This window comes from Cavia porcellus, unplaced genomic scaffold (genome assembly GCF_034190915.1).
Source record: "Cavia porcellus strain 051 isolate PalLab524CR breed Dunkin Hartley unplaced genomic scaffold, mCavPor4.1 scaffold_18, whole genome shotgun sequence".
Classification (NCBI taxonomy): domain Eukaryota; kingdom Metazoa; phylum Chordata; class Mammalia; order Rodentia; family Caviidae; genus Cavia; species Cavia porcellus.
Window position 1 is genome coordinate 50,136,452 of NW_026947501.1, and position 272,726 is coordinate 50,409,177.

Here is a 272,726-nt window from a genome sequence, read left to right on the forward strand (position 1 = left end):
TGCAAGACCTTAGGCTATTCTGTATGGGAGACTCTAGTCAGAGCTCAAAAGACCAGAAGGCTGATAGAATCCTGCAGGTAAAGACCAGGCTCGAGAAGTTTCTGCTGGGAACGACTGCATAGGCTGTTGGAGTCTAGACGATGTGTGTTATGGCTTGGTGGAAAGTTTGTCTGCATTGTCTGCATTTGGCTTATGTCCAAAGCCTTTGCTTGAGACTGAGATTAAGGGCAGTGGACTAACTAATCTGGCAGGAGAAATTTCAAGGCAATCTAAATTTGAGATGATAGCATAGTTGTTATTGGGGGCTTTAGCCAGATTTATGTTGTGAATAAAGAGCAAACATCTCAGCAGAATGATTTAAAATGTTGTGAGTTTGGCCAGAATGAGAACTCCAGTAAAGCTGTGAACTATAAAGATTGAGCTGAGATCTCAATTGCTGAGAAGGAACAGAAGAATAAAAAAGATGGCCTGGGGGCATTACAGGAAGTAGTGGGTCTCCACCCTGTGTAGCCTCAAAACTGCAGAAGTGAAAGACATTGCTTTGAGGAGAAGATTTGTGTATGTGGTGCAGTGCCTGTAATATCAGCCCTTTGGGAGGCCTAGACAAGAGGATCGTAAGTTTAAGCATAGCCTGGACAACCTAGCAATTGAGCATGAACCTCTTTGTCTCAAAGTAAAAGGGACTGGGGTTGCAATTCCCACTACCACCAAAACAAAACAAACAAACAAAAAAACCAGACAGAAGAAAATTGCTTAATTATCTATGAATTCTGCATAGGCTCATTTGTGAATCTCTGCCAGAGCTATCAAGTTTTCTGAACCCCGTTCCTTTCAGTCAGATCCCTCTCAGCCTGAGAGCTGCCCTGGTACCTTGGCTTCCTGCTCTATCCAGGTCGAGGACTTTCTGGGGCTGCTGAGTGGCCATCGTGCTGGGTTAGTTCCTGACTCTGTGAACTCATTCCTTGTGTAGTCCCCTGCTTTCTGGTCCCCATTTTCTTCCCTTTTTATTGATTTGCTCCTTCATTTCACATTCTTCAGTACCTCCCGAGAATATTTGCAAGTTTTTGAAACATGTTGCCATTTGATCCTCCTTCTTTTGTGATAGTTTAGTTGGGTATAGAATTCCTCATTTAAAATCATTCTCCTGGGCTGGGGATTTAGCTCAGCAGCATAAGCACCTGCCTGGCAAGTGTGAGGTCATGAGTTCAATCCCTGGTACAAAAAAAAATCATTCTCCTTTAGACTTTGAAGGTTTTGTTACACTCTCTTTTGGCTTTGGTACTTTCTTGGGACATGAAGTGTTGGTCTGATTCCTAATCTTTTTTTGTGTGTGTCATCTTTTTGAGAGAAGGTTTTACTTTGCAGTTCAGGCTGGTCTGGAACTCATTTTGCAGCCCAGGATGACCTCGAACTCACAGTGATCCTCCTGCCTCGGCCTCCTGAGTGCTGAGATTGTAGGCATGTGCTACCATGCCCAGCATGTTTATGGTTTTCTTTCCTCTCTCCAGAAGGGTGTAGGATGTCTCTTTGATCCTGGGTGCTCTGAATGGCATGATGATGCACCTCTGCACGACTCTCTTTTTGTCCATCAAGTTACATCTTTCAAACTTAAGGTTTATTTTTATTGCTGTTGGGCTCATGCAATGTGAAGAGTCATCCTCTGTATGTCTGAGAAATGATCTCACGGTTCTGGCTTGCTTTGCATTTTACATAATTTTTTTCCTTTCCTTTTTTCCGTTCTGCCTTCACAAACTCTATTACACAACCACTTGTTCAACTGTCCCATCTCTTCTGTCTGTGTCTTTGTTCTTTTTTTAAATATGTTTTATCTTCTACCCTGGGAAATGACCCTTAACCTCACCCCGCATCCCTCAGCCCTTCTGCTGAACTTTTCATTTTTGCAATTATATTTTTAAATTTCCTATGCATCTTCCGTATTCTAGGTTCCCCCTTTTAAAAATAGGCTCCCACTCTAGTGCTCTGGTACACGTTTTATTCCTGGTTCTCCAGTGACGTTCATTTTTAATGCTGGCATCTGCTTCCTGTGTTGTCTTCATTTTTATTTTCCATTGTCCTCTGTGTATTTGTTTTGGTCTCTGTCCTCTGTGAAGACACACTTTCCAAGTGTCCTCAGGTCACCTTGTGACCGTTCAGCCTTCAGGAGCCGTGACCAGCGGCTGAGTGCTATGCGTGCTGTGGTGGTCCTCCTGTGGGGACAGAGAGCCAGGCTCACTTTTCCAGGAGCCCTGAGGTCAGCAGTTTGAGGACATTTTTTTTTTTTTTGTGGATGGGAGACCTAAGGGTCTCATCTCTCTCAAGCCAGCAGTGGCTTGTGACACTTACCAGAAATGATGAACTAGATGTGCTTAGTTAAATCGACCCATAGCCGTTTGGTGTGGATGGGTCACTGTTAAGGACTCGTCATCTTTTGCCCTGGATCTTTGCCTCTTCTGGTGCTGGGGCACCTGTGGCCCTCATGTTCTGAAGCAGCTTCTGAACAGCAGGCAGCGGCAAGGCCCATCATGGGGGTGCCCAGGGTGAGGACGGGACGATGCAGGGCCCTTCTGTAGCTGGGGTGTGACCAGGGTCAGCTCCTTTAGGTCTGGTAGTGTCTCCATGAGACTCACACACAGAGAAGTGAAGAAACTGAAATCGTAAGCGGCCAAGGACCTTGATTTCAGTATGCAACTGGGGGAGGGCAGCAAGGCAGGACTCAGAATTAGCGCCCTTTTCTTTGAAGCCCCTGGCAGCTCTCATCTCAGCTTTACTGTAAGTCACACTAAGGGGGAAAAGAGATGTCATTCTTCCCGTGTGAGGAAGCCTGAAACCCACTTGAAATGTGAGTTGATGAAAGAAGAGTTGGTTCAGGACTAAGAAGATCCTCAAAGCAAAGCCTGGTTCTGTTGCCCATCTGGTTTGGGGGTTTGATCAGTAACTGAACTGTTTTTGTTTTTGTCTTTTGGAAACAAGTCCTCACTATGCAGTTCAGGCTGGCCTTGAGCTCACTTTGTAGCCCAGGCTAGTCTTGAGCTCACAACGATCCTCCTGCCTTAGCCTTCTAAGTGCTGGGCTTATGAACATGCCCCACTACACCCAGCTCAGTAACTAAACTTTGTGGACCAAACAAGACCCTGCTGACTTGAAACCTATTGTGAGAAAGCACTGAGAACTGACAATACACCAAGCCCCACGTGGAGTGCACAGCTCTCTTCTCTGCCGGGGATGTCCTTAGACAGACAGAACACCGGGAACCAGGAGACAGTGCTTCTCCATCCCAGGAACATTGTATCCTGCCTGCCTATTGAACACACTCATGGAATATTTCTTTTTTAAAATTTTAAACAGGAAAATGAAAAATGACAATAAAACAGAGCTTCAAGACAGGCTAGGAGAGTAAAAATTTTTAATACATTGCATATTGTTAGAGTAGTTGCTCTAAGTACAAGTTTAGGCATGAAATGTCCATAAATGTGTTAGCATAAATCTGTCTTTTCAGTGAGCTAACGGAAGCCAGCTGCATAACTGTCTTAACTATCTTGTGTATATATACATATTTTCTTTTCCTTTCCTCCCGTTCCCCTTTTTCCCATCACTGTTTTTCTTCCTTCTGAGCAGTTTCTTCCCTACCCATTGAATATTTCTTAACTAATCCCTTACCACTGGTCAGCTTCCTCCTGGGGGTCCTTGTGACCCAGAGTCACTGTGAGTTCGAGGCCAGCCTGGGCTACACCGTGAGTTCAAGACTGGTCTAAGTTATATGGTGAGACCTTGTCTGAAAAAAAATTACCAAAACCAAAACAACTATAATCTTTTAAAGATTATTAATATTCTAATCACATCAGTGTCATCTATTCAAGTCAAATGCATTCTTTTGGACAATGACTGGTGTTACTATGGCTTTGATGAACTGCTTTTGAGGTATTGAGCGGTTTTGTTTTGTTTTGTTTTTCTTGGTACCAAGAATCAAACTAACGACCTCTTGCTTGCCAGGCAGGTGCTGTGCCGCTGAGCTACATCCCGGCTTGCACGTGGCCTTGCATTTGCTTGCTGCCGGTAGGTAGAATTCAGCCTCATGCACGGTCGCCAGGTTCTTCCCAATGCATAAAGGAGGATTTCCCACCTCCTTGGTTACCCTGTTTCCACCCCTACTGCTTTCAGGGAGTGCTGGGATTTGGAATCAGCCTCATCTGTATCTGTCCAATTGTCTTCATCACAAATGTCCCATCCTATGCCTTCCCATCCAGCGTCTCCATCCTAGCAAGCCATCGAGGTTGCAAGTGAAACTCTGCAGCCACAATACTGTGACCTGCACCTCTGTGTTTAGGATCTGGAGAAAAACCTCGTGTGTCCTGTGGCCATAGAGATAAGAATTTCACCGTGTCTTTATCTTGAGTCAGGAATTTAATACCTCATGCTTACCTATTTTTTGTAAACTCCCCAGGGCAGTCAGGAACAGCTGGCTGTACAGTCTTTGTAATTATAGCAGTTGCCATAGCAATCACATTTAACAGCAGTAGAAACCCCCAGAGCTTGGGCTCCATCCGCCCCTCAGTGCCCATCTGAGCAACCCTGCTGCAGCCACCTCCTGACAGCCCTTCTGCTCCCTCTGCGCACACATGCAGGTGGGAACCCAGACAGGATTCTGCCCTGAGGCTGTGTTTAACGGAGTCATTTCTGGGACCAGCCAGGGTCCTGGCAGGGGACAGAATCCATCTCAGAATGGGTGGGAGAGGATGGCGGGCAGGATGTCACTGGGTTCTAGAGTTCTGTGGACTCCTTCTAGGGATTCTTTCCAGGTTGTCCTTGTCCTGAACAAAGAAGCAAAAGGTAGTAAGGTTTAGCATTTATTAAAGTCAGGAAAATAAGTACACTCCATAGAGAGTGCAGGCCAACAAAAGCAGGAAAAGAAGTACACTGTGCAAGATGGGAGACCGTGCAGTGGCCAGGAGGGTAAGGGCTGCTGTCTTTTGTATGGCCCATGCTGATGTCAGATCTCAGCCATCCTATCAAAAGCCTGCTTAATTTCACAACAGAAGAACTGAAGATAGTGTCTTTTGATTGGTCCAGGTGCAGGGTATATGTCTGGTATCTCTGTGACTGACAGGTCGTGGCCACTTGCTCTGCTCTAATCTCCTGCCTCATGGTGGGGGAAACAAGTGCATTCATGCTAAAATGGCCATTAGTGAACCACAGATTACAAGGAAATGTGCTGCCTTATATATAGTTCTGGTGGCTGGAAGTCCCAGATCCATGTGTCAGGAGAGGGACACGTGTGAGGGTGCTAGGGAAGCCCTGTCCCTGGTCTCTCTCCAGGTGTCTGGCTGTTCCTTGGTTTGTGACAGCATGATGGAGTCTTCATGTGGAGTGGTGGATTGGTGACTGGTGATCAACTTAACACCAGCTGAACTGAATCAGTGTGGTGCTGGGCGTGGAGGGCCCACCTAAGGGCTGTTGCCTGCATGAAAAGGAGATCTGGAGAGAAAGGGTAGTGGCGTGGGTCCTAAGTGAGTGTTGTCATTGGAGCTCTTGGTTCTCCTGGAGGAGTTTGTCTTGCTGGCCTCCCTGACATGAACTCGGCTGTTATCACTGGAGGAACTGGAGGAGCTCAGGCTGTGATTCACTCTGTGAGCACTGGTCCTTAGCAACGCTTCCTGGTTCCAGAGGGGAAGATGTGTGCTATTCAGTCTCCAGGAGAAGCTTGTCATGCTGGCTTCCTGATATGAACTTGGCTACTGGAAGATCTCAGGACCTCACTGTCACTGGGGACGGCTGTGGTACTTTTCAGGGGAGCCCTGGTCCTTACTTTGAGTGTCACTTTCTGGCTCCACTGAAGAGCCCTCAGTCTACTGGCACAGATCTCTCACCCACTGGCATAGACTTTCTAGCTTCCATTGCTGACCTTTGGGCCTTCCCAGGGAAGATTCAAGAAACCGACTTCATGAGTCACTGTCGTGGGCTCTAGGTCTTCTGCTGAACTCATGCAGGTTATTGTCATGGGGTCCAGGCCCTCAGCTGGATTCTCTAGGTCTTCAGTGTTGTGGGGAGATTTTCTTCACTTTCTTTGTGACTCCTTGGGTGATCATTATAAATACTATAAATTCCATGTCCTGTATGTAATTGTTCACCTTGCAGCCCCTGACCACAACAGGTGTTATCTCCCTGCACGACTGTTCATCCAAACTTCCCCTTTCTACAAGGTCATCAGTCACACTGGATGCAGAGCCACACCGACAAGTCTCTGATTAACTAAACACACCTGTAATGGCTCTTTTCAAACTAGATCACACCTGGGGTGATGAAGTTTGACATATTTGGCGGGACAGAATTCAACTCACAACACTATCAAGGGAATGAGCACCCTAAATGAGCAGCAGCAGGATGCTCTAGCACCCAAACTGTCCATGCTCTTCAGCGCCCGGTCTCCTCTGCCCTGGAGGTTGCACCTCCCTTGCTCCCAGGGCTTTCCTTTGGTTTGCATAATGGGAGGCCACGGGCAGGGCTGTGGGTGTAAAAAGCTAACTCAGGGTATGGCACTGTGTGGCACCCTTTCCTTCCCCACCCACTATCTTCAGACCCTTCTCATGTTTCCTGTGTAATGTTTGGCAGGCGAGTTTAAGAATGATTGAAACATGGGTAAGGTTGTGTTAGTCTCAGGAGGTTTCAGACAACTTGTGATAACCACTGATGTTCTTTGTATGCTTGTGCCTTATTCTGCTTTATGCTGCTGTAACAGAATCCTCCAGACTGCATCCTTTATAAAGAACGTAAGTTTTTTTGGCTGATGGTCCTGGAGGTTGGGACATCAAAGTAGGCACCAGCCTTTGGACAACCCATCATGCCATACTGTCCCCTGTTATAAGGTGGAGGGGTGACAGAGGGTGCCCTGACTTTTTCATCAATCTCCAGTAAGAAGCGACTAATCCTCTCCGAAGGGTTCTCTTTCCATCACCATTACATTGGGATTAAGTTTCCCACCCAAGGGACTTTGGAGGTCACATCCAAACCACAGTGCTGTGCATTACAAGTGCGTAAATCGATCCTACCTGGATAGTTCTGTAAAGGGGATCCGATTGTCCCTATTGTGTCCTTTGGCCAACTGAGGGTTGCTGAGATTCCTACTCCTTGTCAAGGGCACAAAGCAAGCTAGAAGCAATATTGAGTTCCGATCTCTGGGCCTTAAACCGGAGGTTGTGTGTGCTGACGCTGACCACCCTTGCTCTCTGAACCCGACCTCGAACCAAGCTCATACTCTGTGGAGCCCGGGTCGAGGCACATCTGCGCTCCACGAGGCCTCCTTGCGCTCTTCCCCAGGGGCCCTTCTCCGGGTCTGTGCCTCCCCTGCTGCCCCGCTCCTCTGTCCATCTTCTCTCGTGTCCATTCATCTCTGCACTTCCCCGGCCTGGCCCTGTGTCAGAAAAGTGTATTTTCTTACTACTTGTAGCTGCTTTGTGTTCTCTGGGGCACCCTAACTCCTCTGATCACCGCAGGTGGCCTCTGCAGTTTTAGGAACAGGATGTTGGCCTGGGTCTGGCCAGTCCAGGACCCGGGGCCCCTGGCCGGCTTCTTCTGCCCCGTGTACCGGGGTGCTGCCTGCTGGACTCAGGGGATTCAAAGTTGGCCCCTCCTGATCCTTGCAGGCCGCTCCCAGTCCCCTGGGCTCTCCGGTGCTCTTCTCAATTTCTAGGTTTCACTCTTCCCGGTCCGGAGGCCACTCCAGTCTGGCCCTGTCCCATTCTGCCTGGAAGACTCTCCTTTTTCGTCGCCAGCACCTGCTCCACGGGGACTCCACGGCACCCCCACGCCCACTCCCCGTTCTGGACTCCAGCTTGTGCCTTCGTGTGGGACCCCTTGGCAGAGCATCCAGACCCGAGCCAAAGCGATGTCCTGGAGGGCAGACTCGTGGGTCACTGGCTAGGTTCTCCCGCCCACACACAGCCATAGCACTGCCCCTGACGCATGCATGAGTGCTGAGAGTCAACCAAAGCGCACGGAGAGTCAGCTTCCCGAATGTGATCGCTTTCCAGTATAACGCTGTTTCGTTATTTTTTTTATGCCCATATCTTGTACTCTGAGTAACTACTTTTTAATTTTTTTTTGGTACCGGGGATCGGACTGCGCGCTTGCAAGGCAGGCCCTTACGCGACTGAACTAAACCCCTGGCCCTTGTTTCATTATTTTTAAAAATGTTTTGTTATTTTAAGCCCCCGATCACTTGACGTCCCTGGTCTGCATTCTGTACCCACCTCCCCCACCGCCTCCCCACCTCCTACCCCATTACCTCCGTTCTCAAGATCATCGTCCTCGAGTGGGGCAACCTGGTGCTCCCACCACGGCTCTGCTTGGTCCTTTCCCAGCTCTCAGCTGCCCCGGGCGCCCCCCGGAGGGATGGACAGCGAGGAAGACTTCCTTCCTGCGCTCCGGAACCCTGCGCTCCACAGTGGGGCGCGGAAAGCCAGGCACCGCCTTGGGAATTGCAGAAGGGGCGTGGCCTGCAGGCCGGGGGCGTGACGTGTGCGGGGCGGGGATTAGGGCCCGGCCTGAGAGCGGGGTGGGGCCCGTCTGGGGCGGAATTTAGACCACGGCTGGCTGCTGGGCGGGGCCTGTCCTGGGAGCGGGGAGGGGGCGGGGCCAGCGGGGGTGCGGGGTGGGGCCTGTCCGGGGGCGGGGAGAAGGCGGGGCCGGCGCGGGGAGTGGGCAGAGCTGCGCCCCTGCTCTCCGACTCAGCGCGCTGCGCACCGCCGGCCACGGCTCCCATAGCCGCTGCGTCTCCTCCCGAGCGGGCCCGGTCCGGCGCGGCCGGGGCGATGTGATCGGAGCCCCGCGGGCGCGGCCGGCCGCCGCGATGTGGCTGAAGCCTGAGGAGGTGCTGCTGAAGAACGCGCTGAAGCTCTGGGTGACCCAGAAGAGCAGCTGCTACTTCGTCCTGCAGCGGCGGCGCGGGCACGGCGAGGGGGGCGCCCGCCTCTCGGGTGAGGACGCGGGGCGGGGGCGCAGCGCCTCGGATCTCGGGCCAGGCGGCTCTCGGGACCGCGGCGGGCACCTTCCTCGGCCACCTGGTCGGGGGCGCCTGGAGGCCACGCAGGCTCGGGTGGGACTGGCCTGAGGGATCTGGACCCCCCCTCCGTGGGGGGCGGCAGGGGCGGGCGCGGCAGCGGCGGGTGCACAGGCCAGGCCCGACCCGGCTCTCTGGACGCCGTGGCCCACGTGGGGCCCGGGTGGGAACGCGCGGCCACCCACGGCTGAGACAGCACGGGGCCCACGGCGTCTGTCTCTGCGCCCCGAAGGGGAGCCGGAGGCAGCGCACTCCTCAGCCTCCTGATCTTAGTAGCAAAATTAAGCTCATCGGATCCTCTTCTCCCCAATGTCTTCGAAGAATAAGGAAAAATAAGAAAAAAAAAAAAAAACCCACTCTGGCTTGAATTGATGAAAAACAAGGCATTTTTTTCCTAAAAGTTAGAATCCAAAGCCTTTTGAAATTAAGGCCAATTTGCAGGATTAGCTGGTATACCTGTTTAAACAGATCAGCGAGGGGAAATCTGGTTGGTTCTAGGTGATCAAGGTGGAAATTTGATTTCGGAATGCAAAGAAAGGAGACTTTGGAGTGTCCCTCCCGGTCCCTCCTGTCAAGGAGGAGAGGAGAACCCAGAAGGCAGAGGACCGCCTGTGTCCCCGGGTTAGCTAGTGGTGACCCAATCTGCTCCAGGGCCAGTCTGGGCCAGGCTGTCCGAGGGTGGGGCCTGGTGGGGTTGCCGTTGGGTTCGTTAGAGGGAGGGGGCTTCTTGGAGGCCCCAGGAGGAGGATGGGTTGGACTGTAGCCAGAGTGGCGGTCGGCAGCGGAGGACCCTGGAACTCCTGGGACAGCCTAGGTGGCTGCAGCTTTTGAAGGAGGAGCCAGTGTAGGTGCAGGAGCCTACACTGGCTGTAGGTGCAGGGGGCTTGAAGGAACCCTGAACAGCGCTGTGGTGTCAGGTGTGACACAGTGGGTTGAGGCCCAAAGGGTCGGTGCCAAAGCTGCAGAGAGGCTGGAGAGACCTTGGAGCCGATAGTCGATGGTCGGGTGTGTGGATGTCAGCTGCGGTCACTGAGCAGGTGCCTGGCCTGTGAATGTCTCCTTCGGTGGGGGCTAAGCACAGGGCTTGGACACTTGCAAGCTGGAGAACGCAGGGGCGCTTCAGGAACGCTTTCCCCGTTCACCACAGGGCTCTCCCTGGGCTGCTTTGGAACACCCCCCCCCCCCGCGCGTTTCTCTCCAGCAGGGCACAGACCCACGGTGCAGTTGCCCCTCCCTTGCTAGTCCAGCGTCAGGTCAGCGTCCCTCAGGCAAGTGCCTGGTTCTGATGTCCAGGGGTCTGCGTGCTGAATCACGGACCCTGGGGACCCCTCACCATTCCACCACGAAGCAGGTCCCACCTTGCAATACCTGTGACTTTGGTTTTGGGCTTTCCTTTGACTTCAACTTGCTGGGAATATGTTGACATTTCTTAAAGACAGTGGTTTCAGCTGAAAGAGAGACCCACCACCCCCACCCAAGAGGAGACTTTGCTGTATTTTGGGATGACCCTGTTGATTGTGTAAGGCTGACATTTCTTTGGCAGTGGCTTGACCTTTGAGCCTTAAGCCAGGAAGCAGGGGGGCGTGGCCGTGCCCATCAGTGACTGGCAATTTAGGATATTGCCCCAACCCCGGGCTTCCCGGGCCACTTAGGAGTGTTGTAAAATTGAGACCTATGGGACACAGGGCACCTCCATGTTGGCAGTGTATAGAAAATGTAGAAATCTAATCTGGTAAAAGTTTAAGTAGCTTATTTGTGGAGTTTAAACTTAGATTGTGTTTAAGAAACTGACAGGCTAGGATGTTGAGCATGGTGGCTGATTCCAGACTTCTGTTTGAAGGGAAACAAGTCGGAGTGGCCAACAGGGATGCGAAATAAAATTTGGAGGTGCAATATTGAAGAAATATCTCTAGTAATCCCAGCATTTGGGAGGCTGAGGCATGAGGATTGCTTCATGTTCAAGGCTAGCCTGAACGTGAAACCTGTCTCAAAAAGACCAAAAATACCCTCTTCTTTTATTATTACAATAAGTTTTTAGTTAGGTGGTGGGAGTTTAAACATAAGGTTGTAATCTGAATCTCACAGCTTCAGAAACACAAACTTGTTTCATTTGAGGATTATAATGTTCTCTCTGTCTCTCTCTCACACACACATACACACACACTCATTTCTTATATACATCCCCAGTTTTATTTTTCTCTGTAACTCACTTCTGTTGTCGTGTGTTTGGAGGATTGAACCTGAGTTACATAGCATTGAGCTACATTCCCAGCCCTTTCCTATTTTTTTATTTTGAGACTGGATCTAAGTCACTAAAGTGCCCAGGCTCAAACTTGTGATCCTCTTGCCTCAGCCTCCCAGAGTGTGAGATTACAGGTGTGTACCATTGTACCTAGCTCTTCCTCACTTTCTAATGTGCAGTCTTCTTAGGGTTTATTTCATTGCTTCCCCTTACTAAACTGCTTGTTTATGAGGGCAGGTGTTTTCCCTGTGCTGGTGCCTGGCACATAATGTACGCTCGGCAGACATGTAGGATGAAACGCCAGATGAATCTGCCCTTGTCTGATGCATCCCGCTTTTTTCTTCAGGACTGGGTCTGCTTTGAGACCTCACTTTCCCAGTGAGGCTGAGCTGGTCCTGTGGAAGAGAAGGCCCCTGTCTCTTGTCAGCTTCCTGTTTACCTGGCAGTGTGACCACCATGGGAAGATGAGGGGCCGGTGGGAAACTCCTCCTCCTTCTGTCTTTTCTTTAAAATAACTTGTGTAGGGGCACTGGTGCAAGGACCAGACAGAGGCAGACACCGGTGGTCCTGCTCACATCCTCCAGGACCTTTCTCTTGAGGGTGGGGAGGGGACGGGCTGGAGAGTGAGATACCGGGCTCCAGCAGTGCCAAGTCAAGCCTGGTATCTCCGGCATTACCCGATGTTCCAGAAGCTCTGCTGACGGAGGAGTAAATTTGCACAAGGTTCACTTGGATGCAGTCTCCAGCCCCTGGAAAAGCTCTTATAAAAGTTCATTTGGTCCTGGGAGAATGGAGAGAGACAGAGCGAGCTTGTGGAAGCAGGGGCCCTGCACTGTCTCCCTGCCACCCTGGGTGCCCCCAGAAGCCTTGGCCCTAGACCCCAATGTTGCCCCGAAGTGCCCTCGGAAGCATTTCATCTTCTTGCTCAGTGCTTGTCGTGTGCACTGGGTCATCCTGCAGTTCTTCCCCCAAGAAAAGTTGGCTGGTCACTGTTTGCTGCTCTGCAGAGTGAACCCGGTGTCTCCTTTCCACCATGGCACTGGGATGGGTGGGCTCACCGGTTCCCGGACAGTCAGGATCTGGGCAGAAGAGTGGATGGTGGAAAAGAGCGGCCTATGCAGCTATGACTTCGGGTCAGCCTGGTGGTCACCAGGCTACTTTATCTTCTTCTTGGAACCTTGGTCATAACTCAGCGTTAAGTCAGGGCAGTAACGAAAGCCCTGTGGAGGATTAGTAACCGCTGCCATGTTTATTCCCAGCAGCTACTCACGGGGTTCTGATTAGCTCAGATTTCCACGTTGGACCTGGTACTTAGCAGCCTTGAAAAAAAGAAAGGCCACATTTACAAAAATTAACTTGTTGGGCATGGTGCAGGCACACATCTGTGGTTCTACACAGCTGTAATTCCAGGCTAAGGCAGGAGGGTTGCCGTGAGTTCAAGGCCAGCCTGGGCTACAGAGTAGGACTGTCTCTCCAAAAAAAACAAAAACAAAAATACCACAAAACCAGTTTAACATGAGGGCTTCTGCAAATGGAAGGATAAAGAAGCTTGCATCATGGTGAAGGATATAGAAGTGTCATGGGAAAAGGAAGTATTTAAAAGCAAGTGGGGCTCACACTACCCGAAGGCTAATAGAAAGGGCTTTGCAAGTTTTTGCACGATTGGGAGACCAGGTTCTTCGGCCATGCAAAGGGAGAACTTCACGATGGTGTTTGAGCGTGTGTGACCTGTTGTGTGTAGAGAGACCCAGAGGCTGGACTGTGTCCTGGGGTCCCCAGCTCGCTCAAAATGCTTGTGTCGGAGGTTGAGAGCTGCCCGAGTCTAGAAGTGGGGTGTGCTTCGTAGCCTGGCTTTCTGGGGTCTGCTGAATTTCTCAGTGGACTGTGTCTCCACCGACCATGGGAATCTTCAGCAAAGGATGCCCAGACATCAGCCCTGGAGTCCTCCATGGTTCCGTCTTGTTTTTCCCAGGGCACCACAGGAAGAAACCACAAATAAAGGAAGTAGTTGGAATTTAGCTGCCTGGGTCTAAAGTTGGTTTTTAGACAGGGTCTCAATGTGTAGTCCAGGCTGAGTTTGAACTTACTATGTTGTCCAGGCTGGCCTAAAACTGGAGGCAGTCCTCCTGCCTCAGCCTCCGAATGCTTGAATTACAGATGTGCTGGGATCATATGCTCTTGCCACCACCACAGTGGGTGAAAGCACCAGTGGGTATTTACAGGCTGGTAAAATGAGTAATAAAGCCGCTGCGGGTCCTAGTAATGGTGCTCGTGAGGACAGAAGGGCAGTATATTTGTAACTGGGTCATGGAAGGAGTCAGGTCTGTGTCCCTGCAGGGGTACAGTTGGCAGATGGCAACAGTGCCTGAGAGGTGAGTGGCTTTGGAGTTCACTGCCAGGCTGTGACACTGCCTGCGCGTGCGCTCGCGCGTGCTGACGAAATCGGCTCATTGGAAATGACAGCAGTGAGCCTCCAGCAGAGATTTCTCACCTGCTCTGACCGCTCACTTCCTGTTCTGTCTGGAAGTTGCCGGGGACACCTGACTGTCCTGGCTCAGCTGTCCAAGCTGCGCCCTGCCTGGTCTCAGGCTGCTTCTCCTCCAGCGTCAGCCCTTTTTATATTTCTCATTTTGAGACAGAGTCTCACCGAATTTGTCAGTTGTCCTGCCATCAGTTGCCCTCCCGCCTCAGGCTCCCAGAGCGCTGGGATCACAGCACCACGGCCACCGTTGGTCCTAAGCAAAGACCCTCCCAGGTGTCTGGCGCTTTGCTCTGCCAGGACTGTTGCCCGCTGTCCCAGCTGCCCCTACCCATGTGCCCTCTCCCTCTGCTGTCTTCCACGGCAGCCCGAGCACCTCTCCCTGTAGCTGTCACACCTGTCTGTCCCTCTGTGCTGACCGATTGTCATACTGCGCAGAGCCGGAGCTCGGGGTGGGGGTGAGGAAGCCCCAGACCCTGAGACCTGGGTCAGCCTTATCACTGGGTCCCTCTTGGTAAATGTTGGCTGGACACTTTGGTGTCCAGCGAGAGAGCTTCAATGGGAGTCCACATGCTTGAGAAAGGCTCAGGGTCACCCTGGGGATAGGAATTGTGCAGGACATGGACATAAGTGGTCAGGTGTACACTGGGGCTGCGGGGAGAGCACCGCAGGCCGCTGGTGGCCGAGTTGCCCAGGCTGGTTTGTTTCTTTTTTTTTGAGACAGGGTCTCACTATGTCTTCTGGGCTGTCCTTAAGTTCACTATGTACCCCAGCCTGGCCTCTGATTTGCTGAAATGTTCCTGCTTCAGTCTCCTGATGCTGGAATCACAGGCTTCACCACTGGTGCATGGCGTGTGCTGGGTTATTAATGTGAAAATGTCCTTGTGTGTATGTGTTTCAGTTTACATGTAAAGCACAAGTAACAGGACTAGTGTGCTGTGCTTAGGACCTGTCACCACCAAATAGAGTGTTTGTAGTGCCTGGGGGACTTCTTGGGGGTTTCCCTTGTCACCCCAGTGCTCCCGTGTGGGAACTGCTACCCTGAGCTCTGTGTCAGTGCTGCTTCTCTTCTCTGTGGTTCAGCACACTCACATGTGTCCTGCCTAGAGTGCTGCTCAGCGTGTCTGGTCAGGCAGCTTCACCCGGGCCATCAGGTCTGACCATACCTATGTGTCCCTCGAAGTGTGGCTGCTGGCCCACTGGGATGTGCGCAGGATGGCTTACTACATCGACACGCAGGAATCCCTCGAAGGAAGGTGCACTTACCCACTCATTCTCCTGCCCGTGGGTACTTGGGTGCCAGCCGTTGTGGCTTTTGCTGCTGTGTGACACAGTCCATGGCTCTGAGCCTTTCGCAATTCGATGTTTGACGCAGGGTCTCGCTGTGTAGTTGAGGCTGGACTGGAGCTCACTGGCCCAGGTGGTCTTCCTGCCTCAGCCTCCTGAGGACGGGGGGTGGGAGGGAAGGATGTGACAAATGTTCTGCCACCTACCCTGTGCTCGGTGATAGCTTTTAACTCCAGGGAAATAAACAGCTGCATAGGGTAGGAAAATATTGATGGCTTCGCATGAAGCTCAGCATTTACATAACTGAAGTCCCATAAAGGTTAAAGGGCGCGGTGATGAGACATGGCTGATGGGGGTGTGGCCACAGTGGTCTGGAAAAGAAGCGAAGCTGACAGTGAGCAGCAGGGCAGGGGAGCCACAGTGGCAGCGCACTGCTGGGGTCAGAGAAAGTGACACTAGAGAATTCATTAAGAGGCTTCCGGGAGAACATGGCAGATAGATAGCAGCAGCTACGGAGGCTCTCTGGGATACCCCACTTAAAATCCAGGAATGGTGCGGGGCAAGAAGTCCTAAGCAAGGGGAGATATACTCTGCCGACCCAGGAATGAACTAAACTAAGAGAAACCAACTGGAAACGCAATCCCGGTGCTATAACAGGAACAGATAAGGTCTCAGCGCAGAAGCTGGAGCCTGAGCCACTGGAAGCCATGATCTGAATTTCCTGCAGCCGCTGCTGCATCCCAATCGGCACGGCAAGGAGAGAGGCACGAAAGCTCTGAGAATGGGAAGCGGCGAATGGAGTTGAGAGCGGGACTGGCCGGGAGCCCTGCATCGACCTGCAGTGAGTGAGCGGATCGGGGACCCTTCCTTAGAGTAGGAGGCTTCAGCAAAGGATATACTGGGACCGGGCAGACTAGCCGGAACAGGATGCTGCAGTGTCCTTAGTCGCATATTCCCCTCTCAAGCGGGATTGGTGGAGAGTGCTTGGCATGGGTGTCGCCACTGACTTAAGACCCAATAGGCTAGCCCAAACCAGGTCCCAGCACCAGGAGGTGCACCCTAGCAGTGAAGCCTTTGGTAGGTTGACCTGGAGGGGCGGGCCAACCATAGGCTGCCCAGGTCTGCCGGCGCAATTCAAACAAACTGTAAGTGACAAAGAAAAAACTGGGCCTCCTATAAATGCTTGTATGGAAGGAACAAAAAATATGGGAAGAGGGAGCAACAAGAAAGAGTTCTCAGCCCCCAATCCTGAGAAACATGCAATATCAGACACGGCACCAATAGACATAAAGTGATATCTCCAGAGCCTCATAGACCAGTTCAAAAATGAAGTTATTAACGACCTAAAGCAAGATATAAGTAGAATAGTTAGAGAAATGCTAAGCACCGCCCAAGAAAAAGCAGATGGTGGAATGGAAGAACAGAAAAAAAGAGAGAATTGTTTGATGGAGAAAATAGAGAAAACATAGAATACGTGAAGCAGGTTCAAAGAGATTACCAGGAAACTAAAAACTCTTATCAAAAGCTGGCATAACAGCTTGAAAGAAACTAAGGATAGATTATCTGAACTGGAGGGCAGATTTGTAATGTGGGAGCATGAAATGAAAAACTTTTTAAAAATAACAAGAAAACAAACAGCAATAATACAAAGGCTAAAAGATGATAAGAGGGTCTATAACTTAAGAATTAAGAACATAAAAGAAGAAGTAGGGACACAAACAAATGGACTACAAAAGCTATTCACAGAAATAATCCAAGAGAATTTCCCTAATTTAGCAAAAGGTAAAGATACTCAGATGTATGAGGCATACAGGACCCCAGCCACCTACAACCCAAACAGAGCTACACCCAAGCATATAATAATCAAAATTCCAGAAATCCAATATAAGAACAGAATATTAAAAGCCGTCAGAGAGGGGCTGGGGATTTAGCTCAGCGGCATAAACACCTGCCTTGCAAGCAGGCGGTTGTTAGTTCGATCCCTAGTACCGATAAAAAAAAAAAAAAAAAAAAAAGAGCAAAAGCCGTCAGAGACAAGAAACAGATCACTTACAAAGGAACACCCATCAGAATTACAGCAGACTTCTCGGCACAAACCATCAAATCATGAAGAGTGTGTAGGGGGGGAATAATTCAAGCTTTGAAAGATAATAACCTCCAGCCAAGACTGATATATCCTGCACAACTATCCCTGGAAATTGATGGAAAAACAAGGTGCTTCCAGGATAAAGAGGAACTAGGGGAATTTGCATCCACCAATTCAGCTCTACAGAGAATACTGCAAGATATTCTAAAAAAGGAAAATACCAAGATTTCAGAAATAGTGGCAGAGAGGCCACAATGAATGGAACAGAAAGAGAAATGAAGAAGACAAACTGACAACAAATGACAGAAAAAGAGCTCAACAGAAATGAGGCAGAGAAGATTGGATGGTAGGAACAGCTATTTTGGAGAAAACAAGACATCATAATAGCTAGTGCTGATTTAGTATCATCTTGTTTTGAAGTCCCATCAAGCTTAAGCTGCGACCTTTTATTCTTCTGTCTCCATCGGTCTTAACAGGTTGTATCTTACTGGATTTTATTATATGTGATATTATAAGCAAAAATTTTTATAGACAAGGTGATTATACAGAAACCATTGTTCATTTTCTGTTAGTTGGCTCTAAATACCCTGTAATAATGTCATTCTCTTGAATGGTTTTACATTGTCTGGATATGTTTGGTGCTACAGTATACGAAGTTGTACTGAAAGATTTCAAGGAAAGAGACACTATGGTAACTACTTTTATATCAGGATATCTTGTGGTGAAACACTATTTTGCTTAAATGGTTATGTTTTGACCTGTGCTGTTTTGTTGTTATGCCCTCTTTTTTATCTCAATCTCCTTTTTATTATCTACTTTTTCATTTTTATCCTTTTAATTAAGGGAAAAATAAATAAAAAATAGCAGGATACATTACAGTAACCTACTTTGAGTTCCTGTTAACTTGATTTGAAACTCTGTATTGCCCTCACCATCTTGTTTTTCCCCTATTCTGCTTAGCTTGATAGTACCAAGTTCGAAAGTATAGGCAACAGCTGTGAAGACAATAAGATTCATTATGACGCCCATTCTGGTTGACTATATCTTCTTTTAAAGTCCTGTAATGTCTCCAATGTTTTGGTTTTATTCTTTACTGTTTTGTTCAATTTTATTGTAACTGATGATATAGGCAATTCTTCTTAAGATAGCAAGAGGCAGTATGGTAGCTATTGTTGATCACCTTGTATTTTGTTTTTACATTATCTATTATGTCCATCCTTTTGATTTGACTGACTCTGTTCTGATATGTCGCATTTGGTTTTACTCTTCAAAAAAAGTAATAAGAACTGTGGGAGTAATAAAACCCAAAATGTGTAATTGTCATTGTACAAAAGAAAAGAAAAGAAAGTGCTCTAAAGGTTATAACTGCATATATGTTTAAGTGTATAAGATAGATAACCATATTAACCATATTACTGAGTTTTGTTGGATCATTGAACAAAACTGTTTGCACTCTCACTGTTTGAAAGTCCACTTTATATGCTTTAATTTTGTAACTTGAATAACTATTTCTAAGATAAGAATATGTAATCTATTAACTAGTGATTTCTTACTGTTTATTTTTTAAATTTTGTATTACTTGTACCGTTTTTCTGTTTTTTTTCTTTTTCTCCTTAAATAAAATTAAAAAAAAAAAAGAATTCATTAAGAACTAGAATTCCATTTGATGCAGCAGCGCCCCTTTTAGGTATCTTCCCCATGAGAGTTAATGGCATCGCAACACAGGGATCTGTGCATACCCATGTGTACAGCAGCACAATTCATAACAGCTGGGTCTCGGAACCAGCTTGCATGTCCATCAAGAGATGAACGGGGAAAGAAAATGCATTTACACACGGCAGAGTACTGGTCTGCCTTGAATAAGGATGGACTTGAGTTATTCTTAGGTAAATGGGTGCAGCTCAGGACCATAATATTAAACAACTTCAAAACCAGGTGCACAAGCTTAAATGTCACGTGATTTTTCTTACATGAAATGCCAGAAGTAAGAATAAAGAGTAAAATAGAAGAAAGATGGTAGGAACAGGGAGGTAGATCTTTTGCAGGAGGGAAGGGGATCACAGGTGACAGGGTGGGAGGGGAAGGAGGCGGGAAAAGAGTTGGGGGCAGCTCCTGTGATGGACATGGCCATTCTCGGCTGCACAGGGCTCCCTGGAAAGGGCTCCGGAAGCGTGGGTCCCGGACGCTGGCACGCACTGAGCCTGCGACTGTCTGGCATATTCAGGTTGGGTGCTTTCCCCGGGTCTCAAGCTGTTTTCACAGACGCGTCTCAGAGCTCAGGGGCTTCTGTTCCTGCCTAGGAGGAAGTCAGTTTAGAGGCACGGATTCAGTCTGTGGTCTGTCTTCCATCCTCAGCCTTGGGATGTGACTTAAATCACAACCCTGGCCTGCTGGGGTCTCTGCCTTTTTGTCCTTGTTGCTTTGTTTTTTTAAGACAGAGTCTCATTTCCTTGACCTGGCTTTGAACTCACTGTGTAGCCCGGGCTGATTTCATCTGTGCTGATCCTCCTGCCTCAGCCTCCTGTGTGCTGGGCATATAAGGAAGCATCCCCGGGCTTGCCTCAGTGTCTTAGACTGAGGACAGTATGACCTGTGCCTGGGGCAGGTGCAGGGTGCAGGAGACACTCACAGAGACGCTGATGCCGTGAGGTGTACCCAGGACCTGGCACCTTAGCTGTGACCTCAGTATGTGCAGGAGACAGCCTTGCTGACCTGGGGCACAGCTCACAGGAGAACGGTTGCCTAAGGGCTTTCCGAAAAAAGTCCTCAGGAGGGGAGAGAACCTGTGCAAAGGCCCCAAGGCTACACTTGGATAAGTGTGAGACATCTGCGAATTGCAGAGAAGACCAGGAAATGGGAGTGGGGCTGAGGAGTGGCGGGTCAGGAGGAAATCCCAGTGTGTCTTCCCTGTGGCCAAGGGCAAAGGGGAGGCAGGGACTGAGGAGGTGTTCATTTGGCAGAGTTTTGTTGGGTATGCTGGTGCACGACTGTAATCCTGACACTTAGGAGGCTGAGGCCGGAGGGTTACCTTGAGTGTGAGGCTAGCCTGGGCTACATAGCGAGACCCTGTCTCAAAAAGATAAAAGCACAAACAAAAGTAAAAAATAAACATACTCTTTGTCAGGAGACAGAGGCTTTGCGGCAGGCTGGAGTTCTAAGTGCTGGGCACTCGGGTGAGGCAGGACGGGAGGAGGCCTTCGGTAAGGACAGAGTCCCCGTCACTGCCTTGGGGATTTTGCTGGGGAACAAAGTTTACTTGTAGATGAGGTGCAGAGAACCTTGGTGTCTTCCTGTGACATGAGAAGGGCCATCCATTGTTTGGTGTCTGTCCCCAATTCCTGGTATGCAGCTTCTGAAACTCCCTAACTTCCCAAGCGCATGGCGCAGGGCTTGCAAGGTGGGGAGCATCTCTTGCTATGACACTGGCCATCAGCCCTTCTCCCTGACCTGGCACTCCTTGGTGTGTTCCCGAGACAGCAGTCTTTTTTTCCAATGAGGATGTCCCCCTGGGCTGCTGGCTGCCACTGGTCACCAGAGAGACCAGCCTGGCTCAGCGGCATGGGACCATCAGCCCCTTTTTTGTCTCTGAGACCCAATACCTGACACCTACAAAGAGTGGAGGTTTGTTTATTTATTTACTGTTTTAAAATTTCTGGTCTTTTTGAGATAGGGTCTTGCTGTGCGGTCAGGCTGGCCTTTAGCTCACTTTGTAGCCCAGGCTGGTCTCGAACTTGCAGCAATCCTGCCTCAGCCTCTCCAATGCTGGGATTACAGGTGTGCACCAGCACACCAAACTATGAGAGGTTTCTTTTGAGTCCTTGGCTGGCTGGCTGGCTCCAGGTAGGACAGCAGGACAGAGGCAGGCAGGAAGGAGAGACAAAGGGAGCAGCCTGGGAGCCCACACCCCCAGCGACCTCCCTCTTGTGTCCAGACCCCGCCTCCTACCAGCAGGGCCCTCTGAGCCCCAGTAATCCAGTCACCTTCCAAAAGCCTAAAAGCGGTTGGGCGTGGTGATGCACACCTGTAATCCCAGCAATGAGGCTCTTGGGGACACCTGGGTGGAAAGATGACTAGGACTTTGGGTTCAGTTACTGCTGGGTTGGCATCCAGAGTCCTGAGCGTCTCCAGGCTGCCAGTCAGAGGATCAGAGGGTTCCCCAATGCTGACCGGGTCCACGTGGCTGGGAAGTGGGACAGAGCATGGGTTCAGAACCCTGGAGACCTCGGCCCATGCTCTCCTCTGTTTCCCGGTGCCCTTGTCAGACCCTGGACAGGACACGGCTGCTGGGGGTGGGGGCAGGCAGTGCTGCGGGCAGTGCCCTCTTCAGTCAGGGGCAGCTTCCTAGGACCCCTCGCTGGCCTCAGCAGGGCTTCGGGAGGTGGAGCTCCGAGGCCTTCAGCCTCTCCTGGGGAAGCCATTGGTGCCAGTGTCCCCCGGGGGGATGCCCCAGGGACACTGATCCTCAGTGCAGAAATGTGACTTAGTCTCTTCTCCCAGCGACAGTGTCATCCCTTCCCAGAAGTGAACCAGAGTCAGCGTCCTTCTGTGAATGCCCTGAGCAGCTCTCTGTTCCCAGCTCTGTCTGACAGGGCCTTAAATCACACGGGGTCCCAGGGCTGGGATGCAGGGTAGTGTTCCTGTGGACGCGGAGTGGCGTTCGGGAGCCAGGGCATGGGAGAGATTTCTGACCGCCTCTGGGGCCATGTGAGCGGCAGAAGCATTCAGGGACCTGTAAGCAGCAGCTCCCTGCAGAGCCAGCGTGTGGGCACTAGTGTCACCTGCCAGAGGGGTGCATGTGGAAAGGAGCTGGGGGGTTTGCTGCTGTAATTAAAGAGAAACCTAAGTCCTAACCCAGGCCCTAAAACTACACAGCCATTGCCAGGGGAGGCTGAGTCAGGAGGATGGAAATGGGTTCGAGGCCAGCCTGGGCTACAGAGCAAGCCCTTGTCTCAAAAAACAAAAATGAACAACTGAATTCACCCCTTGTCAAAGATCAGGTCACTGCAGGAAATGAGTTGGAGGGAAGGGTTGGGCTGGATCTTGCAAATACAGCATCCCAAAGCGGTGTGTGTGCGCGTGTGTGTGCATGTGTGTGTTCTATATGCACAACTGTGGGTTTTGATTTTCTTGGTGGCTTCCGTTACATACTTTATGGTGAGGGTTAGAGTTTTGAGATAATCAGAGTGGATGTGGTCTGTCTCAAGGTCCTGGGGCTGCCTGTTTGTGTGGGATTCAGTTGCTAAATCACTACAAGGAATAAAAACTATACGAGGGGAAAACAGCTCTAGAAGCCAGCTGGCCCTGGCTCTTGGAATTAGGTCCTGCTATGAGGGGCCCCGGAGGTGAGGGAGCCCCAGCTGTATTAATTACCTCTGGGCATTCTGGCCAAGCATGCTGACCAATTTGAAAAGGTGTTTGCTGCTGTTTGTTTGAGATAGGGTCTTGCCATGTAGTTTACTCTGGCCTTGAACTTGCAGCGGACCTCCTGCCTCAGCCTCCTGAGGGCTGAGATTAGAGATGTGTGCGGTACTGTGGTACTGCGTCCCTCTACAATTTGGTTCCACAAGACCTGTGAGGCCTTTGTGGCAGCAAGATGAAGAGCACTCGAGGCCTCGCCTGGGCAGCAGGAGGAGAGGCCGCCCCACACTTTGGGTGTCACATGAGGGATTTTGGCTGGGTGAAGCCGTGCTGATTTTCACTGGGAGCCTGGGCTGATTTCCGCTGCAGAAGGGCCTGTGTGAGCTAGTGCTTTTGCCTCCTCCAGCCTTTCGTTGATCTTCATGTCTCCACCAGTGAAACATTTCCACTGGAGACAAGGTGGAGAACCCTCAGGAGGACCCGAGGTTCTTATTGTGGGACCTCAGTTCACTGACCAAACTGCCAGAGCTGAGCATTTGGTACAAAAACAGAGTTAAGGTAGAGTGTGTGTGTATATATATATATTGGTTGTTTCACGTACAGTCTCCCTCTAGTCCAGGCTGGCCTCAAACTTGTGGGGTGATCCTCCTGCCTCTGCCTCCGGAATGCGAGTGCTGGGATCACAGGCCTGTGTCACTCCGCCTAGCTGTGGCTTCCTGCTATGCCCCTGTGTCCTGGCAGGACTTGTGTTTGGGACTGAGCTGTGCTCTGGGGCTGTCCTGAGGCAAGCTAGTCCAGGGGCCCACCTGGTGCCCCAGTGAAGAGAATGTCCTCAGGCTGCACAGTACTGCAGGGGACAGATGGGCCCTCACAGGAGGGCGGGTGGTTTGCCTTGAGGTCCATCTGGCTATGCTGGAATCTCCTGGGCCAAGAGCTCTGCTGCAGATCGATAACCGAGTCCTCCTGGAGGATCTGTCCCTAAGGAAGCGGGTGCTCAGCATGCACTTTGCTGCAGGCCTGGGACCTGGGATCTGACACCCAGAGTTGGCTTCTGGGAGCAACATTTTCTGAGCTACCTTAGCGCAATCAGCACGCATGTGCGTTTAAAAACTCGAGGTCAAACCCTGGCACACAGCTGTAACCCCAGAACTCTGGAGGCTGAGGCAGGAGGATTGCAAGTTGGAGCCTCACCTGGGCAACTTAGCAAGATCTTATTAAAAAAAAAAACATTTAGAAGGACCGGGCCTGAGACTCCGTGTGCCCTGAGTGCTGGGACTGCAGGCGTGTGCTGCCGCTCTGCCATGGGTAGTTCAGATACTGAGGTTTCTCCCAGGATCCATGCGCCCGGGCCTCTCGAGGGCTCCTGCTTGAGGCTGACTGTTGGCTGGTGGAGACCATCTGGTGGGGGGCGGGGGGACAGCTGTTCCGTCCGTCCTGGGGCAGCGTGGAATGTGCCCTGGCTGGGAAATCAGCATGGGATGAGGAGATGGTGGAGCCGACACCCTGTGGGAGTTGACAGCCGCCTGGCCATCTGTGGGTGACACATTCCTCTGAGGCACAGGGCTGCAGTGACAGTGGAGACCTGCTGATTCCCTTGAGGTGAGAGAAACAGACTTGCGCACACTGTAAGAAAACACAGGCCAGGCATGGCAGTGCGCACCTGTGATCCCCATCCTGGGAAGGCTGAGACGGGAGGGTTTCAGAAAGAAAAAGTAAAGGTGTGGAAGTCACAGGCATCTGACAGTCCTGGCATCACTGTCACATCCCAGCTATCATAACCTTACCCACAACAGAGACAGACAGACAGACGTCCTGTCAGTTGTAACCTGATCGCAGTGACTCCTGAGGTCTGAGGGCCGGCTGGGGCCTGCGGTGTGGACAGCCAGCCGCCTTCCGAGGGAGCCCGCAGCGCAGGCCTGCTTCGGGGAACGCCCAGAAAGAGCCCCATGGGACTCTGTCTCCCTGGGCGATCACAGCCTCACCCCGTGGCAGCACTGAGCTCTGACCTGGAGGGACACAGCCTGTTTCATGGCACGATACTGGGGTGACAGTTTTGAGCTTGCTGGGGGCTTTGTGGCCAGTGTCTGTGGCACCAGCCCAGGATTCGGGGAAGACCCCAAACCTCCGCTGGCCACAGCCCGCCACCTGCTGAACTGCTTCAGTGCCGGCAGGGGCTGTAGTCCCTGGTGAACCTCTGCGGGGCCCAGAGATGTTGTTTCCTTCGGTTATGTTTCCTTCCAGGCAGGAAGTCTGATGTTACGGCAGCAGTGCAGAGTTAGGCACAGGACGCCTGTTGGTGGGGTGCATGTCCAGTTTGCCGGGCGCACAGGAGGGACTGAGCGGAGCTCTCTGGGCACCCACCCTGCCTGCTGGGTAGCTGAATGGGTCCCTGGTTCTCCCTCAAAGCCCCTTGGACCTCGGGATTGTGAGACTGGGGAGGAGCGGCAGGGTGGGGGTGGGGGGGACAGGACACCTCAGAAGTAGTGACAGCCTGCGGGCAGGACTGGCCCCAGCTCCAGCTGTTCTCCCCTTGGTTTCTTTCTCCTGAGACCAGCTGCCTCTTTACCAGATGCGATGATGCAGTGTGCTGACTTCCAGACCCTCTGGACACTGCCTCTCCCTGTTTTCCGTTAGTTAACTAATGAGCTAAATAAGTTATTTGAGACAGGGTCTCACTGTGTAGCCCAGGCTGGCCTCATGCTCGAGGCAATCCTCCTGCCTCAGCTTCCCAAGTGTGAATATGAGGATCACAGGTGGGCACCACTATGCCCAGCACAAGATGTGCATTTTAACTAAAGAGCATTCTATTAAAAACTAATAGAAAAAGCTGTACTTGTTTTTTGTTTGTTTGAGATAGAGTCTCTATGTAGTTCAGGCTGGCTGAGAGCTTACTTTGTAGCCCAGGTGGTCTCAAATTTGCAATGATCCTCCTGCCTCAGCCTCTCAAGTGCTGGGATCACAGGCGTGTGCTACCGCACCTGACAAAAAGCTGTAAATTTGAGTAAGAAGTTAACTCAAAGGGAAAAATTTTATAAGAAATAATAATTTAATCAAAACCGCGGGGTGGGGGTGGGGATCCGGAGCCTGGGTTATGGATCAAGGTCCTATCTCAAAAAAAAAAAAAAAAAAAGAAGAAGAACAACAACAAAACCAGTGACATTGGAAGTGCCTGTCTACTCTAACTGGGGCATTTTTTAGTCAACAAAACCCAAGTTAAACTGAACAGAGCCGCCTTCAGGAAGGTGACTGCTGGGAGATGAGACTGGTTCCTCTCTGCTAACTCTAGAACTGGGTTTGGAACCTAGCTGTGAGAGCAGAGGCTCCTTGGGGTCCTGAATGGGGCTCTGCCCACCCCGAGCCTGCCCACATCAGGGTACAGTGACTTAAGGGTGGAACATGTGCCTGAATGTCATGTATGCCTGTATCAGGGTTCTGGGAGCCCTCTGAGGAGGGGACCAGGCTGTGCCTCGAGAGGGGCCCGGGCAGAGTCGGGATGAGGGCAGCAGGGGGGGCGGTGAGCTCAGGAGGGTGCCAGATGGCTCCATAGGGCACGGCTGGGTGGGCACAGTTATTTCACAGGCACCTGCAGAGAAAGGTAAAAGACATCTTGCTGTCACCTGAAGGAAATTAGCAGTATTTTTTAAAATAACAACACCAGTGAAACAAAGTCCTCCCCTCGTAGAATGTGAAGGTTGCTTTAGTGATCCAGGACGGGGATCTCAAGTGTGTACCACAGGTCCTGGATAGGTCAGCCTGGGCGGGCATCTTTGTAAAGCAACAGGTTTAAAATAGGAGAGGTGATCACAAAGCACATGGAATGTTTAAATTAAAAACCTGTAGTACTGAAAGACTCGGCCCCCTCAGAAGCCCCCTCAGTCAAGCGCACTGAGCCCCGTGCTCTGGCCACTTTCTGCAGCAGTTCTGCAAGTCTTCCTCTGTGAGGGTCTTTGCAGGGTGTGATCCAAATGAGGGGCGCTGCTGCCTGGCGCTGCCCGGCAGGAAGGCAGCCAGATAACAGCTCACGCTGGGTCCTCCTCCACCTCACTCACCGGGTTAGATACCGCGAGACGTGGCTCTTCCCCACGTCAGCATGGCCAGGAAAGGCTGATGTTTTGCATCTGTCAGGGCACAGAGGCAGTTGTGATGACAGCCAAAGACACAGAAAAGGGACTCGAGAGCTGCCAGACAGGGGCCGGCACCCACTGGGGCTCGGTGTGCGCACCAGGCGGGGGACTCCAGGGGATTCCTGCCGTGTGTGTTTTATTTAGACACTGCAGGTTTTCATCTCCCCTGGCACTCCATAGCGTCTTCACCATCTTCCCAGGGGGGCGGATTTTGCAGTCCTGGTGGCACTGTGTAGATGAGGTGCTGGCGCCTCTGAGCTCTGCCTTTGAGGCTGCAGGCTCCCGGGTGGGGCCCGTGCTAGTTGCTTTTCTCCCTGGAGTCTTTCCACCTCCTTACCCTGGCCAAGATGAGACCTCCTACTACCTGTGCACGTGGGGCCCTGCAGTGGGCATCAGTTTGTCTCTGGGGTGGCCTTCCTGGGCCCTAGGCGTGGGCATAGCCTCTCCACTGCAGCTTCCAGGCCTCCTCTGCTCTTGGCTCCTGTTGTGTGGTGGCCCGACAGCCTGCCAGAGGCAACTGGCTTGAAGGGCACTGGTTTCCCATTTAAAAATAACCCAGCAGCTGTGGGTTCAAGGCCCGGGTCACGAGGATGGGCACCCAGCTTACACCGCACTCGCAGAGACTGTGCGCCCAAGGTCCAGCCTGGTGCTGACTTCATTCAGACGCAGCAGAGGGGACCAGGGAGACGGAGGCCCTTGCCAGCAAGGTAAGGGGACCCCATCCCCTCCCAAGCAGGGTTCTCCAGGGACCTGCTCTGGCCCTGGAGGGCTGAGTGTTCCGAGAAGTTTAGGCGACAGTGTGGATTGCAGGCTCTCCGTGTCACCCATTGGAGCGTGTGCCTCAGTTGCACTCCCCACAGTTGTTCTGTTTGTAGCTGCTGCTGCCCTCTCTACCTCCAGAGCCTTCTCATCTTTCCTCGTTTTGGCTTGTGGTTTTCTGAGACAGGCTCTCACTATGTAGCCCCGGCTGGCTTTGAACTCCCAGAGATTCTACTGCCTTAGCCTCCCAAGTGCCAGGATTACAGGCGTGTGCCACCACCATGCCTGGGTTAGAACTTTCTCACCCTACACCAAAGCTCTGCACCTACTGAATAACTCCACACGCCCCAGCTTCAGCCCCTGCCACCACCATGCCACTTACGGTCTCTATGATTGTGACTTCCAAGCCTTTCCTGGCAGGGGGCTAGTTCAGTATTTGTCTTTTTGTGTCTGGTTTATTTCACTTAGTGTAAAGTTTTCAAGATTCTGAGGAGCCCAGTGTAGTGGTGTATGCCTGGGATCCTAGCACTCAAGAAGCTGAGGCAGGAGGATTACTACAGGGTCAAGACCAACCTGGGCTACATAGTGAGTTCAAAGCCAGCCAGGACTACATAGTGAGACCCTGTCTCAAACAAAACAAAACAAAACACACACACGCGCGCGCACACACACACACGTGCGCACGCACACACACACACACACACGTGCGCACGCACACACACACACACACACACACACACACACACACACACGACTGTCAAGGAATATTCTTGAAGGCTGAATAGTATTACATTGTAGTCACAGATGGCCTTATCTACCAAGCTTCTCCTGAGTTGGTGAATGATGCTGCTTTGCACATGGGTGTGCAAGGATGGCTGAGTCTCCCAGTTCTTTGCAGTGTGCCCAGAAGTGCAGCTGCTGTTTTGGGTGCTCATTCTGTGTTCAGCTCTGGGAGGACCCTGACCTCTGCATCTGATTCTGGCACCTCTTAACTGCTGTGGACTGAACTCTGCATCCCAGCTGCAGCCCCCAGTCCAGGGTCCCTGGCTTCTGAGAGCCTCATTTCTCTTCCCATTCAGGGTGAAGGGAGAATCGAAAGCCTCAGGTTTGTTTAGAGGGCACTGCTCTTCATCCAAAAAAAAAGACGAAGAATCATACTTTGACTTGGATTCTTTCAAGCTTGCTGTTGAGCCTTCTGTTTGGATTTTGTGTACTGTTTTCTGTTTGTATGTTTTTTTGAGACAGTGTCTTGCTCTGTAGCTGGGCTGATCTTGAATTTGGTGATCCTCCTGCTTTAGCCTCCCGAGTACACTATACCCAACTTGGATTTCATATAGTTTTGTTTTTTGTAACTAGGATGAGGGTAGAATGCTGAAAAGTAATCTGACTTTGGAGGATTTTTCAAACATTTTCTCCATTTCATCTGCATTTCAGTGTTGGGAAGAGAATAGGGCTGCCAGGAGGTAGGAAAGGAGACAGTCTGTTCCTATCGCCGGGGACCTTGGACCTTGGCTTCCTCTTCAGTGAAACTGAGCTACTAATAAGTAACTAATAAGAGTGGTATCAGTAAACTGATCTGAAATCCCTGGTGGTGCTTATTCTGCTGTTCCTTGTTTGTTACAGAGTAGCTGAAGCTCTGTGTGTGTGTGTGTGTGTGTGTGTGTGTGTGTGTGTGTGTGAGATAGTTTGTTGTACAGCCCGTGTGGATACTTTCTTCCTCAGCTTCCTTTTTTCAGTTTTTTTGGAGACAGAGTCTGGCTATGTAGCTCAGGCTGATCTCCAGGGGGGAGTCCTCCTGCCTTGGCCTCCCAAGTGCTGGGATCACAAGTGTGAACCACCATGCCTGATCAGGCTCAGCTTCTGGAGGGAGAAGTAGCAGTTTGGGAAGGACCTGGCGGAGCCCGTGCCCAGTGCCCACGTTGGCAGTTACTGGCCCTGCCCTGCTCTGCCAGGAGGGCGGATCTCCTGTCCTCCTCACTCCTCTGGAAGCTGGGTTCCAGGCCAGGCTGCTGCTGTCTAACACGCTTTCCTGAAGACTACATTCTGCCCCACTTTTTGCTTGTGGCTGATCCTGTGGGGGGTGCACCCAGAGGTAGAAAACCCTGAAATGGGCTGCCTGACCTAGCAAGCTTTTCCCAGCTTGGCGCCCAGCCTGCGGTATTGGGACACCTTTGGGAGCCCCGTCCCCAACCTCCATTCCTGCAGGAGACAGAAGGCAGAAGGCCTGTGTCTGACTTTTGGTGACTCGGACATGGAGTGAAGCTGTCTTGTCTCACCCACCTGCTCAGAAAGTGACCCCTTCTGCACTGACCTTGTGTATCTTTTTTTTTCTTTTGAGACAGGGTCTCGCCATGTAGTTCACACTGGCCTTGAAATGGCTGTGATCCTCCTGCCTCAGCCTCCCGAGTCCTGGGATTTGCCTTGTGTGTCTTTATTATTTCGCTGTCAACCTTCCTTTCCTCCAAGAAGGAAAGCCAGCCTAGAAAGCTTTCTTCTTCCAGTCTTATTTATAAAAGGAAAACACCCATTGCTGGCTAGCACCCATCGCAACGCCACACCTTGCACCTTTCACACCGCGATACTCCCCTTTGCTTTATATCCCTTGGTGCCACTCTCCTGAGCCACTGTGGGACCCCAGCTTGCAAGGCCAGCGTTTTGTAAGCCACCAGCAACAGAGCCCATATCTTTTCCCTCCATAAGGCGACAGTCAGCAGCGCCTACCCCGAAGCGTGTAGACGTGCGCGTGCGCAGTGGACAGCCATCTCGGCTTCTCTTTGGCACGATCTGGCAGAGCCAGCATTAAACCCTTGGTGGATGATGGAGGAGCTAAGGGCTGCGTACCTCCAACTGAGTGTGTTTAATGTAAATGTGTATTTAATGAATACTGGCTACTCTGCCTGACCAGCAGTGGGGGGAGTGACCGTTATTAAAATAATTCATTGAAATTTTCCTTAAGCCTCCGGGCGGCGTCTCACCCATCAACTTCCACACCTCCACCCGGTGCAAGCTGGTTCATGCTATTGTTAGGTATAAAAAGACAGGAAATGTTGCTTAACATATGTTATTTCTGATCTTGTGGGCTTGTGGCTTTGGGGTTGCTTTTTTGCAAAAGGATCCCAGGAAGTAAGACTCCAAGGCCGACCCAGAATGTTTTTTGGAACAGAAGGAAGGATTTTAGATATAAGTGGCATTTCTAGCAGATCACTCAGGCTCTGCTGTGCTTTGTAGAAATAAACCTTGTGGAAGGAGGCTTTGTGCCTCCCTTTTGGGTGCCTGCATGTGAGTGTGTGAATATTTCTATATTACACATTTTCTCAAATTCTTGGCTTTGCAAGCATTGCAGCACTCTGTCCGAATGGCACTGGTAGTCCTGCAAAATGCCAGGTCCTCTCCAGTGTCTTCTCTTGAGACCCCCGGTGAAGCCGGGGCCAGAAATGCAGAGCCGGTGCTCAGAATCCAGCTGTGGCCCTGGTGCCCAGGGCTGCTGTCCCCCCAGCCCGTGCTTGTCGGCGGGACTGATGCTGGCCAGAAGAGTGGTCAGAAGCTGTCCAAGGGTAGGGAGGACCGGTGCATTTGTCTTCAGAGACCTCATTTTCTAAACAGGCGTAAGAATACCTCCTGCTCGGAGGAAACTGATTTGCACAGGCACATTAGGGACCTTAGTGATCGTAGCTTTACCAGGAGACACACTTAGTTACTGACGCAGTGTGCTCCCCCACCCTTGAGAAGGCGGGGCCCAGGTCTCGTGGGGGAGTCTCGGCTTCCTGTCCTCAGAAGTGGGGAGTCCTGCTGGCCTCAGAGGCTGCGGCAGAGGTGCTGCCCGCTTGGCCCCTTTGCCACTCTCTGGCTGTAGTGCTTTTACCCCACAACTTCCCAAGCAGTGAGTGAGAACTCCTGGGAGCTGGTACGAGAGCGGGGGTTAGAGCCTCAAAACCAGAAGGGGGAAAGGTCTTGAAGGCGTCTTGTCCCCAACGTCAGGCTTGGACCACCTTAATGTGCTTGGGAACAGCCTCCTGTTCCTTCTATTGGCAGAGGGTTTACTGCGACCTTGGCCAGATCGCTCTGCTCCTTCAGCTGCTTATGCAGGGATTAACTTGGTTTCCCCTCAGACTCGGGGATAGAAATGTGGTCCTTTGTCTCTCAGCCTGCAGAGAAGCCCGAGGGGACGACATGCATAGCGAGGATAAAGACACTAAGACACACTTAAAAAGTTACGGGCAGCCAAGGGGTCCTGAGCTCCATCCAGGTGAGGATGCACGGAACAAAGGCCCTGATCCCCACGGCCTCCCCCAGAATTTGCTATCTTGTGGAGAAGGGAGTGGCTTGAGGATGAGTGACAGTGAGGATGGCAGGAATTACATGAGCTAGGTGAGCTGCGCTGACTCGGTGGAGAGCAGGCACCTCTGCGGTGTGCAGGGAGGAGGGTATTCAGAAAGACCAGGCTGCAGAACTCGACTGGGGCAGCATTTGAATGGTTTTAGGAGGCTGTTGCCTGTGTTTCTGATGTGTGAATGTTTGTGCCCTGGGAATTCATAGCCTCTTATCTCATGGCTGGAGCCCAGCTGGCATTCCTGGAGCTATATGGCTCTGCCATCCCGCTGTGCTCAACTTTTTATAGGTAACACGTTGTGAGGAAACAGGAAGCTATCGGCTGGCCTCAAGGATAACGTGTCAGTACCTTAGCCAGCCTTACTTGCATTACTAGGAGCCAATTGAAGCGAGAAGGAAATAGCATAACCCACTCTGTACATACCAATACACCAGACGGGGTTGGGTTTAACGCTGAAGCAATTGTTCTGCATTCAAGGGGAGCCGCCTGGGTCGTCTGCGCAGTGCAGGAATGACTTTCAGGAACACCGAACCCTTTCCCACGGAGCCCAGCAGCCACCGAGTGCTCTCAGCACACAGCTCAAGGTGCTCCAGTTACAGGTGGTGAAAATCCTTTGCCCACTGTGTGTGAGGGAGGAAGAGACTTTGAAGACCCTTCCGCTGCTGGGATCACCATGAATCCAGGGCCTCCCTCTTCCTGCTGTCCCTGGCTGCCTGTGACCCTGACACGAGTCCCAGGTGGAAAGGACGTATCCTCTTGCTCCTGGTACCTTTTGGAACTGGAACATCTGTCACATGTGGCAGGGGCTCTCCTTCTCCAGGCTGGACCTGCAGGTTGTCACTGAACCCGATGGCATCAATTCCAGTACCATCACCAGGGTGCTGTGCCATGTGCTCGGTGGTGGCTCTGTAGTCCCCAAGCAGCCAGGCTCACAGGTGTGTGCCTGGCCCTCCACTTATTTCCAGCCTGTAGCAACTGAAATGTTGAGTAGCCCCAGCGTTTACTTTGCGTAAGTAAAGTAATTTATGGCACTCCCTTACAGAGGGGGCTGGCCTGCCCTGGCAGCGAAATGTAACAAAATTGTTAATACGGTTTTATTTTAAGATTGTTTTCTGTCAGAATTTAGTTCTCTAAATTAGGAAATGAATGCAAGGCTGCTTTCTCACAGGCTCTCATGAGTAAATGCTAACTGGAAAATCAGAGCAGCCCAGAAGAAAGCAGAGCCCTTGGCAGTTCACCTCTCTGTGTCTGATGTTGGGGCTGCATCCTGGGAACTATGGGTGTGGTTGCACATCCTTCGCCTGGGGACAGTGGCCACCCAGCCCAGGGCTGCTTCTTGGGCTCCCTGAAGGGGAGACAAGTGGGACCCTGAGATGCCTTAGCTGCCAGTCCAAGCACTGCAGTAAAGGCTGCACTGGGGACATGTCTCTGGATGTCTTGCTTGCTGTGTGACCTGGTGCCAGCCATGCAGCCTCACCAAACCCGGCGTCTGTTAATGGCCACCTCTAGGGCAGGGTCATGGGTGAGTGACCTGGGCCGGGCCCGGCTACTGCGTGTGGTTTGTGTTGGTGGTGACAGGTGACCCTGAAGGGGTTTCTCTCTGATGCCCTCTTTGTCCGCAGGGGCGCTCCTGGCCAACGGGGCCAGCCTTGCTCTCAGGCAGTTCAGGGTCCTCCTGTTGTCACATGCATTTGGTGTTTCTGTGCCCGACTTTCTCGCAGGCCACGGAGAAGGACACAGACACAGAGACGACAATGCAGAAACCCTGCCGCGGGCCTTGTATGCCTGCAGGCAGGGGTGCGTGTGCATATGTGCATGTGAGTGCATACATGCCCTCTGAGGGCTTCCTTGCTTTTCCCAATGAATGAATCCCACCCAGTGCCAAGAGAAACCTGCGTTTGTTGATGGTGAGGCCACAGGGAGGCTTTTCCAGTGTGCGCTGCCGTGCATGGCCTGTCCCCTGGGATCCTGTGAGGGCCTTAGCAGCACTGTTTCTTTGGGGCGGGGGTGGGGGTGCACCTCTCCAGCACTGAGCACCTTGAGGGTGACAGCCAGGGCCCATGGCAAATAAACTGGGTCCCACTCCTCCCACAGAGTTGGAGGCTGCTGCAGGCTTTCCTACATGGGAAGCTGTGAACAGTCAGATCGCAGCCTCTGAATTCCCAGGAGAAATCTGGCCATCCTGGGCTGCCCCTGAGCCTGCGGAAGGAAATCGGCCCTGCTTAGTCAGCCACCTCCGCTCTGCCCCATTAAATTTTAATTTTATTTGATTTTCCCCCTAATCACTGGCTCCAGTTTGCTTTTTCGTCATGTGTTCTCTGCCTGCAGATGTGGGCAGAAGTTCGTTCTGGGGGCAGAGGGCAGATTTCCCAAAGACAGGGTAGGTGAGCACTGTCCCCACAGTCAGGACTTGCAGAGACAGGGTACACAGTTGCTTGTCCTCCTTGCTTGGCCCTAGCCCTTGTCATGACCTGCACGGGCTGAGCCCTGTCCCTGACCTGGAAACCCAGGGACCACGGCAGCTTCTGTGGCTTGTGGCTGTGTCTGGCGTGCTTTGCAGACCAGGCTTTGCTAAAGTCGCCTTCCTGGAGGTCCACCTTTACTTCCTTATTGGCTTCCTTCTTCATTTTCTCCTTTCTAGAATCGATGCATAAGGCCCCTGTGTGGGACCACACACAAGTCTCCTCAGCATGCACAGCTGGTGTCTGCAGAGACTTATGTGTCCGATGCTTTTGTTTTCTCAAAACAAAGCAACCTTACTCCATGGGAGACGTTTGGCAGCGCGGGCCAAGCCGTGTGGCTTCTGCCCAGCTTGTAGTGTGAGCTGCTGCTGTGTTGTAGGCCCCTGAAAGAGTGACAGATGGCAGCTTCAGGCAGTCAGGTGTCAAGATGGGACTGGGCACAGGCCTCCAGCTTCTTAGCATATGGAGACCGTGCCCTTCCCTGTCCTTTGAATGGGTCTCATTCAAAGCATTCGTTAAACAAAGATTTACTTAGGGCGCCCAGCATGGAGGGCCTCCCAGCCCCTCCACAAGTGCTTATACCTCTGTAGGTTGTAAACATTTAGTTGCAGCAAATCAGAAGTAATCTGATGCCTGAAAACACGATTATCAAAGACAGAGAGTCAGGAGGAAGCATGGGCTTTGTGACAAGGAACACAGGCCAGGCCACGCAGCCAGTCGTGCTAGCCCTGTGGTGGCACCTGCTTGGGGTCAGGTCTGCCTGGCATTGGCACCCTCCTCATGCCTGGCCGGCGGTGCTGGTCGAGAAGATGTGCATTTTACAGACTGCTTGGGTGCCACTGTCCAGAAATGCAGGTTGCCTGCTCGGTCTGACGGAACTGGTGTGGTCTGGCTGCTTTTTCAGCTCTGTTGCCGGTGCCAGAGCCGGAGCCTGAACCTGAACCCTGCCTCTCACTTCCAGCCGAGCCATGGAGATGTCTTTCTCAGTGACCCCCAGGGCGCGCGTATTGATTTCCACCTGGTGAAGGACGCGCCCTTGCCGTATTTATTTTTCTGATCATCGAATCCTCCTAGCTGGGCTTCCTGCTTCCTGCCTCTAATTACGTGTGGGGCCCTGAGCCAGCGGGGCTGGTGGGGTGGGGCCAAGAGGGGGACGGCTGCCATGCCTCTGATTACACTGGGCTGCACCCCATCTGTGGATCTGTGTACCCGTGAGCCCCAGCCTTGCCGAACAAGTTCTGCAGCCTTTCTGGGCCGTCCAGCAGGAAATGAGGACTCTTTGTGTTTCGTGTTCTATCTTGTGCGTGTGTTTCAGTTTCCAGTCTCCAGGGGTATTCTGTGTGGGCATGGAGCGGCCTAATAGTTTGAGTTTTCCTTTTATATATTTTCCAAATTTTCTACAATTCAATGAATTTATAATCTAGAAATCACTTTTAGGAGGGCAGACTGAAACTCAGTACACTTTTCCTTTGGTAAGCATTTTGGAAAAGATCCTTCGTAACGGGGGCTCTGTGATTTGGGTTATGGGTAAATAAATACCCTTTGGGCCCCTGGGGGTTTCTAAAAATTGGATGTTGAAGCCAGGTGTGTTGACAAACTTCCCATAATTCCAGCACTCTGGTAGGCTGAGGCAGGAGGATTGTAAATTACAGTTCAGGCCAGGCAATTTACCATGACTCCATCTCAAAATGAAAATAAATATGAAAAGGCTAGAGATGTAGCCCAGTGTAAACCCTGGGTTCAATTTCTAGTACTGCACCAAAATGAATAAGTAAAATAAAGAGGTCAGAGTGGTCAATGACTCAGCCTCAAGCAGGATCGTGCCACACCGGTCACTGGGCTGTTACAGTGCTTGATTTGAGCAGGTGCTGCTCCAACATGTGGCAGAGCCAGAAATGTGTCATCAAGCCACCTTGGCTATTGAGGGACAGAAGCAGGCAAGAGAGCACGCTGTGTGCTGTTCTGTTGAACTAGAACTTGGGGTCCTGGTGGAGTTTGTGTTGTTGCAGTTTTAGGCGGCTGGGGGTTCGGGTCCCTAAGGGAGGCGGTTAGGGATTAGGAGGGGAGGCAGGAGGTGTCTGGAAGGAGCCCTAGTGAAGGGAAGGGTGTCATGGCATGAGGAGGAGTGGGGTGGCAGCACCAGGACCTTATGCTGCTGGTCCCTGGAGCAGCTGGCCCTCTTTCATGCCTTTGGAGTAGTGAAGGCCTTTCCAAGCCCAGAAAGAACTACACACAGTTGGGTGTGGTGGTGCCTGCTTATAATCCTGGCACTCCAGGAGGCTGAGACAGGAAGATTTCTGTAAATTGGAGACCAACCCGGGCTAAATAGTTCTAGGCCAGCCTGAACTACATGGGGAGACCCTGTCTCTAAATAAATAAGTAAGCTGCACACCATCCTGAGTGGCTCTGGGTTGGTGGCAGAAGTGAAGCAAGCACTTGTCTGTCCTGTGTCTCTGGCAGCTGGTGCTTCATCTGCAGGCTGTGTCATCTCAGAGCCCAGCCCCCCCCCACCCCTTTCTCTCTGTCTCTCTTTTGAGACAGTCTTGCTTTGTAGTCCAGGCTGGCCTTTAGCTATATAACCCATGCTGACCTCTAACTTGCTGAGATCTTCCTGCTTCAGCCTGCCAGTTGCTAGGGTTAGGGGCCGCCCCATCATGCCCAGTTTAAAGCCCAGCTCCTTGGCGAAGGCTCGGTTTTTCTTTCCACCTGTAAGTCCATGGCCTTGTGTTTTTATAGGTTTGAATGATCTCCTTATCATAGGGTCTTTAATAGCCCTGCAGGAGCACCTGATGCCTCCATACCCTCAGCTGGCTGAGCAGATGGCACAGGGTAGTGCCCCAGCCACACATGTCACTGAGACCCAGTGACCCCTGGGTGTGTGACCGGTGTCCCCAGGGTATTCCTCCGCAGGTTGCTTGTAGCTATGCATCTGGAGTGCTCTGCCTTGCGGAGGGGCTCCAGGCAGTAGTGGGGGCCCCAGCAAAGCACAGGCCGGGATGTGGGGTTATCATGTACACCTGTAATCTCAGCACTTGGGAGGCTGAGGCAGGAGGATTGTTGCAAATTCAAGACCAGCCTAGGTTACAAAGTGAGCTCAAGGCCAGCATGAACCACATAGTGAGACCCTATCTTAAAAAGACCAAAAAGAATGAAAGAAAGAAAGCCTAGTCAGTTAAACATGATGGTGACTGTGGTAACCAGGCGTGGGGATGTGCACCTGGAATCCCAGGACTTGGGAGGCTGAGGAAGGAGGGAAGTTTGAGGCTGCCTGGACCAGAAGGAGCAGGACCTTGTCTAAAAGAAACGAAGACTCTGAGCACGTTTACACTGTTTTCCACAGACAGCTTCACAATGCCAGGTCCACACTGCCTGTGTAAGTGCTGCTGTCACTCTCTTCATCCTGCAAGGCTGCAGTGCATTTCTTAGTGGTTTGCAGCTTGAGCGAAGCTCCCCAAACACCTGTGTCCTCTGACAGCAGAGGGATGGGGCAGGCAGGTGACCTCAGGCCAAGGCTGGCCAAGGCTGGCAGCCAGCCCTCCCTCAGCCCTTCTTGGTTTCCTGAGACAGCACAGGGCCATTGTGTGGATGTCACCTTTCTCAGATATCTGGGGTGTGAGCCAGCTCCCTGTCCTGTTCCTTTTTGTCTTTGTTGTTTTGAGATAGGGTCTTGCTTTGTAGTTTGACTGGTCTTGAACTCACTATGTAGCACAGACTGGCCTCTAACTTGCAGCGATCTTCCTGCCTCATCCTCCTGAGTACTGGGCTTACAGGTGAGCACCACCACGCTCAGCTCCCTGCCCTGTTCTTGGGGACCGAGGCAAGAGCCCGCCCTTGCTGTGCCCTTGCCATGCTGCTCTCTGGATGCCTGCTTGCAGTCACTGGTGGCAGTGATATGGGTTTGACAGGCTCCTCTGTCACCCATGATGGACACGTGATCGCCACGTCGTCCACTTGGTTAATAAGAGACAGCTCCTCAAGTGGCCATGACCGGACCCCATCTGATTCGGTCCCCACTCTGCAGCTTTGCCTGCTGCATGCCAGAAAAGGGCAGTGATCTGTGGGCCTTGAGAGGGACACAGGCTGATAGGGCCATGGACTTGGGGTGTGAAATGCCCAGGAACTGCTTTGGTTGCGTGGGTAATGGGTTTTACTTATGTGGTGGCCCCCTTGTGGGGAACGCAGATTCCCCAGCATCTCCTTCAGGCAGGCAGGAAGGACTTTGTGGGGACTTTAGTGGTTATTTGCCACTTCTCGTGAATTGAGATTTTTGCTTTTTGTTCCAGCTCTTTGTGTGCATGTATGAGTATGATGTGCGCAAGTGTTTGCCTGTGTGTGAAAATGGGACCCAAGGCCGTGCAGGGGCCAGGCGGGTGCTCTGTCACCAAGCCACTCATCCCAACCCCGTTTCTTCTTTTCTTTTGGTAGTGGGGATCGAACTCATGACCTCCCGCTTACCAGGCAGGCACCTGAGCCGTTGAGCTACACCCTAGCCCCCAGCCTTGCTTCTAGATGTGCTTTCCCCCTTCTTTTTCAAGCACAGCAGCAGCAGCCAAACCCGACAGCTGGACTTTCAGCGATGCCTACCCTGCAGTCCCCACATTGGGCGTGGCTCCTGCCAGGCAGGAGCTGTGCCCTGGGGCAGCACTGTGGACCAGGAGCCTGCCTAAGAGTCCTGGCACTTCCTCCCTGCCGGGTTGCCCCCAGACTGTGTCTGAGCCTGGAGCTGGCACGGAAGTTGCTTTCTCTGACGCGAGGAGAGCAGACATCGGATTTTCAGGCTGTCATTAAAATGCTTTCGGCCTGAGGCTCAAATGTTGCCATGTTTTAAGAACCTTAATACAGAGGCGGAGGCGCTATTTCTGGAGGGCGGAGGACTCCAGCGTGCTCCAGCACGTGGCTGTGTAGGAGCCCGACCCTGAGGTCAGGAAAACCTCCGGGTTACAGGCAGGCCCCTCTGGCCCCACGTGTCCCGGGCGGTGCCTGTCGTTTCGTCAGCCTGTACCATCCGAGGGCATCAAACCTTGCCAGACTGAGAGCGTGGCAGCCCCTTCTGGGCTCTAATTATAAACTGTGCCACTCGGCATCTTGCTCAGCCTGAGCTGTTACACTGAGAGCCTAAAAATAGGAGCGTGTGCTGGGGCCGGGAGGGAGGGGCTTCCTGTAGTGCCAGTCTCCGAGGGACAAGTGGGGGACCCCGCCGCACCTAGCAGCTGCGGCCTCAGTTGTCCTTGGGTACACGGTGAGGGGTTTGCCAGGAGTGGATTCCTGAGAGTAGGAGCCCAGCGCAGTGGCAGCAAAGGGATTGTGCCTGGGAGCTCGGGGGTGATTGGCCCAGCTGACACTTTGATCTGAGGGCCCAGTGACACTTCTGACCTGCAGAACCTTGAGGTCGTCAGTCCCTTTGGATTTCCTTAGTCTTTTTCTGGACCAGGGTCCCATTCGGGGTAATGCATGACATTTACATCCTGGCAGTGACGGTTTCTCAAGCTGTCCCTAGTTTGAGCACTTAGGCAGTTTTGGGGTCTCTGGGTTATGTATGGGGTGGCGGGCCCCTCAGCTGGCATTTGTCTTGCTTTCCTCAGGATGTTCTGGGGCTCATTGGTTTTTCTGGCTGGCCAAGAGGGAAAGTTCCAATCCCATCCCTGGCTGAGGCAGTGCACGGCAGGTTTTGCTTTCCATGTATTTGTGTGTATGTGTTTGTGTACATGCATGTGTATCTGTACATGCATGTGTGTGTGCACGTGTATGTGTGCGTGTGTGGTGCATGTTTACTTTCTGGCTGTACAAAATGCTCCAGGCTCACTTTATGTATTTACCGCTCCAGCCCTAGGAGGGACCTTTCCCCACGGGGCACTGATCGGCAGCTGAGACCAGACTCGGGGGCCTGTGTGCCTTTTGGACAGAGCCAGAGCACCATAGGCACAGGCCTTGACCCTTGCACGCATGCACACATAGCAGCATTTCTTCCTGTAGTTGTGTGAGGGTCGCAGTGCATCACCAGCCTGGGGGGACAGGGTGCCCCTTGCACACCTCGGGTACCTTGTGGCTGTCACCCTGCGCCTGCGAGCTGTGCCACATGGTCTCGGCCCAAGCCCACTGCAGCAACCCCTTGGCAGTGGGAAGCCCAGCTCTCGGGCCTGCCTCCCCTTTCTCAGGGTTCGCTTCCTGGGTAGTCAGTCAGACTTCTGCACCCTCACTCTGAGGGGTGCTGGCTCCGGGTGCATTTCTTTGCCCTTTTCCCCACAGACTGCAGTCACGGCCAGCATCACTGAGGTCTGCACCTCTCCCCAGCTGTTCGTGGTGCAGTGTTCACATGTTTGCTGTGTGGTTAGATCGCTGCATCAAATCTGGGGGGCCCAGGGCTTCCTCGGCTATTTTAAGATGTTTGCAGTCACAGAGGTTAACTCCACTTTAAAAGTTCTGGGGGTTTTAGCACATGCATGGTGACCAGTAACCACAGCTACCACATTGCTCGGTTTGTAGCATTTCAGGAAGGCCTTTCCCACTGTGTTATGCATTGAGATCCCCGGGTTTTTTGTTTGTTTGTTTTGAGACAGGCTGTCACTATGTAGTCCAGGCTGGCTGTGAACTCACTGTATAGCCCAGGCTGGCCTGCCTCAGCCCCTGGAGTGCTGGGGTTACAGGTGTGCACCACCACGCCCCGCTCATTTGTTCCTGTTTGTGATAGGTGTCAGGCCTGTGGTCTTAGTTGCTCACGATCGTCCAGGTCTGCACCATTCACCGAGGACAGTCGTTCTCCATGGCACTGTGCTGTATCAGTAGTCAAATGCCACTGCGTTTGTGTGGGGCCGTGTGCTCCCTCCCCCAAGGTGCGTAGTTGTTCTGTCATCACCGCCACACTGTTTTGATTCCTACCATAGCTTCGTGGTGACTTTAAATAATCTGGTGTGAGCTCTGCAAAGCTGTTCCAAAGCTGTTGCCTGCTCCTGGTGTGTACTTCTTCATCTAAACTTCAGAATTCATTGGTCAGTATTTACAGAAGAGCATGCTGGGAGTTTGGCTACACTGAATTGATAGACGAAACTGGAAGGAACTGATACCATTATAGGATTAGATCCTCCAGCTCGTGGACCCTCTTACACTTAGATCTGTGATTTCTTTCAACAGCTTTGTCATCGTCTGCGCATAGATCCTAAATTCATGCCCAGCAAAATTACCATTCCCTGGACCATTGGTGACTGACTGTCTCCTCCCCAGTTCCATTCACTCATTATTGGTACAGGGAACCGACGCTGTCTTACACCTGCAGCTTTGTGTCCTGCGGCTCTGCTCTTCTGCTTACGATTTCCTTAAGTGTTTCCTGATCCTTGGATATTTTCCTACAGGGACAAGCATGTCATCTGGGAAGAGTTTTATTTCTCCTTTCCCTATCTCTATGGCTTTTGTTTCCTCTTTTTGTCTTACTGTATTAGGTTGGGCTTTCAGTTTGACATTAACTAGGAATGATGTTGAAAACATACTCACTTTGCTCCTGATCTTAGTGGGGAACTGAGTTTCTCATTATTTAGTATGATATTAACCACAGATTCTTTTTTTTTTGTTTGTTTGAGTGGGTGTGAATGTTCTTTCAAGTTAAAGTTCTTGCTTCCTAGCTAGCTGAGTTTTCTGGAAATCATGAATGGGTGCTGCATTTTGTCAAGGTTTTTTGTGTGTAAATTGATACAGCCGTGAGTTGTCTTCAGCCTGTTGATGTGATGCATTTGAATATTTTTCTGAAGTCGAGCCATCCTTGCATGTTTGCAGTCAGCCCTGCTTGTTGGCTTGTGTATAATTTACCTTCTACTTTGTTGCATTTCTGCTTGGCAGTATTTGGTTGAGGATTTTGTTTTTGCAAGGAAAATACTGGTCTCTACTTTGCCTTGTGTCACTCTGATTTGCTGGCATCATTATGACACAACAGTCACACATCCTGCACAGAGCCTGACAGCAATTGTCTTTGACTCTTCACAGTGACAGTCTGGTGGAACCCTGATGTTAATACCAACTGAGTGTTGGGGTGCACATCTGTAGTCCCAGGATTCTGGGAGACTGAGGCAGGAGGAGCACAAATTTGAGCCCACCTGGGCCACTTAGATCTCAGAGTAAGAATTGCTGGGGATGTCACAGAGGCCCTTGACTCCATCCCTCATGCCACAGCCTATGCAGGTTTGGGCTCCTGGGGGACAGCGGCTGGCAGAAGTTTCTTACTCTCATGCTTATTCCTGCTCAGCCCTGGTGGAGAACCACCTGAACGATATCCTGCGGTTAGGGATTCCAGGACTCAGGAAGCAGATCCTGGATCTCTGGATTAAACCAAATGTCTTGATACTGGAGCGTGGGTTTACCCATGATCTCAGTTCTCTAAGCACTGAAAAAATATGATTGGCTTTCTTTCTTTTTTCCTTCCTTCCTTCCTTCCTTCCTTCCTTCCTTCCTTCCTTCCTTCCTTCGAGACAGGGTCTCACTCTGCATTCCAGCTGGCCTCACACTTGTGGCAATCCTCAGCTTCCCAGGTGCTGGGACTACAGGCTTGTGCCACCACACCCGGCTGTCCTCCTGCTGTTAGCCTGGCACTCCTGGGACAATGTGAGCACCCCAATAATGACAATAGTGGACTGTAACCTGAGTAGAAGCAGAAACGTAAATCCACAGTGGTTATAAATAAGGGAAGAGGGCCAGGGCCAGCTGGCAAGCCTGAGGCCATGAGTTCAATCCCTGGTATCAGAGAAAAAAGAGTGAAGAAATCAAATATTCAAGGAATGGTAAATGCACATATTTTCCCCACAGAATACTTGCTGATTACCAAAGGAAAAAGGATGGGGTGGGGCCTTGACTGGGTAGGGGACATCCAGTGGGGGAGGGGAGCACTCAGGTGCAGCCCTGGGCTCATGGTGGTCTCTTTTCTTACTCCAAGGTCGCCTGGTTGGTGCTCTGGATGCAGTGCTGGACTCCAATGCACGGGTCGCCCCATTTCGGATTCTACTGCAGGTCCCCGGGTCCCAGGTCTACTCCCCCATCGCCTGCGGTAAGTAGGGTGCAGGCTGGGCTGAGCTGGGCCAGGCTGGGGAGAGTGCTCAGGGCCAGGTAACTGGCACCTCGCATGCATCTCTCCCTGCTGCCTCCAACCCCCAGTGTCCTCTCCTTCCCCGGGTCCCCTCCAACCTGCAGAAGCACGCCCATGGACCACCCCAGCCCTGCGTGCCCAGAGAAGGTTGCATCCAGGGACACCTGTCCATGTGTGCCCTTTGGAAGTCAGAAGTAGGGAAACCCACCTGTAACGCTGTACTCCATATGCATGCCTGGCCTCCCTCTTTTTAAAAAATTAATTAAATTTAACCCAGGTATGGCACACATGCTTGTAATTGCAGCACTTGGGAGACTGAAGCAGGAGGATCGCTGCAAATTCGAGACCAGCCTGGACTACAAAGTGAGCTCAAAGCCAGCTGAACTGCATAGTGAGATCCTGTTCAAAAAGACCAAAAAAAATTTTTTTTATTGATACATGGTCACATTTATCATAGGGACTTTGTACCTGTGCATGATATAGCTTGAGATTCCTTTTTTCTCATTCCCCTTCCCTACGTACAGAGAGTTAGTTTCCATTTTTCCTTCTTTCTCTTTCCCTTCCTCCTTTTCCCCTCCCCCTCTCTAGTTCCCCTTCCAATTTGAACAATTTTTTTCCTATTTCACAATAGCCTATTTCACATTTCGGTTCTTCTTTATACTTTCTGTTTCTCACACCAGAGAAACAATGTGGTATTTACAACCTGTGTGTCTCATTTATTTCACTGAATAGTATGTTCTCAAGGTGCACCCATTTACGTAGAAATGTCGCAAGCTTATCCTCCTTATGGCTGGGTGCTTCTCCATTGTATATGAAAACTCACCTCTTTATCCATTCACTGATTGTTTCCAAGGTTCTGCTGTTACAAACTGTGCTGTTGTAAACATGGGTATGCGTGCATCGCTGTGGTATGATGCTTTTAATTTTTTTGAGAAGATACCAAAAAGGGGGACTAGCTGGGTCAAATGGGACCTCTAGTCCTAGTGTTCTGAGGAATCTCTTTTAAGTTTTCCTTCCATACTTTATTAGGTACCATAAATTTTCTTTTTTTTTTGTTTTTGTTTTTGTCTTTTTCCTTTTTATCGGTACTGGGGATCGAACTCATGACTGCCTGCTTTCAAGGCAGGTGCTTATGCTGCTGAGCTAAACCCCCAGCCCCAGTACCATAAGTTTTCAACATCACTTCCTGTCCAATAGCAATATCGGACTGCCTGGAAAATGCAAAGAATAAAGAAAATTGTCCTTTGTGTCCACCACCCAACACCCACTACTGTGAAGATCTCAGCTGCTTTTTCTCACTGTTTTTTATTTCTATTCAGAACTATTCAGTGTTTGTGTAAAATGATAAGGAAAAGGAGAGTCAATGTAAAGAAATCAACGCTGAAGGGTACAAAGGAGAAAATACCTAGGCCACTAACTCCTTGTCGCCGCAGGAACCTCTAGTCACACTGTAACTTGTCTGTTACTTTAACGAAAGTATTGAGTTGACTGCAGAAAAAGGAAACTAAAGTGAAAGCAAAAATGTGCTAAACTTCATTATTTCTTTAGCACAAGAGAGATTATTTTTCTAAAAGGTTCACTTAAGGTGGAAGGAGAAGAAATTGGAAAGCATTACAAGGATAGAATTATGAGTTCTGAAAAAAGCAGTGTTTCAGGACTGGCAGGTCTCCTGTGTGCCCGCCCTAGGGGACAGGGGTACCAGCGCTCCTGTGCCCCTCTGCTTGCCTGGGCTCTGATTTTAGTGAGTTACTGGTTTTACTCTGCAATCACCTTTCTGTCCCATCTGTATTTGCTATTATTGTTTGGAGCAATTCTTTATGTCTGCTGATTTAGTGCTCGTACTCAGTAGGGCTTTCCTGACTGGAATCTTTCATTTATTTATTTTTTATTTTTGAGACTAGGTCTCATTATGTAGTTCAGGCTGGCTTTTAATGTAGCCCAGGCTGGTCTCTCATGGTAATCCTCCTGCCTCAGCCTCCTGAGTGCTGGGATTACAGGTGTGCACCATCATGCCCAGCTGCATATATATTATGTTTTAAACTAATTTTATACTCCGTTTATTGGGTTTTCTACTTTAAAGACATTTTATGCCGGGTTGCTAAATATGGCCTTTCACTTCTACTTGTTTCTTTATCTGTCTTTTCCATTAGTACTTTATTCTGCCCATAACTGTCAAGATCTTGAGTAAAAGGGCTTCATATTGAGCTGCAAATCCAACCCTTTCTCTGTATTTTTATTTTGAGGCAGGGTCTCCCTAAGGTGCTAAGGTGCCAGGGCTGCTGGAACTTGCAGTCCTCCTGCCTCAGCCTCCCAGGGTGCTGTGATGACCGGTGGACGCCACCATGCCTGGTTCATGGTGTGACTTTTTACTTTGTATTTTGGGGGGTCAGAGAAAAGAAGACCGGGTTCCTGCTGGACTAGACATGGTGTGGGGGCCCAGGTCCTCTCCTTTCCTGACAGTTTTTCTGGGCTTTGCTCTACTGCAGGCAGAAGAGTCTGTCTCACTCTGGATGTAGAGCTGTGGTGTGTGGATTTGGATGTGTTCTTCACTCTGGGCTGGCTTCTGGGGAGTTGGCCTGTGACTCCGCTGTCCCTTAGACTGTCCCTTTGAAAGCACAGCCATGCAATGCAGGGTCTCACTGGGCAGTTCAGGCTGGCCTTGAGCTCACTTTATAGTCCTGGCAGGTCTCAAACTTCCAACAACCCTCCTGCCTCAGCCTCCTGAGTGCTGGGATTACAGACGTGTGCCACCACACCCGGCTACATTTTCTTCAAAGCTTCCATCTGGTGGCTGGAGCTCAGTTCACTCACCTGCCAGTCCTTTATTAGATACTTGATTGCTTCTGGGTTTTATATTTACAAAACAAGTATTGGGACTTCAGTCCCTGCCCAGGCTGTACCCATGTGACAAGCTTGATGCCAGTGATATACATACCCCCTGGGGTCCAGGACTCTGCCTTCTGCCCGATAGACAGGGCCCAGAGGACACCACCTTGGCATGGGAGGAAAAGCAAGGAGCCTGGGCCCTTGGGGAAAGAGCATGACGGGGACGTGGCCTTGCTGAGGAACTGTGTGACCACACCACCATCCTGAAATGGGGAGTGTTGGTCACCGTGAGACCCCTGGGCAGTGCTGAGGGGCCCAGCTGCAGCATCTGGGGCACAGGGCCTGGGCCTGATTGTTACCAGGGCACGGTGACTTGCAGGAAGGGATTTTGTTTGTTTCTTTTCTTTCTTTCTTTCTTTTTTTTTTGGTACCAGGAATTGAACTGTTTATTTCTTTTAAAAAATGTTGATTACTGTAAAATAGGACAACTTAATGTGTTATGTGTGCACTCTAGTTACATACTTTCACAGTATCATATATTCAGAACTGTCATCAGTCTCCAAAGCTTCATTTTCCCAAGTGAAACCCTGCACCTCTTAAATAGTTGTTCCCCAAATCTTTGAAGTAGCCTCTATGTCCATCAGCAGATGAATGGGTAAAGAAAATGTGGTATTTAAGCTCAGTGAAGTACTACTGTGCCATAAAGGAGGATACCCTTGAGTATTTATAGGAAAATGGATGCACCTTAGTTGGGTGTGTTGTGGTGCACACCTGTAATCCCAGCATTCAGGAGGCTGAGGCAAGAGGACCGTTGTGAATTCAAGGCCAGCCAGAGCTCCATAGTGAGTTGAAGGCCAGCCTACACTACACAGTGAAACCCTATGTCAAAAATAAATAAATAGATAAATAAAATGGATGCCTGCCCTTTGAGACCATAATGGTAAATGCAGTAAATCAGACACACAGCTTAAACATTGCCTATCTCATGGCTTCTCTTCTATGAGTAACTCAAGTATAAATAAACGAGAAGAACAAACAAAAGGACTGATGAGGGGAATCGGGGAGACAGATCTTTTGCAAGTGGGAAGGTGACCGAGAGGTGGAGGGAGGGAATGGGCAGTGAAGCCGTGTGGTCACTGTGTACTGCAAGTCTGGACTCATAAAAATTAGAACAGCGAGGTGCTGGTCACCACCCTTTCCCCGCCCGCCTGCTCTCTGGTCTGTGTCTGTGACACGGCCCCCTCGTACTGGCCCTGCACCACGGTCCCCGCAGTGACTGGTTTATGTCATTTAGTCGAGGTCCACCCAGGAGGTGCCCTTTCCCTTTTAAGACTGGATGATGCCCCACGTACGAGGTGGGGCTGAAAACTGCTGCATGTGCAAATCGGAAGGGATTTATCACGGAGAGGAACCTGGGCCGCCATGAATCTCCTTCATACTCCTCCCTGCCCTGAGCACACTTAGCCCGTCATGCATGCCACTCTCTGAAGCAGCTCTGGATGTCCCCTCCTGACCACCTGTACTCACACTGCCCTGCTTGTCTCCATAGCCTGAACTGATCTAAAACATCACCCCTTCATGGTCACTGTGACTTTGGGGAAGGGCCGAAAGTTGCACGGTGCCAGAATGGGCGAATAAGGTGAAGACACACTGTATGTGTTTATGAGCCTGCCTGTCCCTTCCTCGTGTTTCCCCCCTTCTTTGGTACCAAGGATGGAACTCATGACTTTGCGCTTGCCAGGCAGGCGTTTGTTTACTCCACTGAGCTAAATCTGGGACCCAGCTCTGGAAGACATGAAAGAGGACTTCCAGAACTGCTTCAGAAAGAGCCAAGAACAATGGCCTACGTGTGTTTAAAGTGAGGACAGTATTTTGAAGATTAATGCCACTGTGTACTACACTGTAATGAATTTTAAAAATTTAATCATGACACGGTGTATTTTGGTTTCTTTTGAAATCTGATGATTGGCACATGAGCCATGGAAGGCAGGAGGGCAGGGCCCAGGAGCAGGCTGCAGTGGGGCTGGTGGGGTGGGGGAGGGGGGGAGGACCTGAGAGATGGGAGGCTGGGCCCTTTGGGGTTGGAGCCGGGGTTGTGGTCAGCTCTTTGGTGCTGTGCAGGGCCGGCAGACTCGCTGTTATTCCTGGGATCCAGGCGCTTGTGCGGTCATTTGAACTTCTTTGCTGGATTTCCAGGCCTGGGTGGGTCTGTCTTTTTGGTTCCTGGGAAAGGGGGCTTCTGTGATCAGCCAGAGTGAGTAGGTGTCTACCTGGGACAGCGCGGTGGGCAGCGGTTCTGTAGAAACTCAAGACTTCTGTGCAGAGGGACTTGAGTCATGCTCACCCGTGGAGATCCGCTTCTGGACTCTAACCTGGGTGGTCTACAGCAGTGCTGTGTGAGCAAGGGGTTTTTCATCCTAGCACCTGCTGGCCCTCGGGCTTGCGTGAAAGTGACTGAGAAAGAGAAGGGGCAGTGGTGCTGTTGCAGCCTGGAGCAGGAGAGGTCCCTGGGGGCCCAAACCTGTGTCCCTGCAGAGGAGGACAGGAGGGTATATGTGTGTGTGTGTGTGTGTGTGTGTGTGTGTGTGTGTGGCAGGTCAGGAGGGTGTGTGTGTGTGTGTGTGTGTGTGGCAGGTCAGGAGGGTGTGTGTGTGTGTGTGTGTGTGTGTGTGTGTGTGGCAGGTCCCAGGATCTGTGGGCTCTACATCTGCAGTTTCAATTAAGTGCGCATTAAAAATACTTAAGCATTAAAAATACTTAAGACTACAGGGCATCCATGGCTGTAAAACCAGGGTAGATTTAGAAAATGAAGGAATCTTTTTGAAGTTTCAGAGATCACTACAGGAAGCTCTGAGATATTTCTGTGAATCAGAATGTGTGTGTGTGGGGGTGTTTTAAATTGTATGTGTTCACAGTGCAGTGAAATTTGTTACTCCAGGGAGCACGCACTCGAGCGTGACGCAGCTGACCCGGGTTTGTTATTTCCCTCCCCTCCCACCTCACCTCTAGAACCCTTTTCCCCACGGTCATCCTTATCGGTGATGTCATCCTTTCAGTTCACACCAAGGATACACAGTGTCCCATCCCTTGCAGGTGCTGGTGCGTGTACAGGACACACCTGAAATCTTCCTCCTTTCCCTCCCCACTGTGCCCTGGCTGTCTTGAACCCCATCCTGTTTGCAACAGGTCTGTCCCCGATTCCTTCTCCAAGTCCTTCATTTCATCCTGCGCTTCTAACGTGCCTTCCCAGGAGCGCTTTCTCCGGTCACCCCCGGCTGGGGCCAAGGCCTGCTTATCCGCCCCCGGAGCAGGGCGCCCTTCTGACGCACGCGCTCTTATCCGTGCCCTTGACCCTGCCCAGCGTCCTGGCTCCTCGTGTCTGGCATCACTGTTGGCTTTGTTTTCGGACGGAGAGTCTCATTAAAGGAGGAAATGTTCCAGGATGGATCAGATTAGCATCTTCCTGAGTCTCGTGCCAGGGTGGCTGGTGGGGGCTATGCCAGGCAGGTCACTGTTCTAAGCACACCCCTCACTGGGTGCTTCAAGGAACATCCTGGTGGGGACCCGGCGGGAGGCTAGGCCAGCTCCGGGGCCTTCATGCCGCCGAGTTGGGGGTGCAGCTGGTCTCTCCGTCTCTCCTTAGGACAACAGTGGCTGGAATTTTCCAAGTGGCTTGACCCCCAGACATGGCCAGGGGTGCGGGCTGCCATTCCTGTGCTGGAGTTACTCCCACCAGGCTCCTACTGCTTTCAGATAACTTTACCTTTGCACACAGAATGGCACCCACTGAAGAGGTTTTTCCTTCCCGGACATGGTGATACTTACTGAAAAAGTCAGTGAATGTGAGTCCAGTTCTAGATTGAGTATATTTTGAGGTCAAAAGCAATGTTTCAAGTATCTTTTGACACAGATATGATAATGCACACAGTGGGCTGAGGCAGGAGGATCACCTGAGCCTAGGAGTTTGAACCCAGCCTGGGCAACAGTGAGACCCTGTTTTTTTTAAAAAAAAAAAAAAAAAAGCAAAATAAAACAAAAAAAACCAAAACAACTTTAAACCTAAGACCAAACTTTCTTCTGGCATTTTACAGGTTCCTCACTTACTGAACAAAGGAGACCATGTGGAATCCCTTCTTAACAAACACCTAGCTTGATCCCTTCTTCCATTTTTAGTAGACAAAGAGAAATCAAGGCACGTGGGTTTCAAAAGATGATTGTGGTAGCTGACTTGATTATGTGAGTCCTTACTAATCACAAAGGACCTCGTTCTCTGGTGGAGGCGACTGGCTTTTGACTGTTTCTGTTCTCTGGCTTGTAGGCAGCCATCCTCCTCCTGGCTCCTGGATTCCTGATGGCCCCAAGGGTTCTCTCATAGCTTGCTGTTTCTCTGGCTTCTGTGACTTACACTAGAACCTATTGCACCTGAATTGCCTGGTACTGCAAGTGACCCTGCTTTAAAAACTAAAGACTGAGTGCTCCTTTACCAAAACACTTGAGACCAAAAATGTTTCAGAGTTTGAACTTAAAAAAAAAAAAATTAAGTAGATAGATGATAGATGATAGATATTTTGGAGGTGGAACCCAAGTCTGATCTCAAAATGAACTTCCATGGCCTAAAGGTAATTTTAGACAACATTTTAAATATGTAATATTGAGTTTGAAACAGAGTTCCATAGTGTGGAATTTTCCACTTGGGCATCATGTTGGAGCTCAAAAAGTTTCAGATTTTGGAGGTTCTGAGACCAGGGAAATTCACCCTGCAATAATAAAGCCCACAGAGTGTGAAAATTTTCCCATCCTGTTGTCTTGCCTTCTTTTCTAGGGGTTGCTTATTTAGATTTATGCTGCTTTTGCTAAGGGGTCTGCAGTTGTTGAATTTTGAAGATTTCCAAATGTTGCCCAAAGTGGTGAAGTTGGGGGGGGGGTGCAACCCTTCGGCAGGTGTGTTGGATGGAGGCTTTGCCAGCCTACTTCCTCCCCCACGCTGAGTCTTTTCTTTAGGGAAACACCTGAAGGTGAACCCTAGAGGCCAGTGTTCCACCTGTGCATGTGTGGGGACGGTTCTGAGATGCGGCTCCTCCTCCGCCAGTCACCATGGCATCGTCCTTGGACTGAAGTTCTTATCATTGGAGTCACCTGGATTCTGCCTGTTCTTAGCTTCTGTGGACATTAAACCTCCTTTGTGGATCTGGGTGGTTTTAGTCTGTCTGTCTGTCTGTCTGTCTGTTTCTATGTACTCCAGGCTGGTCTTGTCCAGGCTGGTCTTGAACTTGCAGTGACCCAGAGTGCTGCTAGGATTACAGGTGTGGGCCACCACACCTGGCTCTTGTAGTCTTCTTCTCTCTCCTCTACCCCCGAAGGAAAATTTCTTGGGGAGAGGAGTGGGGGAAGGGATAGCTCCTGGGAGGCAGGAGGGCCCTGAATAACTGCCCTCCAGTTTGTTTTTAAGGACCACACTTGACGCTGGCTGCACTGCCCAGCCTCCGTGTCCCCTCACTGCCTCCTGGAGGACACTGGCTGGCTTCTGTGAAGGATGTCACACCTTGTGCGTCTGTCTTTGTCCTCCAGGTGTCACTTAGTTTGGTGCTCCAGCCTTCCTGAAAACCAGGAGAGCCTTGCACAGGACTATTTTTTTTTTTTTTTTTTTTTTTTTTTTGGTACCGGGGATCGAACTCACGACTGTGCGCTTGCACAGCAGGCGCTTATGCCACTGAGCTAAATCCTCGGCATTTTAAACTCAGGCCCGCTTTGGAGGAGACAACTTCAGGTGGTTCCCTTCGGGCTTTTCACCTTCTCTGCACACAGGTCCAGTTGGCTCTCTCAGCAATGCCAAGGGGCTGGTAAAGGCAAGGTTTTCTCCTTGTAGCATTTCTTAAGGACTTTCAAACATGGAAAAGGTGAAGGAATTGTAAATTCTGTGAGCCCAAGGGTTTCAAAAAACATCCTGGGCATTTCACTAGTTGCTGTCTTTTGCCATGAAAATCATACCATCCTCTGCCTGTGATGGCACCTTCTAGACTTCTAGGGCCCTTGGTCTCATCCCTGTCATCTTCTTGTGTGCTGTGGTTTGTTCCCACCTAACCTCATGCTGAGCCTCAGTTCTCCAGGGTACAGTGGCAAGGTGGTGGGGGCTCAGGAGACTAGGGGGTTTGGATTCCCAGAGACTGCAGTAGGTCTCGCGGGGCCAGCTGTTACCAGAAGAGCCACCTGCTGTCTCCCTTCACACAGTCCTGCTGCATGGAGCCCCGTCTGTATGACAGGGACCTGGTACTTCATCTTGGTCCCTCAGTCTCCAAAACTGAGCTGAGAAGCCTCTCTCCTTGCCAACCGCTGCCCCTCAGCTGTGTTGTGGGCAGAGACCGCACTGCATGGCTTTCTGGATGGTAAGGTGTTGCAGGTCCCGCTGGCCCCTTTGGCTCTTGCCTGGAGGAGCTGTTCCTCCCAGGAGCTGCACCCCCCCCCCCAGCTGAGTTAGGATCACCATATGGTTGCAGGGCTGCTCAGGGTTCCTGATAGTAGTGCTTCTAAGGCCTGCAGGTAGTGTGAACCTAAGGTGTATATGTGATGACAGTCACGAGTTCACACTTGCTTTTCCAGATCAGGTGTAGAACCACATTGTTACTGATTCTGATTTTATTTATGCACTGAAAATTTTGATTTCTAATAATGTTTGCAGAATTTTCTGCCTTTTTAAAAATTTGGGTTTTTTTGTTGTAGTTTGGTTTTTGAGACAAGGTCTCACTATATAGTTCAAGGTGGTCTTGAACTCACTATTTAGCCCAGGCTGGCCTTGAACTCATGGTGATCCTTCTGCCTCAGCCTCTCAAGTGCTGGGATTACAGACATGTGCCACCATAGCCTGCTGTTTTTATTTTTAATACACTGAAAATTTTGATTGCTAACAATGGTCACACAATTATGTAGTTCATATATCTGTGGTCCCTAGTGGGTTCCCAGGAGCATGTAATGATTCTGAAGCTTTGGCAGATACTGCCAGATGTCCCTCCCCCATCTAAGAGGCACCATTTGGAAAAATCCCCACCTGCAGGACCTGTTCTCCCCAAACTTGTCATGAAGACATGCTGCCCACATTGTGTCGGCCTGACAGGAAAGACATGATGTCTCTACATAGTTTTATTTTGTGTTCTTTTTCATTTAAGAAAATGTTGATCATCTCTCCTGTTTAAGAGCTGTTTTCAGAAACTCCTTGTTCCTATTAATAGTTTCCCCCTCACATTTTAGCTATTTCCTCAATATCAAGAATTTTTGTCATTTATCTAAGAAATTAAAAATATTTTTTTTCTAGCTTGTCATTTGTCTTTTGGTGACTCTGGATGATATGTTTTACTGCATTTCCCCCTTTTTAATGCAGTGGGATTGCTAACATTTCTCTTAGTTTCTGACTTTGAGTCATAGTTAGCAAGGTTTCCAACCCATTTGCAAGTTATGCAGGAATTCACCTAAGTTTTCTGGAAGCATTTGTAACTTGACTGTTTCCCCCCCTGGACTGTATTTTTAAAGCCACTGCCCCATAGGTTGTGGTCTGCACTGTTTCTGATGAGAAGTCTGCTGTCATTCTTTTCTTTGTACTTATGTCATTGTACTGTTTTTTGTTTATAACTAGTTTATACCAATTTGGGGATGATATTCATATTCATTTGGAACAGTGTGACTCCCCTACCATTCTTTTGCTGCTGGGGGTTTACTGAGGTTCTGGAATCATATATTTATAGTTTTTAATTGTACTTGAAAAATCTGGCCCTTATTTTTTTGTTTTCTGCTCTCTTTTTTCCTGGTGGCTTTAGCTACTCATGTTTTAGAAGTTTATTTATTTTTCAGAGACAGGATCTCACTGTGTAGCCCGGGCTGGCCTCAAGGTTGCAGTAGTCTCCTGCCTCAGCCTCCTGAGTGCTGGGATGACAGGCACACAACCATACTGGCTACATTTTAGTATTTTAAGCTCATTCCTTAGCTCGCTGATGTGCTCTTAATTCTTTTCCTTTTATTTTTCATTTGTATTGTCACGGTGTCTCAAAGTTCTCTCATTGTTTTTCAATGATTTCTGATCTGCTTTCTATCTCATGCAGGCTTTCTCGTATCAGTTACTGTGTTCTGCATCTTTAAGAGCCTGACTCGGCTCTTTTCTGTCTCCTTAGAGTCTCACGAGGCGCAGGCCTTCAGGGAGTCTGGAGCCTGTTAACTATAGCGGCTCTATGTCTTTGGCTACTGATGCCGCTGCCTCTGCTATTTCTGGTTTTCTTTCAACTAATCAATTTTTCTTCTTCTTTTTTTTTTTTTTGTGGTTTTGGTTGTAGGTCAATTTTTGTCTCTTCCTGCTTCTGTTTCTGAGAAGTACATTAGATGGTCTTAATATAAAGATGAATTAATGGTTTCAATTATAAATTCTATTTTTACTTTCAGAGTCAGGTTGGGTTTGTCTGATTTCATGTATTGTAAATATGTGGAGACTCATTTTCTTTGAAGGTGAAAAAGGCAAAGATGTGACAGGAGATATTCAAAACTACATAGTAGGGGAGATATGTAAGAAACCCTGTAAATAACCAGGTGTATGGCCCCAAAATCAGGAGGCTGAGACATAAGGACTGCTGAGTGTGACGCCAGCCTGGGCTACCTAGTGAGTATTAGGATGAACTACATAATGAGACTTTGTAACACATGGTGATGGTCCCATGAAGGGCTTTGACCTTGCAGATTAAATCTTACGATATGAGATTCTGAAAAGAAATCCTTCTCTGCCTCTCTCCTTCCCTCCCTCATTTGCCATTGTCCTGTGAATGCCCTGCTCCTGAGATTCTCTGCACAGGCATGGTGAATGACAGGAGTGATGCTGCTGAGACTCTGGCCCCTTTGTCCCTTGTGGTGCTTTCAGACAGTGGACATTTGCGTTTGGCCAGTGGGAAGTGTGCTGCCACTTCAAAGGGACGGACCTGCACCCTGCACTCAAAGGCCTGTTTTGTGCTAAGCTAGGACCCAGTGGCCGGAAAGGCACTGTGCTCAGTGGGATGCTTATGATGCAGAGGGAAACAGTTGGTGTTTCCAGCTGACGCATGGATCCAGTCACTTGCTGCTGGGTTTGTGCAGAAGCAGCAGGTACAGACAATGAGATGCTTGTTTCACTTCCTGAAAACACTCCTGGGGAAAACCTAGGAGAATAAATACCGTGTGTGTTCCACTGTGACTCAGCTGCTGGAGCTCCTATCCCTGGTGATGTCACAGTTTATCAAAGTCCCAGTCATGTGAATAGGCTCTGGGTTGGCTTTTGGCAGGGCAGGGGACACAGGGGTTGGCTTTCTTTGTGTAATATTTTTACTTCATGCCTAGAAAATGATAATATTAATTTCTACCGTGTGTAGTTCAGGCCAGCCTTGAACTTACTATGCAAGTCAGGTTGGTCTGGGATGAACATGTGGCAATCCTTCTGCTTCAGCTTCCCAGTGTTAGGATTACAGGCATGTGCCACCACACCTGACTACCTTGGGATATTTTTATGAAGGTCATGCTGCTAAATATATGGTATACTCAGGATATACCATGCATTCAGTAAATGTCCCTGGTCAGACACTTCCTGGTTGTTCCATGGTAGAGCTGGTTATTCATAAATCATCAGCGGTGTTAATTCTGTGGTTTCTATCTATAAATCTGACTTTTCAGCCAGCTTTTAGTTTTCTTAGAAAATGGAAACGTTTTTCGCAGAATTAGAGGCCTTCATAAAATGCTGTTATTTTGCTACTTGCACTTTTGTGATCATCCACAGTTCTGCTATAAATTTGGCCTTAGACATCTCCAGCTGTTACAGCCTTTCAAAGATAGAAATTCATTTTCTCACAGTTCTGGAGACCAGAGTCCAAGATCTCTGGTGCCATAGGGTTGCTTTCTGTTGAGGCTCTTTTTTTTTTTTTTTTTTTTAAATCGGTACCAGGGATCGAACTCACGACCACACGCTTGCAAGGCAGGCACTTATGCCGCTGAGCTAAATCCCCAGCCCCTGAGGCTGTGTCTTTGGCTTGCAGATAGCCACTGTCTTGTGTCCTCCCTGACCTTTCCTCAGGGTATGCCCATCCCTGGCCTCTTCTTGAGAGGACAACAGGCCTCTTAGGCTTGGGCCCTACACTTATGTCCTCTTTTAGCCACAGTTCCCTCCAAAAGCCCTTTCTTCTCCATGGTCACCTTGAGTGTGAGGGCTTCTGCATGGGAATTTTGGGGAGCCCCTCAGACCCTACCACAGTTCCCTTTCCTCTGTCTGGGTTTGGCAGGGCTGTAGCAGATGAGAAATCCCACTGCAGCACTGAATAAATTTGTACTTTTCATCATCCTGTCTCTGTGGTAGGTGGCAAAGTCTTACTTTCTTAGCACTTGTCTGTCTGCAATGCCAGGCAGACATACTTAGGAGAAGGAGTGTCACTCAGAGAGAATTCACAGTCCAGCAGCTTACCAGCAGGGTGGATTCTACTTCCAATTCCATTTCCTTTTTTAGAGCTATTTTCAGATGCATGACTTCATGTAATTTGAAAAACTCTGCTCTTGTGTAGGTTCCCAACTGTAGTGTGTGACATACGTTGACTGACTTTCCTTTTTAGTCCTGTGAGGTCGTGAATGTACCACCGGCTTGCATTGATTTATGGTATTTGAGAAGCACATCATGAGATTTCCCTGCAGAGGAAATTATAGCTTGGAAAATTTCCCTATCATTTGGCAGCTTCTGAAGGAAATGGACAGTAGGGTGGAAAAGTTTCATCACACTGGTTGCCTCTGCGTGGAGAGGCTCACTGCTCGCTCTGACATTGGGGAGTGGGTGGGCTATAATAAAATCTCACTGTGACTCCGCAGGAGATTCGTGTGTTTATTCCCTCTCTCAAGGTGTGGGTGTGGTTTTGTTATAGAATTATCTTATCATGAGCCCCTTCCCAGTGGACAGAATTGTTATTCAGAGTAGAAGTCTAGGTTTTTGATGTCTCTAGTCTTAATTGTGACCTGCTACTGAGATGGGGCCTGATTTTATTGTGTTATTCAGTTATCAGCTGAAAACCTCTTTGCAGGAATAAACAGTTGTGTTAGGCCTGTGGGCTTTCCTGGAAGGATAATGACAACTAGACTGGGCACCCTCTAAATGCAAGCACAGAGTAGTTTAGTGCCCAGTCCTGGGCCTGAGGACTATACAAACTGTGAACAGTTAAGTGTTGCTGCTCGTGGAAGGCACTGCACATGCCAAGGGGGGTTCACGGGAAGGTTCACGGGAAGGTTTGCCCTTCACTGGATGCATGAGCTTGTGCAGGTGTTTAAGCCTCCCTCAGTCTTGGTGACAGATCAGTGTGACAGTGCTGGAACAGGAGCAAGCTGCAGAGGTGAGGCCTCTGCCGTCTCTTGCTCTTCCTGTTCTTCCAACTTTGTTTGTTCTCAGTAAGTGAAGATTATAAGAGCACAGAACAGATAACTGTAGGTCAATAAAAGTGTTCCTGTTCAGTTGATCCTGGTTTGTTTGCTGCTCTGAGGCACTGGTTTTAGAGTGGTGAATAAAGCCAAGCCCTACAAAGAAGGCCGCAGAGTCCCAGGGAATAGGGCCTGGAGCCCAAGGGCCTGCGCGTGGTTATGCACTTCCACTGAGCTGCAGGACACCGCAGGTGTGTCCTCATGACCAACACCCCTGCCATCTGGGGCCCCAAGGTACAGGCAGGGACACTTGAGCAGAGGCAGGTGACCAGATGTCACCTAAGCCTTTTCAGCCTGCCATATGTCACTGCCATTTCAGTGAGGCCATGCAAGGTTTGGAAGCCTAGAGTTGTGGTGTGGAGACTGGAATTGTTTGGCTTCAGTTTTCTGATACTGGGGATCCAACCCAGAGCACTCAACCATGGGGCCATACCCCTAGATCCTTCATTTTGAGACAGGACCTCCCTCCTCCCTAAGTTGCCCAGGTGGGACTCAAACTTGAAATCCTCCTGCCTCAGCCTTCTCTTTGAGTCCTCCTGTACTCCGCCCCCTCCAAAAAAAGAAATGAATAATTCGGTGTCCTGTTTGGAACTTGGGCTGGATGGGATCTGCCAGATACATACTTGCTTCTTCTTTTTTTTTTTTTTTTTTTGGTACTGGGGATCGAACTCATGACTGCATGCTTGCAAGGCAGGTGCTTATGCCGCTGAGCTAAATTCTCAGCCCTCTTTGTTTTTTGAGACAAGGTCTCGCCATGCAGTTCAGGCTGGCCTTGAGCTCACTTTGTAGCCCAGGCTGGTCTTGAATTTATGACAATCCTCCTGCCTCAGCCTCCCAAGTGCTAGAATACTTGCCTTTTCTTGTCTGGCCTGTGCTTGCTTCCGGCCAGTGGCTCTGCAGCACGTATGCTGTGTGCTGGGCCTGTCTCTGGGATGGGCATGGTCCCCATGTGAAGTGCACATTATCCCGTCATCCAGAGGACAAGCCTGAGAGGCCTCTGGAGAAGTAACACAGGTGGCTAAAATGACCAAGCACTTTGCTAACGGTGCTGCTTGATGCCTCAGTAATGTGGCAACTCCTTTTTAGTTGCACTTAAAAGAAATTAACTTCTGTGTGATGTATTTTTGTGTTTTTATTTAATTTTATTCTTTCTTCTGTGTGCTTTTCAACATGCCCCAGGAAACCGCTTTTCACAGGTTTTGAAGTGGCAGTGCTGTAAACAATCTGCAGTATCCATTTGCAAAACTGTGCGTTCCTGAGGCTGTTCTGTGGGGTTCGAAGATGCATGGTACAAGTGTCAGCATCCCACCCAGCCAGCAGCACCTGTGTGACCCTGGCCTGCAGTCACTCTCAGGGGACCCTTGTTGTCACAGTTGTTTGGTTCCAGGACAGCTATTTAATACCAGTGCTTCTGTGCACTAGTGCGGTGGGCAGGACAGTCACAGAGCAGTCCCCGTCCTGTCAGCTGCCCCAGCTGGTGGCAGTGGGAGCGGTGCTCGAAAATCTCCTTGCTGCAGTTTGGGGAGACCATGGGTGCAGGGGAGGCACCTGCTTTCTTCTGGCAAGTTATTGCTCTGGGTGTGACAACCCCTGATGTTCAAGTATCACAGACACAAGACAGGAATTACTTTCAGTTTTTAATCTCTGCATCTTTCTGTTCTAATTCAGGTGCAACATTAGAGGAAATAAACCAGCACTGGGACTGGCTGGAGCAGAATCTCCTCCACACTTTGTCTGTCTTTGACAATAAAGATGACATTGCCAGTTTTGTCAAAGGAAAAGTAAAGGTGAGTCCCTGATTTTAAAATTTTGTCATTTTTTTTTCTGGTAACTCCCTTAGGACTCTCAAACACTGCATATATTAAGTTGTTTCCTCTATAACTCCATTTTTTAGCTGACTGCCTAAAGCCAAATGAGTTCACCTTGTCATCTGTCACACTTCAGAGAGTCAAGTCCTGAAAACATGCCTGAAATTCAGTCAAAAAGACTTCATGAGGTTCAGTTTCTATAATCTTTTATAGACATGTAGACCTTTTGTTTCATCGTGTGGAAACCAAACCAAACCAAACGAACCCCCTCGCCGCAATGTTAAGATTTTAGAACAACATATTACTTGACTCCTTAAGTTAGTTCTTCTCAGCTTCTTTTTTTTTTTTTTGCAGCTGTGACATTTGTCATCATTGTGTTGGACTTAGCACTTTTCTCTTGCTCATCATGGGTGTTTACCCTTAAAATATGTTCACTAAATGGAACTAAAGCCAGTGAAGTTTAGAGAAGGCAGAGAGGATGATTGGGGACATATGTGTTGGTACCTCCTGTGTGTCCTCATATAACTGGTCTCCTTGCACTAACAGGTTGGGTAATCAGTGCTTTAAAAAAGTAGAGACAGTTTCTTACTTTAAACTTAACTCTGTCATTACACACTTGAACTCATTAGCCTGAGGCATGGTTTTGCTCTGTTGAGGTAAAACATCCTGAACCTTGGATTTTATTTCTTTACAAAAAGCGTGGCATTCTGATACCTCAAGGATGATGGTTTTGGTTAAGGATATGAGAGCAGAATTCTCAGTTTGGAGGAACAAGGTAGAAATGCTGATTCCTGAAGCCTGACGAAGCCACCTCAGTCCAGCTGGCTAGCAGCTCTTGCGCTGCTCCCGCGTGCTGGTCCGATTCAGCACAATGGCGTTGGTGAGGGGTTGGCTCTGGCGCCTCCTCCCCCTGGCTTTCACACTCAGTGCTTCTTTCCTGGTATCACATGGGTCACTGTAAAGTTTTGATCTAGGTATTTCTGTTCACTGGGGGAAAAGGAGATTGATTTCTGCCACAAAGGCTTCAAAAATGCTTCTGTAGGAGATAAAAATTTTTCTTCTAGCCTTCTGGATTCTGTGGCTGGCGCCGTGAAAATCAACCTGCTGGAAGACAGGCTAACAAGCAAAAATAAACAGGCTGATGCAGGCAGGCAGGCAGGAAGCACGCACAGAAATGCTGCAGTAACCAGTTCCCAGAGTGATCAGAATGTGGCCTTCCAGGGTCCACGGAGGAACAGCAGGTGTGCAGAGGAGAGACATGAAACAAAAAGGGGTGTAGGCTTTTGGGGTCACGGGCTGAGGGAGAAGGAAGCATGTGGGGAAAGTAATGGAAGATGTGGACTGTTTTCATAAGGCTTAAGTGAATTCTTTGCAGTGGCATCTCTGGTGATGAAGAATTCCATCCTGGGCTGGGGATGTGGCTCAGGGGGTAGAACCCTTGCCTAGCACATGCAGGGCCCTGAGTTCAGGTCTTTACCACCACCATTTAAAAAAGAAATTGAATGTTCTCTTCCAGTGAAACAGTTAATTCTATACAAACCAAACTCATAGCCTCACAAAGTCAAAGATCGAAATTGTGGGCAAAAGAAGAGAGTTAGGAGGGTATTTATTGGAAATGAGAAGAGGACTAGCTCCTGTCTCCAGGAGGGCATACTGGACAGAGGTCCTAATGGTCTCCTCTGACCCACTCCTATGTGAATAGGCAGAGTACAGGAAAAGCTCACCTGAAAGAAGACAGGTTAGAGGAAGCCAGTTTTTTTTGTCTCTAATGCTCCCTAAAGTCCACTCTGAGGTAGACAGGAACTGTCCACTGACTTAGCAGGATCTTTTTTGTGTTTTCTTTTTCTTTGAGACAAGGTCTTGCTGTGTAGTTCACTGTGGCCTTGAACTCACTATGTAGCTTTCAGGGTGATCCTCCTGCCTCAGCCCAAGTGCCAGGATTACAGGTGTGTGTCACCATGCCTGGTGATTCTTCTCAGGAGAAAAGGTCCTTATCTTCTCCCTTATCAAACATTCACCCTTTTTCTTGGGAGGTGAGTTAGCTCAGTGTGTGCTGTTTGCTGGTACCAAGCTGACTCTATTTTAGGCTATGGTGACTGCACATTTACCAGCTAAATAACCAACCCACTGCACCAACACTGAAAGTCCCTGAAGAGACGGAGACTGGGTCCTGGATGTAGGGAGGGGGAAGACAGAGTCTTTTTGGTGTCTTCAGCTCAAAATCTTTATGCCAGAGTGGCATCTTTTGAGGTGACAAATTCTGATCTTTGATGCTGCAAGCTGAAGTCCCCGACGAAGCAGGTCTGGGGAGGAGGGTGCCTGGAACACAACCTGGCCTTGTTGGCGTCTGTCTCACTGCTCTGGCCATGTTCCAAGGTGACAGATAGCTAACCATGCTGTGGTACGGTGCAGATTCCTTGGGTGCCTGCTGCCACCTGTACTGGCCACCTCTCCTCTGCCCCACATAAGGTCCTCTTCTCTCTGCCACAGGCCCTGATTGCTGAGGAGTCCAGCAGCCGACTGGCTGAGCAGGAGGAGGAGCCCGAGAAGTTCCGGGAGGCCCTGGTGAAGTTTGTGGCCAGGTTCAACTTCCCCGAGGCAGAGAAGCTGGTCACCTACTACTCTTGCTGCTGCTGGAAGGGCCGGGTGCCACGCCAGGGCTGGCTGTACCTCAGCATCAACCATCTCTGCTTCTACTCCTTCTTCCTGGGCAAAGAACGTGAGTGAGGTTCTGCCCTGACCCCTGGGATCCCCACAAACATAGGTGGCCCTGGGGCTGCTCCCGCAAAGGCCATTAGCATCCAAGCCACACAGCACAAGGTTAAAAAAGTGATCAGGGTAGTAGGTGATACCTGGTTAATTTCCAGATCCCTTATGCAGATAATTACCTGTAATTCAGTGCGCTACTCTTAGAGGGTTTGATTTGGGGAGAACTGCTTTTCTCTACTGCCTTAAAATTTTTCTGTTGCTCACTCCAAATAGCTATGGAGAGCCAGGCATGGTGGCACATCCCAGTCTTCTGGAGGTTAAGGCAGGAAGACTGCTTTGTGTTTGAGGCCAGCCTGGGCTCCACAGTGAGTTCAGGGCAAGATCAAATTACATAGTGAGACCCGTCTCAAAACCAAACCAAACCAAATCCAGCAAACAAAACAAATGGCTCTGGGGAGGTTCTTACTACCACTGGTAGCCTTGGAGACACAGTGTCCCTACTGGTGGCTGAACAGCTCTGAGGAGAATGTCTTCCCGCAGGAAGGCATTTAAGAAGTGCCCCGTTTTGGTGGTCATGACTGCTGGATGCACAGCTGCTTCCAGAAAGGGTACTCTTTGTGGGCCCACTGGAGATTCTGGCTCTGGTTGATATCACATGTCATTATCTGGCCACGGGTCCTGTCGCAGGCAGTGGGGTTCCCAGGTGAAAAAGGAGAGCTGCAGAGTCAGGAGTATGGTAGATGCTGAGGCGCCCGGAGAAACTAAGTGCTTCCAGAGCTAGTCACTGCTTCTGTCACCTGAATCGGGTGGCACCCTTGCTACATGTGTGTATGCATGTGTATATACATGTGCATGTATACATGTGAGTATATACATGTGTGTGTAGTTTTGGGGTTTTTTTATTTTTGGGACAGGGTCTCACTGTGCAGTTTAGGCTGGCCTTGAGCTCCCTTCGTAGCCCAGGCTGGTCTCAAACTTGCAAGGATCCTCCTGCCTTACCCTTCCGAGTGTGTACCACCACACCCACCAAGTCTTTTCTTCATTTATGTTTCAAATGGATCCACAGCAGGGGCTCCTTTTGAACTGTCACTGCGACTGGCTCCTTCCGCCAGTGTTCCTCGCCCACTCATTGTGGCATGGCCCATGCCCCTCTTGGGGTGTGCTCTGGCCTCACCTGGGCGTTGTTGGTGTCGTTTCTGAAGCTCCTCTGAATGAACCTGCCGCTTTCCCTTCTTTCCTTTTCCTTAGCCTATCTGGAACTCCCACTCCCTTCTGGAATCCCGTGGGGGTTAGTTACCCCTGGCCGGCCCCCAGGCCTTCGAGGTGGCACCATGTGGATGGTTCCTGTGTGTTTTCCTGTCTCACCGAGCAGCTGTTCTCTGGGGGGGTAGGAGACATTGAAGACATCGTGTGAGAACATCTAGATTCTCAAGGCTGCTATGAAAATGGGGCCTTGGAAAGCCATTGAAGCCCAAAAAACAGTATCCCCAAATAAATGGAAAGAAACAGTAGACATGTAACAGTCTTTCTCTGTACAGTCTGAAGAGGAATTATTTTCTGATACTTATTAATGATTGTCATTAATAGCTATATTAGGATGATATTTTGGAAGAAGTGAACACCTCTCAGAATGGGATGAAGTTATGTCTGTGATAAACCCAGTCAGAGCTAAGACTGTTTTCCCTTTGCTCTGTCTCTGTCAGTAGTTACTATTGCATCAAAAACACTTGATGGTAGAACACCTGTTTTATTTGTAATGTATTGCATTTTACAAAAAGAGATAGGGTCTCACTGTTTTGCCCAGGGTGGCTCTGTACTCCTGGGCTCCAGCATCCTCTTGCTTCAGCCTTCTGAGTAGCAGGGATTACAAGTGTGTGCACTGTGCCCAGCAATACTGCATTACTTCAGAACATTTGGGAAAACTACTTATACTGTCTTCTTGGCCTAAACCTGTCATCTAATGGTTTGGGTTCAGCGCATTTCTGACAATGAGATCATAAATAAGTCTCTCACACTCCTTTTTCCTCTAGCCTGTGCCATGAATGCTGTTTTCAAAACCAGAATTTGTTGTGGACTGAGAAACTTTCGCGTCGCTGTTTAAATATCTTTGGGAGGGTTTGTGTGCTGTTGGCATGTTATTCCAGAATGACATTCCTTGGGAATGTGCCACAGCCAGCACCTAGGAGGTATCACTTAAATCACTGAGGGAATCACTGGGACATGAAATTGGGGTTCACCAGCTGCTGTCAAGCAGCTTGTTCCGTTTAAGGAACGCTCTGGACTGCTGCTTGCTGATGCACACAGGAAGGCTCAATCTTGTAAACTACATTAGCCCTTCTCCTCTTGCAGTTAGACTTGTCATCCCTTGGGTTGACATCCAGAAATTGGAAAGAACGTCCAATGTCTTCCTCACGGACACCATCCGGATCACCACGCAGAATAAGGAGCGCGACTTCTCCATGTTTCTCAACCTGGACGAGGTGTTCAGGATCATGGAGCAGCTGGCGGACGTGACACTCCGGAGGCTGCTGGACAATGAGGTCTTTGACGTGGACCCCGATCTGCAGGAGCCGAGCCAGATCACCAAGAGGTAGAGCTTGAGTTCCATGGTGTCCTTCGTCTGTGTTAGGGCTCGGCCTTCGTTCCCAGAATCTCTGTGGATACACAAGTCCAGGGATGCTCAGTGAATATCCTCCCCTAAGCTTTAAAAAATCATCTCCGGGTGACTGACAGTGCCTCCCACCATGCAAATATCATGCAAGTAGTATAACTATACTGTACTGTTCAGGGAATAATGACAAGAAGAGAAAGACTGCATGTTTAATGCACTTTTTTTTTTAATATTTCCTATTTGAATTTAAGGACATAGACTCTATGCACAGAGGACCAAAGATACTAGGTTTAATTTCTTTTGTAATATAACCTAACTTTTCCTATGTTGTTAATCTCAACAGAGGCATCAGTTAGAAGTGATTTCTTATATGTAACAGGCTTTGATTCAGTTTCCTAGATATAATTTCAAAATTGATGTTGTTAAAGGGTAATTCTAGAACATGTACTACTGGTATCCTCATGATAGAAATCTACGAGGTGCTGTGTTTTGTTAGTGAACACAGTACGTCAGTATTCTTTATAATTTGTTTGACTCAAAGTGGAGCTGGTCACACACACTTGTGAAACAGCTGCTGAAATCCTCATCTTCAGGGAGATTTATTCTGTCTCTGAAGTTCTAAAGATGGTGTCTGGGCTTCAGTTTGACTTCAGGGTTGTAGATGACATCTAGGTAACCACAGCCCTACTTCAAAGATACCTCTCCAAACAGGTTATCGGCAAGTGCTGCCCTGCTCAGGTGTTTCTAATGTAACTGGACTCAACCACTCCTACATGACTACAATAGTCATTGCAGAAAAGTGTTTTTTACTGTAAAATGCAGGTAGCAAGCATTTCGTCAGCATAACCATTTTTAAGCATACAGTCACAGTGCCATGCAGTACACTCACACTGCTGTACAGCCATCCTCACTGCCCATCTCAGAACTCTTCTCATCCTGCATCGCTGAGATTACACCTGCTTCCACCTGACGACTCCCCTCTCCCGCTCTGCCCACTCTGTGCCGGTTCACCATGCTACATGGCTTAGGTCTCTTCCGGAAGGGGGGTTCCTACAGTATTTGCTGTCATGCATTTGGCTGATTTCACCCAGTGTCACGTTCTCAAGGCTCCCCCATGGCATATATCACTGTCTGCATATTCCCTGTTTTATTTATCGGCTGATCCTGTGTGGATGCACACTTGGGTGGCCTCCACCTTCTGGCTACTATGCATACCGCTGCGGTGAGTGTGGGTGTGCACGTTCATCTGAGACCTTGCTCTATGCTATGCTCATGAGTGTCCGCCTAGAGGTGGGATTGCTGGGTCATATGGCAATGCTGTTTTCAGGTTTTAAAGAACTACTAGTCATTTACGTTAACATCTTGAAGCTGTTTTAACATTCTGTCTGCCTCCTTTTCCACTGCATTTCCTTGGGAAATTTCCAGGAGATGAGTAAGAAGTAGCTAGTGTGCTTCTGCTGCTTTTGGAGCAGCGGAGTACCTCGACATGATCATAAGTCCCCGGTGTGGCCGTCAGTGGCATCTCATACTTCTGCGTTTTAGTCTCCTATACACAGGGCCTGAAACTTACTATGCAGCCCAGGCTGGCCTCAAACTTGTAGTAGTCCTCTTGCCTCAGCCTCCTGAGCGCTGGGATCACAGGCATTTGCCACCATGCCCAGCTTCTAAGAATTTTGGGGAAGGGATTCCTAACTCCTTCAAAGGTCTGCGGTCTAGTGTTCAGCAATAATACAAAGGCTTTTAAAAAATAACACATTACTCCTCGCACATGTTCTGTCTTCTTGAACATCTCTGGGAACGTGTGTCTTCCTGAGCAGACACACGCCACAGGGTGTTTAATTTCCTTGCATTCAGAACCTTCTTGCTGTATGCATCATTTTAGAGTGATCACACATCTTCCCAGGGAAGGTTGAAAATCAAAACAGCTGCTCCTCTGTGGAGGATTCCCACAAGTTTTATGTGGTTCGGTAATCTTTGGCAATGTGTAAATTCCGTTTTGAGACAGCCTTATCCCAGAGGATGCCTGGGCTGGTACTTTGGTTTTCTGTCCCCTCACTCAAGTACCTCAGTGCCAGGGCCCCCAGCATGGTCTCTGGCTCCATCTTAGGGACATTTATTCTGAAAGGAAGACACACCAGCGTGGTGTGAGCCACATACTCCTGACTTCTTTATGTGTCATTATGACAGTTGGCGTCCAAAAGTCTTTTTAGTCCAGTTTACAAAGATCTGTTAAAGAAAGCAAAAGCCACCATCAACAGAGCCCTGAAGAATTTCTGGGTGTCTTGGGTTGGAGTCATTGAAGTGCTCATGGAAGCCTCTAGGTCAAAGGTGACCTCTGTACTGGGCAGCGCACTGCTGCACCTGTATGTGGCCTGGGCGGGGCCGGAGGCACGGGCAGCCTCAGGGGTGCTGGGACTCCAGGCTCCGATCTCAGGCCATGTGGCTGTTTTGCTTCTTGGTAGAGGTGAGGAAAGAGGGAGACTGAAAGTCTGCAGCACCTAATCCTCTCTGGAAATGTGTTTTGGAAGAAAAACCATCATCTGTGTTGGCAGTCTTTGTTTACCTTCCACAGTTGAGGGGAGATCTGAGGCCACCCCACCCGCACCCCGCATTCTACCCTGGGGACCATGAGAAGAGAGAAAGTGACCGATGTGGCCACTGAGGTGGCAGTGGTCCAGCTTCCAAGGGTGCCCCGGGTGGGATCTGGACACACAGTGGGACCTGGTCCCTGTGGTCCAGGCATCATGCCTCGGCTTCCACCCGAGGACAGCCTCCCCAGCCCACACCCTGTAAGTTGTCAGCTTGGCCTCTGCCATGGAGATGCTGGCCTGCGTGTGTAAACAGGTAATGACTCAGGCCGCCTGGCATCCTGCCAGAGGGGCCAGGTTTGGAAGTTTAAGAAAACAGCTCTCTGAGCTTAGGGGCTACAGCTGTGCTGGAATCCCCACAGGGGTCTCTGTGGGGGGTCTGCTTTCACTTCCTGTCCCAGCTGCAGCTGCCAAAGGGTGTCCTTGGGTTCCTGAGCCACCGGTCACCTCTGTGCTGTGCTCACCTAAGTGGGATTGATGGGGCTGGATAGTGGGAGAGGTGTGATGGTCCCTTGTCACCCTGACAGGACCAGTTGGGAGGTGTCAGAGCTTGGGACCCATCTGGTCTGGTGCTCAGGTATACAGCATACTTGGACAGGCCAAGTGACCGGGGGCAGGAGGTGCTCCCCAGGCGGAGAATGGAGGAGAGGACTGAAATGACTGATTTCCAAACCGAAAATGCTCTTCCGAAGCTGGGGAGGGCGGCTGAGGGCAGCACACCCAACATTCAGTGTAGGCAGGAACAGAGATGGGCTTCACCTAGTGGGAAGCAAAGGGAAACTGTGTCCCAAGATCCCAGCTTCTGCCCTTACGGAAAGGTGAGCAGTGGCTTCCAGGAGACAGAGGACCTCAACTGTGAGCCCTGTCCCTGTCACCTGCGCGACTCTTAAACTTGCCCTTCTGCTGGCTTTGCAGACTCCATTGACCTTCCCCACCCAGGCCCACCCTGCCCCCTTTCCAGCAGCAGAAGGGCCTCTCAGCCCCCTCAGAGCCCGCACTGGTCAGAGACTGCGGGTGTTCAGGTGTTGACACTGGATGGGACAGTTAGGAAGGGACAGAGGCAGGAACCCCTTCTTGGCTGTGAAAGCCACTGCTCATGTGTTATCAAGCTCCTGCTTTCCAGGGGTGTCAGTGCAGACAGACTGCAAGAAAGAGGGGCTGTGAGTACCTCCAAGTCCATTTTCACATGGCCACGAGGTGGGCCTCGTGTCCTGTCCTGTCTTGTCCTGTGAATGCTCCTGGCTCCTGTGTGTTCTGTGCCAGCAACCTCATGGCCAGGCCATCCTGTCATTTCCTTAGGGCCCCCAGGTCACAGGGAAAGATGTTTGGAGTCAGCACACATTTGATAAATGAGATGTTTACGTGCACATTAGGGCTCTGAGGAAACACACTTCTTTCCAGACTGGTGATTCTTGGCATTTCCCAGAGCCAAAGTGCAAAGGGCTGAGAGTGGCCATGTGACCGAGAGTTGCTGGAAGGACCCTCTATGCATGCTCCACTGCCGGGCAGGCTGGCTGCAGAGGTCCAGTTCATCCACCCTCAGCCCCCAGGGGCAGGAGCTGTGGCTGTGGGGTCCTGTCCAGTGCCCACATGGAAATCCTGACCAAGGGAGCTGACTGGGGAAGAGGAGGGTACATGGCTGCATGAGTTGATTTCAGTTTCAACAACAGTTTGCTGCTCCATGTTTGGGCCCAGCCCATTTCTTCCTTCCCCTTAGAGCCTCCCAGAGTGAGTGTTAAGACAGGGAGTTAGTTAAGATAGGCACTGGGCACTGTAGGTCCCAGCCGTAGCTCTCTTGGAGCAGTGGTCTGTCCATGCCGGCCTCTCCTGGGCCAGACTCCTGAGATGACATGCCTTCTGAATATCAGGTCGTGCCACAGTCTGCCAGTCTTGTTTACGGAGGGAAAGCGGAGCCTCTGGTAGGCCTGGAAGCTCCGAGAGGCACACCTGGGGTAGTGGGCTTTACTCCTGATGCTGCTGAAGGAGTTGGTAGGTTTAGCATCAAAACCACTACCTGCTGCCATGAAATGCACCCCTAGGGCGCTCTTAATTCTGATCTTTCTGAAGAGTTGGTTTCTCCTCTCCCAGGTCACTCAGTTTTACACCTCAGTTGTGCTGGCAATTTAAATATGGCTATCACACATGCATGGGGGAATAAGAAGACAGCTTTCTAGCAGGGAGGAGAGAAAATTACTCTGGTTCTAAAGTCCTTTCTGCTGCTTTCTCTTCTTGTGAATGAAGTTTCTTGTTGCTGGCTACCAGATATGCCCAGGAAGGAGAATGGCAATGGCAGGCTGGGGTTTATCAGCTGTTTGGAAGCCACTGAGCTGCATGCACATTGGGTAGACAACTCGCTGTTCTTAGAGACTGCAGCCCCTTATTCTTAATTTGAGGGCTTCGGTACAAAGTAAATGTAAGTCTTTCTGCCCTTCCTGGAACTCAGTGCCAGGTGCTTGGTTTCTTGTCCTTTCACTTTGGCTTTGACCGGCTCTTGCAGGGAAGGGAAGGTGTTCCTGGAAGGAACGAGGGAACTCACTGGTGCCAAAGCCCTGTTTGTAAAGCACTCTGTGGAGTAAACTTACCTTTCATCAAAGCCAATGTGGCCAGCATGATTTTGGGATGAAGATGTCAGTTTTCTGTATTATTCATTTATTTATTATTTAAACATTTTAACGGATATTTATTTATTATTATTTATTATTAAGCATTATTAAACATTTTAACTGATAAAAAATAATTACACGTGTGAATGGGGTATGATATGGCCTCTTGCTACTTGTATACATTATATTTAGATTTTTAAATTGGGTCAAATAGCCTTACTGAAACATTTATTTATCTTTTAAGGTGGAAAATCTCAAGCATTCAAGCATTCCCATCTCATAGCTCACAGTACATGACTGATACCTGTAGTTACCCTTGGGGCCAGGGATATAGCTCAGCACCTCAAGTGAGTTCAATCTCCAGTACCAACAAACAAACAGGTCCTACAGCAGCACCCTAAAACTTCCCTCTAACTTAATGCCCATCAATCAGTCTTTCTCTGCCCACCTCTCAACTTCCCAGGCTGCTGGTAACCGCCATTCACCTTTCAGCTGCAGCAAGATTCTTTTTAAGATTTAAACTTGGGCAGCTGGCTCGAGGAGGAATTTGGGATCACCCTGAGGGGCCTAACCTTCCATTCTTGGCACCCTTTAAGGAGGCTGCAGGGTTGATCTCTGGTCTCCTGGTGCCCCCTGGTGGAAGTGTAGACTTTTTGTTTTTTGGTATTTCATGCATATGCAGAGTAATTCACCCATAAAGGTATCATATTCATAGAACTGTGTACCCTTTTCTCTTACTCTTCTCCTCGCTTGCTTTGCCCAGGGATCTGGAATGCATGCACAGAATGAGTTCTGTACAGTTTCGTAACATGTTTTATTCCCCCAAAGAGAGCCATGTTCCTAAGCAGTCATGCCTCATTCTGTCTCCCTCAACCCCCAACAGTTGCTGCTCTGTGTTGGCCTCCGTAGGCTGCCTCTTCTAGAGTTCACACAAAGGGAACCAGATATTATGTGTCTTCTTTCTCTTAGCATCACACATTGCTACTTTCTTCTTCTTTTATATGGATACATTTTTATGGATATCATCTCTTCTACAGAGATATGCAACATTTTTTTCCATCAGCTGATGATGATTTGTAGTTTCTACATTTCAGTTATCACGAACAAAGTTGCTACAAATATTTGTGTGCAAGTTTGTGAGTAGAGTTCTCCATTTCCTTGGGTATGTAAAGTAGAAGTAGAGGTTCTGTGTCAGATGGTGAGTCTGTTTTGTTTTTTTTTTTTTCATTTAACCTCTCAAGATGTTGCCAGCCTATTCCCCATACAGCTCCCACTTTACATTTCCTCCAGGAGGGTGTGAGGGTCCTGACTGCCCCCAATCCTCACCACCACTTATTATTATCTGAATTTCTTTAAAAAAAATTTTTTTTAACACCAACTTCACTTATTAGAAAAGGAAGTTATGAAATATCCTATCTTTCCTTGAGAAATTAAAAGACAGAATAAAACCAAAAACAAATAAAAAATAATAAAGCTCAAAAAACACAATCCCTTATCCAACTGCCAACATCATTCTTCATAAAGATTAACATTTTGATTCTTAGAGTTCTGTAAAAAAGGACTCAGAGTAGTCTAAACAACTTTGATAAAGGAACAAAATTAGAACTCCAGTCCTCCCCAATCCCATGACTTATCACAAAGTTACATCAATCATGACAAAATGGCATTGATATCAAGATAAACCACCAAAGTACCAATATAAAGTCCCAAAATAGGTACTCATATAACAGACTAGTGATTTCTGACCAAGATGTAAAAAAGCAATTGGGTGGAGAAAAAACTGTACCCTCAATAAATATACTGGAACAACTAGATATCCATATAAAACCCATACCTTATAGCACATCAGAAATTTCTTAAGGCATCCAAAAGCCAACTCAAAATGGCTCACAGTGGGTTAAAGTAAAGGCAGGCGTGGCCTGAGCTACTGTTGGCTGAAGTCATTCTTTTTGGGCCAAAATACATGTTTTTCCTTTCAGCTTGTCACACTAATGAAACAATATGATATTTATATATGTGTGACATGATTATTTCACTAATAAGTGTGTTTCCAAGGTGTGTCCATTTACCTATAAAAATGTCCAGTTTATAATTCTTTATGACTGAATAGTATTCCATTATACAGAAATACCACATCTTTTTTATCCATTCCTCAGTTGATAGGCATTAGGTTGTTTCCAAGATCTGGCTATTATAAACTGTACCTCTATAAACATGGGTGCACATATACCGCTGTGCTATGATGGTTTTAATTCTTTTAAGAATTTATGATGGTTTTAATTCTTTTAGGAAGATACCCTGAAGGGGAATAGCTGGGTTGAACAAGACCTCCAATCCCAGGAATCTCCACAGAATCTCCACGGTGGTTGTTGTTGCTTGATTTTTGAATACTAGCCATTCTTTCTAGGGTGAGGTGAAATCTCATTGTTTACTTTGCATCTCTTAATGACCGGTGCTGACTTTCTACACTTGGCTTCTTTGGCCATTCTGGTGTTGATTTTCAGTGTTCCCTGAGCCAGGAAGAAATCTGTGTTTTGTTTTGTTTTTGGCACCACGGATCGAACTCATGATCTCACGCTTGCCAGGCAGGCGCTTTTGCCACTGAGCTAAACCCCTGAGCCCAGAAATCTTAATTTGGATTCATGCAGTCATTTGTCAGGGCCCGTGCGCTGTGCCAGGGCTGTGAAGGTGACGGTACAGGGCTGCCAGGCCGCGGAGGGCACACAGTCCCTGACACACTCACCCTTGCGCTGTGCCAGGTGCTCCCGAGCTCCTGGGCTTCCCGCGGGTCCCCTCAGTCTCTGCTCCCTCTCGCCCTCGCCTGCTTTGCCCAGGGACCTGGAGGCGCGTGCGCAGAACGAGTTTTTCCGGGCCTTCTTCCGGCTGCCCCGGAAGGAGAAGCTGCGCACCGTGGAGGACTGTGCCCTCTGGACGCCCTTCAGCCGCTGCCACACAGCCGGCCGGATGTTTACCTCGGACAGCTACATCTGCTTCGCCAGCCGTGAGGACGGCCGCTGCACCGTGGTCCTGCCACTCCGCGAGGTACAATCCCGTCCCACTCCTTTTGCTTTTATTTTTAATTTTGATTTTTGCGACCACCTGTGCATGGGCTGTGGCGCATGTGCATAACTTTTGGCTTGTGCTCTCCATCTCACTCTTCCCATTTGCAGAAGTTTTAGCTCCCTGTTTTCCTGTGGTCTTTATTTTGCTCTTCATTATGCTTTGGGAAACCATGCGATGTTGAAGCTTGTGTGTGGCACTGTGTGATGGCACTGTGCATGCATTTCCCTAGAAATGACTTGTTTATCGTTTTTAGTGCATAGTAGTACTCTACTGCGTGTAAACGCCACATTTTCCTTATGCAAGCATCTTAGTCCCCATCCAAATGTCTTCTGGAAAGAGGTGAAGGCATCACATTGCCATTACTATTACTGTGTGTGCCCGTCTTTCTAGAAGAGCCATGTGGTCCTCAAGCAGCCTTTGTCACCTGCAGCCCAGGAGCCAGGCCCTTGTGACAGTGCTAGAGGCTGGGTACATGTATGTCAGAAGAGGTGGATGGTGCTCCTAAGGCTGGAGAGCATGACACCAGCTGTGCCCAGCGCTGGCAATGGCTCCAGGGGGTGGCATCCCGGTGGCAGGAATGTGTATGAGAGGGGGCCATGGGTCCCTGAGAGGATTCTCGACCTTCACTTGGCCCATCTCTTAGCACCACTACAATAGAAACCAAGCTTCTCGCAAGAAACTTCAGGGAAAGCCCTCCTACCTCATCTAAAGCAGATCAACCTCAGTCTTGGTGGTGGTATGGCACATGGGAGGGGACGATCACCCAGCACTGTTTTCCTGTCTGAAGGTGGGCATCTGGGCTTTGTGAGGGAAGCAGGACCTGAACTGAACCATTCCCCTGCTGCTGTTGCTATGGCAACCTGACATCCACCTAGAAGTGATGGGGGAGAAGAGTCTCACCTCCACATTACTGATAAAGCTGTTACTAAAAAATGCAGTCCTAGTCTAGCAGTGACAGCTTTTCCAACAGCTCTTAGGAAAGAATCTTACCCTTTCACTAAAAAAAGAAAAAGAGGGGGCTGGGGATTTAGCTCAGCGGCATAAGCGCCTGCCTTGCAAGCAGGCAGTCGTGAGTTCGATCCCTGGTACCGATAAAAAAGGAAAAAGAAAAAAAAAAAAAGCTACCTATAAAAAACTTCACATTTGGGAAATAAATGGCAAATTGCTTGGCTTTTCTCCTGGCACCTGAGTTAATGACTTAAAAATGTTTCCTTGGGCCAGGCATGGTGATGCATGCCTATAATCCCAGCACTTGAGAGGCTGAGGCAGGAGGATCATTACAAAGTGAGCTCAAGGCCAGTCTGAACTGCATAGCAAGATCCTGTCTCAAAAAGAAAAGAAAAAAACAAAAATATCAAAAATAAAGGACTAAATGGCATCCTTTGGCACATGTGTACCTCAGCCAGCTTACCCCTTTGCTGCCTCTTAGTGGAAGCCATGAGGGTTGCGCCCCCCTCCCCACCCCAGCACTGCTCTTGCCTTCCCTTTTGGTGCCCTCTGAGTCTGCCTTCCAAAGTGCACTGTGCCTGTCATGTCCTGCACCAGGTCGTGAGCATCGAGAAGATGGAGGACACGAGCCTGCTGCCCAGCCCCATCCTGGTCAGCATCCGCAGCAAGATGGCGTTCCAGTTCATCGAGCTCCGGGACCGCGAGGGGCTGGTGGAGAGCCTGCTGGCGAGGCTGAATCGGGTCCACGCCGACCGCCCTGTGCACTACGATACCTTGGCAGGCGAAGGCGAAGACGTGGTAGGGGCCCTCAATGTGGTGGCCTTCCCTGACCTGGGCCTGGAGTCTCGGGTCCATGTGCCATTATGTGGGTGTCGCCCTGGTGCACTGCTGGCTCCATGGGGTTGCACAGGGTCACGTACCCCGCATTTGAGGGCAGGTGGTGTCCTGCGGAGGCTGGAGGGGCCGATGGCATGGTGCTCTTCACAGGCCAGACAGTTGACAGAGCAGCCCACAGGGTGGGGCCCTTTTCTGTGCCTGTGATGTAGGAGGACATCAAGCCTCTGTCCCCATGGACCTGCCAGGAGAAAGGTTTCATCACTGTTACGATTGGGTGGCTGCGGAAGTAGACGGGATTCACTCGATCCTTGTGACTTTCTTGAAAAATCTATTTTTATGTGTTAATCTTTGGTGGTACAGATCAAACCTGTGACCTAGCGGGGCGTGTGGCAAATGCCTGGACCCCAGCATTCAGGAGGCTGAGGCAGGAGGACTGTTGCAAGTTCAAGACCATCCTGACTTAGACAAAGTGAGCTTAAGCACAGCCTGAACTGCATAGCAAGACCCTGTCTGACAAAAGAGCAAACAAAACAAAACAACCGCCCCCCCCCCAAAAAAAAACCCCACTGTGACCTGACCTTGCACTGAGCTACGTTCCCTTTAGTTTCTTAACAGACACAAGGGCTCCCTGAGTCACCCAGCTGCCGGGCTGAGTTTGGACTTGAGGCCGCCTGCCTCAGGCTTCCAGAGTGCTGGGATGACAGATGTGCGCCGCCATCCGGCTGGGACCTTTGGAATTTCCATTAGTGAGTCACTGTGCGTACCCCCACTTCTGTTTTTTTGCCATGCAGGTGTTTTACTCAGGCCTATGTGGTAACCCTAAGTTCGGGGACCTTGAAATGGTGTCTCCCCCAAGCAGCGAGGAGAGTGAGGAGAAGAGCCTGCCACCACACCTTGCGCCCCTGACCCCGCTCTTCCCACAGCCGGGCAGCCCGAGACCTGACTGTCACCTGGTGGGTGAGGCAGCTCTGCCTGGGCTGGCTGGGCTGTGGGTGCCCAGGCTGGGGACGCTGTGTTCAGCGACCTTGGGGCGGAGGCGGCCGGGATTTGAGCAGGGAGGGCCACAGAGCGCCAGCTCTCGGGGGACTCAGGCTGAGGGCCACTGGCTCTGGGTACCTGTCCCCAGGGTGGTTGTCACAGTGCACTCGCGTGTGGCCAGGCAGCAGGCAGCGCTGTCCCCGCGGGTGTCCAGGTGCCCACAAGTCTGTCTCCTGCTACCCGGTCACACCCACGCGCCTCCCATACAAGGTCCTCGCTGTTTCTCTGGGACGAGGGTCACCTGTCTCCCAGCTGTACTGAGCTAAAAGTCCTTCACTACCTGGAGGCTTTGCGGGGGAAATTCGAGGCAGCGTCCTATACAGTCGGGAAGTGGGTACAGCTCCGAGCCGGAACCTTGGGGGTGGGATAGCCACGGGGCAACCACAAGGACCAGCGGGGCTGTGGACACTGTGGCCAGGCTGTGTCTGTCACTAAGATGCCTCTGTGATCACCGGGTAGCTGTTTTCCTCACACTGAACTGGTTTGTCCAGTGCAGCTCTATGCAGCCACCTCTTGCTGACTGAATGCATGACAACATTGGACTTACATGGATGCATCTGCATTACGCAAAATACAGATTAGAAGTGGTTGTAAATATTACTTCAAAGGCCCTAACTGTCCCTAGGGATGATTTCCCTGGAGAAATAATGATCTTGTTTGTCACAGTAACAACAGTTTTTCTCCAGTTGTGGTTTTCCCGTGGCTGAGGGGAAGCTGAGCATAAACTAGGGCCACCTCCTCTCCCCACAAGCTGACCTGATTTTAGCAGCTGATGCCATGTCAGCATCCCAGGAGACATTTCTTAGTGTCCCTGTTCTTTCCTCCCATCTGATTTGGGCTATGCTTCAGTATTTGTGGGGGGTTTTGTTTGCTTTTTCTTTTCCTTTTTTTTTTTTTTTTTTGAGACAGAGGCTCCCTTTGTAGCTCAGGCTGGCCTCGAACTCATGGTGACTCTCCTGCCTCAGCCTCCTAGCTGATGGGATTGGAAGCATGTTTTTTTTTTTTTTTTTTTTTTTTTTGTCTTTTTCCTTTTTATCGGTACCAGGGATCGAACTCACGACTGCCTGCTTGCAAGGCAGGTGCTTACGCCGCTGAGCTAAATCCCCAGCCCCCGGAAGCATGTATTTACAGAGATCTGTCTCCCCTTGCCATTGTGGTAGTGCTTTGGAGCCTGAGACAGGCGGATTGCTGTGAGTTCCAGGCCAGTCGGAACTACATAGATTTTGAGACCCTGTCTCAAAAAACCCCAGCAAACTCCAAAAAAACCTAAACCAGGAAAAAAGATGTCTCCCAGCACCCGGCTGGAGAGGTGCCCTCTCCTGGCATCATCACTGCTGTCACCAGGGTCCCCCGGAGGCGGAGCAGTGGCTGAGGCCTCACAGACGTGTCCCCCCGTCCCGGGAGCAGGTGAAGGTCAGCCTGTGGAACGACCACCTGGCGGAGTATGGCAGCACAGTGTGCATGTTTCGCACCGAGAAGATCCGCAAGCTGGTGGCCATGGGCATCCCTGAGGCCCTGCGCGGGCGCCTCTGGCTCCTGTTCTCAGGTGCGTGCGCAGCGAGGCTCGGAATTCTCAGGCAGGGCCTGGAGCTGCTGTGGTGCTGGTAGTGGGCCCTGGGTTGCTCTCTGAGGCCTCAGGGCGACAGCGACCTCCACTATGAGGTCTGGCCAGTGAGATCTCTCCTTTGAGGATGACTCCCTGTGTCTGTAATCCCAGCACCTAGGAGGCAGAGGCAGGAAGATCTTCCACAAGTTCATGGCCTGTCTGAACTACGTAATGAGACTTTGTCTCAAAAAATACAAACTAGCCAGGTGTGTGGCATACACCTATAATCCCAGCACTGGAGAGGCCAGGCAGGGGGAGCACTGCAAGTTCAAGATCAGCCTGGGCTACAAAGTGAGTTCAAGGCCAGCCTGAACGGCATAGTGACACCTTGCCTCCAAAAGACAAATGCATAAAATAAAGTAATTAAAAAATAAAAGGAATCATTCAACGTCTGTACATATTGCTGCACATTGCATGAAGAAGCCCCCGGGAAGAGGCATCTTCCGAGGACAGCCGCCCAGCTGCCCGGGGCCCCTTCTGTGTCACAGGCTGGGTCTCTGTAGGCCCCCTGCAAACACTGCTTTCATCCCCTACCTCCCCTCCTCCTAGACCTGCTCCACAGAGCCCAGGGGCCCCCTCCTCTGGGCACTTCTGGGGCTGAGCCAGGTCAGGTTCCCCAGAGTCTGCCGCAGGCCCTCTGCATCTGTCTCCAGCTGCTGGGACAGGTGGGCGAAGGCAGGGGCCTCTCCTTGCCACCGCCCACAGGACCCCCAGACCTTCCCCCCTGGTGTTTGGCCTCCTGCTGGTAGAGCTTGGCTAAAATACGTGGCGCTTGAGACCACATGCTGTCGAGTGAAATCAGTTGGACACACGGGTGTAAAAACCTCCTGGTTTCTCGGGTGTGAGAAGTGTGTGAAGGATGACCAGAATGTGTGATAGATACTGGGAGGTGGGCAGACAGTGCTCAGATGAGGAGGGGAACAAGGGGGTGGGGAGCAGAGCCGGACCAGGAGAAGAGAGAAGAGGAAATGGAAATGCAGCTTCTGTAAATGGGGAAGGGGCGGAACAGAGGATGGACAAATAGCAGCAGGGTCCTCCATGTGGGGCCATCCCCGCGATAACTGTTCCTGGGTGGGTCTAAAACGGACCAAAGCCCCAACAAAACCCCAGGTGCTGTGCTCAGCAGGGTGAGGAGGGGCCCTGGGCCCCAGCTTCCAGCCTTGGCCTGGAAGTGGGTGTTTTTATACTGGGCCAAGGGACAGAAACAGAGGCATTCTGTGCATGGTCCCCAGGTGTTTTCTGACCCTCCATGCATGATGAGGTTCCCTTTGTTCAGCCCCCTGCCACCCTTACCCCGGGAACCTGGCCTCTGTGTCGCATCCTCAGATGCTGTGACAGACCTTGAGTCACACCCGGGCTACTATGGGAAACTGGTGGAGGAGTCACTGGGCCGGAGCTGCCTGGTGACCGAGGAGATTGAGCGCGACCTGCACCGCTCCCTGCCTGAGCACCCGGCCTTCCAGAACGAGACGGGCATCGCGGCGCTGAGGAGGGTGCTCACAGCCTACGCCCACCACAACCCACGTATCGGGTACTGCCAGGTAGGTGGCGGCTAGGGCTCCATCCACTTGTCCTGGCACTGACCTGGGGTGCTGCCTGCTCAGGCCCTTCCAGAAAGAATGGGCCATGCAGGGCAAAATAAGGATCTTCCTGCGCCGTGTGGCTGAAAATACAAGGACTGTGTAAATGAAAGAACAGAAGGGGCAAGGAGAAGACCCATTGCCGTGAATCCCCTCAGGGCCCCCTCGCTCTGAGCACACGAGCCGCCATCCTGGCTGTGATCCGCACTGGTTCTGGAGTCCCCTTTAGTGTCTTCAGTTGTGCTGTCCTGGTCCCTCTGTGTCCTGAGTCAATCAAAACACTTCCTTGCCTGCCTGGTCAGTTTGACTGCAGGGAGGAGTCAGTCACACGGCTGGACCCCGAATCCTGCAATTGTGAGCCGCCTTTCTTTGGATGGCGCTCAGAGCTTCCTCTGAAGTTTGGGTCACACCTTGTACAGACCCGTGAGGAGGAGGAGGACTTCAGACCTGCTTCAGAAGGCGGCAGGATCGATGGGATAAGTGTTGGAGGATGTGGAGTGGTCGGTGGCAGTGTGTCTTTCACTGTCATCAGCTTTTTATAGAATTTCGATCACACCTCTTCTAGTCAGGCTGAAAGCTTAGAGATGCCTTGAAGTGCAAATGCCCGTTCGGTCAGCTGCCAGACAGGCTGCTGCCACCTGTGTCCCTTGAACTCCAGTGAGCTGGGATGGGCTCAGCACAACCAGTAGACTGAACAGCAGTTCTGGGGGTGACACTGGCAGAGGCGCTGCTGGGGAAGGGGCAGCTGATGGGGGTCACTCTCCCCGGGGTGTGTAGGCGGAGGGGAGAGGTCTGTGGCCCTTTCACCAAGCACAGAATTCGGAGGAGTAAACTAAACCCCAGCACAAGACTCCCTGAGGGCATGTGCCGGGCCTTCAGTGAAGGCCACTGGGTCCAGCATTGCCCGACGGGGGAGGGGCTGCTGAGCGTTCACCCTGGGTGAGGACTGTGTTCCCCGTGGTCAGTCATTCCTGAAGGGTCACAGCATTTGGGGCGCTTGGGCCCTGTCATCTTGTGGCTCTGTGTGTGTGTGTGTGTGTGTGTGTGTGTGTGTGTGTGTGTGTGTGTGCAGGAGTGTGTGCTGTGATGCTGGGGTCTGAACCTAGGGCCTTGGGCACACCAGGCAAGCAGCCTTTCTCTGAGCAGCACCCCATCCTGGGCGTGTGTCTCTAAAGTCCCTCAGCACTGGGCTGGCCACTAACTGCCTGCCCTTTGTGCCCTCTGAGCAGTCCATGAACATCCTGACCTCTGTGCTGCTGCTCTACGCCAAGGAGGAGGAGGCCTTCTGGCTGCTGGTTGCCGTGTGCGAGCGGATGCTGCCTGATTACTTTAGCCACCGGGTCATCGGTAAACCACCCTTCCTGCCCCACCACCTATACCCCGGGGGGTAGAGTCCAGGCGAGATGTCCACCGTCAGGCTGTCCACGTGGTCCCTCCATGCACACGCATACACATGCTTTGACTCTTGAGTTTGTTTTCCATGCAGCTTTGGCAGTACAATGAAATAAGGTAACCCAGATACGCTCATGATGGAGACCCTATAAATTTTGGATGGAAAACAATGATTGTAGGTGAACAGCTGAACTTATGGGAGGAAAGGAAATTCCTGGTGCCCAGAAAGTAAGTCACAATATGACTTTGCACTGGTGCTGAAGAGCAGGGTGGCTAGGTGACCCCCTTGGTCACCTAGGACAGCAATGGCAAAACCTTTCAGACACCAGGTGCCGAGGCTGCAACCCTGAGCCCCCTTACACAGTGCGCCAGCACTGCAGTGAAACTTGGATTCTGAGGTTTCTTTAGGTTTCTTTTTGGAACCAGGAATTGAACTCACGACCTCATGCTTGCCAGGCAGGCGCTTATGCCACTGAGCTAAGTCTCAAGCCCTTGAGGTTTTAGTTTAGAAAAACTAACTCACATGCTTGGCTCTCAAGCCATGGTCTTACCATTGCAGGCCTGGGAGCTTGTGCCAGGAGGAGTCATGTGCCTGGAAGAGTGGTTCTGGGGACTCTCGGGTCTGACCTAACTTGGGTCTCCCAACTAGTATGAGGAAACCTGTTGCCACCTGGGCTTGTGTCAGCCAGCTTTTTGTTAGTGTAATCAAATGCCTGATGCAGGCTGCTTGCAAAGAAAGGCTGACTTGGCCCACGGTTATGGAGGTCCACAGCCATGGTGCCCCTTGCTGTGTCCTGGAGAGGACCCCACGGAGGAAGAGGATGGCAGAGCAAAGCGTGTGTCAGGGCAGCTGGGCCACAGCTCAGGCTGGGAAGCTGCTCTCAGGCCAATCGCCTTGTGAAACCAGCTGGGGTCACGGGAATGGCCTCCGGAAGGTTCCCCCACCTGCCCAGGCTCAGGCCCAGCTCCTGACTATCGAGGGCAGCGGCCCAGCAGGGAAAGCCTCAGCCCGCGGTTCTGCTCTCAGAGCCTTGCCTTCTGCTCTCAGAGCCTCGCCTTCTGTAGGGCTTGGTGTAAATGTGTGGAGTCTGTGGCCTGGCGGCCTGGTGTCACAGGGAGTGATATAAGAAACAGTCTGGGCGTGCTTTCAGGCCTTTGCAGTGAGATGAGTGGCGGGGGTGGGCCAAGATCACAGTGGCAGCGTGGGAACAGAAACGGAGCTAATTTGAGACAGAATTTGGCAGCCGACTGGGTGTAGGGGAAGCAGGAAGAAAGCGCTTCTGAAGATGGATCTAAGAGTTCAAAGCTGTGGTCCTGGCGGGAGTGGGGGTGGCCGGAAAGAGTTGATGCTTCCTGTCCGGGACACTCATAGATGCCCCTCTGGCTGTCATCGCTGGCCCCTGCACTGCCTGAGTGGGTGACCGACTCGCTTCTCATTTTGTCTTGTGGGAGGCAGCAAAAGGTGCGGGTCACAGGAATAAACAGGACCTGGGTGTTATTAGCTGTGCCGGGCATCCACGCTGGTGGTACGCCACTGGCTGGCTCCTCTGTGACCCCGAGTTGTGCATCACTGTGTCTGCACAGTGGACCTCTCCAGGAGCATTTGAGTGACTTCCTGTTTTGAGCTATGACAGGTGAAATAGCAGTGGATGGCCATGCAGATGTCTTTTTGTGGATGTATATTGTCATTTTCTTGGGTACTCATCCAGCGCAATTGCTGGGTGACTTCTAAACTGGATGGGATGTATTTATAACCTCATTCCAATAGCGTGTGAATGTCCCGGTTGCTGTCTGTCCTTGTTAACCCTTGGGATCATGTTTTTGTTTTTTTTTTAAACTTGAGGCATGCTCCGGGGTTAGAAGTGGTATTTGTTGTGAGAGCTTTAATTTGCTAATTTTGAACATATTTCTCTGCCCAGTGACCATTTGTTTATCATCTCTTCTGAGTGCTCACCTCTTGAGCTTACATACTAAGAAAAGAAAATGCATTGGTTCCTTCTGATTAAGCTGTAGGAATTCCTTCTTCTGGATCCGGGGCCCGTGTTGGGGAGATATGCTGCACGTGTTTCTTCCAAGTCTAAAGTTCGCACTTTCATTTTATTAATGGCATCTTTTGAAGAACAGCAGTTTTTAGTTTTGATTGAGTCCATTTAATTTTTTTTAGTGATTAGGTTTCTGTTTTGTTTTTGTTTTTGGCCTTACTCTAGATTTTCTGCCAGAAGTTGTACCATGTTAGCTTTGTTAATGCAGATCTGTGTCCACTTCCAATGCACTTCCTATGTGGTGTGAGGGGAGGGTTGGGCCCCGCACCCCATAGCTTTTATTCAGGCTGGGTTTACCTCTTGTGACTCCTTCCTCCCAGTGCTCAGTGCCACCTTTTGCAGGAGCTCAGGTGGACCAGTCTGTCTTCGAGGAGCTCATCAAGGAGCATCTCCCGGAGCTGGCGGAGCACATGAACGACCTCTCGGCCCTAGCATCTGTGTCCCTGTCATGGTTCCTGACCCTGTTCCTCAGCATCATGCCCCTGGAGAGTGCTGTGAATGTCGTGGACTGCTTCTTCTATGACGGGATCAAAGCCATCTTCCAGCTGGGGCTGGCTGTGCTGGAGGCCACCGTGGAGGAGCTGTGCAGCAGCAAGGACGACAGCCAGGCCTTGGTGACCCTCAGCAGGTGGGCCTGCTGTGCTCGGTGGCTCCTGGGAGGATGGAGGTGCTAGCAGAGACCGGAAGACACAGGAAGCGGTGGCCAGGGTGTGCCAGCACTGCGAAGCTTTGTCTTTGCTCTGGCACCTGTTACCTTGTGGTCTGAGAGCCACCCTGCTGGCAACACTGCCACCAGCACGGGGTGAAAGATGCCATCCTCTCTCACCCTGTCCGCTAAGTGGGAGTTCAGGAAGGACAGGGGCCGTGAGCACTAACCTGTCACCAGTGGACCTGGACCTGAACAGCGTGGGGTGCTGGGGTCTCAGGCATTGTATGCAGGGGGTGTCGAGCACCCACAAGGGCAGGAGCCCAGCAGGCCAAGCCCGGGGACCTGGCTGCCCAGCTCTGCAGGAGCAGGATGTTGGGTCACCATGCAGTTCTATCAGCCTGACACAAGGCGGTACTGCAGAATTCCACCTGACTTCCCCACCAGGTCAAGTGGACAGGCATGGCTCTGGCAGGGCCCCCTGCAGTGTGGCCAGCTCACCCTCTCCCAGATGCTGTGTTTGAATGCTGAACACAAGCTACTGTCTAGAGTGGGTGTTGTGTGGCTCAGTGGGGGGACCTGGCTTACACTGGGGACTTGCTTAGGTTTCTAGATCACATTAGGAATGAAGACAGCCCAGGCCCCCCCGTTGGCAGTCACCACGCCTGTTTCTCTGATGACCAGGAACCCCACCCTGTGACCGACATTGCGGACCTTATCCGGGACTCCTACGAGGTTCAGAAGCTCCTGGCCCAGCCTCGAGGCCCCTTCCCTGTCCTGTGGGAGTACCCCTGGGAGGGGGGTACCTCAGGAGAATGCCAAGCTGTTTCCTGTCTGCTCTGGACCTAGCAAGGATTCTGACTGGGGTGGGGGTTCCCTGCAGAAATTCGGGGACCAGTCTGTGGAGCAGATTGAGCACCTGCGCTGCAAGCACCGTATCCGGGTCCTGCAGGGACACGAGGACACCACAAGGCAGAACGTGGTGAGCAGGGCCTGTGATAGGGACGCCCTGGCAGTCATGTGATGTGAGAATGCCAGCCGTTTTTCTGCTGGTCTGCTCTGGAACTGAGAACTGAATAGGGGTGACGCAGAGCAAACAGTCAGAAGGCGAGCCTGGGAGCCTCGGGTCCCCTACTGTAAAAGGGGATCGGGTTGGGCACGATGCCTGGACACAGGCTGTGAATGGAGGCGGAACATCCAGCGCCTGTCCTGGGCACGGATGAAGGGGACCAGTGGTGGGACAGCTCCAACACCATCTCGGGGTCAGTGAGGAGCTGGCACTGCCCAGGACGGGGGAGCCACTGTGGCAGGGATCTAGCTCGGGCCGGCCTGACTCCTCCCTCCCTGCTGCTCCTTTAAGCTCCGCGTTGTCCTCTCTGAGGTCTCGATTTCTCCCGAGGACCTGGAGGAACTCTACGACTTATTCAAGGTAGGGCAAGGCCGGGCCCTGCTCACTTCTGCCCACAGCCCTGGCGTCAGGAAGGGGGCTCTGCTGCCCGCTGGCAGCGGCATCCAGGCTGGGGTGGCCGAGGGCCGGTGCTGCCCTGCTGAGTGGCAGGGGTCCTGGCTTACAGTGACAGAGATGGTGACCATTCTCACCCACCCAAGCCCACCTTGTGACACAGGCCTGCAGGCTTTTCTGTGCCTTGTGGCCGCCGTGTGGCTAGGCCTTGCCTTTTGTTGCTGAGGCAGGAGGATCTCTGTGAGTTTGAAGCCAGCCTGGGCTACACAGTGAACCTCTGTCTCACCCTCCACCTGGGGCCAACACCAGAACCTCATACTCTGTGGGTGACACGGGAAGCTCTTAGACGTCTGGTCGGGTGGGAGGTGCCCAGGTTCTGTCATCTGGTTTGCCTGACAGCATTGCTTCTTGAGTGAGCAGTGTTTCCTGGGGAGAGCCTGGGACACATCGGCCTTAATCTGTCCCCGGCGCTGTCCCTGGCGTCACCCAACATCACGGTGTTCCCCTCCTGTGTGCAGCGGGAGCACATGCTGAGCTGCTACTGGGGGCAGCCTGGGCTGGTGGCCCTGCGCCACGACCCCAGCAGGCCCTACGCCGAGCAGTACCGCATCGATGCCCAGCAGTTCACACGCCTCTTCCTGCTGCTGTCCCCCTGGACCTGTGGGGCCCACACGGAGATCCTGGCAGAGAGGACTTTCCGGCTGCTGGACGACAACATGGACCAGCTCCTGGAGTTCCGGGCATTCGCCAGCTGCCTAGGTACGACAGTGGCCCCGAACTACAGTGGGTGGGGATGGGGCGCCCTATCACAGGCCTGACACAGTGCTGGGACTTCCACACATCACTCCTGCCAGGCCACTGCTGTGGGGGTGGGGAGGGGCTTGAGCTCCCCCTTCGGAGCCCACGGATGTTCTCAGCACCTGGCGTGCCAGGAGTGAAGTCCCCAAAACTAGTCTGTGCCAAGACCTCCACCAGCCTGCCCTCCCAAGGTTGCCGTGTGGCCCGGCCACCAGCTCCCCCTGCTGCTTTCTGTTCTAGCCTGGTGTGGGTTGGGAGGCCCTTGGGGGACACAGAGTCCACATCAGGACAGACGGAGCTGCCCGTGGTAGCTGTGTCTCTCTTTTGCAGATACTATGTACAACGGAGAAATGAACGAGAAAATCAAACTGCTGTACAGGCTTCACATCCCTCCAGGTAAGAAAGGAGACTCGGCTGTGCCCTGCTTCACTCACACACATGCACGGTCGCTGTGCGCACCGCCTGGCAGCTCCTTGCTTTTTAAATCTCACTTAGACTCAGGCCACAGGGGTCCAGTTGAGGCTGTAGCTCACATGCTGTAAGGACTGCAAGACCTGTGCTCCATCCTGCAGCAGTGTGCCATGACCCTGGTGCGGGCCCAGCTGGATGCCAAGCCCCTGAGGCGAGAACTGTGGACCCTGGGCCTGTGCGAGATGGCTGTAGTAGGCCACGGATTTTGTTGGCTTTCTTTGGATTTTTTTTTTTTTCTTGACACAGGGTCTTGTTCAGATGGCTTGAGCTCAGGGTGACCCTCCTGCCTCAGCCTCCTGGGTGCTGAGATTACAGGTGTGCGCCACTGGGCCTGGCTGGCTATTTCTGAAGCGTCATTTTCCAGCATGTGAAATTGTGTTTCCTTCAAACTCACACAGTGATAACCAGGAATAAAGGAAGTCGTTTTGAAAGCAGTGAGCTTGAGGTTTATGTTGAGCCAACCATGGTGGTGTACGCCTATAATCCCAGCTCTCTGAGACAGGAGGATCATTGGGAGTTCCAGACTAGCATTGGCTACAAAGTGAGTTTAGGAATAGTCGGAACTGCAGAGGGGAATCACTGGGAGGTTCCTCAGTCAGTCGTGTACAGAAGCAGGGCTGCCGTGACTCCACGGGTCACCAGGTCCTTCTCCGAGTGCCAGGACCCAAGGGGCCTGTGACTGTGTTCTCCGAAGGGATGTCACTGGCACAGAGGCAGCAGAGCGCTGGCCTCAGAGTGAGGCCCCGGGCATTACGCTGTGCACCCATGGGCAGAGAGCGCCGGCCCTCCAGGGCTGTGCCCAGGGCAGCTGCTGGCCATGGCAGCAGAGTTCGGGGATCTGTGCTTTGGGGCCGGCTGCTCTCTGGCTTCAGGCCGTTTCACAGGACTGGTATGCACGCCTCCTTGCTGGGATGCCATGCTCTTCCGTAGTCCTGCAACTGTTACCTAGGACACGCATTTCCAGTCTGGATGGGCCATTCAGGATAGTTCATCTTCACGCTGTGGTAAGCAGGAACTGAGAAATTGTTTTGAAAGCTATGAGGTCAAATTTGACATTTATCTTAGGCAGTTGGGGGGCAGGAGGGATTTAATTGTAAGAGGAACAAAACTTGAGGATAGCAAAAGTGTGACCTACAGCTCTGTAGATGTGCTGGGGTCTACTGAATCTTACATCCTAAAACTGCGGAGTTTTGATTTAATAAAGTTTTATAGAAAAAAATTTTTTAAGCATCCAAAAACCAGAAAAAGGACACCCCCCAAATTTTTGATGAATACTTTCGGAGCTTTGGTGCCATCTTGTGGAAACTTCGTGAATCACAACTTAATTCTTTCCCTCCCTCCCCCTTACCTTCTTCCTTCCTGTCTTTCTCTCCCTCTTTTTCTTTTTTGTTTTCTTGAGACAGGAACTTACTATGTAGTTCAAGCCATGCTTGACTTCACTGTGTAACCTAGGCTGGCCTCAAACTCTGAGTGATCCTCCTGCCTCAGCTTCCCTAGTGCTGGGACACAGGCATGCACCACCACTGCCAGGTCAACACGGTGAATTTTGTGTGTATGTATTGGGTTTGGTGTTTATTTTCTTCATTTTTCATCTCCTTTTTGTTCTGGCACCTTTTAGATACACATTGGTAGCATATTTCTCAGAGAATTTAGACCTGTATGTGATGTCTTGCTTCTTTTTTTCCATTCCCTTCTTCCCTCCTTTCAGCCTCTTTCCTATTTACAGAAGCTCTGTTTTCATTATTTTCTTCTAGTCCTTTTTGTTTTCCCTTCCCCCTCCCCTTCCCTTGTTCCCTTCTCATGTGAACATTTTCTTCCCATTTCCCAATGTCTGTTACAGATTTTGGTCCATAATATACTTCGGGTTTCTCACATCAGAGAAACAATGTGGTGTTGCCACGTGGGTCTGAGTTATGTCACTGAGGCGTATGGCCTCAAGGTGATCTGTTTACCCAGGACTGTCTCAAGCACAGCCTTCTTCATGTCAGAGTAGTATTTCACATTCAGTGCAACTGATTGTGCCACTGATTTTTGCCTGACTTACTCTTACTGCACATGAGCAAGTTTTAATCTTTTAAAAATGAAGAACTTCCCTTATCACTCTCTTATTTTGTAGTAGTGTTACTGAGCTGTAATTTATGTGCCATCCAAGTCACTCATTCAACGTATATTCGATAGCTTTTCATTCAGAGTTGTGCGAGCAAACCCTAATAAGAATCTGTCCCAGCCCATCTGTCCCCAGCCTTAGGAAGCCGGGTACGTGTCTGTATGTCCTGCACACTGCATGTATGCGGCCTGGACACAGCACTTGCTGCCAGGCGCCTGGCTTCTGTCACTTGGCGTAGCATCGTCAAGATTCATCCACGGTGCGGCCCAGGTGACACCAGCACCGCACACCTGTGCATCTGTGTCCTCGCCGGCTGACAGGCCTTGGCTGCTCTGGTTTTGGCTCATGCCGCTCTGAAGGTTCCTGTGCAGGTGCTGGTGACTCTGACCTGTGTCGTCTGGTAACTGCCTGGGAGCAGGAGCCTGGCTCAGATGGCAGCCCTGCCGAACAGTCTGAGGAGCTGACAGGCAGTCTCTGGGCCAGCGGGGCCAGCTTACTGCCCCCAGCAGTGTGTGAGGCTTCTGATGTCACTTTTAGTTTTCCTATGTTCTGAGAAAACTGTGTTCATGACACGGAAAGTTAATAACCAATTATCCTCCCATCCAGAGACCTAGCCTGTTCATTTTTGGAGTTTCTTCCATATGTGTATTGACACTTCTATAGAATAGGAATTGACAGTGTGCGTGTGTGTTTCTCCAAACCAACTCAGCAATGCTGGCCGTGTGTGTGTGTGTGTGTGTGTGTGTGAGAGAGAGAGAGAGAGAGAGAGAGAGAGAGAGAGAGAGAGAGACAGGGTCTCCATGAAACCAGGCCGCGAGGTGGCCTTGAACTTGCTGTGATCCTCCTGTCTCGGACTCCGAGTGCTTGGGATCACAGGTGTGCATCACCACAGCCAGCGCAGTGTCTGCTCATGAATCTGTGCATCGTCAGTTCCAGCAGTGCCCGTGGACATCTGGGATGTGAGACATTTTACTGACCTGGTGCCTCTGGACAGGAGCTGTGGACACTGAGCTCCCTGCACAGAGCCTGCAGCCTGCAGCCTGGGGCTCTGCAGTCTCTGGTCCTGTCTTGCCTAAGAAGCTAAAGCATTTACCAGTCTTGGCCAGGTAACATGTGCTCAGTTTATGTCTCTTTCCCTCTAAGCGCTTACTGAAAATGACCGGGACAGCCAGTCACCGCTGAGGAGTCCTCTGCTGTCGACATCCAGGCCGCTGACATTCGGCAAGTCCCATGGCATGTACCTCCCCCATCACCTGCTCCCGAGGCACTGCGTGCGTCCTGGCTGCTCTTGTGGCTGCCTGGCCCTTCCTTACCTCTTGGGAGTCACCAGAGCCCACTGTGTCAGCCAGGAACCTTCTGGGAGCTGAAGTGTCGCGGTGCCAGTGTTTCTTCCTGTCCTTTAGTTTGCCCCAGCTATATGGAGGGACACAGTCAGCTCTTACACTCCTGGAGTTCCTGGTGCTATGTGGGGCTTGCTTAGTGGGACCCCTCATCCGTCTACCAGTGTTCCTTTTTGCTTTCACTGAATTTCAACTGTTTTTCCTTTGTTTCAAGGTGATACAGTTGATTATCAGAAGCAGCTGAAGCAGATGATTAGAGATCTAGCCAAAGAAAAAGACAGAACTGAGAAGGAGCTGCCCAAGATGAGCCAGGTATGAACTTCCTGCTATGGAGAGATGGACCATTTGTCCAGTTACTAACGATAACCCAGCTTGGCCCCTTCCCTTCCAGACCCCAACACCTCTGGGCTCTTTCATCTTAAAAGTCCAGGGCTGCCTAACTTTGAGGTGCTGAACATTATTGAAATAGGCTGCCATTTTTCATACCTTTCGGTTTGTGGAGTTCATTTGTCAGGGTTACCACTTTCTCCATGGGTGTTGGAAAGATTCGTGCCCAGAGGTACAGTATTCTTTCCTCAAAGAAACCAGCATGGTATCAGAACCACTGACTGCATGATACACAATGCAAGACCCTGGAACCTCTTCCAGAAACAAGTCTTACACTACACAGATGCCAGGTGGTGATGGCAGGGTTTTTTTTTTTTTTTAAATTTGGTAAGGGTCTCAGTGTTTGAGCAATGGAGGTTTAGAGCTAAGGATGGCCCTTTACTATGGGACTTATGCCACCTGCTGGGAGCCCAATGGGATGCAGCATGAGATGTTTCAGTCTTTTTGGTGGTGCCTGGAGTTGCAGGCTGGGGAGCCTGCGCCCCCCCAAGCCACACCCCAGCCCACTCCAGGTTTTTGAACCCAAAACAGTGTGCAGGGCTGGTGTTTGTAGCAGACCCTCTACGTGCTGCTGTCTGGGTGGGGTGGTTTTAGAGGTTCACTCTGCTCCTCAGGTGCAAATGATTTTCTCACCCAGTGCTTTCTTCCCCACCTCAAACATTAGCAGTACCATTTGACAGTTGGGGCCTCTATGCACTCCAGTGCTTCTGGGCGGTCACCAACCCACGACAAAGAAGCAGGTGAATCTGCTCAAGGCTGAGTTTCTCAGTGGCTCGGTGTCCTTTCCCACCCATCTGCTTAGCCTTAATAAGCATCCCTGCAGGCACCACCGGCACAGACATGCATTCTCCACTGCTGCCCATGAAACGCACCTACATGGGACCATGGCTCCTTGCCAAATGCTGCTGCTGTCACCAGTGTCCTTCCTCAAATGCAATCAGCAGAGCCCGCCAAGCCTGAAAACCATGCCTTTATCACTTGCCCTCAGTCCTGATACTATTACCCATTCAGAAACGTTCCTAACTAGAGATGGAAGGCCAGTGTGGTTATTAACATTTGGGTTCACCTTACATTCTAGTTTGCTTTCCAGCTTGTAGAAGCCTGCTGTCAGGTAGGTGGGCCATTTTTTCTAACCTTCTCCACAGCCTGACATTTCCATTACAAACGCTAGCTTAAATAGCCTAGGTAAGTCTCTTAAGAGCTGCGATTTCTTGGGACAAATTTCTGCAAGCTGGGAGACTCCATTACTGTGGTTACCACCTAGCCAGCATGCTTCTGAGCACTCGCAGAACCCCTGGAGAGGTGGTCTGCAGAATACAGGCTGAGAGTACTTTATCCTCTGCTTCTTCAGAGTAGTTGTGTGCTTTCCTCCAAGTGTAACATATGAAAAACAGTATTCTCATCCTGGCTATGCTGTTGCACTGGACTTTTTTCTAATTCCAGAGGGAGTTTATCCAGTTCTGTAAGACTCTGTACAGTATGTTCCATGAGGATCCAGAGGAAAATATCTTGTATCAGGCCATTGCTACAGTCACCACACTGCTGTTGCAGATCGGGGAGGTGGGCCAGCGCAGCAGCAGCTCGGGCAGCAGCTGCCAGGAGTGTGCAGAGGAGATGCCTGGCCCTGCTGCCTCTCCCGAGGACTCCGTCTTCGCAGAGCCTGGCAGGCCCGCCCAGGACACCCAGGCATTCCCTGCCATGGCAGAAGGGGTCTGGTCAGTCTCCCTGGAGCACATCCTGGCATCGCTGCTCACTGAGCAATCCTTGGTGAACTTCTTTGAAAAGCCACTAGACATCAAGTCCAAACTTGAAAACGCCAAGACCAATCAGTACGGCCTCAAAACCCTTGAACTGAGCCGCCAGCCGCAGCCTGACGGGAAGCTGGGTACCCCTCGGTGAGGCTGCCTGGCTGTCTGAGTGACCTGCTGGGAGACTGCCTGAGCAGCTCATTTCCCAGGACTCCTATTTATTCTTTAAGAGACCACCTGTTGGACAGGCAGTGGCACTGGGTGGCCATCTCGACACTGACCTGAGGCTTCGCTTCTAGCCATCCTGCTGCAATGGGTGCTCCTGCTGTGATGCTGGTATCACAACAGAGCCCAAGCACCAGATACAGACCAACGAGGCAGAGGAGAACCCCAGGCTTGCATTTCCATGAGTCGTGTTCACTGTCAGGGCCACTGTCTGCAACTGTTTTTGGCTTTTTTGCACTAATTTTGTTTCAATGCTGGTAATTGAAACCATTTTACTATTTTTGGTTGTATTCACTTTGGGTATGCCCTTCCAAAAATGTGTTACAATTATGCTCTCAACCTTGGCCACCACAGTTTTTAATAAACTTTTTTGTATCAATATTGACTGAGCCCTTCTACCTCACACTGCCAGGGGTGCCCTCTGTGCCATGTGAATACATAGGCTGCCCCTCCACCCCCTGCCTGGGGACCCTTCTTTGTGGCAGCACCGCACTGAAGTCCCAGCATAAATGCCCATAGAGTGGTGGCTCCAGCAGGGGAGCAACAGGGTTCCGAAGCCCGATGACCTGCCATGGGGAACGGCTTACATGCAGTGCAGCGCAGCATGAGGGGAACAGAAAACCAAGGCACAGAGGCAGCTGTGCAGCTTTATTTGAAAGCTAGTTCTCATCCACATTTACTGTCTGGAGATCTGTAAGAGAAGCAGCAGCCAGTCAGTCCCCACATTGACCCCCACTTCCCATGAGCACCTCAGTGACCATTTTAGAAAGGGCCAGACAAACAGCAGCACCCCACTGTCACCTTTATATGGCCCAGGCCCAGTGCTGTCTGTTTTCGGCATCTCCCCCACACTACGACAAGTTTTAAAAGCTGGAATAATTACACCTGCTATTTGCAGGCCGGCTGGAAGTTACCTAGCTTACAGGGGTAGAGCAAATACTTGGTTTAGAGATGCGTTTAGGTCAGAAAGAAAGCTAAGGAGGCACCCTGCACAGTGGCACATGCCTGTCAACGCAGCACCTGGGGCACCAAGGATCCCAAATTAGCAGCACTCCAGGTCACTTAGTCTGAAAATTTAAAAAAGGGCCTGTACCATAGCCCCATGTCCGTACCACAGCTTGGTGCCCAAGGCCCTGGTCACCTCCCATACCAGCGGTGATACTTTGCTCACATCACTTTTACAAGCTCCGAGAAACGCAGTGACTTACTTTTGAATGTGGTAACGGGGACATAGGTCACCAAAGTGTACAGCTTGTTCGGTGAGTCTTCGTCCTCATTACGTTTTCTGGACAACCGGACACGGATGCGATATGGCACATTCCTGGGGGAACACAGGTGACTCTGGTTCATGACCTCTTGGAGAAGCTGCAGCCTGTATCCCACCTTTGCTCCTGACCCTCAGATTCAGCCATGCACAGCGGCTCACTCGTAACCCCAGCACTTAGGAATCCGAGCCTGTAGTTCGAGGCCAGCCCCAACTACACGGCAAGACCCTGTCTTAAAACCAACTACCACAAAATAAAGCCCCATGCAAAACAGAAGCCAGCTACAGCTTGGGATCCAATCAGGGAGCCACTTACCTACTCCTGGAGAGTTTACCTGGCTGGACCCCGAATGCTACCACTCAGGACACCTGCCCAACAGAATGGGTCAGAGCAGCACCTCTGACCTCCAGCCACTCCTCAGCAGAAACTCGGGTGCCCACCCACTGTGCGGAGAACTCCACCCCTGCTCCCTAGGTGGGCTGCTGGCCTTCCTTCCAGACACTCAGCCCATCACAGAAGCCTGTGCACTGCCCTCATCCTCCATGAGGCCTCGGGTCACAGCCACAGTGTTCCCTTCATACCTCCAAGCATAACCCTTCCGACCATCACATGGACCCTGCCCCAAGCCGGACAAGGCGGTGGTGCGGTCAGCCCACTTCAGTACCTTATTCCCTTGGCCCAGACAGCTTTGTTGAGCCTGGTGTCAATGCGCACATCGGGGGTCCCCATCTCCTTCATGGCAAATTTCCGGATCTCCTTGAGTGCCCGAGGGGCACGCTTCTTGAAGCCCCTAAGATCCAAACACAAGGAAGAACAAACCTCATAAGCAAGCACATTATATGAAACACACAGTACACCTTGGTCTTACAAAACAGACCTAAACCTGTACCAGGCAGTAACAATCCTTCTGTCCTCCAGAGTGCAGTGGCCAGCAGCCAGGATTCACTCGGACAAGGAGCTGTGTGACCCATTTTCAGGGACATTAAAAACCATACTGGACAAAGTGCAGGACAGCACCTATTTGTCAGCTAGCTGTGCTCACAGGGCCGGGTCTGAAACTTCTATGTGCTAAGTATGAGGATGTCCACCAGCCAGGGAGCTCCAGGTGTGCCCTGGGCACTGCCAGGCCACCAGTTCGGTCTTTAGTTATCTGTTCCAGGCAGAGTTCAGTACTGTATCCCTTTCCTTACAATGAGGACACACATGCATCTAGATTCTATTCTTTCATCTACCTAAGAAACCCCAAACATACAAGATCTTACACAGGTGGAAAAGGCTAAACATGACCCTTGCTGGCCTCCTACCTATTTCTACAGCCCAAAGCCACATCATTGGTACCTAGAGATAAAGAATGCTAGCATAACGGCGGTCAGCACAACGGGCAAACCCCTGCTCATCACACAGCTCATGCTGAGGAAACCCCAAGTGCATGGTATCAAGATGGACTAGGAAAAAGATGGAAGACTGTTAGGGAAGGGATGGAAATTTCAACACAATGGCTAAGAGGATAAAGGCCTGAAGGCAGCCATCTCTGAGGCACAGACACAGGGAGAAGTAAAAATAAAGTGAGCTGGCTCCTGTGAGATGACAGCAAGCACCCTGGCTATGGGAACACACAAAGGAAGGGACACAGTGGGGCACCCACCAGGATGGCACAGGGCTGGAGGCCAGGAGGGGACCAGGCTGGAGAAAAACAGGAGTTGGGTTTAGACCAAGTAGTATGAGAAGTTTGTTTACCCAGGCAAGCAGCAGTTGGATGCTTGCATCCTGTGAGCCTTGGGGGCTGTCATGGGTACTGCCGTGGCCTCTAAGAACACATTTTCCACACCAGGGCTCCCTTCCTCCCCAGCGCTGTCTCACACTCCAAGGACCTGCTGCCCACCTTCTACTGCCAACTACAGATTAAGGTCTTTGGTTCCCTGCAGCATCCACAAAGCCCAAAGCAGTGGCTAGGGGTGGTGAAGTACTGGCGACGCCCCCAATAGAGGTAGAGTTAGGGTTACTCATCGGTGGTATAAACACACTGGATTGTAGATCCACAACCAATTTAGAGATGCCACTTTAGACAACGTCCCAACGCTCCGTGGCTGACAGGGTCACTACTTAGCTTCAGAGCCAATATGAGGGACACACATCTCTGGCCCAGGATACTGCCCAGGCAAACACAAGAAACTCTACTCCGTAATTAGACTGAATGGGATATTTCTCTATGTGGCAGATAAAAACAAAAAACACTTTAACAAAACCAAGCAATTTCGATCAGTAAAGGCCATGAATAAAACGGGAAAAATCTGTCACGCTCAGTATCTAAATACAGAAATCATGTAGAAAAGCGATACAATCATTCCTTACATTTTTTTTTTTTTTTTGGTACTGAGACTCAACTCACGACCTTGCACTTCCAGTGCCAGGCAACTGCTGTGCCACTGAGCTACCTCCAGGCTGTCAATCCTTATAACTGTCTCACATCACAGATTCCCCAGCACTCAAGGGTCGTCTCCATCATGCACTGTCCCGTAACTCCTGACCGGCTTCCCATCAGTCCATCTCCGGGGTTGGGGAACAGAGTCCCCCGCCGGGATAGCTTCTAAGCTGCCTAACTTCCCTGCTGAATTAAGTTTGCTTTCCCTCGCACATACTTCTTACTTTTTACACTGTCCCAGAGGAACCTCCATCCAAGGTTTCCACAACTGCCTCACAGATTCCTCTCAATCACATTTCCAGTCCTTAACCTCAGAGGAGTACGCTTAGAACCCCGCGACTCCTTAAGCAGCTTGCACGCAACTCAGCCCCGGAGACATGTTGCCTCTAGACCTGGCCTCAACACCAGGGCGCCCCAAGGGTGGCCGCACGGGAGCTGAGCCCACCCCGCCAGCCCGCGCCCGACCGCAGGGCACTCACACTCCATGGATGCGCTTGTGAATGTTGATGGTGTATTCTCGGGTCACCACCTCGTTGATGGCAGAACGGCCCTTCTTCTTCTCGCCACCCTTCTTTGCGGGAGCCATCTAAACGCAGGAGACAAGGAGGCTCTGAACAGGCAAAAATGGGACAAGCCCAAGCCGGATCTTCACTCCGGGCTTGGACAAATGTGGCCGGATGCATAGCTGGGCCAGGAGCCCAGGGCTGCGCATGACCAAGCCGTCATCCCGACGCGGAAACCCTGCGGCCCCGGCTTCCCTAAGCCGGGCCACTTTCCCTCCCAAGCTCCAGAGTTTTTTAACGCAGCACGGTTCCCTCTCCCTGGAAAGCAGAGCCCCTGAGCCAGCCCGGGGGAACCCCGCAGCTTCAGTCAGTGCACTCCTGGGGGAGGATGGAGCCGGATTACCGAACTCTTAAACTCCCAAGGATACTCACTCTGCCGGGGCCAAGTTGGAAAGGAAGAACGCGCAGGATTGTGGGACAGAAAGCCCAGTTGCGAGTATAACTTCCGGGTTACTAGGCGGCGAGGAGAGGAGGCGTGGCTAGAGAAGGGGAGCGACGACACAGTGACGTCACGAGGAGCGCCAGAATAGACCTGGCCTCGGGGGCGGGGCCTGGGCGAGCTACGGCTGCGCAGTCGGGACTGGCGCTCTAGTACGGGCGGCGTTAGCCGGTCCTATTGCTGTGAGCTTTGGCCTGGCTCTGGGAGAAGACAGCGGTGCCGCCCCCCCCCCCCATCCATCCTACCAGAAAACCAAAACCCATCCTATAGCTGGATAGGAGCAGGACCCCGGGCAGAAGACGCCTTTGTTTTCCCTTTCTTTGGGTTCGCTTTGCAGTCCCTGCTGCGGCTGTGTCGGGACCGGAGTAGAGGTCTGGAGTCCCGGCAAGGAACCCCGGCTTCTGCGACCGGTAGCTGCAGGGTGGGCGCAGTGTCTTCCGGCCTCCTGCCTGTCCTCAGGAGCAGGAGGTGGGGGTGCACAGGCATCTGAACCCCTGGCCCCCTCTTCTTTTATCGGAAAGCAGAATCCTTTCCAGCAACCCCCAGTGGCTTTCTGCTTGTTACTGGCAACGACGGAGACACGTGAGCAGGGTGGTAGAGCAAACTCCTGCCTAACGCCAATGGGATTACCAATTACCTTGGCCCACGGGCTTTGTGTTTTTCGCCTCGGTTAGGCAAATTACTGCCCAACAAAGCTTTCTAGAGGGGAAGCAAGGGAAGAGAACGTCAGGGTAACATGCCGGCAGGCTTCGGCTCTCTGCCTCATTTCCATATAACTGGAATATGAGTGGATCCTACTTATGGAAGCAAGCAGATCTCCTAGTGGGAATCTGTACAATGTCTTCTGGAGTGTCAGCTAAAGGGTCAGCCTATCCCCAGAGCTTGTTCACACTTGGGCTGCAAGAAAAGAAACTTGCCAGAACTATTCCAACAGCAAAAGTCAACCCTGCCCAGGAGGGTACCTGATGATGACCCTGTCGCCCTCTGCTGCTCACGCCTGGCTCACCTGCAGAGCCCCCCCTCCCCCAACAACCCTTAAAAACCCTTTTCCTCAAGCCAAATGGCTGCTATCTTAGTCTGCAAGGCAGTCCACCACCACCCCGCCTAATAAAGCTGTTTTCTTGCAGCAGAATGACTAGTCAGGCTTTGGGTGGCTTCTGGTCCGTCATCAGCCTTGCTCCCTTGAAGGTTGAACAGATGTGTAATAAGGACTGTTTAGTTTGAGGACTGACCTTGATTAGCCTGCCTAGAGCTCTGGATCTGTCCGACATTGCCAACTCATCTTTTCTTTCCAATTTTTTGTTTTATTTGTTTTTTGAGATAAGGTCCTACTATGTATTCCAGACCTGCCTTGAACTCACAATGTCTCCAAGTTGGCCTCTAACTCCAGATGATCCTCCTGCCTCAGGTTCCTGAGTGCTGAGATGACAAGCATGTGCCACCACACCCAGCTTCCTCCCAGTTTTATCCTGGCCAGTGACAGCAGCCAGAGTCCAGAACCACTTATTTACTAGGGTTGTCTTCTGCTCCGTAGCGCTCTGGGTTTGTTGGCTGTACTAATCACCCACAGCCTTTAGAGACTGCTAGAAAATACTTAAAATAAGATCTGACTGTTCTTGGTCAGGGCAGCAAGACAGAAGTCGACAGGCTGCAGTCCAGTCTTTGGGGGTCCAGTTTTTGGAGGTGACAAGGCCTGAGGGGCTTGAGGGGGACTTCCGTGAAAACATGAGGCTGGGCTGAGCTCCAGGAAGCTGTAGTACAACTTCCTAAGAGGAGCTGGAACACCTGTGACGGGGAAGAGGCCTGGGGAAGAAGGTGCTCAGGGAGGAAGTGTCCTGTGACTGGAGGTGGGGGTGGGGGTGACTTGTGAGGTCTCTGAAGAGGCTGTTGGTGTGGCCCTCCAAAAATGGGCCTGGGGAAGTGACTAAAGATGGGACAGAGAGGAGTGGGAGAATGAACTCTAGCCTTTCCGAAGCCCTCACATGGAGTGGCAATTTAGGAGAAAGACTTAGTGACAGACACCCTGGAAAGAATGGCTGTCATCAAGAAATCAACCAATAATAAATGCTGGTGGGTGTGTGGGGAAAAAAGGAGCCTTTTCCACTGTTGAAGTGAGTGTAGACTGGTGCACTCAATCCTCAAAGAGCAAGGGTTAGAGGTCCCATTGAACCCAGCTATTCCACTTATGAGTATTTACCCAGAAGAACTGAAAACATCACAGCACAGTGATATATATGTGCACCCATGTTTATAGCAGCACAATTTGTAATAGCTAAATCTTGGAAACAACCCAAATGTCCACCAACCAAAGAATGGATTAAAAAAGATGTGGTATTTTTATACATGGAGTACTACTCAGCTATAAAGGACTAACTTGAGAGTTTTATAGGTAAATGGGTGCAACTTGAGACCATACTCATTAGTGAAATAAATCAGACTCACACGTGTAAACATCGTGTTGTCTTCCTAATGTGAGAAGCTGAAAGAGTAAATAAGATCCAAAATGTACAACGGATATTGTGAAATGGGAAGAAACTGCTCAAAAGGAAAGAAAAACGGATGGGGGAATGGAGAAAAGAAGGAAGGGAAAAGCAAAATAACCCAAACCAAAACAAATATACATAATATATAACATATTAATATACAATGTATTATAATACATTATAACACATATATATTAATATATATAATGTATAATATATAATATATATTATAAATGATAGTTAAGATAGTTACACTAATTTCTCTTTACTCTTTGTTCATTGAAAAGAAAGTCTTATTTGGACAATTACTGCTTGGACAATTAAATGCTGGTATCCTGTACTCTGAATAACTAATTTAAAGATAACAATATGCAATATATTAACATTGTTATGTTCCTACTATCTTGCTTTGAAATTTGGCTTTATATATACTTTTTCTCTTTAGATAGAATGAAAGACTTGGCACTGGCCAGATTCCTCTCAGGCAGGATGACTGTTACCTGTCCACTCCAGTGGACTTCATGACTTTAAGGAAGCCCAGTTGGGATCAACCTCCTGACTTTCGTGTTCTGTTAAGCCATGGTGAAGTGCCTCGCTGTGTGGCCACCCAGAGTGTGCTCACACAGACCCAAGGTTTGTCTTCTGCACCCTGCAGCTGTGTAGTGAACGCCCTCTCCTGTGCGGTACACTGTGACAGAACCACGTGTGTGGTACACGTGTGTGGGGCTCAGCCGAGTCACGGCTGAGTGACCTGATGATAATGGGAATGGAAGCTGCACTTGTCTGGGGCAGGGGCAGGACAGGGTCTCACTATGTAACTCAGGCTGGTCTTGAACTCACTCCATAGTCCAGGGTGGCTTCCAACTCTCAGCTTCATTATTCCTGGCTAGAAGCAGCATTTTTACAATGCCAGTTCTCAGGCTCAACTGAGGCACCCCAGATTTTACAAAAAGGAATCAAGATGCTTTGGAAAGTAGCTGGATTTATGCCTTGGGGCAGGAGAAAATCTGGAATCTGGTTTTAGATACTGGTGAGAACTACTAGGAAGATAAAGGAACAAGCTCATGCTTACCAGGTAGGATTGATTTGGGCATAAAATAATGACAATGGTTAATTAGAAAAGCTGAGTTTATGAAGGGTCAGGAGTTCATGCTTAAAGCATAAAACGATTTTTAAAAAGAGAAATTAAGAGTCAATATAGCAGACACACTTCAAAGTGCTCAAAACTGGGCGTGGTGGCACACATGTGAAATCCCAGCACTCACAAGGCTGAGGCAGGAGGATTGCCAAATGTTCAAGACCAGCCTGGGATGCATATTGAGTTCAAGACCAGCCTGAATTACATAGTTGTACCCTGTCTTCACAAAAACCAACCAACCAGCCAAACAAGCAAAAAGAAGGCTCAAGCAAAAGTCCTACAAGAAATTTTTTTCTTTCCTGTTTGTTTCTTTTCCAATGAGCTTTTTCACCAGAAAAAGAAAGTTGTTTATTTGTGTAGTATAACATTCATGTGGGTCTGTCCAGAAAGCCATGATGGTGTTTAGCTGGAGGATCCACGATGGCTGTTTCTCTAGGGTGTGTGACTCTGAGACCTTTGGGCTGGGTATACCCAACAAGAAGACAGAAGCTGAAGAAATTTTATGCCAGATGCTCAAATGTTAGCAGAGCATTTAGGCAAGAGTGCAGAAATGTCACCCTTAGAACTGCCTAATAGGTTAGCCTGTTCACCAAGTTGTGTGTACAAACAAAATTGTAAAATAAATTTAATGAACTTTAGTTGCCATTAGAGACAGAAGATGCTACATTTTAATTGAGTTGGCTTTCAATATCTTAAGCTTAGTGGGTGTATCCCAGAGTTCACATTTCAGTTGTACATTTTTGAGCCAAGACTTTATAGTTTTCCAAATGGAAAGGTCATGGTTTTTCTGGAAATAGGACAATATTGCAAAATAGTCTCTTAATGAGCAAAGTTTAATGAATCAAAAGTTTAGGGCTTAAATTTCCCATATTTGTGGGCTTAGAGAAATGTTGCATAATAGAATTTTCTGAGTTTATCCAAATCCAGACATGTGTAAGATTTAGGCAGAGCTAAATTACATTAGTGGTGCAGCTTACTCCACCCTGTTTTAATGGTTTCCAGCTAGAAAATCCTCCCACAAGGAATAGGCCTGCCCATTGCAGAATCTTGTTCTACTTAGGAGTCTGCTACAAAGAAAATGAAAACACAAATTCTTTTACAGAAAAAAATGGGATCTCTAAATCTTTGAATTAAAAAAAGAATAAAAAAAGTGAATCCTGTTTCACAAGGACTTCTTGGTTTTAAAATTTCTAGCTTCCTCAGGGAGCAACAGTTGCTAGTTCAAATATTTTCCTTCTCTTTTCCTGTGGAGCAGAGCAATCACAAGTGTGTCCCATTGGATCTGCTCACCTGGCTCCCTCTCCTGCTATTCCAAACTTAGCCCTAGTCACAGAGTGGAGAGGAACTGTCCATTTCATGGAGGAAAGGGTCGAAGCACAGAGCCACCACACAGAGCAATGGGAGGATGCTAGCTGCCGTGGGCTCGCCCCTTTTTACTACCTCCCTTGGCTTTTATTTGTAATGTTTCAGACCTGGGAAACACTTGCTAGGCAAGTGATCCACCGTGGAGCTCAGTCCCAAAGCCAATCTCTCCTCCTCAATTATCTATTGTTTTGTCACTGTAATGGAAAGCTAACACATAACCATTTGCAAATTTTTGATTATCTTTGAAAGATCTTGAAATAAAGTTTCCCAGTAGAACTATGCATGCATGGATGTATAACAAAGGACAGAGAAAATCGTATAAACTTGTTAATTTATTACAAAATGTCCACTCACAGGAAAACACAAGAAAACTTTTTTATATTTTTATATTTGGGAAAAAGAACTGGCGTCTCAGATACAAAATAATTTACACATAATCCATACAATTTTATTTTATATAGAAATAGGTCATTATTACAACAGCTGTACAATTCGCTCACTTCTTCTTATAATTACATAAAAATCTTTCCTTTAGAAACATCCCAACGTAACAAAACATACAAAAAAAGCAAAGTGCATTTGAAAAGGAAAAACCCAATTCTTGGAATCATCATGAAGAATAAGTAGAGATGCAGCATCTTCACTTAAGGGGGGCTCCGGTCCTGCACCCCTGGGGTGAGGGCCTGGCCTGGGAAACCTCTTCCCTCTTAAGAGTTCTCTACAGAATTTTGCATTAGCTGCAAGACTGTGCTTTGCTTGGAGTTCACCTTTGTGGTTGCAGTCAACAAAGTAAACAGGAAATTGTCCAGTGTCATGTGTAGGGGTCCTGGGGCGGGGCTTTGGAGAGTGCGGTCCCTCGGGGTGGGGGCTGCAGAGGGAATGGTCTAAGGCTCCGTTAGGAACAAGCAACCTTGCTGTCTGATTGGCAGGCCATTTTTATCACTGTGGGCTCCCAATAAAGGCATGAGACCTTATTATTTTTAAGAACAGAAAGTGCCTAAGTTACTTCCTCGGTGCAGCTGTGCAAATTAAAGCAAAACAAAAACAACCATTTAAAAATAATGAAAAATAATCTTTTTATTCTCTCTCTGCAACAGATCATGGACCCAGTCCTTCTCCAATGCAAAGGAAAGACCACTGAGACTGAAGGCCAGCTGGGGCGTGGGGACAGGGCCACTCTGTGGAGTAACCAGTGCACTCTCCAAGGAGATGACCAGGCTGCTATCTCCGCAGGTAAACTGAGTCATGTCGCTATTTGGGCACACGGTTCCATCCGGTATGGCTGTAGAGGGCGCCCGAGAACCTCGCGGCGCTCGCGGTGTCCGGAAGCAGGGCTTTGGCTCGCACAGCTCTGCCTGGCTCTGGTCGCCGCCCAGCGTCCATCGGTTAAAGCTGAGCATGTCCGACTCCAGTACCAGGCACTATCGAGGCGGCTGCTGCAGGCCCGAGGCCTCTGACACGCGGCTGACCCTGCGGGGTGGGCGTGTGGGCTGGGACTGCACGGCGGGCGGCGGGGCATAGCTCAAGGTCCCGGGCTGCTGGGCGTAGGTGGAGAGGAGCAGCGAGTCTGGCTGCTCACTGTGCAAAGAGGTCGGCGCCTGTGCCAGGGAAGAAAAGAGAGGCTGCAGACCGGGCAGTGGCCGTCAGCCCCTGCGCTGCCTCCACCCTCCCTTCAGTGCCCTGGGGGCTGGGGTCCAGGTTGTGCTCACACTGTGGGGCTGTCCTCCTCCTGCTTATCCTCCCCCTCCGATGGCAGGGTGGCACATCGGGAGAGGGGGCTCTGTCTACACCTAGCGGGCGGTGGGTGGAGGCGAAAGCAGCCTTAGCTCTCCCTGCGGAGGGGATTTCTGAAGCCAAGCTCCCCATCAGCACCCGGGTCGCTTCCGGCCCAGTGTGCCCTGGCTGAGGCTGTGGGGATGTGGCCTGCGTGGCCTTAGGTGATGGAGCCTGGGGTCTTGTGCAGACGGCCAGTGGGACAGGATCTGCACACCTGTGCAAGGCGCGATGGGAGGTATAGTGAGTACTTCTATAAAAAACGACTTCAGTGAAGCACTGCCTTGAACCCCTGCCTTACTTTGAACACACCCATCTCACGGGTCTCTGAAGCAGCTCTGGAGCCCTCTTTCATGAGTGTCTTTATGAAGTGAGATTAAAAAAAAAAAATACAGTGAATGTTGCAGGCCAGCACCACTGGTGCAAAGGGAAGTTGTAGGACACATGACGCTTAGCGCTCCTCTCCTGGAACTGTATGACTTCTGGTTCTCCCCAAAGTCAAAATGATAATGGAAGGTCAATGCTTTGAATGGATTCAGAACATCAAGGCAACCACTAAAACACAACTAAAGACATGCAGGAATGAGGACTTCCAGAGCTGCTGCGGATGTGGGGGGAAGTCGGGAAGGGTGCTGGAGGGGAAGAGGGGTTTGCAGGGGATTAACAGCAATGCGTCTTGTACTGAAATACAGTGAGAGCATGAGCTGGCAGCACATTCCTCCCCCGCCCGCCTCTGGGTCTGCATGCTTCCCCCTGCTGGCCCTGGTCCTACTGTGCCCAGCAGTGCCCACTAGGAAACACCCTGAAGTGCAGAACCCTATGCCTTGGATGCCTTGGTCTCATTTCCCATTCTTCTTCCCAACCCGTTCGCCTCTGAGGAACTCAGTACCCTGAGCCCACTTCTGGAGCTGCCTGGCACCCACTTCCCATGCCACGGCCTTCAGCTCCCCTTTTCCCTCTGTTGAGGCATGTCCTGCACCGATGCCTCCGAGGAGCTCCCTACCCCTGCTCTCCTCTGTGCTGCTCCCAGTCTGGCTGTGCCCCACGGGTCCCCACAGTCCCCACAGCCCACTCAGGTCCCGAAGTCAGCGAGCGGGTCAGAGTGCTGCATCCTGACCCGGCATCTGTGCCACAGCTCTGCTCCTCCTCCTCTTCTCCCCTCCTCCCTGTCCTCCCCAGGTCCGGGCTGTGCCCCAAGACTGGCAGATCTGCAAAGCTGAAGCTAGAGCTGAGCCTGCCCACAGTGGGGGGCTGGGAGGCTGGCGAGTGACTGAACAGGTGGCTCCAGACTTTGGAGGAAGTCACAGCCCACACCCGAGAGGGTGACGCTCTCCATCTCCGTCCACGGTCCTCAGATGGCCCCTGGCCCTGCTGGAGCAGGAAGTCCTGGGCACAAGAAGCTGAAGGGGCAGCTTCGGCGGGCCCTGGCTCCCATCTGAATTTCAGACTGAGGGCTCCCACCCTCCTCCCTTCTAATGTGTTTGACACCTTTGTGAAATAATTTTTGCCCCATAAGTAGTAAACATTGCTCCATATTTCTGGGCAAGGTCCAATGTCACACAGCATTGCATTTATTAAATGCAATGGGTATTTAAATGTGATTTGAATTCATATTTGTGTAAGACTTTTCTTGTTATTTACTTATTTTTAGTTGTTGAGACAGGGTCTCACTATGTAGCTCAGGCTGGCCTTGAACTCATTATGTAGCCCAGGCTGGTGTCAAGCTTTCGGTGATCCTCTTGTCTCAGCTTCCTGAGTACTGGGATTACAGCTGTGTTGGGACTATGCCTGACCTTTGTTTTTCATTTCTGAGACAGAGTCTCATTTCATTGCCCAAGCTAATCTTAAACGTTTTTTTTTTTGTTTTTGTTTTTGTTTTTTTTTTTTTTTTTAAAGACAGGGTTTCCCTATTTACTTCAGGCTGGCTTTAAACTCACTATGTAGCCCAGGTTGGCCACAAATTGGTATTGATCCTCCTGCCTCAGCCTCCTAAGTGTTCAGATTACAGGTGTACACTATGGTGCCGCCTTAAATTTGTGATTCTCCTGCCACAGCCTCCTGCATTTCTGGGGTTACAGGTATAACCCCGGTTGTGTAAAACTTTATAATGTACCACAAAGGCCAGCCATAGCCGTCACTAAGGTTTGTTCCTGCTCTAATAAACATGACGGAGCAAGGCGCAAGGGTAGGAACGTGACTTCCTCCAAAGGACCTCAAGAGACCAGGGCTGCATCTTCGTCTCTCCGGCTCCAGATGCGGGGGTTTAAAAGCCTCAGGTGTCAAAAGCAATTGAGCCCTGGACAGAATCTGTCAGGCCGACTGACCTGGACAGCAGGAGGGGACCTGGCCTTGCTCTGAGCCCCCCTCCCGGCCCCCAGGTCCCGATCGATGCCCACCTGCAGGTAGCGAGGTGGTGGCTGCTGTTGCTGCGGGCCTGGCTGGGAGGCGGGGAAGCTGGGGTGTAGCACTGCCTGCCCCATCAGCAGGACAGGTGTTGTGGTGCTGCTGCTGGTCGGGTGCGAGTCCAGACTTGGGAACACGGACTGGCTCGGTGCAAACCTGCTCGTTTCACGAGGAGAGAGGAAAACAGAGCCTTTAGGAGACCATCGTTGATGTGACACCAGAAGCACAGGAAATGACACAAATCGGTAAAATGGCACAGAAAATTTTGCACATGGAGGACGCTGTTAGCACAGGGGAAGGGTGGCCCATGGGCTGGGAGGAGACATTTGCAAATCCTCTGTCTGCAGAGGCGGGTGCTGGGGACCTGTTGAGCATTCTCCCAGCTCCATCATTCCCACAGCCACCAACCAGTGACATCCACAGAGCAGTAGAGAGGGCAGGAGGAAATGGTCCCCAGAGAGGAGCTTTGGGGGCCAGAGGGCAGTCCCCACCAGAAGTAAACAGGGAAGCACAAGTTGGGACCCTAAGGAGCCGCCGTTTCATATCTATTACCATGAGGCTTATATTAAATAAAACCCAATAAACAGAGCTGGGTGTGGTGGCACACACTCATAATCACTCCAAGAGGCCGAAGCAGGAGGATCTAAAATTTGATCCTCCTGGGGCCGGGGAGGGGACAGATTTAGGGACTTGACAAGACCTTATCTTAAAATAAAAAATAACAGAGGCCTGGGAAAGTAGCTTAGTGCGATGGCCCTGGCTCAAAGACAAAAGCAGTTAGAAACAGCATGTGTTGATAAGGATGTAGAGACTGCTGCGCACTGGTGCTGGGAATGCCAAAGCTGATCTTGAACTCTTTTTGGTTTATTTGTTTGTTTTTGAGGCAGGGTCTCCCTATGTAGCTCAGGCTGGCTTTAAACTCACTGTGTAGCCCAGGCTGGCCCCAAACTGGTAGTGATCCTTCTGTGTCAGCCTCCTGAGGGCTCTGATTATAGGCTGAGCCCTTGGAGGCTGAGTCAGGAGGAATGGGAATATCAAATGGTATAAAACAATACACAGAGTCCTCCAAACATTAAACCCAGAATGACCCTGGGATCTAGCAGCTCCACTTCTGGGTGTACACCCACAGATGCCAGGAGCAGGCACTGGCACACACACAGAAGCGCTGTTCACAATCATGCTGAGAAGCAGAAGCCTCCCAAGCGGAGTACTACACAGCCTTGAAGGGGAGGGGCTGTGACACGTGCTGTGGCATTGGCGATGTGAGGGATTCAGGATGTGTGAATATACCAGCTGCCAAAGGACCAATGGTCTGCGTGGTACCAAAACAGAACCACAGAGCTGAGAAGTGCAGGCTAGACTTTCCCAGGCACGGAGGTGCAGCGTGGGAAGACGAGAAAGCCCCAGAGAGCGCGGTGGTGCTGAGTTGTCTCACAGCAGGGTGGATGTGCTCAGTGCCCCAAAGTGGTGAGGCGGTGAATATTGTACCAGGTGCTCACTTGAGCCAGGATCGAGGCCGAAGCCCCTTGGGGCAGCCTCTGGAGAGTGCCCCAGCAACAGCTTCCACCAGGACAGTGGGACAGGTGAGGCCGCTCCTGCCTGTGCGGCCGCAGAGGGACACAGAAGGACGGCAGGGCTCTGTCCTGGTGACCCTTGAGCCCCAAGTCCCCGAGTTCACACTACACTGACTCTGGCATCTCAGTCCTCAAGGGGTGGGAACTTCCAGGATGAAGGGTTCACCCTGCTGTCTGCAGGGGCCCCACTCCCCTGAGGTGGCAGTGGACACCTGCTGTGGTCCTGGGTTCCAGAGAGCAGAGGCCAGAAAAGCTGCGGTTTGAGGGGGGACCCCAGGGAGCACCTCGATATCTGTGCACAGGAGTGATCAGGGCCAGAGGAGGTCCTGGGGGTGGGGTCTCGTGAAAGAGACCCTAGCCGGCACCATAGCGGTCTGTCCACAGGTGCCTCTGCCCTGTGATAAGGCAGGATGGCCTCCCAAATGCAGGGTACCCCCAGCTCCAGAGCCATGACCCATACCTCCCAACACTTCCACTGTGGTTTCTGAGACACGTTCTCAAACTATAGTGCCCAGGCTGGCCCTGAATGCTTGGTGATCCTCCTGCCTCAGCCTCCTGAGTGTTGGGATCACAGTTCCAGAGTACAGGTCTAAGAGCAAGGTGGGACCAGCATGGGGACACCCGCCTCGCCTCCCTTGCCACCTACTTGACATGCTGTCCCGTCCTGCTGGCCTCTGCGGGTGGCCTTGCGTCACAGGACCCAGGCATCATGGGCTGGATTGGCTGGCTCAGGAGCAGCCTTGGAGCAGAGGATGAGAAAGGACCAAAGTCAAACGCAGCCAGGTGGCCAGCTGTCCAGCTCCCACTCTGCGTTCAGCGGGGCCACCTCCGGGCCACCAGGACCCTGCGCCCTGTCCCGCCACCTCCTGCACAGCCCTTGGCCACTGGCGGAACTCCACCTCCCTCCCAGGCAGACATTGGGGAAGAGTGTACTTGGCGCCTCAGTTTCCCTTTTCATGCAGCTGGGTGGGCAGCATCGCACCTGAGCTGCCGGTCGTGGCTGAAGTCGGGGCCCGGCTGGCTGGCATCCTGGGAGGTGGGCACGGGGGCAGCCAGACTCAGAGCTGGGGGCAGCAGTGCTGCGGTGCTACCGAAGGGGGGCGGCAGGCTGGCGGCCAGGCGGCTGCTCCCCTGCACCACCTGGGGGCTTCGCATGGGCTTCGGACCCTGGAGCATCAAAGTTGAACAGGAAAGAGAAAAAAATTCAGACGAGCTGAGAGTGGTGCGGCACGCCTGCAATCCCAGCAGACCAGGAGGCTGAGTCAGGAGGATCGCAGTTCAAAACCAGCCTTGAGCAACATGGCCACTTCAGGAGACCCTGCTACTGAATACAGTGAGGAAAGGCTAGGGCTGAGGCTCAGCGTGAAGGCTCTAGGTTTGAGTCCCTGTGGAACAAACAAAACAAATGGAAGAACAAAAATCTTACACTCAGCTCAGGTCATCTCCACAGGAAACATTCCAGGTGCAGAGTTCCTCCTCCCTGCTGGGGTTTCCGCCCTGAGGTACTGAGGTGCTGAGCCCTTTCATGGTTACCACTGGCTTCCCATTGGGTGGGAGGCTCCAAAAGGACCCTGGGGTCCCTCCCATCTTGGCCAATGCCTGTTTCTTAGTGGCCAAGTAACACATGTGCCTTGAACCAAAGCCTTTTGCTTTGCAAATTCTGCCTCAGATATACAGGCTCTACCAGGCCTCTCACTGCCCCAGGGCCTTTGCACAAGCTAGTCTTCTGTGTGAGATGTCCTGCTACTGCCACTGCCGAGGTCCCACAGTACTACCTTCTCTGAGAAGCTCCCCCTACCCTGGCCACCTGTTTAAACCTCTAATTGCCCCCCACCTGGCTTTCCTACCCATAGAATGACGCAATGTGAATTTTATTCTCTCTCTCCCTCCACTGGTTTCTGTTCTTGCCCCGTTTTCACCCAGTGCACAATGCCTGTCTGTAAAGGCTGGCCCAGACGTGATGGAGGGGGGCCTGGCTTTGCTTTGCAGTCCCACCTGTTGCCCTGATGCCCCTCTCCCCAACGACACCATCCTGCGGGATCCAGCAGTGCAAATCCTGTTCATTTTCTCTTTTCTGGAATTTCCTTGGCTAGTTCTCAGCCATTCGTTTTTCTGAGGAGCTTTCAAGTGAACAGCCCGTTTCTAGGCAAAACCCTTCCATGTGGATAAGGAAGGGCCACGGGTCCTTGGCATCTGCAGTCCGTTTGTGCTCCACACCCACGAATTCCGTCCACCACTGTTCAGAAGTAGTAGACAAACAATGTCTGTCCTGGGTGTACACAGGTCTTTCCTGTCTCAACTCCCTGAGTGGCACAGCTTGTTCCATGGCAGGGGTGGCGTGGAAAGTGTTCAGGGTGGTTTAAAGCATAAGGGGTACGGCATCACAGTAGAGAATTTGCTGGTGCTCGTAAGCCCCTGGCTTCTGCCCCCAGCGCTAAACAAATAAAAAGTCTCCAGGGGGACTTGGGTGGCTTCTAAGCAAATACTGGGCCATTTTAGGAAAGAGACTTAGAACACCTGGTACCCACTTGGGCCTTGAACCTGTGCCCTCCGGTGCTGAAGCCATGTCCTGGCGGATGGCGGGGCTATGAGTGGCCTCTACTGAGCCGCTCAGGCCGCAAGAGAAGGGCTTGGCAGGGACCTGGGTGGCCCAGAGCAGCAAGGCTGTCCCTGGTGAAGGGACAACGATTGAGGGGCTGCTCCGGTGGGCAGTGTCAGAAACCAAGAGCAGGTGAGGGGGTGGGGGACAGGTGTGCCAGGGCCAGCAGCGTGAGGGCCGGGGTGTCCTCTGCTCCAGCTTAGTGTGGAATGGAAGGGGAAAGCTGCCTGAGGTCTTCAAGAGCAAAGTGGAACATCTGGTGGGAGGCCAACACAACTCGGACTACAGAGTGACTTTAAAAAATGTAGAGAAAAATCTACCCTAGTCCAGGGGAGCAGCCACTGTCATCTTCCAGGTCTCGTCACTGTAGGGACCAAGCAGGTTCTGGTTTGCATACAGGGACCGGGGCATGCGTACCTGGCTGGAAATCACGATGGACTCTCGGAGCAGGTGCTGGCTGGTGACCTGGGCAGCGGCCATCTGCCCTGGAAGCTGTGGGCTGGTCACGAGCTGGGGCTGCGACACGGCAGCCACCTGCTGTGGCAGCTGCTGCTGCTGCTGCTGCTGCACCTCGGGCCGCTGGGCACTGCTGAAGCTCAGGGAGATGGCTGGCTGCTGCAGGAACATCTAGGGGAGGAGAGAAACGGCTGGAAGGGGGCAGGCGGCCTTGCAGGTCGCACCTGCTCTGTGTGCCCTGTCGCAGGAAGGGGGTCGATCTGAGGGTCCCCTAAATGGCCTGGAAATGATGTGTTGACTCAGCAGATGCCTAGGTTGGGACTGGACAGAGCAGTCAGGCTGGGGAGGCACCAGCTCTGCCTGCACAAAGGTCGTCAGCAAGGGCTCAGGTCTGATGGCATGAGAGAAGCTGGGAGCCAGGCACTTTAGGGGTAATTCGATGCCCTTGTTGACAGCTAACATGTGCTGTTTCTATCAGAAGGAAGGTACCTGGGGGCTTTGTGTCTCTGGGTTCAGTACCTGCACATCCAGCCCTCTTGGGTCAGAAGGATTTGGGAAAAAACCGCATCTGTTACCAAACGGTACAGTTACCATCTTTACATTCCCTAACAATGGTGGACGATGGGTATTCACACAGCACTTGCCAGGATCAGGGAGGTGGACACTATAAACCGGGGCGATTTTTGGGGTGCACCATGCTGCTTCCCACAAAGGGTTCAAGTGCTGTGGGTTTGGGTATCTGAGGGCAAAGCTGGGGCCCAGCCCTCGTCAACCAGAAGGCTGCGTGTATTTGATTCAAAGCTGTTAAGTGCTTAGGAAGATTTTACTTGTTATGCTTTCTTTGCTAGGTGCATGAAATGTCTGGCAGATTGAGATGTGTGAAATCTGCCAGGAGACGGGTTTGAAGATGTTGATTATTCCTAATTGCTGAAGTTATAAACCAAATGAACACAAATGCACACAAGGGGAAGCACAGTTCTTGTAAGGCTGAACCAGCGGACTTGTAAGAAAAATTGGAGCTGTCAGCTGACTCTGGATGTTGAGGGCAAAGAGCTTTAGATGATTTCTGTAATAATTTAACTGAGGACCTGTCGATACCTCTTTTAGCAAAACCCCTTTGGCATCCCGAACACCTGCTAATCTTAGCCGTGTCGCCTTCCATTGTGGGGTTTTCAGGGGGCGCTGCCTCCTCTGGCACCTGCATGTTCCACCCAGACCCGGGACCCAGTGCCTGGCAGGCACAGCTGCAGTGGGCCAGGCGTGGCTGGGCAGGTGGGAGTGGTGCCCATCGGTGCTGGGAGGGGCCCCCGGCTGGCTCTCAGGGGCTCATTCCTAGTGGCCAGATTGCTAGGCAGCCACCAGTGCGGCCCTGCGGCTCACTCAGTCGCCCTGAGCTCTTCTGTCTCCTGCCTCCTCTCACTCCCCACCCCAGTCCCGAAGCCTGAGTTCCAAACAGGACACTGTCAGGGACAGGCTGGGAGGCTGTGCTGTGCAGTCTCAGGGCAGGATGAGTGTGACAGGATGAATGTGAGCCCCTCTGTGCGTGGCTCGTTCACAGCTAACAGGTAACCTTTCCACCGCCTCAGTGAAAACCCAACCTTCAAACCCAATTACCAGCTGCTTATTGGTAGGATCCAGTGTGCCTGATTAGAAATCAAGCCAGACATTCATTATCATCTAGCTGAAGAGACGCTGTGTCCAGTCACAGCCCACCCTGCGCTAGTGGGAGAACATCGGCGATTTCATCGCTCTGTGACTCAGTTTCCCCACATAAGTCAGCATCACTGCCAGCCTCACAGAGGGTTACAGGAGCTCAGGGCATACAAAGACCTGAGACTCAGAACCGGTGAATGAACGTTAGGTAACAATAATACAAAAAAGTTAGGCATGGTAGCACACGCCAGTAACCGTAGCACTTGGGAGGCTGAGGCAGGAAGATGGTGTGCATTTGAGGTCAGCTGGGATACACAGTGGTTTGAGCCCAGCATGGACTACAGAGCGAGACCCTGTCTCAAACTACCCCCACTACTCTGCCCTGCAAATGTAAAAGAAATGTAAAAGGAAGGATACTTCTGCTCCTTTGACTCAGGGCATATTAAAATTGTCTGATGAATGAATGAAAAAAATACATGAATGATTGAGCAAATGAAACATTTTGCTTAAAGCATTTCCACCTGTGCCCTGTAACAGACTGTTTCTGCATCTCTGTCCTGTGGAGGTTGGAGTTTGTTTGTGGCAAGGGACACAGGTCCTTGCCATTGCTAGCAATGTCTTGGTCAGCATTCACCCAGGCAGTCCACACTCCCCAGGGGAGCACACACTGGCCTTGCCCTCACTGTGGGCCACAGGGCTCCTCTAGAACAGCCATGGTCCAGCAGGGTCCCGCAGAACCCCCACAAGATGCAAACACCGGGCTGTAGCCTGCGAGGACCTTCCCTCCTGACCAGTTGCAGGGTCATACTCAGCAAACCCACACACAAGGCCTCACAGGCAGTTGTGGAAGGGGACACAAGACAGGAAAGGTCCACTGAACTGGGTGGGGCAGAAGACCCCAGAGGGAAAGCCTGGTTTGCATGCTCAGCCATAAGCAGAAGTGGGTTTTTGTTGTTGTTGGTTTTGGTTCTGTTTGTGACAGGGTCTCGTTAAGTAGTTTGCCTGGTCTTGAGCTCCCTACCTAGCCCAGATAGGCCCTGCACTCATGATCCTCCTGCCTCAGCCTCCCAAGTCTTAGGGATTACAGGCATATGCCATCACATCTGGGCTAATAAAGTAGGATTTTATGGTTTAAGGAAATGACTTCCTAAAAGGGTTTGGGGATCAATTTTATAGAAAATATGTGAAAAGAAAATAGTTTCCTAATTTGAGGAGGAAAATTGTCAGAGGGGAAAAACATCCCTAATATTGAGGAACAAACCCAGCCTGCACTCACCAGGATTGCCTGTTTTTCCCATCTGCTCACTTTCCTGAGCTCTGGCCATTGTGAGCTGCAGCAGAGGCACACAGCCTGGGACACTCCTGTGAGCCCTCACACGCTAATGGGCGTGGTTGGGATTCCAGGGTCGCACACTCCTCTCCCTCATCCCTGCCTCACCTGTCCTTGCTGCAGGGCCAGCGGGCCGGAGAACTCCCCTTTGCTTATTCTGTGCATGGAAGAACATAGTTGTTCAGTTTTTCTTTCCCTGTCTTTTCTTTAAACAGCTGCCACATTTTGGTTAAACCTTGTGAATCACCTCTCTAAGTCTTGTGAATAAAACGAGAAGGCTGACAGTGAGAGAAAACTCTCTGTGGATTTCCATATTGTCTGGAAAATTCCAACACAGTGATAAGGACAAAGGAACAAACTTGGGGAAGGAAAGGACCTAGAGGAGGAATGAACTGAGGGCCTGATGTCCCGGTCACCCCGAAAGCACTTGGCCGCTTCTCTGCACAGGGGTCTCCTGTATGAACCAGGGAAGTCACCGAGGGGGGAGCAGGAGGCAGAGGAGCCAGGGCAGGGCTCTCAGCAGTTGCCGGCTCAATTTCCCCTCCTGAATTGGGCAAGTTCGGGGTTACCAACCTCACCCTGAGTTCAGCCAGGAAACATTACAGTGGGGATGAAATAAGCAACAGAGGACGACAGCTTCATTACCCTGCTTCCTCTCATCAGAGTGGGGTGTCACTGAGGCGGGGGAGTGTGGACACAGGTGGGAGGGACCACTGTCCCCCTGGGGTCTCCTTGCCTGTAGGCAGAGCTGGGAAGCAGATGGCCTGACAGAGTCCTCTCCAGCCGCCAGTGAGACCACAGAGCCTGCCGTCTCGGGGCTCCTAAGCTTTGGGAGTGGGGTCATCAGGTGGTGGGGGTCTCTGTGGCAGGGATGGGACAGCAGCAGGGACAGTACTCTGTCACCCCCACTTCATCTCTCCTAAATGCTTGCGGTTCCCAGGACTTATCGCCAAGGCTGATGAGGATGCAGGAACACAACTGGGCTGCAGTGAGTAAAACTTGGCAAAAAGTTTTACTAAAATCTACCCTTGAAAGAGAGCCTGTCTGTTGTTTTCCCTCCTCCTAAGAAACTGTTCAAAAGGATTCTGAGAACTGACGTCTGGGGGTCCCAGTGGTCTTGATGCCTGCCCCACCCCCCGGGGCCCTAGGAGGGCTGGTGGAAGGTGACTGAATTCTGGGGAATTAGTGCCCACTTGCTGTTGGGGGTGGGCTCTGGCTGGAAGTGGGCGCTCCATGGGGGTGTGGCTTGGGGAGCTCTGTCTCCTGGCTCCTTCCAGACTCTCTGCTTCCTACCAGCCATGCGTGGAGCAGCTCTTCTCCATCAGATCCTTCTGCCATGTGGTTCTGACCAGATCCATCGACCACCCAAGGACAGGGACCATGAGAGTGAAGCCGCCATGTAGCCCACACTGAGACTGCACCCAGCAGGAGGAACATGCCAGATGCATGAATGACCATGTACTGGGGCAGCAAAGAGAATGCGTTCCCCAGTGTGAGAGTGAGGAACCTCATGGGCGGCCCAGAGTTGGAGACAGGAGCGGATCAGGGAGCCCTGCATGCTGTGGAACCAGACTGAGGGCCATCCCGGGACAGAGAGTCACCTGCACGCTGGAGTCCTGCACCAGGCACAGCTGCTCCTGGATCTTGTGGAGCTCTTCCTGCTGCCACCGGATGTTGGCCTGCAGCACCCGAGTCCGCTGCTCCAGCTGGTCCTTGATGGTCTGAAACATGCTGAGCTGTGCAGAGAACTTTCCGGCAGAGGGAGGACACAGCAGGTCAGAGAAGAGGTCAGTCTGGCCAGGTTTCTCCACCACTGGTCCCACCAGCCCTGGCCACTTTCTTTCTGGTACCCTGGTCATCCTCCCTGGTATCCCTATACCATGGGGTCACAGGGCCCCAGCTGTCTGTCCTTAGGCTGGGATGACAGCAGGGCACATTTACTGTCTGACTGCTGGGAGCCCGCTCAGAATTGGATGTTCCCAACTGAATCAGGTGGACAAAAGACTTGGGAGACAAAAGTCACAACAGGGCACCTGAGAGTTCCTTAGCCTTCTAGAGTGAGGCAGATGTAGCTGACACTCTGACGGCCTTTCTAGGCCCTGTCATAGCCTGAGTCTGACGCTGGCTGTTTCCAAGCCCGCCTAGGGCCCCAGAGGCTGCTCCCTCCCCTCCGCATGCACACCCAGGAGAGGAGACAGCCTTGATGTCCCCCAGGGTGACTCTGGCAGGGGCCTGCAGAGGACCCATGTCTTCTCTGCGCAGCGCACCTCACTGCTCTGCTCTCAGGCCCTTGGCCCCTTCTGGGACAGGGGTCTGTCCTTCAGGCGCCTCAGCTGGGGGCACGCGGTCTCCTGGGCTCTCAGCCCTAAGGGGGCACTCCGGGCTGTGACTCCTCTTTATTCTTTTCTTTTCATTTCCCCCTTCTCCCTCCCGTCCTGATTGCCGCCCACCCTTCCTCCTGGGCCCCTTTTGGCTTAACGCTTCCTGTCATTCCCTCTTTTTGTGCCCATGAACTTGAGGATGTGTCTGGAGTCTACAGCCTTCTGACCTCCTCCTCTCCAAGGAAAACCAAGGGGACCCCCCAACAACACAGGAGGGAAAACCTGGCGCCTCTCCTTGCCTCCTCATTCTCTGCCAGCGGGACCGCCTCTAGGAGGCCACAGGAACTGTCCTGTCACTCATCCTGCAGAATCACAGGCCTCATCACAGCAATTTCTCTCTGTATCCGCCTGCCCCTCCCCTTCCTTCCCGGAACCAAGAGCAAGGACCTTGTTCCAGCCCTCTCTGTACTCCCCATCACAGCTTCCTCAGTGTTACCAAAGGAGGGAAGGAGTTACCCACAACACTGTAATCTTTAAGAAAACGCTACTTATAGCTCTGGACCCAGAGCTTTTAGAACCTGCCAGATTCTTCTTATGCTACGTGGCTTAATTCAGATCTTTTCTAAAACACCACGGCTACTTGGGCTTGGTCAACCATGAAAGCCATGTGGATGAGTGGGCGGAGCAAAGACCAGAGGTGGACATGAGGTGAGAAACACACAGGGAAAAGAGTGCTTAGGACGCAAGAGGTGCAACTAAAAACAGGGTGGACATTTAGATTGAAAAAATCTTACAGTCAAGGACACATCGCCAGGAGCCCCTCAAACCCTCCCTCACAGTGGACACACACATGCCCTGGTTCCTGCTGCTTTCTGAAGCAGCTCTGGAGCTCTCATTCTTGAGGGTCTTTGGTGATGCTTGGGAGGCTGCTTGGCCATTAAAAAAGATTCCCTTTCAGGGTCACTTTGACTTTGAGAAACAGTCTGAAGCCACACAGTGCCAGATCTGCTGAATGAAGCATTGGAGGACGCAGGTCCTGTTTGCACGAGCTCCCTTCCCAGTGGGCGGCACTCAGCAGCAGCATTCACTGAGTCTTTGACCTTACCTCCTAAAGACACTCATGAAAGAGGGCTTCCAGAACTGCTCCAGAGGCTGAAGAGTCGTGGGATAAGCAGATTTGGAGCAAGCTGGGGATGGGTTTCGAGGGAGACAATGCCAATGTGTCTTTTGCCATAAGAGCTGTTGAGGATCTCAACATTCAGGGGCTGGGGATTTAGCTCAGTGGCATAAGTACCTGCCTGGCAAGCATAAGGTCGTGAGTTCGATCTCTGACATCAAAAAATAATAAAACAAAACAAAAGAAGATCTCAGCATTCCCTGTACACAGCGACCTCCCATTGTAGGGGGAGGGACCAGAACAGCCAAGGAGGACAGCTGCACAGGTGGGGTTCTTCCCTCTGCTTGCCCTGCCTGCACCTTGGGAGGAGTTGCCCCATGATGGCTCTGGTTGGGGCCCACGTGTGTGACCCACATCAGCACCAACAGCTCTGGAGGATGCCAGCCCCTGTCCCAAGTCCCAGACCCACCTGTGCCATGGGGGCAGGTGGACTCTGCAAGATGGTCTGAGGCAGGAGCTGCTGCCCGAGGTCACAGGATGAGGGGGAAGACAGAGGTGCCTGAGATAGAGGGGAAGGGGGGCTTTGTCAGTCAGTGCTGGGATCCTGATCCCACAGAGGCGCTGGGGCTGTGGGCACAGGTTTGAAATCCTGAGCTTTGTCTGTAAAATCCCCTTGGATTCTGCATCTGCACACATCCACATCAGCTTTGTTACATATATTTAAAACCAGTTGCTCAGTAAGTGACTCCACATCCTCTCCACCCCAGACCCTCTGTCTCCAAGGGAAACGGGCTCCCCAGGGAAGGGACAGCTCCCCGAGTGGTCACACCCCTTGCCAAGAAGCTTGGGTTGCACACATACTGGCATCGTGGCTGCCTGGCTGAGCCCGGGCACTGGTGCTTCTTGGGGGAGGGTGGTCGAGCTGGGCATAGCTTTGGTGCTAGCCTCGGCCATCAGCTTGGTCGGAGTGGCTGTAAGAAAGCAGGGAGTGCTTTAGTGATGCCCACGTCCTTCCTTGCTGTCTGAGTGGGAGGGGACTGTGTGGGGGACACCAGAGCTGGGTGGACCTCTGAGGTCAGAGGTCACATGCACAGAAGTGGGCAGAAGCCACTATGAGTAGGGCCCAGACCTGCTTCCTGCACGGGGTCCAGCCACCTGCTGAAGCAACACTTTCCCAGGGACCCTAAAAGTGGCCCCATTATCTGATCTGCTTTTCGTGAGTGGAGATGCTGTGGCATGGATGGGAGGTCACGGCATGGACGTAGGTCTCAGGCAGAAGGGGAGCGGGGAGGAACAGGGCAGCAGCTCTAGGCATGGATGGTGCTGACTTGACTCCCCACCACTGCACTCACAGGCAGGTTCCGACACGGCCCTGTTCGTGGACTTGTGGGAGCTCCTGGAGGACACAGATGGTGAGGGGCTGGCATTGAGGCCTGGGGTGCTGGTGTCCAGCGTGTTAAAGTGCGGCTGGGGGTCCAGGCTGGAGTCCTTGTCCTGAAACACAGAGCCCTTGGGTCCGGCACCAGTGTCTGGACAGCAACGCGGTGTACTCTCTCATTGTCTGGACAATGTGGGCGCTGTTGGGACAGACCCCTGGCTCTCTGGGGACAGTTCTAGACAGCTGGAGGAAGAGCGTGTACCTGATAACCTGACCGAGGGTCAGGGCTAAGTTGCTAAGTTGCTCAGGCTGGGCTGGAACTTGTGATTCTCCTGCCTCAGCCTCCTAGTGTGCTTGAGCTCACTTTGTAGCCCAGGCTGGTCTCAGACTCACAAAGATCTTCCTGTCTCAGTCTCCTATGTGCATCACAGCCGGCTTGCAGTCATTCTTTCTTTGTTTCTTTGTTTCTTTCTTCCTTCCTTCCTTCCTTCCTTCCTTCCTTCCTTCCTTCCTTCCTTCCTTCCTTCTGGTGTATGTGTGACATTGGGGACTGAACTCAGGACCTTTACAGTGACCTACATTCCCTGTCTGTCTTTGTTTGTTTCTTTCTTTGGTGCCTGGGGTAGAACTCCTGACCTTGTGCTTGCCAGGCAGGTGCTATGCTATGCCACTGAGCTACATCCCAGCCCCATTTCCAGTTTTTAAAAACATTTTTTAAAATTTGAGACTAAGCTACCCTGGCTGGACTCCACCTCACAATCCTCCTGCCTCAGCCTCCCGGGCTCCTGGGAAGACAGGAGTGTTTTACTAGAACTCATGCCAGGCTCCGCCCAGCTGGCCTCTGCCCGCACCCACTGAGTCGGGAGCACTAACCTTCAGCACAGAGGGGTGCAGGGCCTCTGGCGGCGGCGGTGGTGGCGGCGGCGGCGGGTCTTCCAGGGCCAGGTCCTGTCTCCTTTCCAGGAGGACATCGGCGTAACTGCTTGAGACAGCGGAGAATACACTGAAGGGCCTGGGGCACGGTGGAGCGCTCCCCTGCTCCCCCACCCAGAACAGCACCCCGATCGCCAGCTGCCCAGCCTGATGGGGGTTTCCCTCCTGTTGATTCTCTCGTGACCCCAGGACACCCCTGTTTCCAGGGTGTTCTCAGTCCCCTCTCTCTACTGTTCTATCCGCCCCCCAAAATCTTCAAGCACAGTTGTCTCTAGGAGCAGTTTCCTCAGTGGCACAGGCTCTGCCTCGGCATCAGCAGATGCTGTCCTAGATGCCAAGTTCCTCGAGCAGTACCATGTCACACTGCTCAAAAAGCTTCTCTCAGACACACCTAGAACACACCAGACCCGGGAGCCGGTCAGGGACAGGTGGCCTTGGCCTGCCAGCCGTGGGAGAGGCTCCGAGGTGCTGGGATTACAGTGTACAGAGGACATGTTTGAGTTATTCAGAGGCAGTGTTTCAGTTTTCTTCTCAAAACAGTTCAGGGAAGGCCGGGGGAAGGTCAGGGAGAAAAGGGAAAACACGTATGAAGGTCAGGGAACAAGAACTTCCTAAGTGATGTCCTGGCTGTTTAACAGAGCTCCCGAGGCCCGCAGAAGGGCTGGACCAAGAACCCCAAGGAAACCCACGTCCTGGTTAAACGGGGCTGCGCGTGGACCCGGGCCAGGGCTCCAGGCCGGCTGCTGCCCCCAGCCAGGGCCCGCCCAGCGCGGTACCTGACCACCGAGTGCGTGCACACGATGAACTCGGGCTTGGAGTTCCACTGGTGGTAGGTGATGTAGTAGTGGGTCTGCAGCCAGATCCACTGCTGCCCTTTGGTCAGGAACCGGTAGCAACACGACTTTCCTTTGCCGAACTGCATCACTGTGGGTGGACAACAGACTGCGTGTGACCTGGGCTGCTGCAAAGCCAAGCTCTCCCTCTCTGGTTACGGCCGAAAGCCATGCTGAAAACCGCAGGCCCTGAGCGGCTTATTTCCCGGTCGTGAGCTGTCAGGTGATTGGCAGAGCCATGGTGAATGCCAGTGCTTCTGTATTTGTGGCACTGGGCCGGGCCAGCACACTAGGCCTAAGCAGCACCCCAGCCAAACACTTATAAGACAGAAGCATAATCCATGTCCTTTTCCAAATGCTCAGAATCGAAAGAGATCTTTCCACAAGGGAGGATGTGGACAGAGGTTAGAGCTGCGGGTTTCCTTAATTACAGAGGCCCCGGTTTTCTTAGGGCTTGTCTGTCCTCAGGCTGCAGGAGTGCGGCTGCAGGAGGAGGCCGGAGAGCCAGCAGTCTATGACTCTGTTACAGGGCTGTACAATAGTCTGGTTCAGACCTCTGGCCCCTGGCCTACAGGCCCCTGGGTTGTGTGATTGCAATGGTTGATAAATTGTGTCAACTTGAGAAGTTTAGAAGTTTAATGAGCTACTCACCAGGGGCCAGGGCCCACTTTGTAAACATCCTCATCCTGTGAAGAGGAGGCACAGAGGTGGTATGAGTGGGGCACCTGTCCTGGGGGAGGGGTGGCCTGTGTACAGCATAAGGGAGAAGAGGGTTGCACTTCTCCTTTGGCTCTTGTTACTTTTGCAGTCTTTTGCCGCCTTGAAGTGTTGCCCCTTATCTATGCCACCCTGCTTTGGAGCCAGCTGATTACTGACTGGAACTTCCACAAACTGTGAGCTAAATAAACATTTTCTCCTTTTATCTTTGGGTGTCGGCTATTTTGTCCCAGCAATTAGACAAAAGTAACTAAAACAGGTGGATTCTCTGGGGTGCCCTGATTCTTTACACCCTGAGCATAATCTCTTGGCCTGAACAGTTTTGCTCTGCTAAAAGAGTCAGATGCAGCCATGAATTTAAAGCAGTTATGCTTTTTTGTTTTTGTTTTTTAAGACAGGGTTTTGTTGTGTAGTTTGGATTAGCTTAAACTCACTGTGTAGGCCAGACTAACCTCGAACTCAGCTAGCTGTCCTCCTGCCTCAGCCTCCCGAGTGCTGGCATGACAGGTGTGTGCTACCCTGCCCAGCCATAAAGCAGTTACACTTTGCAATTGCGAATCCTCATGAATCACTCAGGATTCTCATGGAAGCAGATATCCTGACTCTAGGCCTGGTGCAGGGGGCTGACCTACAGGTCTAGCAGAGCCCTGGTGTTCATGCAGCTAGCCTTCAGACCATACTTGGAGGGACAAGGCGTTAAAGGTTCAAAGATGAGCCTTAAATTCTGACAGCTGAACCAGCCAGATCTCCGGCCCCTTCTTCCATTAACAAGGACAGTGGACTGGAAAGTCCTAATAGTCCCTGAACAAGGCATCTACCAGGGTCCAGGGTTCAAGGTCCATTCATTCATGAAGCCCAGTGAGTCCACATGTGTTCCGGTTCAGAGCTAAGAGCTGGCACTGAAAATGCAGCTTTTTGCCTGATTTTTTTGTTTTTTGTTTTTGAGACAAGGTCTGACTATGTAGCCCAGGCTGACCTTAAACTTACAGGGACTCTGCCTCAGCCTCCTGAGTACTGGGATTATCAGGGTGTAGCCCCTGCCTGGCTGGAAATACAGCTCTGAGTGGTTAATTCTTGACACTTCTTTAGATAAGAACTGGAGAAATGTGTCATTCTTACTCCCCCATATCATGAGCCCTATGACTCCCACGTTTGGCAGTGTGTCCTCTCTCCTGTGACCCAGGCGTTGGCACGAGCTGTTCCCCTGTGCCCACAACATCCTGTGCACCTGCATGGCCACCTGGTTCTGGATTTCCCAGCAGAGGTGGCTGCAGCAAAGCACAACAAGACATGGCTGGTGCCAATCCTCGTCACCTCATGCCACTGAGAACCCTGAGCTTGGAAACTCAAGCTGTGGAGGCCACTGGTGAGGGGTGCGTGGGATCCACAGAGAAGGAAGCCCAGCACCTGGCTGGTGCGTGGTGACCGCTACCTGTCCGCCCGCTAAGGAATGGGCATTTTGTCATTTAAAATGTTTCACGCGGCCTCAAAAACGATTCCCAGCGTCCTCATGGTTTCTCACAAGAGTTAGAGAATGTCCACACGGATGACACTTAGAAGTCAGTTCCAGGTTAAAATCGGACAGTCATGAGGCCTCAACCTCTGCCCCGTGCCTGGCACACTGCGCTGCATGGGAAACTGAGTCTCAGCTCAAGAGGAGGCAGGCAGAGAGCAGACTGCAGGCCACACAGCCCCAGGGAGCACACAGGCAGTGCAATGCCCGAGCTGGGCGAGCGGTACTCACAGTGCTGGTGGCACTTGGCCAGGAGCTCCAGGTCGTCGATGTGGTAGTAGTCATAGCCCGAGGTGCCGAGCACTTCAAAGGGCAGGTATCCTATGATCGGAGGGGCTCTGTAGGATGAAGGTGTCAGTCATCCGAGAAGTCACTAGGCTGGCGCGATGTCCACACATGGGGTTGGTGGCATGGTTTGTGACCCACATGGAGGGAAGGGGCTCATCTCCCAGAAAGCAGGGGAGGAAAATGCATCTCAGTGATCAGACCCCAAGATGCCGTGTTTTCCAAAGGGCTTCACTGAATGGGCCACTTAGCACTCCGATCCCTGGGTTGGAGTAAGATCAAACTCATTTCTACTGAGTAATTAAAAGCTGCTATGGACCAACTGGGCCAGTCCATGGCCGAGAGCAGTGAGGGGCCGGAGGGGAGATTTTCAGCTCTTCGGCTATGAATAATGTTGTAAAGGAAAGAAGAGAGACGGGGCTGAAGGACTAACGGGGTCAGGAGAAATCAGAGGAAAGATTTCTTTTCCCCTCTGCTTCTGCCTCTCTGGGGATTGGGGGGAGCCCAAGTGGGGATCATCTCAGAGGTGCCTCAGGCCGGGGCCCTGACCTGAACATACAACCTGCACAGGATAAGGAGGTGCGTGGGAGAGAGCCCGTGTCCCCTAGGCTGGGGACCACTGCCCCCCAGGACGAGGACATCCTTATGTGTCCCCAGGCCAGGCTGGACTCTCCTCCCGGGGAAGCCTGGCTCATACAAACCAGCACTTGAAAAGGACCCAACCCAGACATGTTTTTCTTTTCACGAACCTGTGATCCAGAAATAAAAATTTCCATTCCAAGCTATGCCTTGAAGTGAATTCCTCTAAAGGTTCATCGATGATGCACATTTCCTGTATGGGAAGGGAAAACAGAAGGTCGCTTTGGAGCACCAGACGCTCGCCCCAGTCAGGGTACAGGTGGGGAACAGAAGCTGGAACTGCTCCCCGCCGGCCTCCTTGCTGAAACGTCATCCATAGCTAATTTCGGTATTAGCTAGTACTAAATTTACTTCCTAGGCTGGGGGAAGATACCTAGGAGCCAGCATGTCACACCACTCCCTTCCCATTTTCTGGAAGTGTGGCACACACAGGAAACAGCTTTTCATCTGAATGAGTCACTCGGTTAACTCTCCACACTCATGCCAGAGAGTGAAGCAGTGGCCTAAGAGGAGGACGAGGAATGCTCTGTTTCTGGACACTCAGAGTTCACCCAGGCTTCGAGCGTCAGGGCTTGGAGCATGGAGAGCTCCGGGCACCCAGCACCTCTGCAGGCTGAGCTGCCTTCAAATAAAAGAGCAGGAAACCCAGGCAGGGGACAGGGCAGGTGTGGCTGGCACAGAAACGATCACAACAGGGTACTTCTCTCCCATGACAGAAAATGAATGCCAGAATCAGATGTGGCCCTGCAGCAGACTCACCTTTAAGAACTGCGGCGTTGCCAGCCGGACGGTGGCGATGAAGCAGACCTCCTCTCCCAGTGGCAGCCGGCAGGGTCTGGACAGGGTGTTGTCAAAGCCGTTACAAGAGGGGCTAGGCACTGGGGGTGGGGACACATAGGTTAGACCTGCTGGGTACTGCAGCCGTCAACTCCTCCCGGTATGGGGACAAGCCAGACCCTGCTCCCGGGGCTACAGGGACGCTGGGTGATCAGATTTAGCTTTCTACCAAGACTTCTTAGGGTAAGAGGTGCGTTGCTGTGAATGCCTCACTGTGACTCCACTGACGCCCCAGCCTTGCCACTTTCTGCAGCAGCTCCGGAGTCCTCTTTCCTGTGTGTCACTACGAGATGGCACCGGAAGTGCAGTGAGCACTATGGTCGCCTGTTGCCCACAGGAAAGACAGCTCGAGACAGCACGGTGCTGTGTCCTCGTTCACCTCACTCAGGTCCCTGGGCGCTGGGCGGCCTCCGCATCCCCAGTCTCAGAATGAGCGGGAGAGGTCAGTGCTGTGCACCGATTCAGGACTTCAAGGCAGCCTCGAGGACGTGGCTAAAGGAGCTCACTATGGAGGACGTCCAGAGCTGCTGCAGAATGTGGCAGGGGCGTGGGAACAAGTGTGTGTGAAGCCAGGGGGACGATTCTGGGAGGTTAGTGGTAACGGAAAAAAATTTTAAACTGTAAACATTTATTGCATTTAAAAAAAATATTTTGTCTATGAACCCATTTTACTCTTACAATCACTGGATGAGGTAGGTGGGGCTCCTGGGCTTCCGCCTTGGAACTTGGCCTCAGGAGCCCAGACTGATGTGGGCAGGGCTCAGCCTCTGAGAAGGTGGCCTTAGGATTCAGGGTGCTATAACTTGGACATAAAATGTCCCCAAGGCTTGTGTGATGAAGACCCAGTTTCAGGCTTGGCCCTCCAGGGAGGTAGGGAATTGTGAAGCGCTGAGCCAGAGGGGTGGTGTGAGGCCCTTGGGCCCTTGCCTGGCTGCAGCCCTCATCTCTCCTGCGCTCTCTTTCATGCCCTGCTGTGCAGGGAACAACTGTGCAATGCCATGCACCCTCTGCCACAGCGCATGGACTTAAAGAACCCAGGGCAGTGGACCACAGATGGAAGCCACTGTGCGCCAAAATAAACCTTTCAAGTCGGCTGTCACAGGTATTTTGTATAGGCATCCCTAGAGGTACATGGTGTCCACACATCATACAAGAGACCAAGGCTGTTCCCGGGTGACCTCCTGTCCTTCCTCACAGTCTGGGAAGGCTTGATGGCCTACCCATTAGACATGAGGAAACAGAGACATAGAGAGGGCCTGGCAGTGAACTAAGGTCACTCGGAGTGGAAATAACGTGGCAGGGGACACAGTGAGTAGAACGGATTGGCTGGGGGTCAGGAAATTCTGCTGTCTTTGGGTGGAGCTTAGTGGGTGAGGAAAAGAGCCTGTGGCCTCCACATGTATGGAACCTTGGGCTCATGCGACCCATGCTCATGGGACCTCTGCCCTGGCTGCCTGTGCCCACCGACCGGGTCACTTGGAAAGCACAGGGGCTAGGCCAAGCAAGGCACTGTCTAATCCTCTGCAGGCCACCAGGAATCCATGCTACCTTCTTTTTTGAAATGTGGTTGATTACAGTTGGCCTTTCATTTCCAAGAGTTCTGCGTCTGCAGACGCTGGCAACTGCAGATGGGACATATTTGAAAAAGAGAAACTGCGGGGGCTGGGGATTTAGCTCAGCGGCATAAGCGCCTGCCTTGCAAGCAGGCAGTCGTGAGTTCAATCCCCAGTACCAATAAAAAAGGAAAAAGACAAAAAAAAAAAAAAAAAAAGAAACTGTAGGGCTTTTTTCCTCCTCATTATTCCCTAAACAATGCAGTACAGTGCCTTTTTACATAGCACCTGCACTGTGTGATAAGTCATCCAGAGGTGGTTTAACATATATGGAAGTGCCTAAGAGATATCACATCATTTGTGGAAGGGATCTGATGGCACTGGTGCTTTGGTACCCTGGGGGCCGAGAACCCCTCTCCCGTGAACTGGGAGGCCTGTACACACTCAACTCACAGATTTAAATGCAGTTTCATTTTTTAATCTCGAGTGTCAGAAAACTAAACACATTAGATGCAAGACTGTCTTTATATTTTAGCTCTCTGATCTTCTTTATTTTATGTTTACAGGTCCCAAAATGATTCCATAATGTGATCATCTCTCTGCTAAATTCATCAGACCACACATATTCCCTGAATTCATTCACGCAAATACCAATAAATATAAAGTGGGTAAAATCAAAAAAAAAATAGTGGCCTCTAGAGAGTTTACATCTGTCATTGTTGACTTGGACTGCTGAAGATTAATTTGTAGGGCGAGCCAAGACATTTATCAAGGGAAAGGAAAACAATTCCACATAAGGGAAGGGCCTGCAGATGTGAACATCTGTGTCATTACCAAAAGCCATTTTTAAAGTTTCCCAGATGTGAAATACCCTCTGCTCGAATCTCAGAGACATTACCCGGCCAGATAATGATGAAGTCTCCTGACAATCCTGGAATACCCAGACCTTCCAAGCAAACCTCTGAAGACTGTGGGAATTTAAGAGAAAGCCCCGAACTGTCTCTGCACTGTGTGGGGTGATCGACCCTTCGCCCACCACTTCAGGGGCTCCATGACCGGGGCTTCCTGCTGATTTGTAGCACAGGAGAAGGGTGATGACATGGGAGCTCCAGCTGCCTCTCTCTTCTACTCTAGAGGCGCAGAGACAGGACTGCACTGTGGTCACTGCTTATGCTCAGCCTGGCCTCCTGCTGGGGTCATTTATCTGTTGTTTTGTAACTTCAAATGCTTCAAAGATGAAAACACACCCGCAGAAGGGAAGGGAAGTTTCCTTATTGCTCGAAGCCTGCTCTGATCAGCTAGATGCTTCACAGATGGGTCCACACCCGGCCGGCTGCTTCTCTAACAAGGGAAGGGCCTTTCGAGTCTCAGGGCCTGACTCCGGCCACCAGACAGTAAATCGAGTGTGAATGTTTCAACCAAGGCCAAGGGGAAAACCCTGTGTGAACCGAGGGGAGGGAGCTGTGCCAAACACCTGGCCAGCTGCCTCTGAAAGGACTTTATCCATGGCTCGTGCATTGGTTAGGGTTCCAGAGTCACAGGCCGGGAGCAGACTGTGCCCCAAGACTCCATCGTTCTATTTAGCACTTGAAATGACTCTCTGGCACTTTGCATCCCAAGGTAGTTTAAAGCCATTAATTAAGGATTCAATTAGAAGTTGCAGCATAAGTAACAGAAAAATGTGTATTTATTGCTCCTGGCGCCCTTGGCCTCTCGGAAGGATTCACCACTAAACCCGGAGCAGATGCTAACTCCGACCCCTGACACACAGGGAAGGGATGCTTGCTGGCCACAGCTCCCCCACAGACTCTCCTCACTCAAAGCTAAAAGCTAAGTCGGTCGCCTTTCCCTGTGTCAGGTGGGATCACGGGAGGCTCTCTGTTCCCATCTCTGAGCGGTTGGTCTGCATACAGCAGGTGTTCAGCATGTGCCCACTGGGTGAATCTCGCACAGGAGGACCTTCTGCCTCACATCCAAACCACAGCATGAGGCTCGGCTCAGAAACACACTTCTGATCCTTGTGCTTGGGACCCCAAAACAGTCTGTTGTCTTGTGTGGTGTGAGGTGGTCCAATGGTGGAGGATGGTTCTGGGCTTCTGGCACCTCTGTCTCACCTGCCCTCCAGAAGCCCAAAGCCTGGTCAGGAGGAGGCCAGCCGGGGCAGGGCGGCTGCAGGCTCTGTGCCCTGCATTCTCCACATGCGTATGGAAACAGTACAGGTGCCTTTGGTGGCTCTCATGTGGGTGACAAGAGTGTCTTAGTTACCTTTTTCCTGGCTGAGACAAATGCCCAGCACCCAAAGTGAAAGGACAAGAGGGTTATTCCAGCTCAGGTCGCAGAGCTGAGCCCATAGTCAGTTGGCTCCAAGGCAGAGGGGCAACAGTCCGGGCAGGGCAGGGAGAAGGTGGCAGAAGCAGAGTCAGCAGCCTGGCTTCTTCCTTTATACCCATCAGGCTACAGGCCTGCTGACTGGACGGGGCTTCCCAGGTGGGGCTTCCACACCCGGACCCTTAATCCCAGCATCACACCCTTAGCCCATGTTCTCACACAGTTTAGTCCAGCCAGTTCCCAAAGCCTCTCCTTTGAGAGCATGAGGTTTTGGGGGATATCTGGATACAAGCCATAATGAGCAGCATGGGGTCTTCATATCAAAATGTCCCACAGATTTTCAAGTCCTGAGCTTTTCGTGACAGTCTCTCTTTTCAGATCCCCTGAAAGAGTTTTGCTTTGGGCTAGTGTTCTCAGGATCCCCAGGTTCTCTGGAGACCCAGGATGAATAAAACCTGCTTCATGGGGGTGCACCTGAGAGGCCAGCTTCCAATTCTGTTCCTCGACAAAGACGAGTCCTCAGTTGGTCCTGATGTGGGGACACCAGATGACTGCAGGGGCAGGGAGATCTCCATGGTGAAAGAACTTATTTCAGAAGTGGTCAGAAAGAAGGCACAAACAGAGGGCGACTGCAAATGTTAGCTAACAGCAAAGCACAGACAGTGAGATGGAGGGACTGGCCCTGTTCCACAGGCTCCAGGCTCAGCCATCAGACAAATAGATGTGCTCATCGGAGACAGCCTGCTGATGACAAGTACATTCCAACAGCTATGGAAAAGCAGACGAGTGACCTGTAAAAGTGAGGGCTTTCTCGGCGCTTTCCCTGGAAAAGGGAGCCATGAAAACGATAGGTGTCTGGAAAAGCTGGAATAATGAGTGCAGATGGAAGCTCCTAAATCCCAGCTATCACATGCATCGGACACACCCAAGCTAGAGTTCTGCCACTTTGAAGGGAAAAGGATTTCTGCGGAGTTGTTCTGTGTTAATCAAGTGCTTATTTCGGCCTCCTTCTTCCTGGCCTGGGCGCTGCCCTCCTCCCCGCCATTTGCTTCCCTCTTGGTTGCTTCCTGCCAGTTCTATTTAGCAGAGGGGAGCCATGTGGCAGAAAGGGTGAGAGCCACCCCAGAAGGCTGCACTTTGCTGTATGGAACAACAAATTACTCATAAGGGAAGCTACATGTCTTACAACTCTTCTTCCTCCTGGCATTCACTGAGTGTGTTGTTTCTTGAGGCAGGGTCTTGCTGTGGAGTTTGGGCTGGCTTTGTACTCACTGTGTAGCCCAGGCTGCACTGAACTTGCAGGGGTGGGTTAGTGGCACGCACCTCTGTCCCCCGGCTCCACTTGCCAAGAATGTGTAATGGCACTGAGGACTGTAATGGCATTGCCCATGTGCCTGCCAGAGGGCTATTGTGGACAGGGACATATCATTTGTATGCCAGCAAAGCTGACTTCCTAGAAGCCCTCATGGCGGCCCCCATGAGTACCTTGTGTGTGCTCTTCGTGCAGTTATGGGGCAGAAGTCAGTAGAAAGACACGGCTGACATGTGCTCACTGGTCCTCACTGCTCCATTTTAACACAGACCTTAGATAGCTGCACAGGGGATGGGACCCTTGGGAAAGAAGTCTGAGGCATGTGCAGTCTCATCTAGCAGTGGTGACTGCCATCAGGCAGGTCGAGCTGCTGTATGCGGTGTGGAGGGAACATTGTGTGGGGGGAATGCTCTGTGTTGGGAATGCTGTGTGAGGGGACACTGTGTGGGGGGGACACTGTGTGGAGAGGATGCTGTGTGGAGGGGACACTGCTTCCTTTTCGTCAGGACACTGTTGGAGATGGATGCACTGGACTTTCCTTAATCCAGATGTCCAAGTTCCAGTCTCTTCCCTGGGTGCTGTGCATGCTCCTGGACCTCTTAACTGAGACATCGCAATTAACTCGGCTCAGGGGAAAAACAAAACAGGAAAAAAGAAAGACAAGAAAAAAACTACCCAAGAACTTCAAAGCCATCAAGTAAGGCGAGCTACAGAAATCCCCGGGACACATGGAACTGAGTGCTAAAAGCGGAAAGGCCTCCACTCTGCCAGGCTGGCAAATCCGGCTGCACGGTTTGAAGCCAGCAGGGAAACGAGGGCAGGAGACTCTGCTCCTCTGGCGCACGGTTTCTGGAAAGCCAGGCGGAGTGTTTGCTGAGGGTGACCTATTTGGAGCCACCCCAGCCGCCTCTGCAGGGCTGCGCGCTGATCTCCAGAGGACACATGCTCAGATTCTCGTCTAGCAGAGGAGCGAGGTGAAAAGTGCAGCTCTGCTCGGGCTGGCGTGGATTCTGTGGACCCCCAAAGCACAGGCTGCCCCTCCAGCCTCTGGTAACTGCCCAGGTCTCCTCGGCAGAGCAAGGCCTCTCCCGACTCTTAGGTCTGGCTGGGGTTTCGGGCGGTTCCACGACTCCATGGCTCATTAGAAAAGTACAAAGACGGCTGGGGATTTGTCCAAGAGCACCTCTGTGCCGGCTCCCTCCTTTCCTCCCCTTTCCTCTCCTCCTGCCTTCCCTTCCTCCTCTCCCAACTACCCCCCAAGATATCAGTCCCAGGATGAGCCTATCGTGAACAAAGTTCTTTGTTTCCACTGTGTTCTCTGGGTCGATTGCTCACAGAGAGGATGGATGCACAGTCACCAATCCCAGCCAGGACCTTTCCTGAACTGGCGCACAAACTGTCCTCACAGAAGTGTGAGAGAGACAGACCACTTCTGATCCCACTTCCGGTCACTCAAAGCTCCCCGTGTTAAAGATCTAGGTTAAAAAAGTGAAATTAAACCAGGCTTGTAATCCCAGCACTTGCGAGGCTGAGGCAGGAGGATCACTGTGAGTTAGAGGCCAGCCTGGGCTACATAGTGAGGTCAAGGCCAGCCTGCACTGCATAGTGAGACCCTGCCTAAAAAACAAAACAAAACAAAAACAAAACAAAACAAAAAACTAAAGCAAAACAACTGAAGTCCTCTTCACTGCTGGGGGCAAGTGATGAATCCTAAGTGTTGCCTCAGTATCCTATTGAAGGGAAGGGGGTCCTATTGGGACAACAGTTGCATGGTCCTGGTGAACCTAGAAACTGAAAGGATTTTGCCCTAGATAGGATACTACAGCAGTGGGAGGTGGAACCAAGGGGCTTTACCTTGAGGTCGTCTATCCCACCCCTAGGCATTATCTGTGGCTTGAAATGAATTCCAATGGGCTACTTGTGCATCAGTAATGCCCTAAGGGCACCACCCCAGACCAAAGCTATATGTATGCCCCCCACAGCACGTGTCCAGCAGAGAAAGCCAGGCCCGGTGGTGATGGAGTTTCTCTCCACATCCTTAAAATAAAAGCTACTTTTACTTTATATTTTCTATCTTTATCTTACTTTATCTTTTCTATCTTTCTAGCCACGCCAAAAACTCAAAAACCCTATTAAAAACTTCCCATCCGAGAGGGTAGCATCATTGGCAAGGGCCAGGGTACTCCTGCCTCCCTTTCCCCACAAATGCCCACTGGCTCTGCCCCTGGCACCAGTTTTCAAGACTGGCAAATCCCTGAAGCTCCCTGGGCTAGCAGGGGAGCAGGTGGGATACACATCTCTGTTGATTCAAAACCTCGAGGACTCAGTCTCACGCCCTCTCTTCCCAGCCTTATGTCTGTGCATTTCTTGAAACTGATACATAAAAATTGCTCAGATTAAAACTGTGTGAGTCGGGTGTGGTGGTGCATGCTTATAATCCCAGCATTCCTCGAGGCTGAGGCAGGAGAATTTCAAGACTGAGCCTAGCCTGGGCAACTTAGTGACACTCTGTCTCAAAAAATTACATAAAATGCTGGAGACAGAGCTTGGGGCAAAGGCCCTGGGTTCAAGCCCCAGTACCGTGTGCACACCCACACACTGGGTTACACATCAGAAGGTGGCAATGTAATGGTCTTGCACCTGCACACACTGTGAGACGGTCAAACCAGTGAGTAAGTGCTCACCGCATCTTCACAGCGAGGACCTCTGGTATCTTTACCTCAGTGTTCAGGATGCAGAGTGATAGTGCTTTTCTACGGCCACTTTCCCTAGCGACAGAACACTGGACCGCACGTCTGTCCCGAGGCTGCCCGCCGCCAGGTGAGAGTGCCCCGCTTCAGGGTCCGAGGGCCCTGCCCACAGCTGCGCTCCTGCCCACACCTGCCGTCTCATTTTAGTTTCTGCAATACCACATGTTTAGCTTTCCATTTTCTAACTTCTAACATTGGGTGTTAAGCAGTTAACAGTTTTTTCTTTTAAAAGACACAATTTCCACACATCTTTCCAAGCAAACAAACCGGAAGTGAGAAGAAAGCCTTGCTAGGTAATAAATAAATACAACCCCACCCCAGGGATTCCAAACAGGAAGCCCGCCTGCTTCCTGCCTGCTTCTTCTCCATCCTTGAGGATGTGACACAGGACCGGCGCTTCAGAGGACTCCCTGGTAGCGTCTGCAGTGGAGCTGCAAAAACGTAAACTCACATAGGCTGTGCCTGCTGCCCACCAGCCAATCATGATGATTCTTTGAATTATGGCTGCGTGTTGTTGTCATGGGGACAGCTGGGAGACGAATCCCATAATGCCCACCACCTTTGCCCAGGGTCTGGCTGCTAGGCGTGAGTGGTGCCACCGAGCTGCCCCCAACCTCCACCTGCATTTTACTGGTCCGAGGCAGTGGTGCCTCACACTCAGCTTTTCCTGCAACTCTCACCACTGGCCACCTTCAGGACTCATCTTGCAAAACTGAAAGTCGACTCCTTGAACAACTACTTCCCCCTCTCCGGCCAGATCTGTCTCTGTGAATTTGATCATACTCTAATGACTGCTTCCTTGAAGCAGAACTAGACCTGGCACATGTCAATGAGCCTAAGGTTCTTCAAAGCATGTCCATGTTGGAGTGCTTGTTAGAATCACTTTCCTTATTGATGTTGAGTAATATTTCATGGTAAGGACATACCACACTTTATTTGTTCAACCCTGATGAACTCTTGGGTTGCTTCTCATTCATGGCTGCTGCAAATAATAATCCACAACACTTTGATTCAGACTCCCAGATGCCTGGGCCTTAGCACCTTCAGATCAAGGCCTATGGGTCTGAATTTTGGCAAGCTGCTGCAGCGTCTACAGGTAGGCTGTGGAAACATAAGTTCACACACTGCCTGGGGGTGTCTTGGCGTTGGGTCTTCCATGAGGCACCTCTTAGGTCAGGCTCTCTAAGCGGGCATCCCAGGGGCCATCCTTCCCTTATTTGTGTGGTCCATTAAGCATCTGTCTTCTGAAATTGGGCCAGGCCTCTGGGGTGAGTGGGACTGGACATGGCCTGGCCATTGTTTTGCTTTGCCCAGATTTGGTGCCCTCTTTGGGAGGTGGACTTCCTACCCCTCTTGGTGCTTGGGCCTCTGGAGCCCTAGCGAGGCCTGTCTGCCTGGGCACCTCTCTTCAGGCAGAAGGCCAGCACCTGGCCTGAGCGTCACTCTGGGGGGCCTGTGCCTTTCAACATGGAGTGGACACTTTTTAAACCAAGCCTGTGCATTTACAGAGTGACACCAGGCCGGTCTGAGGTTGAGGGAAAGTCCTGCTTCATGGCGGCACTGGGACTTTGAGGCCAGCGCTGGGGAATTCTCCTGGGCTGTGGGGCTGAGTGACCGGGATAACAGATGCACGGGCGCAGCTCTGCACACGAGCAGAGGAAGCGGCAGCAGTGAATGCTGGTCTCACCTCCTCTGTCTCCCTCAGCTCCCTCCCTTCCTTTCTTGTTTCTGGCTTTTTTTTGAGACAGGATTGTGCTATATAGCCCAGGCTGGCCCCGAAGTCACGGCAGTCCTCCTACTTCAGCCTCCTGAGACTGGGGATGATAGGCACACGCCCAGCTCCCCTTCATTTCTGCAGTTCAGCTTTCGGTCTTTGTTTCCCTTTGGTATTTGTCTTTCTCCCTCTTTTCTCCCCTGCCTGTTCCCTGTCAACACTTTCTTTTATTTTGGCCTATCTTTGCCGTCAAAGCTATTTGTTTTGTGCTGTTTTGATGAATGCAGCAAACAAAATTCAGACTTTCTGTGCTTGGCCTGCAAGTGGCCTGGTTTCCGAATTCCTAGCATGAGCACTGCGTGTCCTTTGGCACGTGTGAATGGTACACAGGGACTTGGAAGCCTAGCTCCGAGTTCACGCTTCTGCAGTCAGAGTGTGGGTAACTAGTGACCTGCATAATTCTGAGTGGGAGACTTCACTGCCTGTGCCTGTGGGGTCTTGTAGCCACCCAGCCCGCAGGCCCCTGGCAAGCAGCCCCGCACCATGCATGAGGGCCGAAAGGCCACAAACCGGCTCAGTTACAGCGCTCACAGCAAAACTGGAAAGGGAAACGTAAAAACGTAAAAAGTGAGGTTACAGGCCAGTGTGTGATCCCAGCACTGGGCAGGCTGAGGCAGGAGGACTGCCATGAGTTCGAGGCCAGCCTGGGCTCCACAGTGAGTCCAAGGACAGCTGGAACTGCATAGCAAGATCCTGTCTCAAGAAAACAAACCAATGGACAAATAAACAACACAAAAGGAAGCAAGGTTATAGATTTCCATGTCACCGTGAAGGCCTCTTTGGTAGTGTGTGGCTGGGCCTGTTTTTATTAGCTGTAAGCTGTTTCTCACAGTAGGGTTCTTTCATTAGCTTGGAAATAGACGGGTCCCATGCAGCTTGGGCGACTGCACATGCCAGCAGAGACAGGTGTGGAAGTGTGTTCCTCCCCAGTGAGGGTGCATGGGGAGCACGAGAAACACGTCTCGGAGCAGGAAAATCCAAATGTAAACATCATACGTGCACATTCGCCCTCCTCCCCCACCCATCCTCCTCCCCTGTGATTCTCCGGTCCTCAAATACACTTTCACATGATAAAAAAGACACTATCGAAATTATAGGACAATTAAACTTACCATTGTTGTAAGAGCGAAAATTTCCTACAAATTTTATGTATTCATAAGTTGGAAATTCCTTTGGGTTCAAGCTGCCTCTGAGAAGGTGGCAATAAAACTCTAAATCGTTGTCAGCTGGGCCGTTACGGGGAGAAGAGGAGAGAAGGGAGAGGAACATTACCCAGACTGCAGACTGAACCCGCCCCTGCACACCCCGGCAGCCCGGGTACAGCCTGGCCTGCAGGTTTCTCTCAGGACCCGCTGACTTCCGACCTTGGCTTCTCACCTTTGCAGCAGCATTTTAAAAATTTTTTCCATAGCTCATGCATTCTGTGTTCTATACTTGCACCCAATTAGGCTTGATTTGCTCACAGATGTCTGTGGTGGGTGATGTGGGCAGGGATTAGTTCCGGCTGTTTCCTAGGGTATGTTAAAATAAAGCTGCCCATAGAGAGCCCTTCCCTTAATTTAGTCTTTTGACTTTGCTCTGAAGTCAAATCAGATATACGACAGGGCAAATTATTCATGGGAAACAGATTGGGGCCTGAAAACAGCCCAGCGTCCTTGCTCTGCCTGCGACACTCCCTGCTTCACTGAGCAACACGGTTCACTGACACGAAGGCTGCCTCCTCAGCAGGCCACCAGATATTTGGATAAAGACTTCAAGCACCGGTAAAACTGAAGAGGAACATAAATAACCAGATGGCAGCCTCAGGAGGACAGAACTGGAGTTCCTGGCCTAATTATTCAATCATCAGTCAGCTACTTGGTGTTACACAAACGTAGCATTTTAGGGTTCCCGGAAATAGCTAACTTATTTTTCACTGATTCTCAGGCTGTTTATCACTAAAAGCCTTTAATGGAAAAAAAGAGTCTCATCATACATGCAAAACAAGTCATTATCCTTAAACTCCACACTTTCAAATTTTCCAAATAAAAGCTGAATGCCTTACGTATTCTGAGCTCCCGTTTTAGCTCTGAACCTAAAATACAGCCTGAACGATCTTGGAAATGTTCTGAGTCACGGGGAAAATTAGCCCTCCCTGCTTAATTCATCCTAGCTTCTTTCAGAAGTAGAACCCTTGTCTGTTTAGATCTGGTAAACCCCTCGACGTGCAGCTTACATTTTAGGAACTCCGGGGAGGGGGCCTCGTTCAGAAGCATAGGAGAGGAGAGCATTTTATAAACTTCAGAATGCTCCTGTTCCGGGAGGAAATTCAACAAATTCTGGTCCATGACGTCCGACTGTAAATGAAAAGAAAGAGCGAAAGTGCCCATCCCACGGAAAGGACTGATGGAAGTGAGGGTAAAACCGGCACGTGCTGGGCAGCTCAGGACCGTTTCTGAAACAGGAAGCCTGAGATCCGAATCTGAATCCTGAACAGAATCTACAAGGTTTTCCAAGGTCAGAGGCAGGGCACTGGAGCCAGAGTCACATGTCTGAGGCCCTCGGGCCCTTCCCCAGCACCTTGAAACAAGTCAGTAAAATAGAAACACAAATACAAGGATTTATAGCTGTGCCTGGTCCTCTTGGCTGCTTCAGAGTCTCACCCTCGACACAGCCAGTGGCTGTCACCCACTACTGCTTCGGGGATAATGACAAGAAGCAGGTTTACACCCATCCAGCAAACACACGCTTCCCCTCCCAAACATTTTTAGTCTATGGTTGGTTGAGTCTCTGGATGGGGAACCGGGGGACAGAGGGGGTCTCCTGTACTTGCTCAAGTGCTTCCAAGAACTCAGGGCCGAGCCTGACAGGCACAGGACAACAGAGACCCCGCTGGCTACAGGAGCCCCGCATTCCCTGGGGGGGTGGAGGTTGAGCCCCCAGAGCTGCCAAGCGCTCATCCGAGTGCATGCAAGAGTCCCTTCCTCGACCTTCAGGGCCGCACTGGGCATCTACTGCTTTCTTGAAGGTGGCCAGTGGGTGCAGCTGCCCTTTTTCCCTCAACGCCTGGACACAGGTAAACCAAGAAAATGAGACAGAATCTGGACACAGTGCTGCCCCAGAGGAGAGGGATGGGCTCTGACCAGAGCTGGGCAGGGGCCTCTGGCTACCTGAGGCCAAAGAACTTAAGTTTCCTTTTCATTTAATTTACACTGAAATCTGAGTAGCCATGTGTGGCTGGCAGCTACCATCCCAGAGAGGACAGAGAGGACTCACTATGGAGAGGGGAGACAGGCGTGTCGCTCCCTGCCTCAGTTTCTTTCAGCAGACTTAAATGCCCCCACAAGCTTCAAACACCACCCGTATACACTCAGATGCTTGGGTTCAACTCTGAGTCACACATGGCCCCTATGTCACTGCTGATCCCATGCATACCCTCTCTGTATCCCAGGTCCCCATCTGTAACGGTGGCATGGTGATCAGTCCACTGGCTACGATCCACACCATACCCGCAGGGGGCACCCTTGGCTCCTCTCTCCCACCCTGTCCCCTCTCCACCTGGTCTGTTTCCATGGCTCTGCTCCTGTGGGGACCACAGCCCCCCACACCTCCTCCCTCCCCTCCACTGTCACAGCTGCAGCTGGCTGCTGAGCCCGAAAGCAGCCCCTCTGCCGGGACAGCGGCAGCCTCAGAGTCGGAGGGCAGCCCCATCACCTCAACGCGATGTTCAGGTACCGGCTCCGCCAGTGATAAGTGGCCCAGGGTCTTCATTCTGAGCTGTATCCTCAGCCCATTTTTTTTTTTTTTTTTGTCTTTTTCCTTTTTATCGGTACCGGGGATCGAACTCACGACTGCCTGCTTGCAAGGCAGGTACTTATGCCGCTGAGCTAAATCCGCAGCCCCCCCCCCTTTTTTATGTTCTTAAATCTGACCAATTTGCTAGTTTGCTAATTTGCCCCGGCTGAGCTCAAACTTGTAATCCTCCTGACTCAGCCTCCCAGATTGCTGGGGTTGCAGGCTGTGCCACTATGCCGGGCTCTGCAGTGGCATTTTCTTGTTCCCCAATGAGCTGACTTGTGTCTCTGACTCTTCACTCCTGAGCCTCGAGTACCTAGTGTCCCTGATGTCCTCAGGATGACTTTGGTCATCAAGGGCAGTGACTGGCTGAGAAAGGCAAGGCCAGCAAAGCACGGCTCTCACCCAGCGGTGCGGAGGGGGCTGCGTTGTCTGCTGGGTGGGGAGGGGCTCCTGAGGACGGATTCCCAGAGGGAGGAGCCTTGGGCGGGGTGTCAGGGACCGTGTGCTCTTTGACTTAGGGCAGTTACAGTGAGGAGCAGCTTCACTGGGCTTTAGGGTGATTCCACAAAGGTCTGATGAGAGGCCCGGGGAGCCAGGCTAGAGACCACAGGGAGAACGAGACAGTCAGGAGCAGGCGGAGTAAGCACAGTTCCAGCTTCTATCCAGACATCTCCCTGAAACCTTGGGCACCCCAGGGGGGCTCTTGGGAGACAACTGCATTATGGGCATTTCCGGCTGGTTTGCTGCTGGGAAATGGGGTCTGGCTGGGAAGAGGCAGTCACCGGGGGTGTGGCCTGGAAGGGGGTACCCCCACCCTGCTCCCTTCTTTCCCTGCTTCCTGCCACTGGGACACCTGCAGCTTCTCTTCTGACACTGCCTCTTGCAATACCACCCTGCCTTGGAGCCACCCAAGCATGCACTGAACCTCTACAAACTGTGAACTGAAACAAACCTTTCTTCCTTCTTGTTGTGGGTGTCAGGTATTTGGTCTCAGAGACGAGAAAGTGACTGAGACAAGAACAGAGTCCAAAGCAGTCATCATCACACACTCCAACCAGTACCATGCAGGGCTCTGAAGTGCCAGGCGCTGCTTGGGTAGCACAGAGCCAGCAAAGCCCTGGACACCTGGCCTCAGCATCTCTGGGGGTGAGGATGGGCCACAGTGACTGGTGGGCAGGAGAAGGGAGGAGGCCCAGGCTGATTTAGCCGGGAGGGGTGTGTGCAGTTATCTCCATGGACAACTCTAGCGATCCCATCACAGCTCAGCCTGCTTCTCCACCTTCCTTTTGAGCCCTTGATTTTAAGCCCATTTCTTCTAGCTTTTTTAGCAGTTGACTAATGTTCTAGGATGACAGTTGGCTTCCTTCTTAAAGAGATTTCAGACACTAGCTGATAACTAAATCGCTCCAAGGTCTTTTCTTGCAGGCTGCAGTGGAGGCTGCTTCCCCAAGGGGGGCAGCAGGGAACGAGGCTGGAGGCCCCTTGGCCTGGTGGCCCCTGGAAGGCAGCTGTGCGCAGGTAAGTTAATCCACAGGGCCCAGAACCATGCTTGGCTCCAGTCTGACTATTCTGCCACTTCTTCGTGCTGAAAACTGCCACATACAGTGACAAACTGGCAGTTTAAACCCTAGTGCTGATCGGAGCATAACTGACATCTGCAGCTGAACTGTTCCTTGAATGAGCTGAGCTCTGTTGAGTAACAGCAATTATGGGCATGGGGTGGGGCGGTGCCACCTGCAGCAGCTGTGTCAGTATCAGCAGCTTTGCTCACCTGTCCCAGGCTCAGGAGGAGGCTTGGTCCTCAGCTGTCCCAGGCTGCAGTATGCAGGAGCCAGCCCTCTGCCCAGTTGGCCTAGGCAGCCCGCCCTGCTTCCGTACCATCCCTCCACATTTCCCCCATGTGGAGCCTCGGTTCCCCAAGCAGGAGCCGCCAACCAGCAACACCAGGTCAAGGGCACCAGCAGGGGAAGGGGGCTGTAACAGAAGCCCAGGGAAGGCCAGGTGCAACAGTGCGTGCCTGCGATCCCAGCAGTCTGGGAAGCTGAGGCAGGAGGATGGTACGTTGGAGCTCACCCTGAGCAATTTAGAGACACCCTCTCCCAACACAAAAAATAAAAAAGGGCTGGAGGTGCAGCTCAGTGAGAGGATCCTGGGTTCTGTTTTCAGTACACCACACCCACACACACACACACACACACACACACACACACACACACAGAGGCACACAAAAACAGGGTATCTGGGTGGACACTCAGTCCTGGAAGGTTCCCGAGGGGCCAGCAGTTCTCTAGAGTCAGTTTGCTAAGCAATGCTTGCGATGCCCATTGGGAACGACAGGGACCCGAGACTTCCCCTGGGTTGGGGGCAGAGACTGCAGCACACTCCTGTGGTGGAATCTAACACAGGAGAGCTCTGCACTGTGAGGGAACTGGGACCATGGCATGGGGTGTCGGGAGGTGGGCGAATCTCATCAACAGGCTGGGCATAGGAGCGGTCCCAAGGGCATCTCCGCGATGGAAGAGGACTTCTGTGGTGCTAGGCAAAGCACCCCTAATGCAAAAACCCACCATCCAGAGCTTCTGGAGGTGGGCTCAATGCTACAAGGGGAAGATTCCACAGCAGGAAGCTGCTACATGCACAAAATTCTTAAAGGTAGTATACAGAGTGCGTGTGCAGGCTGTACGTGTGCAGGCTGTGTGTGTGCAAGCTGTGAGTGTGCAAGGTGTCTAGGAAACATAAACGCATTTTGTGTGGAGATATGGGTGCCACCCCCAAGGTAGCTCATGATGCAAATGTAGGCAAACATCCTGGTAGCTGAGGAATCCCAAATCTAAAACACTTCTGGTTCAGAGCACTTTGGATAAGGGATATTTAGACCCCTCGTAAATTACAGCTTGGTGATTAGCTTAAAGTTGGTAAAATGACAAAGACAGACGATTTTAAAAATCAGGAAAACAGATCCCCCTGTCAGTGGCAGGAGCATGGAGGTAGAAGATAATGGGAAAAAGTGGAGGTGAACCTCCACGGTCTCTGCCCTGTTTATTTTTCTTTTTAATCTTCCTTTTCTCTGCCCTCCCCCCACCATGTACTGATGTAAGGCCTTTGTATACTGAGAAACACTCCTAATCCTTTTTAATTTTGTGATGGGAGTCCCACTAAGTTGCTAAGCTGCCCCGGTACTGGGCTCAAACTCTCACCCTCCTGCCTCCGCCCCCCAGAGTGCTGGGGTGAGACATGTGTGCCGCCATGCCCAGCTTGGCTCGCTTCTGCTTTCTAATCATAGTGATGATTTGCCTGCTTGTTCTGTCTTAGCCATTAAATTAAATACTGCGCATGTTTTATGCACACATCTGAATGTATGTACATAAAAATCAGAAAGCATAAAAAAATCTGTGTAAAACTAGAGACCTGACCTGGACTCCTCTAATCCATGACACACGCGGCTAGTCCTGCCCTGCCCTGGAGCCACTGAGAAACACCTGGACCAGGCGGGGTCTTCAGCGGTAGGAGAAGGCTGGGGAGAGAAGGGCTGAGGGCTGTTTCTGTTTGTTTGTTTTGTTTTATTTTTGAGCCAGGTCTCACTATGTAGTTCTTGCTGTCCTTGAACTCACTTTGCAGCCCACAATGGCCTCAAACTCGAAGCAATCCTCCTGCCCCAGCCTCCTGAGGGCTGGGATTACAGGTGTATGCCATCACACCGAGCTCTGCATTTTACGGTAAGGTAAGCCACGGGCTCTGTCCTCCCTTTTCCGTGACCTGTTTCCCTGCTAGTCCCTGCCTGGCCTCAGATCCCCTCTGAGGTTGCCCTTTGTCCTCCAGGGAACTTTCCCAAGCCCTTTTGTGTATGTGTCCTGTGGCCTGCAGGTCTCTGCAAATGCTCCTACCGTAGGTCGCTTCCTTCTGGGGGACTTGGTCCATCCATGTGCCCACTTCTCACCACCACACTGTGTTGAGCCTGTGGCCCCCCAGACACACATGCACCCCTTGAGAGCATCCTCTTGCCTTGACCTCCCAGGTGCCCAGAAAGGCAGAGGAACAGTGCTGACTTGGCCCTAAAATCCCTCTCTGCTTTGAGTTAGTTTTCTTCCTTTTCCCTGTCAGATGAGCAGACAAAAGCTCTGAGGTCGCACAGGTAGGAATGTGGCCACACCTCAAGTGCTCTCATGGCTGAGGTTGCAATCACTGAGGAGGAAGGGGACCTCAGCCTGCTGCCACCCTGGGGTCCCTGTGGGGGTGATGCCCACAGGCCTGTGCTGCTTTCTGTCCTGTCCCGGATGGGTCCCTGACAGCCAGCCTGGTCCACACAGCCTGACCCCTGGCTCTCAGCCCCTCCTTTCTGTGGCCCACCCGCCGTCCTCCCCACTCTTCTCTGTCCCCTGGAGAATTCTGCGTGGCACCTCAGGACCCAGCTCTGGAGCCTCTGGAACTGAGTTCAGACTGCGGCCCAGTCCTATCTGGCTGGTTACTCTCTGTGCTGGCTGCTGTTTCCTCACCTGTACCAGGGGTGATGATCACCTCATGGGTCATGGGGAGGGTCCATAGGACAGCAAGTGTGACCTGGCCTCACAGCGCCAGGCACCTGCACAAGGCTTCAAATGCGGGAACAGGGACTATGCCCCCAGGGGTGCCTGGCGCACAGTAGGCGCACAGGAGGTGGAATCTCACAAAATGGAAAACCAGGAAGGAAAGGCAAACTTTTTTTTCCTCTCTCTAGCACCGGGGCTTGGATCCAGGGCTTTCACACTGCGCTATATCTCTGGCCATTTTTAATTCCTTACTATAAAACAAGGTCTCACTAAGTTGCTAAATTGCCTCCAATTTGCGGTCCTCCTGCCTCAGCCTTGTGGAGTGCTAGGATTACAGGTCAGCACCACAAAGCCCAGCCTGCAATTCCGTTTAAAACACAGCTGGCTCTGCAGGGAGGTGCTAGGCTCATCCTGAGGAATGAGTCAGTATCAACTGACACAGGCAGCACTGCTGAGCTCTGAGCTGGACCCCAGCTTGGCAGTGGGGTCTGGCAGGGATGGCTGGGCTGGGGGTGCCAGAGAGGGAGGAGAGAGCAGCTCATTGCTGTCACCCACCAGTGCTGTTCCTGGGATTGGGATCACGGGTGCTCATGGCCAGGCTCTGCAGGAAAACGTGATGGAATTGCAGGGGAAGGAAGCAGAAGGCAGGGCAGGAGCCTGTGAGGGACCCTTAGAGGTGGGTCCTCTGCTGTCCTGCTGGCTGTCTGTGAATTGGGGGTGTATGTGGAAAGGGGTAAGGTAGGGATGGAGAGAGGGAGGAGGGAGGTTGGAGGGAGGCAGGGGGTAAGCAGGCCAGGACATCTGTCCGCCAGGGCCTGTGACACCTCTAGCCTCCTCCATGGCTCACCCCAGCCTCCATGGCCCACCCTGGCTGCAGAGCCGCCTCCCCTCCCAGCCTGCTCCCCACATGTTCTTCCAAGCACAGGCCCGATGGTATGCTCCCAGGAACTGTCCCTGCCATGGAGGCCTTGCGACTATGCAGCATCACAACCTATCTGTGACCTTGGACACGGCTCCAGGTTTCCTGAGCTCACCCTAGTCCTGAGCCATCTCTCACCTCTTCCTCAGGTCCCCTTTCAGTTGACATGGGATATCTGGGGTCCTCTGAGTTCTGCCATGCTGTGACTCTCATGTCAGATGACAGGCTGTGCCCATGTCCCCACCAGGCTGGGCCTTGCTGAGCTCATGGTGTCATGCCTGTTCCAGGGTGTCACACCACTGCGCCTGCCTTTCATCAGAGACTCTGAGCGTGGCCCAGTCGGGTCCTCCAGGGCCCCCGGCTCCATGTCTTCCTGTCTCAGGAGACCCTGTAGCCCATAGCACCTCCCACCTAAAAGACCCCAGAAGATAACAATGTGCGCAGGAAAGCCGCTAGGGCGGGACTCACCGGCAGGTGCCCGAGGAGCGGCGTGATGCTGTCGGAGACGTACAGGATGCTGCCATCTGTCGTCACTGCGATGATGAAGCCGTCCAAAGCCTGCAGAAAATACAACATGGGAAGGTTCTTAGCAACACTTTTGTGGGGCTCACGACGCTAAAGCCAAGGACCCACTTTCTGACCTGGGCTTTGTTCTTTAATCCTCAGAGTATTTCCACGAATGGCCTCAGACCCCTCTGTCCTGCACGCAGGATGGTTTGCACAGAAATGCCCAGCCCAGAACAAATAGTTGCAAACACACTATAGGCTTGGTGGAAAAGCTAGGCCCTTGGTATCATAAATAAAATTTATCCATAGAAATTGCTTCAGTAGGTGCAGGACAGGAAGGCTGCTGTGCTGAAGCAGAAATCTCATCACCCCCCTGAGGACATCGGCGGTAGTGTACAGTCTCCTACCCTTACCCAAGATCATGTTGAGTTCAGTGGTGAGACCGAGTCAATGTCTTACAGACAGGGACCGTACCGTCGGCCGACGTGGACCCCTGCCTATGCTCACTGCCACAGGCAGCGGAGCCTCTGCAGGAGTTAACATTATCCTTGGCCTGGGAGGGGGTTTGTAACTCGGCTGGACATGTAAGTGCTCCTGAACGCCAGAGAAAACTCACTCAGGTTAAGCTATCTACCGAGCCCCTCTGTGTGCCAGCGGTAGTGTTCTGGGCATGTGCACTGTACATGGGTTAGTGTGGCCAAGGCGTCCTCATGCAGCAGGTGCTTTTGCCGTTTTCATTTTAGAATTTTTACTGGGATTTCTTCGAACTCTTTTTCCGTAAGACACCTCTTGAAGCTGCTTTCTGAAATTCAGATTCTAGCATTCAGCTGAGAAAGAGACTGTCCTGATGATGGGGAGCACCAGGGAGATGGATGGGATTAAACACGAAGCCGCCTCATCGGAAAGCCAGCCTGCTGGGGACAGCCCTGTGAGGACCCCTTGGTGGGGCGCTCAATGTGCGCCCATCACTGGTGCTTTTCTGACCCAATCCTGCAATATCATCTCCCTCAGGTCTGCAGAAAAGTAAAGTGGGTGCTTAGAGAAAGCTCCAGAAACATTTTGCTTGCCTTCCACTAGATCTTCTGGGTGTCACTGATGATATCCCTGGCCCAGGGGATGACACCTTTGCAGTTTGGAGGCTGTGACTGGACATGGGCCACTCGTTACAAATAAGGCACTGGGGTGACATGCTGTAGTGCGGGGGGGGGCTTCCACTAGGAAATCTAACGTGAGGCCAGGTTATCATTTTACACTGATGTACGTGAATCTTAAAAGGCAAAAGTGCATGAAAGCATGTTGCTTTAACCTCATCTTACAGATTGCATCACTGAGCTGGGTGTGGTGGTGCACACCTGTCATCCCATCATTGGGGAGGCTGAGGCAGGAGGGTAACTGGAAGCCGGCCTGAGCCACAGAGTGAGTTCAAGGCCAGGGTGAACTACATAGCAAGACCCTGTCTCAAGAAACAAACAAACAAACCAAACAGATTACAACAGCGGCTCTCAACTGGGGACGTCCAGTGATGTCTGCAGATATTTGTGGTTGTCATTACTGAAGCAGGTGGTGCCTCTACTGAGTAGAGGCCAGGGAAGATATAAGACAGCCCACAGTGCACAGCACACGCCCCTGTCCAAGAATAGAGTCCAAAATGTCCATCATGCCAAGGCCAAGACACTGGACTTGAACAAAAGAAGAGCTCTTCTGAGGTAGAAACCCATCAACTGGGCTTTTATTTATTTCTTTCTCAATTATTTTACTAAATTATATTCTTTTATTTTTGAATTTCAATAAATTCTTTTGTTTGTCTTTTGAGACAGGATCTCACTATGGTTTAGGCTGGCCTGGGGCCTAAAGCACAGGGTAACTTTAAACTCACGGTGATCCTCCTGCCTCACCTTCCCTAGTGCTGGGGTTACAGGTGCACACCACCAGGCCCAGATAGGAATTTTAACTGCTAACGTGAGAATATAAACACTGTATCTATTTATGAGATTCCATGTGACATTTCTTTCTTTTTTTTTTTTTTTTGTCTTTTTTCGTTTTTATCGGTACCAGGGATCGAACTCACGACTGCCTGCTTGCAAGGCAGGTGCTTATGCCGCTGAGCTAAATCCCCAGCCTCCAGCCATGTGACATTTCAATACTTGCACAGGTAGCACAACATGTAACTCTGGTTAAACTATCTGTCTCCTGAGATGGTTATCATGTCTTTAATGGCAAAATAATTCAAAATCCTTTCTCTTAGCTTTGCAAAATATACACATGCAGTATACAAGCATCTCCATAGTCAGCTTCTGGTGCAACAGTGCACGAGAACCCCCATCTCCCTTCTGGCTGTACCTCACTGTCCCTTGACTGTCCCCTTCCATCCCTCACTCTGGTCACCCCCATGCTGTTCTCTACTCTGCACCCCCAGCAGCCAAAAGATGTAAGGGATGGAGGACCATCAGTGATGTCAGCTTGACCTTTCTAGAAAAAGCAGATTGAAGGGATGGGAAAAACAGGAGTGCACAACGGCAAGCCCAGGTCCTCTTGAATTTGTCAAGCAAGTGGGTGTAAGAAGCTGGGTTTTTATGGACAGAAGCTCTTTTCTGTCCGATGGCTGGCGTATTCTGTGAAACGGATGAGAGCTGTTGGGGGGAGGATCTTATCCTGGCTCTGGAAGTCTGAGAGCAACTCCACCGTGGCTGCCACCCCACAGGTTAGGCAGGGACAGTCGTGGCCCGGAATTTTATGCCTGCACACAGCAGAGAGAAATAAAGCTCCCCTTCCCACAAGATCTCTGTGTCTGGTGCTCTTGAGATACCTCCAGACCAAGAGGACAGATAGACATGGCTCTTCTGGTTAGATTTGGCCAGCATGAGCTCTCCATGCACTGGAGCCAACTTGTTCACACACTGGGCCCTTCCACCTGGCCACGGGGGCTGGTGGGCAACCTGGGGTTTTTCTTCTTCCAAACTCCACAGCTGTGCGGGTCCTCCCGAGTCTGGTCTTGTGCCTTTCTAAGAGGTGAAGATAGGGGAAAGAAGGCTTCACACCAGAGGCACGGGGCTCCCTGGGGGCAGGATGGGTTTGCTCCCAAGTTCCATCCTTGTTGGGAAGAAGGGCTCTCTCCCGAGCCCTAGGATATGGCGTCTGTCCTCCTGACCTCTGGAACAGGATCCCTGAATCCCTGAGACTATGACCTCATTTGTGACGGGACCCTGGGGTGGGGGTGGGGGTCTCAGCCCACAGGGGAAGGGGACAGGGTGGACAGGACAGCCCTAGTCACTGACACCAGGTCTGTGTCTGTTGAAGAACAACAGGTAGGAGGAGCAACCTTGCCGGGCACCTGCTGGGGGATTACCAGCCCAGAGCTGGGATGCGCAGGCCGGAGGCCGCTGGCTGCTCAGAGCCAGTTCGCCTTTCCCCTGCATCCCCATGGCGTCTGCACTGAACAGCTGTGTGAAGACCGCAGAGACCATCCCTACAGATCTTGAAAATCTGTTTCTACAAATGCCAATCTTTTGAATCTTAGTCCGGCCCAGAAAAACATTCACATTTAACTTTATGAGAGCCTGGTTTCTTCAACTTCTTCTGCTACTTTAAAATTCATCGGATAAAGGCAAAAGGCTGTGGGTGCTATCAGTCTTAAAAAAGAATCTTGCTGCCAGGTGGTGATGTGTTCTAAGTACTTTTCCATGAGAATGGAAAGATAGATCAATGCACGTCAAGCAGCACAGGGATGCATTAATTCAACATTAGCACTCGCAAGCCTTTAAATTTAACATACTTAACATGCACTGCCTCTGCAGAAAGCTCTGTATTTTCTTTAAATATAGTTCCCATGTAGCGTTAAGTAGCTTTCATTTTATGCAAATGTTCATTAATGCATTTATATTTCATAATATTTGGACATCCTTATTCAGGCATTTTCTTATTCCAGGACTTTATGTTTTCGGCGGTATTTATATAAGCTGAAGTTCACATCAATCTGGTAAAGGTGCACAGATGAGATAGAGAAGGATCTCTGATTACCCTGCCTGGAACCACTCCCCGGCATGTGGCCAGTGATGCATGTTCTCCTGGCCCATCAACGCCAACCTCTGTCAACAGCCAGGCCAGGCAATGTCTGAAGTATTGTGTCCTCATGATCATATACGTGCCTTCTCAGGCCTCCTGCTGGAAGCTCTGTAGAGTGGCCTGCTCCCTGTCCCGAGGACTGGTGGACAATGCTGAGAGAGGCTGTTCGCCCTGAAGGCGAGGCTGCTCTGAACCTAACTCTGTAGGTAGAGTGGGCAGCAGAACCACAGGAAGGAACACAGCATCTTAGCCACTTGGATGGGATAGGCGCTCAAGGCACAAGCATGATTTTAATGGATTTGTATTCCAATGTTTCTGTGAAGGGGAAAATACAACCCCTGAACCCTAAAGTGGAGACTCTGGGATGAACGGCAAGTGGGGAACATACGGCTGCCCCTCCCTCCTTCCCTTCTGTTACTGCTTCTGCTCTGCCCCTCCCCATCATTGGGGCCCACAGAGCCCCTGTATCCACAGCCCATTCCGTTTGGGAATTGTGCTATCTCCTGGGACAGGAGCTGTTTGCAGCTCCTCACAGCCTTCTAAGGTCAAGGACTGTGGTTTCCTTTGGGCACAGGGCTTATCAGGGACAATTTAACTTGCATCCGATTAAACTAATCTGAAAGGGCATTCACCTCCAACATCAGCTGAGTGAATTCTTCATTGCTAAGGAACGAAGGCTTCCAGTCTTGCTGAATGTCACAGATTTCCGTTTGTGCCGAGACTTCTAAAAACAAAGCAAAACATAAAGAAGCTTTTATGTCCAAGGGCACCTAGAAACTGGCATGAACAACTACCACATGTTTGCTTCTATGTTATTTTGTGTAAGCTCTGTGCAATTTAATCAAAGAAGCCAATACAAGAAAATATGTTACCCTGATTTCCAGGAACTGGGAACCCTGGGCATCAAGGGTTTAAAAACACTTTTGATTGTCTCATGTACTTTGAGTGAAGTCTCTGGGAAGAGAAACCCCTGCTCTCAGCCTGGGGTAGTGCCTGGCACTTGCAGGAGGCACCGTGTCCTTCCAGTCATGCAGATGCCACTTATCAAGGCAACATGAAGAAAGACTGGGCTGGTGGGCACCCTCTCAAGCTGCTTCTTCACAGTCAAGGCTAAGAAAAACACTTAGAAATCTCGGGTTTTCAAAATTCCAAGGGCTACAAGTGTAGCCTAACATACAGCTGGTATAGCTCATGCTTTGCATGTGTAAGGCCTTGGGTCTGCTCTCCTCTGTACTTCAAGCAAAAGAGGAAGGGAACAGAAATGGAAGGGTGCAGGGAAGGGGGAGGAAATGGGAAGAGAAAAGGGAAGAGGAGGAGGATAGAAAGAGGAGGAGGAGGAGGAGGAGGAGGAGAAATACCCTCCAAAATTCCACAAACATCTAGGTTTACAGTAAATATCTCACTGTGTCATGCAGGACCTAACAGATTTTTCAGCACTTACAGTGCTGAATTATAACGTGCAATAAAAGCACACATTGCTTACTTATTTTAAGGACCACATTTACTCTTCTCAGGACTTTCTAGGGTCAAACTATATCCACATGATGTAAGCGTCCTGCACTGGCGACCTTAGTCACATCTGTCCACTGAGTAATCATTGGCCTGCACCGGACCCCTTACATCTTCCGGCTTGTTCACAACTTTCAGAACATGTTTGTTTCAGTGTGAAGTTACTGTTGATAAGGTTACAACAGATAGCATAAATGTGGTATCTTGTACATTTGGGATTTTTTTGCCTGTTTATTCTACATCTTAAACTAACACTTTTCCCTATCTTATGTGACAAGAGGTCTCTTTAGCGATTATTTTCTTGGCACTTAAAAAAAGCTATAAAACCACATGACTTATACCCTAGAGAATAAAATCAGCCTGTTGAACAACTTCCTGGAGAAATGCAAACTGTGCAGACGCTAATCTGCCCTCTTAAGGAGAAAGATGGCAAGGATCTCTCCTTTGTGAGTTTTTCTTTTTCTCCTTTTTGAGTGCTAACATAGAAACCAGTGCCTCTGGGACAGGCCACACACCCGACCCTGCACCCCTGCTTCTGGCAATCTCTGTTGTGTGGAGCAAGGCGATGGCTTCTGCCCCGAAGGTGAATGAGCCCGGCGAACTCTGTAGGTTCTCCTGCACAAGCAGGTGGACAGGGCCAGTGACTCAGGGGACAGCTCCCCGCTGCGCCCCTTGCCTAAGGGTTCTGCCAGTGCCAAGCGGCACTGGGAATTTTTCTTCTTCCCAGTGTTTAAAAGAACAACGCTTGGCTGTTGCTCTGAAAGACTGGATTTATTGTCTTTCGTGGTTTTAAAGGAACACAAAAACACTGCTAAGAGCCTCTGGCAGTTGAATATGGGAAGAAATCCAGGAGAGAAAACCATGCTGGCTGACAGTGGTTCTAACTAGGGCCTACTTATGAGGGCCATGATGCCTGGGGTGAAATGCATGCTGGGAAGCAGAGACAGGTACCACACACACATCTGGACCAGTGTGTGCCTGGGGGTGTTGCCAGGTAGAAGTGAGAGAGTAAAACCTCCCAGGCCTTCACACAAATGACCACTACAAAAAGAGATGGAATCCACATACATCCTCTTTCTCCCCAGCACAAATGAAGTCCAATAAGGCCCATTTTGCTTCAGACACTCTTTATGCATTTTTCTTGCGTCTTTCTGAAGAAACTATGGAAGTCTCCTTTCCCGAGTGTCCTTTGTTCTGCTCTGGGGTTGTCTCTGAAGTTCTGGACTGATTCGACATGGTCATTGTGACTTTGGGGAGGAGCAAAGAGTCGCATGGAGCTAGATCTGGTGAATAAGGTGGGGCACAGCATTGTGTTTTATGAGCTGCCTTTCTGGGGATGACACCTGGCAGCAGCACTCCCTATATTTTTGCTCACTCCTTGTAAAGACACTCAGGAAAGAAGACTTAAGGCCTGCTTCAGAAAATGGCAAGTCTGATGGGTAAAGGGTGTCCAATGTGAGGGGAGTGTTCCGAGGGGATTCATGGTGATGTGTCTTTTACTGTAATTAAAAAATCTGAAATACTCACTGCAGTTTTTTTTTTTTTTTTAGATTGGGTATGGGAGGGGGTACGGGAAATCGAACTCAGGACTTGCGCTTGTCAGGCAGGCACTGTGCCACTGAGGCCCATCCCTGGCTCCATTCACTGTGGTTCCAATCACTCATCGTTCGCTCATCTGAAAAAGTCTTCATCAAACTGTAGATGGTTCAGGAGAGGAATCTCTGGCATCTCAGATTTCATTCAGGTAGCGGGTCACTCAGCTTGGTGAAGGGAAATGAAGAAGCCATTGCTTGGCCGGAAGTAATTGGTTGATCATTTCACGATGGCTATTTCTGCAGGAAGAGGATGATGTGCGGGCATCCAGGTCCCGAAGGCCCAGCGTTCAGGTGGATGTGGGTGGCCATGTCAGATATTTCCAATACTTACACAATTCAGGAGTTTTTCTCTTAGAAGAGAAGTTGCTGATGCAAAGTCTCACGATGAAGAAACATCAGGATAAAGATTCTTACTTTGACTTGGACTACCTCTTGGAGAATAAATGTCTGTTTTAGGGTTAAGATTTATGTCCCAAGTGAAGGAAAAGGGATGCCTGGGAGATACTGGGGAAGGTGCTAAAGGATTGTAACAGCCTGGACCAAATCACCTTTCCTTACTTGTGTGTGCTCTGCCTTTAGCCTGAAGGCAGAAAGCAAGTCCAGCTTCTTAAGCCTGCCTGCACACTGGAGAGCTGGGGGACTTCAGAAATACTGGTGTTGTAGTGTTGGGCCTCCTCCAACAGCACTCCACTCCCAAAAGGCCTGGATCTGGAGTGCTGGCCCACTCCAGAATTACCAAATTGATGCAACTGGCTTGCAAAACTCCTGAAAATATAGCAATCATCCCTGAAGCTGTCAGGAGCTGGCTCCCATATGCTGCCCCTGACCCCGAGGAGATAGGGAGGCATTGCCCTATGGGGCTTTACTGGGCTCTACAGATTCCTCTAGAAGTTGCTCGGATGATTCTCGTGGGCTGCTACAGCTGAGGACCAGCAGCCTGAAGGGATGTGACAATGTAGCTATGATAGAACTGTCTCTGAGCGCCCCCTCCCGCCCCTCCCGCAGAAGGGGCATAGAAATAGGGCTGCTGGGCTGAGTCCATGTCTTCCTGGCTGCCCCACTGAGTGAGTGACTCAGTTTGCTGTCCCTCCATGTTACCTGTGCAATGGGATGGACTCACAGGGCTGCTCTGACACTCGGGAGTTATGACACCCAGAGCCCCTAGCATGAGCTGGGCTCACAGGAGGCACCGGGTAAATGCTGAGCCAGGATTCTCTGCCCTGGGTGCTCGAGGGGCTCATGGTCACATGGATGGCAGGGAAAGCGAGAGTGGGGTGTGATCAAAATCGCAGTCAGTGCTTATACTAAAACTGTCACTGGGGATACAGCCCAGAGGCGTAAGCGCCTGCCTGGCAAGTGCAAGTGCAAGGCCGAGTTCGAGTCTCAGTGCAAAAAACAAAACAACAAAACTTTATCACAGTGAAGACCCTCGCAGCTCTAAATCCCCTCAAAAGGCTCCTCCTTGCCTCAAGAGCACTGACCCCATGACTCTTGCCACTTTCTGAAGCAGCTCTGGATGACTCCTTCCTGAGTTCTTCACAAGGTGTAGTAAAAACCGTGATGAATGCTGCCACCTAAACCATCTGGCGCAAAGGTGGGCTCCTGCAAACATGATGCCCTGTCCTCATCCACCTCATTCACTGGACCTGGCCATATGCCTTCTGCCTCCTCCCCAAAGTCAAAATGACCACAAAGGTACTTTTGCATCGATTCAGGACACTGAAGCCGCCACAACACCACAATGGAAGACACTCAGGAGAGAGGACTCTAGAACTGGTCCAGAAAGTGGCAAAAAGGTGGGACAAGCAGGCTCCATGGGAGGGGGATTCATGGCAGTGTGCCTATTATTACTATGACACATTAAAAACAGAGAAACACTCGCCCTGTTTCTCGATTGGTTTTTCTGCCTGCTTTTGGGTGTGGAGTCACAGGGTGCTTGAGACCCTGGAGGATCTCGCTTGCTGTGCAGCTGACTGTACACAGCTGGCCTCACCTGCAGAAAAGGGAAACTCCAGGCCGACCCTCCTGGAGCCAGTGGGCTGCACTGCTACTGACCTGGCCTAGCAGGGGCCCTGATTTGACAGTCCTGCAATTCCACAGTGGATGGAGCCTGCATAAATGTCACACCGATGAACTTGATCCCAGCTGTCCTATTTAACAGCTGTCCTGCTTCTCGGTGGCACTGACCTACTTTGAGTAATTTGCACAAAATATCCTGGTCATCAAACCAACCTGCAGTTCACTTGGCCAAATCACCGTTTAGGAAATGTAACCACTTGGATGAAATTAGCAGGGATGAATGCTGCTAACGCTTCATTCCAGTCCTGCTCTTGATTGGTCTGCCTGCCTTTTAACAAAAGCAATAACACCCTCTTTCCCTCCCTGGGACAGTATTGGACACACAGGAGGAGGATCTGGCAGCCCTGCCTCATTCTTCACAGGTGTACACAATCGTGAAGGAACTAATAAAAGAGTAACAAGTATAATGAAACTTCCCAGTGTCCCCGCAGTGCCCTCTTGCATGAAAGCCTGTCAGCAGTGTCACTGTCAGTACGGAGAACTGTAATTACTGCCTCAGTAATTCTGACATTTCTGACTATTACGTTTGGTGTCTTGGTTAAGGCCAAAAGGATTCTTACCTTCCTGCTTGTTAACAGCTCCCAAATGCTCTCAATTATTCTTTAGCATTTAAAAATTTTTTTGTGCTAAGCAAGGGGAGTAGTGAGACTAGCATTGTGGGGTGAAAGGGTCTGAAGACAGTGAAGAGGAAAGAGGGGGACCTGAGAGGGACACGAGTTCAGGGCTGGCTTCAGGTGGCAGCTGTGTGTGATGGAACAGTGTCTCCCCACAAACGTGCTGGAAGGATGGGGAGGTTCGCACAGGCGACGCTGGAAAAATGGACTAATCCAGCTATCAGACCCCTAGAGGCAAAAGCCCCCTGCAGCAGAGGAAGTCAGTGTAGATGCTCCATGCGGTGAGAGCAAAAGTGGTCAGGAAAGGGAACCCTGGGGGAGCTTTCATTTCTTGACCTGCATTTTGGTTGTTGTTGCTGTTTTTCAGTGCATGCGGGAGGATTCTGGGGCTTGAACCCAGGGCCTCTGCACTGAACTACCTCCCCAGTCCTTTTTTAGCTTTTTTTTTGAGACAAGATGTGGCTAAATTGCCTGGCTGGGCTTGAACCTTAGATCCTTCTGCCTCAGCCTCCCAGAGAGCTGGGACTCCAGGCATGCCCAGCAGTGCTGGCTGTTATTTGGGCTTTAATGCTGGCCTACCCTAGGGATTCTTGACAAAGACCCACCCACTGGGAATGCCACCTGCTCCCGCTGGGGGCACCCACCCATGAGGCTGTTCTGGAGGTCTCCTGGCTGAGCAGGCAATCTGGGAGGGAGAGGAAAGCGCGTGAGTGACAGGGGCCGCAAAGCCACAGCAGAGATTTCCCAGGAGGCCTGGCCTGACAATAAAGTCAGCTCCAGGAAGGGGACAGAGCCAGGCTCAGCCTTTACCGTTGTGTTTCTGTAGGAAGCCGATGACCTTCTCCAGCACGGTGGTCTTGTCCATCTTGCGTGTGTTCCCGGGCAGCATGGAGCTGAGTTCTTTGATGAGCACATTGAACTGGTCCCGTCGCTTCTTCTCAGACTTGTTTCTCGAAGCTCTGGAAACACAGGTGCTTCGTTAAGGCTTTGTAAGGAAACAGGCGCTTTGTACCTGAGCTCTGCTACCGCAATCACCTTAGCAAAGGTTTTCAGGCACGGACATCAGCTGGGGGTCAGCGTGGAGCAGCGAGGGACCACACTTTGCCAAGCCTCCAGGCCCAGGGCTGACAGATGTGGCCCTGTGTGCCGCTGCTGCATGCTGAGAGGGGGGACAGGACTTTTTAAATGTGGAACAAATTGAAATGCTTATCAATAGGTGGAAAAGGCCAGACAGAAGAAGTCACGCTTCATTCCAACTATGTGGTGTGAGCAAAAAATACAGTTAATGTTTAATTAAAGATAACAAGATTTATTACATTGCTGTGAATCCCCTTAGACCCCTTCTCTGCACTAAGCCCCTGTTCCTGCCACTTTCTGAAGCAGCTCTGGGAGTACTCCTGCATCAGTATCTTTACCAGAGGTGAAGACAAACACAGAGATTGTCACTGTGTCACCCAATGGAAAGGCAGCCTTGTAAACACATGACAGTGTGTCCTGATACCTTATTCACTGGACCTGGCACCATGGGACTTCCGGCCCTTCCCCAGAGTCAAAATGATTGTGAAGCATAGCTATTTTAAATCAATTCACAACATCAAGGCAGCCACGACAGTGTGCAGAGCCTGGCTGTGTGTCCATGGGAGCATAGGATACACAGGCAGTCTCTGTAGGATCACTCGATTTTGCAGTGAGCTGTAAGTGCTGTAATAAAAGATGAAGTCTAGTTTTAAAAAATGTCATCCCACCTTTAGAAGAGATGAAAGTGAACTGGCTTGGTCTGAGGGATCCCTGGCCCGTCAGCTCCTCTGAGGAACCTCAGGATCCACAGGCACTGGGCAGGAGTCAGGGCTATACCCCAACCAAGCTGGACCCAGAGATGGAGGCAGTGCTGCTCACAGGCCGTGGCTCTCAGCGACACATCAACTCTCGTCAACCACCAGACTACTCTGAGGGATGGACCCAGGGCTGAAACAGGTTTCCCACCCCTCCTGAGTACACCTGAGATGGAGCCCAAGGGCATGGTCACCAGTCCCGCCCAAGGATCTGCCTCTCCTCCTGCTTCCTGCTCCCTTCCTGGCAGCTCTTGGGGTTGTGTTAAGGGATTTCTGCAAAGGCCTTGCTCTGTCACATCACAGGCTGGTGGCAGGTGTGGCACGGAGAAGCCGAGGCCCATACTGCTGGCTTAGGGTAAAAGGCACAACATTCAAACAGAAGAGAGAGAAGAAAGGAACCTTTCATTTTCTCAGCAACTGTCTATGCATTATAAATAATTTTTTGGCCTAGATTTTAAAGAGTGACATACAACCTCCTTAGCCAAAAAAAGCTCTGTTCCTGTCCTAGTTTGCCTATTATAAATTATTTGTGAGCTGATAACACCCAGCTCATTATTGCTCTGTTCTCTTCAATGGGTGCAGTGACAACCAACATGGCCTGGCAGAGAACCTGACAAAGCTCCTATCATTAGTGACAGAAACACAAGCTTGTTTCCATCAGCCTCCGCCTGGGATGTGCCGTAGAACCCGCTGGAAATCGGTCAGTGTCATTTGGATCCACAGCTCTGAGTTAAAGAAAGCCAAGAGCCTGGGCTGACCTTGTTTCAAGGTCTGCTCATGCCAAGCTGGGGGATAACAGGTTGAAAGGCGCTTAAACCACCAGGCTGTGGGAGTTTTTAAAGGGCATCAATTGTGTTCTGTAAAATTCAGCTGTCTTAAGGGCACAGTTTGGTGAATGCTGGTAAATACACAAATCCCACCAAAGCGTGATACGTATTTCCTTTCTTTAAAGGCTCTCTTCCTGCCTCTTGTTGATTCCCCCCAACTGCGGCTACCTAGTTTTGCCTTTTCTAGAATTTCACACAAATGGACTCATATGGTATGTAATCTTGGGCAATTTTTTCCACGTTTTTAAGATTCACCCATTTGTTGCACATGGAATGGCAGGCAGACCCAGAAACGACACTCAAGACTTAGAGGCCGGATAATCAATGTCGCTGGGGACTGATGGAGGTCATTCCTAAAATAGCAGGCCTTGATGTCTGGAGGTCTAGGACTTATATGGGACAAGCAAGCAGGAAGTACAGAGGCAGAATGGCTTGCCAACTGGGGATTGGTTCTTACAATAGGCATCACAGTGACCAATCGTTTCCAGGAGACAGAAGAAGCTGGAACAGGAGCTATTACCTGGGCAACTAAGAATCAGAAGTATACTGGCTGGGATGTGTGTGCATTTTCGGTTACACACATATTAACAGTTTGTTTGCTTTTCTGCTGACTAGCACACCATATGTGAATATGCTGCAGCTCTGGCGGTTTCTGGCCAGGGAGGATTAAGAATACTTCTAAGTCTCTGTGTAGGCATAGGTATTCCCTTCTCTGGGGTAAATACGGAGGCATGACATCACTGAGTCATGTGATCAGTGTACATTTGACGTAGGAGACACTACCACCCTGTCACACAAAGTTGGCTAGCTCTGGTTTTCATTTAGACAGACAACAAATGACATAATGTAACAATCCTTGTCAACATCTGGAACTGTTGTTCATGAATTAAACTTTAGCCACTGAAGTGTTATTTTTTTGGTATCAGGGATCGAACTCATGACCTCATGCTTACCAGGCAAGCGCTTGAGCGGCTGAGCTAAATCCCCAGCCTAAAGTGTTACGTTGTGGTGATTTGAAATTGCCTTTTTTCTGATGACCAGCAACACTGAACATCTTTTTGCATGGTTAATAACCATAGGGGCTGGGGATTTAGCTCAGCGGCATAAGTGCCTGCCTTGCAAGTGTGCAGTTGTGAGTTTGATCCCTGGTACCAAAAAAAAAAGCCATTTATATATCACCTTTTGTGAAGTGTATATGAGAATCTTCTGCCTATTTTTTAACTGGGGTTTTTGTCTTCTACTTGACTTTAAAAGAGAGAAAAAAAGGAAGAAAGGAAGACAGGAAGGAAGGAAGACAAGCATGTACGTGTCTTAAACATGTGCTTGTAAACCCCACGCTTGGATTTGTTTTTTGTCTCCATGAGACAGGATTTCTCTATGAAGTTCAGGCTAGCCTTGAACTCACTTTGTAGCTGAGGCTGTCCTTGAACTCAGAGAGATCCTCCCAGCTCAGCCTCCCGAGTGATGGGATTACACCTTGCGCTTGCCAGGCAAGGGCTTATGCTCCTGAGCTAAATCCCTGGCCAAATAGCAAGATTTTTAATTAGCTGGGTTTCTCCTAGTGTGATTAATCTAGAGTGTGCCACTTACTCCCACACCACCCTTTGATTTTTGAACACAAGGCTCAAACTTTGCTAAAGTGTCCACTGCTGGGGATCTTGGGAAGCTGATTCTAGTTGTGTGGGTACCATTTGTCGTACGCAATAAATATATGACACAGTTATAAACAGGAAAGCTGAGGGGGCCACTTCCTTCCCCTCATACAACTATAAACACAATGCTGCACTAGTAATTACCCACGTCTACGTCTAGGAGGTCATGATGCCCAAGTTGGCAGGTCATCCGTACCACTGAGTGACAGAATGGGGGTCAGCTGGAGTTAGAGGTGTTCGTCACAATGACAGCCACCTAGTTAGGATGCCCGAACCTTTAGATACTGGCATCCTGAACTGTGTTAGGTCTCACTGACGGTTGCTGTGGTTCCTTCTGCCCTTTTGCTTGTTCCTGCTGCTACAAGCTCCATCTTCAATAAACACAGCCACTCACTACAAGGTGTATGCTTGGCAAGTCTTTCCTCGTTGTGCACGAGAACCTGGACTATTTTTGGCCCATTCAACTGTTTATATATTTATATATATATATATAAATATATTATATATTATAATATAATATATATGTAATGTAAATATATATAAATATATGTGTGTGTTACTTTTATAATTGCAAAATTATAGTCACTATAATTTAAAAAAATCTGACACTACAAAATAAAAAATCTAAAACATTGTCATTTTTAGTAACTACTGTCCTAGCATACATTCTAATACTTTTCCTAATGTTTGGGGCTGCAAACTGATCCTTCACTTGTGATACTAATATTTTCTGTAGAAAGCAAGATTGTTTGTTTGGTACCGGGGATTGAACTCACAATCTTGCCCTTGCCAGGCAGGCACTTATGCCACTGAGCTAAATCCCCAGTCAAATAGCAGGATTGTTAAATTAGCTGGTTTCTTCTAGTGTGGGTAATCTAGATTGGTTTTTTAGGGCTGATATACAAGAGTTTCTCTCAGCTTAACAGCTCATTTCTTATGTTTTCTGTAGGGTGTGTCTGGCTCTGTGCATGTGCTCTTTGTAGCTCAGCAGCAAGCCCGGGGAGCACCTCTACCATTTTGCTCGTGCTAGCCCAGTAAAGCTTAGGCAAACTCTCAAGGGCCTCACCCTCACTTAAATACCTTCCCACTACAGCAATCCGGAGAATGTGGGTGAGGGGAGATTACTGTAAGCACGATGAACAGCACCTGACTTCCATCATTTTTAGGGGGTTGAAGATACGGTTGAAGTAGCCAGGCATGATGGCACACACCTGTAATTCCAGCACTCCGGAGGCTGAGGCAGGAGGATTATTATGAGTTTGAGACTAGCCCATGCTACAAAGTGAGTTCAAGTCCAGCCCAAACTGCATAGTGAGACCATGTCTAAAGACAAGAAAAGGCTGAAGAGCTTAATGAGCCATAAGTGGGCAGCTTCCCCAATGGGAGTCCAGGCAGAGACAGACCTACTGCTGAGAACTCCCACCCCTGTCTATGGTGACAGGACCCCACGATGGCCAGGATCCATGCCTGCAGTTCCCTGCTTTTATGAGGCTCCCTACTTCCTCAGCGAGGAACACATGCAGATATAGAAGGGGCATATCCAGCAAAAGTCCTGAAACCTCGGATTCAGATTTTCCTAGGCGATTTTGCCCCTGAACAAATATTTTTCTGATTTTTTCCCCAAGCACTTTTTATTTAAAATCTCTCCTTCTTTCTGTGTGTCATACCCCTACTCACAGTGCCATTAACCTCTGGAGACCCACACCAGAATCAGAATCGCAGCCGGTGGGACTCGGTGTGCATCTTTTATTTTATTAAAACATTCACCACAGTGCATTACAGCAGTGTCCATTTCCGCCTCCTTCCTGCGCTGCGATGGGAAGGCAAGAATTCTGTCCCCTCCTCTTCCAACCCTTCCCATACTGTAAATCTCATCGCGTGGAAGACGCTGATCACTGCTGAAAGGATGCCCAAATATTCCGCCTTCAAGTGTCCAAGTTCCTCTGAGTGCTTCACCAGACTTTTTCTTTTTTCTTTGTATTATGAACCAAGTAACTTTCTATCAGATGCAAGGGTCTAAAAGGAAGGAAATAACTGAAACGCGCGGTCATGAAGGAGCATGCACACCTTGCCTGCTGAGCCGGGGCGAACCCTGTGGCCCTGGGGCCCGTCCGCGTTCAGTCCCCTTGGCTGCCACCCTCACCATCATCCAGGTTGAGGCCGTCACACAGGCAGCTCTCCAGACCAGGCAGGTGGGACCCCAGGCTGCGCAGGCGGTTCAGGTGCGCACCCAGCTCTCCCAGCACGCGGGCCTGGGGCCGCAGGTAGCGGCGCTGCAGGATGCTTCCCAAGTGAGGGTCGCCCCGGGCAGCCACCAGCCCGTGCAGCTCCAGCAGGCTCTGGTGGAGCGTGTCCTCCAGGTGGAAGGCGCACTCCACGGCCTGGGCTCCGCCGCGCCAGTCATCGCTTTGAGGCCGCGCGATGTCGCTCAGGACCACACTGCCGCCGCGCTCGGTCTGCAGGAGCAGGAGCTGCTCGGCCAGCTGGCGCCAGCGGCGGGCGCGGCGCAGGAAGGCGCGCGCGAGGTGCGGCAGGGCCACGTCGGAGCGGTCGCAGTAGACAGCCATGGACAGGTAGACGTAGGCGGCGTAGAGCTGCAGCCGGGCCTGCACGTTCAGCGCAGCCTCGCACTCGGCGTGGAAGTTCTGGCGGACCGGCGGCGAGGCAGAGTCCATGGTGGCTCGGTCAGTGCGAACCTGGCCGGCGGCCCAGGAAGTAGTCAGCAGAGCTCTGGCCTCTGGCGGAGGCTGCGGCCAAGTGAGGCTGAGCTGAAGTGAGTCGGAAGCCAGGTATAAAAAGAAGGTTCCAGAAGTAGGCGGGGCCGGAAGTAGAAACTCCCGGAAGCAGGCGAGGCCGGTGACGGGCGCTCCAACAAGCAGGTGAGCAGAAAGTGATGCACAGGTGATTTCCCAAAGGGTCGTTGAGGAGTCTTGCTGTCTATGTTCCCAACGGATACAGGTCTGAGGTTTTCTTTTCTCATGCTGATTTTATTAGGACAAAGCTGGTCTTAACAGAATTAAGTTGGAAAGTATTTCCTTCTCTTTTAACTTTCTGGACAGCTGTGTATAGAATTAGTGGTTTTCTTTCCATTCTGACAATTTCTTTTAGTTGGCATATTTATACCATTTACATTTAATACATCTGTTAGGGCTTTGGAAGAATTCACCAATTTAGTAATCTGGGTTTGGAGATTTCCTGTTCAGGTATTTAATTCATTAGTTATAGGGCTCTCAGTGCTATTTACTTTATATTATGTGAAGTTGGTGGTTTATGGTATTTAAATAACTGGTCCATCTGACACAAGTTCTTGAATTTATGTGTATGCAACTGATCACAGCAGCTTTTATGGTCCTTTTAATGTCTGAGAGTTATGTTCCATTCTTGCTATTGGCAACTTTTTTGTCCATCTCTAAATAGGACTATCGAAGAATCATTTTCTTTCATTCATCAATTTTTAAAAATTTTCAGTCTTATTGATTTGTTACTATGTCTGCTATTTGAATTCGTATGCTTGCTGTGAGTTTATTTTGTTCTTGTTTTTAGTTTAAGGTGGAAGTTCAGTGACTGATTTGAAACCTTTTTTTCTAATTTGGGCATTTAATACTGTGGATTCCATCTAAATACTGCCTTAGTAGCAATCCACAAATTCTGAAATATATTTTTATTTTGATTTAGTTAAGAAATTTTGAAAATATTCCTTGAAGCTTTCTCTGTGGTCAAAGGATCACTTAAAAGTTTTTTGTTGAATTTCCAAGTTTTAGAGGATTTTTTTTTCCTGCTGTCTTCTTGCTTCTTATTCAGTTTTAGTTCATTTATATTTCCTTACATTTGTTTTATGAAACAACAATTGTTCTGTTTTGGTAAATGTTCAACAGGACTTGAAAATCTGTGTATTTTGATATTTTGGGGTGGCCTGTTCTATACATTGAGAGTCTGTTGGTTTTCAGATCTATATCCTTGCTGAATTTTGTTCTAGTTCTCCTAAGAGCTAAAGACCCATCTCACATTTCAGGTTGTGCACCATGTATTTTGAAGTCATTTTTAGGACTATAACCATGTAGAACTGTGTCTTGGTAAGTTGTTCTTTTGTCATTCTCTATTTCTACTCCCTGTACTTTGCTCTGTAGACTGTTTTATTTGATAGTAAGCCTTCCTTTTAATTACTATTTGTGTAGTAAACCATTTTCTATAGTGTACTCACTATGTAGTACAGGTTGGCTCTGAACTCACTATGTAGTCCAGGCTGTCCTCAAACTCACATTGATCTTCTTGCTTTAGCCTCCTGAGTGCTGGGATCCCAGGTGTGTGCCACTATGCCTGGCTATAGCTTCACTTTTAACCTACATCTGTTACCATATTTCAGAGAAATGTCTTGTAACAGCATGTATTTAGGACATTTAAAAAAATCCATTCTGACAATTTCTTTTAGTTGGCATATTTATGCCATTTACATTTAATATATTTGTATGTTTGGGCTTCAAGACTATCATTCTATAATTAACATTTGTTTATTATTTGTGTTTTGGTTGTTGTTCCTACTTCCCATTTTCTGTCCTCTTCTGGGTAATTTAAACATTGGTTTTACTTTTCATTTGATCTGCCTTTCCCCTTTGTCTATGTTCAGTATTATCTCCAGAGTTTACAATACATAAAACTTAAATTTCAGAGCCCACTTAAGAGTATTTTGCTATTTCTGTTATCTTTCCTTGGTGCCTCACATTCTAAATCTTCACTTTCCACTAAGGATATTCTCACTAGAGAAGAGTTCTGGGTTAACAGTTCTTTTCTTTTAACATTTAAAAAATACTGTGCCATCAGTAGAAGGTTTCTGTGGTTTCTGATGAGGAATTCACAGTACTGTTTAGACCATTCCCACCTAGCCAGTCCTCACCATGCCTGGTGGTCTCTGCTCAAATTTAGACCTAAAAGTCTACTCAAGGTCAAATCCATGCATACCTCACTTGTAGATGAGCTCAGGAGTTCACGATCAACTTCACAGGGACACTTTTTTCTTTTACGAGACCTTCCCCAAACCTCTGTTTCCCAAGGACTCTCTTTTAATCCTTTGGCCCAAAAGCTCTTTGTTTAGCCTGTTTTGCCTCATGCTTCCTGCATCTCTACCTTTATTTTGGGCTAAGCAGTGGGAAGATACAAAGAGAGGGGAAGAAAAGCAACAGAGTTTTATTGCCCTATTGGAACTGCAGCTCCTCAGATTGGAGAGACAGGTTACCCTCCACCAGCACCTCAGGTGCCACGTGGGGCCCCATCGCCACGGTCACTACTGGTGCTCTTGGTCTTAGAGGACTGCTTAAGGAGCACAAGGAAATGGAGAAAAGGACAAAATGCAGCATATTCAGGAGACCGTGTTCCCGTTCAACCAGCCAGTCCTGGAGGGCTTCTCATGGCCCTTTCTCTGCCCTTACAGGTGCTCATTTCTGGCTGCACTGAATCTAGGCCAGGGTGCACTGAAGGGCAATAGGTGATCAACTCACTGCTCTTTTAGTGGAGCTTCAAAATGTTACTTTTCAATCTGCTGCATGTTACTTAAGCTTCACAGACTTCAAAAAGCTATTCCCTGCATTCAGTCTAGATTTAAAAACACATTCAGTTTAGTGGACAGGCGGAAGCAGCTGACTCAATGTTTACCAAACCCAGAAATCCTCTGTCATGTTCCATACCCCTTTTAAGAGGGTTATAAAAGACCCTCTGGAATCAAAAGGTTCATAGGTTCTGCAAGCTTGGTAGCAAGAGCTGTGCAGAAGACCCTTCTTTGGGAAAGAATAGAAGGTAAGCAGGGCAGTAGTTACAAGGACATCTGGGGAGCACTTTTGGGAAATTTTTGCAGAATGAGGAGGATGACAAAAGTGTGTCACTCTGGTATGAGCATCATATGGAAGCAGCCACAATAAGCCTTCCCTGTGTTTGCCCAGCTTATAATAAACCCAGTGCTGGGAAGGCCAGTACTGAATCCTAGCCCTAAAGTTCCTTCTTTTAATCCTGGAATTGCCAAGTACCCAGATCTGTGTCTGCAATAGAGATGCCTGAGTTTCATTCCAGACTGGGAATTCTGGTGTATCTGACCTGGGTGACAGGGCCATATTAGAGGAGGAGGAACTGGTGAAGTGTAGATCTGAGCCTCTCTAAACCTGTGTTTTATAAACCCAGCCCAGTGAACCTGCTTTGCCCAGTCCAGGCCTAATCCTTCCTTTCTAGTCTTCACACCGCTTGCAGGGGACAGCGAGGCTGCAGAGGGAAGCTGAACTGAGCTGAAAAGTGCCAAACAGGCAGTGTTTGAAGAGGCGTCCATGGTGTACAATGCTCAGAGGGGTGAAATAGATTCGAAGCATGCTTTCTATCCAGACAGTGCTGTGCACAAAGGTGAGATTTCCTGGAGCATAAATTAAAGTGTGGTCAACCAGACGAACAAAGAGCATTCCTGGTAAAACTGGATAAAAATGTAGAAAAAGGGCAGATAGAAATTAAATCAAAATATTAAATTGGTGGCTATCTCCAGGTGGTGTGCTTATATATGATCTTTGCTTCTTTAAACATTTTGGGATTTTTCAAATGTTGCTTTGGCATTTTTTTATACACAAGAAAATGTTCAAAAATGATAAAGGAATAAAGGCAGTCTATCTGTTGTATGAGGCAGTGTAGGTCAGGGTTCTCTTGTGGAAAACCATTTAGAGAAAAGGGAAGGACCAGGACCAGACAAAGTTTTTGTTTTTGTTGTTGTTGTTCCAGACTGGAGGGGTCCCCTTCCCCATCCCCAGTACTGGGGATTGAATCCTGGGCCTTTGGGTTGATCAACATTTCCAGCCCTTTATTTTTTTTTTGAGGTAGAGTCCTGCTTAGTTGCTCAGGCTAGGCTTGAACTTCAGCATCCCAGAGTGCTGGAATGACAGGCCCGTACCTATCGCTGGGCCTGGCCCAGATAAGTTTTTAGTGGCAGGACTGCATACAGTGGAGTAGATTTACTTGTTTGGTAGTTGCAGTTTTAGCACGTTTAATGTAGTAAGGAGCCCTGGGACACTCTGAAAGGGAGCGCCAGTAGAGTCTGGTCCAGACTCGTCTTGTGGGGAGTGTTTCCTGGGATTAGCATTCCCCATATACATTCCCAGTGACTGGGACATAATGCAGGGGTCACCAAAGCTCAGCACAGTCCGCTTCTTGGCCAGGTCAGGGCTCTGGAGACACACAGGCAGCGGGGTTCAGGGGCACAACTGAGCTGGGGGCCTTCATCAGTTCCAAACATTGGGTGTCTGGGGAGAAAAGTCTCCCCACAGAGCAAGATGGATCAGGGTGGAGGCCCCCAAGCTGGCTGCAGAGACTTGGGAGTGTTTGGGGTGATCACCTGCAGCTGAGCCTGCTCTTTCCTCCTGAGAGGTAACAGGAGGAAATCTTTACTCTTAAGCACTGTTATCAGAAAATGTCTGGGTCTCAGTGGGAAGCTGGCCTCATTTCACAGTGACTTTTAGTTAATTATCACACAAGCAGCTTTTAACTGGAACAGGAGCCTTAGGAACTCGTCACCCAAATCCTAAAAGGAGTGTTTAGCCTTTTCTACAGAAAGGCAGCATGATGGACCTTGGATGGGCCCTTCCGCATTTACAGTTAGCAAACGGGCTTTTAGTCAAGTGCCTCTCATTTGAAATGCCCTCAGAGAGGTTCTGGTCTCTCTGAGCTGAGAAATCCCGAGTTCCTAAGCCTGCCAGGCACGTATTTCTCCTGGGACAGCAGATCCCAGCCTTGCAGCAGGCCCCAGCAGAGAGAACCTGGAAGCCCCAGTCAACGGAGCCCCGTTTCTACTCTCCCTGATGGCCCCAGAAAGGCTTGGCCTCCACCTGCAAGCTGGGGCCTCCTTTTCCCTTGGTTTTGAGGTCAGAGTCACTCATCTGGAAGTTACAGGGTGCTGCATGTCCTGTGACTTCCCTGGTCCTCCAGATGTCAGCTACTACCTTAATCACCAACCAAAGGAGCAACTCGGAAGCTACATTTCCTCCTGCTCTTTCCCCCATGCCCAGCCCACAGCAATGTACACACACCACACCCAATCCAGAGGCCAGGAATGAACCTCAGCAGAATCAGCACCACTGGATCCAGTGGGGACACTGAGCGCAGGGCACAGGGCTGACATGCGAGGCACCTCACAATCACACTTGGACCAGAAGTCCTCACCATGGAAGGTCACAGCTGGGCCTGCCCTTTCAGACCTAGAGAATTTACACCTGAGGTGCAAATGGCCAATAAATACATGAACAAAATGGCCAGCAGTGTGTCTAGCCACTACAGAAATGCAAATTAAAACAACACTGAGAAACTACCTTAAACTAGAGAGAAAGGCTATCACCAAGAAATCAAATAATAAGTGCTGAAGAGCTTCGGGGGCAAAGGAGCCCTTTTTCATTGTTGGTGGGAATGTGGACTAGTAAAACCACTATGAAAATCAGCATGGAGACTCCTCAAAAACCTAAAATAGGGAATCCCATTCCACCCAGCTATTCCCCTTCTAGACACTTTTCTAAAAGAGTGAAAGACATCAGATCACAGTGGTCCATGCACACCGTATTTATAGCAGCACAATTCATAATAGCTAAATCTTGCAAGCAGCCTGTATGTCCAAAAGCAGATAAACAGGTAAAGAAAATGTGGCATTTATGCATAATGGAGCTATCAAGCCATAAAGAAGAACAGATTTGAGTCATTTGTAAGAAAATGGAGACCATAATGTTACATGAAATAAGTCAAATATCAGAAGCTTAAATATCAAATGGCTTCTTTTATGCAAGAAACCCTAGGTGTAAATAAATGCAAGAGCAAAACCAAAGACAGCTAGTAGGAAATGGGGGGACAGATCTTTTGCAGATGGGAACAGGACCAAGAGATGAAGGGAGGGGAGAGGGAGAAGGGAAGGGAATGAGAAAAGACTTAAGATGTGTTGCGTGCGTTTACCAGCTCAGCTCGATGAATATAATCACTATGCACTCGAACTAATGATGGTAAAGAGGTGGTACAGCTGAAATGAGTTTGGTTCCTGGCCGGAACTCCGAGCAGGAGACTGAGGAGGAGGAGGAGCTCGTGCGTTTTGGTCCTGTCCTTGCTTTGCCTCACACAGCCTTGGCAGGGCTGTTTCCTCCTTTGCACTTGTTTTTGTGAATGGCTTCCTAACTTGCTAACATCAGAGGGCCTTAGTTGAGTCTTAGTTAACACACGCAGAGGGGCTGCGTTAGATGTTGATCCACATCAAACTACCCTGTCTCCTTCCCCTCCAGCCTGGGGGACCGGAAGAAACACCCTGCCTCCAGGTGGCGGACACTGTGCCTCTGGCCCTCTGGCTCTGTGGCAGGAACAGCTCTTATCCCAACTCCTGCCTAAACCATTTTATCCATGTTGAGACTAAGGATTGGGCTCAAAGATGAAAGCAGGCTTAACATGTTTCAGAACCAGCCTTTACTCCATTGAGGACACCAAGGATCAACTAACCTTGCCACACATCCTTGATTCTTATGCCAGAAACTCACGTCCCTCCCTCCACTACATGCACCGCTGTGGTAATAGGTTCCAGGAGAGAGCAGTCACAAAGTCCTTTAACACTCAGTCAAAGAAGCCAGCAAGCTGCAGCTTATTCTCAGCCAGGAGGAGCTTATTTGCACCAGGAAGCAGGGTCAGCTGACTTTGTAGACTGCAAACCTGTAGACACTCATCTTCTTTGGGAAGCAAGGGTTTCTGTCACTGCATACCATCCCTATCTTTGGTTGTTAGGAGCCCAGAATTGAAAATCTGCGCTCAGATCTGAAGCCCTGCCTGCCACTGACTGGTTGTGTGGTTCCTGAGCCTTGGGCTTCTTATCTGTAAATAATAATGGTAATGATAATAATGTCATAAATTTCGAGGGGTAGGACTGTAGGACTGGAGAGCCACCGTCAGCGTCCTGGAGCCTCAGCTGTTGTCGTCAGCTCCATGTACACTGCATGGTGCCCAGCGCTCACAGACAGCTGAACTGGATTCTTGCAGTAACACATGCGTGAAGCTGCCTCTGTCATCATCCCCATGTTACAAAAGAAGACACAGGCGAAGAGAGGTTTAGTGGCCTGTCCAAGAATAGGCAGTAACTCAGACGATCACTCAAGCCAAGTCTGTCTGAGTCTAGCAAAGCCTTCTCCCTTCCTGCTGTACTCCACCACTGCCTGGAAGGCAAACACATGCACACACCCCACCAACACTACATCACATCAGAATGACAGAGATGGGCTTACGACCAGAACACAAATTGGAGAACTGTGACCTTGTTACCCAGGGATCCCAAATATTTCTCAGCCAACCTGCTTCCCACTAGGGTACTGGGACCCCATTTTTGCATCTTCCCTGAAAGAAATAGCACACAGATGTGAACGCACAGCAGGCCCTGGATGATTGCTTGCTGGAATTACATAGAAACTCATGGGAGAACGTGGATCTGTGTGATCAGTCAGCCCAGATGCACCATGAGTTCCCTACAGCTCAAAAGCCTGGCCTCACATGAAGTATGTTTTCTGGAGGTGATGCAGGTTCTGATCTCAGCTGAGCATCTCTGATGTTATGAAGAACATGTGAGTGAAGACGAAGGCACAGTAGGGCCTCAAGTGGGACTGAGGTCCCATGTTGCTACTACAAAACCTGCCACGTAGAAGCTTTGCAGTGGGCAGAAGCTTGTGTTTGCTTTTTCTGAGTCATAGGAAGCGTTCTGTGTTGGTGCTGCCATTCTAGCAAGGAGCTTTAGAGATTAATGAAAACCCCAAGCCCACTGGCCAACTGAGGATAGAGGAGAGAGGGGAATGGTCTTTCTATACCAGCACCAGCCAGGGGATGATGTCCAGATGTCTTAGGTGGGGGCAGTGCTCCCAACCCTCCCCAAGGGTTCATGTGTTGGATGCTTAGTCCTCCATGGAGTGATGTGAAGGAGGGGGGCTTTTAAGAAGTGGAGCCTGGTGCGAAGTGGTGGCCAGGCCCAGCCCCTCTCTGGCTTCCTGGCCTGTGTTGTGATGGCTCTCATAGGTGCTCCCCCTCTGATACCATCTGCGATGAGATCCTCCCCAGAGCCGAGCCAGTGTTGGCCTCATGCCCTTGAATCTCTAGAAGGAGAGCCAAATAAATCTTTATAAAGGACCTGGCCTTGGGTGTTCTGTTCAATCAGTAGGCAGCTGACTGATACAGGGGATGTGCTTATGGCCCAAAGAAATTGGGGCTGAGAATGAGTGAAAAGAATCCACAGTAGTCTGCTTTTCATTAATGTGACAAGCACCTGATGTTAATCAATTTAAAGGGAGGAAAAGGCTCTTTTCAGCTCATAGTTTCAGAGGTTTCAGTCCATGGTCACTTGGCCCTGTTGCTTTGGGCCTGCGGCAGCCCAGGACATCATGGCAGGGTGCACGAGAGGAAGTTCATTCCTCTCGTTCCAGATGACTGGGAAGAAAGAGAGGGAGTAGGGTATGGGATTAGGGCCCTGTATCCTCTTCAAGAGCCACTCCCAGGGACCTCACTTCCCCTTACTAGGCCTCCTTGAAAACTTCTATCAGACAGGTCTTTGGGATCCCCCAGATCCAAACTGTAAACTGAATGTAATCTGGTTTATCCTAGGGCTTTTGGCCAAGGTGTTTCTGGCACACAGACAGGGTGAAGGCTGGAATGTGTGAGCACTGAATCATGCATCTTCTCTCTTCTTGACAGGACATGCAGAGGAGAGGCTAGGGCCATAGGAGCTTAGGAGGGATGCATTAAAGGGGACGATGGCAAAAACAAAACTCCCTTTGACTCCAAAGCCACATCAGAATGTTTCAGTCTGGGCCTGCCAGAGAGACTGAATTTGTTCTTATATGAGGAGAACCTTTTACAGTTTGAGCGGCAAGAGCAGAGCCTAAACTTTTTGTTGTTAGTGTTTGTTTTCTGAGACAGGGTCTCACTATGGAGGTCAGGCTGGCCTTGAACTCAGGGCAGTCCTCCTGCCTAAGCGTCCTGAACATAGGGATTATAGTGTGTGCTGGCAGGCCCAGGGATAGCACACGATTAAGGAGACCTGTTTAACTTCCCACCTGCCTCTCATGAGTCCTTTCTGATCTCTGACCAACTTCCCATATCACGGAGCCTTAGTGTCCTCATCTGTAAAATGAGACCAACATTGACATACACAGGAGGTCCTACATGTGGAGGAATGTGGCTCAGCATGGGGACACGCCTTAGGGCACACAGGAGCGGTTAGTGAATGCTGGCTACTGCCGCTTCACGTTATTGCTAATTAGAGCACCCTGCAAATGTATTACGGTGAAGCATTATTTTCCCATGTAGTATAATCACACATGGTGATTATTACTTAAAAACAGTTGCTTGGTGTATTTTTTTGGCTGATTCTCAAACCAGCCCTGCAGCAGGGAGGACAGATGTGACTGCCCTCCACTGCAGGTGAGGAGACAGAGCCTTAGACACAAGAAGCATTTAAAATTCACTGGCTCAACACTCTTGCATAGCTTCCTGCAGGAACCCCAGGGAGCCAGTGCATCCTGCAGAGGGTAGAGAAGCCTGTGTCTGTCCATCACTCGTGGAGGCCTCAACGGATCAAGCACCCTCTCAGGGTGTGACCTGCGGGTTTTGCAGTGCACTGCAGCAGGGAGCCAGGGTTTCTAGCAAGGGGACATCCGGAGCTGCAGAATAAGCTGGGGTGCCACTCACCTGGTTGTTTGTTTGAATTTTTACTGTGGGGCTTTCAAGTATATATTAAAAAAAGATCAGTTGAGAATAAAATAAGAAAAAAGTAGAAGTAAGTTCACAGTACTAGTCCTTCTCCCACGCCAGCCTGACTCCTAAACACTGCTGGGCAAAACCTCCACTTCCAGATAGTTTTTAAAGGAAATATTAGGGGAGTTTAAAATACCCTGGCTCCTTGACTGGTTGCAGATTAGAATCTTGGGAGGGAGGAAGACCTGCGTCCACCAGGCTTAGGATGACAGGAGCCTCCAGCTCTGGGCTGGCCTGTTGCCCTGCACACCACCAATCAGCGGCAGCTGCCTGGTCACTCCATTCTCCTGTGCGCTGCGCATGGGCAGAAAGCTTCTTGCCCAGAGTCCCCAGAGCCAAGCACAGGAGCTGCCTACTTTGGGGGATTGCTGGCAGTTGCGACATTCTTGACCTTCAGATGGTCAGTGTCATGATCCTCCCTTGCATCTAGTAGGTGTTCAGTAAATGTCTGGTGAGGGACTAGAAACAGACAGGGTTCTAAGACCACCACCATGGTAGTTACCAAGCGTGTATCTCTGGTTGACCCAACCATGGGCCAGAGACTGACTGACACCCCCAGTCCATGGTGCCAAGGAGAACTGAGCCCGTGAGCAGGAAAGTGCTCGGAGCTGAGCTGAGTGGTCAGCGTGTGCTCAGGTAGGGCTGGTAACAGTGACAGTCTGATCACTGTGCAAAGCCAGGGAGCCCAGTCCTGAAACAGTGTGTGCACCCGGCCCTGCAGGTGTACACAGGAACCAGGGCTGGGAGACCGGCAGCCAGACCGACCCGGAGGGCAGTGTGCAGTGGGCGGCATGGCTTCTGCTTACCTCTTGGCTCTATCTTTCTCATCTTCATCCATTAGATTTTCTATGCAGCTTTTCCTGCAAAACAAAACCAAACCCAGATGATTATGGTCTGCGTCTGGGTCTCTCTCACAGCTCTCTGGTCACCATCATTTTGTCCTAATTGACAACCTGTAGCCCCACGTTTCCGCAACTTCCTGGCCCCAACACCCCTTTGCACCCCTGAAAGTGTACCAAGCACCCCCAGGGACGTAGGTCCATGTTGGGAAACTTTCTGGTAGATACACAAGCATTCTAGCCTTAGGTGCCACTGCAGTGATGTCACCAGATGTCAAGCGGCTTCTGGAAGAGTCACCATGAGAGAAGGGGTTTTCATTGTGCTTTTTTTTTGTTGTTTTCGTTTTTTATCGGTACCAGGGATCAAACTCACGACTGCCTGCTTGCAAGGCAGGCGCTTATGCCACTGAGCTAAATCCCCAGCCCTTGTTGCCTGTTTTTTTAAACAAATAGTTCTCATGAAGAAGTGTTTTGCTCTTTGCTCACCTGGGCCCCGAGACACTTCAGAACACACTTGGAGGACCACGTGAGACTCAGCACAGTGAAGCAGCCTCCAGAAACCACGAGGTCAGCAGGTGCCTCCTGGTAGATTCTTGTGACCTGCCAGTGATGCTGCACCTGGCCACATTCATTCCCCTGGCAGGACGCCTGTCACTGTGACATCCTGAAGGACAGCGTATGTGCCCATCTTCCTATTAAAATACAGAAAGGCTCTGCCCTGCAGCTGGGAGAATCGCCCCAGGGGACTGTGACCCTCAGACTTCCCCTGGACACACTCACACTCCAGCTGGGGCACACCCAGCTATGTTCTCACTGCCCAAGTCCCTAGGGTCTCTACCATCTGGACTGCAGCTCTGGGACCCTCAGGACCAATGAATGACTGTTTCCCCTCCTGTCCCATGCAGCCCCTGGGTTGGGTCACCCCACAGGACATACCCCTGACTGCCACTTTCATTCATGTGATTCCCAGAGCCCCACCCGATTCACAGGCACACGAAGCAGAAACATTCCCAGATGTCATGAGGCCACAGCTTCAGGGCACTGAAGGCAGAAGGTGGCAGCAGTTGAGAGGCAGTGACTGAGCTGGATGGGGTGGGGACAGCAGAGAAGCTGTGTCACACTTGCTGTGTTTTCAACATAGAGTATTTGAAGCCATCTCTTCCAAAATGCGTGCATTCAAATGGACTGGTAAATGTGCTAGAAATGTAAAGTTTGAGTGTGCACACGTGTGCGTGGTGCTGGGCATGGAACCCAGGGCCTTGTGCACGTATGGTAAGTGCTCTGCCTTGGGCTGCTGTCCAGCCCTAGGTAAAAGGCCAGGGCGACAGTGTAGTCTGTGATGCTCACCACCCACGCGCACAGCACAGGAGGCTGTAGACATCGCCTCCGTTCACACTCGGACCCCTTCAGCATATGGCAGTGCACGGGGCAGCCTCACGAGGAACATGCCCAGTAGCTGTATCACAGTTACAGTGGTGTCTGGTGACATCACTGCTGTGGGGTTCACATCTGGAAGCAGACAAGTGCTTAATGTCATCTGGATGCAATCTGCTAGAGCTTATGACATGGAAAACGAGGTATCCATTCATCCAGTGACACTCCACCTGAATCCTGTCCTCTGAGGAAGTGATGGTGGGCCAAGCACCCAGGGCAGGGCTAGGAATCTCCCTTGAGCTCTGTCACTAGCAGCCCTGGACAGAGCCAGTTTACAGAGGGCTGGGTAGGCCAAGGTGCTAGGGTCCTGTTTGGATGACAGGGGTTGCTGAGTCACAGGCTAAACATGGAACAGTGGCTAACAGCTATTCTTTATCAACCCAGTCTTCTCTGATTTACATCTGTGTATCCTTAAACATTTCCTGAATCCATGAATCCTGGATGAGCTGTGCCCACTCCCTTTCTTCCTGGTCCCTCCCAGGCCTCTGCTCCATTCAGCATGCAGGAGCCCTGTCTAAGCCGTTTGGCTGAACTGGTTCTGTGGGAGGAGGAAGCATCTCAGCTCCCAGCAGCGCCTGCCACAGGTGGGCCATGCTGGCATCTTATTGTGTCCCCACCATGTCTTCCCCATGTAGTTTTATTTCACTTAAAAAAATTACAGTGGGGGTTGGGGATTTAGCTCAGCAGTGCAAGCAGCTGCCTGGCAAGTGTGAGGTTGTGAGTTCCGTCCCTGGTACAGAAAAAAAGAAAATTCCAGTGATGTACACATCATGAAATTCACTACTATGGCTATGCAACCATCCCAAGCACCCAGCCGTAGAGCTCCCTGCGTCTGGTAGAACTGAAATCTACCTCCACGAACTGTCAGCTCTCCATCCCCCACTCCCTTCACCCCTGGCCACTGCAGAGTCCCTCTCCACCACTGCGGCTCTGCCTGCTTTAGATGGCTCACGTGGGTGGCATTGCACAGCATTTGTCCCACTGCACCCGGCTCCTTTCACTTAGCACAGTGTCCCCGATGTTTATCCGAGGCTCATGGCTCGGAATGGCCTTCTGAGGGCTAAATATACTCCATCACATGCACAGGCCACATTTTGTTATCCTCTTGTCTCTCGAGGAACATGCAGGACTCCCGCTTTGTGGCACTGTGGACACGTAGGCCCACCCCTGTGTTTATTTTTGAGTCGCCCCCTTTAACTCATAATCTGTGGGAGCTGGAGGACAGTGGTGCTTCCACATGAAGCTGGGCTTACAAAGCCTGGTCCCTGGCAGCCACTCAAAACCGGGACCCTCACTGTTCTGATGGCAGGGTTAGCACACTGATTTCATGACTTTCGGCCCAGCTCCTCAGCCATAGCAGGTGCTCAGTAAACATACAGGCATGGAGACTGGAAGGAGGGGAGGGAGAAGCAGCCAAGGCCCAGCCTCTTTCTGAAACCCCATGGTTGCTTAACCTTCACTCCCACAAACTGCAGGGCAAGTGTGGCAGGTCCAGGCCCCGGCTCCTGTGCATCTATTCGATGGTACAATTATAGCCTTATGACTTCAGTTCCAGCAAAAACTCAGCAAGAGCTGGTGACCAGAGAGGGAAAGGCACCAAGATAGGGATGACGGCGGTGTCCAGTGGTTCCCTGTTCAGATGTTGGCCCCTGTCAAATTCTGAGCAGAAGAATTCTCATCTCATCTCCTCCTAGTTCTGCAGATTGAGTGCGGCTGGAGTCATCCTCCCTGAGCCATCTGCATGCACTGCCCCCAGTGGATGGTGCACAGCACTGCCCATGGATGTGGACTCGGGACCAGAGAACCAGACCCCACCTTGGCTCTTCTCCACCCACTGCCCACGGGACAGTGGGGCTTCCAAATTCAGAACTGCCCTGCCAGGCATTGTGGTACATGTCTATAATCCCAGAATTTGGGAGGCTGAGGCAGGAGGGTTGCCATGAGTTTGAGGCCAGCCTGGGCTCCATAGCAAGTTCAAGGCCAGGCTGAACTACATATTGAGACTTTGTCTCAAAAAAACAAAACAGCACAACAAATTCGGATCTGCTGTTTTAAAATTTTCACGCCAACCCACTTGGCCTGTGACACTGAGTCCCTTAGGCATAGTCTGTGTCTCTCCTTGCCAACATAAGACTGCCACACTGGGCAGGAGGTGTGTGTGCACTTCTGCAGCGCAGCCAGCCGAGGCGAGTCCCTCGCCCGCCTCTCCTGACTGTCCTGCATGCTGTGGTCCCCACGAGCTGACACCAGCCTCGTCCTTTCTCCTTGCCTGCCTTGAACTTTCATCTGTGCCATGCACTTTATTGTTTCAAAACCCTGGTGCATAATAAGGTGCATATGAATGGGCCTGGTGGGGCATTCTGACAGGTGTGCACTGAGTACTGATCAGGTCGGGGTAATTAGCACATCTGTCATCTCTCTTGTTTATCATATCTTCCTGGTAGGAACATTAAAAACCTCTCCTCTCGCTCTTGGAGCCACACAGTACTGTCAGTACAGTTGTCCCACCATGCAATACGACAGCAGAGTGTCATCCTCTTATCTTCTAATAACCGTGGGTCGGCCTTGGGAAGCCACCATTTCACTCTTGACTCCTATGGATTAACTGTTTCAGATTCCACACGCCAGTGACTGCATCTGGGTTATTTCACTTAACATCATCTCTCCAGGCCCTCGAAAGCAGACATGCAACAGGTCAACACGTGCAGGAGAGGTAAACGCTCACTCGGCAGCGCTGGTCATCAGGGAAACGCAAATCAAACCCACCTCCAGCTAGAATGGCTGTGATCAGAAGACAAAATGACAAACACTGGGTGAGGGTGTGAGGAAATGAGAACCCAGGCCCTGCTGCTGGGAATATAAGCCACTGCAGCCATTATGGAAAAGGGCACGGCGGTTCTTCAGGAAAATAAACACAGAACTACCCTGTGATCTGACAGTCTCACTCCTGAGTGTATAGCCACAGGGAGTGGGTTTGGTCTGTGAAGACACAGCTACACCTGCAGGTTTACAGAACTACTCACAGCAGCCAAGCTCTGAAGCCACCTAAATGTCAACCTGATGAGCAAAGGTGAGAAATGTGTTACATGCACAAATGGAATACTATTCAGCCATAAAAAGGATGTGATCCTATCTAAAGATGGACCTGCCTTGAATATCCATGAATGCATCCTGTGTGCAGAAGAGCTTGCCCTGGGTGAAGCAGACATGGACTCTGGGGGTCATGCAAACCTCAGGCGTGGCAGAAAGATGCATATGTACACACACACAGGCCAACATGACGTGTGGAAGGAGGGGAAGAGAATGAATATGGGTGGGGGTGCAGAGTGTTCATTGCACAGCAGGTCCTCAGTAAACACACTGACCTTAATGGGCCCGGAGGATGAGAGGAAGGCATGCTGATGACATTCACATGACCAAGTGAGACTGTCCCCTGAGAACCCCACACTTTCCCACAGCTACCAACTACACAGAGGGTTGGAGCATGGACTCTGAGGGGAAGGAGCCGTCCAGTGACAGCGTGACCGTCTCCTTATGCACCCTGGGACTCACAGGGATCCTGCAGCAAGACAGGAAACCAGTGAATCATTCAGGCGCCAGACTCTGTAGGAACCCACGGCTTACTGCTGGGTCTTCCAAAGGTAACGCCTACAGCAAGGCAGCTTCTCCCGCTGACGCAGGGGCTGGCAGCGCTTTCCTGTAAAGGGAGCCCTAGGAAACATTTTAGGAGACATACAGTCTGTGTTCCAACTGGTTTATTCCACCACAGGAGTGCAAAACCAGCCATGGGAGTTGGGGATGTATGGGCCAGCTCTGGCCACCTCACTGTGCTTCGCTGGCCCCTGTGCTAGATCCACTCTGTCTAGCTAGGCCCGGGGGAACACTGTATCACCCTGAATAACTTTCCATGAAATGACTGCCATAAGCCTGTCGTGATGCGAGGCTGATGTTTTTACCAAACAAAATCATGTTTTCAAATTGGCTGCGAAGCAGTTTGAATTACAGGCCTTAGGCTAGCAGGAAATCCCAGTACTCCTTCCCACCACACCAGTGAAGGCTGGTGCATTGAGTGATTAAAAAGAAAAATATTCAGCAAGAATAAAGCTGAAATCCAGAGGTGCCAAACCCAGCCCACGCATCTCCTGGATTGGCTGGGGTTTATCTGTCACCAGGCAGGACCCCTTCTGTCCTCACTGCTGGGGGGTGTGGGGCCTCCTGTCATCTTGGGTGTGGGTCTGTGTTGCATGCATAGGAGCTCAGTGGTGATTTTTCTTCATTGTATTGAAAAAATAAGAATCTGAGGCTCAGTCACTGATGAACTGTGACACTCATCTTGTCTCCCACTGTCATTTGGGGAAGCTGGGAAATTATTCCACGTTTGGATTCTTCCTCTATGGGGATGGCTTTTGGGGTTGCAGGGATTTATTTACTGGGGGGAAAATAATTTTTCTAAGAGAAATGGACAGTGAAAACCTGAGCACTGGCTGCTCTGATGAGCCCAATTCCTCTTCAGCCAAGGAATTCTCTGCACATTCCTGGAGCTAGGCCAGCAGAGCCACTCTTCACTGGATCCCACGGTAGCCCCTGGCCCATGGACTGGACCCTTGGCAGGCCCGAGATGGTCATCTCCCACCATAACATCACTGAAACGGCAGTGCTGGGCTTTATCTGCCTGCAACAGCCACTCCTCCTCGCTGCCTTTCTCCGAGGGACTGGGACTCAACTATTCAGGGAAATGGTGATGCAGGCAATGAAGGGATGGAGAAAGTTGGGAGAATCTGTCATTAAGTAGGTTTACAATGACATTGTTCGGGCCAGCAAAGAATTTCTAAAGTGCACATAGTTGTAGTATCTGGATTGACAGACCACTTTCAGGTGACACATTATTCCTGCAGCCTTTGACACACATGTTGCCATCCCTGGCGATTTCTTCTGGGGGCTTCTTTATCAGGAGTCTGATCCTGAGTCGACTGTAGAACCCGACGCATGGTGACAGCGTGTGGTCAGGGCGTGGACAGAAGATGCCAGGAGGGAGGAATCAGCAAGGGGCAGGAGATGAATGAGTCAGCTCGCAGCTGAGTCAGTGTGAGCCTTTGTTAGAGGCCGCCATGTTCAGCTGTCACGGATGAACTGAACTGACCCCCACAACAGAGCTGGCCCCAGGTAGCCCGCCCTCCTTGCAGCTGTGGCTCTAGGCACTCTTCTCGGGTTGGGAACTCTTATGCCAGCTCGAGATTTCGAGGAGAGCCAGAGGGAAAAGATGTGCTCGGAGAAAGCGCACAAATGCATTTTGGACACCTGGACAGTGCAGCCTGGGGTTTAATGTCAGAGCTTCAGATATGCTGAGGCACGATGTGGGTGCTCTTGCAGGCCATCGAGAGGGATGTCTCGGAGGTCATGTAGGCATGAGCCAAGTGGGGGTTTGATCTTCTTCACCCGCTTCTCTTTAGGGTGGATGGTAGCATTCACCAGAGCCAGGAATGGTGACCTTTACTGTAAAAAGTTCTTGATACTGACTTTCTACATTGGAGACCCGAAGCCATCAGGGCACCTCGTCCATGAACCCAGGACCTCCTCTCCCAGGCACACCTGGCAGACACTGGCACCCTCACATGGAACAAGTGGGGACCTTGGGAACTGGGAGCCACTGGCCCTAGGAGGGGAGGCATCCTTTCCCTGCTGCCTGGCTGCATGGCTTGGAGCGCCCACCCAGCTGCAGCTCCCTTTGCCAGGCCCGGCAGGCTCAAGGCTGCGGGTGGCCCCAACAGGGCTGGCACTGGAAGCACAGGGATCGCTTCCTTGCCCCTGCCTGACCCTACTGTGATTTATTCTGTCTGACTGCTTTGCTTTTGAGAGGATTCTGCAAAGTTGGCTTCCTTGCTTATTCCGTCTGCTGCCTCTTCAGCTCCATTCTGCACAGAACAGAAGAGGCAGGCGGAAGTTTGATCAAAGGCCCTGGGCTAGGGAGGAGCTGGGAGCCTAAGGTGCCATGGAGGGGGGCATGTTTCTAGGGAGCTGCAGTGGCCCTGAAGTCCTTCACCTCTCTTTCCTCCAGGCCCTGAGACTCAGGCCACCGGCACAATTTGGGGGTGGGGAGGAAAGAGCATGCAGCACCCCCTTTTATTCCATATATATATATATATACTTAGTGGATGGTAATTTTACAAAACACTGGGTGTCGTATTTTTATGCATGCCTATGACAGCTGTGGATCATATTAATTCCCCTAGTACTCATCTTATACCCCACCCTGGTCCTTTTCATCATGTCTAACAGTCTCTCCTCTGTGTTTTCCAAGTCATTCTTAGGCACACATGTTTGCAGTATATAATGATTATATTCATTAAGGGGAGTTGGTGCCTGTACACAGTACATCTTAGTTTTTTTTTTATGGCCCTTTCCTCTCTGCCTCCAGCTGTTAGGCCCTCGGGATTCTGTGCAGAGGCCTTCAGGGCTAGAAACCATCGAGGAGACCCTGACTTGCACCTCTGGAGACCTTGAGAACAGAGCTAACTTTGCTCCACCTCCCTGGGCGCTGCCTGCCCCAGGACAAATGTGAAATGGGAGGCTACCCCTGAGCCCGGCCCACTGCGGGGCGCATGGCACTGTGACTCCTGCAGAATGTGACCTTGCTGGCCACTACCCACCACCTGGCAAAATTCAGCTTTCAGATAGCAGACCAGAAGGGTCCCTCTCTCTCCCAGAGACCTGGAACTCACAGCTCCTGCTAGCCAGAGGGTGTGTGGACCAGGAAAACCGCAACCCGGCCAGTAGGTCTATGTCAGGTTGCCCACAGGGACAGGCCTGAGGATGTGCTGCTGGCTTTAGGATAAGGAGGGACGGAGAGATTTCCAACCCAGAATACCACCCCTCCAGCTTGTGCCAGACAGGTGTCCCCCAAGATTGTCCTGGGAGCTTACAGCTCTCCTCCCAGAACACGCAAACCCTTGACCAGGCACCAAGTCTGAAGACAGCCTGGCCCCGGCCAACTGGAAAGAGGGGTCCTGAGAATGGAAAACCCATCTCCCTGAAGAGAAGGAGCTGGAGGCAGGTACAGCAAGAGCCCCTGGTCACCCAGAAGAGGGGGGTGCTCAGTGGTTCCAGAAATGCTGGAGGCCACTGAGGTTTTGCCTCGGCAGGACTAGAAATCATGAGTTTCCAGATGCAGACTGAGATACTCCAGCATAGACTAAAACTCCCTTGGATCTCCATGCTGGCTCGCATCTGTGGCTCTGCCCCCGGTAATGCTTAAAACAACAGCCTGCCTGAGCTGTTTTCTTTAGCAGATTCCAGTGAAGCAGTTACAACACGGTCATCATTCACCCACAGAATGATTCCTCATCGGCCCCACCTCTGAAGCACCACAAGGTGGCTTCAAGTGGCAGAGAGTCCACCATGTGGCCCTCAGCTAGGCTGGACAGCAGAAGCCCAGGACGGCCTTTGAAGCAGACTGTGCTGCTCAGAACTCGTGAGCTGGTGGACACCCCACAAATAAAGATCTGGCTTATGGCTTCTTAAACTTCAGCTTACCAGATCACAATCATCCAAGCCTAACTTCCCCCAAATGATTAGGAGATACTGTCCTCCACCCACGAGCAGCAGTGTGCAGAGATGCAGCCAGGAATCAAAGCAGTCAGTGTGGGAGGGCTGGGGATGGGACATCCCGGAGGACAAGCTGCTGGCCCCAGTGCCGACACCTGCCCTGTGTCATGTCACCATCCCCTTCTACAAGGGAAACACGGAGAGTGCTTAAGTTTTTAAAAATCACAGTAAATGACCATTGCCATGAATCCCCTCAAGCCCTCCCCCTCGCATCCAACACTCACTCCACCATTTCCGGTGAAGTACTCGGCTCGAGTATCTTTAGTTCTAGGGTCGTGACTGCCCTGGAGTCCGGAACCAATTCAAAATGTTTCCCTTCCAAGGTGGTTGTCCATCGGGGAAGATTCAGAAGTCACACGGTGCCAGACCTGGTAAATACGGTGGATGGGGACACGGCGAGGTAGTTTTGCCAGCGGCCCTTGTGTTGGCTCAAACTGGGCCGCAGCTGCCACGAGTGTTTTTATCTGCTCTGTGAGGACGCTCAGGAAAGAGGACTTCAGAGCTGTCTTGGAATGAGGCAGAAGCAGGGGCATAAGCGTGTGCAGAGTCCAGGGGAGGATTTGGCAGAGAGATGAATGGCAGTGTGTCTGTTACTGTAATGCCTGTGCACACACACAAGCATGTACACACACACACACACACACACACACACACACACATGCCCCTTTATTCAATGTTTTTTTGTTTGTCCGGGAATTGAACTCATATCCTCACGCTTACCGGGCAGGGGCTTATGCCGCTGAGCTAAATCCCTAGCCCTGTGCTTTTTTTACTCCAACACACTATATTTTTTGATCAGCTCTGTTCCTCCCTCTCCGTGGTCTTAGTTGCCATGATCCCCACCCCCACTTCATGATAAGCCCTCAAGGGCAGGGCAGATCTCACCCCCCTGGGCAGCTCTGCACACGTCCTGGCCCTGAGCTCAGAGCAGGTGCTTGGTAGGGGACACATAGCCGGCAAACTGTCCTTAGGAGCCTGTGTGCAGAGGCTGGAAGGAGAGCAGCTCTGGCCCTGGCAAGAACTCATCCTAACACAGACTCGGGGAGACACTGCAGAGTTAGGACCCTGTGCTCTGGCTCCAAGAGACTCTGGGAGAGAGCGGGAGACCCCGGGAGATGGCCCCCTCTGAGGCTCAGGAGCTGCTTGCCTGGGACAGGGCTAGACAGGAAAAGTAGGTCAGCTCGCAGCCCAGCTCTCCTGTGGTAACGGCTACACGCCAGTGACGTGAGTGCAGGGCCTGGCCCAGGCCCAGCCTGGTGGCCCCGCCAGCTCCAGGTGGCAAATGGGACCAGCTAAGAGGGAAGCCCAAAGAACACTGGGAGGCAGCTCCGAAAACAAGACAAACCAAACAAGACCCACTCACTGCCTCTGCCTCATCTGTGCAGATGGTGTGGTGACAGTGGTGGCACTGCCTCCCAGCCCGACTTCCTCCTGTACCTGGGTCCCTGACTCCCATCTGGCAGGCTGGGTTCTCCCCGGGGGAGGACACACTGGTGGGCGCAGGGCACCCCAGGAGGAAGTCACTGCCTTGCTGTGCCTGTGACGCCTCTGAGCCACCCCAGGAACCTTGCTGAGGGACGCTCCCAAGAGGCCAGGTGACTTAAGCTGCTTCCTGAAGCCCCTGCCTGCACCCAGTCACCTTAGGAGGATGCAGCACACCATGGCAGGTCCAGCTGCCCGAGCTCCTGAGAGGACAGGACCCCAGCTCGTCCCCCAAATATCTCCTTGGCTTCCCCCATCCCCAGACAAGTTTCCCAGGGATCCTGGGTCACAGGAGCAGGATCCGTATAATGCAAACCCGTGTCACATTCACAGCCTTTTTTCTCAGATGCTGGACACTACTTCTCCTCACATTTCTAGCACAAAGGCATGAGAAGATTTTGTCAATAAATCCCTTAGAAACATTCAGATCTAAAAACCTGGGCTTCAGGAAGTTTCCCTTAAACTCTTTCAGGAAGTGACCTTCTCTGAAACAATTTTCCCTGGCATTCCTAAGACCAGAGAGCAGGTGTCAGCATCCCCTCTCTTCCTCCTGCACCTGGCCCTTGGCCTTTGCTTGAACTTATGCAGCAGGTGACAAATGGGATCCCTCACTGCCAAGAGAGACACAAATCTCCTGGGAAAGAGGCAGTGGCCCCGGGGATCCTGGGTTCAGATCGGGACTCTGTCATAGAACCGGCTGGGTTATGGAGGTGCTCTCTGCCTCAGTTTCTCCCTGCCCCTGACCATGCATGAGATCTAAAACATCAAGCACCTAGAATGTGAGACACAGGCTTAGAGCTCAGGTGATTGCAGTGCGGATGGTATAGAGAGAGCACTACCTCCAAAAACCAAATCCTAGCTAGAGACATCATTTCTGAAGCTACAAGAGAGCCACCAGGTGCCTGGCAGCCTGCAAAGCAGGTCCTTTGAAAAGCATCTTGGGAACCAAAAGGTTGCCTGGCCATCAGTTCATGGAAAAGGATTTTTCTGCAGAGCAGTGGTAAACAGTGTTTCTATGAACTGAATCACCCTTGTGCGGCTCAGAGCCGATAACAGAGGAGGGCAGAATCCCCCCAGCAAGCACCGGGCTGAGCCTGGGACAGGACCCTGCGGCCCCTCAGCTGTGCGAACAAAGCAACAGACATGTTTCTAGGTGACCACAGCTGACTAAAACTTTTTTATAACATTGCAATTTTGGGTAAAATGGGGAGAAACGTTTGGATTCTTCTTAAAATTTTAAGTGACTTTACATATTTAGCCAAATTTAACAAAGAAGAAGTTAAATTTGCTGCCCGTTAGTCCTGGCTACTATTCAAAGTGTTTCTCAGTGGAACAGCATTAGCACAGTGGTCCGGTCACTTAGGGTGTCCAACAGATGTCATAGTGTTAAATGCTTGTCTTTGCCCAAAGAATCGCAGTGTTTTCAGTTCTGAGAGCGTGCTAAATTACCAAGTCCCCAAAAATCTGTCAGATTCTTCAGAACAGAACTAAATAGTCATTTTACCCCCACCCTTCCTGGAATGGAAACCAAGTTCCCATCTTTGTGAGAAAGACCCCAGGCAGACCCCGCCAGCCAGGGCTGCCACTGCCCCACACCTGCAGACCCCACATCTGGGGACACCTAAGTGTTGATTACCTGTGACAGCAGCACACCCTCTCTGAGCCTCAGCCATGAGTGAGACCTCAGCACGTGCATGGGAATGGTGTGACCGTGTGTGCACAGGTCACTGAGAAACCCAGCAAGCCTTATACTGGGGTAGACTGAGTCCCAGGGGTGGCATGTGTGCCGGTATCCAAGATGGTGAGCTGCACAAGCAGTGATTCTCTCTGTTGACCCTGTCTCCAGCTGGTTACAGAGAAACAAGTGGCAGGATGTTATCTTCTCAGAGTCCTGACTTCCCGTAAGTTTGCCCCTGCCTTTGCCATCTCTTATATGGCCAAACAAAAGATAGGACCTCGATTTGTATTTTTTGTTTCTGAGACAGGGTCCCTCTATATAGTTTAGGCTGGTTTGAACTCACTGTGTAGCCAAGACTGGCCTTAAATTTGCAACGGTCCTCCTGCCTCAGCCTCCTGAGTGCTGAGATTACAGGCGTGCACCTCCGCACCCAGCTGTGACTTGCACTTTGAGGAAGGAGTTGAAGTGAAGGATAGCCTCACAGAAGCCTAAAACACTGAGAAAACCTAGTGCTTCTGCACCCAACCAAGTGGCTGGCAAATGACCCACAGACCCACCGCTAGGGCTCTGAGTCTGGAAATCTCCTAGTCCAGAATCGGCGTCAAGCTCGATCACACACCTGCCTCTGCCCTGGGAGGACAGTGAAGGACCAGGCTGGGGAGTGACTCAGCATGGCCCAGGGCTGTCACCTGAGAACCAGGAACCCAGACGCCCAGCCCAGGGGAGCACATTAGATATTTACACAGCGGGGCCATGGGCAGGACACCAGTGGGCAGGAGGAAGTGGGTGGGAAGGCAGAGCAAGCGATGGAGGGGGCCTGATAGGGGGCTGGCACCGCCACGGGCATGGAGAGGGCACTGAGACCTGGTGCCTGGTTTCGCTGATGGGTCAGACACCACTGTCTGTCACTTACTCCAATGACCCTTCTGGTTGTTCACAGGATGCAGGGAGAGAAGGGAATCATCTCGCACATAAGGCTGCGCAGCAGGTTTCTTTCCAGTTGCTGGGGGGCTTGCTGCGGAGAGGATGCAGCCTTTGCGGCCGGCCTGAGGTTCTGTACATCTGACCAGGTCTGAGGTGTGGCTGGAGCTGCAGGTGCCGTGTGGGTCAGGCAGCTGCAGGCAGTGAGGGTCCCCAGCATGAGAGACACCAGCGTCATTAAATGGAAGTATTTGTTCGGTGGGGAGGGTGGTGCTGCAGGGACATTAAGGCCTAAAGCTGAGAGCTGGTATGGATGCCCAGGCTATACCCTGGACCCATGGCACTGGCATCCCTAGGATTTCTTGTGCCGCCCAGGTGACTTCACAGCTATAGACCTGGACTGCACCCCTAGACCCACGCTGGAGTACAGTGATTTTGTTCTTCTCTTTTTCAGGCCAAATATCCTCAGGTTCCTCCTTGTGCCTGACTGTCAAGGCCTTCCTAAAGCGTGCTCTCTGGGGGCACAGTGTCCATGCTGAGGTGGGACTAGAGGGCCACAGCACAGGGCACCAGGCTCCCCTGAGAAAACACAGGTTTCCAAGAAGAGGGCAGGGTGAGACAGAGGCTCCTGGGTGCCACACGAGTCACAGGAGAAAAGGAGACAGGGGAGCTGGTTCCAAGGCAGAATCACAGGTCTGGCTTGGTAGCCACCCTTACAGATCACCACTGCCATGTAAGGAATCTTCCTGTGACTGCCTCGATGTCTGATGTATTCAAAATATTTATGGCAATTTCTGTTGAAAAAACACGATGCTGTCCTCACCTTCTGTATTCATGGGTCTGGTGCTCTGCCACACTTGGCTCCCCCAGCCCCAGTGACCATGACAGGTAGGAGTTTGGAGCTGATTCAAGACTGGGAGGCGGCCCCTCAACACAACTGCAGACACTCACGAAAGAGCACTTCCAGAGCTGCTCCAGACAGGGCAGGAACAGTGGCACCCATGCATCTCAGTGGGAGGAAGAAATGCAATGTATCTTCGTGGTAATAAAGGTTTTAAAAACGAGGACAGTCACCTTAATTTTATGATAACCTCATGCAGGATAAATAAGGCGAAACACAAGTGAAGGTTACAGTTACTGAAACAGACTGCACCGGGGTCTTGGTTAAGGAGATCTGAGCTGCTGTGGTCACACACAAAGTAACAGTGTTAGATGCTGTGTATGTCAATTTGCTTTAGGCAGTAACACTTTTTACCAAGTAGATGTATCCCACAATGTCACCTAGGTCTCAAGCATACTGTCAAAGAGGAAAATTACTCCTGTCTACTGACGTGGGTCCTAGAGACCTTTCTACCGCACCTTTGTGAAAATACCAACAAGGCATTTTTCCTAAATAATTTAGAGTACTTAAAGCCAGCGGTGAACATTCTGAAACTCCAATTGTCTTTTCTGGATTTGGGTAAAGAGCCCACAAGTTAACACCCCTGCTTAGAGCTTGGTATCATTGAGACTCTACAAAACCTCTGGCAGTGAAATGTGATGGTTTTTTTCAAATCCATTTTATTGCAAACAGAGAGGGAAAAAAAAAAAGGAAAAAACACCAAAATTTCAAAATATGTCAATTGGGGGCAACAAAGGTACATACATTGTACACTGTCATCCCCAAATCATTCACCCAGAGCACAAGTTGCATTCAGTTGTCCAAACAGTACCAGCACAAATCCTTCTCTTCAGTGAGCGCGGAGAAATCAGTCCGTAACTACTTTTTATATACATATACATATGTTGTTTCTTTCAGTTTTTCACTAGTGAGACAATGCAGTGTTTATACATGTAGGTCTGATCTATTTCAGTTATGAGTATGGTATCAAGTTGCATCTGTTTACCTAGAAAAGTCCAGTTTGTCCTTCTTTATGGCTGAGTATTACTCCATGGTATAAAAACACACCATCTTTTTTATCCATTCCTCAGTGGATGGGCATGGAGTTGTTTCCAAGATCTGGCTACCAGAGACGGTGCTACTGCAAACACGCGTGCATGGACATCACTGTGGTGTGATGGACAACTTTTCTTGCAAACCCAAGGAAGCTTCCTGGCTTCCGCCAGCGGGTAGGACCAAAGCCGCAGGACCCTTCCCCCATACCCCCGGCTGCCCCCCAAGGCCATCCGGGCTGCGCGTGGAAAGCGGGTGCTTGTGTGGAAGGGCAGAGAAGCAGCTCTCTCTCTGGCCCTTCCCTGTTGTCTGTGTTGCAGTGCCAGCTGTTCTTCTCCAGCCGACTCAGACTGTTCCTGGGTGTGTCACGGGCAGCCCACCCGAAGCACCTGCTGTGGACGCCGGGGGGGGGGGACCCCACTTGCTGCCAGTGCCCGGGCATAGCTGTGCCACATGGAATGTGCCCTTCCCGACCTGCCTGGTTCTACACTGTGGGGAGCAGGGTGCAGCCATGCTGAGGTCAGGTTATTTCTTTGACTGAGAGCACCACCAGCCTCAGAGTGGAAGATAAAACCCACGCGGGCGGGGGTTGCCTGGGTAACATGGGCATCTAAGGATGGTCCAGGGCACTTTTAAATGCAAGAGACTCCTGGGAGGGACCCAGGGTGGGAGTCCAACGGAGGGGCGCAGTGGGATAGGAAAACTGCCTTTCCCAGAACCAGCTATTCCAGAAAGTGGTGCTGGGGCTTGAACCTAAGGCTGCACACTGAGCTGCAACCCAGCTGCTTTTTTATAAAATTCGGAGACAGGGTCTTGCTAAGCTGCTAAATTTTCAGGCTGGGCTAGAATTTGCCACCCTCAGCTTCCCAGGGCGCTGGCCTAAGAGTTGTGGGCCACCAGGTAAAACCTTTGGGATGTGGCATTTTCCACCCGGACCTCACTCTGCCTTTTCTGCCCCTGCACAGTACAAGGAAGAAAGCTGGATGCTGCTCATGGGACAAATCTGGTCCATGAAATCCAACACCGGTGCCGCCCGGAACTCCAAGCCTCTTCCACTCTGCCAGCTTCCTGTCCGTTCTCCGTCCTGTGGCCGCTGGCGGTTACCTCCCTTCTGCCTTGGCTGCAGTTCTGAGTTTGTGGCATTTCCTGCCTGGGCTCCTACCTGGCAGGTGGTGACCGCCTTCCCATGTCCAAGGCAGGAAGCAGGGCAAGCGCTCTGCTTTGCTGAGGAGCCCCACAAGGGGTCAGAGACTCCCCGCCCACCCGTATGAGCCGCTGTGGGTCTGGAAAATCACTGCTGACCGGGCTGGGCTGCAGTTCCCAGATGTGCTGGGCCACAGACTGCAAGTTCCAGCCTGTTTTCTGTAGCTGTAACAGGATTCCCAAGGCCAGGTGCCCTATGAAGAATCTGGGGTTCATCAGTGCACAGTCTGGAGGCCGGGGAGCCCATACACACAGGCCGTGAGCTCCTGCAAGCTGCCGGCTTGGGGCTCTTCCTCTTCCTCCTCTTCCAAAGCCAGTGCCACCATCTGGGGCTCCACACATGACCTCAGCTAATCCCAGCCACCTCCCCAGGTTCTTCTCTGGAGGCCACTAGCACATGGCTTTAGGGACTGTCTTGGTTACTTTTCTCGTTGTTGTGACAAAGCATCCAACACCCAAAATGAAGGAAGGAAAGGTCTATTTTGCTCACTGTTTGTGGAGGTTTCAGTCCATAATCTGCTGGCTCCAAGGAAGGGTGACATGGCACTGGGGCAACACTTCGAGGCAGCAGAAAGCAAAAGCAGCCAGAACAAAAGAGGGGAGAGCAAGCTCTTTTATGTATGTAGTCCCCCCGCCCCCACCTTCCCGGATCCAGGGCAGGTGTAGCACTCACACAACCTCTGTGCCCTCCTCTTGCATAGGCTGAGGATGTTTACAAAGTTAGGACCTGGCTCCCTGCGAAGTCTTTAGTTAAGCTTCTAAACTTCTCAAGTTGACACAGTGTATACCCCATAACAGATTGGAGTTTCCTACTGCTGAAATGGGGGGGCACATGGGGCTGGAGATTTAGCTCAGCGGCATAAGCGCCTGCCTTCCAAACAGGCAGTCCTGAGTTGGATCTCTGGTACCGATTTAAAAAAAAAAAAAAAAAAATATGGGGGCACAGTCAGAACACTGTAGCAACTGCAATGCAGATTCCCGGCCTGCAGGTGGCAGCACCTGGCGGCAGACAGCCGCCTCTCCAGAGAAGGGGCCGGACTGGGCCCGAGCGGGAAGCAGCACCCAGCCTCCTTGGCGAGGTAGGCTTGGGGGCAGGCTGACTCCTCCTGCTTGGTGCGGCCTGTTTTTTTTAAAAAAATTTTATTTTTCACCCATCCATATCTGCAGTATATAATGATTCCACTCCTCGCAAGGAGCAGATACGCATAGGTAACACACCCTAATTCTTTTTATGTTATTCTCCCCTCCTCTCCCTTTCCCCTCCCTCCATCTGTTGGTTCCCTCCCTTTTGCAAAAGATCCATATCTTTATTCCCCCGTGATCTAGCTTTTATTTTGCTCTTTAATTATTTATGCTTTGAGTTTCTCCCATAAGAGAAGCCATTCGATACTGAAGCTTGTGTGTCTGACTGTTTTCACTTAACACTGTGGTCTCAAGGTGAGTTCACTTTCCTACAAACTGTCCTTCTTTATGGCAGAGTAGTACTCTACTGTGTGCAAACACCACGTTTTCCTTATTCACTCATCTCTTGATGGACCTGGAGGTACCTTTCAAGATTCAGCCATTATGAATTGTCCCTGTAGCACATTCTGCACCCATAAAATGATATCATCTACATGATTTGGTTCAAGATTTATGACAGGCCTCCCATGCTGGGGAAGGGTTGTACAGTGACTTATAGATCCACTATGTCATCCAAATACCAGACATGGACACACCAGGGAGGTCCTTGTACCCCAAAACAGGCCCCTGAGGCAGGCCATGCTCCTGTCTAACAGCACACAAAAAAGATACAGAAAAGAATTTGTCTACCTGGAGAAGAATGCCACACCTAACAGGATTTACAGCACCCCCCCCCATTTGCCTTTTGCCCTGGGGCCGCTTTTATGTGTCTGCTACTGTACCCGGAGGCCAGGCTGACCTGCACATTCCAGAACCTTCCAATCTCTGTGGAAAACGCCAAAGTCAAGGACCTTCACTGTCACTGTGCCACACCAACAGAGGCAGCCCTGCCCAACCTTTGAGGTCCGGCTCAGCCCACGTGCAGGGCCACGCAGGGTGTGAGGAGCTGTCCCTGCCGGTCCCTCCAGCGGGAGGCCTAGGACCCAGGCTTCCTTCCCAGTCTGTGCCAGCCCCTGGGTGCTGGATACACGTGCCATGCTTTTTATTTACTTTTAAAGTGGTGGTAAAATATGCATTAAGTAAAAGGGGCCCTCTCAGCAGTTCAGGGGTGCTTGCTCGGCAGGGGTGCAGGCTGGGTCCCCTCCTCCTGCCCCGTAATGTTCTCCTCTCCCGAGCAGAGCTCCACCGCCAGACAGACACCGACTCCCCATCAGCCTACCTGCGTCCCCACGGATCTCACCAGCTGCACACCTCGTCCAAGACTCAGGCTGCATCTCTGTCCTCCTGTGACTGCTATTAGGTTCTCCAGGCTCGCCCCTTTTCATAGCCTGTCAAAATTTCCTTCCTTTCTTGTGTAAGGGGGGTGAGGATGGGATTTATACTGAGCTACATCCTTAGTGGTTTTAATTTTTGAGCTTAGGGTATCCCTAAATTGCCCAGGTAGGCTTGAATTTGAGGCCCTCCTGCCTCAGCCTTCCAGAGTCCTGGGGTTACAGACATGTGCTAACACAGCCAGCTATTTCCTTCCTTCTTTAAGGCGGAATACTTTTCCCTCTATATCCATAATCCACCCATGCTTAAGCCTTTTGTTATAAATATGATAAAATAGCTGTCTTCAGCCTGCTGGCAGATCCTGGATCCCACATTGTGTTTTTGGTTTTCTGCAGACAGGGTCTCACTTTGCAGTTCAGGCTGGCCTTGAGCTCACTTTGTAGCCCAGACTGGTCTGGAACTCATAAAGAACCTCCTGTCTCAGCCTCCTGAGTGCTGGGATTACAGGAGTGTGCCGCCACTCCTAGCTTTCCCACATTCATTTCCAACGAAGATAAACTTGTGGGGCTGTCAGAAAGTGCACAGCAAACAGATGGCTTCCTTTAGTTTGACCCTCCTGAGTGGTTACTGCTGCACAGCCCCCCCCCCCCCGCCCCATGTCACATAGGTATGTGGTCTGCTCAAAGCATGGTGAATAGGATTGGACTCATTTTTCCCACTGCATGAATGCTGCAGAGAGGTCGGCAGACCTGGCCAAGGGGTGAGGCAGGGGCTGGAGAGCTCGGCTGCCCCATCCACATGGAGGCCCAGCCACCTTGCTTTCTGGGCAAGCCCTCACTGAATTATCACAAAACAGGGCATTTTCACAATATCATCTCCAGGGAACGTTTTTACAGATGGCAAAGACAATCAAATGATACTTTAGCGAAATGTAAAGGAGAGGAAAAATGACAGAGGCCGAAAGACAAGATAGCTGAGTACCTGTTTGGGGTGGTGCTCTGTGTGTCCATTTCTATTAGCTGTGTGATCTGGCTTTTAAAAAGTCACACGCTTATCTGGTGCACTTGTGAGATTTCACATGGCTGTTTTGGGAAAATGAGCCTGATGCAAAATTCTTGCAATTGGAGTCTTCTCAAAGAGATCTTAATTGGCTTCCCAGAGGGTTAAGCTTGTGCCAACCTGACACTTCTGGGTGTCTGGGGGGGTCAGAAGGCGTGCCCTTTGATGCTGTATCTGGTCCCTGGTCACTTCTTCCTAGGTGCTGTGACCTGCTCTGCTCCACTCGCCATGACCTAAGCAGCTCACTCCACCATGCCCTGCTGCCGTGATGCTCCACGTTGGAGCCCAAAGACCATGGACCAAATCCCCTAAACCAAGAGCCAAGTTAAACCTGTCCTCCTTTAAACTCTGTCCAGCAGCAGGACAGCGGCCAACAGTGCACCCACATAACCCTTACTTTTCCATGCACTGAACCAGTGTAAATACTCTCGGTGCTCTAGGGCACAGCCTGCCGTTTAGATAGGAACACAGATGAACGGAGCGTCACTACACAATGGAGTCCTCACGGAAGGCTGCAGAAGCAGCAAGCGGGTGCAGGGTAGGGGCCAGGGTGTCTTTTTGGACATGCAGCTGAGTCTCGGGTGAGGAGAATGAGCAGACAGGAGAATGGACCTTTCTGGGATGCTCACCCATGCCCAGCTGGAGAATGAGGAAAGAGGAACTCATGGAAGGCACTTTGCTGAAGATGGCCTCAGGTTCTAGAAACTTCTTTGGCAAAAGGAATTTATAAATGGCCTTGATGAAGTGAGACTTTTCCAGGGCACGCCACTAACTGTCCTTTCACATCCAAGACATGTTCCTCAGGCCCTGCTGACCAGGATGAAGCCCGCAGGGGAGCAGCGCTGGGGCCAGGAGGGTGAGGATGTGGCCACCGAGGGGAGCAGCCCGGATGCAGGTGTCCGAGGGGACAGTCAGGAGCCGAACAGACCCACACAGGGCCTGGGCAGGGCTGCGAGCTCTGCCCGTTAGGGAACAGATGGTGTTTTTAGTTTTGTGAGTCATTATCGTGGGAAAGTGGCCAAAGAAGCTACAAGTGGGCATGGCCGTGTTCCAATAAAACTTTATTTACACAAACAGGCACAGGGTGGGGTGGCAGGACACCCAGCCCACTAGGGGCCGCTGCCAGGAAAGGGGAACACAAGGGCCAGTTGCTGGGCTTGGGCCTGGTGTGAGACTTGACTCTTCTGCAGTCTGAGGCTACCCGGCCCTGTGCAGAGGTGAAGTGGGGAGGGGCTCCCGCCACGCTGTCACACCCTAGACATGAGGAAGCATCGGCCTGATGTGTGGTCAGTCCCCTATGCTGCAGGGTTGGCTGGGGTGCATGCTGGACTCAGAAGAGGCCAGGACCTGTGCATACCATCTCTGGTCATCATCTGAACCAAGACCAGGGTATCTGCTGGAGACAACATGGGACTCCCTCCTTGGCCTGGACCCTACAAAAGATTTTTGTGTTTTTGTGCCACTAGCGACTGTACCCAGGGCTTCGGCACAGAGACCTCCCTCTTTCCCTCCTTCCTCCCTTCCCTCTTTTGAGACAGAGTCTTGCTGACTTGTCCAGGTTGGGCTCTAACTTGCGATGCTCCTGTCTCAGCCTCAGAGTGCTGAGATCACAGGTGTGCACACGCCTTGCTGAGAACAGTTACGAACTGCTGTGATTGCTTAGCCAGGACCTGGATGACCTCCTGCTGAAGTTAATGAAAAGCAGAGGCTACAAGAGCCAAGAACAAATGGGTAACAGTCATCTGGACACAAAGCAGGAGCAGGTGCCCCTGGGAGAGGACAGGGGTGGAGCTGGCATCTTGGGAGCTGCAGTTGCTGACCTTACCTTTGTCCTCCTGCTGCATGGGCTGAGGCAGAGGGCAAAAGAGAAAGCCTGCTAGGGTCGAGTCTGAGAGGAGACCCTCAGCTGCTACGGAGGCCTCCGAAATGTGGTCTCCTCCAGGGGTCATCGATGCTGACTTGTGGTCCCACAACTTCCGGCAAAATTCCTCTCTGTGTGGCTTGAAAAGCCATAGGGGGACAGCTCTCAGCTGTGTGTCATCGCACACCTTCCTTCCTTTCTTTCTTTGAGACAGGGACTCCCAATGCAGTTCAGGCTGGCCTTGAACTCACTTTGTAGCCCAGGCTGGTCTTGAACTTGAAATGATCCTCCTGCCTCAGCCTCCCGAGTGCTGGGATCACAGGTGCGTGCCCAGCTGTACCCTCTTTAAAGGAAAGTGACTAACCCAAGTTTCAGAAATGCTCACAGGTCAAGCTCCAGGAAACATAAGCCCTGTCAGAATCTGTATGATGTCAAGGAAAAGGACCCAGGAGTGAGATTTGATGGAAAAAGAGAACAAAATCAGATTCACGATGGCTTCAGACTGGAGGATCTGGCATCAATTGTAAAAAAGTCTGTTTAATACAATTGAGGCTTGAAGGTAAAAGCAAAAGGAACAAAAGATTGTCCTAAAAAGTTAACAGCATGCAATTTTGAAAGTTTGAAAAAGAAAAAAAAGAAAGAATTTCTGGAATAAGAATATAATAATTTAAATTTTAAAAACTGAGTAGACTGGCTAAAATTAAGTTGGGACACAGGTGGTAAAGTTTAAACTGGATCAGGAGAAATTATCCAGATTGCAGAACACAGGGACAAAAAGATGGAAAATAAAAATGGGAAGAGAGGCGGGAAAAGAAGGTGTAACAGGCAGCGATAAAATACACACGAAACCGCAGTTCTAGTAAGAAATATTAGGGAGAATGAGCAACAGGACACATTTCAAAAGAAAAATACCCAAAATTCACTTTAAAGTACCACTCCTTAGACTCGAAAAGTCCGACCCAGGCAGAGCAAACAAACAGCTTCTCTACTGCTACAGACGATCACCAAGAACCTGTAAACCACCAAAGACCAAGAGTTATCCTGAAGGCAGCCAGAGGCCCTGACCAGCCACTGGACTGGCAGGTGTCTTCACAATGACAGAAGCCAGAAACTAGGATACAGATGGTCCCCAGCTCACCACGGGTCACCTTACAATTTATTGTCTTCATGATATTGTGAAAACCCACCCATCCAGACATTGTTTTTCAGTTTCAGTACAATTTTCCATAAAATATATACTCTAGGCAATGTTTTATTATAAAATAGGCCTTGTGTCAGATGCTTTTGTCTGGCTATAGGTAAGTGTTCTCAGCATGTTTAAGGCGGGCTGGGCTAAGCCCAATGGGAGGTAAGTTAGGTGGACACACGTATCCATGGTATCTTCAGTTTATGACATGGTCGCTTCAGTTTCTGTAATAATTTACAATGCTGAGAGAACATAACTATCATGCTGAATTTGTGTTGCCAAAATACCTTTCAAGAATTAAGGTAAAATAGGTATTTCTGCTAAACATTTTTTCCCACTCACAAAGAAATAAATTCTAAAAGGTGTCCTTCTGCCAAAGGGAAAGTATCCCAGACGGGGCTCTGGGAAGCAAGAAGAAATGGTGGGAAAAGTTATAGTGCTTTATTTTAAACAATACTAGGTAACAATAGCATGTAAGGAATACATCATGCCAAGGACTTTGTAATTTGCTTGAGGAAAAATATTAACATTGAGCTTTAAGCACTCATGTTAGAATACTAGAGTAACTATTACAATAAGAAACAAAGAGTATCGGTTCAAATCAGTAGAAAAAACTGTTAATAAAAAAAACCCCAATCTAGCCAGTATGGTGCTGCATGCCTATAATCCCAGCACTCAAGAGGCTGAGGCAGGAGGATTGTCCCAGCCCAGGCTACATAGTGAGTTCAGAGTCAGCATGAATTACATATTGCCACTGTTTCAAATAAACAAAATACCAAAAAATTTTGTAAAAAAGAATGAAAGAATAATAACCCCAAAGAAGACAGAAAATAAGGGTTAATAAAGCCCCCAAAACAAACAGAAAGTTGGACACATACTAAATGCAATATAAAGGGTCACATATTAAAATACTTTAGAAAAGTGGTCATCAGAGAGAGTATTTTAAAAAACTGTTTGTACTGAACATATTTTAAATGTAAGGACCGAAAACTTGAGAGTAAGAGGAGGAAAACAAACACCAGGAAACACTACAGAGGAAATCTGTTGTGCAGCTGGGAGGATCAGGTCGACAGTCTTTATGGCCTAACTCAGAAGTAAAAGAAGGTCATTGAATAAGACTAAAACCTTCAACTCACCTGAAGAAAAACACTCACCCTGAACTTACACAGGACGCACCTGGTAATACAGCCACAAAAGCTAAGAGAAAAACACACCGGACCTTGAGGAGAACTGTGATCGCCACGGCCACGTTTCCGACAACCAAGGCCACCTGAGCCAGCAGGCTGACGAGGACGATGACAGTCTCCCAACTCAGAGCGGGGCACAAACGGGCACACGCAGAACACTTCGCCCAGCAACAGAAGAACATGCATTCTCACAGTGCCTTCCAGTCTTCTGCCCAGGAGACCGGGAGCAAGCATTTCAAACTCAGCGAGCTGTTGGGTGATCAGATATTAACTAGAAAAATCTAAACAACTAACCTGTCAATAACTGCCTTACGATGATGTGCCTTACATCACCAAAGACAGTAAGCACTGCCGTCCCCAGCTTGCACTCAGTTCCCTGCTCAGACTGAGCCGGTAAGAAATAACACACACGCACTATAGAAGCTGAGCCATCCGAAACGGCTGCTGAGAAGCCAGACAAAAGACTCATTTTGCCCAGAAGTTTGGATGATGTTATTGGCTAGAACGCCCGGACAATTAGAGTACAAATCTTCCTTTTTTTTGTTCACAGATGTACCATTTGGCGTCCACTGGCACCCAGTGAGTATTTCTAAAATATTCAAGTGAATAAATGAAGCTGCTACACTATTATTAGATGTTCTCTTGGCTCTCCCGTGACACCGACAGCTCCTAGTACTCTGTGACATCTATTCCACTTGGCAAGTGACTGACCTAGGCACCCACACTCAGGGTCGGACCTGAGTTTCTGGAACAAGTCACTGGTCTGCCGTGTCCTGCGCTGCACCTGCCAGCTCCAGGCCTTGTGAGACGTCTTGATGGAAGTACCTGGATCTGCTGCTGAGCAGGGCCTGCGAGTGCATAAAAGGAAAATGCAACCAGCTCTGCTGTGCTGGCGTTTGTTACCGGGAAGGGGATGAAGCGATAATGTAAAAAGGTGACTCAGGAGCAGCCAGCTCTTCAAAAAGCATCAGCAGTGTCCGGGGAGAAAAACAGAAGAGGGACAGGGATCCTTCGCGCTGGTGGATCGGTCCCTCACCCTTACTCTGGGTGCATCCTTTGTCCCATGGCTCCTCCTCTTCCGGTTCTGGTCTCCTGGCTCAGGGATGCACAGCTAGGCTCTAGTGGGCCACACGCTCGGACAGCAGTTTAGGTGCAAGGGGGAGAAGCTGAGGGTGAACCCAGATGTAGGATGGAGGTTCAGGTTTGGCAATCTGGCTGAGAGTTGCAAGAAATAGTGGAGCCATGGGGCCAAGTCCAGGCAAGCATGGAGGTTTGTGCATGATGCTAGCTGGTGGCAGCTCAAGGCCTCCATCTGTAGCACTGTTCCGGGCATGGGCTTCCAGAGATCCAAGCATGGGATCCACACAGGAGTCCCCTCGTTACCAAAGTCAGCATCTGTCCCTAAGCTCAGTGGAGCAGGACCCCCTGCCTGCCGGCTGGCAGTCACTTCAGGCACATGCAGCATCCCCCTTTCTCTGAGATGGGGTCACAGGGTGGGGTTTGTGGATACTGTTCTCCTCTGAGCTTACCTTCTTATTTTAATCAGAAATGCTGGTATGATTGGTGTGACTTGGTGACCAAGCCAGACAAGGCATCCTCAAAGTGAAAGACACCAGCAGTTACGGGTCAGGGAACCAAGGGAACCATGAACTGACCAATGGGCAGCTGTGTGTGCGGACCACTGGCCTGGAACACAGGGCTGTAAGGCCAGGTTGTGCCCACAGAAGAGAAGGAAGTTGGAGCGTCTGTCCCAGGGATCCCACCAGCCTGTGTGGGGGGAACCACACCCTTCCAGGGATCCTGATGTGTTGGCATAGAGAGCAGAGTTTTAGTTGATTCAAAATTCTTACATACAAAAACATCCTGGCCTCGTGAGTTACTCCAGGTTAGCATTTTCTGCGGAGTGGTCTGCTGACACTTGGAGTAAGACCGTTTTCAGGAGTCCAGGTGATGACTTCCATCACAGAGTGTAGCACTGTCTTTCTCAATCTCCTTTCTCACACATGTACAGTGGACTCCTCCAGCGGTTACTGATGTGTAATATCTGCCTTCTGAGAAGCCAGCCGTAAAAGAGATTTGCCAAAAGTAAAAAGCGATGCACTCTTCTTGCAAATCACAATGTTTTGGGGAACATTATTATTTTTGTATTCAAACACAATGCATTTACTATTTTAAGGTGAATTAATAACATTTTAATATTGTCTTGGTCCTGATTTCTAAGACGGTCAATAAACATAGCTGTGGCCCACATTAACAATGACTCCTTGGATTCTCATTATTTTTTCATAAAAAGGCTCCTGAGAGCTTTTTCTCCATGTACTCAACACAAATCCGTGGTCACAAATCTTGCCACTTACTGAAATAAGAACTCAGTAGTTTCTTTAGGAGCTACGGGAGTACTGTGCCACATTTTTTTTGTGGTGTAGACGTACAAGTCATACGAAAGCCTCAGCATTTTCAATACTGTTTTCCTTGAGCCTCAGGAAGGGATCCAGTTTCCAAGCTAGACGATTCACAGCGGTCCTCCCTCGGGTCCTCCCTGGGGTTGCTGCTTCTGGGGAATCTTTGACCAAACAGATGGGGAGCCAACTCAGATCTCATCACCATTCCACGCTGCAGAGGCTTTATTTGAACTTCCCTAGCAAGTACAGAATCCAATGACATCACACTATGTTGGAAAATATTAGGGCATTTCGTGGACCATTTGGACATACTTCCAGTACTTTATTTTGATGGACTACTGTGTTTAGAAGTTAATGAATTTAATAAGTCATTAAAACAATCACCACCAAATGTTGTTCTGCCTTCAGAGGACCCCTTTTCCCTACAGACAACTGACAAGCCAGAACAGAGAAAGGTTTCCCACCTTGGTTCTCAATTATTTGTAACTTTTAAAGACAGGCTCTGATTGCAGAGGCCTGGTCTCTTCCTCTCTCTGATTCTTACCCTGACCCTGGGGCAAGTGGTTTTCCTCTGCCACATGCTCCCTGCCATGACGTGCTGCCTTCCACGCCCAAAAGCAATGGAGCTCATGAACCATAAGCTGCAACCTCCAAAACCATCAACCAAATAACCATTCTTTCTTTATAAGGTGATTAGCACATGTGCTTACAGTAACAGAAAGCTGACTAACACAACCAGTCTCAGTGTGATAGAAATATCTCCATTCATTCACTTCAAGCAATCCCTAAATGAATTATTTTCAGCTCAGATTTGGCAGTGGGACACGTCAATATGTGCTTTGGGTTCAATACTTGCTTTCATGTGGGATACTGTCTATGACAGAGACATGTAAAGCAATAATCACATTAAAATGGAATTCAGGGGATTCTACATAGATTACATACACAATAGGGGCCATTAGAACTCAGACAGTAAAGAGACTAATATAACAATGAACAAATAATCAAGGTAAAATATTTGCACAAAAAACATTTTGGACATATTGAAATCAAGAAGAAGCCAATTTGTTCTTCTGATAAGCTGCATAAACCACATAGGGCGCAGGAAGAGAGAAGACAGACCACCCCTCCAATGAGCCCACTGAAGAACAACTTCCCCACTCCCTGTAAGCAACGGGCTGGCTGGAGGACAGGCTGAGTTGATACCAATGAACATACATAAACAACTGAATGCTTGTACTGTCTGCCTGACTTTGCAGGCTTGGGGCCGGTAGTCTGAGCATCCATTAGGAGGATGACAGTATGCAATATAGCAAATATAGGGGATTCTGTCTTGCTTTTGAAATCCAATATTGTTCTCAATGTTTTGTTTTGTTCCAGTTTATTATTTTGCTTTCTTCAGTGTTCTGTTTTGCGTGGTTTTATTCTGTTTTGTCTTATTTGATTTTACTATCTCTGACAGAATGGTCAGCTATTGTGAAGATATACAAGGTATACTACGGTGGTCATTGTTGATTTCCTATTATCCTGTTCAAAGTTCTGAAACACTTTCCCTGTTTTGATTGGTCCTACTCTGTTTTGTTAGCTCTTATTATCTTTAAGACACATTTTGTCACTATTGTGTGAAAATGGTCCAGCAGTATTTAAATGCACAACTACGGAGCACCCACCATTTCTCACTCCTGTGGTTAAACCAGCAGCAGAAAAGATGGAAAAGCTATTTAAAGTTATTCCCATGCCACTGTGACCCACCGGGTGCACTCTCCATCAGAAGCCAGGGGTGGCCTTCATACTCTCCTGTGTGCTGAGAAACCAAACAAGACGCTCACTAGAGGTCTGGCCTGGAGGGCCCCTGGATAGACCACCCCCCAACAGGAGCATCCTCCCGCCTGCAGGAGTCTTGTCTTTGAGATGCAACCAGTAATGGAGGAAAGGGCTCTTGGGTGACTGCAAGGAGTTCTCACCAAACCAACCAACCAGCCAATCAATTAACTCACCAACCGCCGTCCAACCTTAGGAAAGGAAGCAGTGTGTGAAGCTCCCCCTCCTGCTTGAACAGAGCTGACACCTGCTTCAAGAGCTGATGCAGCTGACCATGGAGGTCACATGTGCGTAGCCACCAGATACCTGTGATAAACACCCACTGTGTTAAGTGACAAGGAGCTGGACGAGTCATCTCTGCCCCCTCTTTTGTTCTAGGGCTGTGCTATTTCAAGGTAGGCTTTCAGAGAGAGATGGTGGCCATCCTCAGCACGCTGCTCCTCTTGGGTTAGGGTCCCTAGCAGAGAAGTGAATACACATCTTTCCTCATCTGGGGGACAGCACCGGTCTTACAGCTGGACTTCTTGTGACCCAATAATATCATTTCACTAACAGCATTGAAAGCAGCTGCGACTGACAGCTGCTGAAAGGTTGAGTAGAGAGTCACACGGGGCCCAAACTGTATAGGGAGGACATAAAATAGGGGTGTATGCAGTGACCCCACGAGAGGAAGCTCTTGGGGTAACTGAGGTGGTCTATATCTTCCCCATGGAACTTGCAGTCAAGCCACAGCCTGCACCTGTTATGGGGGGGATGAAAGGGGAATAGGAGGGTTCTGACTCACTGGAAAAACTGTGCTTACTGCATCCTTTTCAGATGTCTGGCTGTGACTAACTTCAGATTAGATCATTTTGGCAGGAGGACCACAGAGGGACACAGTCCATGAGGAGACCGCATGGGTCACGGCCATCCCTTGTCTACCCTGTCCTGTTCTGAACTACTTCTTTTCTTTTAATGAGTCAGTGTTTTGTGGGAGATATTGTGAATATCTGGGTAAACTTGAAAATCTGTTCTAGTCTTCCAAAGATTCAGGAACAGGGGGTGACGGGGGAGGGCACAGGGTGGGGACCAGGGCTGTCTGTACTGCTGTGACCTGCAGCACTGCCCCATGGTCCATGCAGCTGCCTCCTGCTGTTGGGACCAGCCCTGGCCAGGCCTTCGCTTTCCATCTGGCCTCCCACACCAGCAGGGCACAGCCAATGCCAGCCTTTGGTTTAAAATAAAAGTGAAACTAAAGAGACATTGAAAGCTCCTGGTTTAGCTTTCCAGACAAAAGCAGAAGTTAAAAACAACCCCACAAGCATCAGCTGTTTCTGATTTAGAGGCAAAGCAACCCAGTAAACATTGCCCCAAGTGCCAAAACCAACAAATCCATATCTACCGAGAGGATGGAACGCGATGCTCGAAGGCCACAACCCTTTCTGTAAGGTCTATCTCAGGAGCAAGACCTGGGTGACAAAACCACTGTGCCCTTGTGGGTTCTGCTCCTACCTACCAGCAGGTTGTGGTCTCCTGTATTCATCCACTTTCTATTGGTCTATCAAAATACACATGTTGGCTATTTTGTAAACAAAAGGAGATCTATTTTACTAATAACCTCCTTGGAGTTTGAGCTTCCAGGATCAGGCGGCCCCACGTGTTCAGCCTCCAGTGAGCCCCTTCCTGCTGTATCACAACATGGCAGCATGTGGGGCGGCCTTGCTTTAAAACAACCTGCTCTTATGAGAACTAACTCACCGAGACCATCCTTAATCCCTTCCGAAGACAATGCCACCAAAGACAACCACCAGGCACTAGGCACCATCTCTTCAAGGTTGCCCACCCCAGCACTGCCAGACTGGAGGCTACGGTTCCAACACGGAAGCTTTGGGAGGTGCGTTCAAACCACAGCGTCTTTCTCAACTGAGATGTAATCTTACCTTTTCCTTTTATCCACCGGGTTGGGGGAATGCCGTGGTTACAGCACGTAGGTTTATTTTTATGTATCATGTTTCAAACAATTTTTTGTCAGTCTTAACTTAATGTATTTTTTGATGATAAATAAGCAGCACATGCACACACATGCACACACACACACACACACACACACACACGCTTATTCGTCACACACACTGTTGGTGCAGATCTTCGGCATTCACATGTGACAGATACTGTTGACAGCTTGCCCAGTGTTTTGGCGTTAGGCAATCATGGGAGGGTGCAGGGAACTAATCTGTTTACACTTCTTGATACACACACACACACACACACACACACACATACACACACAAAGGGCCAGACTGATGGGCAGAAACATGCCCCAAGCTTTTAAAATCTGTTATGAAAATGCCAAGCACTCGCCAAGTGTTGCAAAAGGAAAACAAGGCGGGACAGAAGCGGAAGGACGCAGTATTCCACCCAGAGAGGCCCTGCTCCACCCGGCGGGCGGGTGCTGGGGTGTGGGGCTCTGCTTACCCCTCCTGGCCTGCCTCTCCCCTCGGGAGCCCTGAGCCCCAGGCGCACAGGGGAAGCAATGCCCGGGGGAGGCAGCTCCCCTCCCTCCGATGAGTTCGCAGAAGGGAGGAAGGAGCGGAGGCTCCAGCCAATGCACTAGTGGGGTTCCACGCAGGACGAGTCATGGATATTAAAGCTGCTGAGCGAGACCTGAGAGACAGTGCATTTACATAATCTCAAAGCATCTCCCACAAGATACCGATTCATTGAAAGAGAAAAATAGTTCAGACAGAGCCAGACAGATAAGGGAGGGACCTGACCAGTGCAGCCTCCTGATAGGCTGTGGCCCTCTGCGATCCTCCTGCCAAAATGATCGAACCCGAAGCTAATCACAACCACACAGCCCACACGCCAGGTCGAGAGGCTCTCTTTACAGTAACCTCCCAACCTGTCACGGTTATAGAGACCAGTGAAGACTCAGGAATTGTCCTGGGTGGAAGAGACGACAGTTACAGGACAACTAAAGGAATCGTGGGGCCCTGGGTGGATCCTAGGTCTCCTGGGGACAGGATCAGGAAGCGGGGACCGGGGATCAGAAGGGCATTCTGGACTGCGGCAGCACAGGGCAGGCCCCACCTGCTCACCATTGCAGGTCATCCTCCAGGGGCCTAGTGAACAGCATTCCTGTGTAAACCGACTGAGATGTAGGGAGGTGATGGCATCCGAGCAGAAGCCCGCCCTGAAAGGTCCTTGGAAGCCACCGTTCTCAAGACTCTTCTCTAAATGGAAATGGTTTGAAAAGGTTAACACCAACTAACCAAGGACCCAACCACTGCTTTCCGATTGTGCTGAGGCCAACATGCCATGGGTGACCTGTCCCCGCCAAGCAACCCTGACTGCCTCCAAGTCATTTGCTGCTTCTCTTCTGCTCCAGAGGGTTTTTGTCATGGCTGGGTTGGTTGCTGGTTTTCTGCAGGGCTGAGCCTCGAGCCCAGAGCATAGTGCATGCTAGGCAAGTGCTCTACCATGGGGCTGCAGCCCAGCCCCAAGACCTCTGCATCTTCTCCGCTGTGTGTCTGGTGAGCGCTCCCTGCCCACAGTGCATCCTTGATCCTGAACCCCCTCCCCACTATCGGGGTCTCAGTTTACATGTTACTTCAGGCTGGGTATGACAGTGTGTGCTTGTAATCCCAGCATTCGGGAGGCTGAGGCAGGAGGATCATTGTGAGTTCAAAACCAGCCTGGGCTACAAAGTGAGCTCGAGGCCCTCCTGAACTGCAAGGTGAGATCCTGTCTTAAAGAGACAAAACACAAAGCAAAACAATATATGTCACTTTGTCACTTCTGAAAGGCACCCTAAAAATCACATTCCCTGTCACAAGGTGGTTCTCTGCACTGGGGCTAAGTAACGGTTCTCCTCATGCTCCGTCTCCAGGATAAACTTGTGAGCTGAGTTCTGCTTTCTTTCTTCACTTACGACTCCCAGGGCCATGGCTCAATTTTAGTTTAAAATACTATTACTGGAGAAAGGATTTCAACTGCAGAGACTTGACCTGGCCTCCTCTCTGGAGGCAATAGCTGTTCAACAACAGTGAACTCCTGGGTTTTATCACTCTACTCTGATGCTCAATATTCTCAAGACCTGGATCATGCAGGCTTACTCGGCTTTACCAACATGAGGCTGTTTCAAGAAAATTACCCCATGGAAGGCAGGGGCTGCTATATTTAAATGCAAATAATCACACTGGAACAGGTGCTCTGGCTTGTAAAATGATGACCCTCAAGCACTTAAAACAACCGACGTAGGTAATTAGGACTATTTCCATAGTACAGAGAAGATGATTTTTTAGAAAAGTGCAGTAGGGAGTAATTAATTTCACATAATAGTCACACCGGGACCTATTGTGAGGTCTGGCGTTAATGATTATTTCTGCTCTGTAATTAATTTTTGTGTGCAGTTCTGGGCTCTCTAGAACCGCTCCAGGATTGGCATGCCTAACTCTCCCAGCCCTACCTACACCAGCCTATCAAGACAACACACAGAGAACAAGAAACAGGTACCCAGCCACTTTGGTTTGTACCGAGCCAAATTCTAGTTTGTACAATGCTTTCCCTGCTTTGTGAGGAAATTAAAGTAATATAAACATGAATGCATTTTGGAAGTAGTGCGTTCCTCTTGCTGTTTGGTTGTGGTACTAAGGATTGAACCCAGGGGCTTTGCACTGAACTACATCCCTACCCGTCACTAAGTTGTCCGGGCTGGGCTCCAACCTGTGATCTTTCTGCCTCAGCCTCCCACAGTGCTGGGTATACAAGGTGTGCCACCATCTCACCCTGAATGTGCTAGATCTCTCTGCAGTTTTTAAAGCTATAAAGTGGGACACACACACTCAGTGAACAGGAAAGCAAGAGATTCAAATCCAAGTCTAACCACTATTACCACCTGCCAGCCCCGCAAACCACTTCCCCCTCCAGGTCCTCCTTGATGTCGTTTTAAATGTGGGGAGCTCCTGCTCCCTAAAGACAGAACTTGAGCTGGGAGGTCGGTGGCTTCGGTGGTGACAGGGAACCTATGCTACACAGAATCTTGAGGCAGAGAAAAACGAGTACACAGCTCTGCTCCTCTCTGTTCCCGGTCTCTGCAGAAGCCTGAGGTGGAAACAAACAATGGGCCCAAGAAGCTTTTTGGGAACCTGCTCTAGGACTTGGCTGCACCTTGGGGCAGAGTCCTCGCCTGGCACCCATGAGTTCCATCCACAACACCAGGAAAAAGTAAAAAATTCATTTGTTTTTCCAGTTTCTTACACGAGGAAGACAATACAATGTTTACATGTGACTCTGATTTATTTCACTTATGAGTATGGTCTCAAGTGACATCCATTTACCTAGAAAAGTCTTGGTGCAATCCTTCTTTATGGCTGAGTAGTATTCCACTGTAGAAAAATACCACATTTTTAAATCCATTTCTCAGTTGATGGGCATTTGGGTTATTTCCATGATTTAGATATTACGAATTGTGCTGCTATAAACATGGGTGCTCATATATTGCTCTGGTATGATGTTTTCAATTCTTCTGGGAAGATACCCAGAAGCGAGATAGCTGGGTCAAATGAAATCTCTAATCCTCGCTTTTTTAAAAAAAAATTTTTTTTATCGGTACCTCGGATCGAACTCACGACTGCCTGCTTGCAAGGCAGGTGCTTATGCCACTGAGCTAAATCCCCAGCCCCTGATCCTCGCTTTTTAAGGAATCTCCACACTGATTTCCACAGTGGTTGCACCAGTCTACACCCCCACCAACAGTAGAAAAAGGCTCCTCCCCCCCCTCCAGCATTTGTTATCGGTTTATTTCTTGATCTTGCCATTCTTTCTGGAGTGAGATGGAATCTCAGTGTTGTTATAATTTGCATTTCTCTCACCAGTGATGGTGAACATTTTTTCATGTATTTGCCATTTGTACTTACTCGTCTGAGAAATGTAAGAAACGGCTCAAAGGTGAAAAGTAACTAGAATAGAAGAATTTCTAAATCTGTATCTATATACATAACATAGCTGACTGTACTATTTATTCTATTAGTTCCTGGCAAAGAACAGTTAACACTCATGGTCAGATCAGTTTTGCATGTCTATATCTGGTAATCTAAGCAACTCTTTTAGAGCTAACAATACGCAGTATAACCACCATTGTTAAATTCCTATCATCTTATTTCGAAAGCCTTGCTATTGTTTTGGTTTTGCTGTTATTTCTTTTGCTTTTTGTTTTCCTTTTCCTTTACATTAAAAAAAAAAAAAAAAACCCTGCATGACTTTTTCTCTTACTTGTCTATGGTCTCACCTCAATTCCTAAAGAAAATCTGTTTTAGAATCAGTTTTCCAATCTGCGTGCCCTAGGACAGCCACACACACAGTCAGGACGACGCGCTTGTTCTCCAGCGCACGGAGGCAGCTCGTGTTCTCAGGCAGGACCAGGGAGACCAGGCCCCGCAACTGTGCCTCTCAGGACAGGGCAGAGCAGGGACGCTGAGCTGCGGGTGGCCACCTGGAGGGGACTCGATTCAGATGCACGGACACCCTCCCTGCAGCCCCAACCCTGGACTGCGGGCTCACGGCCCTATGGATCCCCGCGGCTCAGCCTCCTGCTCTGACTGTATCAGGGTGTGGCAGTGTCCTGGGCCACCTCAATGATACCAGGAAGCCCAATGGTTCCACCCAAGGCAGCTGCCGCACTGGCAGTCCTGTCTGTCCTTGTCTCTCCCTGCTGGGAGTGGGGACTGAGTGTCTTGTTTCTGTGTCCCTGCCACTATACACAGAGCGGCTCAGCAGATGCTTTGTAAGGAATGGAAAGCTCAGGGGTCGCCAGGGCGTGACAGTATCTTAAGCTTGTGCTTGGACATCCTGTCATTTACCCACTCGCCGTCCTGAGAGAGCTGTACACCAGCAAACCCCTCTCCACACCAGGGCGGGTGGTCTAATGGATCCAGAGACTTTAAGCTTCTCCTTACTAGGTACGCTAGGGCAGGGTGCAGCGGTCCAGTGCCAAGCCGAGCAGACACACACACCTCGCTCTTTCCAAGGCTCGGCCCTCCCCTGGCCACCGCACAAGCTTCCTTCTGATTCACCACCAGCCCCCCGCCTCCTGCCGACACACATTCTTTCTGTGCTGCTTCCAATTTCCTCACTGCTAAGCTCACATGCAGTGGGTTACACTCGAGAGCCTGCAGAATGCAGCTTTAAACCTGTGCTTCTTAACATCTTTGCTTTAAAAACATCAAATTTTTAAAAATCAATTTCAAAGCATCAAAGGCAAATTGGGAAAACGTTTTCTTTTTTCCCTTCCAAACCGAGTCTTCACAGACTTAGTTCATTAGGCAGATACATGTGGAGTGGCTCAAACGCGTGGCAAAGAATCCTTCTTCCACATTCCTCTGGCTGATAAGATAGGATTCCCTAACTGGGTCTACCTGAAGGGATGCTCCTAAGAAGCCAGGCAGATCTGAATCCATTTTCTGTTTTGGTTTTGTCTATGGATGTTTTCCCCTCAATATGTCAATTCTAGGAAAAACTCCTTGATTTTGCTTAAGTAGGAATTTCAGATGTAATCCATTCACACAAATGTATTATTGGAGGGTGAGATAAATGGAACACGTTTGGAGGGAAGGGTGACTTAGGACTGGGTTTTCAGAGGAGTCCTTGAGGAGGCAGCAGGAGGGACCCCACCCCTAACTTCCCATCCAGGCCGAGCTCTTCGGTGACCCTCTGTACCAGGCACTGGGCTTTCCCGAGATAGTTTTGGGGAACGCTGGTTTGGAGCTGCTGACTGGCCAGCTGTGGGGGAAGGCAGACATGTGTGCCAGGGGCTACAGGCTCCAGGAATTTGGAGACAGGGCCTGGCTGGCTCACTGTGGAATTCCAGCACCCGGCCCACTACTTGGCACATAGCAGGGACTGCAGCAACTTGGTGCAGGGAGGAATGGATGAATGGCCAACGGGAGAATGAATGAAGGGAGGGAGGCAAGCTTGAAATCTACAAGAGAACAGAATCCTCTTCCTCCCTTTGGGACTTGAGACTGAAATCAGGGTCTGACCCCAGCGATGTTCCTAGCCTTCCTTGCTTTTTAGTTTGAGGCAGGGTCTTATTGTTGTTAAATTCCCCGGCCTGGACTTGAACTTGTGGTCCTCGGGCCTGAGCCTCCCAGAGTGCTGGGATCCCAGAGAATGTTCTGCTAGGCCTGGTTAAGAGCTTCCATTTTGATTATGCTGTCTGAATACCTGATGGGGCAACAAGGAAGGATAGAAACTCCTTGAGAACTAAGACAAGGAGCTCTGGATGCTGGTGACTTTAGGGAGCCATGCTACCTCATTGATGGAAATTCATGTGTGATGTCCCACAGGCCAGCGCTGGCCAACCTTCTGGAGCTTTCAGTGACATGAACAGCTTGCTGTGGCATGCATGCTCTAAACTTTGCCACCACTGCCACAGGCTGTGACACCTGAAAGTCACTTTTTCTTACTTTTCTTGTTGCTGAGACAAAATACTCAATACCTAATGTTAAGGAGAAAGGGTTTGTTTAGCTCACAGTTTGTGGAGGTTTCAGTCCATCCTCTGCTGGCTCCCAGGGGCTGTGGAAGAAGGGATTGCAGAGGAGAACAGTCCATTGTGGGCAGAAGACAGCAACGCAGCACGTGATGGCAGCAGGCCTCTTTCTGTCCCTTACATTCACACCCAGGCAGGGGCACCCTTAATCTCAGTGCCACACACCCTACATCCAGCCACTCTAAAAAGCCCTACCTATGACCTCTGCATGAGGCTTTGCGGGGGGACGTCTAGGCATAAACCACAGCATAACTTTCCTCTTTGAATCTGAGGCACTTCCAGCTGTCCCAGACTAAACACATGGCTCATTCATAGGAATCCCCCACACTCAACCAGGAAACTTGAAGATGGAACTCAGGGAAATGGGCACATGACACAAGGTACAGCAAGCTTAAAATTAACGTGTACTTTGCTGTCACAGGAGTGCCCCTGAGGTAGAAATGTGAGCCCCATCTAGAACTAGGCTGCTAGAGCAACAGAGGCCAGGCACTCAAAAAAGTAACACAATAGACTTCATTTTACCCAACATAGTAAAATAGTACTTCAATATGGAATAAATGCTAAAAAATAAGAGAACACTTTATATTCTTCATTTTTCCTACAAAACCTTCGAAATCCGATGTATATTTCACACATAATGCATCTCAGTGTGGACTCCCACTGCAGGAGCTCACACTTAGGCAGAGGTGCGGGCAGACAGGTGGGTGTTCCTGCTGTGACAGCAGTGAAAGCAGCAGCAGGCTGGCATGCACCCCCTTCAGGCTCTGGGCCTGGTGGTTTATGCCTGTTTCCTGTAGGTTCTTCCTGCCATATACTGTTGACAAACTGCTACTCACAGGTACCTGACATCTCACTCCCAGGTGGTCACCTGACTGGCCTTCCAGTCATAGCCAATGCAACCACAGTAGTCCAAGAGGGTTGCATGTGACCACGCGAGGCCAGTCAGTATCCCTCTCTGGGGCTGATACACAAGCGGCTGAGCTTGGGTGCAGTGGTACAGTTCAGATCTAATACATGCCCTAACAGACTCATGCATTCAGGGGTGGGGCTGCTGGACAGGATCATGGGAGGTGCTGTTCATCCACAAGTGAATTCAGAGCTGACTGCCCTTCAGAGGTAGAAGCTGGTTGAAAGAGGCGGGACACAGAGGCAGGATCAGGAAGGGCATTTCCTTACTTGGCTGCTCCCTCCTCTCGCTCTGGTTCCTGGTCACAACCTTCTTTCATGCTGTTTCTGCCTTTGCACCGGCCAACCATGGTCTGGATCCCCAGAAACCATGAGTGAAACTGCCTCTTCTTTAAATTGCAGAGGTTGGGAATTTTGTCTTCGAGATAGGAAAGTGACTGGTACAAGTGGGTTGGGGATCTGGGGTCTCTTTTCTCTGGGGTCTGTAGAATGTGATTCTGGGTCTGTCCCCTTCAGGGAAAGTGTCTCAGGATGGGGCCATGGAGAGGGAAACTACAATTCCAAGCCCTGAGGTCCTTCTTTGGATTCAGCCCCCGGGTCCATCTCCTTAGCAGTCCTGCCTTCCCTTGTTCAGGGTAACTTGGGTTAGATTGGGGGGCCACTCCTATTATGGGGACACCCCACCCCAGTGCATGGCATCCTAGAGGGATCACTGCCCTGATTCAAGAGCAGGGCTTCCAACTCATAGGTCACATCAGCGCCAGGTGGATCCCAGCCCTCTATAGGTCACCGTGTGTGGCTTCAGATCTGTGCCCTCACACCAGTGTGCTGTGGACAGAAGCTCGGTGGGAAGCTGAGTGGCTCCACCTTGGTGCGGAGGCCTGGGGCTCCCCGCTGTCCTCCTACCTTGAGAAGCAGGATGGTGCCTGCCTCTGCCCTCCTTCTGTAGCTTCCAGCTGGCCTCCTTGTGGCCACATGAGAGACCTGCTCTGAAACGAGACCTTTCAGAATCATCCAGGCACAGAGGAAGAGACCGTTCTAATCTCTGCAGAGTGATTCCTCTATGTAATGACCTGTGACACTTGCCTCTCTGCCCACTTTCTTCTCTGCTTCCACCACAGAAAGTCAGGGCTGTCCCTTGCTACCCTGTGGTTTCCAGATGCCTGCATCTGTAAACCAAGATCCTGTTCCTGCACCCGCAGATGGAGCTCAGGGCAGGAAATTCTTGTCTCAAAATACCAGAACCCCCTTCCCTAGAGGTTTCCAAAGGTTCTTATTTACTGAGCAACCCGAGAAACATGACCTAACTTGCCTGAGCTCCCCTTCTTCATCTTCCAAATGGGGAGCATGGTTGCACCACCCTGGGTCAGGACTGCAAGAACCCATGAGGTAAGGCAAGACTCCCTGAACACCCTCCTCTGCCAGGGTCTGCCTGTCGTGGTCAGCAGGTTATCACTGTCTGGGCTGTGTTTTCCCATCACATTATTTTTAGAGCATTGGCACTCCCCAACCCCATAACTAGAAGGCTAGGAGGAAAATCTAGAGAACAAAGACAAATGAAATGTTTAGGGCCAGTAGTGGTAGAACATGAGCCTAACATGCCCCAGGCCTTGGGCTTGAGCCCCAGCATCACACAAAGTATTTATTTCATCGCAGTGAACTTTTCAGACAGCTCAGCCTCCCACCTTCTGCTCGCACATCCGATAACGGGTCAGCCAGGACCTTTCCTTCCATTGCACTGATTCCCTCAGGAGAGTCCCCCCAAAGTAGAATTATGGGATTCAAGGAGTGGAATGAAAACCTGTCAAGGGCAGACAGTTCCCTGTGCACACTGCCATAACCGACTCTGCAGAAAACCCGTCTTACATCTTGAATATTTATTTATTAGCATTTAAAAAAACGTGATTAAATGCACCCAACAGGAAAGGACCATCGTAACCATGTGTAAGTGTACAGCTCAGTACATTCACATTGCTGTGCAAACCACCTCCAGGACCTTCCATCTCACCGAACGCAGACTCCACACCTGTGAGATACCACCTCCATCTCCCCTCCCTGGCCCACAGAACACACTTTCCCATACCCTGGCTGTCTGAATTCAAGCATTCTGAAGCTCTCCTGGAAAGGGAATCATGTAGTGGTGTCCTTTTGTGACTGGGTTCTTTCACCAGCACAGAACTCATCCTCCAGATACAACTATGCTGCAACGGTCAGAATTTCCTCCCTTTTTAGGAATGAGTAGTATTCCACTGTGTGCAGCTCTAACAATTATTTATCTACTCATCTGAGCACATACACTCAGGTAGCATCTACCTTTCGGCTCCATGAATGCTGCTGCCAACAGAGGCACAGCGTCCTCTGAACCTCCTGCAGGTACCCTGATGGATGAAAAATGACCTCATTGTTTCTACTGGAACCTCTTTGGCTTCCGTTTTTCCAGTAATCATCGTTCTTCATTTGTGCCCTTACGCGAGCCAGGCAAGGCACAGGCTTCAACCTTCAGTGTGCCGAACAGTTTGACAAGAACATGAATCTATATTTGCAAGCTGTTCTTGGGCCAGGATTCTAGAAACTCTGGCTTACAGTGTTAGTTTTTAAATGTTTCTAGAGTTTTCATTACACTGAAGGTATTCATTTCCGCAAATATCCTCTAAAGATGAACTATCTTTACGTTTTGATTATCTTTTTATAGAGTGCAGAGTTTAACTGAAATCTGTTGAATTTTCTGGTGACTTCTTTTTGTTCTTCTATTCTTAGAAGATTCTTTATTCTCAGAGTTTCACAAATGTTTCTTTTTCTATTTTCTCCTGCTTTTCACAAAAAAAGAAAGGAAGAAAGTCACAGCAAGATCTATCTGCTGGCTGCACAGGGTACAGTGAGGAGGTAAATTTTAGATTTTGTTTTTCAAGAAGGCTGAGTGCTTTGCCAATACAGAATGATCTTTCCCCGAGGACTCCTAATGCTTCTTGTAGCTGACGTCAAATTCTTATGGACGACAGGGCCTCGGACAGGGCCAGGACCCCCTAGTTTCCTTCACTCCTTCTCTCTGACCTGGTCCCTATTTTCCAAAGGCCTCTGTTGTAAACTCTAGCCCTGATAAAACTGGCACTATCTGAAACCTTCCACAACCTTGAAAAGGCCAGAATTTAACAACTGAAATTTCTTCACATAAATGGTTAGGAAATGAATTATGGCCATGCGTAAATAGGAAGAGATTTTTAAAAATACAGCGTGCATGCAAGTGAAAAAATTATTGCCCTACAAGACGCACTGCCACCAACACCCATTGAAACCCTCCTCATTTTGGGCACGCTGACCGCATCATTTTTGCCACTTTCTGAAGTAGTTCTAGAAGTCCTCTTTCATGTCTATGAGGTTGTGCCCGGCGGTGGCTCTCAGGAAGGGCAGCTGGTCAGTCTCCCCTATGTCCTCGAGGACATAGAAGGAGCCTATGTTCCTGGGTGACCCCAACTGAAATGTGCCAGGAAACCTGTATGCCTGAGACAAACAAGGAAACATGAGCTCACGTCCTCCCATTCCCTTCTACGGACTGCACCCCACGTGCGGGGCTTGGGGAGGGGGTCCAGGCTGTGACCAGGTGCAGGCCACTGGGGTCAGGTAACAACAGCAAGCTTTGGTCCCAACAGAATGATTCTTTCCCGCCAGTCCACAGTTCAAAGTTAAGACCAGAGAGTCTTGAACAAATGCAAGGTCTGCTGGCTGTGTGGCCATTAAAACTTAAATAACTTCCAGCTACAAACACACGTCTGCTGGTAGCTGGAAGGCTGTCTCCTGTTCTCTGCTGGTGCACTGACTGTCTCAAACATTCACCTACACAAGCGGAGGGCCACTCCTCCAGCCCATGATGGTGCTCTGTACTCGGTCCTTCATGGTGCTGCTGCACAGAAGCGTGCACCTCGGATGCGGTGACCCCACTTAGCACATGCAAAATGTCTGTGTGTGCAGTGGGAAGGCCTGGAATTCCCTTTCCATGGTCTGTTTCCCCCTCTGAATCCCCATTTCTGTCTCTTGAGGCAGAACTCAGGCTCCCTCTGATCTCAAGGTCTTGCCCTTTTCCTGTTTCGGTAAGAGCTGCCTATGGCATCTCCATGCCACGAGTGGGATGGGCATTTCTTCTAGGGCAGGACTTCTATGATCCTAAAAATCCCACCCTTTAACAAAACAAAATGAAGCAAAACCCATGACTGATGGGAAAACCAGGATTGGGGCCGACCACTGAGGACTCCCAGAGCTTTGGAGATGGGATGTTCAGAGTCAGGAACAATGCTAGGGTGACCCTGAGCCCCCCAACCCCTCCTGGGCCTTGTGGGGCACTGCCACGCTCCATCCTACACACCTTTCTTGTCTGATCCTCGAGGACATTCAATTCTGGGCGATACCAGATTCATCAAAATTAAAAATATGGTTCAGGGCAGAGGATCTCAAAGCCACTGAGAGGACCTCAGCCACTGCTGACAAGAAGGAAGACCCTTCTTTACCCTCTTGGCTTTTTCTGAAGGGCTCTATCGATTGCTAAGGCTTTAGGTACATTGTAAGATTGATGGCAGAAAATCTCACCCCAACACCGCACTCTGCCAAGCAGTCCCTATGAATTTATTTTTATTGATGAGATACATATAACATGAATTGTACTGTTTTAACCACTTTTAAGGGAATAGTTCAGTCGCACTAATACTTTGCCGCAATTAAAAAACAAGTCGGCTGAAACCTATTTTAAAGGAACTGCAAGATAAGGAGACAGTCATAAAGTGTTTTACTGACTACATTCTCTTTATTTTTATTGACTTGTCTTCAGGTTTGCTTTATGAGCAGTAAATAAGCAGCAGTCACAACAGTTTGGGACAAATTCCAACAGAGAGTCCCGTGATCATTATCCAAAAGTATGAAGTGAAACAAACACACAGTACAAGCTTCTTTTTTTTCCCAGCGTATGTACTTTGGGGAACTGTCTACAGTCAGTGCAGGGCAACGAATGGCCCAGGTCCAATTGAAGCTGTGTGACCTCGGACACAGGGCTGAACCTTTCTGGGCACCCGTTTATGCTATGTCTTGAATGCCCCCTCCAGAATTCAGGTTGAAATTTTGAATTCAATCACCATGTCAGCAGAAAGGGTTCCACCTCTGTGAATAACTTAATGCTGTTATCTCAGTAGCGGGTTTTTCTGAAGACAGTGAGACTCACAGTCAGCCTGTCTCTGTCTCGGTGCTGATGTGCCTTTCTGCCTCCAGCCCTGGGCATTGAGGCCCTCATGGGATGCCACTGATGTCCCTGGGCTTTCGCATCCTTCAGAACCATGAGCCAAATAAACATCTATTGTGCATCATTTTCCTGAGTCTTTGTGTTCTGTTACAGCGGCATAACATAGGCTAGGACAATTTACAAGCTATGAGGTACACACGTGAGAAGTCAGTGTCTGGTGTGCTCATAACACTTCCAATAGTGAGTGGCACAAATATATCATCACAAAATCATGTCTGCTGCTATGAAAGGCCCAAGCCCAGCAAGCAAGGCATTTCGGGTGAAGGACCTATTAATAAAGCCTTTTCACTTCGTGCCATAGAATCTCAAAATGCCTCATTCTTAGAATTCATAAAAATACTTTAAATAACTTAGGAACATGGATAATTGTTCTGTCAGTGACAAAAATAAATACTTTTTTTTAACTTAAAAAAAGGCTTATTGTTATTCTTGGTAGTCAATGGCACAAGAGTTGTTATTAGGAGGAAAAAATCTTGACAGCTTTAGTTAACTCCTACACACAGCGGATGTCATTTAATTTAAAAGTACAAACACACACAAAGGCAGGAGTAGAAATCCCTTTTTAAAACCATCCCCTTTTCAAACACTGCAGATGTCTTTCAAAACCCTGCATAATATTTTTAGAGTTTATTTATAGAACTTAAATACTTTCAACAGTTTTTATGTAAAACTTAATGCTTTCAACTCTTAAAACTTTTTTCATCTATTCTAGAAAAGGAAAGGAGCCCACCATATGACTATCAGCAAGGTTGCCACCTGTGAATTTCCCCGAAATGTCACAGCAAACACACATTGATCATAAACCAGATTTGATCGAAATGTACAGTGCAAGTGAGGCAGGAGATTAGGGCATGGCAAACTGGCTGGGAAGTGGGTGTGACCTGTCAATCACTGAGTTCCAGAAAACACTCTGCGCCTGCAGCCAACCAGGGAGCACTGTATCCAAATTTCCCTACAGAAATTTGAGCAGGTTTTGATAGACAGCCTCCCTGACCTCAGCCTGGGGAGTGGGAGACACAAAACATGGGAACCATCAAGTTGGGGGCCACTGTTAACTCTTTCAGGGCTTCACTCTCTGTTTTCCAGAGTGTATTTTCTTAACTTTAGCTGATCCAAACTCACTATGTAGAATATGCTTCTTTTCTTTCTATATTGTTAATAAATGTAAAACCTTGCTATCTATTGTTTTTATCTTGACCAATTCTTTGCTCAAGACAGAAGGAACCTATAGAAGGAGAATCCAGCCCTCCAGGAGCCGGTAACAAGGGAACAAATATTTAATGGTCAGATGTGGTGATGTATACCTGTAATCTCAGCATCCAGGAGCCTGAGGCAGGAGGATAGCTGCAAGTTTGAGGCCAGCCTGGCCCACAAAGTGAGTTCAAGGCCAGTCTGACCTGCATAGCAAAACCTGTCTCAAAAAGTCAAAAAGAATTGTAAAAAATATTTATTAGAGTAAAAGACATAATACATTTACTCTCCCTGGGAATACTCCTGCTTGCTCCTAATATGCTTAGCCCATTGTTCTTGCCACTTTCTCTAAGCAGGTGTGGAAGTCCTCTTTCATGAGCAGCTTTACAAGCTAAGATCAAAAATATGGTGAAGGCTATGGCTAAGTGCTGTCCAATAGAAAGGCAGGCTCATAGAAGTTTCATGGTGCTTCCTCATTGTGCTTACCAGATCTGGCACTGGGAGACTCTTGGGTCCTCCCCAAGCTCAAAATGACTATGAACGGTAAATGCTTTTTTACTTAGAGAAAAAAAGCAAAACAGAAAAAAGTGTAGGAGTAATACAGAATTTCAAAAAAAGTAAGAAATCAGTAGTTGATATATTACATATTGTTATCTTAGAAGTAGGTGCTCAAGTCACAAAATCAAAGCATAAAAAGTGGAGAGTGAAAGTGCAAACCATTCTGTTTGATGAACTAACAAAATCTTAGTAGTATGGTTATCTATCTTGCACATTTATACATACAGTTATATCCTTTAGAGCAATTTCCTTCCCTTTCATTTTTATAGTATCTATTATAATTTTGTATCTTATTATTCTTTCAGTTATTATACTAGAGAAACAATACAATATTTACAAATGTGAGTCTGATTTATTTCACTTATGAGGATAGTCTCAAGTTGCCTCCATTTACCTATAAAAGCCTCAAGATCGCCCTTTTTTATAGCTGAGTAATATTCCATGGTATAAAAATCACATCTTTTTTTCATCCATTCTGCGGTTGATGGGTATTTTGGTTGTTTCTAAGATCTAGCTATTACAAATTGTGCTGCTATAAATATGGGTGCACATAGAAAAGTAAATATTTTGAATGGATTCAGGACACTGAGGTGGCCACGACAGCGCAACTAAAGACAGTCAGGAAAAATGACTTCCAGAACTGCTTCAGACAGTGGCAAGACAGATGGGGTAAGTGTGCTCAAAGTGAGAGGCTGTATTCAGAAGGGGATTAATAAAATATGACTCTGTATTTTGCTGTAATAAATACTTTTTAAAAATCCCAACTCTGGCCTTGACTGCATTTTATGATTGTGCTACACAATCGAATACCATGGGGAGGACTGTGAGATGCGGTCTGGGGGCAGGCTGCTGCCTTCAGCAAGACACAAATCTCTGCCCTTCCTGACGCTGTGGTCTTGAGGCTGGCTGGATGTAGTGGGCCACATGGGTCCAGCCTCTGCTCCCCATAACCCCTAGGGCAGCGGGCAAGGAGATTGTGGGCATTGAACTTTCGAGGAATGGGACCAGAAGTTCAAGGGAGAAAAGCGTGGCTGACTCCAGAAATTCCAGAATGGTTTGGAACAATTCATTCATGTCCAGAAGCCCTTAGCAAGGTGGTGAGGAACCACAGCAAGGCAGAGAACAGGCATAAAATGGCACACATGTTAGTCAGCTTCCCTGTCGCTGGGACATAATATCTGATAACCATAATTTAAAGGAGAAAGGTTTCTTTGACTCCATTTCGAGTTGATTCAGCCCCAAACTGGCTCACTGCAAAGCAGAAACAGCAGGAAGGAAGGACCTGGCAGAGGAGAGGTGTTCAACCAATGGCAGACAGGAAGCTAAGAGTCAGGGACAAGGATGCACCCTTCTGGTCACACCCTGGTGTGACCTCCATCCAGGTTCTGCCCACTAGCAGCATGTTCAGCCCTGAACCCATGGACAGAGAAGCCCACAGATGAGCACAGCACCCCACTGCTCGATGCCTTGCACACAGATGAGACTCAATTCGGGGGGATAGTTTGGATCCAACGCATAAGGGCACACAAGAGAACTTCTGCTGTCAGGAAAATCCTTGGATAATGATGACAGTCAGTCAGTACCCAAAACGGACTAAAATCTAAGGTGGGGCTGTTCTTCAAGGAAGCAGTTTTCTGATGTGAATTCCACATTCAAGAGAAGCAGTCAGGTGCATGCAGTACATAAACTCTGCAGTGTCAACAAGCCCCATGACCACGCACACACCTGCTACCAGGGCTGACATCACATAGTGACATCACAAGCCCAGGGGTGACACTCCATGGCTTTCTGGATGCCTGATGTCACCTGTCCTTCATAATTAAAATGGAAAGTTCTCTTACATTTATCTGATGATATGAACTAAATAAAAAGGGAAAATATTTTAAGATTCTGTCCTAAAATGCACCCTCACAGTCAATGCATTTCAGCGCTATCAGCTCCAACTTTCAGATCTGCACAGCCATCATGGAATCACGCAGGGAACCGTTCATAATCCCGGGCTACTCAGCACTGCTGGACACTGAGCCAAGACCTGTGGGGTCAAGGGTGGATGAATGCAGATTGGCCACCTGTGATATGGACAGCCGGAGGATCCAGTCTACGGTCAAAAGGCCCGGAGCTCACTCCGGAGTCTGATGTGAATCCATGTCAGACTGCCAAAGGGTCTGTATTGGAAGGCTGATGCGCCTATGCTAGCAGCCTGAAGGAACCAGAGATGAATGTCCACAGGCAATGTCAAAGGTCAGAACTTCTCTGAAGAGGCAAAGGAAACGCTTCCTCCTTTCCCTTTTTATTCCACCCAGGCTACAAAGCCTATTGGCTCGTGCCACCCATATCATGGGTGGTTCTTCCCTCCTGTTTGCTGGCCTACATGTCAATCATCCACAGATACACCCAGAACTGCATTCCACTAATCAGCTAGGTATTTCTTAATCTGTTTCAACTGACAAATTATAGTTAATGATAAAAGGAACAGACTAATGTCATCACAGGAGGGAGTCAGTTATCACAGGAGTGGATGCTTGATGAAAAGGATGAGCTGGTCACCTTGCTTCTGTTGACACTCTCTTGTCCTTCTGCCTCCCATCATGGAATGGTGTAGCATGGAGGTCCTCCCTTCACCCTGGACTTCCCAGGCCCCAGGACCACTAGATAAATACAGTTCTGTTTGTTACGAATTTTCCACTTTCAGGTATTGTTATAGCAGCATAAAATGAAGCAAGACAGGTCCCTAGGGTCCCTCTGACCACTGACCCACAGGAGCTCCACTTCCCATAGTGTCCACCCCAACGGGGCATCCCACACTACACTTGGCACAATGGGAGCCCTGTGAATTCTGGGTCAGAGGTGAGAATTACTATTGCTCCCCATGCACACAAATCCTGTTGATACTGAAGAAAAAATCAGGTGACAAAATTCTGTACTAGCAGAAAGTGAAAGCTGATAAGACCAGGACAATCAAAACATCCTAGACCACCCTAACAGGCCAGCTATCCCGCCTCCACCTGCCATTTTTGTTTTTCTCTCATCTTTTCTCAATCACCTGAATCTTTCCCTTCTGTCTCCTGAGTGAGCACAGGACATGAGGACAGAGTCATGAAGATCCCACCTCCCTATTTTCCAACCTATCTGAACAGATAATTGCTGGGTGACATATAGGAAGATCTGAGAAGGTAGTAGCTGGGGTGCAGGAATCTTTTCCAAACCTCACCAACTTTCCATCACAAAGGGACCCTAGCGCAGCTCGATAAATGTCATCTACTTCCTTCCAGGAAAGGAAAAATAATTTTTTGATGTAGAAAAAATTGCTCCCTGGACATGCACACATGGGGTCACTGGCTTTCGTCAACTTTTCCAAGTCCACACTGGTAAGAAACTGAGCTGAGATTGAAACCCAGGCAGCCTAACTCTAGCCTGACTGAGGTACTGAGCACCACATTCTCCCAGAGACATCTCTCCTTTCAGTTTCCCAGTTTTAACTTGAAATAGACTGTCCTTGCTCTTTCCCTTCAGCACAGGTGACTGTCTCTGATGCATACAGTGATTATCAGTGCTCCTTGACCCACGACTCAGGATCTTGTGGTTTCACAGGCACCCAGTGTCTCTGAGTCTACAGTGACAGACCCGGAACCCCTAAGCCAAGGGAGCATCAGCCTCTGGATTTTCACAAACCCATGAGCAGGGTTATACAGCGAAGGTCCAGGGTATGGAGTGGCCAGCAGAAGGTGGCAAACGGTGTTGAGGACCAAGGCCTGTGACCACAAGTGGCCCTACTATAATGAAACATCTGAGGGCCTCAGAATGGCCAATGCACCTGGTGAAAGTGAGTCCTTGTTTGAACGGACGCAAGCTTCCTGCTTCCTGACCTTCAGTGTAATAAACTCTGAGCAAGCTGGGCCGCTCTGCAGCAGCTCCCAACAGACAAAGGGTGAAAGCCTCTGATTTCTATGCAGGGAGCCTACATCTCCAGGGGGAGATGGCTGTGGAAACTGCAGCCCCATGAAACGGACGTGCAGGTGGGTCTGCAGGAACCCAGAGAGCAGAGCTGCCCGAGAGGGTCAACAGCATGATGACATCAACAGGGTGATGACACCGGAAGGGTCCTCCAGGCAGAGGTCATGGCAAGAGCAAAGGCCCAGCTGCCTGGAAAGGTAAACAAAGAGCCATTCAAATGCATGTGCACAGAACATGGAACTCTAAGCCCCCTGACACAGAGGGACTTAACTCACTTAGAGTCTGCTAGCAGAGTGTAGCCAATCCTAAATCCCATCAAGAAGAAAAGCATGCTTTAATCAGACCATAGTTCTTTGACTACAGCCTGCAGCAGGTCTACAGAAGATGAACTTTTAGAGTCAAGCACATACATTACTTAAGAAATTTTTAACTCACACAATAATAATTATACATATTTATGGGGCATCGTGTGATATTTCAGAATGTGGTACAAGACGTAGTGATCACATCAGGGTGGCTCAGCTGCCATTTGACACACCATTTCCTGAGGTTGGCAACATTTTGAATCCCACTGGCAATTTTCAAATATTTGATTTACTGTCCATCATAATTATCCTGTGCTACAGAACACGAAAAGCTATTCCTCCCATCCATGTGCACCCCGGGCCAGGTTACCTAGGCTCTCTCCACCCCTGACCTCCCCATTTCCCCAGCTTTGAAGCCATTCACTATTCTATTCTTTTCTTCCGAGAGCAACGTTTTTACTTCCACATGACCGAACACTTCCCATATGTCTTTTGTACAAACAAATATTCTTAACTGATACGAAATAGAGGCTCTATACACGTCAGGGGTTGATTATTAAACCAAAATGAAGTGGAAAGATACAAAATGGGGGACCAGAAAAATAATCTACGTTCGTTTGTAAACATGTATTTCGAACATCTAAACCCTTTGGCATATTAGACAACAACTTCTCCAAAGCAATGAAGCAAAGTACCTCTCATGCTAAAGTCCCAGCGGTTTTCTGAGTGACTTCCCTGTCACGATGCCATTTGATCATCACGAGTACCCCTTGCACTTCCTTGGTTTCTCAGAAGGTGAAGAGAGGGAAATCACTTCTCTACGGCTAAAAGGGGCTGCACCAGGGGCCTCCTGGCCCTGTTGCCTGAGTATTGCACCTCAATGCATTGTGCAACTCGGTCTTTAGAAACAAATCAGCACACGCATTCACAGAATACAAATTTTAAACATTTGTCATTACCTCGCCGACATATGGGAGTCAGAAAATGAGCTAAGCTGGAGATGGTAACGAAGGGCGTAAAAGACACAGCACTTTTTCTTCTGTCTCAGTCACATCTACAGTCCCTTCCCTGCTTCCGGAATGATCACTGTGTACTGGATGACACGGGGGCAAGAAGGGCCAGGCACGGCAGAGAAGGAGGTAGGAAAGAGGTACGATTTCCTCCTGGGCTGTCACCGCTGAGCCTGAGCCTGAGCCTCAGTTTCTCCTTCTGCAGCGTGAGGGCACTGGCTTCCTGACCTCCACAGTCCCTTCTGTCGACTCCCCTCACTGCAGGTTCCACTGCCACATAAGAATCAAAGTTGAGGATAACAGCATCTCTCTTTTTAGTACACATTCAATTTCTTTTTTTTTAACTTCCCTTGAAGAGCCCGAAAGGACCAACCTGATGAAAATCCAATTTATCTTTCATCTGTCAGCTCCAGGGACGCTGACTCCAACACTGCCCTGGGTGTCTGCAGAGTTACTGCAGAGAACTTTGCAAAAATATAAAGTAAGCTATGCCTAAAAGTTGGCAGTCCTAGTAGGACCTAGCAGAAAGAACAGGACCTTAAGATAAATACGGTCTTCTACAATTTAACTTTCAGACAGAATATAAGATCCACTTTGGGCCTCAAGTTATCTGAGTCAATTACCTTTTCTGCCTGGATTCAAGTGGATTTGGGCTTCTCCTCTGACTGGGCAGAAATCTCCTCCAGTATTAGATTCACCCTGAGGCATTAATCACTTCGGGAAGATGGGGATGTCCCTGTGTGACTCAGGGTCTGTGAACACCACGCTTACTGGGAACAGCAGTGTGAGTGTGGCTGCCAGCTGAGCCCAGAGCCATCAAAGGTATTCTCGGTATTAATTCTTGGGCCTGAAACTCCACTCCCAAAATGAATGGAAATAACATGCTTCAGAATTTACAGGTCCCTCATCTTCTTTCCACATTTCTTTTCTGTTTCCAGCCAAACCTTTCTGCATTTGGCAAAGTTAAAGAGAACCACTCTTCTCTTTTCCTTGACAAGACCTCTGTGGCCCAGGGATTCATCTTTCTGACACTGCGGAATCAGGGAACTGCAGGAACCAAGAGGCCAAAAATTTTGTGTAGGGAGCCATGCAGAAGGGCATTCCACAGGCACAGGGTGCAGTTCTCTCTAGGTGCCTCCCACCAGGGCCTCAGGCAATCACAGCAGGGGTTTGGGAGGGTGACTGGGTTTTGGGGCTCCAGAGCCGATTTGCTGTTAGGAGGCGGGTCTGGTCTGAGGAGGCGGCTCTGTGGGCATGGCCTGGGAGGTTGCCCCTTCCCCTCCCCCTTCTCTCTCGGCTTCCTGTCCTCCTCCACTGTCCAGCCTTGGAGCCAGCCAGCCATGGCCTGAAATGTGAGCCAGAAGAAACCTCTCCCCACTTAAGCTGTGAGTGTCAGGTACTTTGTCTCAGTGACAAAGAAAGTGACTAAGACACATAGTTTACCTCCATGCTAGAGTTTAGATTGAGAAAAGTTCTCCAGGAGCCCATGTGCTTCAGGCCTGCCCCCAGCCATAGTGTTACTGGGGGAAAAGATCCTTAGAGGCAGAGCTCACAGGAGGGAGTTCAGTTACTGGGGTGTGGGGCTCCCAACTCTTCTTCCCCTCTTTTCTATTTTTCTGGTAAATCACTCATCCCACCACCTTGGGCCTGAAACTCTGTTCCCAAAATGAACAGAAATATCTTGTCATCATATGCCACCATGATCCAAAACAGTGGGATCAGCCAGTCACGGATGAAAACTGCCAACACTGTGAGCCAAAGGAAACCTTTCCTGTTACCAGCTGGTTGCCTCTGGTATTTTGTTACAATAAAGGAAAGCTAACTAACACAGTTGAGCTGCATAATCAGAATTCAGCTACTCCTCCAATCATGATTAACTCCTGTAATTCCAGAGGTGGCTCCACAGCAGGTCTTCCCACCCCACCATGTCCTGTCAGTGTTGTTGGAAGGCACAGATATGGCGTGCCATGCCTTCTAGCATCTGAAACCCTCCCGAAACCACTTTACGTGTGGTTTCCTAGAACTCTGTGAAACTCCACACAGCCCAGACTAATTCAGACAGCTGTTACTAAAGGATTCTGCAAAGAAAACAGAAATAGCACAGTGAGGGGAGTGTGCTCATTCTGAGAAAGTGCTGGTGGCTCACTCTGCTTCTCTGGTGTAGGTGTGGAACACATCTGAGTCAGGTTGTGCCCTTGATTGATGTCATATGTGTGTCACACACGTCGGGCAGTTGTTGAACAGACCAGGTTCTCTTAGGTCTCTTTGTGGACTTTGTTTTTGTTTTCATCAACGGTGGTGTCAGGAAGGCAGGTAAGGGAGTCCATTACACCACGCGGCTCCTGTTTTCTTTTAAATGACACTGAGTGCAGAGTTGTGTGTGGTTCTGTGTGGACAGGGACATTTCAGGGTGGCCTGGAGTGACTCCCAGACCCTTCTCCATAAATCAGCCCATTGCTGGCTTCCTAGGGCCTCGACGGTCCCAGCAAAGTGACACAGGGTTTACAAACATCACACCTACTAGCCCCTATCTTTCTTCAGTAACTACAGCTAAAGAAAGATGTCCCCAACTCCAAGAAAATGCGGCGAGATGGAATGAATGTCCCGATTTAACAGTCCTCATTACAACAGAAACACTTCTGAAAAGCAGGTTAGCCACTAAAAGATGGCAAGGAACAGAATAATGATTTTGCCCTAAAAAAATTTCCTGCAAGTGTCCCTTTTTGTGCCCTTTCATGACAGCCTCCTCCTCCTTGGAAGGGCTGGGTGGAGCGGGCTATGAGATCCCATGCACTGGGCAGCACAAGCCCCCTGCATTCCGGAACTCCACGCACGCCAGAGAAGCGATGCTTCAAACGCTGTGTTCTAGATACCTTTTCTATCTTCTTAGAAGTAGCATTTCATAAAAGGTAAATAAACACCAGCTGCTCTATTTCTGTCCTTTTTAAAAAAAGGGCTCCATTCAAGCTTCGGCTCTCATAGTCCCTAAGTGAGTCATGTCACTGTGCTGTACCTCAGTGTCACCTACAAAAAATGGGAATTGTATGGAATAGCACTTCCTTCAAGAGACTGCTGTCAAATCAAAGGAGTGGCTATGTGTGACAGTGGTAGCCAAACATAAAGAAGTGCTGAAAGGTTTGAGAGGACAGGGAACCTAAGTTTCAAAGCATCGTTATGCAAACGTGCTTTACAAGCACACCAGATCCTATAATGATTTACACTTACCTGTCAATTTTTAAAGGTCACTAAAAGCTGGATGAGTAGCTCTGCACTAGGGGATCTGCCTAGCGTGCATGATACCCTGGTTAGATCCTCGGCAACCACACACAACAAAGTTCTATGAGTAAGCAGACATCTTTTTCTTCGTGGTCGTGAATGAACTCTGTGCATTATTCTGTTGATCTGAAAGCTGATGTCAGGATCTAACAGGAAGAGCTGGTTCTAGGGTCAGTGTGGACAGCCTGTATCCAGCCTTGTCCTGTTTCTCACTGTGCCCAAGCCACCTCCAAATCTTGTTGTGCTCACATCAGGGTGCATGCAGGGAGATAAGGTGACACAGGCCTGAGCTGGCCAAGCTGGGTCTGCAGTGTGTCCTTCCTAGGCCTACTGGGGTGTGCCTGGTGGGACTAGGGGTGGGGCACTTCATTCTTGCAGACTTGTTGGAACAGAGACTGAGAAGCCCTTGACGTCCCAGATGAGAAAACCTCCTGGCTTTCAGCAGACAAGGGAAGTGTTGAGTCCCCTGGAAGGGGACAGCAGGGCTGCCAGCCACCTGCAAGCTCCAGGCCAGAGTCAGACCCCTCTGATGTCTTAGTCTCCAATTCATTCTTGGAAAACAGGAGCCCAAGAAACTGAGTGATCACTGAGTCCCTTTCCTTCCACCTCCAGCCAGCTTCTTCCCCAGAATTGCATGTACGTGAACACCTTCTCCTGCCAATCAGCAGGTCCTGGTCCTGTGGGGGATTCTGATGCCAAAAATAAATGACAGAATCTTTCCAGGGTGGTGGGAGGTGAGCTCCAATTCCTCAGGTCAGTCCCCTTTGGAAAAAAGAAAGGTCACACAGAACAGCACACGTCACATTTGTCACAGCAAAACGGCCCCACAGCGACATCTCATAAAAATCTCAGGATCTGTGGGAATCCGCGGAGGCCGGAATGACATCTCCCTCACAGAAGGGAGGCTAGCAGGGCACTTTGTTCTTATAAATGGCAAAAAGCTTTGGGAAGCAAACTGTGCCACCCCAGTGCCTGGCAGGCCGTTCTAAGTGTTTGGTTTCCATAGTTGAAGTTTTTTCACTTTGCCCATTACCTTAGCTTTCAAGAGTACGCTGGGAAATAATTGTGTTTTTAATTGCTAGCATGTACCCTGTCTGAAGAAATCAAGTACTTACTTCACAAGGAAAACAACTCAAGGCTGGCATTTACCCAGCGGGGTACATGGGAGTTTGAGTGATGGACCGGTCACGGCAGCAAGCAGCAGAACAGTAACAGGACTCTCCATTTGTGTGGAACCCTTCACAAGCATTCTCCCCTCTTAGCTTTCCGCCTTTCAGTATTGATATCTTCCTTTTACCAAAGAAGCAACTGAGTCCGGGGCTTTTTGGGACCAGCTGAGGTCACTTGCTGAGATGTCCATGTAAAGGGGCTATTGCTTTCAGTTGTCCCCATGAAACCACGTAAAAGGGTCACCAACCTGAGGCAGCATTTGTCACTCACATGCTGTGATTTCAAATTAGGTCACAGGTCAACCATGGAGCACCCAGGGAAGAGGGAGGGATGTCTTGGTGGGCATCTCACACAAACTGGCTGCAGCATACAGCGAGGTTGCCAATTCTGAGCTACTAGAAAACACGAAGGTGAGCTTTTATCCTGATGTGGCCACATGCAGAAGCCGAGGATGCTGCAGACGTGTGGGGCACGCAGACGCACAGCCAGGTGAAAGCCCGAGGGCACACCACGCACACAGCGCAGGTTCTGGGGCTGTCTGCTTTGGACAGCTAACTCGAGTGAACACAGCCCAACCCTGGAGGAACCAGGAATGCAAAAAGAGCTGTTCTCTTGAAAAATTAAGGCATATTGTCATCTTCCTAGAAACATCCACCATTTTCCAGTTTTTCCTAACAAGAAGCCAATCCAGGGCTCTTGGGTGGGAGAGCCCTGCATTACTTGCAGGGAGGATGCCACTGTCCCAGGCACTGAGCCACGAGAGGAGATGCAGCAGACAGGGTCAGGTTGCTCTGCCAAAGGTCCCCACACACAGCATGGTCTCCAAATCTGCAGTTGCACTGCACGCCAAAAATATTCTAGAAGAAAACGCATCTGAACTGAACCTGTGTGTGTTTCTCATGCTTTTCTGCCTGATGCAAATCTGTATCACAGCAATTTACACAGCAGCTGCACTGCATTAGGTATCTCGAGTGATACAGATGATTTAAAGTCTACAGAGCGTGTACGTACGTTGTGCGAGAGACTGGAGCACCCTCAGATCTCGGTATCCTTGTGGTCAGGAAACCATCCTCTCAGGAACACAGAGGGACAACTGTAAAGCAGACAGCACAATTCCCAACAGACTTGGCATAAAGCTGGAGTGTGCTACTCACTGCCTGAGACACGGCATTGCCACAGAGCAGGCGGGAAACTGCCACCAACTGCCAGGGCAGATTTCTAGAGAGCAGAGTCAAAGATGACAAACGGAGCTGCCCATACTGGGAAGGCAAGAAGGGGCTCGGTCGGACCATAGGAGAACTGAGGTGCAACCAAGTTTCCTTCACACCGTGGGGAGGGGTAACACCTGGGGTGTGGCAGTGAGGAGCCAGCGCAGTTCCCTTCCCTGCCCCATGGGACCCCATGGAATGGTTCTGAGATTCCCTGCATGGGCACTGGGTTTCCATGACCGAGCCCAGGCTTGGTTGTTGGAGGTTCACGCATATGTGCAGATGAGATGATCCCAGCAGCTGTGTCCGGGAGTGGCGGCTGACACCCTGCCGGGAAGCCCTCTGGGAGACAGCGGGAATTGAAGGACCTGGGGCTCTGGAAGTTGAGACCCAGCAAGCAAGGTGGTAGGCACTGGGAACCTGAGGCGGTGGAAACGTCAGGGATGAGAGATGCAATGCAGGAGAGGCAGCTATTTTCATCAGTTATCCTGAACTCCATATCTAGGGGTCTCTGTTTCCTCTGGACACAGTCTCCACAAGGGGTGCATCTATATATGACATGTGTTATGCACATGTACCAGCAAATGGAACTGTTACATACCACAAACATGGTCTCCTACATATAAAAGTTAAACCCAAATGTAAAGGAGATTGTGAAAGGGTGGCGAACTCTTGGTAAACCTGGTGGGCAGGAATGAACTGTAGCTTTCAGAAGGAGAGGGTGACAGGTTACAGGTGTTTCCATGATCCCAGCAAACGTGGACAGAGGCCATATTGCCTGTGTCTTCATGAAGATCTGAAAGACAACACAGAAAGTCCCAGAAGCAGCTCAGAAATCAGAAGCTCTCTTTCCTCTGATGAAATCAGATTGCCCTGAGCCAGCGACTCAACACTGGATCAGTCAAGGCCTGTATCTGGCTGGAGACAGAAGCAAGTTCTCTGGCCTGAGGGGTCACAGGACCATTACAAAGGTGCAGTGCTAATGTTCCAAGTGAATGAGTTTCACTCTCTGCAAATCACAGGAAAGGAGAAGGGTGAGAGAGAGGTCACAAAGTAAAATGGCTCTAATCATTAAGGAGGCCTTGGAGAGGACCCAAGAGGGCGATATTTACTCATGGTGGTTAAGTGAGCTGTTCCTGAAGCTATCACTCCAGCCTCCACCACAAAGCATACTCTGAAACTTGAGTTTTCAAGTTTTCCTCGAATCTTTGTTAGATCTTGGACTCCAAGGAAACAGGCATCTTTTCCACAACTGAGATGATCCCAGAGGCCATGTCATTCCTTGACAGCACCAGCGAGCATGACGATGTGGCAAACGCATCATTTGTTGGACCAGCATGGAAGCCAGACTGTCCTCTGGATACCTGTCCAGTGTCAAGGCCATCGTGCTGTCCACATGCCCTTGGTCAGACCATTTACTTTGGGATGTGGGCTGTTTTTAAATAGGTCTTACTTTTGCAAAATGGAAAAGTCCTGAAACTAAAAATACACTTTAGCCATGTGCTAAAGGCTTGGTCACCAGTCTGAGGCATTAGATGGAGGCAGTGATACCTTTAAAAAGAGGGTTTAGTGAGAGGAAGTGAGGTCACTGGGGGTGTGGCCCTGAGGGAATTTGGGACACCAACCCCCTTGCCCTCTCTCTTATTTCCAGGCTGCCATGAGACAGGCTGCTTTTCTCTACCTTGGGCCTTCCTTGCCACAGGTCCAAAAGCAATAGCCAGCCAGGTTTGGTGGTATAGGTCCGTGATTTTAACATTCTGAGGGGCTAAGGCAGGACAGGACACATTTAAGCTCAGCCTGTGGGAAATTTAGAAGACTGCCTCAAACTAAATTAAAGATGGGCTCCGAATGTCACTCAACATGAAAGCCCTACCATGCAAACCAAACAGACATCATGAACCAAAATAAATCTTTCCACCTTTTAAATTCTTTGTCTCAGGTATTTTGTCACAATGATGGGAAGGTAACTAAGAAAATAATGGAAGACATTTCTAGACAACCCTAAACACAAATCTGACTTTGGCTATTTGTAAAACTACCTCAAGAAGACCATAGGCAACTCAGAGAACCAGGAACAGAATGCTAGCTTTCTGTCTGAACCTGTCTGAATTAAGAAAGAAAAACTGTCTGTGTTTGTATGCCCCAAATGTAGAGATGAATAAAAATTAATAAATAATGGAGGCATTCTTGCTTCTTGATGGCCTGTAAGTGCCCTCCATAACTGTCAGGTCGTGGCAGATGGTTTAGTGACTACTTGTATCACAACATTTAGGATGCTTTCACGTACACAACAAAGACCAAAAAGCTACGCCGTGTGTCTCATGATTCCTCAAGAAGTCTGGTAAGTTTTTAAGGCTTCTTGGTCTGTATGCCTTCCTGTTTCCTCTGGGAAGGTTTTCTCTCTTGTCAGTTTGCCTTTTCTTATCATAGGACAGCAGATGACTTGGGTTCCTGGGTGTAAGAGTCAAACTTTGCAGAACGGTTTTTCCTTGAAAGGTGCACACTATTTTTTACGAGTTTTTATGAGTTTCATCCAGCCCATGAGTCATCTTCCCCAGCAGAAATGACAGCATGCCTGTAGTGCCAGTGCTTGGGAGGCTGAGGCAAGAGGATTGGTAGAAGTTCAAGGCCAGTCTGGACTACATAGTCTGTTCAAGGTCAGCCTGAATGACACAGTGAAACCCTGTCTCAAAAAACAGAAAATTTCAATGAACCCAGCAAACTTTTTTTTCCAGCTACGCCTCATGCAAGGCACAAAGTATCTGTGTAAGTGACAACAGCACATCTAGGCAGCTGAACGCCCAAGGAGTCTGTCGGATTGTGAGCTCTGGGGTTCTAAATAGAGCAGAGCTTCTTAGGAATGCTTGGGGCAACTCATGAGCCGACTGGTGACAGACAGGCCTAAAAGGCAGTGTCTCTTCAGGGTTTCCTGGAAGCAGACCACTGAAGGGGTGTGGTTCCTAACATCATTTCCAGGAAATCTTTCAAGAGTTTTGCAAAATTGATCATGTCTATTTAGTTTTTTACAGAGCCTTGATTTCAAAGATCTCCTCTTGTGCCTTCTCATACTACTGAAACACTCCCTAAATAATTACATTTGACCCTTGAATCCTTGAGTTTACATTGACATTCAACCAACCTAAGTGGAAAATATTTTTTTCAAACAAATTCCATCTATATTGAACAGGTACACTTTTTTCTTCTTGTTATTCCTTAATACAGTTTAACAACTGTTTACATGACACTTGGAGTAGGTATAGTAAGTAATCTGGAGATAATCTGAGCTGTGCATAGATGAGTAGGTGTGGATATTGGTATCAATAATAGAGCTCAGCTCTGGAACAGATTCTATTGGATGCTGGGGATGAATATATTATGTTGTCATTAAAATTATGTTGACATGGAATTTTTAATGTCAAAGAAGATATTTAATGTTCAAGGTAAGGGAAACAACCAGAATAAATATAAAACTGTAAACCGTATTATTGCAAGCATGTAAAAATGCACAGAAAAACTTAGAAGTTGGACAATAGACAGCATTATTTAAGTTGCAGAGATAAGGTACTCTTATACACTGTGGGTGGAAAAGTCCACAGGTCCAGCATTTAGAGTTGTCAATTAGGCAGGCATCAATCAATATTTCAAAGAGATGTGACTTTTTACCAGGAATCCCTTCCCAGTAATCTCTGACCTAGAAAATACCAAAATGTACACAAAGATATGCAGATATGCAAATTAACAAAGACACTGTAAAACTGAAAAAGTAGAAACAAAACCCAACAAATGTTTATCCATAGGGATGGGTTAGATAAATTATGCCTCATCCATACTTCTGAATATTCTCTAGCCTTTAAAAATAAATATGTAAGTAATGACCTAAAAGAAAATTCCATGCCATATAGTTGATTTTTTCAAAAGTCACTAATAGCATGGAATGAGTTCTGTTTTAAAAATAAGCACACATGTGTATATTTGTACATGTAAATGTACCAAAAAATGACCAGTAGAACTCATTACATGGCTAACTGTAGTTGTTACCTCTTGAGAAGGGTACAGAGTTATGGTATGAATAGAATGCTTTTGGCTAAAACCAACAGAAACTCTAACTGGGCCTGGTGCTCATGACAATGAAGGTTTCAAGATTTTAAATCAAACTTCTCGGGAAATTCAGAAGATCAAAGGCCCTAGTCCTCATCTTTGTAGGCTTCTGCAAGTCAGCTGGGACCTGGCTCTACCACTCTGATAGTTGTTGATGGCTGCCCAGCTAACAAGCACTAAGTCTACAACACTATAGTATCCAATGGAAGGTAAAAATGGCCTCTTTTCTTGCCTCTTATTTCCCAGAATCCTCCAGGCTGCCCACCTCAATTTTACTGGCTAGGGCAGGGTCCTGTCCTTACCCCAAGCCAATCACTGACAAAGGCCAATCAGAATTTACTTCCTGAGACATGTACACTTTCAAACCAGGTTTCCTCCAGGCCAAAAAAGTAAAACAGTTCTGGGAAGGCCACAGAAATGGAGGGAGGGGATCCTTTCCTTTTTACTAGAGTGGGTTCTGTTTCATCTGAAAATGTCTGCAGGATCATATCCATGTAATTGTCTAAGCATCAAATATAAAAATGTTTTAATGCTTAGAAAAGTGACTGAAAAGAAATATACCCAGAAAACTGGGCAATGTTCATTTTCTTTATTCTTTTCTGTGTTTTCCAAAACTATGTGACAGACTTTGACACACAGAAAATACTGTTTTAAAGTGACATCCTGATTTTAATAGTTGGTTTATCAAGGAGTATAAATTGATTTTGGTGAAACCGTAGGGTGCATTTTTGGTTCTGAAGAGGCTGGGGGAATCAATCTGCTTGGCTCTGTACCCGTCTGCAGATGGTCTCATGATAACTGGGAGCCTGGATGATTTTCAATGCCCTGGGAGATGGACACAGTCTTACATCAAGACAGCGAAGGCCACCAGCATGGGCTCTGGGACCCACTCCCACCTGGGCCCCTCTGCTCCAGTCTCTGTCCTTCCTGCCCTCTTTCCCTGTCTCCCAGTTTTTCTATTTTCCCTTGTTCTGAAACATCAAACTGCCATTGCCACCATTTTGGAATTTGGGTTTCTGAGACTTATCTTTAGGGGACCAGGGAGGGGGGGGGTGAGTAGCCAAGCATTTCCTTTGCCAATAACAAGTGCAACCCATAATATACAAAGGGAAAGCAAATGCTGTTGGTTGAAGTATCTTTAGGAGTACCCAGACTACTTCTCCTTAGATCGGCGTGAAGGATTTAACTGCTCTGGCATTTCTATCTCCCCTAGATGTCAAGAGGAAGCCCTTATCTGAGTACAGAATGGCAAATACACACAAAAGTCAGGTATTTTTTACTAAGTTGAAAGGATTATTAGATGGCTTTAGTCCTTTAAGGGGCCTGCCAGGAGGACGATCCCTGCAAGTTTGAGACCAGCAGGGGCTGCAAAGTAAGCTCAAGGGATAGCCTGAACTGCATAGCAAGACTCTGCCTCAAAAAGACAAAACAACAAAACAAAACAAAACAAAACAAAACAAAACAAAACAAAAGAACACCCTGCCAGGGAACAGTTCAACGCCTCTCAAAGAGGACAAGTGCTTGCCCTCCTCCTTCCATTGCATTTTTAAGGAATAGCTGATGACCGGAAACACTGTCTCCACGCACAGATCCACAGGACCTATGGGTTAAGTGCTGGGCACAGCCTCAGGTGACAATACTTCCAGAAGTGTTAGCAACAAAGCTAACCAAGGGACCGCAGGAGAAGGTGGAGTTCTTCCACTGTGCATTGGATCCACGCTACAGAGCCTGCCCTCAGCCCGACCCAGCCTGGTTCTCAACCACCTGCCTTAACTTTACGGGTTAACCAAACAGAATCTCCAGCTGGCGAACTACATGGGAAAATATTTACAGAAAAAGGCCTCATCCACCTTGCTTCCTAGCCCCCTCTCTCCTAATAGCAGGCAGACAGGCCTAATCCATGCTAGGCCTCACCCATATCTTCTATTTGCAATCCTAGAAACCTGGTAAAGGATGGGCTTTATTTGCCCTATTTTTCTGACAGGAAGCCTACAAAACTACAAGTCACCAAGTAGCTGAGCAGGGAGGTATCCCAGGTTTGTCTGGCTTTCAAATCTACATTTTATTTCCTGCCAAGTCACAAAGGTCTCCATTCAAACACAACCCCAGGTCAAGGACAGCCATGTGGAAATTCTTCCAGAAAATTCCCTTTGCCTCTTCGGCCCCCATCCTCCAGAGTAGCATTCTCTACCTGAGGCACCTTCAGACCTCATCTGCCATCTACAGAGAATCAGCCTCTCCCTATTTCAGATCATCCCTGCTTCCAGGATGTGAGGCATCGCCCACGCTGTGGATCATCTGGTCTACTTCAGTGTCATGAATCGCAGTGCGTGCCCCACAACCTTCCTGGTACAGGACATGGTGGGGTGGGGGAGCTTGGCAGAAATGGAGACGTCCAGATCCACACTTCACAAGGACCCCGGTGATCACCGCATGCATTGCAATGCCCACCCCCACTCTACCCCTTCACACACGCTGCTTAGTTCAGTCAGTGTAGGAGATAAACGCTCTCCTTTCTGTTCTGCATCAAAAAGAACCACTTGTTAATACCTGCAGAAGTTCAAGTTTTAAGCAAAGACTTTGCTTAAAAATATCAAGTTGTTCTTAGTCTCAAAGAATTCAAGGGAGAAACGCTAGTGCCTTAGCTAAAGACTACATGAAAAATTCCCCTCTTAAACATTTGCTCACATTTAATAAATGTTTATTTAGTGCTCTATGGTACTATTAATCATCATCAGATTTAAAACAGAATTACTCATCTCTAAGTACTCCATTAGCATTCAGAAATGTCTCACCTTTGCACAACAATCACCAATGATTCCGCTCATTTCCCACACCTATTTATTGAGCATCTATAATGAACAAAGCCACAAAAGCATGAGTTGAAGAGATAAGACATGACAGTCCCTGACCTTCCAATTTTGGTGCAAATAGAATGAAGGTCAGGAATTGGCTAATCAAACATTTCTGGAAGCAAATAACACATCAAGTACCATTTCCACGATTTAAATGGGAACTCAATTAGATGCTTGCTATGATCCAGCCATTAAACTGCTGGCATAAAGCAGCCAAGAATACTGAATCACCAGGCTGTTTCCAACGCCTCACAATCTGACCTGTCTTGGGAGAGAGAGGTTGCAAAGTATGCGTGGTATCTGTGTGGAGATCACCAGGAGGAAGTGGCCATTCACATCAAGAGTAAAGCACACACTTCTCTCAAAAATGGGGAAAGATGATCTATCCATTCAGGTGCTTACGCTTCACAAGCAAGGCTAAAATACAAACACAGATGAGGATGGAGCTATAAGTGCATGCTTACATTATTTTAATCTCCAGAAACTCAGGAACTTTGACTCTTTCACCTAAGTAGCAGCATTAAGAGAGGGCTACAAAGATTATAAAGAGTTAAGAAAGACTGCACAAAAATATAAGATGTGTTCAAATTAAGAATGACACATCAGGTGACATGTGCTTTTTTCTTTTTACCATTTTTATAATTTTTATCATTTTCATTATTAAACTACCAGAAATACAAAACAGAGTCCAAATTATTTTAAAAGATGCCAAATGAGTTTAAAAACAATTATTTTCTATATAAAGATCAATTCCTTAGCTACCATCTGAACACTGTCATATCATAGGAAGGATGCTTTTTTTTTTTTTTTAACCACACTAATTAGTAAAGTCTCATTTGGTTCTGTTCTTGGCATGGTTAACTCTTGGGGGGCATTATATTAATAACATATTTCCTCTAGGGTATATTCCCTTCCCTCCTCTCCTCAGGAGCCGCCTGGGGAGCCATGAGAATAAACTAATTCTCACTTGTGCACAGTGGGGCAGAGCAGCAAATAAATAGAGGCATCGATTTCTAAGAAGCAAATGGCTAAAAGCAGAGCATTTACAATTCCTCTAAGCCACGCTCCACGTCTTTCTGTGAGATGGAAGATAATTACTGAATGTCTTTATGCTGCACACTATTTTTAACTAAATCTTTGAGTAGACTGCTGAGAAATACCAATACTGCTACTAGTTCTGGCTTAGCTGTAATGAAACACTGAATTTTTGCTTTGTAAAATAGCGGCCTGGGTCAGAAAAACTCTTTTTAAACATTATCTTTTTTTATTTTAAAAATAAATTTGGGGGTGAATTTTGGCAGACATTTTCCTCTAAGGAACGCTCAGTAGCAGAAAGTCCTTGAATTTGGTGGGTGATTCCCAACTAGGGCTCTCTGCTTTTGAGGCAAGCCACGATCAGTCCTTCAATTTACCGGATGGGGATTCAGAACTTCAGGAGACGGAGGTGTTGACAGAGCTGAGACTTGCCAGGAACAATTTCAAAACTAATTACTTGGGAAGTCCAAACGGCAGAAGCCCTTCCACTAAGGAAAAGACGATTTGGGTTCTAATGATCAAGGCTGACTAGCTTGTCTCTGCTGATTAAATTAATTTTAATAACTACTCAATACTTTACCTGTAAAGAAACAGGCTAACAACCACTGTAATGAATGACTCTGGAGGCAGATTCCAAAACCGAGGGTCAGGAAACCGCCATCACTCTCGGCTCCTGCACCCCTTCCCAAACACCTGTTGAACGCCAGGCTTTTAACTTTCACAACTAAGGCTTCCCCCACCTCCATCCCCAGGAGAAGCTCGGGACGGACGTTTCAGACTTGGTGCAAGTGCGTGTGTGTATTTAAGGATTTCATCTTGCTTAACAACAAAACTGGTTACTAATTACTCATGAATCACAGGACCGAAAGCAAACTTTCTTACCTTGAGCAGTTGGGGAGTAGCAGGCAGAGGAAGGAGACTGGTTTTGAAGTGAGCCCCCGGGTACCTGTGCCCCTTCCCCCTGGTTCGGACCCTAACCCAGGATGGCTCTTTAGAAAGGTCAAAGTGCGCCCTTCTTGGGCTCTGGGAGTGGACACACCTCTCAACAAAGCGGCACGCTGGCATTCAACCTGGGGAGCCTGGGGCTGCCTAGCGATGCGCTCTCCAAACACGCAAAACCCAACAACCTATCTGGCCTGAAACCACTTCCAACCCAGGGTCCCCGAGACACCGCGAGCCCGGGGCCACAGACGCTGCACCCTAGGGGCGTCCCCGGTACTCCTGCGCTCAGAGGGGCTCGCGACGGGGCTCATGAGGGTAGAAAACCATCTCCAAAACTGCTGCGGGGTGGGGGGGGATCTGGCCCCTGTCTACCCTGATGCAACCCTTCAGGACCTCCAAGTTCCGAGGTCGCGGGGGGCTGGTCCTCTGCGTCCTGCGGCGAGACACGCTTGGAGCCCGTCTGCAGGCGGCTGGGGGGGGGGTGTCGGTCCGGGGACGCGCGGCCCGGGCGGCCCAATGCGAGCGGGGGAGGGAAGGAAGGGGACCCACAGCCCCGCGCCGGGCTCCCTGCGCCGCGCCACCGCCAGCCCCTCCGCGGCCAGGAGCAGGTGGCGGAGTCACGCGCCCCACGCATCACGCGCGCGCGGACCACCGGCTCGGCCCCGCGGCCGGAGCGGCCCCTTACCTGTGAGCGGGCCGGGCGGGCCGAGCCGGGCCAAGCGTCGCGCCTCCCGCCGCCGCTGGGAGCCGGGCCGAGCGGGGCGACGAGCGGGCGCGAGCTCCTCCGGGCGGCGGCGGGAGGCGCTGTGTCGCGGGGTGCCGCGGTCTCGAGCTCCCTCCGCGGCCCCGCGCGGGTCCCGGTGCTGCGCGAGGCCGGCTGCTCGCGGCAAACTCTTCCGCACGCAGCGCCGCGGGGACCGCAGCCGCCACCGCCTCCTCCCGGCCCAGCCTCCTCCTCCTCCCCCTCCTCCCCCTCCTCCTCCTCCTCCTCCCCCTCCTCCCCCCTCTTCTCCTCCACCTCCTCTTCTCCCTCCTCGTTCCCTGCGCCGCCGCTGGGGGTCTGCGTGGGCCAGGACCCGGCGTGGGAGATTCGCACCGCGGACCCCGGGATCCCCAGCGGCGCAGACCCGGGGCACCCCCAGGATCGCCGCCCAGGGACGCGCGGGTCGGGGCTGGGCGCAGGGCGGGAATGAGAGGTTAGGGCGCGGGGGTGGGGGTGGGGACTGTGCTTCGAGGTGAGCGGGCCGAGATCGCGGTAGGGGACACGATGCGGGGCTGCCAGCCCACGTCCCGTGAAAGTTGTCATTCGGGGCAGGCACAGGATCTTCTGTCCCGCGCGTGGGGAGGAAGACGAGCGCGTCACCGTCACCCCTTCCACGCCGATCTTGACTCTGTCCGCACTGCGCGAGGCCCAGACCTAGGGCACGGGGCGCGTCTCTGCGGGCACCGTTTCGATTTCTCTTGGGGCAGCGGGGTGGGAGTCGGGATCAGGAGACGAGGGTGGGCGCCGTTAGCCCCGGAGGAATCAGCAGTGCCTGTTCCAAGGCGGCAGAGTAGCCAGTCTAGGAAATGGGTCAAGGATGGACAAGGACCTGCTGGTCGCCCCCGGAACCCCCTGGACCAGGGCGCGGGGCTGCGGCCGGGCGCGCGCGCGCAGAGCCAGGCTCGCTTTCCCTCCCCTCCCCCGCCGCCCTCCTCTCCTTTGCACCAGTGCAGGAAATGTTCCACTGACCTACATATTTTTCCAAACATACGTGACCTTTTTTTTTCTCCTCTGTGGGAGGAGACAGGCGAGAATCCAAGAAAAAGAGAAGCTGGAGACAGGCGCGCGCGCGAAACAGGGAGGTTTTAGCAAGAACCCGCGAACGCGAGCGCAGACAGATGCGCGTCCATGATCCCCAGGAGCCGGCAGCCGCTGTGTGATGCTAGGCTGGGCTCCAGGCCCCCGTCGGGTAAAGAAAAAGGGAGACCATGCGCCCACCGAGCCCGCAGGTCTTCCCCCCCACGCCCTCACCCCCGGCTCCAGCGGGGTGGCACCGAGTGGACGCCCCGGAGCGGAGGCGTCCCCGCCCCCACCCACGAAGGTCACCTCTGGACTGACACTGCTTAGGTACATTTCTTGGCGCACATTCTGCCTTCCCACTGGGCACGACCCTGTGGAGCATGTAGTTAGCGCGTGCCAGCAAGTGGTTTTGGAAAGGAAAGTCCCCCTCATACCCCTCACCCTTGTCATATTTTGTGGCCAGAAGGGGTCTCCTAAGGTCTCTGCCCCAGCAGGGACTGAGGGTGGCTCCCCAAATAGTCTCAGGGTCTGGCTAGGCTCTGCCCTCACCCAGCCAAGCCTTATTTGGGCTTGCAACCCCACAGTCATTAGATCAAAACGCTGGCGCTGAACTCCGTTCCCCCCTGTAAAGTAGGTCATTCGCTTTATTTCCCACTTGTATTATTTTTGTCTAATTCTCCTCCTGAAAAATAATCAGCTGCAAGAAGCTTTGAGCATCCTGAGAGCCGCTGTTATTCTTGGACTCGCTTCTGCCTGGGAGGGCTTCTCAAGAGAGACAGGAGGCGTTTGGTCCACCAGGGTTTTAAAGTTCCTTCCCAAAAGGAGGAAAAAAACCCACAACTATTCAACTTTATTTTATTCTGTTTTGTTTTTCTCCCTGTTCTTTTCTTCCAGACAAGTACGTTTTAACCTGCCCTCACAGCCTTGCTATGACTAATCTATGAAAGGATGACGCTGTGTACTTTTAAGCGGATTTGATGAAGAATTGAAAGCCGCCCACCTTCCTTTTATTGCTTTGAAAGAACCCCCCCACAGACACACACACACACACTCCTTTTGGGAGTTGGAACAATCACTAAGTGATTGTTTGGGAAACTTGAAATAACCTGGAGATATAATTCATCAAATAATTCAGTGGCGCAACAAGTATTTTTGTTAAGTCCTGTTTTTATCTGCTGCCCAGAAACACACTTTTCTAACTGTAGCTTCTGCCCATTTATCCTGGTGACTGATGGTGTGCATGTGATGGCTGTGCTTATTCCAAACACCGTCCTATCTCCCGGGGTTAGTCCTATCTGCTAGGAGTGCGGGCCCTTTCCCCCTGACAGAGAGGTGGGTTGCAGAGAAAAGTTTAGGTCCTGCTTGCTGTGTGCTGTTCCTTATGATGACGCTGGCTGAAGACTTGCTATGAGGCAGGCAGGGCCTCACCTGAGAGGGACCTGGGGAACAGGGTTTCTAGACAAAAAGCACTTACAATGTTGAGACAGGGATAAGTATGCACTAAGCAGAGTGAGTGTCTGGAGACACAGTACCTTGCGAGTTCCCAGGAAGCGGCTTCTTAGAAGTGGCCTTGGTGCTAGAATTTTTCATTAACCAGGTCACAAAGTGACATCACATCATAATCCATACATTTTTCAAAATGTGCCTCGAGGAGCAAAAGAATGATTTTGAATCTGTGTTTCTGGCCAGGGGAGGTTCTCTTGTGGTCCCAGACGTTAGACCGTTAAAAGGGATCAACTTTATTGACTGAATAGTAATTTCCCCATGGGGTCCCTGCCAGTTTTCAAAGAATCCAAGTACGGAAGGGATGATCAGAATATTTTATTTGGTAGTCAGTCGTATCGACCTTGGGTGATATGGTGAGCTAATTCAGAGTTTCCACCATTTACTGGATATTATTTTCATCATAGACGTTGAACCTGTGGCCTGTTGCAATGAAAGTATCCAACTAATTTCTCAACCTGTGTGCTGTGTGACCATCAGTGTCGTATTTAGTGTTCCATGTGGGCAGGAGTGTGTGGGCTACTGTGGTAATGGTAGTACTGATCCAGGGCCCAGAACCCATGTTGGGATGTATGTGCAGTAATTTAAACACAAGCTTTAGGATAGGCACTGGGTATTGGTTTTCACCTAAAGTTCAGAAGACAAGGAAAATTTTAAAAAAGCCCATGCCCTACTAGGTAGAATAACATGACATTAGAAAAGAAAAAAAAAGTAGCAACCAAGGCAGAGGGACAGGTGCGAAGCAGAGGCTTAAGGGTGTGGCCTCGCAGTCTCGTCACTGGAGGCTGACGCCGGCGAGGGCAGACGACCACTGATAAACAATCACCAACGTTCACTCTATGTTGCAAAGTCCAAGGTCACCTGGCCCTGTAGGGCTTCATAGATGAGAAACGTACCGGATGCGGCAGCCTGTCCCGGGCCCAAGGACACGTCCAGGAGACAGTAGAGCCCTTGTGCAGCCTGCCCGGTAGCATTAAGACTTGGCCAGGCGTTCCTGCCTGTTAGATCATGTGCTTGGCAAATGGAAGAGCGAAAGGACCCAAGGAGGAAAACCGGGCTGGCAGAGCCTGGAGGTGACAAGGCCCTGCCACCTCAGCTAACGTCTCGAGGCTAATTGCAGGCTTCCAGGGATCACAGGAAGCGACAGCACAGATATGCACTGGCCTGCGTACATGCATGCGTGCACACAGGAACGCACATGCCATGCATGAGTGTGCACCAGGCTAAAGACAGGCCCCTGTGGACAATACAGGCATTCGAGAATAATCTTTCTTGTATCCCTTCAGTGCCCCTTCACGTGCATTTCCTCCAATTATAAAATTTGATTTTAGGGCCCAACGGCTCCTCCTCCAAGAGGTTTTAAAAGATATAAGCCTGATGTTGAGGTGCAGCCCTAATCGTCACGTTCGAGGGCTGAGGCAGGAGAATCACTGTGAGTTCAAGGCCAACCTAGGCCATATGGTGGATTCAAAGCGAGCCTGAGCTGCATAGTGAAACCCTATTTCAAAAAACCAGAAAGAAAAAACAAACAAAACAACAACAACAAAAAAATCCAGATTTTTTTTAGATGAGTTAGGCTCGCAATAAAATTGAACGTTCTCATGTGTCTCTCCTACTTGCTAAGCCTTTATTGTGAATCGTTCATCCCCAAGCGATAGTTCACATCAGTGTTTGCTGCTGGCCTCAGGGTGCTCCAGGTTTGGCCCAAGAGATCGGGCCCTGTGTTCCCCCGAGACAGTGACATACAGAACAGCTCCACTTCCCTAAAGTTGCTCTCTTCTGCCTGTTCTCCTCTCCCTCTGCACTAACCACAGGCAACCACCGATGCCTTTATTATTTCCATAGTTTTGTCTTTTCCAGGACGTCATGCAGTTGGAATGCCACAGTGTGGAAACCTTTTCAGCTTGGCTTCTTTCACGGAATAATCAGCACTTACATCCCCTCTGTGTCTCTCCATGGCTTTACGACCCATTTCTTTTTTAACACTGAATAATATTGTATTGTCTGGACAAGAGGATTTTAAAAAAAAACAGTATCTTAGTAAATGATGTTTGCAGTAATAAAAGGCGACATTTATCTAATACCTGTGTACCGGATACTTACATGAACTCAGGTCACCTTCATAAGGTCCTATAGAGTAGTGATTTAGTATTTCCAGATGGCAGATGAGGACTCTGTCCTGGACAAGTCCAAGATGCCCTTAGTCACCCCATAAATGTGTAGCAGGGGAAATAAGAGCCTGATTTTGCGGGCTGCCCAGCCCGAGCTGCCTTCCCCTCGCCAGTCATTTAGCCATGTCAGATGCTGCAACCAAAGTGTTCCCGGCATCTTCCTTCACTAAGGGGCCTTGTTGGGCAACGCAAGCTGCCCAAGCAGTTTTGCTATATCATTGCACATTTCTTGCCCCCGTTTTCTCTGGTTCTTCTCTCAACACAGCAGTTATTAATATCCTCACTCCATCCTGAAAGTGGCTGTCCTCCAAGAGCTAGGAAGAGAACTCCAGGATGAAGGATCGGGGTTGGCACATGAGCTACACTTGATCCCGATAACTCATAGAAGGAAGCAAAGTCCGTGGGTCCATGTGTGCATTTTGGCACGTTGGCTTCTCACCAGGGGCACTACTTGGACTTTGGCAGTGGGCTGGATGGGAGTAGCCTCTTGTAAATAATTGTGATCTTTGAACCAAGACCAGGTCACCGGCTGGGCATGGGCGTGAGTTCGAGTCATTAAAAGGGAAGGGCCCAGGGAAGTTCAAGTCTCCTTCTCTTGGTCCTAGAACAGGGGCAGAGCAGGTCCCAGCCCTGGGACAATGCTGTGCTGACCCATGGCCTCTGGATTTCCTGCTGGTGAGGTAGTGGCCAAGGATGTGGTCTTTCTGATGGCCCAAGGGAAGTGGTACATGTGCTAGGGAATCATTTAAACCCTCCCACTGTAAACACAACCCCACTACAAGTGAACCTGGAAAATGGAGAGTAGACATTCAAAGCTGGTGGGAGATACAGGTGGGATCAAAAAGTACAGTGTGGGTTTCATTTCTTTAAACTTTATTACAGTAAAAGATAAATCCCCCTCACACATCCTCCTCCTCATTTTGAACACACTTTTCCGGTTCTTCTTACCACCTTCTGAAACAGCCTTGGGTGTGTCCTCTTTGGGGAGCATCCTCAGCTGTGTCCCTGTGGCTGCCTCTATGTCCTGAACTGATTCTAAACCTTTCCCTCTCATGGTCATTTTGACTTTGGGGAAGAGCCAGACGTCACATCGTGCTAGGTCCCTGGAATAAGGTGGGTGGGGATGCACTAAGCCTGAAATATTTTTATTTGATAGAAATTGCCATAAATGTTTGATCCAGGAGGGATGGTCATAAAGTATCATGAATATTTAAATTTAAAAATTTATTACACACTGCCATTCACACATTGCCAATATCCCAAATCTCCTTCACTTTGAACACAATTAACCCCATCATTAACGGCAATGTGTCTTTTACTGTTATTTAAAAACATATTTCTTTCAGACACTCTGTGTATCTGTTGGTCCTCCATGTAGATGGGAAGTCTGTGTACCAGGCATTGTGAGTAGGTGAGGGCGGGCAATGCCAAGGCAGAATGTGGGTGAACTGTGAGCATGCCAGAAGGAAGGGGGTGGTGCTGCCCTCTGCAGTTAGCTGAGGGTTCCGAAGGAATCAGAGAGTCAGAACTGAAGCTCACCCAATGGAGAGGAAATCATTTCCCCTCTGGGAGGCATTTGCTTCCTGCCCGTGTTCCTGGAGGTGCAGACACACAGGTCCAGCAGGCCCTGGTGGTGCCATGTTGGAATGGGACAACAAAACAACTGTGTTGACACTCAGCTACCACTGTCTGTATACTGAGCTCCTGTCCCATTTAACCTGGCCGTGAAGAGTTGATTCTAATTTGTTTCCTTGCATCTGAGTATAGGAGTGTGTGCACACACGCATACACACATACACACCCACATGCACACATACACACATGTTCATTTCCTGGAATGGTTTCCATTTTTGTCTTACTTTTATATTCTCTGACTTCTGTGCAACCTCTGCTTGGATAGTTAAGCTTCTGCATTACTAACAAATGCATATCTGCCCTGTACTTTGCCCAGGAAGAACATCTAGTGATATGAAATTCATTATGCACAGTTCACTTGAAATGAAAAGCTAATTATAGAAAAATGTTCTCTGAGGAGCTATTTATAGCCCCTCCTAAGTAGGCAGCAGAGGATGCATTTCCTGTATGGGCAGGCAGGAGACGTTAGGTGGCTTGGGTGTGAGATTTGGTGAGGAAAGACTTTCCTCCACGGCTTTAGCTAAACATGCACGATGACTGTGATTGTGGTTCTGGACCAGTGATGACCTCCTTGACGTTTTCAAAGCACGCACAGCTTTGCAGGTTTCTTCAGGTTCCTGCTCCCTCAGATAAATAAGAGCTTTTAAAGATGCTTTCACCACGGCAACCAAATTGATTGTTCTTAGATTCCAGAAATGGATGTGAAATTTGCCTTTCTTTTATTACATCAGTGGTGTTCAAATGGTCCAGCGTGTCCATGGCTTGGATTGATGGCCATGACTTTCATTTAAAGACCTTTCACTTGCTAAATGAAGATGCTACTGGGCATCACTGATTTTCTTGACCCTTCATAATTCAGAATATCTGTTTTCAAAGCATGTAACTCCTAGGAATTTGTTAGAAATGCAGATTCACAACACTCGCCGTCAGGCCTCTCTGACCCAAGATCCTGGGGAACTGGCCAGCAGACTATGTCCTCCAGCCTTTTAGGAGGTGGGGTTGACATCCATGTTCAGACCATTGAAGAGAACTAAAACTATAAAAGTCATAGAAGAAAAGTTATGAGGGGGGGGGACACTATGGCTAAGACCTTGAATCTGGCCAAGGATTCTTAGACATAACATGGAATGTACAACCAACCAAGGGAAACAAGCAGATAAATTAGACTTAATCAAATGTGAAAACTTGTGATAGTGCTATCATAAAGGAGGAAAGGAGACCCATAGAGCAGGAGAAAACCCTATGTGTGTGGTGTACAATGGCTCCCCCGACCCATGGAGCTCCATGCCTGTTCGCATACTGGATGATGGAAACCACAGATAGCACTGAACCTATCTTATGGCTTTTCCCAGTATGTATCCATCTATGGTGAAGTTTAATTTATAAATTAGACACAGCAAAATAATGACAACAGTAACGAATAATAAAACAGAATAATCATAGCAATGCGCTGTAACAGAAACTGTTTCAAATTTACTAACTTTATTTTTTGGAACTTTCCTTGTAATATTTTCAGACGTGGTTGACCATTAGCAACTGAAGCTGTAGAAAGAAATCAAAGCTGTGGATAAGATAGACTACTATACCTGGTAAGAGACCGGTACCTAAAATACAAAATGAACTCTTACAAGCCAGGTACAGTGGTGTGTCCTTGAAATTCCAGGATTCTGGGAAGCTAAGGCAGGAAGATCACAAGTTTCAGTCCAGCCTGAGCAACTTGATAACTTAATAAGACCCTGACTCAAAATTTAAAAAAAATAAAGAGTTGAGGATGTGGCTCACTGCAAAGGCCCTGAGTTTACACCTTATGCCACAAGACAGAAAAAAACATAATTCACTTAAAACCGAGCACAAGGTATGAATTTTTCCCCAAAAGTTATATTCTGGGACAATCAGTACATAGGAAGATGTTCGGTATCATTAAAGAAGTGCCAATTAATATCATCTTACACTCATTAGGTTGGCTATAATATAGAAAGCGAAACAGAAACTAGCAAGTATTGGTGAGGGTGTGGAGAAACTGGAGACCTCAGGCCTGCAGGTGGGGCTGTAGATGAGATAGTGACTTTGGAGAGCAGGCAGCTCCAGGGGTTCACACCCTGGGACCCGGCAATTCCATTCCTATATAGAAACCCAAGAGTAAAGAAAACGAAGGTCCAAGCCACAACTCGCACATGAAATCCACGCAGTGTTATTCATCTAAGCCAACGAATGGCAACAGCTCAAACATCTGTCATCCGAGGCGTGAACTAGCAAGTGTGGCATATTTACGTGATGGGATATTATCTGACCACTGAGGGCAATGGCGTCCTGATCCGTGATGCAACATGAGTGACATTGGGGACTCTGTGTGAAAAGGGAGGGAAGGCAGCCCCGGATTCCATTTCCATGATGGTCTGGAGCAGGCAAATCCTCCAGACAGAACGTGGATTGTGGTTGCCCACTTCTAGGGACAGGGAAGCTTGGAACGTGATGAGTAAGGGCATGGGGAACCATGAAGATGGCCTAAAATGGATGGTGGTAAAGTGTGTGCAACTCACTTGAAACTCGTGAGCTTGTACATTTACACAGGTTAATTATATGGTATGATGTGAGCTCTGTCTGCATAAATCATCAACAAAAAATGACAAAACTAAGAGTAACATACACATCTAACTGTTCCTCCTTAAATGTTCATTCATTCCACATCATGCTTCCTTTGTGACAGGCCTGACCTACACTGGTCCCTACCATGTCCTTCTTGTGCTTTTCTTTCACCTCCTGCTGCCGACCAGCGAGTGGCTTTCCCAAGCTCCTGCCTGGCTCCCTCTTCCTCTTCTCTCAATTCCAACATCTCCACCTCAGCTTGTCTACTACTTTTTTATATCTCCTTTTCTCTTTTCTCCTGACCTTAGCTCCTTCTCCCACTCCTGTGAACGACTGTACTTTCCTCCCCTGTACCCAAGCTTGAAAGCTGACTTCTATCTTGCTATCCTCTCTCTCTCTCTCTCTCTCTCTCTCTCTCTCTCTCTCTCCCCGCCCCTCCCCCCCCCCGTCTTCTTCTGTCATTCAGTAACTGAATCCTTTTAGACTTGTTTCTTCTTAGTGTTTTCACGCACCTCTTCCTTCCCACATCCGTTGTCCATGAACATTCAACAGAACGGAGTCCAATCTACCCCTCTGTAGTTCAGTCCTAGTTAGGAAGATTCTCTATCCTTCTCCCTGGCCATAACCGCTACAGGATGCAAATTATGAAAGACAGAGAAGACAGTCCTGCACCTAGGGGAGGGCTCTGCAGTCCCTGCTCTGATGCGTGCTGAAGGCTTCACAAAAGAGTGATGATGAAGAAGTTGAAAACTGAGGGCCTGGGGAGAAGCTCATTGATGTTAAAGCTGATGCCCAAGGGCATGGGTGTGGAAGGCCACATGACAGGGTGGGTGCTTACGGAGCAGTGCACAGTGGCTCAGCTCCCCTGGGAGTGGACACCCTGACATACATCTATCTGTACTGGCTGCTCCATAGCCACTGTACCAAGTCCCCTGACTGTCTCCTACCCCTACTGTCCTGCATGACTCCCTGAACTTCTATCAGAATACACAGAGCCATCAGAACCCCAGGACCTCGTGGGTGGCTGTGGGTGGCTCTAACTTTACAACCCTTATGCTTTTATAGGGGCCACAAAGTCAAATCCTTGCCCCTTGATGTGTTCCAGTCATGCATCCAGTCATGACCTGGTTTCCCATCCATTTTCCAGGGCTCCCCACACTCTCTATGGGACCACAGAACTTGATGTCTGTGCCTGGTCCCCAGCCCCTTCGTTTCTGGTGCTGTTTCCCCTTGCTGCTTCCTGGCTGCCATGAACTAAGCAGCTTCACTCTGGCAGGTCCTTCCGCCATGACATTCCTGCCTAGCTAGGGACCAGATGACCGTGAACCGAATACCCTGAAACTGTGAGTCATATTAAACCACTCTCCTTTAAGTGATGGGTGTCCAGGATTGTGACTAATGCCCCAAATGTCACCCGATGATGGCAGTGACTGATCGTGTGATGTACGTAATTGTGTACTCAGCATCTCCCAAGCCCCAGTTTGTGCCCCTGATTTCTCTAGAGGCAGCTTCCCACCCCCATCTCCCATGGATGCCTTCTGTCTCCTCCCTGAGTTCTGAAATCAGGAGTTTAGAGGCGTTAATTGACCTGTCCTCCCATCCAGGGGCTCTCCCCACAGTCCCTTGCTGGGCTTCAGAACAAGATCCTCAGCAGAGGAGCTGTGGGCCAACCAGTGCCTTTTGTGCCAGCACCAGGCGGCTCAGCCCAGGACCACATGGTGCTGTGGGCATCTCTGGTTCACAGCTACTCCCACTGGGAATCTGGCACCTGTAAACACAGAAATTCTGTTGACAGCAAATGCATGACTGAGGAATCCCTGAGGCCCTGTTGTTATGGCTTAAACCTAGATATCCTCCGAAGCCTCATGTGATCATAGGTGGGAGCTTTGGAAGGTGATTGATTGGATTATAGGTTTAGAGCTGCCTTGCGAGTGGGAGGTAGGGCCTGGTCAGAAGAGTTGGTCACTGGGCACGTGGCCTAGAAGCGTATACTCCCCTCCCAGCTCCTCTCTTTGCTCCCTGATTCCTGTCTGCCATGCTGTGAGCTGCTCTTCTCTGCCAGGCCCCTCTGCCATATCATCCCACCTTAGAGCAGCCAGCCATGGCCTGACATATCAGCTGAAATAAGCTTCTCCTCCTTTAAATTGTAGGTATCAGGGATTTCATGCCAACAGTGAGGAAAGTGGCTAAGATGCCTGCTTAAATTCTACTTTTTTATTGAGCCAAAGAAAAGCAGGTTGGGGCAGGAATGGGACAAGGGGGCCAAGAAGCCACTTGGGGCCTTCGTCATTGGATGGCCGGGAAGGTGCTAGTGCCGTGGAGCTGGGTGTGCATGGCAGCGTGCTTGCTTGGTGTCCTCTCACAACCCCACTGTCTTCCAGGCTTGCCTAGCCCCTGTCCTCACTTTCAGAGAACAATGTGGTGAAGTCATCTCTAGTGTAGGCACCCTGTTAAACTTGCAAACTATGCTGTTGCCTTTCTTAAATACCATAAATGTTAAGCAGGACTCCAAGATCCAGCTGTGTGGGATGTGCACTGCACAACTTGGGGGATTGGTCAGATCTGGTGGGATTAGAAAACAAGGTCCATGTTTAAAATATTAAAAATTACAGTGAAAGTTGTATTGCCATTCACCTCACTCAGAATACCCTCCCTCTCTCACACATGCATCCCGTCGTTCTTGCTGCTTCTGCACCACGTCCGGGTGCCCTCCTTCATCAGGCTTCAGTTGCTGGTTGTGGTTCCCTTATGTCCTGAATCCATTCAAAAAGTTTTTGTTTCATGGTCATTTTTACTTTGAGGAAAAGCCAGTGGTAACATGTGCCAGATCCAGTGAACAAGGTGGAGGAGGACACACGGTCGCATTTTTATAAGTCTGCCTTTCCATGGCAGCAGCATTCTGTGTATTTCTGATCACCTCTTGTTAAGACACTTTGGCAAGAGGACACCCAGTACTGCTTCAGAAAGCGGCAGGAATGGTGAGCAAAGTGTTCAAAGTGAGGGTGTGTTTTGATGAGGATTCACCGCAACGTGCCTTTCACTGTAATAAGTCATTTTTATTTCAACACTTACAATATGTCGTAGCCTGCACTGCCGATTCAGTAAAAACACAACCAGGAAGCACTTGGGGAATGATTTGGTTACTTTTGCAAGGTACCTCAGAAGGGGTGCTACAGCCTGTAGGGGGCGACGAGTGTGGCTGAGGGACTCACCACCTGGACCCCCCTGGAGGCCTCTTCCTGCCTGTTCCCCAAATATCCTAAAATGCTCTGTCCCAGCTGCTTCTACAGCTCTGAGGGCAAGGACCAGGGGAATATTGCTTATTTTTGTTTGAAGAGAAATGAAGTGTGGACTCATGTAGGAAGAACCTCCGTAACCCCTGGCTTTCTAGAGAATCACCCTGGGGTCCCCAGTGGCCCTGCTTGTCCCTTGGGTGTCGGGTAGATGGAGGAGTTGGGGTGTGACCCTTCTCCCTGTGAGCATCTCACATCTGGCCGATGTGTCAGTCAACAATCATTAGGCAGCGGTCTGGACTCTGGCTGCAGAGCTGAAAAGAGAGGAGCAATGTGCAAGAGCTGGAGCCAGGCAGAACGTAAGGACAGGCCGAGGGCTACTAAAAGAAAAAGACAAAAAAACAAAAAAAAAAATTAATGAAGTGTGACTCCGGCCAGACACAGGTGTCAGCTGAGGCCTCTGGGAGAAGGGCAGCCTTCCCGCTCAGCACCTGGCTGATGCGATGATTCTTGCCTGGCTCTTGTGCCTGATCCAGAACCTTCGCCTGCAATTAGACTTCGAGCTTCCTCTGCTGCTAATGGAGCACTGCTCTCACCCCAGCAGGAGGAAAAATGCTCTCAATCACGGTTAATGGATTTTTTTTTTTGATACTTAAAGACATTGTAGTGATTCTCTGTTTCCAAAAAAGACATGTTGATAACTTTTCCATATGGTACTTTTCTGCTAGGGTTGCTAGTGGCTTGGCAATTTTTAGTATTAAATTCCTAACACTAAGTAGAATTTCATCCAGTTTTAAATCCATAAGACCAGGGAGGTCCTTGGGGGAAGTCACCATGCATTCTGTGCTGATTCTGATGGGGGGAGACATCTATCTCTGTGTCCACTGCTGTGGTCTGAATGCTTGTGTCTGCCTACCTTCCAGATTCTTTTTTATTTAAAAAGTATCTGGTTTTTTTGTTTTGTTTTGTTTTTGTGAGCATGTAATAATTGTACCCAGGAAGGTGAGAGATCTCTACTCCTGTTGAAATCCTCACCCGCAAAGTGGGGGTGACAGGAGGGTAGGCCTCTGGGAGCTTGGCAGTGGGAGTGGAGAGTCATGAATGGGCTTAGTGTCGTACCCCAGAGCCCCAGAGAGACCTCCCCAGCAGAGGGGGTAGGGTCCCCATCTGTGAACCGGGGACCCAGCTTCTACCTGCAGCCTTCTCAATGGCCAGACACAGATCGCACCTGGCCGATGGCATTTTGTCATTGCCACTCCGATGAGCCAGGACAGTCCCTGCCCTTCATATGCTGTGTGGACCGTGGGCCGCAGACGCAGCCCACAGCATGCCTGTAGTTGCGCGGCTCCGAGCTCCAGGCACCGCATTTCCCCAGGTTACCTTTTCCAAATCCAATAACACGCTGTGCGTTAGCGTTGCCAGGGCAAATGGAGCCAGGCCCAGGATAGAAACCTTTTTATCCTCGCAGCAGCGCCTCTTGTGCAAGCAGCCCTCTCCCCCCAGCCCGAAAACAGGCTGTCTCACACAACCCAAACGTGCAAAACGCTTTTTCCTAAAAATATCAGAGACGATGGTGCGGGCAAAACCAATTCGGATCGCTCCGCTTTGCACCCCGGGGGCTCATCTTCACGGCAGAAGAAATTACTTTTCTACAAGAGACAGAAATAGTGACGATGATCCTAAGAATGGCATGTGCGCTGGAAAGAACCCACATAGCACAAGGTCCGCGAGCAGGCGAGTCTTCAGCCCCAGCTTTGCAGAACTACGGGAATCCCGCGTGGCCTTCCGGTGGGACTAGGGGTTTGCATCAGGAAAAGGCAGGGAATCCAGACAGCCCAAGCCCACACACAGGACTCCTTGGGTAACCCAGAAATAGAAAGCAGCCTTTAGGAACCCAGCTTCTGCCTGCCTTCACCCTCCTGACTTGTGTCTTTCCTACTTGCCTCCAAATAAACACATTTAATTCTTTTCAATGCAGTGGCTAAAATGAAGTGTTGCTTTTTTGAAGTCTTGGTCATGTTTGCTCTTGCCACACGCTGGACACGTCTGTGCCCAGCCTTCTCGTGGGTCCTCCCTTTTCTCGAAAGGTGGCAGGGGTAGCCCAGTCCCCTTCCCCCTCCCAGTCCCAGGAGGAAATTGTGAGATCAGACTTGTGTCCATATGGAGCTTTGTCGATGTCCGCTCCCGGCCGGCAGGAAGGACACACGACATAGTCTGGTAGTGGACAACCTTTTCTTTTTATTCTTCTTCTCCGTACAGCCTGCCCTGGGTTCTCCCAGCTGAAGCCTCCTTTGGTCCGCTCTCCGCGGCTCCTCTTGTGCTTCAGTCTGCCCCGAAGCCTCTATCGGTCCGCTCTCTGCGGCTCCTTCTGGGCTTCTACTTCCGGGCTTCTATCTGGCTTCTTCTTCCGCCCAGGGGTGGCACCGGTATATATACGGGTACAGTGTCCAATCATGTTAAAGTAAGCAAGGCAAGCTGATTGGCTAACATCATCAGTTGCCAGGCAGACTATATTGTTGAGCGGGTTGTTTACGCGGTAAGCAGGAAACTAACATATTCGATGGGAGGGGTAATCTACCTCAGGCCTCACTCTTTACTACAGGCCTCACGTCCGCCAAGTGAGGCGACCGGGCTCGGGGCTGCGGCTCCCAACATCTCCCCCTTTTTTATTTTTTATGAATGTGCGCATCGTAGCCCTTCCTGGACTGGGTGCAGAGGCTTATGCCCTATGCGTAGGCCCACCGTAGGTCCTTGGCTTAGACCCTGGTCGGCCGTCCCATGGTCTGCCAAGGCCCTGAGGCCCTCGTCCTTTTTCTAGGGCCAGGCACAAACTGGACGGAACCTGGATGCACACAAGCTTGCACTCATTTCCTCTCCGTAAAGAAATCCCCTTGGAGAGAAATTTAGACCTGGGCAGCATCTAACAGTCCAGCGGCTTACGTGCAGGATGGGGTAGGGCCTGGCTTAGGTCGAGTCGTGCTGGGGAGGCACGCTCTTACCCGTCATTGACTCATCTACCCTGCTGTGTATTGTCACCTTATGGAGGAGAATGAAGGATGCCCGCCATATCTAGACTCGGTCGTGGGCCAATCGAGCAAGCCATGCATATGCCTGAGGATCTTTTTGTCCATTTCGGGCTACCGCTATTTCTATTCATCTTGTTGGTTGGTCTGTGATGGATCTCCAGTAGGGCAGGTCTGATCTTCAGTCGAGGGCTTTGTTGCCCGTGTCAGTCTCTCCGGTATCCACAGTGGTTCTCGTCCCAGTTCCTGTGGGAAAACACAAACCGCGCCTCGGTTCCAGCTGACCACTGGATCCGGGCCCATCCATTGTCCTGTCAGGACATCTTTCCACTTCACCCACCCTTTATGGTTGGGGGAAGGGTTGCAGTGCTCCACAGCTGGGGAGCGATTATCATTATTTAAATTTAAAAAATTGTGTGTGAATAGTGCCATGGATAATCGTGCCTTTGGGGCCAGGCCTTGGCCTACTCCCCCTTTTTGTTTTTGTAAAATTTCTTTGAGGCTTCTATGAGCCCTCTCAATGATTCCTTGACCTTGGGGATTGTATGGGATACCATGTTTTAATTGAACCTCCATCATTTTGCAGAACTCATTGAAAGCTTTGCCTATATAGGCTGGTCCATTATCAGTTTTTAATATTTTTGGTTTGCCCCATGCGGCCCAAGCCGCCAGGCAATGATTGATCACATTAGACACTTTTTCACCTGTTTCTGCTGTTGCAAATATGACGCGAGAACAGGTGTCTGTGGAAACATGAACATATTTAAGAGTCCCAAACTCCTGTATATGTGTGATGTCCATCTGCCAAACATCACCAGGGATCAAACCTCGAGGGTTTACTCCCCCTTTTTGTTTTTTATTTTTTATTTTTTATTTTTATCTTTTTCGTTTTTTTTTTTTTTTTTTTTTTTTTTTTTTTATTGGTACCAGGGATCGAACTAACAACTGCACACTTGCAAGGCAGGCGCTTAAGCCGCTGAGCTAAATCCCCAGCCCCTTTTTCCTCGACCGGCGTTTTTCTCAGCCTGCTCGGCAGAGTAGCCGCCCATGAAAATACCGTCTGCCCAGCGGCGCGACGTCATAAGACTGCGGTCGCGACAGAGTGAAACGGGGCGTCACTTCCTGTGCCGGCTGAGGGAAGGGAGGGTTTCCTGTGGCGGCCTCTCGGCGGGGAGCCGCTTTTAGAAAAGAGCTCCAGGGCGGAGCGGATGGCTCTCTATCTCCTCCCCGCCAGAGAGCGCCGGGGAACCGAGTCTGACCATCAGCGCGCCGACCCTCTCCCACAAGCATTCTCTTGTTCCACCCCCGGTCTCCCCGATTGGCGTTTCTCTCAGCCTGCTCTGCAGAGGACTCTGCATACCAGGCTCGCCAATCCAGGTAACCACCCGAGGGCAGACACGCCCCCGCCAGCTGAATCCAGTCCGCGGGGGTGAGGGGCCCAGAAGACAGATTCTCCAGCATGGCAATGGTGTAAGGCGCAGTCGGCCCAAAAGTTGTAACTGCATTTTTAAGTTCTCTAATCTGCTTTATCTCAAAAGGCTCCCGTACATTGCGTCCCTGGCCTATAGCCACTTGTACAGGAAATATCCCATAGGGGTCACTATCCATCCCAGGTGGATGTACCTCATGAGACAAGCGTCCCCCCTGCCAAAGCCGCCTGTAAAAATACCGACCTGCCGGCGGCGGAGCATAAGACAGCGGCCGTGATTGGGCGGAAAATGGGGGCCCGTGCATCACTTCCTGTTCTGGCGAAGAGGAAGGGAGCTCCCGGGCGGCCGCCCCGCGGCGAGGGATCGCCTCCGGAAACGGCCCCCAAGGTGGGGCGGAAGGCTTCGCCTCCCTCTCGCGCCGGGGCGCACTCAGGAGCTCTCTACTCCTCCGCAGACCAGGTTGAGCAGAGCGCAATTCGCGGGGCAACGCTGGAAAAGAACCCTGCGACTCCTTATTGAGCGATTTAGGCTCCTGACAGCTGGTCTCTTTGGCCTCCTTGCCATTCAACTTTCCCTCGTCCTCGGAGTCAGACGACTCCGAGGCTAGAGCCCCGTCCTCCTCCTTAGCATCCTTGTTCCCCTTGACGGACCCCTCTCGGGAGCTCCCTGACTGGGCCTGCTCAGATACCCTGCATACTTTTGTAAGCTCTTGAGAGCTTTCTCCACAACCACCCTCGCTCTTAGTGCCGCTACCTAGCATGTTTCCCATTTTTTAATATGTTACTCACCGCGTGAGGCCCAAGGAATCCGCCACTTACGCGTGAGCCTGAGGGGAGTCTAAAAGCCCTGTAGGTGCGCGCCACCCAGAGCCCAGGCTTATCCCCAACTCACCTGTCTCGCAGCTCTGTACTGGAGCGTTGTCCACTGTCACGTCTCGGGGGTGATCAGTCCCCGGGCGGGCCTCCAAATGTCGATGTCCGCTCCCGGCCGGCAGGAAGGACACACGACATAGTCTGGTAGTGGACAACCTTTTCTTTTTATTTTTCTTCTCCGTACAGCCTGCCCTGGGTTCTCCCAGCTGAAGCCTCCTTTGGTCCGCTCTCCGCGGCTCCTCTTGTGCTTCAGTCTGCCCCGAAGCCTCTATCGGTCCGCTCTCTGCGGCTCCTTCTGGGCTTCTACTTCCGGGCTTCTATCTGGCTTCTTCTTCCGCCCAGGGGTGGCACCGGTATATATACGGGTACAGTGTCCAATCATGTTAAAGTAAGCAAGGCAAGCTGATTGGCTAACATCATCAGTTGCCAGGCAGACTATATTGTTGAGCGGGTTGTTTACGCGGTAAGCAGGAAACTAACATATTCGATGGGAGGGGTAATCTACCTCAGGCCTCACTCTTTACTACAGGCCTCACGTCCGCCAAGTGAGGCGACCGGGCTCGGGGCTGCGGCTCCCAACAGAGCTTGAGAAAGCCATCTTGGATTGGTGTAGCTCTCTTCCACCTGATGGAGGCTGTAAGGTTTTTAAGAGCCGCCTCTCCTCTCAGTTGGCTGGCACTTGGCAACAGCATTACTGTATCTTTACCACAGCTCATAAAGACACTGGTGAAAGAGAACTCCTAGAGCTGCTGCAGGAAATGGCAACAATGGTGGAAGCGCCAAGAGGGAGGATTTTGAAGGGGATTCAGGGCGATGCATCTCTTATTACAATAAATTTTAAAAATGCAACAACTCACCGTATTTTGGATCATCTTCTGTAGAAGGCTCAATACAACCATTGTCAGAGCAATAGTGCACCCTGGGCCGAGCCCGAAAGGTCTGGGAAGCGGGTGCTGGAAGGCTAGGATGCCAGGTGGCAGCTGCGGTATGAATGCCCTTCCTGGGGCACTGTACCCATTACCAAAGCTGGTGGCTTAAAGCAACAGAAATTGCTTCTCTAGCAGTTCTGGAAGTGGGACGTCCCAAAGCAAGGAGCTGGCAGGCTTGCCGCTCTGATGGTTCCACGACAGGATGCTTCCTTGCCTGTTTCCACGTCCAGGTGGTTGCTGCGACCCTTGACCTTCTTCAGCTTGTGAAACCATCCCTCTGGTCTCTGCCTCTGTGGCCGCACGCCCTTCTTTCTGTGAGTGGCTGTGCATCCAGGGTTCCTCTCTCAAAAAGACACCAGCCACCTTGGGCAGGAACTCCCCTAACCTAGTATGAACTCCTCCGAACATGGGTGCATCTGAAATGGCCCTATTTCCATATAAGTTTACCCTCCCGGTTCCCAGGTTAGGATGTCAACATATCTTTTCAGGTGACACAATTCAGCCAGCAACAAGGATGGCATCTTTTATTAGCATTCATACACAGAACAAAGGGGTCCGTTTCAAATGTTGGAAATCACAGTGGCATTTGCAGTGAGTAACAGGATAAAAGGTGTTTACTTTACACAGGAGAATAAAGACATAGGCAGCAAGCCTATTGTAATTCAAGTATGAGTGAAGAGATGGTGACAGTACTGAGAAATAAATGAACTGTATTTGTGGCCTTGCATGGTTCCCTAAAACTTGCCCGGGGAAGGTAGGCATTTTAGCAATGCGATTATTCATTTGCGGAAGTAAACACTGTCTCATAAAACATAACTTGCCAGCAAGACAGTCCTTCCCATTTGACAGTGAGTGGAAAAAAAGCCCAATAGCAAGAGGTGTGTCCATCAGTCTTGGCAAAGAGAGGACTGGGTTTGATTTAAATCTTGAATTGCAAGCTTTACTTGGCCTAACAAAACTCTTTAATCCATCAGACTTTACACTGTCTCTTTAGTTTCCTTCAAAATAGGAAAAACTTCAAGGCACAACATCCGGATAAACACAAGTGCCATTCAGTTTAAGACGTGCATTTCGCAGTGTCCCTTTCAGGCTGATTTCCTTTATCAGTGAAGATTCAGATCGCTGATTTCAGTTTGTCAATTAATTGATTAATTAATTAATTTGCCAGGCTGAGGACTGAACTCAGGGCTTTGCCCATGCTAGGCAAACTCTGCGACTAGGCTACCTACCAGACCTGATTTTAGATTTTCTTTACTTTGACAGAAGGAGATTAAACTGTTGAGTTTGCATAAGAGGACATCATTCCTTATATTTTGTTTATTTATATTTTTTAGTTTAAGGATTGCTACTAGTCTATGTTTGTGGTATGTGGTGATTCATGCATTTTGGGAGGCTGTGGTAACACAGGCCTAGAGTCCCATGCTCCCCAACGGGAACACACCCCCTCCTCTTAGCCCTGGGTCCTTGGGGCTCAGGGATGACACTTTCCTAGATCCCCAAAGATGAAGCCTTCAGCAGACCAGAAGGTGAATGCTTTCTGTTCTCAGATTATTTGCTGCATTTACTATTTTTAAATGCACAAATATTTTGGAAGCAAAATCTGATCTATATAGAGCAGTTTAGAGCTGAATTATTTAGGGGGCTTCCCTTCAATCCAGCTTGATAAAGGAACAAGTTGGAAAGTGGGAAGAACATTATGAGCAAATCTCTCTGTGTCTCTGTCTCTGTCTCTGTCTCTGTCTCTGTCTCTGTCTCTGTCCTTGTCTCTGTGTCTGTCTCTCTCTTTCTCTCTTGTTGAATGGCTGGATAGCTGGGAAGGAGAAATGCCTGTCTTCTCAGGACGGATGTTGGATGTTGCTGAGATGACATTTGCTGCCTGAACTGTGGACCCACAAAGGGACAAGTCTAAAACCCAGGTCAGTGTCGAAGAACTGCAGGATTGGGAGGCGGAGGGAGCTTGTGTTCTCAAAGGTTTGGTTGGGCTGCTGAATCAGGCTCCCCCATTCCACATCATCTCATTGAAATAATGAGCCCCACCCAATGTAACCCCCGTCGGGTCCCTGCAGCGGGCTTCTGTGAAGTGAGACTACAGACCCCTGCATCCCTTCCTACGCTAATGTATCCCTCATCATCTGGAGGGGAGTGGCGCCGGGATCTCCTGCAGGGACCAGATCTAAGGATGCGTCACTTCCTTCTATGAAAGGGTTAAGTATGTGCATGCGGCCCACACACATCCTCCATACACCTCAAGGTCAGTGCTGGGTAAACAGTAGCCACATGGCACTGTTTAAGGAATAGTGGCAAAGAGAAGGTTGCACACATTCAGTGCAAACATCACTTTTACCTGAGTATTTCTTACCAGTGCTGAGCTCAGTCTGTGAACCTGGAATCTGTGGGTAATTAGAACCGGCTGTCTTCACGGTTTCCTCTTCTCAGAGACTGTGAGGATGGATAGCTTGGTTGCTCCACAGCACAGATGTACCTGGTCACCACCATGAAGCTGTCATATGGAGACACCTGGCTACTCCTCCTTTATAAGGGTGAACGGGATGCAGGTTGGGATCAGGAGCATGTGACAATTGAGGAGGTGCTTTTCCTCCCCAGGGTCATGTCTGTTTCCAGCTGAGAGTGGTTACCAGCAGGAGAGAGATTCTGAATGCTTTCACTGTACAAAATGGTGGCGCCATATGTATTTCCTCTGTAGCTAGAGTAAAACACAGAGGACAGGTGAGGAAAGGGATATTGGACAAGTGTGGTCATAGGTGCTCTGAAGCTTAGTTCATCCAGGAAGGGAGGGCAAGGGGAAAGAAAAAAAATTACATTAGGTAGAGAGCACTCAAAAAGATAGAGGCGGAATCATAAATGGCTCTGGCTCATGGCAGTCCAACTTATGGCTGTTCTTTATGATGGTGTGAAGGTGATACCAACTGTGAGAGCAGCTATACTCACATGTGGAGTTTGGGTCTTTTCCCAGGGTGGGGAGATGCCTATGTGATCCTCTCTAGTGGGGGTCTGCAGTGGCAGTGAGTCCAGCTCCCCGTGAGCCCCAAGACTGTGAGGGAAGACATGAAGCCCTTACGATGTGCTTTGCCCCTAAGCTGTGATGCTTCACAGATTGGGTGAGTTACATGCATTTTCTACTCACTGTGTTTTCAGTTTGCCGTGGGTTAACTGGGATGTAAGCACAGGAATACCTGTACTTTAATCAGTTCCATAGGCAGGTGCTGCAGGAATTCACTCTGCTCAGGTCTGTAAGATACCGTAGAGGTGGGGGTGAACTGATGGTTGGTGACTGTGGTCTTGGGACCTCTGGAGCTCAGGCAGGGCCACATCACCCACTGGTCCTCTGCAGCAGGATTGGCAGGTGAGAGCCAGGGATTCTATGAGCCCAAGGAGCTGAACACTTAAATCCTTGAGCTCCATCCTGACAGCCAGTGTGACAGGGTCACACTGGAGAGGCGCTGGTCCCATATGGAGTTTATTTCGCAGTGTTGCTCCTGGAGTGAGTGTAAGATTGGAGAATGACCTCCTCACAAGGTGTGTGTGTCCCTAAACCTGTCTATGTTCCTATTTGGAAGAAATAAAGGAAAAAGGCAAAAAAAAAAAAAAAAAAAAAAAGAAAAGAAATAAAGTCTTTGCAGGTGAAATGAAATTAAGGATTTTGAGATGAGATCGTTCTGGATTAGGGTGGGCCTAAGTCCAGGGGCAAGTGTCCTCATAAGAGAAGAAAAGAAGACAGATAAGAGGGGAGGAGGTGTGTGAGGATGGGGACAGAGGTGGGCTTTTGCAGCTACATGCTGAGGGTTTCCTGGAGCCACTAGAGCTGTAAGGGGCAAGGAGGAGACACAATCTTGATTTTGGACGTGTGGCTGAGCTGCTGGAGAATAAATTACTGCTGTTTGTAAGTCACCTATTTTTGGGTTGCTTGGTTATGTTAGGCCTAGGAAACGAACACAGTGATCCTGACAGAAAAAAAGATCTGAATGTCTTGTGTCACCGTACCCTGGTGAAGCCCATACTGCTGGGCACCACCCACACAATCCTTCCTGAACCTTCCTCCTTCTCTGGATCCAGGTGCAGTGGTTTCCAAGGATCTTCAGGCTCTTGCTGCCCCTGGAACTTTGCCTTGGCTGTCCCCTTAGCCCAGGGCATTTCCCCCCACCTATCCCCACCTCCCTAATGATCTCTGTGACCCTGATCTGGTTGTCACCTTCCCAAAGAAGTCTTCCAGCCCCCAGGCCTGTGAGGAGGCTCTCTCTCTTCTGGTGGCCAGCACACCTGCTAGAAGCTGCTGAAATGGCTTATTTCTGAGTCACTGCTCAGGAATCAGCTTGGCTCCTGGCTGCGGAATCTCATGTAAGCGGAGCAATGGGGTAGTGGGGTACTCTTTCACTGTGGAATGAATGGGTCAGAGGTTAGCATAGCTGAGTTAGAGGTCATGGCACTGGAGGTGGAGAAGAGGAGTGATGTGGTAAGAGATGGGGGGAGATAACAGAGTACTTGGTGACCTGCATTACAGCCAAGGAGATTCTTTGTGTTTCTGGCCCATAGTCAAGGGACGGAGATGTCACTGAGAGAGGGAAGACATGATGGCAGCCAATGATTGATGTGAACAGGAGGCTTAGTCATTTTCTCATCTCTGAGATTAAATACCCGACATCCACAAGTTAAAGCAGTTCAATTTGGCTCATGGTTTCAGAGGATTCAGTGCATGGTAAGCTGACTCTTAGGCAGAAGCATCATGGTAGAAGGGCATGGTAGAGGAACGCTGCTCACCCCATGGTGCCCAGGAACCAGAGAGAGACAGAGACAGAGAGACAGAGAGAGAAATGAGGAGCCAAGGACAAGGATGCACCCTTCCAGGTCGTGCCCCTCAGTGAGCTTCCCCTTCCAACTAAATCCAGCCTCCTAGAGGCACAGTGAATGTCCTCACGATCCAACCACCTTCTGGAAGCCCCCACTCTGAACATATAAGCCTTTGGGCCAACGTTTTATATCTAAGCTGCTCATTAGGTTCTAGTTCCAGAATGAAGGTGCCAAGATAGTACCTGTTGTTCAGCTGGGGCCAGAATGTTCCATGGTGGGCTGAAAACTGGTAGTCAACTTATAATGCCCAGATGTACTCAGTGTGGTCCTGGGTGTGGAAGGCCCCCTGAGGGTTGCTGCCATCAGCATAAAAAGGAGAAGTTGGGCAGGGAGCTGTTGGTTCTCCTGGAAGAGCTTGTTACACTGGCTTTCCTGTTCTCATCATCGGAGGGCTCATTGCTGAGGACCGCTGTGTTACATGTTAGGGGAGCCCTGGTCCTTACTTTAAGTGTCACTTCCTGGTTCTAGTGCAGATCCCTCAGCACAGATCCTTCATCCCGCTGGCGCAGACTTTCTAGCTTCTGCCACTACCTTTGGGCCTTCCCAGCACAGACCCTTGACACAGACTTGCATGAGACATTGTTGTGGGCTCTAGATCTCCAGTTAGACTCATGGGAGGCATTGTCATGGGCTCTGGGTCTTCAGCTGGGCTCATGCAGGACTTTGATGTGGGATCCAGGCCCTCAGCTGGACTTGTTGGGTCTCTAGTGTGTGGACAGATTTCCTGCACTCTTTTGTATAGGACTCTTTGGGTGACCATTATAAATAATCCTGTAAGTTATGTGTCCTGTATTGTTTTCCTTGCAAACCCCTGACTCCAACAAAATTGGTACTGGGATGTGGGGTTTGCTATGATGTTGCCTGGCCATGTAGCTTAAGAGCCTTAGGCATTAATTTGGAAAGATTTTGAGAGACTGACCAAAGAGGCAGCCCCCAGTATTCTGTAAACTATCTGGGAGACTCTGCTCAAAGCCTGAAAAATCAGAGTACTGGTGGAAATGCTGCCAGCTCGGATGACACTCAGGAGGCTTCTACTGAGAAGGACTGCATTGGCTGCCGGACTCCAGGCAGAGTACGTTGTGCTTTGGCAGGAAGTTGGTCTGCATTTTGCTTGTGTTTAGCGATACCTCCTGGGTAGCAGAAAAAATTCAATAGTCTGCTGTTGGAATAGTGGCATGGTTACTGCATGGAACTTCTGGCCAGATCTATGTTAGAAATTAAGAGAAAACAGCCAGAAAGGTGAGTTGACGCATTTGGCCAGAGGGAAGGCTCTCATGGAGCTGTGGATGCAAGGATGAAAAAGAGGAGAACCTGTTGAGAAGGAACAGGACAATGGAAAAATGAACTGAAGCTTTCACCTGCAGGGAAGAGGGGATTCGAACTGCAGGAAACCCCTGCTTTTCAGTCTCGCACGCCCTGCTGTTAAAGTTAATGGGAAACAGACTGTGATTGTAATCACACTTTTAATGATTTTAATGTGGTTTTTAGATATGTTTGCAATCAGGTTAATTAGTCAGAATATTATGGTTTTAACCTGGAATTTTGATTGCCCTTTGAATATTTTGCTTTTGGTGTAAAAATGAGTGTGGTAAGAATTGCATATATGCAGTTGTTACACTGATGTAAATCTGAATAGACCCAGACAGGTTCACTTTTCCCAACTCTGTCATTAGAGACTATGGTTTGAGGAAATATGTATGGTGATCAAGCTGACCAGGGTGGATTGCAGTGGACTGATAGCCAGTGGGCAATTTGTAACGCCCAGCTAAACAGGATCAGCGTGCTGAGCCCTGGACCTGGAGGGGAAGAGGTGCTGTTGGTTCTCCTGGAGCAGCTTGTGCTGTCTTCCTGATATGAACTCTGTTCTTACCATCAGAGGAGCTTGGGACCTCACTGTCACTGAAGATGGCTGTGGTATATTTTAGGGAAGTTCTGCTCCTTACTTAGAACATTGCTTGCTGGCTCCAGTGCTTCCAGATCCCCCAGCCCACTGGCACAGATCCCTCACCTCACTAGTGCAGACTTTCTAGCTTCCTCTACTGACCTTTGGGTCTTCCCAGCACAGTCTTTGACATGAGACTTTGTTGTGGGCTCTGAACCTCCAGCTGGACTCATAGGGGCATTGCCATGCACAGTAGGTCTTCAGCTGGACTCATGCAGGACACTGCTGTTGTATTCTTTGGGTCTCTAGAGTTTGGTCAGATTTCCTGCACTCTTTTGTATTGGACTCTTTGGGTGACTATTACAAATAATCCTATAAATTATGTGTCCCGAATGAAATTGTGTCCATTGAAGATCCTGACTACAATACTTTCCATGGACTGGAATGAGTCAGGGCTCCTTTATAGAAGATGAGGATGGCTGACTATGTAGGGTGGAGCAGAGGGAAGGGCAGTAGAGATGAGGAGCCTTTTACAGTCAGGTTCTGCTAGAGGATTAAGTCCTGCTAAATACAATGGAATCAACCATCTTCCTGTTGTTCCCAGGAGCTCCAGGTGCGCAGGAAGTGAGTGGGTATGTGCCCTGGTGTGGAGCTTACTGAGGGTTAAGGTAAAGAGGAGGCTGTAAGAAGGAAAAATGCCCTGAATGTAACCTTCCGAGGACATTTTCTTGGACCTACAGCCCCATGGCAGGTTTCAGGGTGTATGACAACCCATGGAATGCCAAATGCCCAGCAGAGGCCTTGCATGATGACTCCTGGTTGTCCCCAGGATCCTTCTTCCTTCATCTAGTCTCAGCCAACGTAGACATGAGGATGGAACTTGGTTTCCTCACCATCACCTCCTCCCTGTGACTGCCTGTGGGCACTGGCCAGCGCCCGATTTCCTGACCTACCAGGCCAGGCCAGGCCTCACGTGACTGGGTTAGAACAAACACAGCCTTTGAAGAGCTACAAGTACAGACAGGGACACAGAACACAGGGCATACTTGGCATGTAAAACCCATCCTGAGAATTTACATATTAATCATCTCAACTTTCCTACATAATTTATATTCTAAACAGAGTACAGAAAAGAATAAGACGAAAAGATACTTGAATGTGTGTATACTGATTCATGATATATACAGGGGTGTACTCATGTGATTCAGATCATGTAGAAAGTCAATATAGATAAAAAGTTCACATCTCTTTACATTATTCCTAGTTCATTCTTCAAAAAGGTAAATGTTAATTCCTAAATATTTTCAGAAGTTAAATACCCTTACATGTATGTGTTCATGTCCATACATGCACACAATTTAGAGAGGAATCAAAAACATACAAGCATGGAAACTATGTCTTTTGGTTTGTACTATAGCTAGAAATTTTATGCTTCATACGTGCAGACAGCCCCCCTTTTATGTCCTGGCCACTTAGTATTCCATTCAACAGGGTATGGTTGAATTTTGCTACCTTGACTAAAAGCAAATGCAACCCCAGGATCTCAAAATGTGGTTCGATTTGGGGGCAGAGTAGATAGGGAATTAATCAGATTAAAATGAGGCCATGAAGGTGGGTTCTTATGGTGCTCTTGTGAGAAGGGGTTTTGGGCCATGCAGACAGAGGGGAGATGATGTGAAGAGGAAGAAGACAGACACGCCTAGGAGAGAGACCTCCTGACACTCTCTCCCAGACTTCCAGACTCCAGAACCGTGAGACAGTACACTTCTGATGGTTAAGCCACATAGGCCATGAAACTTTATTGTAGAATATAGCGAGTACATTGTAGTTATTTTTACTAATCTCTTTGGTGGGCACTTTAATTTCAATTTTTGGGGGGGCAGAATGGCTCCGAGCTTGAACCGAGAGCTTTCACCCTGAACTCAGCCCTCTTTTTATTTCAGGATAGAATATTGCTAAGCTGCTAACTTGCCCTGGGCTGAAACTTTTGATCCTTCTACTTCCACCTCCCAGAGTGCTGGTATTATGGGCGTGTGCCACCAGGGCCAGTTTCACAATAATATTTATATTGCATTAGGAGCTATAATTAAGAGAACTCTTCCCAATAAGCTCTTTTCTGCAAAACCAACAATTCTTCAGGAGGTGTGAATGCATATCAGTTCATGTTTCAGACTGGATCACCTATATTTCAACACATCACACTTTGTTAAAGCAAACCCACCTGTAAACATGGTGCCCATGCAGGGAGTAGACAAAGTGCAGTCATCAACATTTTATGCCTCATGGTGTCATTGTGAATGAAGACAGGTGGCTTTAGGAGTCTTTTAGTTGCAAATGAGAGACAAGTCACTTGGACCAGGCTTAAGGGACGAGGAACCTAATTTTAAGGACAGGAGTCTTGCAAGAGCCAAGTGTGGCTGAGCTTCAGAGAAACTTAGACTGGGAAGCCATACACCATGAGGACACTGTCTTTGTAACTCCAGGCCTGCCCCTCCCTGGACATTGAATCAATTCTCCATGGCTTCAGAGGTTTCTGATGGGCTCAGCTGGGGTGGGGTGGCCATAGCAGGACCCAGCTGTGAATCTGAGAGCCAACTTGACAGCCCCTGTGAGTCATTTGGGAAAGTATGGGAGGTGACGGGGGACTGTCCCTGGAAGAAGTGGGTGCTGTTTGAGCAGACACTTCCCAGGGGTCTCCTAAGAACTTACAAAGGAATCTTCTGGAGGAGGTGGGATCTCAGTGGTACCATCTTTTGGAGAAGATGTAGGTTTGTGATGCCAACCCAAGAGCTCTGGCTGTGCTATCTCCCCCCTAAACCAAGTGTACCCCTGCCCTGCAGCTGCAAGATGCTTCTAGGCTGTAGCAGAGGCAGCAAGCTTCGCTGTGGAAACAAGGCCAGGCCTTGCCTGCAGGAAAATCCAGTCTGCACCGCTTGGATTAGGAGATGTCGCTGGCATGCTATTGAAAGAACAACTTGACTAGCAGTGCTTGAGGTTGTTTAGAAAAATACCTTGGGTCACATGGTTTCCAGAATGTTATGTACTTGAAATGAATCATCCTTACCCAGCCCAGAGCGGATTTAATTACGATCCTCTCCTATGTTGCCTCTTTTAAAACTTGACCTTCTTTTCTGGTTGCTATTCAAATTCAGCAAAATATCAACTTGATTTTCATTTTTGGAAGCTGATGAGAAATCCTTCTATAGTTGAACAGTTTCAGACAGGAAGAAGGGACCGAGCTGCACACAGAGAAGCCTTGCCATCGAGCAATGACAGCAGGACAACTTTAATAACTGGGAAGATGTCATTTTCTGTGAGGGCTGTAAGATCATGTGTCCCAGCAACCATCCTCAGCTTGGAAGCACAAACAAATATCTAAGGTGACACAAGCCAAGAAGTTTCTGGAGTTCAGGTTGAGGATCCCTGGCCATGCACTCTTTGTGTGTGAAGCTCTAGGTGGGGTCCCTGTTTACACCGATCGCTGGTGTTCCAGGGTGGTAGCCTGATTTGAGCTTTGCATTTCTAAGTCTGAGCAAACTTGCTTGCTATTGGCATTGTATCTGGAGAACCACCCACACTGGGGATGTTGCCTCTCAAGCAAGTGCCCCACAGCCCTGGCTTTGCGTGAGCACCAATGCGTTCAGTTGGTAAAATTCCCTGTCTACTTGGTGCCGAGGTGTGTGCTTCTGTTTGGATCCTGAATGCTGCTGGCACCACATGGATGCGGGTCCTACACAGACCCAAAGTTACACCATAGCTCGGCCTTTTTCCGAAACTCACTGATCATAACCTCTTCATTTATCAATTAAGAAGTGAGTTGTCCCTTACGGTCCAAGGGGGATCAGTCACATGATACCCAAGAGATGCCCAAATCCATGAATCCTCACATATAAAGTGGCATAGTATTTGCAGAGAACCTACATGCATCCATCTGTATACTTTAAATCACTTCTAGATTATTTATGATTATTTATAATGCCTAATATAACATAAATCCTGTGTTAAATTATTGTCGTATCCTATTGTTTAGGGAATTTTGACAAGAAAATAAAAAAGTTTTCTGTCGATGGTTGGCTGAGCTGGCGATGTAAAATCTATGGCCACAGAAGGCCAGCTACAGGAATAATAGTGCTCACGTCACAGCGATGCTGTGAGGAACCGAATGAGACATTTGCCTCTGGCACCAACCTGTAGTTCAATAAATGGGATCTTGGTGTGAATGACCACATGTTCAGCTCACACCAGAGTCCAGTCAGTTTGGCACTGAAGCAAAAAGCAAAGTTTTCCAATAATAATAATAATAATAATAATAATAATAATAATAATCAGCCAGCATTTCAGGCTCATTGAATGCCTGTCACTTTGCTGTGTTAGTATCATCTCCATTACTTTGTTTTCTCTTTCTGCAACCCCAAAGGGACAGCAGAGCAAAAATCTCCAGCTCTGTTGCTGGACAAAGCAACTGAGTCCCAGGCAATGTTCGCCAATACACTCTGAGGACCGAGGGCCAGGATGGTGCCCTGTGAGCCTGTGATTAGCACAGCACTGGGCACCATAATGTGTATGGGGAAGGAAGCATGGAGAACAGCAGGGCATTGGGACTGGGCTCTAAGTCCTCGAGGGCAGGAATTGCAATTTGTATTTTTTTTTTTGCAAACCTCACAGTGCCCACATGGACTCTACAGAGGACAGGTGCTTGGTAAGCACCCTCGTTGCTCTGAGATCTGTTCCCTGAAGCTGCCTCCTGTTGTGCTGGGTAACCTCCCTGACTGGCCATTCACACTTTAAAAGTTACAAATCAACCCAAATGGTTATTCATCTTAAGGACCAAGATGACCTGTGTGTGCATGTGATTTCATAGCCTGGCCTTTGTCCTGGGACCCGCTGACAGAAGAGCAAGGAAACAGGATTGGAGTCAGAATGCAACCAGTTCATAAGCAGCCTGGAACCCATTTCTTCATGTGAAGACATAGTAATGCTCACTTCGAAAGGGCATTAAGTGGCTAAGAGAAAACAGAAAGCACCTGGCACATGCTGTGTGCTTCTCAGCACTGGCAGTGATTGTTTCTCTTCGGCCAGCTGTCTGGTTTCTGCTGGGTAAGTTGTGTCCAGCTCTGGATGTGAATCATGCATTACATGGCTCAATAAAATGTTGGCCAGGGTTGTGCTCTCATTCTTTTAATGTTCCAAATTTGTCATCAATCTGGTGAGATGTTGACTCCAAGGAACCACTTTATGGAAGCCAGTTGGGAGTTGATGAGAACCGATCGCATTCTTAGCAGCTCTCTATGGGGAGGGACACTAACCCAACACTCAGCTCTGCCAGGAATCCCTCTTCCCACCATTAGCTCCTTGGGTCTGAAACTGCCCTGAGGCTGTGTCCCTGACCCTCTCTCCCTCCAGGATCATCTCCTCTGCTCCCTCCAAGGTTCTTGCCTAAGCAGTGCTACATTAAGCTAAGCTTGGTCTTGTCCTCACATTCTTATGCAAGGAACAGTAAGGACCTCAGTACAAAGGCTAAATAAACACCTACTAAAGGAATGTACTTTAAAACAAGTAACTGAGTCCCAGCCAATCACAACAGCTGAGTTTCAGCCAATCATAGAACTGAGCTTCAGCCAATCACAGCATCTAGGCTTCAACCAATCACAGAAGCGGGTTTCAGAGTATTAAGGTGGCCTCCCGAGCAGCAAGGTTCACATGATTTGCAGGTGGGCTGCTACCCATGCAGCTATCTGCCTCACTCCGGTTTCCTGCAGTAAATGGCAGAAGCTGCCTTGTGGAGCGGAACTCTGCACAACCTTTCTTGGTTCTGAAAGCAGTCCCGTCCGTTACTCCTTTGCTCCATTAAACTCTGCAGCCTGTAGTCTGCCTTACGTTTTAGTTGAACAGAAGGGACACACCCCCCCTTACAGGTCTTAAGTGTCTGAGAGCCGCTGTCCGGAGAAACCAGGTCAAGGTCAGATGAGCGAATCCAAGCCGCGGGGTGGTGGTGTTGGGTGGTCACAGGTGGTTGGTAGCTGCAAGTCCTGCAGACCTCGCAGCTCCCGCTGCCACCTGGTCCTCCTCCAATGCCCAGTCCACCTGATGGAGTGTGCCCCACCTCCACCATGAGGACCCTGGCTCCCTCAACCCACCCTGCTCCTAGGGTCCTTTAGCACATGTCATTTATCTTGCATGATTCATTAATAGTCAAAAATGAAGATAGAAAGAGACGAGAATCCTTTAAAGCAGGGGATGAGGAAAGCTCCGAGGACCGCAGGAGATGGGGCAGGGAGGCGGGCAGGAGTGGGACATGATGAGGGACCATAGGGTCAGCAAGTAGACAAGTGGTGAGCTGGCTGCCCCTCAGAGTCTCATCTGGAGAAGGTTTGCTGCGTAGTTTTTTTTTTTTTTTTTTTTGGTTATCATTTCAAAACAAGCTTTTTGATATGTAGTTTACCATGTGGCCCAAGCTGGCCTGTAATGCACGGAGATCTTGTCTCAACCTCCTGTGTTCTGGTATTGTAGGCATGTGCCACCATTTTTTTTTTTTTCCTTTTCTTTTTAAACAGCACTTTTCTTTGTCTTTTTGAGACAGGGTCTCACTATACAGCTCAGGTTGGCCTTGGGTTCATTTTGTAGCCCAGTCTGCTCTTGAACTTACAAAGATTCTCCTGCCTCGGCCTCCTGAGTGCTGGGATTGCAGGAATGTGCACCATGCCAGGCTTAAACAGCATTTTAGAGGCTTCAGAATTGAAGGGGAATTTATCTGTGAGTGCTCATTACACATGGAGCAATACCTTTGCCAGCAGGTTTGCAGCATTTGAGAACATTCCATTTTCCAGTGTCTCCCAGCTGAGCCTCCCCTGTATTTCTAACAGCCTTTCCCTCAGTATCTGGGCCTTCTGATGGGGTGGTTATTTATTTTTATGATTTGTTTTATAATGTTTTCCTTAGGACAATGACATTGTCCTTCAGGGAAAAGAAGGGGGTGGTGGGGAGAAGCAGGGAGCCTATGTGGGAAGAGCCTGTTCCCAGTCGCCGGAAAGCCATCTATTTATACCTAGAGACACAAGCCTTAAAGGAAATGGCTCATTATCGAGCTTGCATAGCTTCATCCAGGTCACAGAACTGAACTGTCTGAGCTGAGTCTCGAGTCCTGGGACCTCACAGATGGAGGAGCCTCGAATTTTACTCTGTTGGCCAAGGCTGTGCCCGCCTGAGAGGTGGTCTCTCAGGCCCAGGATTGTGCAACTGGGTAACAAAGGGAAGGATTAGCGCTGATCTCACCTCTTCCAGGCCCAGAATGAGGCTTTCAGGCCCAGAATCTCTTTTCCTCTCCTGGTTCTGACTGTGGGTCAAGCCATTGCTGGGAAAAATCAGGCCGGGGTCCACAGGGGCCTGGAGCCCCTGCAAGACTCCAGGGCCAGGAACCCAGTGTGGAGACTGAGCAAGTCTTGCATCCAGAAAGGGAGGGTTCCCATAGGCAGGAATGCAGAAAAGTGGACACTGGCCAAGAGGAGGGTCCAGGAGAAGGGGTGATGAGGAGGCTGAGGGAGAAAAGGGGGCGGAGTGACCTAAGGTGGTGGGGATGACCCCGGTTAGGATTGGGGTTAGGCCCAGCCCACTGGGAGTAGCAGGGGATCCGGAGTGGTGAGAGACAGTACTGGTGAGGCAGAGGTGGGTGTGGGTAGACTGCAGTGTGCCAGGGCACCTGGTGAGGGAATTGGGACTTTGGCCCCAATTAACTGGGTGCCAGCCTTCAGGCTTTCACCTAACATTTTTTCTTTTCTTTTCTTTTCTTTTCTTTTCTTTTCTTTTCTTTTCTTTTCTTTTCTTCTTTCTTTCTTTCTTTCTTTCTTTCTTTCTTTCTTTCTTTCTTTCTTTCTTTTTCTTTCTATAGAACTGAAGCAGGAAGGAGTGAAAAGTAGGCTATGGCAAGGGCCTGAGTGACCCCCTATGCTCCTGTGTTGGCATCGAATCCCCCGTGCAGAGCTTGGGGTTGACTGGGTCACACGGTCACGGATTGATGTCGCTGATTATCACAGTGATACAGGGGAATGAAACTCCCAACCTACCATGTCCGCGAGCTCGTGTTCTCTAAAATCGAAGAATGAATTTTAGGAACAATGGAGGTGAAGGGTAGAACATATTTATTGAGAGAAAGAAAAGAGAGACAGAAGAGAGACAAAGGACTGGACACTCTGTCTTTTCCAGGGACTTTTATAGAGCAAAACCATGGGTTTAAGACAGGGGAGAACTGGGAACTCACAAGGCAGATGGGCATATGGTGGGACAGAACTATAGTTAGCCAATAAGATCAATAGTTCAGGTAAAATTGATTAAATTGGGGACAAATGGGAAAGCAAGTCAGATAGAAAGGGGGCATTCTGGGAGCTGTGACCTTTCTCATGGAGGGATGGGATGGTGACTCCAGGGTGATAGGGGACTAATTAGAATATCAGTCTCCTGGATGTGGGTGCATTTGTTTGATCCTTTGTCTTGAGGCCTCGCCCACAGCAGGAGGTATCTGTCTCCCCCACAGTTGCAAGGTATCTGCACTGGCTCTTTGAGGACCGAGCCCTGTCTCACTGTCTGTAATATTGCTGACTAACTTGGCTGCCTGCCACAACAGCAGCAAGGAAAGCAAACAAGGTATCCACTTGTGCTCTCTCTTTCTCTTTCTTTCTTAGTCTCTTTCTCTCCTCTTTCTGTGTGGAGCAGCAAGAGGAGGCCCGAGCCAGCTGTGAGACCCACAGTCTCAGTCCTTCTGGCCCCTGGAACTGTAAGAAAAGAGCCTTTGAAAACAATGAATACAGACCCCAATCCGAGAATTGGTTGTAGCAGCACAGGGTGGATGGTGACAAGCAGCAGCCATAACTGTAGTCACACAGCTGACACCCTTGAGCAGTGAGCTGAAGGGCTAGCATCCTGCAGGGAAAAAAAAGAAAAAGAAAAATTGTCAGAATAAAGGGCAGCAGGACCTTCTGTGCGACAGGACTCAGGCTGTGTATGCAACCCCCAAACCACACCTGCACTGAGCTGAGCAGGTAACGGCCCTGTAGCTGAGATGTATGACAGCGACATGGGAAGGACACAGCTGAATCCCAAGGGAAGAGGGTGCAGGCCCGGGGAGGGTCCCCATGAGGGTCCCCATGTGCTCGTCCTCCCATGCGGGGTACCCAGTGTGTTTTCTTTCCCAAGCAACAGCCACATGGCAGCACCCATAGGCCTCAGGGCCGAGGCTTTCATTAGGGGTGATCACACAGGCACCCTCGGCTTAGCCCTAGGAAAAGCAGGTTTCTGGTGCAGACCACAGGGTGGGCATCATCCAGGCTTAGGGTCACCTCAGCACTCACAAAGCTGATCACAAAATATGGTGCATGTTTAACTCTCTAAATATTGACTACAGTAAGAGGCACATTGCGACGGACCCCCGCCACACACTTCCCCCGCTTTGAGCATCCTGACCCCATCGCTCGGGGCACGATCAAAAACATGGTGAGTGCCATCGCTAAGGGATGTCTAACAGAAAAACATGGCGCTGGGTCCTGTCTGCCTAAATCACCTGCTCTGGCACTGCACCTGCTCTGGCACTGCAACTTCCACTCCTCTCCAGAGTCAAAATGACCATGAAAGGGAAATGTATCAATCAGTTCAGGCCATTGAGGAAGCCACAACAGGGCCACAGGGGGCGTTCAGGAAGATGTACTCCAGAACTGCTGCAGAAAGGGCCCAGAAAGGTGCTCGAAGTGAGGGGAGGGTTTTGGGGGAGGGTCACTTTTTTTAAAAAATTTGAACACTCACCATATTTTCTGATTACCCCATGAGCCTGCCCATGGGGGTCACTTCAGAAGCCTGGTTTTCAGAGCCCAGCCAGGGGCCAATCTCGCCAGCAGGCCTACATGTGGACATCTCTTTCCTGCACAGCATCACTGTGGGTAGCAGGCTCCTTCCTGTCATGTTCTGCGTCCCTGCAGGTGGCCCACAGCTGGCAGGAACATGGGTGTCTGCTGGGGTCCTAGGCCTGGTCTGCTGCCTTGAGGTGGGTGTCACTGGACCAGGTCCTCAGCCCTGTGGTCTGTGATGAGGGGCTAATGTGTTCCTCCTCACCGTCACTGATGGCTGAGGACCATTTCTGTTTCCAGTGATGCTACTCTTGTAATCCACAAACTTGAGTTCAAAAATGAGGCAAAAACATATTTTAAAAAAGCAGCGCTGATTTATTTTATCTTGGCCCCAGCAACACAGTGCAGTTGGAGATTGCAAAGATGTATGTGTGTGTGTGTGTGTGTGTGTGTGTGTGTGTCCCTCTACACTTGCCACCTTTAAGTACATATCACAATTTACAAAGTAAGGGGATTTGGGCATGGATCAGGAGATAGGCTAATGGGGAAGATCCTGTTTTCCTCAGCAGAGAATAGAGGAGTCTAGTAGCAATTAACAACCTTTTGTAGCCTTATTGTAGCACCACATCTGTTATTTGTAGAGGGCAGCAATGGTTAATATATCAATTAGGTCACCCAGAGGGAGAAGGGAGAAGGGAGAAGGGAGAAGGGAGAAGGGAGAAGGGGGAAGGGAACCATATATACAGAACAGTTAGGGTCACGTTACAGGTATTTTGGTATAATACAAATATAATGAAACTCTTTTTTCTAGTGTACAACATTCCTCACTGATTTAGTTAGTGAGTCAAATCATTGACTCATAGGTATCTGTTTATAACCTTGTGTCTGTCTTTCAAGCATAAGCTTTTAAGATCTTTAACATAGTTTATCAACTTGTTTACAATACAAGGCCCAATAGGAGGATTAACAAATGTCTTGCAGCTGTCATTATTAAAGCTGTTAACGAAAAGCAGAAAGAAAACCAACATTTAAATTTACTCTGTTCCGTCATACAAGTAACAATTTTTTTAAAAGTCAGACAGAGGCCTCTTTGGGGTCTCTATAAGGGAAATCAGTTACATTTGGCAATCTTAAGCTTTAAAGAGTCCTTGGAGGGAACGACAGTCCACTTATCCATAGGTTGATCACCTTTGGAAGCTGGGACCTTTTTGAAGTGGGAATGATGAATCCAGGCAGGCTTTTTGGCTACCATTGCAGCTCAAGAGATGATGTGGTGATGTCATTTGATAAGGACCAGTGGTGTCTCAAGCTCTACAGCAGGGCATTTGTCCTCGCAGTGGGCAGCAGCGAAATAACCGGTGGATGGAAGTCAGAACTGGCTGAAAAGTCTGGGAGGGGACTTAATAAGATCTTGATTAGCTAAATCAGCTAATTTTTAAAAGAAACTTTAAGGATAAGAGGAAGAGGTCTCCCATATAAAGCCTCGAAAGGGGAAATACCTGCAACATAGGGAGTACATCGTGCATGCAAAAGAGCAAAAGGATAGAGACTCACCCAGTTCTTGCCAGTTTCTAAGGCCACCTTAGTTATTACTGTCTTTAAAGTCTGATTCATCTTTTTTATTTGCCCTGAACTTTGAGGCCGGTAAGCACAATGGAGTTTCTAGTTGATCTGCAAAGCTTGGGTTAGCTTTTGAGTTACTTGGGCTATAAAAGCCGG

General features: G+C 49.9%; 4 protein-coding genes and 3 long non-coding RNA genes across 13 annotated transcripts; 1 reads left to right on the top strand and 6 right to left on the bottom strand.

The window, feature by feature from the left end:
* Nucleotides 1-3,386: 3,386 nt before the first annotated feature.
* Nucleotides 3,387-8,570, bottom strand: LOC106028067 (uncharacterized). Its single transcript, XR_001201689.3, has 2 exons — nt 8,279-8,570; nt 3,387-4,808 (listed from the first exon to the last, which is right to left on the bottom strand). It is a non-coding gene; the product is annotated as an uncharacterized LOC106028067 (long non-coding RNA).
* Nucleotides 8,571-8,676: 106 nt separating this feature from the next.
* Tbc1d8 (TBC1 domain family member 8) lies at nt 8,677-91,907 on the top strand. Of its 4 annotated transcripts, none has more exons than XM_013154322.3 (20): nt 8,682-8,969; nt 43,094-43,204; nt 59,186-59,304; nt 61,816-62,044; nt 64,384-64,624; nt 72,671-72,878; nt 74,445-74,645; nt 75,476-75,637; nt 77,067-77,268; nt 78,655-78,869; nt 80,138-80,255; nt 82,685-82,970; nt 83,594-83,723; nt 83,872-83,970; nt 84,349-84,417; nt 84,969-85,209; nt 85,579-85,644; nt 88,970-89,059; nt 89,381-89,478; nt 90,997-91,907. In XM_013154322.3, the coding sequence occupies exons 1-20, from the start codon at nt 8,843-8,845 to the stop codon at nt 91,450-91,452; spliced, it is 3,468 nt and encodes a 1,155-aa protein (XP_013009776.1). In that variant the 5' UTR covers nt 8,682-8,842; the 3' UTR covers nt 91,453-91,907. The 4 variants fall into 4 exon arrangements, with proteins under 4 accessions (XP_013009779.1, XP_013009776.1, XP_005004516.1 ...); XM_005004459.4 differs by having other exon boundaries at nt 88,970-89,047; XM_013154323.3 differs by having other exon boundaries at nt 77,130-77,268.
* On the bottom strand, nt 63,762-72,675 carry LOC134471350 (uncharacterized). Its single transcript, XR_010040763.1, has 2 exons — nt 72,580-72,675; nt 63,762-66,871 (listed from the first exon to the last, which is right to left on the bottom strand). It is a non-coding gene; the product is annotated as an uncharacterized LOC134471350 (long non-coding RNA).
* Nucleotides 91,908-92,159: 252 nt separating the features above from the next.
* On the bottom strand, nt 92,160-96,237 carry Rpl31 (ribosomal protein L31). The gene is made up of 5 exons (XM_003471595.5): nt 96,149-96,237; nt 95,693-95,799; nt 93,456-93,581; nt 92,735-92,847; nt 92,160-92,217 (listed from the first exon to the last, which is right to left on the bottom strand). Exons 2-5 carry the CDS (start codon nt 95,797-95,799, stop codon nt 92,186-92,188), a joined length of 378 nt encoding a protein of 125 aa, XP_003471643.1. The 5' UTR covers nt 96,149-96,237; the 3' UTR covers nt 92,160-92,185.
* Nucleotides 96,238-101,624: 5,387 nt separating this feature from the next.
* Nucleotides 101,625-236,086, bottom strand: Npas2 (neuronal PAS domain protein 2). Of its 4 annotated transcripts, none has more exons than XM_013154341.2 (21): nt 235,950-236,080; nt 170,753-170,806; nt 153,678-153,826; nt 147,703-147,794; nt 142,970-143,059; nt 135,495-135,615; nt 134,392-134,505; nt 123,485-123,603; nt 122,836-122,918; nt 122,033-122,139; nt 119,515-119,662; nt 118,679-118,784; nt 117,780-117,921; nt 117,289-117,398; nt 116,897-116,986; nt 114,591-114,737; nt 109,968-110,177; nt 107,934-108,118; nt 107,598-107,690; nt 105,371-105,533; nt 101,625-102,799 (listed from the first exon to the last, which is right to left on the bottom strand). In XM_013154341.2, exons 2-21 carry the CDS (start codon nt 170,782-170,784, stop codon nt 102,623-102,625), a joined length of 2,478 nt encoding a protein of 825 aa, XP_013009795.1. In that variant the 5' UTR covers nt 170,785-170,806; nt 235,950-236,080; the 3' UTR covers nt 101,625-102,622. The 4 variants fall into 4 exon arrangements, with proteins under 4 accessions (XP_013009795.1, XP_063085900.1, XP_063085902.1 ...); XM_063229830.1 differs by lacking the exon at nt 235,950-236,080 and adding an exon at nt 235,205-235,658 and having other exon boundaries at nt 118,679-118,787; XM_063229832.1 differs by lacking the exon at nt 147,703-147,794 and having other exon boundaries at nt 118,679-118,787; nt 235,950-236,086.
* LOC134471351 (ferritin heavy chain-like) lies at nt 158,910-163,623 on the bottom strand. Its single transcript, XM_063229834.1, has 2 exons — nt 159,322-163,623; nt 158,910-159,194 (listed from the first exon to the last, which is right to left on the bottom strand). Exons 1-2 carry the CDS (start codon nt 159,851-159,853, stop codon nt 159,181-159,183), a joined length of 546 nt encoding a protein of 181 aa, XP_063085904.1. The 5' UTR covers nt 159,854-163,623; the 3' UTR covers nt 158,910-159,180.
* A 14,307-nt stretch (nt 236,087-250,393) lies between the features above and the next one.
* LOC134471352 (uncharacterized) lies at nt 250,394-254,340 on the bottom strand. The gene is made up of 2 exons (XR_010040764.1): nt 253,520-254,340; nt 250,394-251,444 (listed from the first exon to the last, which is right to left on the bottom strand). It is a non-coding gene; the product is annotated as an uncharacterized LOC134471352 (long non-coding RNA).
* Between the last annotated feature and the right edge of the window lie 18,386 nt (nt 254,341-272,726).

What these genes read in the sequence shown, in the direction of transcription:
- LOC134471351 (XM_063229834.1), bottom strand. Translation starts at nt 159,853, where the DNA reads ATGGACTCTGCCTCGCCGCCGGTCCGCCAGAACTTCCACGCCGAGTGC.
- Npas2 (XM_063229830.1), bottom strand. Translation starts at nt 170,784, where the DNA reads ATGGATGAAGATGAGAAAGATAGAGCCAAGAG. An exon ending in TGCACGCACTCGGTGGTCAG is followed by an intron (nt 118,788 to 119,514) that starts GTACCGCGCTGG and finishes CGCTGTCTCAAG; the next exon opens with CAGTTACGCCGATGTCCTCC. An exon ending in AGGACGGGACAGCATGTCAA is followed by an intron (nt 105,534 to 107,597) that starts GTAGGTGGCAAG and finishes TGAAACGAGCAG; the next exon opens with GTTTGCACCGAGCCAGTCCG.
- Rpl31 (XM_003471595.5), bottom strand. Translation starts at nt 95,799, where the DNA reads ATGGCTCCCGCAAAGAAGGGTGGCGAGAAGAAGAAGGGCCGTTCTGCC. An exon ending in CACAAGCGCATCCATGGAGT is followed by an intron (nt 93,582 to 95,692) that starts GTGAGTGCCCTG and finishes TTTGGATCTTAG; the next exon opens with GGGCTTCAAGAAGCGTGCCC. An exon ending in CCCCGTTACCACATTCAAAA is followed by an intron (nt 92,218 to 92,734) that starts GTAAGTCACTGC and finishes CTTCTCTTACAG; the next exon opens with ATCTCCAGACAGTAAATGTG.
- Tbc1d8 (XM_013154322.3), top strand. Translation starts at nt 8,843, where the DNA reads ATGTGGCTGAAGCCTGAGGAGGTGCTGCTGAAGAACGCGCTGAAGCTC. An exon ending in CCTCTGGCTCCTGTTCTCAG is followed by an intron (nt 77,269 to 78,654) that starts GTGCGTGCGCAG and finishes TCGCATCCTCAG; the next exon opens with ATGCTGTGACAGACCTTGAG. An exon ending in GCCTTGGTGACCCTCAGCAG is followed by an intron (nt 82,971 to 83,593) that starts GTGGGCCTGCTG and finishes GGACTTGCTTAG; the next exon opens with GTTTCTAGATCACATTAGGA.